At 39.0% G+C, this 262,390-nt stretch overlaps 4 protein-coding genes across 6 annotated transcripts; 2 read left to right on the top strand and 2 right to left on the bottom strand.

Annotated features, from left to right (window-relative positions):
- The first annotated feature begins 2,243 nt into the window (after window positions 1–2,243).
- On the top strand, window positions 2,244–78,842 carry MYOM1 (myomesin 1). Of its 3 annotated transcripts, XM_030943428.1 has the most exons (40): window positions 2,244–2,376; window positions 6,012–6,502; window positions 19,681–19,818; window positions 24,022–24,232; window positions 25,171–25,328; window positions 28,927–29,019; window positions 29,913–30,001; window positions 30,130–30,189; window positions 31,599–31,763; window positions 32,358–32,519; window positions 35,653–35,794; window positions 37,869–38,068; window positions 39,670–39,726; window positions 40,099–40,223; window positions 41,764–41,947; window positions 43,209–43,383; window positions 45,640–45,761; window positions 46,680–47,006; window positions 48,574–48,770; window positions 49,525–49,651; window positions 50,373–50,557; window positions 51,294–51,408; window positions 55,871–56,027; window positions 56,947–57,053; window positions 57,177–57,221; window positions 60,846–60,982; window positions 61,814–61,958; window positions 62,544–62,603; window positions 62,854–62,921; window positions 63,479–63,592; window positions 64,158–64,245; window positions 64,950–64,988; window positions 65,082–65,187; window positions 66,985–67,148; window positions 68,689–68,725; window positions 69,041–69,063; window positions 70,633–70,688; window positions 75,334–75,549; window positions 77,268–77,391; window positions 78,616–78,842. In XM_030943428.1, exons 2-40 carry the CDS (start codon window positions 6,075–6,077, stop codon window positions 78,840–78,842), a joined length of 5,373 nt encoding a protein of 1,790 aa, XP_030799288.1. In that variant the 5' UTR covers window positions 2,244–2,376; window positions 6,012–6,074. The 3 variants fall into 3 exon arrangements, with proteins under 3 accessions (XP_030799288.1, XP_030799286.1, XP_030799287.1); XM_030943426.1 differs by lacking the exons at window positions 46,680–47,006; window positions 77,268–77,391; window positions 78,616–78,842 and having other exon boundaries at window positions 75,334–76,306; XM_030943427.1 differs by lacking the exons at window positions 46,680–47,006; window positions 77,268–77,391; window positions 78,616–78,842 and having other exon boundaries at window positions 6,040–6,502; window positions 75,334–76,306.
- A 15,734-nt stretch (window positions 78,843–94,576) lies between these two features.
- Window positions 94,577–130,397, top strand: LPIN2 (lipin 2). The gene is given in 21 exon segments (XM_030970952.1): window positions 94,577–95,398; window positions 100,502–100,702; window positions 103,102–103,197; window positions 106,502–106,572; window positions 106,574–106,801; window positions 110,817–110,924; window positions 114,801–114,924; window positions 115,557–115,878; window positions 116,121–116,220; window positions 117,003–117,190; window positions 118,383–118,476; window positions 118,811–118,880; window positions 118,980–119,069; window positions 119,785–119,867; window positions 120,972–121,116; window positions 121,846–121,994; window positions 122,450–122,536; window positions 123,888–124,040; window positions 125,086–125,200; window positions 125,873–125,976; window positions 126,290–130,397. Coding segments are annotated over 21 exon segments (2,760 nt in total). The 5' UTR covers window positions 94,577–95,311; the 3' UTR covers window positions 126,435–130,397.
- A 1,963-nt stretch (window positions 130,398–132,360) lies between these two features.
- Window positions 132,361–169,698, bottom strand: EMILIN2 (elastin microfibril interfacer 2). Its single transcript, XM_030943377.1, has 8 exons — window positions 169,571–169,698; window positions 169,347–169,469; window positions 155,697–155,872; window positions 151,957–153,891; window positions 146,098–146,421; window positions 145,485–145,523; window positions 139,150–139,287; window positions 132,361–138,524 (listed from the first exon to the last, which is right to left on the bottom strand). The coding sequence occupies exons 1-8, from the start codon at window positions 169,696–169,698 to the stop codon at window positions 138,187–138,189; spliced, it is 3,201 nt and encodes a 1,066-aa protein (XP_030799237.1). The 3' UTR covers window positions 132,361–138,186.
- Window positions 169,699–188,053: 18,355 nt separating this feature from the next.
- Window positions 188,054–253,739, bottom strand: SMCHD1 (structural maintenance of chromosomes flexible hinge domain containing 1). Its single transcript, XM_030969236.1, has 48 exons — window positions 253,477–253,739; window positions 245,011–245,086; window positions 244,402–244,563; window positions 241,688–241,770; window positions 241,452–241,582; window positions 239,826–239,940; window positions 239,554–239,673; window positions 236,529–236,695; window positions 234,255–234,348; window positions 233,792–234,002; window positions 232,839–232,956; window positions 232,568–232,751; window positions 231,861–232,058; window positions 231,664–231,777; window positions 231,109–231,215; window positions 230,748–230,830; window positions 230,482–230,595; window positions 228,166–228,243; window positions 227,971–228,090; window positions 222,809–222,953; window positions 222,496–222,592; window positions 220,823–220,895; window positions 219,014–219,153; window positions 217,903–218,037; window positions 216,852–217,079; window positions 216,040–216,188; window positions 215,246–215,334; window positions 214,022–214,140; window positions 213,230–213,397; window positions 212,054–212,179; window positions 210,069–210,148; window positions 208,638–208,795; window positions 206,890–207,005; window positions 206,385–206,446; window positions 204,288–204,375; window positions 203,747–203,878; window positions 202,421–202,570; window positions 198,885–199,011; window positions 198,594–198,713; window positions 197,219–197,304; window positions 196,104–196,226; window positions 195,704–195,894; window positions 194,795–194,904; window positions 193,402–193,472; window positions 192,356–192,527; window positions 190,259–190,417; window positions 189,436–189,559; window positions 188,054–188,447 (listed from the first exon to the last, which is right to left on the bottom strand). Exons 1-48 carry the CDS (start codon window positions 253,654–253,656, stop codon window positions 188,345–188,347), a joined length of 6,096 nt encoding a protein of 2,031 aa, XP_030825096.1. The 5' UTR covers window positions 253,657–253,739; the 3' UTR covers window positions 188,054–188,344.
- Between the last annotated feature and the right edge of the window lie 8,651 nt (window positions 253,740–262,390).

The raw sequence follows: 262,390 nt of genomic DNA on the forward strand, positions 1-262,390 counted from the left end.
CTTCCTAAAGTGATTTTTCTGCTTGATAAAAATCAATTCAGAAAATTGGGCCCAAGTTTGAAAGCAAACTCCAGAAGAGAACACACGTGCTCAAAGCCTCTGTTCTCCAAAAATTGTTTTGCTAGGTTTATTTAAGATTATACTCAAATGAAAGAGATGGACTGGGATGCTGTGGAATTTGACTTATGCCCCCGTCTACAGGATGCTGTAGCTCTCAAAGCTTCAGTGGGCAGTCTGGAACGCTTTTTGTTCTGTCGTGTTAGGTTCTAAAGTAATATTCCAGCTTTCCCATTCAGAAAAACAAACTGGTCTCCAGCACTATGTAGTTAGGAGAAGACAGAAATAATATTTTCTAAGGGGGGTCTCTTCCAAGCCCAATGTGACTAAATACATGTGGATACAGAGTGCTGCAGGGATTCTGAGGCTTGCCCAGATCCAAGTGATTTAAAATATGTACTTTGATATTCAAATAGGAGTTCAGTGATTTGAAATTAGCTGTGGATATTATATTATCTCATAATAAAGATAGATCTGAAATTGTGTAAATTTAAAGGGCAAAATAATATTTTGCTGTTACACCGTATCTCCCATTCTATTTATAGAATGAACGGAGGCAGCACAGATATTGAAAACTGTATTGAACTTCATAGTGCCGTTATGCCTTACTGAGAACGTTGTTCAGATTTTTATCCCCCATGTGTGAGCTATACAGACTGTCTTGCAATTAAAGCAGGGAAATGTGATGTTTAATTGTTTTCATTCCTCTACATCTCCCTGTATTCTTAAAAAGCAATTTGCCTTTGCAAATGCTTTACAATGTCAGTGCAAATGACCCACGGTGCAGGAGTGGATCAGGAGTTTGTAATGCAATCCAGGAGTCTGTCCACTGAGACTCCATCTACTATAACTAAAAATATACATTATAGCCCAGAACCTATAGTTCAGTGGCACTGCCACTGGCACAGCATTCTGGGGGCAGAAAAGCTGGTATTAAGGTGCCTATTTTTCATTCTTCCTGTTCCAGATTTGGCCAGTTTCCTGAGCACAATACAGTTTCTGTGACTGCACAACTTTTTGCTGGCCATGGTTTCTGTCCTCATGAGCAAAAACCAAAAGCCCAAATGTGTGGTGCACCTGAGCAGCTCCTGGTGTGGGAGGTGAGGAGGCTTCTGAACTTACTGCGTGGAGGAGCACCAGGCAGGAGTCAGTGGCTCCCCAGGGAGCAAGTGGCTGGTGGGGACAATGAAGGAATTTCATGTAGAATCAAGGCAGTGAGGTGAAGAAGAAGAAGATACTGATGAACTATTGTAGAGAAAAGCCTGGGATCCTCTAGCCTTGTCCAGACCTTTTTCTGGTGGTTCCACCCATAAAGGAGACAGTGCTAGCAGAGCAGGAGAATCTGGACCATTCTTGGTTGTGTTGCATGTCAAGTGTGAAAAGAAGCTATAGCAGAACTGCATTCCACCTATTAGATCTCAGATGAGATCTACATTACGACAGAGCTTGTTTTGATGTAATATTCAGCCACACTGATTACTCATTTTTATGCCAGAATGCTGGGACCAAAATGAAAGAAGACAAACTCATTTAATTATTCCTAGAGGTAATACTGTTTAATTTAGAAACAAAAAGTTGGATTTTAGAGCTGCGTTGTTTATATCTACTTAAATGCCTCATGAGGTCATATTCTTAATTTAGCATTTTATCTTAAAGATGATAAAAAAGTAACACTGTCAACAGAACAAAGAAAATACATTTCTGTTGAAATGTAACTCATATGACTTTAGAGAGTCTTGATAGATTGTCTGTCATTAAGCTGAAATATTTATATTACATGTGCTGTGGCTTGGCATTAAAAGAAAGAACCAATAAAATGTTCAAATTCTTGTACCATAGCAAAGGTCAACATAGGGTTTGGTCTTTCCTAGTTTCTGATTCACGGCGCAATTTCTTTTTTCACTCTTCCCAAATCTGATTTAACTAAGGAAAAAAACCCTAGAAATAATTTTTAATTGGAATGCTGATTTTATGCAGATTTTAGTGAGAATATTTTAAAGGGAGAACTCTGTATCTCCTTTAGTTTGAGGCTGCCGTCATCATGTCTTTGCACAGAGATAGTACAGGGTATCGGTATCTGTCTCTGTCTCTCTCCCTCTTCCATGCTATATTTATAGCATCCCCCTGGCCATAAAAGGTCTGGACTGGGGCTCTGACATTCCACTGACTGCAGGCATTATTTTTGTTCTGGACCTTCAAGTCCAGTCCTTACCCCTCGTCCTAACTACCTCTTTCTTTGCTGGCTTCATTGTTGCTGTATTTTTGTGCTGTTCATCCACTTGGGAGCTCTTCCATTTGCTGCCATTCATTTGGATCCTGGTAAGTGGGTTTTTTATGCCGGAAGGTTTTATGTGTTCAATTATTTTTAATCTGAATCTGTAATGCCAAGCTGATTGTAGCTCCCTTTATTCTTCATAGCTCAGCAGTTGAGGGATTTGTGGATGTGAATTGAAGACATCTGAACATTCAGCTGTGAAACAAAAGGAAGTAGTGCAGGGGCTCTTTTATTTTCACTCAGCTATCTTTGCATATTGTCCCAGTACTCTCAAATGAAGCCTGAGTTACTGAGATATAGGAGGAGTTTGTCATGTACTCTCCTGTGGGCTTAGAGAATGTTTAAATAACATAAATGTTTTCTTGTTGCATAGGATGTTATCTTTTCTCTGCTTACAAGAGTTTCTTTTTTTAATCTATTTCACTATTTTCATTGATTGATGGACCAGATCTTTAAAGAATTACGCAGACTGATAAAGAGCACAAGAGGTAATGCCAGCAGAATCACTTCCTTTAATGTGTAGCTATGAACTATAGACAAGTACAGAACTGTCTGTCTGCTCGTTAATCATTTGAAATACTCAGTTCAACAGCTGCTAAAATATAGCTTCAAAAACTGTGAATTCATCTAACTATGGCCACTAATATTTTTAGGCCAAGCTCTGAAGTGCTACACTGATCTCGAGAGGGAGTGTTGCCCTCACACTGAAGGGGGCTGGTTGGTGCACACAGACTAGGTGGGTGCAGGTAGCATAGATAAAACTTAAGAGATGGGAGTCAGTCTGATAATCAGGCAGTGCTCCAGATAGGAGCAAAGTCCTTGGAAGTTTCTGAGTTACTTGTCATCTCTGATAGCACCACCCTACTGTATCTGATCAGGCTAATGTAACCAATTTATCCTGGCCTGTGAGCAATCCATGATGTTTCAGAGGAAATATAAAACATAACTCATAGTGTGATAAAATACCTATGAAGGAGTTTCCTTTTACGTGATGTGAGTCAGTGCTGGTCTTTGATTTGAACCATGAGATCTGACTTAGTGCTCAGTGCCTGCCTTGTTATCACAGTCCTTACTCCTATCACAGACTTTTACTCCTGAGGGCAGCAAGATCAAGACCTTTCATGTTTGGAAGAAAAATGTTTCCTTTGTACATTTTAATTTGTCAATTTGTACATTTTAATTTGTTAATTTTAATTCTGGTTCGATAAAATATAAATGAAATGCCTCGTTTAACTTCTTAATGGGCAGCACATGCAGTGCTTCATACTTGTGGATCGCCTTCCATACTTTGAAGCCTGGAAGGCTGTGGGAATGCCTGAGCTGAATGCCTGCTAGCATTGTGGCTGTTGTATGAATGGTGAAGCCAGCCAACACTTCAAATAAAGCTGGTGAAGACAAACCATAGTACTCTGAGAAGGAAAATAGGATGTTCTCATGTTCCTTCCCTTTTAGTGTGCAAGACAATATTCTTCTGTATGCCTTAACCTTCCTAGGCAGTAATCACTATGACTTACAAGTCCAAACCCAGCTCTGCAGAGGCAGAAGAGGGAGGCAATGAAGAAAAATGAAGAAAAAAGTCTTCTGAAACTAGGAAAATACAGAGGAACTACATACTACAAGTGGCTAATAAAATTAAATAAGTAACACAAAATACTGCCAAGTATTAGAAAAAAGAATGCTAGACATTCTTTTTTCTAATAATTGCATTATTTTAGACTGCAATAATTGCATTATTTTAGACTGACATGAAAAAAATAGCCAGCATTAGGAATAAGAGAGTTAAAAAGGAACATCAATTTTTGCCATAGAGACCAATGGGCTAACACTCTTTCCCATTTTTCCTTCTTCCTCAGATAAAAATAGAGTAAATGTATAATCTGGTCTCCTTGCAGTCACAGTATTGCTGTGGTCAATATATCAGCAATTTCTTTTACATAAAAAGTTTCTGAATAAATATCTTCCTTGTTGACTTCCTGCAACTAAATAATCAATTAAGTTATCCTACAAGGAGCATTTCCCTTGTGAGATCCCTGAAATAGAAGAAAATTTTCCTCCTTGGTTTTCGGTTTTTGTGGGTTTGGGTTTGGTTTGTTTAGTTTCTAGTTTTTGGTTTGTTTTTTTTTTATAATTTTCCTTGGTTAGGGCAAATACCTTAGCAGTTGTCAAAGAAAATAGTTTGAAATTTGTTGACTTGCTATCAGAACTAAATACTAAAGAAAAAGCCTAGGACTGACATCTGGGGGGCATAAAGACCAGGGGAAAAAAATTACAGAATCACAAAATATTCTGAGTCAGAAGGGACCCACAAGAATCATCGAAGACGGACTCCTGACCCTGCACAGGACAACCCAAACTGGATATCTAGACTTTCATGCAGTCATGATTGTCTTCCAGTTCTGTAAGTGTATTTTAAGTCCAAACATTAAATAGTTTTTTATTAATATGAAGAAATCATGAAGTAGAACAATTTTCCTACTCTTGTGATCAATACTAAAAAAAAACAAACCCCAGAACAATAACAAACACCTCTCACCCTTGTTTTTGGATCTTCTTTAAATCCTTGTTAACATTTCCTTATTGTAGCTCATTTCTATTACTAATCAGGGACTTTTTCAGGAACAATCCTAAGTAGCCATGTGAGCCTAAAAGAAAGAGAAAGAAGGTTATCTTATGGATTACTTGAGGAAATCTTGCATGTCAAAGTTGAAAAAGTCAGTTATAACAACAGCAAAATTAAAAAGCAAAATAATGACAGAACTGCTGGTTTTAGAACAAACAAACAGACAAGGGAAATTCTTTCTGCACTCAACTTTTGTCCCATTTTGAGAGAGGAACTACCTCTCATCTGATCAAAATTTGCTCTGCAAGTGACTACAAGACAATCAACTGATGATGTGCAAACTAAAATTAAATGGACCTATTATCTGGAAGAAGGGTCTTGGCAACCTTGAACATGATATTTTAAGTTAAAAGAAAAGTATTTGCTTTGAGGAGCATGATATTATTTTACCCATTGCATACAGACTGGATCCCTGATTCAACTGTAAAAGTATAATGCACAATAAGCCCTTTTAAATTGAACCCCGGTATCACGTACAAAACAATCACTGTAATGCACATTTAGAGAAAAACTGACTTCCTTCTCAATCTTAGTGTTTTAATTCACTGTTGTAATAATAAATGGAAGATTAAATTCAATCTGAAAATTGGATTACAAAAATAAATGAAATGTTCATATATTTTTGTTTCAGCTTCTATGGCTTTGTTGGATTTGCTCATGCCTTTAAAAGTAATTGATTACTTTATTATCTCTATTGTAATTGAACAGCATTATTTATACTGCCTTTGAAGAAACCAGGCATACAGGTTTTTTTTTATTAGTTTGCAGTAATAAGTGAGCACATAAAAATTGAATAATTTGCAGTAGCAGGGAGCCAACTACAAATGAACAGACACAAGAGTGCAAAGGTTTCTGGTCATGATGGGTGACGTGAGCATCTTGAAACCTAAATATGAGCCTGTCTGGAAGTCTAAATCACATCATAAAAAGATAACTCTAAATTAATTGCAGTTGATTTTTCAAGTTCAGTGTTAGTTTGTGTGAAGTTGGGCATTATTTGTATGCTAACTCAGGAGTTTCCTTGGTAGTAGTCCTTATGTTTGACCCCTTCTTTTTCAGACATTATCCTGTTTTTATTTACACTCAGAAAAGTGCAGTGGAACCCAAACTTTGAAGGCACCCATGATGTCTTTACCGTTCTACCAAAGACACCACGAGCACTATGACCGTGCGTACCGCCACAAAGCGCTGTCGTCCACTGTGAGCCAGTACCAAAAGGAGACAAAGAGCAAATCTGCTGTGTATGCTCAAGGATCTGCAGCTTATGCCAGGGGCTCTGCAGCCTATCGCCACTTGTCTGCAGCTGGCTTCAGCCTTGACTCCTCTGCAGCCTACAGCCATGGCTCTTCAGCCTACGACCTCGAGTCAGCAGCCTACAGCCATGGTTCCACAGCCTACGACAGCTCTGCCATGCAAAGCAAGAGGTCTGCTGCCTACAGCCTTGACTCTGAGTCCCTCAGCACCAGCTCAGCTGCCTACAGCCATGCATCTGAGTCCATCAACAAGCTGGCTGCAGCCTACAGGCTGGGATCTGAAGCCTACAGCTTTGGGTAAGATAATCCATCTTTGAAATAGCAACCTGGTAGAAAAAGATCCAACCACTTCCCATTGAAAACAATGGTAAAACTCTCCTCCTCCTCCACATAAAGTCTCTCTATGACTTGGCATCAGTGTATTTTCCTGGTCCAGTGTTTCCCCTTGGCTTTGGCAATGGGAAGGACTGTGGTCAGCTTAGTTTGTTGGACTAATGTATGTGTGATGCTTGGACTGTCATAAAAATAGCACTGGCAGTGCTGATGTGGCTGACATATTCACACTCCAGACTGCCTAGGCATGAGCTACCTCTCCTTCCAAGTTGTTTAGCCGCATTAATACAGCTGAATTTAATATAAAGAGTTGAGATAGCTTTGGATTGAGGCTGTCTCTTATCTGGCTGGAGGTTGGAGTAGTACAAGAACTCAAAGCTCTTCATGCAAGTTTGAGCTGATGTGACCATATATGATTAATTCTTCTTTAACCTAATAGTTTCCCTTTTGTGCTGAGTGATTCAAGAAACTGTAATTTTCACACTGTATATTGGTTGAGGCATACTGTTTCCAAACCTGAAGTGTCCTATCTTACAAGAGAAGAGTAGCTATGCTCAGCTCCTATGTTTTTTTAAAAATTTAAGATAATAAATATTGCTCAAGCAATTACATTAGCATAATATTTTTTGCTATAATAGCCTCATATTATTTGTATAAACATATCTCAGAGATTTTCAGAAATTAGGGAAGTATTAAAGTACGATTAGAGCAGCTATTAGCAATAGAGGAAACAATCAGCAAATTATAGCTCAAAACATCTGCTTGCTGTTATATTAATGTAAAATTAAAAGTATCATTAGCAGAACTGATCAAAACTTGTCCAGCAGAAAATTTAAATTTTGAAAACTGAATATGCTCCCAGGATTGTGGGTAATGATGAAATCTTGGTCAAAACCAATGAAAGAAGGACTACATGTACCACAGTAAACAATACCTTGTGATTTCAGCCTTCACTGAAATCTTGGCTTTCAGGAAGCTCAGGGTCCGATCTTCATTTGCCAGAATTTGTTCAGGAATTTGATCCTCAGGCTGTTACAGTCAAGGTGAATGACTGAACTTAACTCCTTACTGCAAGAAAGGCATTGATTTGCTGGAACGTGTCCAAAGAGGGGCAACAAAGCTGATGAAGGTTCTGGAGCACAAGTCTTATGAGGAGCAGCTGAGGGAAATACAGTTGGGAGAAAGGGACACCCAGGGGAGGCCTTATCACTCTCTACAGCTGTCTGAGAAGGGAACCATGCAGGGCTTGGTCTTATCTCCCAGGTAACAAGACAGGATGAGAGGAAATGTCCTCACGTTGGACTAGGGGAGGTTTAGATTGGATCTTAGGAAATATTTCTTCACTGAAAGGATGCTCAGGTATTGGAATAGGCTGACCAGGGAAATGGTGGAATCATCATTCTTGGAAGTGTTCAAAAAATGTGTGGCACTTAAGGACATGGTTTAAGGGTGGGCTTGGCAGTGCTGGTTGAACCTGATGATCTTAGAGGTTGTAATGATTTTATGATTCTGTAGCTGATTGTCTTAGAGTGGGTCATATCCAGGCTTTGCTGTTGAAACAATTTTACTTGTTCAGCTAATTTGCCGCTGAGAAAGCAGTGAGAATCTCATTTATAACCTGCTGGTGAAAGGAAGAAAACTGGAGGTGCTGGGACTGAGGGTTGTGCTTCCAAAGCGTGCTGGGTAAGGGAAGATATCCCAAATTTCTGCAGCAATGCAGCTGTGGCTGCACTGTGTTGCTACGTTCCGTGGGTTTCTGGGCTTATATGAATCCAATCCGGCCAGCACGAATCCAAGCCCAGCACGGAACCAGCATAGACGAAGGACAAAAGACAAGGAGCGCTCTTCCTCCACGTGGGTGTAGGTATCCGTTTATTAGCTTGAGACAGGACGTGAGGTGATGCAGCCACCCAGGTGAAGCAAGAGACCCCAGACCGCCTGCTATGGGGTTTTGTCCAGGGGAGAGGGGGCGGGGAAAGAGGACCGTGGCCAATGGGGAGGGACCACCCATGGGACAGCCCACCGAACCAGGTATGGGAGGGGACAGCTAGATGCAATACAACACCTCCACCTTTTCTGTTAACTAAAACTAAAAGGAACTGTACCAGACTATTTCTGCTGCTGATTAGGAATTTGTCCACCACTCATAGTTTGCAGGCCTGTCAAATTGCTTTAGTTCCACAAACTCTGAGCGGTTGACTCCTGTGGTGCTGGAGACCAAACCATTAAAAGCCTTTAAAAGTATGCGGCATAGAATCCCAAATGCTAACATGACTAGGAAAGGAACAACAAGAAACAACAAAATTGTCCTAATTATAGAGGCCCACCACCCTGAGAGTCCCCAGTCCTTAGACAATTTGCAGAACCAGTCTTCGGGCTCCTGCTTGACTCATCCGATCAGGCCTTTCATTTCTCAGAGAGCTGCGTGGACGTTGGGTGCTTTTGATGTTAGGTTCATGCAGCACAGTCCTTCAAATTCCTGGCACTCGTGTCCATGCAGCAGCAGGAGGAAATCTCCTTTGCTGCTGCTGTGGACAGGCATATTGGAGTGTCTGTGCCAGGGTCACCCAGATGTTTGGCATGGCTGAGAAACGATCCACGCAGCTGTGCGACTGCTCAGCGTGAACAGGATGACCACTCGGGCAGGGCTCATCTTGAGGTTAGGTGGGAGGTAGATTTTCTGTTCTACAAAGGAAAACAAACATTTTCGAACAAGACACATACAAGTTCATGGGTCTGCCGGAATACAGCTAACTGGTTTAGGAAGCTTCTTCCTTCTTCTTCCGGCGGCGTCTTCTCTTGGAAGCGACAGCTGCTTGCTTCTTCTCCCCATCTGCTGGAGCTGGGTTTTTGGGGACAGAAGGTTTTACCCACTTTTGGGGTATCCATCGAGGGCCTGAGGGGGTGGATACACACGCGTAACCACGCCCCAGGTACGAGCTCATAAGGACCCTTGGTTTCCCAAGTTTCCGGGTCCTTAATGAGAACTGGTGGACGCTGTGACAACTTAAACCGGTTGTTAGTATTGAAATGGCGTATTACCGGAGGATTCATGTTTTCAAAGGAACAATTGAGAAAATTGATAGTAAACAAGGCCTTGCAGAGCTTTTGTTGTGGAGTCATCCACGCTGCAGAATTACCCTGCCTGGCCAGGGACCTCTTGAGCCGTGTGGTGGGCACGCTCAATCACAGCTTGACCTGTGGGGGAGTGGGGAATGCCTGTCTTATGCTCCCCCACTGCTGGACAAACTCTAGGAACTCCTTGGAGGCATACGCTGGGCCATTGTCAGTTTTAATTTCCTAGGGACCCCAATACTGAAAAGGCTTGCAGCAAGTGCTGTTTGGCATGGCGCAGCCCCTTTCCCCCACGTGGGCAGAGGCATAAACCGCACCCGAGTATGTGTCTATGCTGACATATCATTTCATGCACCAAAACTGGGAATGTGTGTGATGTTGTCGCACACTTCACAGCTCCCAAGGCCTCGGGGTTAACCCCAACCCCAGGGAGGCACTGCCTGAAGCTGGCAATTGGGACAGGTGGCCACAATGGCTCGAGCCTGACTGCGAAGTTAGTTGGAACTGACGGATTAGACCCGAAATTTTGGTGTATTGTTGGTGGCTTAGCTTTGCCTGCTGAAGGTGTCTGGAAGGCGCGCCTTTCTGCTGAAGTGGCAAGGGCATCTGCCTTGCGATTACCTCATCTGCGCCTGGCAATCGGTGTGTGAATGCATCACATAGAAGGGGTGCTCCCGGGTAAATTAGTTTTGAGAGCAACCTGTGAGATATCCCCCACCAACCACTAGCTGCCATATTGCTCTACTCTCAACTCTACACCCTATGCATTAGCCCCCCAACTCACATACTCAATGGGTCGTATTCTCTCAACTTGGGGTGTGTGAACTGTAAGCGCGTTTAGGAGCTGAGGTGAATCCTTGGAAAGTTTTGATGTATATTCACTAGCTTCAGTACGGCATTCTCTGAGAGTAATCTCTTAAACAACTACCCCTGGGGGAGGGATACATACCCCCACTACATTTCCTACCCACGATTAAAATTATGTTCCAACCCTATAATAATAATCCGAACAAGGGGGTGCAGGAAAGTATAATGAGGGCGTTTATGTTTTGCTCTGGAGAAATGTGGAAAATTTTTTATTTTGTTATCCCCTTCCTTCCTCCCCTGTCCTGTTTTGGGATGTCAAGCTGGTGTGGCATCGGGGTTTGGGGAGTTAGTTGCGGCTTTGGGGGTGTCCTGGGCGTGTTGTTTGCATATGAAGAAGGTGTTAAGTTGCTGGTGACATGTGTTTACTGCAGCCACTCTCTGGCTTGTATTTCTCCTGCAACAAACGTTCTCAGCACAGGCTTCATCATCTCGGTAGTGGGGGTGGGAAGGAGAGCTGCAGACTACGCGCATCCTTCACTATCTCCAGGGAATTCTCAAGCACAAAAACTTTCTGAAGGAGACTGTTTATGAGAAAGCAGCAGTTGTAGCTGGTAAACTGCATATAAACTTATAGAAAATTTTCACATTTGAGCTCCCTAGACAGAGTCATAGTAATGTTATTATTCTCTAAATCTTGATGGGGGTTTGTTTCTTCACGATCCCTGTTCCTTCCAAGAGCTTTCCCCATATAGGTCGAACTCTGACTGGTAAGCAAGCACGGAAAAGATCTACAATGTCAGGAACAAAAAGAGATGTTAACGTGGCTTTCATCATGCTTTAAAAATTTCACTATTTCTCCCAAATCTAATTATTTTACATAACTCACGCTAGAGTGATATGAGAAGGGTTGGTATGTTCTAGACAGTCCTACCACTGTATATTGGACAGGGGAAGGTTTGGGATCGAGGATTTTCCCTTCAGCCCCCCCCCCAGTGGGGGAGGCTACCCCCCCCCATGCGCACCGCCTTGGGGACCAGGAAGGGGGACCATCCCTCTCCACTGGAGAAGCAGGCAGGGAAACATCCTTTACCCCACCCCCTGGAGACTGGGAGGGGCTACACCCCGCCTCTGCCCCCCACCCCAGCACCTTGGTAACTGGGAGGACCTCCCCTCCCCTGCCCCCCCCCCGTGGGGAACGGGCCCCCCCCCCCAGGCCTCTGGGTCGCCCCCCACCCCCCCCCCACCCCTCTTGGGGCCCAGGTAGGGGTGTGGGCTGTAGGCAGGGGGGCGGGCAACGTGGGGAACCGGGGCTGGGCAACCATGGGAACTGGGGGCGGGGCAACCGTGGGAACTGGGGGCGGGGCAACCGTGGGAACTGGGGGGCGGGCAACCGGATGATGCAATGGGGGCGGAGACCGGCGGGGGGGAGGAGCGTCTAGGGGAAGGGAAGGGATTGTTGGACCGAAGGGGTTGGGGGAGGGACAGGTGGGCCAAAGGGATTGTGGGAAGAAGAAGGGGTGAGTGGGGGCTGAAACACGGCTGCGCCATTTTGTACTCCGCCATGCGGCCAACAGCATTATGCATGCCCACCATGTGGTACCACCATTTTGGGAATGGGGGAGGACAGCAGCATTGGCAGCACCAGGCACCCCCCTATGATTGCCGGAAACACCACTTTCTCTCAGTTCAGGGGGAGGGTTTGGGCTTGGGGACAGGGGAAACTGCAGGTGATTTCCTCTGGCTTTCCTTTTGAATCTCTTTGTGAAAACTCTCTCAGAAAAAACAGAAAAACAGGAAAAAAACGGAGACACTGTTTCTCCCCCCTAGCCAGCGCTTGCCCTCTAACCCACCCCAACCGGGATTTAACTAGAAAAGGGAAAGTGCGGAAAAGACAAAAAACAAAGGCAAAACAACCCCAGACTGGAAACAACGACCCCCAAGACCCCAAACGAGGGTACAAAAGAGGTTAAAGGCGGCCGGGCTACCCTGCGTAGCACCCAACCACCCCCTTTCGTTCAACCCCAAACCACCCCACCCACCCCCCCCACCCAGCACCCCCCCCCCCCCAAACGCCGAAAGCCAACCGCAAAACGAAAATCCAGGCAGCTCCCCCCGCCGCCTCTGCGGGAGGCTTGCTGTTTACGTAACCCGCGCGGCTTTTAACAGGGCAAGCAGCAGCTGCTGGGCACCCCCACCACGTGGCTGCCACGTGGTCGGCTGGAGCTCCTCCGTGCCGGGTGCCGGCGCCGCTCTGGGACCTCGCTCCCGGCGAAAACACCAGCGGCAAAGAGTCTGCCCCCCGCCCGCGCTGCCGCAGCGGTGGAACGCGCGGATCTCGCCTGCCGCTCCCCAGCAGCAGCGCCGCGCGGCCCGGGCTCGCCGCGGGCGGAACGCTGCTGGAGCCCCGAAACCGCGCACGGGCACGCCGGAGTGGCGGAGCCGCGGCCGCCGCGCAACCGCGGGAGGACCGCAAATCCTCTTCAGGACTGGATTTTCCTACACCGGGAGCGCCCCCACCCTCTGAGGTCCCCCCTAACAGCCGGGTACTCACCCCGTGGGACTGGGCTGTAGCTGTGGTGGCTGTAAAAAGTTCCTCGCCGAACCGGTCCCTCGGCGCGGGCGGTGCGTCACCTCGGCTGCCAGCAAAATGACAAAAGGCAGAGGAAGGTGAATTCCCAAAGCTAACGTAATCCACTAGTGGGGAGTACAGCCTCTTCGTGGTCGTCTGGGTGACAAACACGTTGGGAGCCACCTGCTACCCGTGGGTTTCGGGCTTATATGAATCCAATCCGGCCAGCACGAATCCAAGCCCAGCACGGAACCAGCATAGACGAAGGACAAAAAGACAAGGAGCTCTTCCTCCACGTGGGGTGTAGGTATCCGTTTATTAGCTTGAGACAGGACGTGAGGTGATGCAGCCACCCAGGTGAAGCAAGAGACCCCAGACCGCCTGCTATGGGGTTTTGTCCAGGGAGAGGGGGGGGAAAAGAGGACCGTGGCCAATGGGGAGGGACCACCCATGGGACAGCCCACCGAACCAGGTATGGGAGGGGACAGCTAGATGCAATACAACACTGTGTTGCTGACCCTAACCCAAAGCTTGCTTCTTCTCGAAGAAAAGATTCTCATGAAAAAAGAACTTCAAGTTGTAAAAAATGATTGTTAAAAAACCTTTCTGAGTCATGCTTACAAGCACTTCAGCTGTCACACAAGTTTCTTCTGAAACCTGTGTGTTCTCCTTAAGAATAACTCTAATGTCAACAGTATAATATTGAAGGAAATGAAATTACTTAGTTGAAAGGGAATTTAAAACATTTACTGAGGTTTTGCTCAAGATAAAAGTTTTTGGTTTAAAGCAACAAATTTGCATATATAATACTCTGTAGTACAAGACTTGCCAATAGATTGTTCAGAGATAAGAATGTCTTTGCAGCAACTTCTTTATTTCTGTGATGCTGTTATTGTATTGGAGAAAATTCATTGCTGCTGCCTAAGACAAGGACTCTGGAGATTAGATACATGGGATTCCAAGCTCTCTTACACAAAACTTAATTAACACAGGAGACAATATTTCTGAATGTAAATCTCAGTATTTAACTTGGGTTTATGGTTAATATAGCCTCTATGTTGCTATTTCTTTTTTGCAGCCCATATTTCTGCAATTTGCAAGAGGCAAAGTGGAAAAAATAATGCAATTCTACAGTTAAATGTAGTTCAAATTTGAAGAAATTCTTGCCAAATTTGTACTGTCTTTCCCAAAAAGCCAAAATACTTCGAGGGGTAATGTGGAGACAATAAGGGTTACTCAAATAAATTAGGAAAATCAAAAGACTTTGTTTTCATCCATATGAAAAGAATGGTGTAGAAAAAAAAAAGAATCCTCAAATTCTTTCAATTTTCTAGAAGTAGAAAGGGTTGAATTGAAATGCTGTATCTAAATGACCTGAGTAGTAGAGTGTTTGCTTGAAACCAGAATGGACACACAAATCCAAATGCAGACAAAATTTTTCAGCCAAGAATTGATGATTGCATATCAGTGAATATTACCATCAAATATAAATTTATGCATAATGGATATAGTTTTGCAGATAAACACCATTAAGCCCAACAGGAAAACTCAAATATTAAGTTTTTATTTAGGTTACTTCTTATTTTTATCTAAAGTAGCTTCTGGTAAACTTATAGATATTGCAAAATTTAAGTCTCATCCTTTCTTGTAGTCACAGTAGAGGAAAGAGTTCATGAAGCTTTGGTGTTGACATGCAGTTAGTGCTATGTGAGGAATTTATCATGACGAAAGCACTACAGAAGGACTAGGAACTAGGTAACCTGCAGGACCTTGACCTGGACCCAGTTCTGTGACATTGAAGCCTTGCTTGAGTGGAAAACACTCCCAGGGTGTGAACACAGGCAGTTTGAAGGAGCCACAGCTTGATTTTTTCAGGATGGTGAAAAATTTTCCCTCTGCAAGCAGCCCATCCCCCACATATCAAGTCTCCTTCACACAACAGCTTGAGGGTGTACAGGGAGCAAAATGAAAACTGGCAAAATCAAGAGCAAGTATGGAAGTTGCTGCTCTGCTGGTTGCAGTTGGCCAAAGGTGCAAACCTCTGGGCTCCCAAAAGAAAGGGCGTCGCACCACGGAGAGCTTTCCTCTTCACACCCAGCCCTCCCCACCAGTTTGTGGGGCTGTCTCTAGCCAAGCACTTCTTCTTTGGCTTCAGCAGAGGCAGGAAAAGTGACATGTGCTGCTACCCTTGAGGCTCTGTTCAGGTGAGGGATATATGTCTCCCACAAGCCGATGTTGTGGCCACACATCCTCTTCCCCATCCAGCCCTTGGGGGCTGCCAGCATGGGCAGGTTGCTCCTGTGGGAAACCTGGCTCCTGGCTCCTTCTTCCACAGCAGTGCTCCATCCTCTGTGTGCTTCTGAGAAGCTTTGAGTCAGATCTGCCAAAGCTGCTTATAGAACTACAGGGCTGTTGAACAGGGCTGCTGGATTAAATTAGTTTAACTCTTTTTTGTGGAAGCTCAGTGATTTGCCTTTGCTCAAACTTTCACTGCTTTTCCATGTGTCTGGCAGCATTGTCTCCTGTCTAGCAGTATCTATAATCCCATTGCGCCCATTGTGTCACAGACAGATTATCTGCCACCAGAAGGGCCAGACACCTGCTTAGAGGGAAAACAGAAGTTACTGGTGTGGCTCAGGCATTTGCATGTATTTTGCAGGTCAGGCAAAACAGCAAAGAGGACGTGGTGTAATTCAGGTGTACCAAGCAAAGGGAGGAATAATGCCTTTCTAACTTGCCATTAATTGGGCTTCCAGTGAGAGCTAATGCTCTTCTGAGCAACACTGTAACCAGGATCTGGACAAGGCTGAGTAAATAGTACGCTTCCAGAAACATTAGCAGACCATGATCCTGGCACTGCTCATCCTTTGGTTTATTATAGGTGAGGGTTAAGAAACTGGATTCCAGATGTCATACCCAAGCATGGAAATTGTTTTAATGAGACCTGCCATGTGGAAACAATTCCCCTTCAAATGAAATTGTTGTGGAAACTGTGTCAGGGAATATTGCCAGCAATATTGCCTGGGCTTGTGACAAACCTGTCAGCAACTTAAAATTAATATAGTCACCAGAGAGCATTTCTCATTTTTAGAGGCTGAATTTAAAGAGCTCTTTGCTGAAATTTTTTTTTCTTTTCTATAACTGGGTTTGCCAATCCTCTATCTCCTATTTACAGTAAATTAAAATACTGCTTATTAGGAAAAAAAACAGCTGCTAAAAATAGAGCCTGGAAAAGGCTTTGTAGCTAATGGAGCTTCTCCAGTAAGTACAGCTGGTGCAACCATTGTGTATACCATCATCTCTTTCTGCTTAGTACAAGATACATGGTTTTGTAGAGGTGTAAAAGAGCTTATATGTGCCTTTTTATACAGGAGTGACATAACTAAAGAATAGGGTGTTGTGGTCTGCTTCCAGAATACATTTCTACATCCACTGGGTGCAGACTGTCTTTGGGCAGTGTGGGAAACCTGTCCCTTCAAGCACAGAAACAAGGGCAGTGCCAACATATTCTCTGTCTGAGGATAAGGCATCAAGACAGAACAAAAAATCTGTTTGGGAGTTGCAGATGCCCTGCACAATGTTTTCTTTCACTCCTCTTTAGGCTAGAGGGAAAAGCTAATAGCATCTGGTTTTTACATCTTTACAGAACGATGCCTGTGCCTTTTACAACACTAATGAAAAACTAGGAAAAGGCTGGCATTGACATTTTAACATGCTGGAAACCACCCTGAAGTAAGGACAGTAGGCTTAGGTCACCAACCTTGATAAACCTGTACAGATAATATCTGACCTGGGAAAAAAAATATACATATGCTAGCTGGGCATATCAGATGAGGCTGAAAGATGTTAAAAGGTCATGGTACTGTTCCTCCCTATGAAACTAGAGAGCACTGATACCCTGCTCTTGCTCGTCTGGGGAGATTCTGTTCCACATATCAGGTAAAAGGTTGGAACGTTTTAAAATAAAGGGCAAGATTTTAGAATCTGGTTCAAGAAACAGAGTCCTCCTTTGGGCCACCTAAATAATGGTTTTAGGCAGGATTTTGTTTTTGTGTTGCACAGGAAGAAATAGTAACAACACAGGAAAACAGGGACATAAACCTCACGACAGAATAGTGTTTATCCTATTCTCTCAAGCAAAGAGCTCCATTTGAATTTGTGTTTCTCCTAGCCTCCATCTAGCTCTGCCAGAACAGTAGCAAATGATAGAATTTAGAAAGGAGAAACATTTTCTGCTGCTTCAAATTTATTAATTTAATCTCTTGGTTTATGCAGTGTAATTCTAAAGAACATTTTGGAGTGACTCTAGGTATCCCTCTGAAAACATCATCTGGGTGCTCTGGTAAGGTCATGAAGGTGAGATATTCAACTTCAAACATGTGGAGTGTTTGAGTGGAAAAACAGCCTCCGAACAAACAGAACCTGTAGCAATTTATCCTTGCCTTTTCAAATAGTTTTAGAGAGATATAAATGAAAGATAGGAAACCCCCACTGCCATACAGGAAAGATATCAACAAAATGCCTAGCAGGGAGTGATGGGAGCTGCTATATATGCCTCCCATTAATTCCCTGAATGAATGCGTAATCTGGACCTTAAATGAAAAATAAACTAACTGCAAGGCCAAACTCTCCTTTAGGAATAACATGTTTGTCTGGATTTAACAGTGCTGTAAATGCCTGAGCTGAAATTTTCACCACATTTCAAATACATTTATGAAAATAAAAACTTCTAGACATTTTAACTGAAGTTCAATTGATACTGTGATCCGTCTTGATCTAGAAACAACTAGGAATTAAGTGGCCTTCTAACAGCTTCAGCCTAAAGCTCTGAGGAAATCTAATGGCTGTCAGAGTCAAAATTCCAGGTTTGACCCATTTTTAAATAGGACAGGAATAAAAGTCACCTGCTAAGTAAAGATCTGCAGCTCCTTATAGACTCTAGTTCAATTAAGAAAAGTAATGAAAATAATTTGCCTTTGATGTTTCTTATCCCTTATTTGATGAATTCTCCCAGTGCATTTGTGGTATGCTGTAGTGATTGCACCACATCATTGTCCAGCCCAGGAGTAAGGCCACTGCACACCTATTTCAATGTGTCTCTCTCTTCCTTTTTATTTTATTCTGCTTGGACTGTTCCCGAGTGATTTCTGCTTGAATTTCTGTCCCTAAAGCTGGATCTGCCTCTCTTGTACTCCGTCCCTGGCTGTCCTGGGCAGTGCCTGGTGTCAAAACCCAGAGCCCTCAGCATCTCTCTCCTGTAGATGTGGTCTGTGCCTGAGCTGACCCAGTGGTGCCTGACATGGAAAACCCTTGGCCCCAGTCCTGCAGGGTGTGCCACAGTCCCTCACTGGCTGTGCCTTCTTTTGTGTGGAAAGCAGGTTACAGGGAGAGGAGGAAGGAAGGAAGGAGAAGCAGTGCATCATTGCTTCTACCCCCTGTACTGAGTGTCTCTCGGCAGAAGTGCTGCAGGCTTGGTGATGGTGGCACCTGGGGAGCACAGAGGAATTACATTAAGACAGAGAGCTAGAGAATGGGAGACTAATTTAACAGGAACTGGGTAGGCAGAGAACTCAGTCTGGGCAAAGGGATGGACACAAAGAAATAAAGGAAGGAAAGATGGGAGAATGAAAGTGATCCTTGTTATCTCAAACACACTCTCAGTGGATAGATTACTAGCACGTATTTTGGAAACTAAGCACTCCTTGTGTTGGTGGTGGTACTTTTGCCGGGATACAGCCTAAGGAAAACATTAGCCCAAGGATATAGTATTGTATTACATTATGCATGTAAAGCATTCCCAGGGGCCCAGTGTTAGCATGGGTTTTGATATATGTGTCCAGCATGCTGTGTGGAGACACCAGTGTAAGGTATCCAGGGTGTGGGAAGCAGGTTATCCCTGACAGAGGCACATGCTAGGGCTAACAAGCCTTGCTGAGAAACCATCATTCTGCTCCTGTATCTACTCATGTAAGCAGGGAGCTCAGACTGGGTAGAAAATCTCTTGACCAGAAGCAGACTCACATGTGATTTTCTTTATTAAAGGCTGACAAATAATTAGCATGTTCCATAGATCTGTCAATTAGAGATGTGTTGCTTTGGCCAAGGAGGACCAGATGTTTCAAGCTTTGTTTGCACAATTTGTAACTATGTTAAAAATTAACCTAAAGTGATTGCCTCAAAGTGCTTCATGCTCTTCAGAATCCCTCCCTGGCTGGTGAGGACAGGGTAGGGGTGGAAGCTCTTCCTCCTTTTCAGTCATCCTCCATTTATCTGTGCTATGTTAAATGGTGCTACTTCTCTCAACTCTTCCCATTGGAGTGGTATGGGAGAGCAGTGGGAATGGCAACACTGCTTTCTGAGCAATGCAGTGCCCTACAATTTATGTAGAGAGACTTAAACAATCTTCCCAAGTCCCAACCCTAATGCTATTAAAAGTACATTGCTACCAGGTATATTGCTTGCTCCATCTATTCAGATTTAATACCAAGGAGCATAAGTGGTATGTTTGTAATGATGGGGTTGTCAAAAGTACACTTAGTTATGAGTTTAATAACTCTGAAACTATGGCTATTAAAAATTATAAATTCTTGATTACAAAACAAGACAGCAAAAAGTTGCAGTACTTTGATTGTATTTTGAGTGCTTCTTAACAGCTGTTTTCCTGATTTTAACAATATACTTTTTATTTCAGACTGAAAAATTCCAACTTAATGATAGAAGATCAATCCTATAAGATGAGTCCCAAAGCAAAGAGGGCAAAACAGAGTTTGATATCAGAGGACAAAGAGAATGAAGCCTTAGACTACTCAGTGCCCATATTTACAGGAAGGTATGTTCATTTTCATTTTGTTTGGTATCTTATTTCTGACATTTTATTAACAAAATATAAAATAAAAAATCCATTCATCTGTCTTTACACTCATGGATCTTATGGTGATAATTTGCACTTCATATGAGTGATAAAAAGAGAGAGGTAAACTGACTGGCAGAAAACTGGACATTGATCATCCAGAGCCAGGACAAATGAACCTACGTGTCTGGACTTTGTTTTGAACACATTGTCAGGACCACTTTCTATGAAATGAAAATATAATTAGAACCCTGCCTACTGAGAACCTGGCAAGCATGTTGTCCACATTATTTAGCTTATTCTTTTGGTTTGAAGATTTGTTCTGTAATCAAATCTCTCTTACCAAGCATTAAACATAGAAACAATGAAACAATGTGCTAATATCTTGTCCTGGCACGGGGAAAACCTGGAATAAAACCAAATGCTTTCTCAAATCCATTGTAATGATTCATCCTGATCTCACGTGTTGGTGGTATTTATTGCATGGTTACTACTGATGTAATACATCTTACTGCAGCACTGTTCTCAGTAAAGCCGAATGTGAACTTTATGTGGAAGCCAGAACCAGCAGCAGCAAAGAGGCTCTCCTGCCCTTTTTGGGGTATGGCCTAGTGATTTTAGTAGGAGTCTCCAGCAGTTCCAGCATAGTCACTTGTCCAGATTAATACATACAGGGGTGTAGTGTGGAAAACTTGCTCCTGGTTAGAGGCCAGGAAAAAATTTTCTTCCCACCTGCAGTTGAAGAGAAACTTCCCTTCAACTTGTCTTCCCTCTGCAGCACAGCATTTTTCAGGGGACGCATCCAAGTTGCCTCTGGGAGCCAGTGTTTCTCTGTCTACTGCTTCACCAACACCCAAAGGCACTTCTGCTTTATATCCAAACTTGTGGTTTCATGTGAACTAAGTTCCAGCTTTTCCGTGGAGGATGTTATTGCTCTGGCCTTTTGAGCATTTGTGGTGCTTTTGTGATGAGAACAGTAGCTTTGTTTTTTATTTACTCCCTCCCACTGTCTCAGAGTAATTTTTTCTCACCCCTTGTACATTCCTGTGTTGGTTTCACTGCTCTTTGATCCAGCCAACATTATAAAACACACTGCTGCCCTTTTAAAAAATTGCTTTGGAGTTTCATCTGTATCTTTTGTGATAGAAACATATAAAAATGTGACAGTCTCACGCAAAACTTGAGATAACATATTCTCAAGGCTTCTCACTACTTTTGCCTCTCAGCCAGTGTTTATATTTATGTGGCAGATTTGCAGCTCACCGTCATCTGTCTCCCATGCCCTCAAGCAGAAATATCCTTCCTTTTTATTGTATGTTGAGTCTGCACAAGTAAAATTTTTAGTATTGGGCAATAGTCGAAAAACACAACTGTTGATTAGTACTTAGCTTTTTTACAGGCCTCTGTGATCTAAGCACAACATGTTAACATCTCAACAAATATTAAGAAATAATTTCATTTATTTTATTTTTCAATGCATACAGTAATCTCTAACTCAATGTGACAGTGTGTAGCTTCATTTATTTGTGTCTGTAAAATATTTTGGGGTCCTGTTTGGGCTTCTACATTAAAAGGTTAAAAGGTACTATCAATTTTTTTTGTTGGTGGTGGTTTTTTGGGTTTCTTGTTTTTTTTGTTTTTGTTTTTTTTTTTTTTTTGTTTGTTTTTTTTTTTTTTTTTTTTTTGGTGTCAATCTTACTTTTTGCTTATGGCAATTCAGAAAGCTGTGTGTGCTTTTCTGCCACTGAAATGACCCAAACATTTTAAATTTTGGTTTGGGATTTTTAAAATTTTTTAAAAATTATTTAAAAAGAGCATATGATGACTGTTGAGTGCTTAACTGAAAATGGCATGAAATGGTATCTGGTTTAGGCTTTTCACTGTTGGCATCATGCTCATGACCACATGCCGAGACTGTGGAAGTTACATGCCACATTCCTCTCAGATATTTATTTTTGTTTGAAAGATAACAGCTGAAGCCCATTGAAGCATGTGCATGCTATATGTCATTCCCAAATTCCCCAGTGAAATTGATGTGTTGTTTCCCATGGGCAGAGAGCTGTTAAAAGGAATAGTTATTTATAAAGGTCATCTCTGGGGTTTGTTGGAGCTGGGTGACCTTCAGCGATGTGTCACCATTTCCATTATTTGGTTCTACTTCAGAGCCCTCAGGTTCTGCTGTAGAAAAAATACTTTCCTCAGATTATTCACTTGGAAACTGATCCTTTTAAACACCTTTTCAACACCTGGGCTAATCCTTACAAGAGAAAATTGTGGACAGCCTGACAGTATTTTAGACAGTAAAACACCCAGAGCTTGATGTAATGCCATAAGTGCTGAAGTTGCTGAATGTGGCTCATGAACTATTTGCAATCTCTAATAAGCCTATGCCAAAGGAATGTAGATGGCACATACCCTTAAAATTATATTTTGCCTGTGCCATTTGGGGTTGGATCTGTTTGAAAATTATTTTCTACTGAAACCTTTGAGACTTGACTGTAAAATCTGCTCTTAAATGGTACAGTTTGCTGGTTTAGTGCATTTGCCATTCCAGAGAACATATTTCTCTTTGACCTGGGAAGATTATAACAGGGAGAAATTATTAGAAAAGCTAAATATTTAATGCTGTTGATCAAAAGCATCTGGGGATTACAACTGCAGACGACTAGGATCAGTTCTATTTTAGTCAGAGGATATTGATCAGCTCCCAAAAGATGCTTAGTGTCTTGAGGAACCAGTCCATACTGTGAAGTTGCTGAGATCGTAACTAATGTAATTAAGGAGGAAATAGTATCAGTTTGCCTTTGAAGAAAAATGCCATGGATTCATTTAAAATGACTGTAGGAAGCTATATTCATATTCATTATACTGATTTTTTCAAAAAATCTCTTCCATTTATCTGCAGCTTCAGGTGATATTTGTGGGGACAGCTGATGGCCTAAGTGGAGGGAATCTATCATTCCACTGATTTCTTAAGGATCATCCTCTTAAAGCAGACTAAAACACAGGAAGTTGAGTTTCAGGGTGGTCAAAGCTCTATGCTGTTAAGTAAGATTTTTAGTCTTTTCAACAGTTGTTAAATATAATTAAGTTAACAGCATTCTGCTGCTTGACTTCTTGCATCTCACCAAACTGACTTCATATGTAAGGGGCTGGACACTTAATTCTGAACTTAAATTCAATTTTTTTTAGTATCAAGATGTGCTATCAGATGCATAATATTGTCTATCTTAAAAAAAAAAAAATCTTCCTTCTATTTTTTGCTTTGTTTCATGATAAAAGAGAGGCTATGCTTGGGTGCACTCTAGAAACAGAGGTGATTTTTCTATAGTGCTTGCAAGATGGCACTTAATGAGAACTTAAACAGAGTTTTTTTTCAGTCTGCTATCTAATGTTCCCTTACAGTAACTAAATTCAGCAGGAGGATATTGATGCTTCTTCTTAAGTCAAGGAACTCTCATTGTGCATGCACCACTACAGCAGCTGTAATGTCCTGGCAGTGCCAAACCAGTATGGTTTCAAAAGTACATCCACATGTGAGAGTGGAAACAGGATTGCAGCCACTGAGAGCTCTTTGTGTCTTACCGCTGTACAAAGCCTGAAGAGGAGGCTGCAAGAAAATCCATAGTTATCTTCCTGAAAGACAATATAGAATGGAATTTATATAGCATATACAAATTATATAGCATATATAGCAATATTGGATGGATTTTTCTATGAACAAAGAGAACTTTTTGTTGTCTACAGTTATATAGGTCGGATGGGGGGGTTAATAATTCATGAATGAGGACATTGATTGTCATACAGCTACAATTATCTCTTGCCCCTTTGGCAGTGCTGTTACAAACACTGCAGCTGTAAGTTAATACCTTGAATATCTGTGGTGGTGCCTTACACTCATCTTTATAGTGATGGAAATAAAAAGCCACAGCAGGATAATGTTTAAACTGAAAATGTGCATGGCATATCTAGAAGGAGAGGCCCTGAACATGGCCATGACTTTGGACAGTAAAATACTCAGTCTTTCTGCAGAATCTCTTCCATGTTTCTGCTGGGAATACATATGAGAGTGTTGTAGCAGAAGGGTGTTGGCCACTATACTGGCTGATTTGGTAGCAAGTAGAAATGGAACATGTTCTCAGCATTTTCCAATGGGATTCTGCTTTCTAAAAATTCTTTCAGACAAGTGAATATCAGTGGTATCACAGACACTGAAGAAGAGAGAATTAAAGAAAGCGCTGCATATGTTGCCAAGAGGAACCTTTTTGCCACAGGGGAAGGAGTTAGTGTCAGCAAGGTGGCCAAGACAACTTCTGAAGAGGAACATCACGAAAAAAAGTCAAGGAAAGTGGCGATCCGGGAGTCTGCTGAACGTGTAGCCATGAAGAAAACGGTAAAAGATTAGAAATTAATGTTTAAGCTGGAAAACAAAAATAGTCTTTTTTTGTTTGGTGTTTGTAAAGTGCCTAGCACACCAGTGCCCTGATTTAATCCATGGACAATCACAATAATGGTAGTAATAAACCCAAGTATTTTTAATGGAAATCTCTTGAACCTGTCCAGTACTGAGAAACCATTGTAAGGAAAACTGGTATTGCCCTGTTTATAAAAGTCCTCTTTTAATAATCTGAATACAGGGACCTGGAATTCTCCATACATTTGAAAGTTAGGGCAGAAAAGAAATGATTATTTTTGCAGAAAGCGAGATTTATACCATATTAGTTTTTTCTGGCTCTGTGGATAGTCAAGCAGTTGAACCCGTTACCTTGGGAGGATGAAAGATCCTGTCAGGAGAAAAGGTCTGAAAGCAGTTCTGTCAGAGATGATCTAGGCATAGAGAGCTTAGATCTTTAGATCTAGACCCTAGAGCCTAGGGTCCTTGGTCTAGCCTTTAGAGCCTAGATCTTGTGCATCACAGCACAAGTACAGAAGACATCTGAGCTTTAGGCCTATTTCATCCTCCACTCTGTATTTAAAATAATACGTAATTAAATGTGGAATATTATTTTAGTTAGAATAGTTTTGAGAAGAAAAGCCCTTTAAAATCAAATCTCGTTATTTTGGAAGGACAACTTCCGGAAAATGAAAACTTTATTTTCTGTGTCCAGGTGAGATAAGCGCATTAACTGTGTCTGAATGTTTAAATAAAAATTGCTGGGGGTTTTGCCTTTTTCTTTCTTTTTTTTTGTTTTGGTTTGTTTGTTTGTTTGTTTGTTTTTGAGGTTTTTTGTTTGGTTTGGTTTGGTAATAATTTGCCCTTCTAACTGCTGCTATAATTTGAACTTCTAACTGCTGCTATAATCAAGTGTATAAAAAATGTTTCTTTTCCAGCTAGAAGAGACTCAGGCATTCCATAGAAAGTTGAATCAAGATAAACTCTTACATGCTCCTGAGTTTATCATTGAGCCTCGTTCCCACACCATCTGGGAAAAGGAAAATGTTAGATTTAATTGTTCTGTGGCTGGCTGGCCAGAACCCCGTGTTACATGGTAAGTTTGTATCCCTGGCACTGAAAGCCACCACTTAACCAGAATCTGAAGTTATCTTAGTAAATGTAGTAATTTTTCTGGAAAGTTATAAGTTAAAATAAAAAAAAAATCAGGTACTGATGGCAGGCCTGTCAAACAGGTTTCACTTCACATTGTACAGAAAAAGAGCAAAATATTAAAATGAAGTAATAATAATAACAGCACAGATAATTATATAATTATTATAATAAATCAACTAATAGAATAATATTTAAAATATTTGTGTAACAGCACTAGGAATAAATAGACTTTTTTTCTATTTGGTAGGGACATCAACTGTATTTCTTCTGTCGATGATTAGGGAAAAATAGCAGATTAATTTATCATACTATCTTTGATAATGTTTTCCAAATACTTGAGTTTAGTTCTACAAATTACACTAACATCCCTGAAGCATTAAAGCAGGCTTTGGTCAAGAGCAAACTTTTTGGCAGCTGAGCAGTTATAGTGCTGAATCTCCATGAAATAGAAATCCCTTGATGATGCTGTGAAATCTCAGTAATGATGATGTGTTCATAGCAGACACATTGTCAGTGTTTGGAGTCAGTGACTTCAGGTAGATCTGGAACCATCCAAATAAAATGAAAACTTTGGAAGTATTGGAAAATTTTGCGGAATATGCTGAGTTGGAAGGGAAACATCTACTATATCATAATGTTATGTAATAATCATATATTGAAATTTGCTACTTGAATTGTGTAAAGGACTCTACATTTATTTAGGTCTTTAAACCCTTATACTCAGGGCTTGTCAAAAATTGCTATTAAGAGGTATATTAATAGGCCAGAGCTGAGTCCACAAAGTCACTGATCTCTCTCCTGGGACTCTGATAGCCAGGCTCTGCATGGACACAATTTTCCCATCCTGTAAGGGTTACAAGTGCCCTGTGTTCACATTCCACCTGGAGAGGATTCCAGACAAAGCCTTCAGATGTGGTCTCAGCTGGATATAAGCAATGGTCAGCTATGCTCATGGCTGTAGTCCAGCTCTGTAACCTGAATCCTATCCAAGAATTCAAGAGCTGTGTCATTTTCACTTTGGTTGAGATTCACCTTATCCCCAAAACCTGACATGGTTAAACTGAGCCTTCAGCTGTCTGTCTTTGCCCTCACTGTGAACCAGCCTTTCATCTAAGTGCTAAATGTGGATGGTGGAAATTAATACATCGTTTTACTGTACATCTGAATTCCAAAGGGATTTCAGTTTGCCACAGGCTACTAATGGAAAAAAAAAAGGAAAAAGAGATCACATCCTTTTCAGCAGGTGTCTTTGCTCTAAGATATAGAACAGTGCTGACCTGGATCTGTCAGCTTTCATTCAGCCTTTCTAACAAAATGTCAGTAGAATATTGCAAACAGTCATTCTTTCTATAAGCAATGAAGACCTTTTCATGCTGTGCCTGAAAAACTATAAAGCTTTATGGACTTGCTCTAAAGAAAACCTGCCTGATGCAGCTGTTCTGACTTCCCTGGAAAAAAAAGCATATGGAAAGCCCAGGACATTTGAAACCAGTAGCAGAAAGCATAAATTATCAGTGCCTAATGACAGTGAGAGGTTGCAGTCCCACATTAGCTAATGACTTGGCTGCTCTGGAATTTGCATTTCCAGAAATAACAAGTGGTCCTTCTAACATAGAAGGAACATAAGTCCCATTCTTTCTATAGATGAATATAAATAAACAAAAATTGAATCAATTACTTTTTACTAACCTGATAATGAAGACAAAAGAAGTGAAAGTCTTCTTGCTGCTGTCATGACCCAGTAAAAGCTTGTTTCTGCATAGCACCCCATGTTACCAAACAACTTTGCTGCTATAGGATCCAAAAGTTGCCCAGCCCTTTAGAGAAAATTTAAAGATACTGTGGAGCTAAGTCCTGTTTACACAATTTCATATGCCCTGGAAAGAACTGATGGCATTATTCTATTTTCTAAAATATTTTATACGCTAGAAGTAATATAAAGATGCCCTGATGTTCCCAGGCAGTTCAGTCTGGGGGGCACCAGCTCACAGATGAGGTGAGGTGTGGTGGTGAATGTATTACTCTTGCTGGGTTCATGTATTATTCATTGCCTAAGCCAGGATAATAGAGTAATGAGGTCAGGCATCTCTGCAAACGATTGATGTGCAGAATAGAGAGTACTGCCCTGCACTGAGTCTGTTTTCATAGACATTTTGTTGAGAGGAAGATGAGGATAAAAAGCATTAGGGTTTATGGTCCTTACTCACTTAAGCATCTGGGAAAACTCTCAGTGTGTTACTATGCCCAAATATTTGTAGTCAGGGAAATATTATTTATAGTACAACACTGATGGTGCTGAAAGATAGTTTTCAGATTTATTGTGGATATAGCTTCATCTTAAGACATATTCAACTGATAATATTCTTGGTGAAAATAAAATCGTTAATTACTGATTTGTTTGGTGAAGTGGAGCAAGCCACTGACACCAGACCAGTTCCCTTTCCTGACTGAAAATCATGAAAGGTTTAAAATATAAAATCTGAAATGAAGAAACAAATTTCTTTGTCTGGTTATCTGTTGTGAGAAGAAATATTTATTTAAGCTACATCAGAATAAAAGATGAAGATACTTTTATCTACCATCCTTTATCATTTCACTTTATATGTATACACCTTATGAAGAACAGGGAAGAAGCTATGTAAGGTAAGACATTCTCTTAGGAAACATTTTTTTCTTTATGGACCTCAAATCAATGACAAATGTACTGAATACAATTCAGAGTGCTATTTATTTATTAGACTTCTATTGCCAGTTTTTTTCCATATTTCCAGTGCCTGCTTAAGACACGATTCAGAAAACATTTACTTGGTTACACCATGTATGAATGAATGACATTTGATGCAACAATTGAAGAGGAAGAATTTATCATCCACCACTGTTCTTCCACTATGAGTTTGTATAAATTCTGAAATTAGCAGTACCAGCTCACCAATGATCAGCACTGGTTCATTCATTCTTTCAAATCGGGACAACTGGGAATTTTGAACAGTAAACCTTTCCTACCTGAAGATATACCTACGCCAGAAAACACTCATAGTGTATTCCAGTCTAACCCTGTTGATTTGGAAGTAAACAAAAAAGTTAACTTTCTACCTGACATTTTTTTTTGTATATAAAAGTTTTAAAAGTATGTCAAACATGCAAACCAAACAAGATGTTTATGGTAGCTAGTAAGTAAGGAGGCTACAAAGTTTTTATTTGCCATTTACAAAACTCTGAGATGTTGCTTATGTGACTCCTCCTTTTTTTTACAAGTAGCAACATGAAGTTTGTGGTAATATGAACTGATTTTCATCCCACTCAAGACTATTTTCTTCTTTTAATTTGAGAGTAAAATCTACCTGGGGCAGGTCAAAGAGAAAGAGAGAGAGGATACACTTCCAAAGATATGTAATGTCTTTCCAGGGAGTTAGACTACAGTTTATCAAGGAGAAATGATAATGTTCTACTGATGTTCTACTTCAAATATCAAGCACTTGACCTTTTAAAGTATAGAATGACTTGTCTTTGTGACACACTACTTCTTTGCTTTTCCATAGGTACAAGAATAATGTGCCCATTGATGTACAGGCTCACCCTGGCAAGTATATCATTCAAAGTCGGTATGGGCTGCACTCCCTGGAGATTACAGAGTAAGGAAATATTAAATAATTTAACAAACAGCTTTAGCTGAAATGTTCCTATAGAATGAGAACTGCAAAATGTGAACATACCTCTTGGGGATGCAAGAGATATCAAGTCAGGTAATATCAGAGATATCAACTGTGGTGAATGCTGTCTTCTAAATGTTGAAGCAGTTCTAGTTTACCCCAGTAGAGGACATGCAATTTACCTCAGTTATTTATCTGGATTATTTATCTGGATATTCTGTTTATGAGAGAGTCAGAAAAGTGGGACATCTATCATTACTTTTTCCATCTGCTTGATGAGTACAATTAAACATGTAAAAATATGTGAATTAACTGGTTTTCAAATATAACAAAGTTCACAATTCTTACTGAAATGAGGAACAGAACTGAGATGTCCTCACTTATATACAAGAAAGATCTTTAACAGTACTTATCTTCCAAGTGGGAAATTTTTGCACTCCCTTTGCATTAAAAAGATTGAAAACATAAGTGCTAATCAACAGCAACCTGGATTTGATGATTTTTTTACTGGAAAGTGCCCTTTGAAAATATTTTATGAAACCTACCATTCCTACAAGTTCCATATTAGGCATCTCTTCATAGAAGACAGTAAATTAACAATGAATATTATCAGATAATTTTTCCTACTTATGCTGTATTCCCAGTTTCAAATCTGTAAGTGATATTTGAAAAGAGACATTTATTTCAAACACTGGAGTTTAACACTGAGAAACACCTAATGGCTACAATCAGTGCAGTGTCCAGTGTGTCTGTCTCCTAAGCTTTTACTTTATAGATTTTACCCAGATTTCTGAGGGTTTTCTTAATCTAAAACACTAGAGAGGCTATGCCAAGGAGCGATTGGGTGTTCTGCCTAATCATTTTTATCATTTCAGATGTGAATTTGACGACACTGCCCAGTATCATGCCTCTGCTATGAATGTTAAAGGAGAAGTTTCAGTTTATGCTTCCCTCGTGGTAAAGAGTAGGTTGCAAAATATTTCCTTCAAGGCTTTTTTTTTTGTTAAGATGCATATTACCAGTTTTGGTGTTGTGGCTCACAGAGCCTTTGTCTCTTTGTGGTAGTGACAGGTTTTGTCTTTTTCTGTGTAGGGTACAAAGGAGAAATTGATGCAAGTCTTTTGCATGGTAGAAATCTTTCCCTCTCTCCATGTAAGTTACAATATATTTCTTTGACACTTCCATTTATAGTTGTGACATCATGACACATGACTAAACAGAATATTTAGTAATATTATTTTAAAAAGAAGCAGGTCTGATTTACAAGGGTGTGGAGCTTTACAATTTAGGATGGTGTTAGCCTCACTAGCAGGAGGAAATGTCATTGCCTTCTAGGTCTGTTGGATTACATAAGAAATATCCTGTTAATATTGCACTTCACTATGAAATAGAATCTGTCAAAGAGAGAACCACTTCCTCTTTTGCAATATGTAAAACATGGCATGAGGAAGCATGTGCCTACATAGAGTAGGTGACTTAATTGTTATCTGCTGCTTATGTGGTTTCATAAGCTATGAAAATGAGCAGAAAATGCATAGAAAGGATTAAATATTCAGAACCCAACTAGACTATTTTGGGATGTATCAAGGTAAAAATTGTAGTTTGTTTTACCTGAGAACCTCACATTTTAACAATATGGCATCCGTGCTTCCATGATGATAAGACAATCCACCCACATATGCCATGTGGATGAAGGTGCCCTAAGAACCCTATGAAATGTTTGGCAGATGAGACTTCCATATATTTCCAATAAAATTTGGGATCTATCACTTCTTTATGGGAAAGAAAGATCACAATTTGCATATATTCATTGATCACAGGAGGAGGGAAAGTTATCAGTGTAGGCTAGTTGAGTAAAAGTAAAGTGTGACCTTATTTTTTATCAGCTGAGCTGTTTTCAAAACAAACATGGAAGCACCTCTGCCGTGTACATACAGTACAAGTGAAAGGCTCTTAGGATGTTCTCTCTGAAAAACTGCACCACTCGGGACACACAGCATCCAAAAAGATAAATTCAGGAACAAGAATAGAAACAAGAAAGAAAGAAGGGCTACCCTTTTATGTTAATAGTAGCCCCTACAAAGGCTTATTAGCTTACAAAAACAAAGGCTGAGTGAACACATGACTGCTCTAAGATAAAGCAAGGAGTTAAAATGGGGAAAGAAAAGAGCTATATAAACTAAAGATCAACTTGACCTGAACAAATAATTAATCACAAATAGAAATATATTTCAGTTATAAAACAAAACTTATGATAAAACATTGGATTAGAAATTTTGAAAATTCTGAAATTAAATTCTGCAGAAACCTCTCCCTGCTAAAATGGAGTAGCTGTGTGGACTAGAGCTGTACAAATGAAGAAATAGTCAATTCTCTGCAATAGAAAGGACTTGGATTATCCAATGCTGCAATTGCCTCTGAAGATGATGACTTAATATACATATTGTTCCTATTTATACCTTGAACTTTCCCTGTGACTGTATTCATAATCACTGAGTACTTTTTCTTCTTACTCTTGTCACAGAAGGAGAGAAAACCAGATTTTTTTTTCTCTTGTACAGTTGCCGTTACCCCTCATGGCTATGCTTCCAGGTTTGAAATCAGCTTTGTCGACAAGTTTGATGTAGCCTTTGGGAGAGAAGGCGAAACAATGAGTCTGGGCTGCACAGTTGTCATCAATCCTGATATCAAGCGCTTCAAGCCAGACATTGAGTGGTACAGAAATGGTGAGAATGTTTGACAAGAAGAAATAGAAACTTCTTTCATGTAAATCTTTATTTACTTCAGCTTGTGTCAATGTTATGATTTGGTCATCACTTTCTCAGGTTTTCCAATGATAATATTTTCTCTTTTTCAAATAGAATTGTTTCATAATTTAGTGTTTTGATGTGAAACCACAGAAAACTAACAAATCAGTATCAAAATGTCTTCTAGGGATTTTTTATTTCTTAAAAATAATCTAAATTGGAAGCATTTTCATCACAGCCAACATCTATGTGGCCCATTTTTAGAGCTCATCTTGCTTTTACTATTTATTTGTTTATACGCCAAGGTATTTTTTAAGTAGCTGCACAGTGTTCCATAACAGCTGATAAAATATAAAAAACTATTGCTTCCTGAAGTCATGCTTTGAAATCAAAGACAAAGTTGTCATAAGAGCAGAATTAGATGTTATTTTTGACTGTTTTCAAAGACAGACTATTGTCTAATAAGAGTGGTCTCCTTTATATTTCCAATCTATCCCAATATAGTCTCCATATTCAGAATCTATTCCCCAGTAGATCCTGCTGGTGCTCATTATGAAGTTCTCTGATTCCTAGGTGTTCTTATTACACCATCCAAATGGGTCCAGATGCAGTGGAGTGGGGAGCGAGCTTCTCTGACACTGACTCATGCAAACAAGGAAGATGAGGGTCTTTACACGCTCCGAGTGGCGATGGGAGAGTACTATGAAGAGTACAGTGGCTATGTCTTTGTTCGAGGTAAGACACTCTCTTGTGCAAAAAACTCACTACAGAGCTGAGGAAAATGTGTTGGCAAAATCAGACATTTGAGGTGCTTCCCCCCCTCCCCCCTTCTCACCCCTCATCACAATAGAATAATTATTTTATATTGATAGATTCTAGCAATGTACATTCATGTCGTTATCTCTGGAAAAAATCCATGCACATGTCAGGCTTTGGTGTCATCTGCCTGAAGACTTCTAACCTCCATTGACATTCTGAGGAGGAAATTTAGGGTGCTATGTTCAGAGTGCTGAACATCAGACATAAGGAGGAAAAATGCACATAATAATTTACAAATGATTTTTTGTAACCATCCCACTGCAAGCTAAACTGCACTATTTTTATCAAGATTTTCTGCTCAGTTGGAGGGGTTCTCTCTAATGCACACTGCAGGAAAAAATACAGTGGAATGGATATGCAAAGATCTGCAGCTGGAGGAGCATAATGCAGCAGAATAGTCTGGTGTCTGTCTGGAGAGGTGCTTTTCAGGAAGGATCCTGGTGGACCAAGGTGAACATGTGCCTTTGTCACAAAGACATCCTGGCATCCTGGACTGCATTAGGAAAAGCATTGCCATCAGGCTGAGGAGGGGATCCTTGCCATCTGCTCAGCACTAGTGGGACTCATCCAATGCTAGATCCACTTCTGAGATTCCCCATACAAAACAGACATGGGCTCACTGAAGTGAGGCCACTGAAGGGATGTGAAGGTGATTTACGGCTTGGAGCATCTTTCCTATGAGGAAAGGCTGAGAAAGCTGTGACTGTTCAGCGTGGAAAAGAGAGATCACGGGAGGATTTTATCCATGTGTACCTGATGGAGGGGAGTAAAGACACTGGAACAAGTTACCCAGACAGGCTGTGCAGTCCCAGTCCTTGAAGACACCCAAAACCTGATCTGATATGGCCCTAGGCAACCAGCTCTGGCTGACTCTGCCTTGAGCCAGGGGCTGAACTAGACAATACCTGGACCTGTCTGCCAATCTTAACCACTGTGTGATTCTCTGAAGTAATGCAGTGAACAGCAGAATTAAAATGTAATTTTTGTGAATGTTGTTTGCTTGTACCATCAAAAATTTCATTGAATATCCATTGAGAATTATTTATTTAAAAGGAGCCATGGCTATCATGTTGTGTGCTGATTCTATATCTGTCCCAGCTGCTAAAAGCAGCTGAAGTGTGTAATGCTAATTCAAAAGGCTCTGGAAATTCTTGGCTCTGAGACCATGCCCAGAATGGCTCCATGTTGCCAAGTCCAGCAGAACTATGTGAGATGACAACCTGCCCAGAAAATACAACTGAAGCAGACATTTTCATCACCTGAAGGAAGAGCCTATTGAAATGATCTTCTGTGACAAGAAATAGGACTTGTCCTTCTTTATTTGTTTTACATTGTGCTGCCATATAAATAAAGGATCAGCCTCAATCCTATTACATCTTCTGGCAACACAGGTGTGACCTGACTGAACCCACCACCCCTTTCAGTAGAGTATCTTCCTAGCCAATGGGTGTGCTTACCAAATTCTATCTACATTAATTATATTTTGCATTCCTGTTTAAATGGTCCCCACAATCTTGGTTGGCTACTGTATTCCTCATTGCCAACTTTTATTTAAATGGCAGCTCTGGTATTTAAGCTGGAGCAGTTGTCTTTTTGTGTCACACACAGAAGTCAGTGTATCAGTGGAAGGGAGGCTCATAATGTCATAGTTCAGATGGGCTTCCAGAGCATGTGTGACTCCTCTGCCATGGTTACAGGTCATCATTTGTCAGCAAGCCATCAGGGATGAAATCCTAGCCTTATAGAGGCTGATCAGCAGTGCTGGTTCTCCCAGCTGTTTCCCAGTCTGTCTTGGAAAGAAACTGTTGTCTCTCAAGTTCTGTCCAGTGGTAAATACAGGCAATTAAAACCTGTCATAAAGAGGTCACTGAAGACATTTTGTTATTACTATTCATGTTCTTAGTATTCTGTAATGTTAACTGGATGGTTTATTCTGTATGTTACCATTTTAAAAAATGCATCAAGTTATCTGTAATTAGAACCTGGATTCAGCAACTTTGGCACAGCTTCAAAAGCTCCATGTGATGTTTCTCTGGATATAAGAGAAGACTCTGCAAAGTGTTGCTGGGATTTTCCTTTTTTTTAGGAAGACTACTGTTTTACTTGGTGAAGCATATTAAATTCTCTAATAAGGCATTTTTTCATAAAAGTCAAAATCATTAAAAATCTGGATTACTGTACACTGTAAACAAAAACCTGTAATGCCTTGAAACATTAAACCTTTTTGAGAACTCAGGTTTATATGGAAAGTATGAATAGTATTTCTTAGCAAAATTTTTGATTCAGGTATATAGCTCTTAGGTCTTCTTTTGAAGTAGCTCTCAATTGTACAAATTGATGTTATTCTGCAGAGAAACAACATCTCTTACTTGAAAGTCTTTCACAGAATCTTGCTGCAAAGGTTATTTTTCTCTACATGAAGATTGCGCCATCTCACAAATCAGACTCTTTGTAAACAGTAAAAATTCCTCAGTGCTCAGCATTATGCTCTATTTTTCAAAGTTTTAGATAAGACATGTCCAGAAGCTGATGCAGGAGTCAAGGCCCTTTGACACCAGCAGTCCCAGATTTGTGGTAAACACTTGAAAGGAACAATACACTTATCCTTATGAAGGTTCTATTCCACAGTGATAATGCATGTGCAATATAATTAACCTTCAAAGAGGTTGCTGTTCACGGCCAACCAAAATCAAATAATGAAGGACTATTAGTGGAGATATTTAATACAGTATTGTTATATCCAGTGCATGAATACTTTTAATTCAACTATTTCCTGGCTGCCAAGTTTTTAGTTCAACAGTGTCTCTTGCAGCTCCCTAACCAGAATGAATGGTACTAAATTGATTTAAAATGTCTAGGTGAATTACATTTGCAGTATGCTGTAACATTTGTAAATGTTACAAAGGAAAGCCAAAACCTAGAAAATCACTAGCAATATGAAAGAAAATACTTTTTAAAAGTCACTAGGAACACAATTTAATCCTTAAAGATTAATAATTGTGAAAGAACTGTGGTTCACATTTGCAAACATATTTCTCCATCCTCATAGATGCTGATGCTGAAATCCCTGGAGCCCCTGGTGCACCACTAGATGTGCAGTGCTTAGATGCCAACAAAGATTATGTCATTGTCTCCTGGAAGCAACCCGCTGTCGATGGAGGAAACCCCATCCTTGGATATTTCATTGACAGGTCAGTGACTGTGCTGGACTCGAGAATTCGTATTGCTGCTCATTCGAACTCAAAAAACTAAAGGCACATTGAAAACCATGAGGTAAAACAAGTTTGTTATTTTCATTCTTGCTGCTGGCCAGAAGAAAACTGATTTTTTTTTGTTTGTTTTTGATTAGCTGGCCCTGATCTAACTTTCATGGAAATAATCACATCTTGCTTCATTTAATTGCATAGAAAGGATTCTGCCAGATCTGCACAGCTCAGCCCTTGCTGCTTCCTCTGAGGCTTGAGAGGCTTCAGGATTTTGTAGTGTTGAGTAGTTCTTCTGCATCAGGCAGCTGTGGCTCCTGCAGTACCAGGGTTCTCTTGCCTTGTTTCCTAATAGTTACTATGCACCAGAAAGCAAAATATTATCTCAGAGGACTTGGATTTCTTTCTCAAATGCTGTTGTTATTTCAGCTCTTAGATTCACAAGCTTCATGGAAATGATTTTTAAAAATATGAAGCCCCCATGTGTTACACATGGAGGTGGCAGGATCCTGGAAGCCTGTGATTTTAGAAATTAGGTCAGTATTTTGAGACTCGTAGTGATTTTCAGTGGTGGTAATATTTGTTTGAATTTCAGTAATAGAGTCTCTCATATGAAGTTCCTCTGGGCTTATTCAAACACATGTAAAAAACACTCAAACATTTATATATATATATTTGTCATTATATTATGCCTTTGAATAAGCGTAAAGTATATCTCAGTAAAAAGAGGGAATTGCTTTGTGAAATAAATGTAAGACTCACATATAACTTCACTGTTTTGATAACCTTTGAGTGCCCGTCACTGCTGTAACAATGCTCTGCTAGATTTAAGCTATGGTTCTTTAACATTCATTGAAAAATCCTAAACAAAAGGCAGGACTACACTCTGAACAAGAGTACCACATTTTAAAACTAGGCAATTGAGGGATGTTAGCACTGAGAGTAACTGCAAGAGAAATGGCATTTTGTTTTTTCTGTTGTGTTCGCTTTGTTTATTCTACATTTGCTCCCAAATCCAAAGCTGTGTTACTTCTCCCCAGTGTTGGATCCCACTAAAGGTATTTAAGGACCCAAATATTCAGCCAGGGTAGCCCCTAACTGCCTTGTGGATGAGCCAGCAGGACTGGTCTGTGCTAATGGTGAAGCAAAGCTTGGGCCTCCCTCACCCCAAGCAGACACAAGAACCACAAAACCACCCTGAATGGGATGGTAACAATTCTCAGGAAAGATTCTTGCATGTACCAAGAAGTCTGGGTAGGAGCTGTACCCTTCTCTTTGGCAGATATCTCACCAGAGAGTCTCTTCCAAGCTGCAAGGTCATGTTTCTGTTGACCATGTTGCTGGATACAGGGAAGCCATCACCACAGGCTTCTCCTATCTCCCCTGAGTGAAGTGGCTACTCTCATATCTTCCTTCTGCCATAAACCAGCCTCCTCATATGTGTGAGGCTTCATAGATGTGGGACCAGCAGCACCACGCTGGGTCCTGTCACTGTAGGGACAGCAGCCAGCACACCACAGGCTCCCTTGGCAGCCCCAGTGGTCAGGTCTCTGAAGCAGGGCCTGACTGAATGCCCCACTTTAACCCCATTCACAGCTATCTCTGTGCTGGGCTGGTCCCAGAACTCACAGTGGGGTCTCTGCACCCATGAAGCCCAGCATCTTGTGGGATGTACAGCACAGCATTGTGCAGGAGTGATGAAGCAGTGTCCTTCTGGCAGCTGCAAGGGATGCGTATTTCCTGTCCTTTCAAGTGAGCCAAAGCTGACACTCCCTAAGCATACTTTGGAGGGTTTAAACAGTGAAGTGAGTCTGCTCTTATCCCTTTTTCAGTTCAGGAAAGAAGGGGCGCAGCTGTGAGGGATTTAGTGCATGCCCAGCTGGTGCTTCAGCCTGACGCCCTGGTGCAGCTGCTTTGATGTCACCAGTATATAATTCTGCTGAGGAACTGGTATGGACCAGGCAATGAGCATGAACAGATGGTGAAGCTGCAAAGGTGTGGGGGTGCCCTGAGTTCATGTTTTTGCCTTCCCAGCACTGCTCTTGCTGTTTGTGTTTTTCAGGTGTGAGGTTGGCACCTCCCACTGGACCCAGTGCAATGAGAATCCCGTGAAGTTTGCTCGTTTTCCTGTCACTGGTCTGATCGAAGGCCGTTCCTATATTTTCCGAGTCCGAGCTGTGAACAAGGCTGGTGTCAGCCTGCCATCCCGGGTGTCAGAGCCTGTGGCTGCTCTGGATCCTGCTGACAGAGCCAGGCTTAGAAGTAAGTTGTGCTTTTTACAGGTTGCATGAGAGGTTTAAGAAGTCTCAACTCATTAAAAAAAAAAATTAGGACTATCAACTCATAAGCCTTCAAAGTCCCACCAGAGGGAGCAATGCAAAGCCAAAATATCCTTTGGAGACAGCTTTGCCAAGAAGAAATCATCTCAGTGCTTTTTGCACTAAGTGTTCTATCTGCTGAAATGACTTTGGCTGACTGCAGTGCTATGCTCCAAACTTGCAGGAAGGGGGGGAAAAGGCACAGGAGAGTTTAATTGCCTGGAGAGACTTGCTTTTGTTCAGCCAACAAAACAGCTGAACAGTTCCTGTGAATAGTCTCTCTCTGAACCATAGACAAGGGTGGCCAATACTGTTCTTGTGTGACAATCCAAGTCTTGCAATAACATCAGAATGACACCAGGACAGCCCAACAGATCCCAGGCTCTCTGCTTCAAGGTTAGCATTTTACAAGTCAAGGATATTTCTCCCGTGGCCTCACAATGTCTCAGACATTTTGCTTCCAAACACACCCCTCTATGCATATGGCACAATGATATGCCTAAAATAAATTTCTACTTCTATTCAAAATCCATTTCTACATGTTTCTGAAGTTTTACAATTTAAAATGGTCCAATGTGAAGGGGCATTGTACACAAAGCTACAGTGCTCCCATAGCTTGTATGAGCTGCTGTGTGTTGTGCTGCAGCCAGATGATCTAGGTTTCCATTCAAGATAAAAAAAAGGCCAGAGAAAATAGACTTGGCACTGCCAAGAAACATTGCACTAGTCAGGCATGTGAAACCCTGCCTGGGGAGGGCAGAGGGCTCTACTCAATGGGCAGCATGGAAGCTGTCACAGCAGATGAAGTCTGGGTTTGGTGGCCTATTCCTGATATATCTCCTCCTCTCATCCCTCATAATTTTTCTCCCCATTTGCTTCTTCTCTTCTTTCATCTCCCAATCAGATCAGCCAATGTAAGTTGAACAATGTGGAGGTGGAGAACAATGTTTGCGAAAATTATCTCTGAAAGTGCACTGACCTGGTTGAAAGCTGCGTAACTGCAATGGTGTGATAAAATATTGGCTGCTCAGACACCCAAGTTTATCAAGTGGACATGCTGAGTCAGGCTGAGCTGTTACTGTTTGTGACTATGACCCATGATTTACAAGCTGGTAATATGAGAGAAAGTGGTTAAAAAAGAGACAAGATGCAGTCTGTAAGAATTTGGCTGTCCCTTTAATAAGTGAACTGTTAAACCAAAGGAATAGAGGACGGAAAATAAAGCTGAAACTAATTCTCTGAAAATGATGAACTGAGTGAACCAGATACCTCTGCTTGTCACCTAGGAGACTTCAGTGACATTTCAGGAAGGAATAGATGTTTCAGTGGATTAAGTTTTTCTAGCTATGTTAAATGCTGAGCTACTCTCAATATTCAAGCTGGTAAGCCTACAACTTGCTTGGGTAACTAGCTTGGTACATGAGCAACAGCCACAGCATTAACCAAAAATGGAGCTCATGGGGATCTTGCAATTCTTAGTTTTGAACCACGAAAGAGTCAGTTTTCTCATTGTTCTCATTGTGTTATCTCTGACATTTGTTTCAGGTCACCCTTCTGCTCCTTGGACGGGGCAGATTATTGTGACTGAGGAAGAACCTGCAGGTAAACACAGCCCTTTTGCCTGCAAATGTCTAATGTGAAGCTGGTTCAGTAATTAGGAAAGCTCTGAGTGAATTCAGTGGACTTTGGCACACACTCAAAGTTTGTTGTTCTGAGAGTCACTTGACCTTGAATAACTCAACAACTTGGTTTTTGAAGAGAAGTTTCATTCTTCAGGAACTAATGAAATTATGCTTAGAATTAAAAGAAGGAAATTTAAACCCAATATTTAAAAGAATTTTAACTTTACATTAAAAAAAAAGATTAAATGCTGAGGTATATTGATAGTTCTATTTTTAATTGTGATGCTAATTCTGATACAAAACCAGAAGAACTAAATCCAAGTTCCCTTTCCTATTCTTTCCTGTCCTTCAGAGGGTGTTGTTCCTGGTCCCCCCACAGACCTCCAAGTTATTGAGGCCACCAAGAACTATGTTGTGCTTAGCTGGAAACCTCCTGGACAGCGGGGCCATGAGGGTATCATGTACTTTGTGGAAAAGGTAAAATTGGACAAAATCAGAATCATACTGTGGCAATAGTTTAAATTTGTTTTGTCATCTCTTCTGGACCTCTGGTTAACACTCATTTCTGAGACTTGCAAATTAGGACAAGGATAGGAAGTTCATCAAGATAACTGTCAAACTGTAGATTAAGATAGACTAGGAATAAAAGAAAGATGGGAAACAGGAAAGTAGATTAAGAATGTGTCACACCCAGTAATATTCTTCTTGAATTGTGTCATTAACCTACCTGAAGCAGAGAGAATAAAACTCCTTCTATGATGTGAAAGCACAGAGCAAAGTCACATGCTTTATAGATATATACATATATATAATATGCATGTTTATTTTATGTATCTCATAAATATATATGATAGACATATGATATTATATATATAATATATATAATTATATATATAAAATTTGTATAAATGAAGCTTGTCTGGCAGGAGAGATTGCTAACATTTTGGATGGAAGAATTTTGCAAGAGTTTCTTGTCACCAGCACTTTCTATTCTAGCTGCCTTTTCATGTTTATCCTCTCCATTAGCTTTACATTTGCTCCACCAACTCAGCAAACATCACAAAATTTCTGTTCTGATCTACTTGAACAGAATCAGTTTTAATTTCACCTGCTTTCCTGAGGTGTTTTTGCATGGCTGCTAGCCTAGAAAATTCTTCACACCATCACCCTTCCTTCTAGCATCTCTTGGCTCATAAACTTTTTTTATCAATGTTTTTTTCTATCAGTCTAGAGGTGTCATCAAGAGAGACATAAATATCTTCCTATTATGTGTTTTCCATCTCTCATACAAAATCTGGTCTAAAGAAATGAGTTTCACTTAGCAACAGCCTTAGAGAGGGTGAATATATGAATTTTATAAGAAAACTTTTTAATAATCGATTGCATGCTGAGTACTCAGCACTAATGTCACATAGTCAGATGAGAATTCAAATCCCTCAGAAATCAGAACCATTTACTTGAAATTATACTTAATGTAAATCAAAGCAAAAATTTACCCACTAGTATTAGTGGTATAAGTGATCATGATCTAGCCATGGAAGAAAAAACAATTCACAAATTAATTGCAAATGCTTTTTTTTTCCTGGAAAATGAGGATCAAATCATTATTAATTCTGAAAGCCACCCCAAAAACACCAAGAATGCCACAAGAGCATCCTGAAGCAAAATGGTAATGTTAGGGTTTTGCTCTTAGCATAATGCTGAATATCTGCAAAACTCATTTTGAAAGTGATCCAGACTAGATGCAGTTAACATCACTTCCTTGCAGTGGAGAGGGTTTAGCTCTGTTATATTAAAACCAGTAAAGTTTTGTGTATGTTTTCTGGAGAAGGGAACATCTGGCAGAATAATAAGTTTTGAAATATGGTCATTCTGTGGAAAGCCCCAAAGAAGGGATGTGTCTCCCTGTTCTCCACAGCAGACATGAATTTGGTGGTCCAGGGAGAAAGCCCTGTTGTGTGAAATGCTCAGCCTTCAGATGCTTCTGTTCTCAACGTGGTTTCTGGTTTGACTGCAGTGTGTTGCTGGCACAGAGGACTGGCAAAGGGTGAACACTGAGATCCCTGTGAAGTCCCCTCGCTTTGCAGTTTTTGATTTGTCTGAAGGCAAATCCTACTGCTTCCGAGTTCGCTGCTGCAATTCAGCTGGGATTGGTGAACCCTCAGAAGCAACTGAAGCCACTGTAGTGGATGACAAACTCGGTAAGCTGTGGTTGTGTGTATTAAATTACCTCCATGGTAACTTTCCAGTTTGAGACGTAATTGTTTTGTCTGCAGGCAGGTAGCTGCCCAGAAAATAATTCAAGTGTATGAAAAGCAGTCAGTGATTTATTCCCTTTAGCTAAAATAATTTTTGTTTGGGTTGTTCAACCTTTAATGTAGTCAAATGACAGATGCAAGGCAAGGAAATTAAGCTGCAAATAACGATGCCAAGAACTGCAAAGACTGCAAATAGCAAAAGAAAATGAAAACTCAAGGAAGTACAAAAATGTTTTGTTTTACTTAGAGTCTTTTTTGAAAGTAAGCCCAGACATCAGCAGAGTCTAACCTTCCTTGTTTGCCAAATTAAACAAAAGTGAAAAATTTAATACTTACATTCAAAGCAGAGACTATTTTCACTGGAAGAGAAGCCAAGATGTTCAATACAAAAGTCATCAGTAGCTACACCTACATCACCAATTTGTTTCCAAACAACAATGCAGATTTCAATCCAATTCCCAAATGATCTCTGTTCACTTCATATTGAGTTCTCAGAGCATTTGGATGCCCGTGGGATACATTTTTTAAGGAGAGCAAAACATCTCTTCTTAAAAAACAGTATAGATACCCTTTGCTACTTAACAGAAGCCTTGGTTTCTGGCTTATCCTGTGGTTGCACAAGATCTTCAATGTGCACCTTGCGCATTTTCTCTTTTACAAAGCTCCAAATCACATCTCTGGTGCAGAGATAGGGATATAGGGATATATATATATATATATATATATATATATATATATATATATATATATAAAATATATATATATATATAATATATATATATATAATATATATTATAAAAAAAAAAAAAAAGTGAAAAAAAAAAAAAAAATAAAAAAAAATAAAAAAAAAAAAAAAATTTATTATAAAAGAAAAAAAATAATAAATATATATTATATAATATATATATATAATATTTTTTTTTATATATATTCATCATGAGGGGATAACCTAAACATGATTTTAAGGAAATACACTGAATCCTAGACAATACAGAAGTGAGGAACCCCACCACCAAAGGCTTGAGCCTTCTGATCCTGTCTTGTCCTGTCCTCACAGATTACTGAATTTAAATCAGAGCATTTTTTTTTTAGATTAAAGTCTGTACTAGTCATGCTAGTATAGTCAAGAATAGAATTTCATGCTTATTTTATTTATAAGTTTTAACTGGCAGGCCACTAATTTATTTCTGCTTCTCTCCCACAGATATTCCCAAAGCTCCTGGCCGAATTATGCCAACTAGGAATACAGATACTTCAGTTGTTGTCACTTGGGCAGAGCCCCCAGATGCCAAGGAGCTGGTTGGGTACTACATTGAGTCAAGTGTGGAAGGATCTGGTCGTTGGGAACCATGTAACAACAATCCAGTGAAAGGCACAAGGTAATTAACCTCAAACCATGGAAATTATGGTCACCAATGTCTGATTTACTGGTTATATGTGCTTTCCAGCCATTAGTAATAGTAGAGCTGATCTCTCTGTGGTAGGCAGCAGGCTGGAACCCGTCTTGCATGTGAAGCTGCTAAGTTGTAAAAATGTATTTCAAACAGTGAGTTTTGTCCAAAGAGAAATTATAATCAACCTTATATTAGAAACTATTAGTCAAGAGAGAAGAAATAAGGACATTGCTAATGAAGAAAAGAGAAACAGCTTGCTACTTCTAGCTATTATACAGCCTAGCAGCTTGATGAAAAGCAGGACATTGAGGAATGACTGAAGTTACAAATGTGGAGAACTAAGCTGCATAATGTTTGGAAGCAAAGTTCTTTGTTTTGGAAGACTGCTCTAAACAGTTCTAGACTGTGTATCTGGACTGTCAGGAGGACATGTGGACTATATCCCACTAAAAATATTACTTTCTGACTGCTCTTTTACTTGTAATAATCAAGAAATTAATTAACACTCTTAGTATTGGGTACAAACCCACATTTCTTACCGATATGAAGCTTGGTATCCAGTCAGAAAAAATAATCAAGACTTAAAACTTCCTGAGTTGAGTTGATTCCTGAGATAAATCAGATCTGGTTTTGTTTGAATAAGTATGTAATCTTCAGAGATTGAAACAGTAAGTGCAGAACTTTTTCTTCAAGGGGATTGATGCCAATGCAGAAGTAGTCCCTGTTTGTTATGACTGATTCTGCTTATTTGTACTTGCTATCCATGACAACCCTTATTACAATAAGTAAAACTCAGCTAAATACTCCTGGACCATCTTTGCTGTTTAGAAGGGCATTGTAAATGCTTAATATATCAGAAGTATCTAAAACCTCACTTGGCTGAACACAGACACAACACAATGTCCTTTATATTCTTTAGTGCATTTATATTTTATTTATATTTATGTGTGCCATTGTCACATGTTTTCATATCTATTTCTATGAGTTATATCACAGTTATATTGAAAGTGGGAGAAGTTTTGTGCTCTCTGCTTGTTTTAAAATATATGTAACCTTTAACCACTGTAGAAATAAAAATACTGTTCTGAGTTACTATATACTGTGACACAAGTACACTGCATAGGTTTCTATCACTGCATTTTTAATCAGTGTGATATAATATATGATGCAGTCAGGCACAGGCTGTCTGTTAACTCTTGGTTTTTCTGGTTAGGTCAATCTTAAAGCATTCTCTGTAGTTCATAGCCTGCCTTATGCAGTATATTTTGATCTTTTGAAATTCTGCACACATCCTGGTGAAAGCAAATGATTTGGAAAAGTCTGAATAGAATGGGTAGGGAAAATTCCACTTTGAAAATTTTGATTTGGGGTTTTTTTTCTTACTCCAAAATAAAACTTTGATTTTGTTTTCCACATTGTAGTTGCTTCATATGCCATTGCATGAAATCAGCATTGGTAGTGCAATTATTACTACATTATAAAGTAGAACAAAATCAAAGTAACATGGAATAAAATACACTTAAAATACCTGTGAAAAATAAATGGGGTTTTAAACAAATAATTAAATTTACATACCACAATCTATTCCTAAAACAAATATTCCTGTCTTCAGAAATTTTGTGTTTTCAGGGTGGATGCCAGAGAAAATTTATGAGGGTTTTTATGTGACAATCAGATCATCAAGTAAACATCTTCAAATAAAAGAATCTGTCTGACTTGGATTATTGTCATGTATCGAAGCAAGAAAGTGAAGTACAAAAATAATCTATCTCCTATACAACGCCCTGTAGTTTTTTTGAACTCTGCAATTTTTCATTTATGATTGGAGGGATTTATGGGAACCTGTGCTCCATGTGTCTTTTACTTGTGTCATGAAAATATCCCACAAGAAGCAAATATAGACCTTACCTGTGCAACTTTTCACATTTTTCTGCTAGGAAGTATGGATTTTATACACAGGTAGAAGTAAGATAGACCCTGTGGTAACACAGAAACTTGTGCAGTCTCAAGAAGGAAAGAGTGTTGAAACAGTGTGTCTTAAAAGAGATGAGTTTAGACTTTGTTGTGTGAATGAGGTGACCAGATTCTGGATTCTCTGACCTTCATATTAGTGACTGGGGTCATGGTTTGTCCTTGGTTTTTAGAAACCAGAATAAATATCATGGAAGAAATGCTTTCTTTTCCCCCTTTAAACTTTTCTCTATAATACTTCCTAAGTATTCCTTGACTGGTTTGTTTCAGATTCGTTTGCCATGGGCTCAGCACTGGTGAGAAGTACATTTTCAGAGTCAGAGCTGTTAATGCAGCAGGACTTAGTGAATTTTCACAGGAATCAGAGCCTATAGAGGTGAAAGCAGCCATTGGTAAGCTATTTTCCATTGCCACTTTCAATGGTAATTAATTAAGTAAATATGTTCTCAGCAATTATTAGTGACTAATTAATTGCTTTGTTTCATAGTGTTGTTCACAAATAATAATTTATCCATAGATCCTATAGTCTCACAGACATAGTTTCACACTCACTGCCCTCTTGTAGACTGCTCACCTTCACCATCCAGTTTTCTTCAGGTGTTTCTTTTGAACCACTGTATGAGAGCACGGCCAAGTTCACTTAATAGGTATCCTGGAAAATGGAATGTCAATCTGATTCTGTAATCTGGTATATCACCTCTAATCCACACCATCCTATATAGAATCAGTTCCTAAGAGATGTGTTTCCATGACTAAACCTAATAGTGCAATGTGTTTTCTGTAAACCTTCTATAACCCTGTGTGTTCTCCCTTTGCTGATGGATTGTTTCTGTTTGCCACTGCCTGAACTAATCCATAAAGATTAATGAGATCACTGGACTAGAATGAATTGTATGTCTGCAGCACCCTCACTCTCATTTGTATTGAAGCTGCATACCTCTCAGCCTTAGAGCAGAGACATGTGGCCCAGGGCAATTTTGTGAGATCATCTTCATAGGAACAGAAACGTGACCTGGAAGATCTAAGACTAAAATAACTGAAGCAAAGTAATACTATTAACTTTACAATTTTTTTCTGCTCTGAATACTAGACATTATTTAAAAATGCATTATTTGTGAACAGGCTGAGAGGTATTCTATGCATTTCAAATTTTCTTGAATTCAAGCTTAACATTTTGTGCATAAGCACAGTGACTTGTCATACTTCAGCTGTATTGTTCATTGCATGCATTTCTTAACTCTGTTGCCTAAATGAAGAAAAAAGAATGTGTTCTAAATCCAAATGTCTTTGCTGTTTTCTGGCAATTATAGGGGGAGGATTGCTTCATGGTGTGTGTCCTGAACTGAGTGGTAAAGCTGCTGGACTAACAGACCGCACTACCAGCTGGGAAGGCATGCATGAGGCCTCCCAGCCTATCTTTGACACAGATGCTTTGCTAAAATGCAATGCTAAATTTAATAGAGAGACACTGCCCAGTAGCTGTGGCAAACTGGGGAGTACAGGAGACAGTAACACGAGAGGAGTGGTTAAGGACACTGTCACATCTACACCACAAAAAGTTGCTGCTAAGCAGGCAAGTAAGTCTCAACCCGGGGATCTTTTGACAGTGGAAAAAGTTACAAAGAAGAAAGATACAGGTGAGAATTAATGAAATAAATAGATTTTGCTGCTTTCGTCAGTCCAATTCAGACTGCTGTAACTTCTGTTCAACTGTGCCACAAGTGGACGTGCTCTACAGTGATGCATCTTCTATCAAACCTATTAATTAAGTCCTTAACTCTCCATTAAGATCATTATGCATGTAATGGTATTGGAGATCACTTTACAAACTTAGTGGTTAATGGAAGTGAAACAAATCAATATGGTTAGTAATTTAATGTCTTGTTTGACTGCATATTAATGTATCCAATGTGATATATTATTTGTAAATCACTTCAGTAATTTGTTAGGAATCTGGTTACCTGGTTCTCTGGGTTATATATGTGGGAAGGAAACAAAATCTGTTTATGATGGTAAGCATGAAAATCTGTGTTCTGTTAGGAAATATGAAGATCCTTTGTGGATTTTAGCCTAAGCTACATCTTATCTGCTGACACACTGTGCTAATGAATGTTGTGTTCTATCTCTGACTAGTAGTGATACATAAGGAGGAAAACCTATCAAGTTATAGGCATGTGCACATAATCATGTTTTAAATTTCAGTGCCTAAACACCCATTTTGCCCAAGATATGTGGGGCTTAAATATCATTTGAGTCCTGATACCTGGCTAGGGAACAAAACTCCTCCCTAGGCCTCTGAAGTGAGACACAAAATGTTGAACAGAAAACAAGTTAGGGGCACCTGGGCCTAGCTGACACCAATGCAAAACATAACACACAAAAGGAAACATATATGATGTGGGATTTCCATCCAAAGTATGACTTCAGGGGCACAAGTAAGGCTTTTCACTGGTATGTTACATAATGGGCAAGGATTTCCCTACTAGATACAGAAGAAATATAAGAAAGTGGTTTGGAATGAAGTGAATTATTTCTGTATTGTTTAAAAAAATCTAAGAAGGAGGATTAGGCCACATATTTTTTAATGTAAGTTCCAGTAACAGACATGTTCCATTTCTGGTCATACTGCAGTGCCTGTGATCACTCTGCCTCCCATTAAGGTAAGACCACATGATGGGTGCAATGATAAAATTTGCACAGTATATAAATTTAAAAGAAAAAAAGAAACAGATAAAGGCAATTCTTGAGAGGAAAGAATGTGAGACTATTTTTTTTAAAAAGGAAACTGCAATGAATATAGTGTTGTGAAAAGGGGTTTGCTTTCTGCAAAAGAGAACAAATCATTGCATCTCCATTTTTTTTGCTTTTCCTGCAATGCTAGTTTTAGTTCCTCATTTTTCACAGAGTAAAGTGAGTCCTGATCACTTGCATCAGTGCTGCAATTGCAACACATTCTTTTGCTATGTATTAGCCTGCTTTTCAAAAACAGGGGATCCTGAAAACTAATTCCTATGCAGTTTGGACTTTGCATTTGGTTTGTGGAAGCTTTCATCCTGCATTTCTTATTCCAGCTCCAGAAACTTCCCTTGAGCACATAAATATTGTCCTAATTAGGAAACGCAGGGTAGGAGCCGCCTGAACACGGTAAGTGAAAGCAAGCCTGAGATTCTGCCTCCTACTCACGTGTTATTGACACCAAAACAGCTGCTCCATCCCCACCTTACGACATCGTGGTGCTCGAGAGTGTTCGTGACTCAATGGTGCTGGGATGGAAACAACCTGAAGCCATCGGTGGAACTGAAATCACCGGCTACTACGTGAATTATAGGGAAGTGGTTGATGGAGTTCCTGGGAAATGGAAGGAGGCCAACATTAAGGCTGTTACTGACAGGGCATACAGGGTAAGAGGTTAACTCCAGTTGTTGCTGGGGGAGCAGGCAGTGTTTTCAAATCAAATCTCAAATATGGGTTGGGATGAATTATGATTCAGTGGACAGATAGCTAACTGTTCAGAGGGTTTGAATTCCATGATGGTAAATTTATTTAGCCCTATTAAACTTCTCTACAAAATTGTCTGTACACTTATTTGTTAGTCTGGAACCATTTGTCATCTGTAAATTCACTGACATAGTCTGCTATTTTGTAACTAGGTCCTCACAATAAATGGAATTCCTACTGGTTTGGTGGACATATCCCAGTTCTTGCTAGTACTAAAACCAGCTCTGTGACAGCTGGTTTTTGTGATCAGTTCTTGACCCAATTTAGAGACAACCTCGTTGAGCTGCTTTAGAAATGAAAACAATGCCAGGACTGAGTTTCACCCCACTGTGAGGCCAACTCTTGCCTTAAGTGAACTTGCTCCATACCACGAGACAGACTAAGATGATTGTTGAACAATACCTTGTTTCCTCCCTGCCTACCAAATTGTCTATCAATAGGAAAATGGGGTTGCAATTTGAGTATGCTAAGACCACTCATGTGTGCTCCATCACTGATGAGAGGAAAAGCCAAGATAATTATCATGTTAAGATGTAAATAATGCTTCCATCTTCAGGCACACTTCAAAGCATGCTCATGTTTTCAGTAATTATTATTGTGACTTTCTTTTGAAGTCCTAATCCAAAGTTAATAAGTACCACCTTATTGATCCTGCAGATCGAAAACCTGAAGGAAAACATGGTGTACCAGTTCCAGGTGGCTGCTGCTAACCTGGCGGGGGTTGGGGCACCCTCCAAACCCAGCAAGTCCTTCAAGTGCGAAGAGTGGACCATTGCTGTGCCTGGTAGGATCCCGACTGGGACATGCCCAGGGGTGCTCTGGGTCTGATTATCTAATGCAGGCATTTTGCAGGGGAGTCAATGGGGCACTGAAGTTTATGGGCAGGCTTGAATCGTCAGCACTTTGATTTGGTACCATTACAGTGATAATCCCTATTTAATTAGTAGCATTTTACAAGCAGCTTCTTTAGGTTTCTTTATCTTTCCTTCTTTGTTCCTCTACTGTGTCTGGCACTTTGCTTTCTAGTTTAAGTACTAGACATAAATACCTGTCTAAGGTACAAGGCAGAGAAGAATGGGGCCTTGTAACCCTTGTCTGAATGTAAATCACTACAAGGCCAGAGCCCTGACCTTTTAGCATTCATTGAAATTAATGAAAACAACCTCCGCTGACTTCAGTGGACTTTAGACAAGTCCTTGAAGCAGCACATTAGCTTAATAATTAACTTATTTCCCAGAGTTTGGGGATTATTTGTCCATTTTGTAAGCTCATGAATACTCAATCAAGATACCAATCTCAACCAATTAGATTGTGTTTTGGGTTAGTCTTTTTAATTGGCATGGGCTGTATTTTGTACATTGGGTCTAGGTATGATACAGAGGAGCTAAATGTTATATAAGTTCTGTGTACTGTTCTGGGTTCTGTCTGGTTTTGGTTCTGGAGTCTTATGCACTGGTCCCTTTGGGATTTATTTTGACACCACAACCCCAACTTTTACATTTCAGGGCCACCCCATGATGTCAAATGCACAGAAGTTAGGAAAGACTCTCTGGTTTTACTGTGGAAGGAACCAGTTTATTCGGGTCGTACTCCCGTAGTTGGTTATTATGTTGATATGAAGGAAACTGAAGCAAAGGAGGAACGCTGGAGAAGTGTCAATGAGAAGCCCCTTCAAAAGAAATACTTGAAGGTAAATTGCTGAAGATTCAAATACTGGCATAGCAGCATAACCTTGGGGAAGTCAGTTTTGATAGCATCATCCTGCGCTGATCATGGCTCCACTTAAAGGAATACTCAGTAGGCCATATGACACATAATTTTGTGGAATGACTTTGAAATAAGTGATCAGCAGTATCACAGTTCTAGAGATAAGTCTGAAGTAGGTTTGCTATTTTTATACTTTTCAGAATATTTGAAAGACAAGTCATTTTAAAGTGTGATCCTTTCATATATTTTTTATAGGAGTATCCCCAGGTGATATAATTTCAGTATAATTCCTCAAGCCACTGCAGTTAACTCTGTATTATTAAATTCCTTCTTGTTTCTAAATAGGTGTGGCTGCAACTTATTACCCTGATAATTTCATTTTTCAAAGCCAGCATTTATGTGCACTAAAAGACTATGATGATTCAGAGGTCAATGTACATGAGTTAAAAACATCCTGTTCCAAAAACCAGTCCTCCTTTTGCTAAGAAATCGATGACAGCAATGATGCTGCCTGAACATTAACTATGCACACAAGGAAGGAGCAAGTCACACAGATTAGTCATGTCACTCTGGAAGTGAATATAAATAAAAAAGAAATCTGGAAAAGAAACAAAACAAGAAAGGAAATAGAATTGTCAAATACCCAGACTGATCTTAACAAGTGTGAAATTAAAATCAGTGTTTTGCAACACACCACTATATATATTTGGTTCCTCCAGATTGGTGGCCTGACACAAGGTGTGAGCTACGTGTTTCGTGTGCGGGCAACAAACCAGGCTGGCGTTGGGAAGCCATCAGATGTCACAGATGCTGTCATAGCAGAAACACGACCAGGTTCGTTAGAAAGACTTCCTCTTTGTCATCATGTTTACACAGGTTCCTGTTTGTACAATGTGTTTACCTGCAGGCTACATGCCAAGAATCGGATCCTTCTCAGGTCAAGCTTTTTTATGAAGCAAGATATGAGTTGAGGGCCATATCTTGAGTTCATTGTCTGGTATATTTTAAGGTCAGAACAGATTTTCTTATCGTAACTACAGGTTCAGGAATATAAAGATGCAGTAAAGTTGTAAGATTTGCATGTCTCTACAGGTACGTGCATAAGTAGAGGACCAAGTAAGATCAGCTCAACAAAACAATATTACAGATGTAAATTTTGCCCTTCCTGTATTAAATCAGTTTTTTATGCTTCATCAATCCCCTTTTCTTATGTAATGTGGAAAGGATAAAAGAAAACACATTTTTTCTCTTGGTCTTTAAAATAAAGGCTTTAAAAGCACAGTGAAGTAATTTTGAAGATCACTTTCAGTAGTGCAGTTCTTTGTTGGTGGCATCCTTGAAGGCAGGCTCCACTGTGTCTATAAGATCAGCAAGAAACAGAGGAACCAGTGCAAAGGCAGCATCTCCATACCTGGAACTTCAGGAACCCTCTGGGCTTTATTTTGCTGTACAAGTAACAGAGGTGACTGGTCAGAGACAACACTTTTTTGTCACCAAGCCCCCAACAGAAAACCCAAGCATGGACTTGTGGCTTCCTCATCTATAGACTATTGTAGAAGTGCAGGGTCCTACAAGGTGCAAAAATGAAATCTCAGACATTTTAAACAAATCTAGTATAAGGTTAGTATGATGTAAGAAGGTACAGGGGTACAACTCCACCTGGGTCCATCTACACCCTCATCTCTGACAATTCTCTTCCTACACCTGCAGACTTCATTTCCCTGGAATCCTTTCCCAGTTTCTGACCCCTAGGTTAATTTTTACATCCTCTTGCTCAGCCCAATCCTTATGACCAGGGCAGCAAAAATTCTAACAAGTATTGAGTTAGACCTCAGTGAGCTGTAAGTCAAAAAAAGCCTGAAGAAGGAGGTCTGAAACTGGGGAGTGTAAAAGAACTGGAAAACTCAGACTAGGGAGGCTGGGATGAACTGTTATTGAGCTGGGATGGGAAAAAGAGACTGGAAGGAGTGGAGTAGATGGTCAGTTGAAAGCATGTAAGATCAGGATACAAGGACAAAAAGAAGATAAGTAATTGTATGAATAAGAAGGGTTTGAAACAGGATCTTTGAAAACTATAGGAAACATAATTTCAGATCTATAACCTGCTGAAGCACCAGGGCTGTTTCTATCACCTGCAAGGGGAGTAAGGCAAACCTTAAAAATTTTTTCCAGAAAACAGCCATATACAGCAGCCACTTCTAATAAGAGAATTAAGTCACTATTAAGACTGAAATTTTGGCTTTGCTGATCCATTTTCATTGAGGGGTGATATCTGTGCATCATACTTCTGATAAAACCTTGTGATGATAACACTCTTCAAGTGTCCTAAATAAAGGAATGTTACATGTTTTTGACCATGTTGCTACGGTTGAGAAAAAATACAAATAAACTCTTGTGAAGATGACCAACAAGGCCAAAAAAAATTGTACAGTGTTCACTCAAAAGAGGTGAACTTGATCAGAACATTTGGTTTACAGACCTCACCATTAGAGAAGGAGAGTTCATAGGTATGACATCTGAGGGATCACCAGAAAGTGAGGATTTAGCCCAGTGAACACTGAGGGAAACTGAAAATTACTTACATGTACAAATCTACTTGACCCATATTTTGAGCTGAGATCTGCTGATACAGAATCCACCAAACTAAGCTTCTTAAAGGTATTAAGCAAAGACAAAAACTTATTAAAAACAACTATTTCATAAAAGAGCCTCTTGAGCAGGCTTCCACCTTTTCTCACTCTAACCACAAAAATGTTGAGAACAATCACACCATTTTTTAAAAAGTACCACAAATATTTTGGTACTGCCCTATGAATCATACCTCTATTATCATCTTGGATGGAAACAAAATATTGTCAGGTCTCTCTAGAAAGTTCCTGCTGGAATGCTACTTTTGGTGAATGCGTGAAATTCCAAGACAGCTGAGATTTTTAATCAAAGAATGCAAGCAAATATCCTGAATGAAAATACCTGCTTTCATACAAAGGGTGCCAGTTGTCTTTATCCAAAGAAATGTGTAAATATAATTATTCAGTATTTTGCATCCGCTTTATTTTCATTGAAAACCGTGTTTAATTTGTACAGTTATCTTCTAAAATTAAATGAAGAATCTCAACCATGTAAACGAATACCAATCCAGACTACTTCTGATCTGTAATTTTGGCTTTTGACAAAATCACTTCAGCATATGTGGATCCCACAGGAAACAAGAAAAATCTAAGACTGCAACTCTTCCACTTTGCTGCCCTTAGTCCTTGTTTATGTTGATACAAAACAAAATTAGATTATGAGCTTGGATCAGCCACTGGAGAAGGGCCTGAATCTCAGAAAATGAGGAAACTGTCCCGTTCAAGTTCTCTGACTGGCTGTATTCAAAACGATGCCATTACCTCTAGTGTGTGGAAGATGTCTGCTTTATATTCTGTTACTTCTTTCCTTTCAATGCAATAACATGCTCAGATAAATGGAGATGTGATATGACATGTAAGTATTTTATTTCTTACTGTGACTCAAAGAGAAGCTCTGGATGATATGTTGAAACCACCAAGCTCTCTAGAGGAAGGAAATTAATACTGCTAGTACTACGGCTGCTTCTTTGGCTCCACTTTGCAGGATAGGTGGAGTGAGTTCTTCAAACGTGGTCTGTAATTTAGACATTTTTTTTTACTCATAGAAATATTAGAGGTAAATTCCATCATCACTTTTGGAAATAAATGCTATACATTATTGCCATAATGAGAATGCTTTGAAACAAATGTAAAAGATTCTATTGTTCAAATTACCCTTATGGCTGTAATTCTTTCCATGTCACATAAAGTGCCATCAAAAGATTAATGGGCTAATGACCTAGAAGAAGCTAAACACTAATGAAATTTCAAGTGATTAATTTTGCATATTATAAATTAAATTATAACAAAAAATTGCAAATATACTGTTGCCTACTAAAATATTTGTAGGTCTCAGACTTCATTTATAACGTATTTGTTCTTAATGTGCTTCACTGCTGCAAGGGCTGGTACATAACAGTACCAAAATGGGAATATTAATCTCATCTTTCATTAAATGCTTATGGCAAAGTGTGAAGACTAAGAAAGTTGTGTGTACACAGATTGCCATGACAGGAGCTGCTCGCAGTGCTGGAAAAGACGTGTATAGTTTTAGGACGATGAAATACAGAAATCTACTATGCTTGAGGGTCGCTAAGAATTATCCTGAAAATAAAGCATTCAATCTCAGTGTCAGGAATAAGGCTCTTGTCTTTGAAGTACAATACTTTGTGGAGAAAGTGTGTCATTAGTATTCTGGGCAGCCCAGAATTGTCTTAGCCCAAGTAATAGGCCATGAGTGCCCTATTCAGATGTGAGATCCAGCTCAGAGCTGTTCAGAAAAGAAGGCTGGATGTCCTCCAGCCCCTCTCAGTGCACATGCTCTCCCTGACATTCTCAGACAAGTTGTTGAAATGAGCATTAATGCCACAGATGACAAGTTCACTGGGTTGCCCAAATCCCAGATGAAATTCCCTCAGCTCCACTGGGGTGTGAGGGAGCAGAATAGAGGTGCCTTCAGGTTGCTGACCCAGGATTCACCCCCAAGGCCTTTTAAAGTACAAACTGGGTCACCCTATCCAGCTCAATGACTGAAGGCTCTGGCAAGACTGGGTGGGTGACTTAAGCAGCTAATTGCAAATATTCACTCCCTTTGTGGGCCCAGGATTAATGGTGCAGACGGCAGCAGGGCTGGATGCCAAGCACAGCAATTAAACCAACCTCCCTGAGCGAAGCCAGTGTCACCAAAAATGTGCCTCAGTCACAAATGTGTGCTGCTGGGACAACTTGACTGCTTCCTCTTCTTCACCTCTTCAAATGCTCACATTTGCATGTTATTCCCTGTATAGCACTTACCCTATTAGAGAATAGGAAATCCATGCTGTATAATGAAAGCTCTAACTACTGCTTACCATGGAAAATATTGCTATTTAATAGCTCAGACATATCGTGGATTTAGAGTCTTGATTTCTTTACCCCTTTCAGGCTTTTTCATGGCAAATACTGCAACTCTTGTGTATGCTTATATTCACAATAGTAAATCAGATGATTTATGATGTGTTTTAGCCTGTGGATTAGAAAAAGAACTGTTCTTGTAAATCAAAGACCAGGGATATCAATGAGTGCAGCAATTTATGTTTCAGCTGAGAAAATGGCAAGGATCTGCTTAATCCACTCTCTGAATGATCTCTATAGAAATTTGTTTGCTGAATTCTCTGAGAAACTGGAATTGTCTTTTTCTGCTCTTTAAGGAACCAAGGAAGTGGTGGTTGATGTAGATGACAATGGAGTCATTTCCTTGAACTTTGAATGTGATCAGATGTCTCCAGACTCTAAGTTCATTTGGTCCAAGAATTATGAACCAATTGAGGATGATCCTCGACTGAACATCGATACCAAAGGCGGAAAGTAAGACCCTCAGGGGTAGCAATAGTCTTGTATTTGAGAGATCTAGACTGTCACAGAAATCCATCCTTTTAATGTATGACCTCAGGAAGAGCTAAAACTGCCTCTGTTACTTGATGGTTACTTCTTGAGAATGCTGTTCTCCAGTAAATCCAGACCCAGACCATTAGGAAATTGTAGCTTGCACAGAATGAGTCAGACCTCCTCTGTAGGCACTTTAGTGATGTTTAGGCATGGGTAGATAAAATCTGAGCCCTGTCACCTTATAACCTGTCAGTCAAGGCAGATGATATTATTATTATTATTATTATTATTATTATTATTATTATTATTATTATTATTACTACTACAATTCCTATTATTTTAAATCTCCAAATGATAAAATTATCTGGCTTCTTAAAAATGCTTTTGTCCTGTAATGCAGCTGTAATCTTTGGAACTGCTGCAGTAAGCAAGGCTTTCTTATGTCAGCATCACCATGGCCTGATTTGGTAACTTATATAACATCTCCAAGCCTACTGTTTCTTCAGGCTTTTCCAGAGCAAGACAAGGTGGATGCACAGGTTTAGCCCATGAAGGGCCTATGTGCTCTCCTAGTGATAGAAGCCATATTGAAAGAAACAGTGGCCCACCACAGTCACAGTGCTGCCGTATGGAATCTGAGTTGACCTGTATCTACATTATCCTTCCAGGGTCATCAAAGCCTTGACAATGTGCCTTTTTTCTTTTGGTGCCATCACCATTTGTATCACATATGGTAGGACTTACTCTGATTTATAGTTGACAGAGCCAAACATTTGTCTGTTCAGTCAGAGCAAAACTAACACAAGGCTATTCATATCTGGTAATATAGACAGAAAGGAGGGATTTGGTTCAAATGGATTTCACCTTTTCATCATAATGGTTTTTTTTTCCCTTGTAGGTCAAAACTTTCTTTTAAGAATCTCGGAGAAGATGATTTGGGAATTTACTCTTGTATTGTTACAGACACTGATGGAGTTTCATCAAGCTACACAATTGATGAGGAAGGTAGACACAATGCCTACTAAGCATGTCTAGTTTGCTTTCACATCTGTTTTTCCCTACTGCTGTGTCTCTCAGATCCAAAAGGCATGCACACACCTCATATTACTTCTTTTATGTCTTTTGCAGAAATGAAACGCCTGCTTGCTCTGAGCCATGAACGCCAATTCCCAAGTAAGTGAATCAGTCATGTCTGCAGGGGAGAGCTTTGCATGCAGTGGGGTACCACAAGCCTGATCTGGTTGAAGATGTCCCTGCTCATAGCAGGGGGCTTGGACTAGTTGACCTTTGGAGGTCCCTTCCAACCCAAACCATTCTATGAGTCTATGGTCACAAAGCTCCTGCCACAATCAGGTAAGGAGGCCACTATTGTAATTTCAAGTGAAAGTGGATTGGGATTGAAAAATTTAAGATTTTTTTTCTCTCCTTCTTTCAGTACATTTGTATATTATTGATGTTCTTCCCAAACTGTTGCAGGCTACTGGTCTATAAAATAAGTCTGTATAACAGCTGGAAAATAACTATCATACTGGCTTTGCTTCTTCTGCAGAACAGGCTTTAATACTCAGCATGCTTGACCTGATTTGAAAACCAGAATTTGAAAGATTCTCTAATTTTATTCCAACCGAAGTTAACATAAGTTAAATTTAAGGTTAACAAATTTGGCAAGTGTAGTAAATTCAGCTGTAATGATTTATATGTACGGAATTTTCCTGCTGAAATTCATTCTCTCCCTCTTTCCTGGAACATTTGACAAAATTTGAACATGCTTTCTACTCTTGGGATGATATTTTTGTCATTTCCACAGACATTTATGATACCCTGGTAATAGCATGATTTGGTTATTTTTATTGGAATATTACTTGAACAAATGGGGGGAAAATAATATTGGATTACATAATGAATCTTAAAGCACACAAGATGAGACCTAAACCTGGTCTCATCTCCCACCATAGTCTCTTCTTTTTCATTCCAGGCACTAAAACTCTTGCCTGCATTTTAAAATCTTCAGCTTAGTGCATGCACTGCTGGCACTTCTTCCAACTCAGCCCACGTTGCACCTCTCAGCCCAGCCAATCCTTGGCTACAGAAATGGCCTTTTTGCCTACATCATCTCTCTCATTTCCTTCTTCGTCTTTTTCTCATCAGCTCTACTTCTTCTCAGCATACTGTATCAGCTTTTGATAGCTTAATGACAGCCCAAACAAACCCTAGTTTACTCCTGCTCCTCCCAATTATCCTCTCCTAATTATATTTTCACACCACAAGTCGGTCATCACAAAACCTTGCTGCTGTCGCATGACCTTACTTGCCCTGACCCTTCCCTTCTTGAGGTCTTTTCCATGCTTTGTGTACACTACCAATGTCACAAAATAAGCTGCTCAGGACACAGATCAGATCATGTTTTTTGCACTGTATCAGGTAACAGCACAGACATAGCTGTGCATGAGCTCCCATAAGGCACAGGCGGAAAAGAGGGATCACTGCAGAAAGTATCCTTTAAGGAGGAAACTTGTCTCATATGCTTTGGCCACTTCTGGGCCCTTGTGTACACTTCAAGAAAAACATATATTACAACTAGGGGTTGAGATTGAGCTGTTTGTGCTTCTGAGCAGCAATTAATGGAACTTCTGCTTAGAAACACATGCAGCCAGTAACTCCATGGGAAAATGGATTGCTTGAATAAATGGAACTTCTGCTTAGAAACACATGCAGCCAGTAACTCCATGGGAAAGTGGATTGCTCGAATAAGAGCCTTACAGAGCACAGCCATGTATGGGTACGACAGTGTGTTGGTATGAGGTAAAAAGAAACTCTTCCAACTCCTCAATTCACCAACCAAGGGCTGCCTGTCAAGTGCTGCCAGTAATTTGTAATGCTATACAAGTAGGATGTAAAACCACTGGAAAATGCCTAGAATAGCTATCGGTGCTTATGGAAATGTTTTAAATAAGACTTCTGCTCATGGCAGACTTTAAGGCAAATTTGTCCGGTTCCTTTAGGCTGAGAAGTGATCAGACTTTTCTCCAAGAAAGAATCCTTTTGCAGCCTTTCAGCCATTTATTTAACAGCTGCCGAGATACTTTTCTCTCTTCCATGTTAGACTAAGATATTCTTAGTTAATAACAGGCAAGCCAAGTGGGGGTTTAAAATTTCTGTAGAGCTGACAGTGGGACAAAAGCAGTGCAGCCTGAAGTCTATTCACACTCCCACTTGCTTCCTGCAGCATTTCAGTTGCTTTGTTTTAAGAAATTATGCAAGCCCTGAGATTCCTTCTATTTCTTACACACACAGTGATGTGCTGGATGAGGAAGGCTCACATGGACCATTCGCACAGCAGGGACACACTTCCATGGGGTTGTCTTTGCCCCACTTCCTCACAGCAATGCTGCCCTTCCAGGCTCCAGGCTTTTCCCTCTCTGGTTAAGCATGTGCCTTTTCCATAATTCTCTTTGTTTCCTGGTGATTGTTGCCTCACCTCCCAGGAGCTTTGTTTCTATCAGAGGCAGACCCTGTGCCACTCAGGCACTGAGAGCACACACGTGGGTGTGGGGTGTGGGAGGGAGGAGTGAGTGTGACAAAGGAAGAGCTGAGGGGTTCTCAGCCCCTAAGTCAGTTTGGCAGTGGGGTGGGCTGGCAGCTGTGCTCCAGAAGGCACCCCAGTCATTTAGAATGGAGCAAATAGCAGGATGAGAGAAACCAGACTTACTTTGGTCTCAGCCCTGTCCTGCTGCAGCTGAGCCTCTGCATACACTGAGCTAAAGAAACCAGCCTGCCCTGGGAGTGTCTTCACACACATGATGACTCTATCATCATGCGTTTTGCAACGTGTTTGTGCACTGTCCTCAGCTGTTCCACCCTAGCAACACAGACTTTACACTACTGAGAAAGTGGACCCTGGGGGAGAGTTCACACACAGCGGCACACATAATGCTGAGAGTATGATTTTTACTGAGAATCTGCACATCCACCAAGACAGATAGCATGACAGAAGTCAGTGAGATGAGCAAAATGCCCCAAATGTCAGAGTCTAATTCCTCGTGCTTCATGTTGCTGATTATGGTGTCTTAAAGAAATGCTAAAATGAAACCAAGCTAAGGACTGTTACTAACAGGAACTAACTAAGTAAAAAAGAATTACCTATGGTATAGTACATGATTTTTACATTTTTTTTCCCTGTTGACACACTGAATTGGTTTATATGTAGGGGTTTCAGTTACTTATAAGAAAACAAAATGTACTGGGAAGACTGAGAATGTGTTGGGATATTTGGTGAATTCTGGAGATGGAGGTTCCACTCAGCAGAGGATCAGAGTGTTTTCAAAAATCTCCCAACCTACAGCTCAGAAGCTGACTTTCTGATCTGGCTTTCTGCTTGGAGATTTTTTGTTTTGTTTTGTTTTTTTCCCCTCTGAGTCACTTCACTGTCTTACAGTAATATTATTAGACAACTCATTAAACATGGGTCTGCAGCATACAGACTCACATAATGCTGCACAGATATTTGCAGTTTGCATTTGAAATAGCCTTTTTTTAGAACGGAGCATAAATCAAATCTTGAACACTTTTAGTTTGGTCAGACCTTGTGATTGAAGGATCAAAAGACTAAATCTCATCTGTCATTCTAGGTATATGTGGGTGGAGAGGCATTCTGCCTATGTGAAGAGCTGTTATGAGCTGGTTACCTTGCATACAGTATTCGAGTATGGAAGGATTAAGTGGCTTTCTGGATGTAGCAGACAATAGTTGTTGGGGCACAGGCAAAATAGGCATCATTCCTTTCCTTCTTCTTTGTAGCTGTCCCACTTATCTCAGAGTTGGCAGTGGAAATCTTGGAAAAAGGAGAAGTGAGATTCTGGCTGCAAGCTGAAAAACTGTCTGGCAATGCAAAGGCCAATTTTGTATTTAATGATAAGGAGATTTTCAATGGAGAGGTAAGGCTTTTCACTGCTTACATGCGTTTGCATTTTCATGAGTATCAATGAGGATTATTGTCTCTAGTATACTCCCAACTAGTGTTCCACTCTGATGAATTTTCATGAGAAATAGCATATGTCATGGAATGCATGATTAGAAAGACTTTATCCATAGTTCTGAGGTCCATATGAATTCTACTGGATGCACTTTATAAAGGGAAGTTATATGCCTTCCTGCCACTTTTGTGAATACCACCTGTTCTATTAACTGTGATTTCAAGGAATCACTACAACTACCCAGACTCCTCCTACCTCCTTCATCTATAGCCCTAGAATACCCTTATTCTCACCTGTCTTTGTGGTTTGAAGGAATTTATTACATCACAGAAAAATTCCCTAGTGTTTGTTTCCAGCTGCAGAACTTGTTACACCCAAAGATGGGACATGGCATGATTTTGTTGCAACACTGATATCAGATAGAGGCAGAGCTGGAGCATTCCAGACACAATCTTGTACAGTATAATCACCCTCAAAGAAAGCATTATTCTGAAGAGATGCAAATCTAAACCTTTCTAATGAAAAAGATTATAGTGCTCACTGTGCAACAAGCATGATGTGCTTGTACAACCTCAGTAAATAAACAGATTTATTTATTTGGTTGTACATTTGGAGCTGGAGCTTGAGACAGTGAGTCTAGAATAGGATAGTGATCTGTACAAATGTGAACCTGAAGAAGTGGGAATCCAAATAAAGAAAACAAAGTTTCTCCTAAAGAGACATTATAACGCTTCACAAATATTTTCTGTGTCTGACCTGTATTAATTGTTGCTTTACTTTCCACTCCTGCAGAAATATAAAATGAAGGTGGACAAGAATACCGGCCTTGTTGAAATGATTATGGATAAACTTGAGGAAAAGGATGAAGGCACTTACACGTTCCAGCTTCAGGATGGAAAAGCAACCAATCAATCTAGTCTTGTCCTCATTGGTGATGGTAGGCTGTATTATGGTAATCTGTATTATGTGGTGGGCTGCCTTTTCACTGATTTCAACACCAACAGATCTTCCAGTTTTTTTATGTCACAATTTTGCCTGCCTCCTACAGGACAGGGCATGTGTGTGAACTGAAATTTTTAAAGTGATGGGAGAAACGGGAATTGTTGCAGAAATGTAAAATACTGCAGCATGTCGTAGTTTGCTTTCCTATGGGTGGAATGAAAATTTCCCATATAAAAAGCCCATTCAGCTGGGAACAAGTAGCTGCACCTGTTAGAGCTTGAGCAGCTGCTGACTCTGCTGCCTCTCATTTGCCTTCCTACCAGGAGCTGTATAATTGGGGAATGCACATCATCAGACAGGACATATAAAACTCCTGATGACTGCAAGCATCTAGGGAAGTTGAGTTAGCCATAATCAGCTTCTGACATTCTGGAATGTCCAGTGAAAACCTGATCCTATGGCCAGCTTCTCACAGACATCCAAGTGACAGAGTTAGACTGAACTGTTACAGTGATATTCAGCATTGTACAAATGGCACATGAAGTTTAACCTTGTATTTCTTACTGGTTTTAATTCCTAGTATTCAAGAAGCTACGGGATGAAGCAGATTTCCAGAGAAAAGAGTGGCACAGGAAACAAGGTGATAATACAAATACCTATAAGTATCACATATGTGTTAGCCTGTTAAGAGTTTGTTTATAGTTATTTATGTTCGTTTGAAATACATGGGTTTTGTTGTGTTATGTGGTTATTTCTGAAGCAGAAATAGGAAAAATAAAACCACATTTAAATATACAGTATTCTTGTCAAGTAAAACACATCCGTCTTTCATTTTGCATCATGAATGCCATTGATGTGACCTTTAAAAATATTCCTGTAATTTCAAACAGGTCCTCATTTCGTGGATAAACTGGGATGGGAAGTTACTGATGAGTGTAATGTGATGTTGAAATGTAAGGTAAGGGGAAAGGAAAACCCTGAGTACAATATCCAGGGTACACCACACTGGCCTACCACTACCTAGATGGCTGGGAAGGGACTAAAGAGATGCTCTTTGCTTTTGTACTCCCAGCTGCATGTTGGACAGAGCCTCTGAAGGTTAATTCTGCTGAGGCAACAGCCCATTGCATGTAACAAAATATGGTGGAAAATAGCTTGAAGTTCTTTCTTCAGGTCCATCAGCCACTCACTCAAAGGCAGCTGAAAAGGAATGACAAGTCTTTGGGACTAATTCATTTTTGGCCTGTTTATGCATGTAGAAATTCCCTGGGCAGGATCAACTCATTCCCCGGTCTCCTTTTTCTCTGTTTGCATCCCTGTTGTTTTCCCTCTTGCCTCTCTCATTTTAAAATGGAGGCCTGCAATAACTCACTGCAATCAGGTTGTAAATCTTGCTGTTCTTCTGTGAGAGACCTGAACACGCTAACCCATGGAACAAGCTAACCCAAATTACAACACTAAGGTCCCCTGCTCAGATGAAGTGAATAATTGCAATGTGGTTTTCATCCATTTTAGGTGGCTAATATTAAGAAGGAAACACACATTGTGTGGTACAAAGATGACAGGGAGATAATGGTAGATGAAGAACATGACTTTAAGGATGGTGTGTGTACTCTGCTGATATCAGAGGTGAGTGAATATCTTCATTAGCCTTCAGTTGAAATTAGAGTTCAGATGAGTTATATGATCTAATCTGGTACACCAGCAGAACAATTGAAAAAGGAAGTGGGTTTTAAAAATGGAAAAGCTCACAAGGCGTCTGTGTTTTCACTAAAGCAAATGTCTGTCTGTAACTGCTTGTTCAGATTTCCAGGAAATGATGACAGAAAAGATAATAAGCTTGTCACTTCCTTTGCATGTCAATTTAGCAACAGATTGAGACCACATTTCCATTCTGAATAGCATTTGGAAAGTGCTTGTCACTCAGGCTTTCAGAGTCACCAGAGGGGTCTGGTTCATACCCAGCCTTGCAGCAGATCTGGGGTAGGACAAGGTCCTGCACACCAGGACCTCCTGCCAAAGCCCATCCCAGCACCCCAGGCAGCAGTAGGGCAGCTGGGGGGCACGGGGGCGGCCTCAGGCACCAGGTACCTGCTGGGGACAGGGACGGGATATCAGCTGGGCTCACAAGTAAAATCTAGATTTTTCTACAGTACCTGTTCTGAAAACTGGCTTTATCATTACAATATTGCAGTTTTCTAAGAAAGATGCTGGCACATATGAAGTCATACTGAAGGATGACAGAGGAAAGGACTCCAGTGAGCTGAAGCTCAAGGACACAGGTCAGAGTCTGGCTGTGCTCAGCCACACCAGCAGATACCAGGGCTGAAGTGGGTTCAGGGTAATACAGGCATCTGCACGTGTTGCCTTCCTGTGGCTTTGTTCCTCATGCATACAACACCATCTGATTAGAAAAACTGAGATTTTTCAGTTCAAATAACATTTGAATACAGCTTATTGCATCTGGATTCTGTATAATTTTGGGAGCATACAGTGATTACCACTAAGCAAAATTACAACAGATTTCCTCAGGGGGCTATCAGTAAACCTACAAGTATAGAAAAAAATTACAGAACTAGATAATTTAAAAATATTTTTATTATATTTTGTCAATTACTTAGAGGCCTTTCCACTTGCTGTGATTACGATGTTCTTAACATTCCACTCCTATCCATTAGAATGTATATAAATGGGTTAGCATTCCAGCTGAACACTGTCATTTACAAAAAAAAATTATATAACACTGTCTTGTTCAGCTGCAGCAGTGTTCATCAAGGCTGCACTTAAATAAAGCCTGGAAACTGTAAAATAACAGGCTACATTTCTGCATTACTCAGACTTCTAATGTGCTTGAAAAGGTAGCTTTTTCAAAGACTGGTTTTTCAAACCTTCTGGGGAGAATATTTCAGAGCCAGTACTTGTCCAGCTGTTGACTGTGCTTGAACTGCAGACACAGAGTCTTAGTCTCTGGATTTTATTTCCACAGCTTTTGCAGATCTGATGAATGAAGTATGCAGAAGGATTGGTAAGCACTTAATTCTTTTTTCAAATGAATGACTCATTGTGGCACTCAATGAGTGGCTGTATGGCTGCATAAAACCATGTGCTCTTCTTTCAGCTTTATCTGCAACAGACCTGAAAATCCAGAGCACAGCTGAGGGTATCAGACTGTACTCCTATGTTACCTATTATGTAGAAGATTTGAGAGTAGGCTGGGTGCACAAGTAAGTACACAAGAGCTTTGCAAAACCCAGTGCAATTCTGGTTTCATAGATCCAGAAAGAACCTGGATATGCAAGAGAGATGAGGCCCAGGTTTCCCCTCCTCTCTCATGAGTCCTTATCTCATATGAGTATGTTTCAGTCAATTACATTCACAGGAAATCGGTATGAGAGCCAGGTGTGGTGGTTCCAGGCCCTCCTGTTGTTTCTCTCATGAAAGACAGTCCCATGCCACAGGATGCCAGCAGGATGGTGCTGCTTCAGAGCACTTCCCACCTCCCCACTGGGAGCTGCATCTTTCCCTGACTCAGTTTTAAGGAGTGATGCAAATATAACCCAAGAGACCATCAGGCTTCAAAAGAGGCCAGCACCATGGGTTCAGAGATACCTGCCCTGGAGGTCTGCTTGTCTAGAAGCCACAATTCAGTGGAACTAGGACAAGCAGGCATATCCTCTTAATGCATGACTTCATTTTTAGGAGGCAAAGCAAATTCCAGCATGTGCCTGGGGTAGTAAAATCCAGACAACCCCTCCTGCAAGCTCTACAAACGTAACCAAGACAGACAGAAGAACTGAGATTTTAAAAAAGAATTTGAATGCCCAGCTCCCCATAAAATTAATGGGAGTTGCACATCCAAATCTATGAGACAGCTTTGAGTTCTCAGCCAGCACAAACAGTTCGCACTGGAAAACCCAGAGGAGTAAATAAGAGAAGTAAACAACTTAGATCACTTCAAATCTATTATTACTATTCTTGCTGTTTCACTTCCTGTGGACATGGTAGTTGTTAGTCTGTATGATGGAATCTGAATTACTGATCTCTCAATAAAACTCCTGTAAATGAGGCACAGAATACCCAGGATGTGCTGTACCAGGCTTGCTGTAATTATTGACACTGATGTTAACCAGCACCCTGTCAGAGAAATGAAACCCATTGGAGGCCTTCTTGTTTCTTGGCACCCTTTCTGACCTGGTATCATCCAAAGTCCCAAGTATTTCAAATAAGTGCAAGAGAGTATGAAGTATTGTGGGGGTTTTTCCCCCCTCTCTCTCTTTCTCCATTTCATTTTCAGAAACTTGTTTCATCTTGAAGTATATCAAATTAATCTAGTTTTTTTTCCCCTCCAGTGCATTCAAAGTTATCAGTTTAAAGATAACAAGGAAATGAGCAGCTTATTTGGCAAATATCTTTTGCCTCATCCAGCGAAATTAACTGCTTAGCTAGAAAGCTAAGAAATTGATTTTGGGGGGTGAGGGAGGGGGGTGTTGGGTTTTTTGATTTTTTTCTTTTGTTTTCTTTTAATGGAAGATATGCTTATGTCAAAGTGTGTTTAAATTCCAAACATAGTAGAGCATCAGAAATCATTCCAGCTGGGCAAACACCATTTCTGACAAAAGTGGGGAGTTTTTTGAATATGCAGCCCTGTATACTTTTGTTTTGCCCAAGCAGAAATAAATGCTAATAAGAGAATAGCAACATTTGTGGATGCCTGGGCTACCCTTCAGAGATTCAATTTTTAGACTTGTAGAGCTTTTCTATGGCTCAGGTTGCAGACTGAGATGCATAATTCTTCTGCAAGCTCTGAGGATGGCTGGACCTTGAACAGGGAAAGGCTGTCACACTGATTCTAGCTCAAAACTCTAGCAAGGGTTTGACTTCAAAGGTTTCAGAATATGGTGGCATGCCATAGCATCTTGGAAATCATTTGGTAACTCCAGATGTGCTCAGTGGCTCAATATGAGCAAACCCTTTTTATACTGCAGTAAAACCAAAAGGTAACATTGTTTTGTGCTTTTCAGTGATACCCAGATTAAGTTCACGGACCGGATGAGGACTGGTGTCACTGGGGAGCAGATCTGGTTGCAGATCAACGAGCCAACTCCACAGGACAAAGGCAGATACATAATGGAACTCTTTGATGGCAACACAACGCACAAAAAGACAGTGGATCTTTCTGGACAAGGTAGGCCATTCCCTCTGCTAACATCATCCCCGTGTGGGCAGTGTGCTGTGGCAGCATGGGAGCATCTACAGCAGCATCTTGCCACAGGCCTGTCACCCTTTGGGGTCTGTGGGTGCACCCACCAGTCTGGCACTTTTTGTAGGGACTGTGTCAGCAAGCCTGACAGAGTTAAGAAGCATTTTTGGACAACACTCTCAAGGATACAATGTAGCTCTAGGGGATGGTGCTGTGTGGGATGGGGAGTTGGACTTGATGATCCTTGTGGGTTCCTTCCAACTCAGCTTATTCTGTGATTATGTGATTTGTTCTCCCCAGACCACGCCATTTGTTTTCCCCAACCTGTGCTCTCAAGTAATAAAATACAAACCACTTTTTCCTAATCTAAATACCCACTTACAGTCTGCCTACTGAGATGCCAGCCCAGTTTCTGAGCTATTTTACAAAACTCCTTGTGTTGCTGGCATTGATTGGCAGTTTTAAATATGAGTTGTAGCACTGAATGCCTTCTGTGTGTCTCTCTTCCAAGGAGTATTTCCAGGAGGAAGTGAGGGACGAGTTTGTTCTGATATTTTCCTACCCTATTTCTTTGATGGGTGTATAGAACTCCTCATTCTTCAGAGACGCCAAGACCTCTCATCAGCATGAGGAAGGACTATTAGGAGAAAAATTTGGATTGACTGTTGGAAGATTTTACTCTGAGAGACCTCTCAGATCCTAGAGAACAGATTAACTCCTTCCAAACTGCTCTTTCCATTCCCAGCTGTTCCCATCCCCAAAGTTTCATTTTTTGTTTGCAAGCTCTGTGTAAGGGCGATAACATTTTAATCATCTCCATGCTGCTCCTTCTGTACTCTATCTCCACTTTCTAGGAAAAGACATTTCTTCTTCCCTTTCAAAGCAGGAGAGGTTGACCTCCCCCATGATGGCAGCTTAGCCTGAATTTACAAAGGAGACAACAATTTGTTGTTTGCTTTGCTCGTAGCCATCAGTGTGATGCTTCAAGCAGATGTGAAAAAACCTTGGAAAATCATCTCTCTTGTATTCCACAACCCACTGGTCTCTGAAGTGTGTGTGCAAGATGTTCCAGTGTACTTCACTTGTATACATCTACATAATCTATAAATAAATTTATATATAGGGAGTGCATGCTCAAAACAATTTTATATAGGAATGTACAATATAAAAAGTTTGGAGGGTCACTGTCATAATCCCTCATTTAGGTGATGTATTGTGCATTTCTTTCTCTCTTTTGTGAAATTACTTCAGCTACTACTTTCTTGCCCTCTGTCTTAAAGCCTGATTTCTGGAAGAAAAAAAGTGTGTTTATGCATTCATATGTGTATATAATAGCTGCCATTTACCAGATGGCCTTTATCAGTCAAACCATTCAGCATTTTAGTGTTTGTACAGTACACATGCATGCATTTTAAATTTTACATTTTCAATTTATCACATCTACACTTTAAATTTATTTATTAATTTTAAGTTTAAACTTGTGTGATTATTTCTCTCTAAATGTACTTTTTTCCTCTTTACAAAGCCTTTGATGAAGCCTTTGCTGAGTTCCAGAGACTAAAGTAAGTATTATGCCATCTAAATACTGTAATGGCAGCCATAAAATAATAACAGTATTTGTTTGTTTTGTGCTGGAGATAACTTTATGTTATGAAACAAGTCCTAGTCATACAGAAGCCCGTAGGAGTTTTGCATGTGACTTCTTTGGTGCAACTCTTATATAACAGTCAGGTAGCAAAGAAAAAGCTGTATTGCCAAGCTATGAGAGAGATTTTCCTTAATGGATTAAAAGCAGTTAAAAAGATAATCTATTTTTCAATCACTCTAAGTAAACCTTAACTGAAATTGGACTTTCCCTTTGTTTCTTTCAACTCCAGGCAAGCTGCGATTGCAGAGAAAAGTAAGTAGGCCTTCTTTGACAATGATTGCAACTGTTTATGAAGCTTGTCTTCCTCTCCAGGAAGGTTGTGTGTTGGGAAAGAGAGGGCATGTAGGCATGTTTATATGCATGTGCTCATCCTAAAACAAGTTTGTCCTTACACCAAGGAGAAGTGAGTGACCCTTTGTTGATTTAACATTGGTGCATTTTGCAGCCAATCTTATTATTCCTATGGGTTAGGTTGATTTTTCTCATCCAAGTTCCTGCTCTCAGTATCAGTTAGCCTTCTCTAAAAATAAACTTTATTGCTGGGATCTCTCATGCATGTTCTCTGCACAAAAGTGTCTTTGTTTTCAAAGATCAAGAAAATAATTTGGCTAGTTTGAATGCTCTAAAATGTCAAATGGCTCAGCATTACTTACAAAAATGGGTAAGAAAGCAACAGTAGCTTTTGAATTGCTTAGAATCTCCTCACACTTTTGCCTGTATGTCAATTCCAACAGAGCAACTAAAACAGAAGTATGTATTAACTACTTAAAGAGTAAGTTATTAGCCTTCAACTTGAATTATTACACACATTATCCTCCCTACTTACAGAAGAAGCCATGGAAAAATGAACTGTTCAAATTCATTTCAAATGACTTTCAGACCTGCATAAAAATGAGGGCAGAACTGGCATTTGAAAAGTTATTTGAGAAAAATGCATAGAGAGATAGAGCAGGGCTTGGATGGGAGCAGTGACCCCCACAAGTCCCGGCTGAGACAGTGCAAAGGGGTCAGTGATTGCCCTGCCCTTTCATTTCTGACCCGGGACTGCCCATAAGGCACTGGCACGTTAACTGTCACAGCACAGTGCCTTTCCTGCTCTCCTAAGGCTGTTATCTCTGGGCTCCAGAGCACATCTTTTACAGAGCACACCAGAGGGGAACATTCTGTACCGCCATTTCCTTCCTTTGCCAGGCTCCACCCAGACATGTAACGAACAAAATCCGTATTCCAGGAGAAGTGCGCTAAAGCCTGCGTGTGATTGGCTTATTTGTATTTGTCTAAGACTACTGTGGCACTCGTGAGTTTAAAGCTAGATCAGTCAGGTACCAGTCTCATTTACACACAGATACACACAAGTGATGGAATTTCATTGTTGCCACTGAGACTGAAATCTGTCTTTGTATCTAGATTACAAGCCAATCTCTAGCACTTTACCAGGTGTCATTCATTTCCCTTTGGACACCCAACGTTTTTAGTTTACTACAGTAAAAATTTTGAGCACCAGATCTCAAAAGTGTAAATCATTTTGTGCACTCAGAATTAAAACTCAATTGATATCAAAGTCTGCAGGACACTGCACATGTACTTTAATTCCTCTGTGTAAGTGATTGACACCAACTATTAACACATCTTTTGCTGTGAATTCAACATATTTTAAAGTCCAAATGGTGTGTTAAAAATGCTAGATAGTTCTCTGCTAGCACAGATATCAGAGACAAGTTGTACATAAATAAGACAAAAGGAAAGAACTAGAAGAGAAACAGGATTCTGCACACAGTTGATTTTGAGACACTAAAGAAAATTAATCTTCTTTATTTCCAGATCGTGCACGGGTACTTGGAGGTTTGCCCGATGTTGTCACCATCCAGGAGGGCAAGGTACAGTAAATTAACTGAAGCTTTACACAACATCCCAACAGCTTGAATGCCTTTCAATGATGGCAAAACATTCATCCTTTTTTTTTTTAAGATGCCATCTTTAAAATCTGCTACATTATTATTCATCCTCTGCCTTCTGTACATAATTCAATGGACTTGCACAGATGGGTTTATGTATTCAGGGCAGTGTCTTTTCTTAAGAATTAGATAAAAGTGAGATGACAATGTGAGTTGGGACTAAAACTCCTTATATAACCAGCTCTTTAAAAATTCATGCACAGGTTGCACAGTTAGATTTTTTTCTTGTATCAAGAAAGTTTAACTCTTCTTTTTCACATGGGAGCCAGTCATTCTATGCTTTCTGCAGTTAAATTCTTTGCAATTTAAGTAGAGGCTGGCCACCTGTAGAGGCTGGCTTTTAAATGGTGTAAAAGTAGTAAACCACAATAATTCAATTCTCATCCAGCCAATAGGAGAAAAAATTCTCTATTTCCTCAGGGTAAAGGAGAAGGAAGTCAAAATAAATCACCGGTGTTATACTGGATTATATTAGGAGAGTTTAGCTGAAAGATTATGGTAAGGCACTCCCAGAGGAACACTGATGCTTGAGCAGATATCAGATGACCCAGAAACTGAGTTCTCAGTCTCACAACTTTTTCCCAGCACACTGCTTCTACAGCTTGCTGTTTAATAGTACTGAGACCAAGAAGTGCCTGCTCTTCACTTCCTGCTGCTCTGCCACCAGCCAGTTCCTCTTCACAGTGTGTTCAAACAGTGAAATAGGGCATGTGAATGTCCCTGAAAACCTGTAATGTGACAATGACAGTAAGGCAGCTCCCTGGTATTTCTGGCTTTATCTGTCAGTAGGTCAGCTGGGTTAAAAGAATTTGATTATAAGCTCAGCAGAAGTGTTAAGAATCTAAAAGCTTATTCTGAAACGCTTAACAACGTGAGATATAGCCAACAAGATAGTACACTGCAGCAGTTCTGGGAAAATCAAGTATGTTGACATTACAAAATAAAATTCTTTAACAGATTTAGCAGTTTGAGAAATGCTGTAAAGTAAAAAGCACTCATGTGAACATTGTAACTGTAGATAGAAGATACAAAGGAACAGAATGAATTAGCAGATTCTCAGCTATTCAGTGCTTGGAGGCGAGATTCTCATGATGCTTTGGCAGGGTGTAAACTTGGGTGTAAACCTTTACCAGTTTTAAGCTTTCAGACAAAAGAGAGTTGATATGAAATTGTGTATGAGTTCACTGACACAAAATGTGCAGTGTTTATAAAAGGAGTTTGTAAAAATGAGTTGCAAAATCTTACCCAGACTCATGTTGTCCTTGACAGCAAGGACATTTGTAACATTTGAATACATGGCTGAAATACTCCCAGAACTCGAGACAAATATCCTTGACCTTACGTTTCTTGATTCAGTAGAGGATCGTTTTGAGAAGGACAGAGAGTGATCAGGGAAAACAGAGCTGGTTTGGGTGGTGTTGGCTTATCTGTCTGCTGTTTGCATATATGCTGGAGAGAGAAGAATGCAATTCTCTGTTGTGTAACTCATGCAAATTTCACAATCATTGAGGGTTTTGTGAAACAGCAAATGAGGTAGCAGAGGTCTGGCAAGCTTTGATTGTGAATTCTAGTGCCACCATAACCACAGACCTATATGAACAGATTGGTATCCTGAGATTGAACTTCCAAGCACATGCGTATCTCAAATTTAAACTTAACATTGTGACTGTGATGCCATTTATTAGCTTTTTACATGTGAGCTGAAGGGTATGGGTGAGAAGGAATGAACCAGTGTTTACCAAGTGTTAATCAAATAGCATTCCAGATGGCCTAAGAGGCTTCCACTGATAGACATAAATGCTCCTCAGCAGTGTGGTATAATTGGAAAAGGCTAAGTGTCTGTTCACATTAGGGACGAATCTGACCTGACAGAGAATGCTAGCGTAAGTTTTGTGTTCAGCTGGGCAACTTAACCTACGTGGCTATTTTAATGAAGGCCTGTAAATGAGTGAAGAGGCTTAGGGTTCTGAGAGGCACTTTCAAACATAGAAGCAACATGTAACATCCTTCTTCCCACCAACTCACTGTTCTACCCTTCTGCCAGGGGTGTAGATCCTCAGAGACAGGCTGGAGGAAGGGAGCAGATTTCCTTAACTGAGCTGCTTCAATCCACTCCCCAAACCATCCACAACTGTGACACTGTACTAATGTGAAAGAAGATTCAATTACAAAGAAATACAATTACACACTTCTCTCTGCCACCTCTACTACCCTGCTCATGATAACCTGCAGTAAAAGGCAGAAGAGGTAGTGAGGGGCACAAAGGGTCTGGACTTGCAGCTGCTGGTTGCTTCAAGTGGACATGCCTCAATACCCTGGGCCCAGGAGTACGAGAGATGCTTTTTAAAACAAAATTATATCAGGTTGAACACAGTATTATAATCAAGGGTTTCGGTGAGTAATAAATATATACATGAACAAAGACAATCTCTTGCCCAAAGAACAGGTAAGTGCAGTCACAGTGAGCAGTTGTTTCTCCTTGGGTATGGAATTGCCTTCCAGAAAACCAAGATCGCACCATCTATACAGTGAATTATAAGATGCATCTCTGCACATTAGTAGCTGGAAAATAAACAGAAGGAGTTGGGAACATTAAGAGAATCACTCATATCAAACAGGAGCTAGTGATGCAAGGTTAAGGAAAATGCAGCTATTTTAAGTAATGATTTAGAAGAAGAAAATCATCTCTGATGCTTGAATCTCTTTTAATTATGGAGTATGACAGCACTTCAAACACCCTAGCTTTGAATGATGCCACTTATGGAGCTGTGTGGACATGGACATCAGCTCATTAGCACTGTAGTAGAGTGGCAGCTGGAGCCACTTGGTGCTCAGCTCTTGCTTGCCTGAGAATCAGAAGACAATAATGTTGAGCACCTGAAGGGGTCCATATGCATTGCATGGCTAATGCTGAGGGTATGTTTGTATCCAGAGTGATAAGGAAGAGGAGGAAATGTAAAACCTCGTTTCCCACTTGTTCTTCAAAAAGATGGACTGATATGGTAACCAAAACCACATTCACAGCAGTGGGCTACGAGAGAAGGGAATCAACAGCCTCACATGGTCACCAGCTGCAGGTGCTGCAGGAAATCAGATAGAGGCCATTTCCACCATGCCATTACCACCTCTCACTTGGAATCTGCCCTCCTTCAGTACCAAGAATTATGTGTTGCTGTTAGAGGAAAGACTTCCCCTTCCCTTTCTCTCTCATTTTGGTACTCAGGTTGGGCACATGAGGATTTTTATTTTGTTCTCAGAGATATGAACACTTCTCACTTTTATAGAGGTGTCAGTTTTTCTATCCATTCATTTCAACAGCCTTCCAGGCATGTCTCTTCTGTCCCATCTCCACTATCACACCACTGGATAAGAAGTAGTGAGTTGGAGGGAAGGTTGGAAGAGATACTTAATTCCAGACAAGTGAAATCTTGTCTACTCCTTATTTATCACTTGGTCCATTCCTAATGAAGCACTGAAGAAGTGCAGTAGAATTTCCTTTGCAGTAGAATGTCTTCAATTCCCAGTCCAGTTAGATTCCCCTTTAAATGGCATATATATATAAATTCCTTCCTAAATAAAGCTCCAGCGAAAGGCCTATGTACCACTGAATTGTCATGTGAACTTTTTTCACATTTGACTCTCTATATGAGACTCACTTTTGCAAATATTTTTGAGAAGATTGCCATAGCACTGTGACTGGAGAGGGGGCTCATTTACATGTATCAATATCTCCCAAAAATGAATTAGCTGACAAGAAAAAAGGGAGGCCTGTACAGAGTGCGCCCAAGAGACTCAGAAGCCTGCTGAAGGTACAAGAAGCTGCCAGTGACCTCTCCAACAAGATGATTCTCTAGCAGTGAAGATACTTCCTATGGGCTGATGGGACTGAATTCAGTCCTTGGGAGCAGTATTAACATCCAGGGGAAATACTTACATGAACACTAGAGAATGGGTAAAGCCTGTCTTGATTTCAGTTAAAAATGTCTTGATTTCAGTTAAAAATAGTTTTACAGAAGTGCATAAAACTCTTCCAGTCTGTTAGAAGAACTGTCAGGGCACAGTTTAAAAAGATCCCAAATGATACAAAATATTCCAGGGCTACTTTGTTCTTAGTTATCTATAAAGGCAGCCACACTTTCTTTACTTACGGATATATATATATATATATATATATATATATATATATATATATATGGTGAGTTTAATGTGAACAAAATCATCTGACAGTTCATTAAAGTGTCATTTCATGTCTAACACAAAAAGGCAGATAATATCTAATTTTATATTAAAAAATATGCATGGAGAAACCTCTACTAATGATTATGAGAGTCGAGAAGTGGGTCCATAAAATATTGAAAGGTTTTAATGGCATTCTTGAATTAACTGAGTTCCTTCTTTTCCTTTATGATAGAGAAGAGTGACATAAATTATTGATTACTGATGATGGTATGCATCCCTTTACTAAAAGCAGGAAGCTAAATGGGAAGCTGGGATATTTGGAGAGTCAGGCATCAAAAAACACAGCAAATATTTACTGACTCATAATTCTTTTGTACTTTTTCTGTAGGCACTTAATCTTTCTTGCACTGTCTGGGGAGATCCCACCCCAGAGGTCTCATGGCTGAAGAATGAAAAATCATTTGTATCAGATGCCAATTGCATCCTGAAGTTTGAATCTGGAAAAAATGTCAGCTTTTCCATTTCTACTGTGTCCACACAAGACTCTGGGAAATACAGCATTGTGGTGAAGAACAAGTACGGTACAGAGACCAGCGACGTCACTGTAAGTGTGTACATACCTGAGGAGGAGAGAGAGTCTGAGCAAGAGAAAAAGCAGTAGGATAAAATGAAAGCATGAATTTGAGTCTAGAAGACAGAAGTACAGAGGAGATTTTGGATGTCAGGCTGATATAATCCATGTGTGTAAATGGCTTTCTGTTTTAGCAGGCAGCCTTGGATTTTTCCATTCACTTCACATTTGCTTCTAATACACTTATTTATGCCAGGGAAAACAGGGCCTTTCCTGAATGTTTTCTTAATGCTAACTTCACAGAAACTAATTGTAGCATTTTAAGGAAGGCCAAGTGCATGCTGTCTGTAAACACATGCTCACCATTTCATCCTCTTCCTGGAGCATCTGGAAGGAAAGGATCAAGAATTGTTTCAGTGGAAGCAACTAATGACATAGATGGAAAGATCAAAAAGATTGGGGCATACTTGAGCAGCAGAGTTAGGATTTGGTCCAGCTTTGGTAAAGCTACATAAATGGAACGTGTTAGATCACAGAGAAATGAGTGATGGCTTTTGTCTGTGTTAAGGCCCCTTTGTATTGCTGTGTTAATTTAGTGAGGCCTCAATATGGGTGTCATTTACAGCCCTAACCATTGTTTAATCTGCCTAGACAGGGTAACAGTACTGTAACATAAATGAAAATAAGGCTTAGGAGGCCAGGATGATAATATGTGTGTGTGTGTGTCTGTAAAAGTGTATGAACTCTGCTCTATGTCCACAAATAAACTGAATTCACTTCTTTCTTTCAATCACAAGCTTGTTTCACTGTGTCTGGTTTTATTAGTGACAGCTCATGCAGTTGTGCACAGTATGTTAGTGTCTTAATGCTTTCACCACTGTAATTACCTCCAGCTTCCCTTTAGATCCCTGTTAATCTTCACTTTGCTGTTTGCAACAAAACCACAATGGCATCTCTTCACACCTCTCTGTCCAGACCTTCACTGCTTCACACCTTAAGTCAACAAGGTATTTTTCAAATCATGTTGCTGGAGTAGTCCTATGCTTTTCAATGCACCAGGGCATGAATTGTGATTTAAGGGTGATATGTAAGTATTTTTGTAGATAGAAAAATCAAATCTGTTACCAAAAAAAGTTCAGATTATCTAGTCACAGCAGCTGAGTAAAACAGGAAAACAGTAACAAGAATTAATTTTTTAAATTTCAAGATATAATCATTATAAGATCTGTAATTTGAGATAGAGCAAGCTTCTGGAGTTTGAAGGACTAATGCAAAATTATTTACAATTTTGCTTAGTAGGACATGAAGCCAATTCAAGGATGATATGCAGGTGGCTCCATCTTTGTCCCATGACATACAACTTACAAACAACAGAGTCACAGCTCTTCCATCCTCCAGAATGCAAACAAGAATATGACCTGCTCTTTGCAATAACTGATGTTTATTACTCAGTATTATTTTTAATAGCGATTGCATTTTGACAACAGCTTATTTCTACTACTTTATTTTCAAAAACCTGTCCTTCTGCCTCCCTCCTTTTGGCAGAACAGCCAGGGAATACAAGTGGGTCAGGTAACAGGCTGGATTCTACTTTACTTTGCTTTGGCAGATGTATGTGTCCCTGAAAGTTATATTAATAAGTTGCTTCAAAAGGGATCACTTCCAGGGATTCAGTTATGGGGATTTCAGGCTGAATCTCTGATGCATCCACATGTCTCGCTTGTGCACGTTTTGTTCTTGCTTTGCTTCAGGTGATTGTGATGCCTGTGTCAGGACAGACTGACACAGCCCAAGGACACAATCAAAATAATAAAACTGTATCTAAAAAGAAAAAAGCAATGTCAGCAAGCAAACAGAAGGAAGGGGGAAAGAAAGGTAAGAGTGCCTTCGCTGTTGGAGTCTTCCATTCTAATGAAAAAATTGTTAAATTGTTACAGAGTTAATTGTCTGTGTCAATCAATATTTCATACGTCCCAATCAATCAAGTTTACAGTACAGATGCTCTTAATCAACAACAGATGCAAAGTATGAATTACAGGTTAGGCCTAAGTGAAAGAGACTTAAATCAATATTTTCAAACCACCTTTTCTACTTCCACCGCAAGTTGTCTCCTTGACTAATCTGGCTGATGGAAGATTTTAAAGTCATAATAAATACTTCTAAATTTCTGGACGCAGAGGAAAGACTTTGTAAGCATGTATACATACACAGATGGTGTTATTTTCCAAAGTGAGACTCATTTCAGCAGCTAGATGTTTGATATTTCACCAAAAATAAGGCCTTGCTGATTCAGGGACGCTAAATGCCTAAGTCTTTTAGAAAACCCTGACTGTTTAGCCACTACGTGAGATTCATCAATTATTCTCTCCTAGTTTTATGTCCATATTGAATGGTAAAGTTGGAGTTATAAGAGACCATTTTTTGTCTCATTTATAGGAAGGGTAGAAAATTAAAAGCTCTCTGGTGATTCAGCATTCTCATGTATTACTTGTATATTATTTTACTGTTCTTTTAGACTCTACCTATAGAATTGCTGTTTGGACAATGATTTATTCTTCACAATTACATCTGTCCCATATACAGCATTTTAGCTCCAAATCAGTCTTAAATTCTGACAATATCAGAACATTTGTTTAACATATTTTTGCCTAAGTATTTTTTCTTTGTATACAGGGTGTATGCATGTTATATAATTTCTGAACATTTTTATATTTTTATTTCCCCCCACTCTTTTGCTCCTAAGGCAAGAACAAATATTTTACAGCATTTCCTTCCTCTCTTGCCTTACTGGTATGGTAGACTTTTCTGAGCAATCCTGTAAATTACGTGACTTAAGCAGGAAACAATTATTTCTGTACCTGTAAATGTTTTCCAGTATCTACCTCTAAATAGTTTTAATTAGAGACATGAAGACTTGGGCTTGGTTTTGGTTCCATAATAAGTAGTAATATCGTGTGTAATACTGAATCTCTTTTTATGGGTAGAGAAAGAGGAAAGGAACATGACAAAGTCATAACCAATGTGAAAGAAATGTTGCTGAGCACAATAAATATTGTTACTTAGCAATACTCAGAAATTGTATTACTTCTCCTAAATCAGATTTTATTAAGCCACACGTAGAAGAAATTACTGCTACAGAAGAGACACTTGATCCAAATGAAATACCCTCTGTGGACACAGAAAAGGATACAAAAAGCAACAAGCAAGCAGCAAAGAAGACCGCTGGAAAGGCAGGAGTAGCAGAAAAGGTTCCTCAACCCACAGAAAGTTTGGATAGGCAGGGGAAGAAAACACCAGAAAAAGCAGCCTTGGCGAAACCCCACTGAATTTCAGTGAAGAATGTGATCCTGTCACCAACAGGATAATAACTTCAACCTGAGATTTCATGAGTGGTATCTTAACCGTAATATTTTAACACAGAAATGTATTAATAGCAGGGTTTTCTTGTGTAACATTTGTATTATTTCATAACTTTAAATTTAAATGCATAGTAGATGGGCACTTATGTTTCAGTACCACATAACTGCACTGCACTGCAGTTATGTGAATTCTAAGGAGTTTCTAAGTATCTGAATAATGATACATGTACTGTCAATGTGAATTTAATTACTAAAAAATGTCCATTATAAGCAGAGTTCATTAGAGCAAAACCTGTCCAGAACTGACACATTTACTACAGTGTAAAGGAATATTGGTATCAGTTACACAGATGTGTTAATCAAATTTATAGGCCATCACAGCTTGAGGCAGATGCTGCTTACTTTTTCAAGGAAATGATATATACAGTCCTCTTCATGCCATGGGGGCTCTGCTTTTCCCCATGACCAGTTTGGCCACAGTGGAAGAATTCCAGAAACAGAACCATCTCCTATGAATGCAGGGGGGCATAAGGCATTTTCTTTTGATCCAAGTTTCTTTCCTGCAAACCTTTTTCATCAGGTGGACCAGGACTACATCTGGCCATTTCTTATCACCAAGACTCACATGACTGCTTTCCAGTCCTCTCCATTAATTCCCCTAAAGCCTTCATGAGTTACTGTGGATAAAGCATTAACCCATGAAATATCAGCTGCCCCCCAAATGCTAATTTTCCTCCACAATTTTTGCCACAGCACTCAGATTTCTGATAAACCCACTGCTCTTCTTCCTCAGTGGCTCAGCCCAAGACTATCCTTTCATCCACTCACTATCATCAAATCCACTGGTTTCTAATAAGAGAATGTAGCTTCATGGTCATGTAAGTAAGGAATAAGTGCAAGGCAAGAATCTCTGCATTAAATCATTGCTGTGCTCATCCACGTTCATTACTGTGTTCATTCACATGTTTATGTACTGAGGATATAGGAAAATATGACTCATTTGCAAATGCTTAGATACCATGAAAGGAGCAGAGTTCAAGCTAAAAAACAAACCAATAAAAATAAAGGTCAGAATTTATTTTGTTGCTATGCAAGATAAGTTCAACTTTAAAGTGACCAGAAGTTATAAAATCTAAGAAATTAAAATAAAATATTTTAATTACTAGGAAGATATTAATATTGCTTTCAACTCTAGGAAGACTCAATCATATTGTATTGTCTTTTTCCAGAGGGATTATTGATGAAAGGTCACTGAATTCCACGGCTATTTCTAAGTGCTGGATCTATTACTAATGTAGAAATACTGAAAACACAAGAAGTACCAGTTTCTAATCCATCCTTACAGAACTGTTAGCATAAGAAAGCAAAGAGTCTCGATAGTATGTAAATGCACAGAACTCAAGACACTGATATCCCAGATGAGAAGAAATTAATTTCTTTCTAGTAGAATTCCAATAGGATTCTATTCAACTCTTTTTAAAACCAACAGAAATTTTCTGTCTGGATGAAATAATAGATAGAACACGTATATGTAGGCAAGTAGAGTAATAATATTCCTGTAAATAATGTAAAGGGTTTAAATAACTTGGATGGTCCATAGTGAGTGACAGAAGGATGTAGGATACAACAGAGAAAAAATTGTAGAAATCAAAATACTGACATCTACACAAAATGGTGTTGGGAGAAACTTAAAAGCAGACTGAACTCCAACTACAATCATCCAACTACACTTAGGTAGTGTTTGACATTGAGCTTGACTCAGTTCTCCATCACATCTTTTTCTAAATCTATGTATTATAGCCCTGCAATGAAGGACATAGGTCCTTCAGAGAAATGCAGTAAGGAGCATTTCCATGGCAGGACACCCCAATGCATGTAACTTTTCATGCAATTATTACAGAAAATGGTAAATATCTAGAGATGTGCAATTCTAGCACTCTGTCAGAGTTACAGAGAGTGGCCCTTCAAAAGCAGCACAAAGCTGCAGGTTGTTTCACACAATTTCACACACACATTTTGCATTGGCAACTCTTTCAAGCTGCCTTCCATCTGTAAAGATCCATCACCTCTCCCAGCTCCTTGGGGTGGGGAGCCTGTCTGCTACGAACACCAGCGGCAGTGAGTAAGTTATAAATAGAACAGACTGTACCACTGAGAGCCTGATCCAATTCCTGCAGAATGCCGCAGGGGTCTCTGCATTAGCTTTAATAGAAATCTAGCTAGATCTCAGAAGAATGTTCTAAAAATGTCCCAAATCTCAGATTACAAAGCCCATTTTTCTCACTATGGAGCCAATAGCAGATTTCTCTTTTGTGTCATTGCAGCAGAATCAGGTCTTAGCTTTTTGCTGCAAGAAAAATCACTGTTTTCCTGATATTTCAATTAAAACCTACTGGAAATAGCTTTAAAATTTTAAACTAAAATGCACTAGAGTTAGGGGATTTTTTGTTAAAGTTGGATGGCTCCTCATAAAGCTGGAAATGGAGTCACACTAGTGTTGTTCTACAGGAATACATTTGCTATCCAGAAGAATAGTGTAGTTATGCACAGTAATGAGATAAACATACAAAAGATTACCATCCTTTTTTATTTTGATTATTTAAGCTGTAGTGGTTCACAAACATATAACAAAATATTCAAAATTAATGTTAACAAAATTGTTGAGTATGCTAAAGCTCATTATGTTACTGTGGTTGAATAATTTCTTTCTTGCTTTTTAAATGTATTATTTATATTCTGTTCTCCATTATAAGTATGAAAAATTATTTCAGTCTCTGTGCACTACATAACGATAGAATGCAAATTATTTCTGTAGCAACAGGATCTCCTCTCAAACACACAGAATCATTTGACTACATTTAAACTCAGACACTGGATACCATGTTTATCTGAAGGTCACTTGTCTTCATTTTCTTATTTCTCACCTACATGTTCCCTTTCAGCACACATTACTCTCTATATTCAAATTTATAAGTCTTTTAGGAATTCATGTTCTCGTGTAATAATAACTGTATTTAACAACAAGGGAAAGTGTTGCAATAAGCTATATTATCCAGTCACCTTCTAAAACCACAAAGAATGATTTTTGAAGATGAAAAAGGATGAGAAAAATAGGCTTTGACTTCCACTGCAGTAAAGGCACTGTGATTCCAGCTGTCCTTGAATTCTTCTGGATTTGTTAGCCAATTATTGAGGAAGATCTGTCTGTGCTCTGAGATTGACAGACATAATTTGGTAATACATTAAGCCATAATCTTTGAAGCAGCTGGATGTAAACTGAGACCATCCTTAAACTAGCATAGACTGCACTTCTGCTCTTTGCCCTTGAACAACTACTATATGGTAAATGCATAAATGACATCCCATTTAATCTGCATTTATAGGGGACAGACGCCTGCAACAAGTCTTTCCCCACATTTTTAGTTTGTTTGTTTGTTTGTTTGTGTGTTTTGGTCTTGCTAAAGGGACATTAAGTTTTAAGAATTGAAGCAAAATGTTGTCCAGGGAAAAGAGCCACAAAAGCTGTCAAGAGAAAAACATTAGAAAAAACCCAGTTTCACAAGGGCTTCTAAAGGTAAAGCCTTATTGTGAGAGAGACAATAAGGGGCTGATGGAGAAGAAGGAAGGCCCCAGATTTGAGCGTAATCTTCTGCTGACTTTTGCACTTGTCTCACTTCCCATTTCATTATGCAACAGCTCTTTCCTGCAATCTCCTTCTGCAAGTTTTCAAATGAAACACCTCTCCTTCCTTCTTTCCCAATCTTCATCTTCCACCATCCAATTCTACACAGCTATTTCCATTTACCATTTCATCACTAATCCTAACAGGACCAGAGTAGAACCTCCTGCTTAATTAGGCTGCGATTTTGGCAATGATAAGGAACTTCTTAACAGAAGGCCTGAAATCCTATCATTATCTATTATCAGAAAATGGTTTGTAAAACATTTGCTAATGGTTGACAAAGAATGGAGAAATATTGCTTTTATGAGACTTGAGTGTGCTGGCTTAATTGGTTAATATGTTAATGTTAACCAATTAATATGTTAACTCTTCACACAAGTCTGTCAACTTTTGGGACTATTGTTGTGCTTAAAAATTTTGGTGCATCAGGATACAGTTCCTTACAGCCCTGAATCCTTGCTATTAACTTACTCCATTTTCTGCTAAAGTGGTTTTTTGGGTGGTGGTAGGGTTTTTTGGGGTTTGTTTTGTTTTAGTTTGGTTTTGGTGGTTTTTTTTTTTTTGTTTTTTGTTTGTTTTTTGTCTCTTAAATGGAAATAATAAAACTAAATTAAATCATAACATCCTGTCATAATGTCATTCTGATCCGAGAGATGTTATGGAAAATGCTTCTGAGGGGCATGTGTTGGTCATGACTAAGAGGCAGAGATAAGGATTCTCATAGGTTTACAGGGTAAGATATCATCCTGTCTGCTGTAGTATGAGCAGGGCTGATGGTGGGTATGGAATAAATGACTGCTCCAGAGAGTGGTTTCTTTCTGAGTGTTGTATGCATACAAACAGGCAAAATGACAAAACTACAACTCATCACTAATGCCAGCTCTTTTTCTGCCTTATGTGCAGGTAGCCCTAAGCAGGCTACCCCTCTCACACACTGCTGCTGCCAGACAGGATCCTCAGCTGAAGAGCCAGAGAGCCGCTGATTTACATATGGCACTGGGTAACACACTTTCAAATTGCTTCCTCTCCACCAAAATACCACACCAGTAAGCAGCTGCTCTCATCACGCCCTCCCCTCTCCATGATGGGGGAAACAATAGTGACATTTGTGGTGAAAAGGCAAAATGAACACAAATGAGGTAGCAGGTTACCTGAGCCCTGGAGGCCCTGGATAAACCAGCAGTGAGCTGTGGTTCAACAAGGACCACAAATGGTGCCTCGATGTAGAGAGCTCCTGGCTACAGTACTCCACACACTCACAACAGAAACCAATCCCACTTATAGATACAGTTGTGGAAAATAAAAGCCATTCCATGCTTGATTGTAATCTTCTATGTGTAAGTGCAAAAGAGCAAAGAATACAAAAGGAGAATACTGAGGGATGCCTACTTCAGTAGTCCTGATTGTGTAGAGGTGATAATTTTGGAATGGTAAATGTTACCTAAAGGGAAGACGCTGTGTTTTCAAATAAATGCTCTTTACTCAGAGGCACTTATTCCAGGTTTGAAACAGAAAAGTGTGATCTACCCTTTTGTTACCCCTTTTCAAGTAAAGATTTTTATGGCTTATTTTCATAATAGGATTTAGCTTAATGTCAATATTTGAGGACATATGACAGATTTAGCCCCTACCTCTTATCTCCCTGTGAACAGGGCTGCCTGGTGTTGAAAAGGAGAATCCCATCCACTAAAAAAATAACTTCTTGTTACGACCAGAAAAGATAAGATCACAGAAACACAAATAAAAATACTCTCTTAGAGCAATTGCTGAAGAGGTTACCCTCCCAAACTGTGAGACTAAGATGCCAAATAAGGAACTCAGCAAAGCAGGGAAATGATCTGCAGACTGTGTGTTTGTGACAGATGTTATGCTAATGTGGCTAGGTAATTATTATTGCAATGCTATACTCAGACAGGAGGCCTCTCAGAAAACTGCTGCAGCTGAAAAATGGTAGTGCTGAAGGGTGGCAAATTGCTCCATTACTCTTTGTTGCTTCCGTGTATCCTGAGTCCTGGAAAATGTTCCAAGATTGACTCAGAATTCCTGACTTGACAATAACATCACCAAAATGGGCAGGTGTGAAATCTGACCTTCCTTTTCACATATCCATAATACAATCACCCTATCCATGTAATTCTGTTTGTGCCTTCTTCCATGAACCACTCTCCTCGAAAACCCAGCCTGCACGTTATGCAGGGATAGATTTGTATTAGTTCCGTGCTCAAATGGATTTAAATATATTATCTACAAATAAGCAAACTCACTGGCTATAATCTTTTAGGCAGCTTGTCCCAGGAGGTACAGATGAATAAACAGATCTTATCTCTTTGTAGCACTAGTAAAAAAAGATTGTCAGGCATCTTTTAAGAGATACATGGACTATCACAATAAATTTTGTCTATATATCACTTTGCATGCTAGCATGCCTTTTTGTGACTTGCCCTGAATACTCTGTCAACCAGCCTGATTTCTCATTATGTGACAACTACATGAAACCTATGTGAAAACCTAAAATGGCTCTAACACCAAGTGGGGCAAAGCCCCACTTTTAACAAAACTTTTATCAAGAGACTGGTGGATGAAGTAGTAGTTGGTAGAAAAACGGAAGTGCAATAAAATAAAGAAGCTACATGGATAGTGATAAAACAATTTGTGAAACCCAAATTGTATTTCCAACTATGCTGCTTCTCCTTTTCTTTACCCTTTTTTATGGTGCAAGTTGTTTGAGGTGAGAATTTTGCCACGGTTTAGTACATATTATGTCATCTGGGCCCTCTGGGCAATAGCGTGACTCAGGTAAATAATAACACATCACCAGACCAACTTCAGCAAGCAGTTGGGTGAATCATAAAAGCAATGGGCAAATGAAGCTGCCGTCCTGAAATGCACACACAGCCTGCTGGACATGTTCTGATTTTGCAATTCTACACTTTCATTACAATATATAGATATATAGATAGATAGATATAGACATATAAAACAGGATCACTGAATTGATTATGTCAGAAAAGACCTCCAAGATCGACTACAACCTACCAAACATCATCGTGTCAACCAGACCATGGATGGCACTGAGTGCCACTGCCCAGTCTTTCCCTAAACACCCCCAGGGATGGTGACTCTCCCACCTCCCTGGGTTAGACATTCCAACGTGTAACCACCCTTCCTGTGAAAAAATCCCTCCAATGTCCATCTGAAATGTCCTCGGGCACAGCTTGAGACTATGAGATATAGATAGATGATACAGATATAAATATATAGATAGATATAGATTAGATATAGATATAGGTATAGATATAGATATAAAGATAGAGATAGACTACGGCAGAACGCATATATGACTTATATATGTCTGTATGTATAAAGATATGTATATGTATACGAAGCAAAATATTTTGCCTCCTCCTCCTGAGGGTGGGCCGGTAACTTTCAGAAGAAGGATGCAGCGAGGGACGTATGAAGTGGCAAACACCGTAAGGGCAGCGCGTCTTTTCCGCCGCGCTGTCACGGGATGCTAATGCTGAGCCCCGGCTCCGAACACGGCTATAAGCAGCTGCTCCCGAGCGGGCTCGGCGGCTGATCCCCGCTCCCGAGGGCCCGGGCGGGATCCCGCCGGGAGGCTCCGGGACGCGCTCCGTGCTGCCGGGGCCGCGCCTGCCGGGGCCGCGCCGCCGTCGCGCGCACGCGCGCCTTCTTCCACGCCCCCCTTCCCCTCCCTACCCGGCGCCGCTCCAAGGTCACGTGGCGCCCCGGGCCAGGCGCGCCCCCGCCACCCGCCGCCGCCAGCGGGGCGCGCGCGGGCGTGCACGCGCTGCAGCAACGGCCGCCGCTTGGCGCAGTTCGCACCCGCCCGGGCGCGGCTCCCCCGGCTGCCCGCTGCCGTCCCTCCCTCCCCCGCTCCATCCCTCCATCCAGCCACCGTCCGTCCCTCCTCGGCCGGCGCCGGCTCCCGCCGGGCCTCGCTCGAGGTAAGCGGGAAGGGGCCGCTGTCGCCGGCTCGGCTCGGCTGGGCGCGAGGTGTCCCTGCCGGCGTGCGGGACGAGCCCGGGCGGCCGCCGGGCAGGGAGGGAAGGAGGGTGAGCGGGAGGAAGGGAGGGCGGCGCAGGCCCTGCCCCGGCTGCCGGCCCGGGCTCGCTCCCCGCAGCGAACCACGAGAGCCTCCCCGGAACCGTCGCTGCGGTGCGGGGCCGCCCGCCCGGCGCTGCCAGCGCTCCGCAGTTCCCCGCAGCCCAGGCCGGCGGGGCGAAGGGGAATCAGCCCCCGCCGTGCCCCGGCTGCCCGCTGTGCGGCTGGGCAGAGCTGGGCTGGGGACGGCGGCCGGCGCTGCCGCCCCAGCGCAGCCCGGGGGTGGCGGGATTGCCGGTGTTCCCGGCGCGCTCGGCGGTGCCGCTCTGGCACACCGGGATACGTGCCGTGCCGTGCCTCGCCTGGCCTGGCTGCCCAGCGCCTTCCCCTCAGACTCGGGCGCTGAACTCTCGCTCCGGCCGGGCGCTCCGCCGCTGCCCCCGTGTCTGTCCCTCTGGTGTGGGGAGTGTGAAGTGGAGCCGCGCTGCCCACACTTTTTTGTGTGCTGCTCTTTGGGGTCTTGCCGAGTGTGCGTCTGGTTTAATTGGTGTGAGCTGCGTTTTTCTTCTCCTGAAGAGGTTACTGAGTACACGTAGCAGGCGGCAATGATTTTTGATAGAGCAGGGCAGTATGCTGTATAAACCTGTGCATTTCCATCCAGAAAAATGATGTCATAAATATACGTGTGTTGTGGCTGCACTTTATACACGCCCGTCATCTGGTTACCTTTTTTCCCCCCAAACAAAATTCTGCTATTGTTACAAGAAAGTATTTGTTAGCCGTATACCGTATTGTGCAGGATACTGTCAGAGAAGATGACAGACAACCTTATAAAATTTAGTTCTTAGAGTTATAGAATATCCCCGGTTGTAAGGAGCCCACAAGCATCTCTGAAGTACAACTCCTTGGGGTCTATTCTGGTTTTCTTTGGTTGGGTTGGGATTTTTCGCACTTCAAGCATTTTTGGGACACTTTTGCATACTGAGCATTTAATGTTTGCAAAACAGAAAAAATCTGTAGCATTAGGTGCATTTTAAGAATGTACAGGTATTCGTTAGTTGCAGTGTAAAGCTGTAGGTCACAAAATGCTTTCTCTTTTTTTTTTTTTTAAGTGTGGGAATGTCTATCACTTTGTGGATACATTAGCAACTTCTTTTGTATACCTGCTTGGCAGCTAGCTCCAACCAGGGCCCAAACTTGTTCCTTCTCTTCTGGTCCCTGCTAGAGTTCCTTTGAATCCCAGAACATACAGGAATGTAAAGAGTCTTGCCATCCCTTAAAAAAAAATCAAGGAAGATCTCTTTACTTGAATGGTGTAAAGTGAGGTGCTCCGTAAAAGTATATGACTGTTATATAATAGACTATTAAACAGATATGCTGAAGTTCTGATGTTTCTGAATAATCTCAGGATGCCAGGAACTTTTCCTGAAATGCTGTATTATCTGGTATTATTCGTAGTTGCAGTAGGAATAACTAGGATAGTGCTGAATGGCTCTCATCAGCAATTACAGTATTAATTTTTAAGCTTGTATCATAACTTTTCAGTTAAGCATATCAGAAAGTTTGAGTTTTTTAGTGGCCTGTAACAGAGATGGTGTTTGAATTTATTCTTGATACTTAATACTTCATCTTTTTCTTGGTTCTTAATATTTTGGGTTGTTGCAAAAGTAAGTGTAATTCTTTGTTATTGTTTACTTGGAAGATCTCCGCATAAAATGTTTTAAGTTTGCAGTGCAGTGAATTTTATATCCTTTCTCTCTGCCTCTAGCGTTTCCTTCCACTGGTGTAAAGTCTTGATCAGTTAAGGAGAAATCCAAACTGCACGCAGGGCACTTGACACCTCCGTATGTACCTTGAGGCCCCGAGCAGCCCTACAGCCCTTCTTTGCATTGCATGCTGTGTGACTTGGTCTCTGCCTCAGAGAATTTGCAACCTAGATCAGATAGAGGTGAAAGGATTTTGTTCAGAGACACTTGGGGGGCCTTTGTCAAAGCCAGAGGTTAATTTAGTTGCAGTTGTTGCTTCTCTTCCTGGAAAATGGTTACATAGTTAATAGTCTAGATCACAATTTTAGTCTTGATCACAATTTTTTGTTTTCCAGTCTTGCATCTTTTAAGTACAAGATCACAGCATACAGGAAAACAGTTTCTCATGGTCTCTGTGTGAACACAGTATCTGTGCTTAAGTTAGGATTTCTAAAAAATTGGATTTTTTTTAATAGCTTTGGATTATATATTAAATAACTTTTAATCATTGGTTATATCATGATTTAGCAATACATTCTTATGTAACTGTCTGAAAAGGGGTGAAAGGACCATTTCTGGTGTGAGATTCAGTGCTTTATGTTACAGATGTCCACAGTGAAGAAGCTTTCAGGCATATACACAGCAGTGTGTGGTATGTTTGTGGTCAAATACAAGTCTGAAGTGTATAGATTAGATGTCTTCATCCCATACTGGGCACATTCTGAGAACATAGCATAGTAGCAAACTGTATCCCTGTGACTTTTGTATCTGGAGAATGTTCTTCATGTTCTTCAGTAATACAAAGATGTCGTCTCTGGACATATCTCGCTGTCACATAGGTAAGCAGAGGGTTTTTTTTTCCTAAATTATGAAATAGAATTATCCACTTTAGCATAGTAAAAAATGTTGCAAAGAATGTGGCACTTAAAAATGCATTTAATCTGCCTAGCTGCTCTCTCATCTTGGTTGTTACATTAATGTTTGCATTTCAGTTTGGGCAGGCAGACTGATTTAATATGAAACTGTCGTGCTCAGTCAAGCCAGATTGTCTTTCTGCTTGAGGACAAAGCTTAAGCACACTTTTTAGGGATTTTTTTCCTTTCTATTTCAAGGCAATTATCAAAGCAAGGATGCTAGCTTCCCCTTCCTAGCTAAGTATTTTAATAAATTTCTTTCACCTTTGCACTAATGTAATTTGACATTAGTTGTCAGAAGTTGTCCTGAGTCACTTATTTTCCCAGGACTAAGGGACACTTCCTCATTGCTTCTGTAAGCACTGAGTGAGCAGATGAGATTTTTAGCTGATGAATTGGCCCATTTCTTTATCCAGAGTGCTGAAGTTCAATACCAGAAGTGTAAATGTGTAAAGTAATAATAGAAAAGTCTGCAGTGTACTAGGTGACATAGTTCTCTTGGTGTATGTGGCTGAAGCCAGCTAAGCTGGTCTTAGGCTATGTCTCTAGGTTTACCTGTCTTTTTTTAGACTGCATAGCTGTCTCCTCAGGAAATACACTTCTTCTGAATTGATGGTTATGAAAAGCCTTTTAAAGGAAATGTGTAAAGGAGTCTTTTCAAAATGCTTTCAAATAAGTGCTTCGGATAATGAGTTGGAGCTGTGATTCCATTAGAAATGGAAGTAATTGACTCCCTCGGCTAACTAGAATTTAGTTTGTGATGTGAACTGAAATAGAGTGATTTAAAGAAGAAAAGTATTAGTGGTGACTTAAAGCCATTCATTCCCTGAAGGAGAAAATATGCCTGTTAACACAAACAAGAAATCTGTGAGGCCACTACACAGGTGTGTTGTGTCCTACATAGACAATGCAGACACTGCTGTGTGCTGGGGGTGAGCAGATCCCTCAGCCAGTTGTGACCTCTGTGGTCATTACAACTTAATAATTCAGTGGATTGTCTTTGCTGAAAGAGTAAGCCTATGCCACTTTGCTCAGCTCTATCTAATTTTTCTCTTCCCAACATCTCATGTAAATACATCTGTGTGGGAATTCTGTAAGACTAGCATTCTTACCCAACTTGTTAGTGATATAGCCAAGTCTTATGCAAATTAAATGTAGGGATATTGCTTTATTTTTGCATATGTTCATGAGTTCAGCAATATGGAGAATCTTATCAAGTGTCTTATCAAGTGGGGAAAAAAGGTATCTTGTTTATAGATGCAATATTGAGGGCTCTTTAAGTATTCCATATATGTATTTCTCAGAATAAGCATTATTTCTGTTCTTTTCAGCCTGAAGGTTTGTACTAGCCTTTTGTGTATCCATTCTAAATGTAACCAAATTATTTACCATTTACATTCTAAATGTAACCAAATTATTTAGATATAGCTAGATTTCATGTGGGCACACATGACTGCTTTTTTTTTGCTTTGACTTCTAAACCGTAGGAGGCTGCAAGAAAATTTAAATGCACCTGGGGCAGATAAGCACCTGGAAAGAATGTTGTTAAAAAGAGGAAACAAAGATAAGGGATTGCTGGATTGCTTATTAAGGAAATGCTTAGTGCTTTGTAGAAACATACAGGAAAAGCTTCATCTGCTTTCTCTCATCTCATCCAAAAAGGAGATTGATAGAATTTCTGTTCAGAAGCATTGGTTTCTGTGTTACATGTCTGGAAATGAGTTCAGCCAAGGATGATGTGGCCTTACAAGTGTCTGTGTTGCTGGAAATATGTCGAGTGTGGCAGGGGGTGGTGTGGGATATGCCCATGCAGATTGCAAAGGGCTGCACTCTTGGATTAGCCAGTTACTTTTTCCAGTACCTTGAAAGAAGTTGAGGTCTCCACGTGCATAAGAACATTTTGTGTATGTGTAACCTAAGTTTTTAAATGAACTTATCATTTTGTCAATAAAACTCAATTTATGAACTCTTAAAGTGTTCTTTGTCCTTACTGATGTTCCTTTGTAAACAGAAAAAAAAGGGTAACTTTTTTAAAAAAGAAAATGCTCAAATTAATTCAAGGACAGATACTGTAACACTGAAATCAGATGATTCATTGCAGATCGTACAGATAAAACTGTTGACACAATTACAAAAGCACTAACTCCAAACAAACTGTGGATTTCCTTTCTTGCTATTTTTTTCCCAGTGATAAAAAGTAGTTAAGTTGCGCTGCAAAATGTTTTGATTTAAATGGCTCTTGATTCCACCTGACAGGAGGTCTTGAAGGCATTGAATTTACCATATTGCATCATAGGTGCAAAACTAATTTGATTTTATTTTTAACCACCAGTTTAGTGAATGGTACATTACTTTTGTATCAATAGCATTCCTCTAACATCTGTTAACTGCTTGAATTCTCATATCTGCTGCTGTTACGTGTGATAGTAAGTTTTTTCGTTTGTTTGTTTTTAATTTTTTGAGAGCTGGGAATTGCAGGTAAAAGCAGGTAGTGCTGCCTAGTAGTATTTTTCAACATTGTTGAACAGAATTTCTTTTTTAGTTGCGTGTAACTTGCTAAAATTAAAAATGTAATTCCATGTTGTATTTTAAGTACCTTCAGCTTTTGTATGGAAAACCTTAGCAAGTATATTATTTTTTTTAATGAGAGGTGACACTTGATGTTATTTTTCTACTCTGCTAGAGGAAAAACTCTAGCTGTTTTCTTTTAGAAAAAATTGTGTATCCCTTTCAGGATGCATCTCAGGCAGATTATTCAGTATGTTTTCTTTTAGTCATGTCAAAGTTTATTTTAATTTAGCAAAGTTAATAAGCTTTGAATTAGGCTCATATAGAGCATGGATAGACTTTTGCAGTTAAAAGTATCAGAGATGTTGTGCTGAATGTGTTTCAGCACAATGTGGAATGAGCAGAGCTTTATTTCCAGTCTCAGTAAGCAGATGCTTCAGACCAGGGCTGGCACCAAGAACTTGGGCACAGAAGGGTGTTTTCAGCCCCAGTCTGATTTTTGTAATCTGTGTAGGAGAAGTGTCAACTCCTCCACTTTTTTTTACACCTAATAAGCACAGTGTAAAAGTGTGTGAAAATAGAGAAGTGTTGGAATTTTGGAGCTGGAGTCGAGCCTTGTGGAGAAAGGACCTTTTCCAGTGTCAGGATGGAGTGTGAGATTAAAAATTGTCACACCCCATCCTTACTTTGAGAACTGTGGTGTTTTGTTCTTGGTTGATAGTAGGTAAAATTATGTGTGACAGGGTGGGGTGAAGGAGACAATTGGGACATGAACAAAGGTCCCATACTTGCTGTATCTATTAGGGTATGTTTAATTAGTGAAGGATTTGCTCCTTTCATTTTCATGGCATACTTATTCTGATCTCGGAGTGAATTGGGATAGAGTGCTGATAGAATCTATGTCTGTAGGATTTGTGCTTCCTTCCTTCCAGAACTCAGAATGATATGTACTGCTGAGAGTTGGAGGAATGTCCTGTAGCTGTTTTCTGGTGGTGGTTGTTCTACAGTTCCTATACAGTACAGTCCAATAATCGCTTAAATGCCATTTTCACAGGCAGTCAGACTTTTACATATCCCAGATGGTCATTAAAAAGAAATCTGATTTGCAACTGCAAATGTAGCTTATTGAGGCAATGTGCAAAGAGGTAAAAGAAACAGGGAAAATCTGAAGAATCAAGTTCTAAATGTGCTAAACTCCCTTGCATGTTTAATTGCTAATTGGTACTGAGTTTTTCATTGCATAGGTGACAAAAATACTACATCTCTGAGATGCTATAAGACTAAATGAAATGCAATTGAATTTATTATGACAATTGCTGCAGAAACCTTGTTTTAAAAATGGAATCATACTTCCCATCAGGGATTTTGACTAATGAGCAACAGGATAAAATGTCTAGACTCACAAAGAGCAGGTCAAAGACAGAACACAGGATGTTGAATGATCTTGGTCAGCATTATTAACTTGTGTGAGTCTAGAGAGAAAACTCGTAAGTGCTTTCTGAGACTACTCCACAGGAAAACCTACCTACACCAAAGAGCTTCATTAAGGTTGCATGGAAAACAGTGCTTCTAACACTTCCAAATTTGAGGTATTTGCTTTTCAAAATAAAAACTAATTTTCCTGTGCAACTTTTAAGTACATAGCCTAGTGCTGAAACTTACTCAGCAGGAATTATATTTTACATACCTTATTAATATTAAGAAATAAAAGACAGGAGCGCTAACAAAATCTGCAAAGCTTATTACCTGCCTAAATCTTACCTTACTGCAGTGACACAATTTTATCTGTATTCTAGAAAAGCTGTTGTGTAAAACATTCTTATAAGCTTTGAAGAAAATAGTGTCCATCTGAAATACTGAACAATATTGAAATAGTAGAGATATCACAGAAAAAAGTCCCCAAATAAAATGAGGTCAGTAGTGTTGGAAAAGAAGCACTGACTTATGAATTTTGTTTCCATTTTGCTCATAACTGTATGTTTTATTCTATATTTTAATGGAACATACAGGATAACGGAATGATGAAAAGGAAGGAGAATTTGAGTGTGTCCAGTAATTCTCAATATTCTATGAAAATTCTTGTCATGTTTGCTAAAAAAACCCATTAGTTTTTCCTGTAAGATCCAGATGAAATATGAACTTATTCAATGTATAGAAAAGGACTCAGAGATGGTAGCAGTTCATTACAACCTTACTGCAGACATAGTAATCCCAACACTCAATTTAGGATTTTGTCATTGACACTGATGCAGTTTTGGATTTGAGTGTAGTTCATTAATCATTTTGGAAACCTACAAGCTATTTCACTGCATCCTATAACATGGTTCACTCTCTTTGCATCAAAGTCTTTTACATGAATTTACAAAACTTAGAGGAGGAATAGTAGTAGGACAAATAGTAGGAATAATAGTCCTGGATAATTTTTTTTAAGCTTGTAATTCAAGAAGCAATCCTCCAGAGTCTTCTGAGCAGACACACACAGTAACCCAGTGAGGGTGGGAAGGAGGTGCATGGGTTTAGGGTGGTGAGAACTTGTCGATGTTGAGGGAATATTGATGGTCCTCAGAGAATGTCTCTGACATTCTGGGACAGAATTGGTTCTTTACTACTTCTCTTCCTCAAGTTATTTCACCTATCCATTATTTTATTTAGATAAATTTCAGAATTCCTCAGATGAAAAATCAATTATTGTTCTGAGTCATGGAGCTAGTTATTTAAAAAGCTTGTATGTTTTGTCCACACACTCACATTGTACTGCTTTACAATTCTGTTTGAAGAAAGCAAGAAAATTTCCACAGGAAAACAAATGCTCATCTTGGTGTGCATTGGTTTTATATGATTTTTTAATAAACTTGACGCCACGTCAATTGTCTCTTTGCTATTATTATGTAATTTCAATTTCAAGAAGGAGGGAGAAAAGTTCGTGAATAGCAGACCCTGAAATGTTGTGAAATTTGCTGTATCAAACATGCCTGGCTGCCCCAGTGACGCCATCAGCAGAGGGAGCAGCACATGGAGTGTCAGCAGGCAGTCTTGACTTAGGCTGAACCAGGACTTTGAGTGCTGCTGCCAGTGCTGGAGTTGCAACAGTGGGTGAAAAGTCTCCTAGTGAGCTAATGTAGACTTTGCTTAAGAATCATTAACCAAATCCCTGTTTTCATGGGAGCTTCAGCTCTAGTCATGTGATGTGATGCAAACCAAGATCATCACCTATCAGTGCAAACATATGGCAAAGTCAGCCGGTGTTGTCACTTATCTCTGAGAGTGCAAGGGGGCTGGGACATTTCAAGCAAAGCCTATGGGTGAGGGAGTTTCTGTGTGAGCTTTCTTAAAGAAGCACTTCCTTTTTACTCGTAATTCTGCGTGGGAATGTATACCAAGCAGTTTCCTCTAAGAGACCAGAAGGTTTGTATAGGTCTTCTGCTTCTATGAGAAGAGAAGAAGTGCTGCTACAACATTTTCTTATGGAATTAATTTTTTCATTTACCTGTATTGTGGAAAGTTAGTTTTCTGTTTTCTGAGATGCATAACTCAGAAAAGGATGTTCTTGAAGATGACTCAAATAGAAGTGATGTTGCTGCCCATGAAAAGGTTCCTTCTGGAATCTTGGTGAGTTTGACAGATTTATTGCTAAATATGGGTATATAATTTCCTATAACACAGTTAAAATATATAAAAATTGCCTGCCTATATTTAATAGTATGTGGAAGACTTTCATTAGGCATTCAACAGGCTTACTTTGTTTCCTGATTTTGTTCCATAAATACTCTGTGCGGTACTAGGAGCAATCCTAAACCCCCAGTTAAAATCTTTACTTGGGAACAAAGATGTTTTTGTTGAGTAGAGCTGATGCTACAGTGGTCCTGTTTGACAGGGGGGTCATTTCCCCCCCAGTTTTTTCAGAGTACAAAATAGAAGCTAGTAAAACACTTGCTGAAAATCTTCTCTGCTTAAGGAAAGCTTCTGCCTCATAAATTTATATGTATGCAGATATAGGCAGTGAGATTAATTGAGGTTAACCACTGCTCTGCATGTTTTTTATTTTATTCTGCCTAATCTCTTGAAACAAATACAATTTATTTGCTGTTTGCATCATGTGGCAATAGACATATTTGAACCCTCTAAATGTATCTCAAAATAAATGGAGTGTATGGATATCTACGCTACTGGAAGCTAAGATCTGCTTCTAAGTAACTTTTTTTTTGGGGGGTGATAGTTAAGATTCATGCCCTTTAAAGTTGTAGCTCTCCAGAGCAATCTGAAACTTTGAGTAATTTGCACTCTTTTTTCTCCTGTTGAGCTAGGCACTTGTAGTAGGCTTGTTCATATGGCTGCGCTTGTATAAAAGGTGATGGCTTTAAGAACTCAAAACATGCAGTTTAGCATTAGTACAGTGGTTCTCCATATGCATAGAAAATACCTATTGTGGAAAGACTTTTGATTATATCTTGCACTTCTATGTGGATATTACTGAATAACACAAAAAAAAATGTTAAAGAAAACATGTTGGTCTAGTGGCAGCTACAATAACATCTTTGTTAGTGGTACAGAGATATAATTCCTATCCACAAAACCTCCTGCTCAGGTTATGCTAATGTAAGCATTTCGTGGCAATGAGTTTTGAAACTTTGTCTTGTTTGTCATGTAAAGCATATCAGGTACTCTGAGGTGGAGTACTGTTTAATTATTATTTTTGAGAGCCACTGGTATAACATGAGGAAGTCAAACAGTGTATTCAGGGTTAATTTTAGTTGCACTGATTTGAGTATAAGTGGAGGCATTTTAGTTATTGAACTGCTGAAGTAGATATTTTTTATTTTGTATTTACTTTTATGCTCTCTCAAAAAGAAAGTTAAAAAACCAAAGCAGTTTCAGTTTCTGCTTTTGGCAGTGCAATGGCTTATTACCAGAAAAAAAATCATTTTTCATCATATGGCATAGAGATTCTTTCCCCCATTCCAATTACAGTTGCACTTACCTTGGTGGTATTAATTTATTCAGCTGTAAGAATTTTTGTAAACTAGGTAGCATTGCATAAATATTCAAAAATCAGTCTCTCTGAAGCCTCAGAAGTCACAAAGAATGTTTCTACTTTGATATACCTCAGGTATTCATAGCCTTTTAATTTGCTGTCTGAGAAGAGTAAGTAGTAGTGAGCTACATTAACCTCAGTTTTTATGCAGAGTTCTGGAATTTCACTGCATCAGGCAATGTATAGATCCTGGATATTGAAAGAAATAAAAGTTAAAAACTAAACAGCATTGTGAAGTATTTCTGCCTTGCCTTTCTTAGTTTGTCTTTTCCATCAGGCTTTTGTCCTGAATTTCTAAACTAGCAATCAGCATGCTTTTTGGGTTTTTATAGGAGGTTAGGAAGGCATGCTGCTCTCTGCCTTCAAGGCAGTGATATTTAAGAAATGGTTACTAAACATGAAACAAAGAGTATTATTGAGAAAATACTTTGTCTTACTGGTTATGCTGTGATCAGGATATTTCTATTGCATTTGCAAAAACTAACACAATAACATTTTACGCTGTTCCTTTCATGCTGTAGTCTGATTCTATACTTGTTCAGCACAAGTTTTCCAGCAACATACAATAACATCTAAGGAAAACAAACAAACCCAAGCAAAGCTCCAACCCATTCCTAGCCCTGCAAATGTTAAAATCTCCCAGCTGGGCTTCTATTGACATTTGAGATAAAACGGTGTGTTTCTCAGGTGTGTAGTGACACTTCATTTCTATTTGATCGTTTTCTTGCTACAGTTTGAACTTTCTTATATAACAGGTTTATGTTGCAAAGTGAACCATTATGTTAAAAGCTGAATTGCAGCCTGGTAAGCAATAATGTGCATTAGTTTATTACCTTTATCTACTTTGGTTTACTTGCAATGTACAAAACAACGTTTACATTAAGACTTGGATCATAAAAAGCTACTTTCCTTATAAGCAATGTTTTTAATACTCACTAGGTACAAAAGTTCATGACTTTTCCACATATAAGAGTGAACTGGTTATGAACTTTCAAATGTTTGAGGTTATTCAGTGTTATGTATGTTCATAAAAGTGGCTGTGCTATAAGCTATAGAAATGAAACTGATACCTGTAGAGGAGAGAACATTGCTAACAGGATACTTTTGCTACAGAAAGGCAATATGTGTAAAATGGGTGAATGCTTTGGTCTTGTGTGGGTTGTGTGGTGAATTTCTATGGTCAAGTTAGCATGTATGTGAGAAAAACTAGGTTATTTATCATCTGAACTCAGTTCTTAGCAGAAGGTGTGAAATTTTGATCTTTTAAGAAGTCACTGCTTAAATCTTAGAGAATTTCTTGCTAATGCCCACTTCCTAAGTCCTGTTCGCTGTAATGAAATACATGGAATGGGGATCCTGTTAAAGACTTTTATTCCTGATTGTGTCAAACATTTATTTTAACAAATGCTGTCTCCTTGGTGACACAAAATCAACTTTTCTTTCTAAGCTGACACTGTAGACAGCTCTTGGAAGCGGCCAAGGTAGAGCCATGAGTGATAATGATTATGCATTAAAGATTTTCTTTTTTCATGAGATTAAGTTTAAACATGGCTGTCATATTAGGTGAACATGAATGGCTTCAACAGGAAAGCAGAGATAATGTAACATCTCTGTGTTGAGTTACAGTTCCGTGAGATGCAGCAAATACCTCTCTTATCAAAAAGATGTTCTGTTCCCTGGCTCTTTTTTTTTCTTTTTCCCTAGCTCTCTGGTGCTGCTCAGGGCCTCATGACTCAGGTGTTTGTCATGTTCTGCTTAATGAGCAGATCTAACTTACTAACAACCTGCTGAAACAAACAACAAAAAATGGTAGACTTTTTCCAGCTGTGTCAGGGAGCTAAAATCAGCTCATTAAGAGAGTCAGATGAGGAAAGGTTGAAGTGAGACCTTCCCTCCTTAGCAGGAGTGAGCTATTACTTCACTATCAAGCAATCAGTTTTATAGTTGTACGTGAAGCTACTTACAGATGAAACTGAATTAATGACTAATGTTGGTAGAGAGTCCATCCTCCTAATCTCATTACTCACTCAATGACAGTCTGTTCTTTTTGTCTTCATCAACAGACTACAGGGAAAAAATTCTCTAGCACGTTATGTAGCATAGTAATTCTGTGGATAATTTCAAGAGAGTGTTAAATCTGTATTGGAAACCCTCCACCTTCCTTTGTAAGTCTTGTGAAGAGGAGGGAATTACTTTTAAAAAACATTTATGCAGAGTTCTGGAATTTCACTGCATCAGGCAATGTATAGATTCTGGATATTGAAAGAAATAAAAATTACAAATTAAACATTAAATTAATATGATTCAGTAACATATGAGAAGCCTGAGATGGAGAAAAATGTTTTCATAGCTGCTGTGTGAAAGTAGTTTTAGATTTCTTGCCTGTTTACAATTCTGTCAGTATAGAGATGCCACAGAAGTGGTCACTTTTAGGTGAGTGTAAGATACCCTGTGTTACTGTAAGGAAGACTTGGGAGGCTCAAAAAAGAATAACTGATTATATAGACAATTAGATATAACAATTATATTGACAATTAAGCAGTATCAGTAGGAAGAACTGTTGTAATGCAGTGTGGTTTTGTTTAGAGGTATTAAGAAGAATCCTAAACCTTGTTCAATGACTAATAAAAATAGAAGTGCAAATAAGAAAAAAAATCATTGTAGATTTTTTTCTAGAAATAATTCCCAAAATAGTTTTTTTAAAAAATATATATAGTTAAGGCTCTTTTATGTGTTCAGTGTTGCAGATTTTGCTTCTTTCTTTGTTCTCCTAAATATCCTTAACTTCAGAGGCTGCAGTTGCTTGGATGTTTTTTAAATGAGCTTGTAGCAGACTTTTGGGTGGGAGGCAGAAGATGGTAGGTAGAATAAGGAAGAGTTGCACTTAGGTTTCTATCAGAACATTTTCACAGTTTTCCCTCCTCTTCCTGTTCAAGCTTAGATGTTCTGAGAAATCTTTGGACTTTCATTTCTTATTAGTTCAAAATGTGTTCTTAGTCTGAAAGACTTGCAGTCATTCAGAATTCTTTCATTTACTTAAGTATTTTGTAATGGATTAGGTAGAATTTTCAGTAAGTGATTCTGTGCTCTTTATCCTGTTTACTATAGCATAATCTTATTAATGTATGCCTCTTTTCTCCCATTACATACTTTGATAATTTCTCTAAGCTGACTCAGCTGTTTCTGAAATACAGAGCTGTAAAGGAAGAGTTACATGCAGTATGTTCTACATACATTTTCCTGACTTGTAAGATTTTTTTTGCATCCTTATGTACAATTATCTCCATTTTCCATATAGGATTGGTTGTATTAAACAGGCAGTCATCTGGAGAATGAATTTTTGTTTTTAGCTTATCTGAGTTATTAAGCATCACTTAAATCTAGGCTTTGAGGTCTAAAAATTACATCCTTCAGAATTTTATTTGAAGTATTTAATTAGTCATAGATTCAAGTTGATAAAGCATTAGGATGTAAGTTTTATAACTCTGAATACTTTTAGTAATATGAGGATTTCCTCAAAGTTCTGTTGATTCTTGAAAGCATTTGTATAAAGCTTGTTGCAGTAGAGTAATTGATAAATGACATTGCTCATCTATATAAATGTTTATTAAAAATTAATTTCAAAAAAACCTACTGTGTTTTAAGTTTATTTACTTTTTTTTTGTCTTTCTCTCCCTTAGTCTCAGACTATGAACTACGTGGGGCAACTTGCAGGACAAGTCCTGGTTACTGTGAAGGAGCTGTACAAAGGCATTAATCAGGCAACCCTGTCGGGATGCATCGATGTCATTGTGGTCCGGCAGCAGGATGGGACATTCCAGTGTTCTCCTTTCCATGTCCGCTTTGGGAAGCTTGGTGTACTGCGCTCTAAAGAAAAAGTGGTGAGTTCAGAAAGTGGGTCAAAACAAAGTTTTGAGGACCGGTTCATTCCTTTTTTCCCCCCCCACTGCCTTCTACCCCTCCCTCCCTTCCCAGCTCCCCACATTCCCAGTTAGCAGGCCGGTTTAGTCCAGAACAGTTGCTCATAAATGCTGTACAGGGTGGTGGTTTTAGAATGCAAAACAGAACTTCTTGTGGTAATCTAAGGACTCTGCAAAAATGCTGTGAAAGAAAAACTGTGACAGCTCTGAGCCTATGCAAAAAGACAAATACCAATATATAGACTTCACAGTTTTAAAATGTTTACATGGGGCTATTTGTTTACTTATCCAAGTATGCTGGGAAAGAAATGCTTAATGTTATTTAACTGATCCCTGATGTAAGCAACTCTTTTTGGAATGTCTGAAGGACTAACAGAGCATATGTTAAGTGTTGGTGACCTGTTATAAATATTGCTCCTTGTAGCTGTGCTCAAGGCTGATTTGCAATGAAAAATGCAGTTATTAACATCCACAAGCAAGTGAAAACTGAGACTGAAGCTTTGCTCCTTTGTGGGTGTGTTTGAAAGAGAACCTGATACAATTTCCCATCCAGCCATTCTGAGATGGTGCTACCCAAGCAGATTGTCCTTCCATCCCCTTCCCATAGGCTTTGTTAATCATGCCAAGAGAGTGAGTTGGGTTGGGTTGGCTGGAAAATTGAGCTGTTGTAGGGGGACTTTACTATCAGTAAGGAATACTGTGTCTGGCATGTGGGTGTGCTACCAAAAGATGAATTGATTTAAAGACATAAACTCTCAGGATTATATTCTGCTATTTTAAGGAGGAAAAGGTGATTGCAGGAAGCTACCCCTATCTTTATATTTTGGTTGTAAAAAGGGAATAAAATGAAACTGAACGAGCGATTAGGTCAGGGCATTTTTTTGTTAAAGGTCAATAGTATGAGTTACATGCATTAAAGCTGTATGTTTGTCATAGTAACACAGGTGGGTAGCAAGTTTTGTGTTTATTTTTTGTTTGATTTCCCACTTGTTGGTGTTTATTTTAATGAGCTTGCTGATGACAAAGAACTTTTTTACCTTAACAATTTTGTAACAGATTACATTACAGTTTTAAACAGGGTACAAAAGAGGTGGTATATCTCTACTTTTTCTGACATCTAGGCAAGTGAGATATGCTTACAACAAGAATGTCTGAAATTAGAAGTTGTTAAATGTCTTTATACACTTCTGAGTAGCTGAACCAAATTTGAGTGGTTTTTAGCTTCTGGATACCTCTAAAAAGCTGTTGAGTAGTAGAAACATCTACTTTTGGTACCTGTTGTACCAGACTGTCAGTGTAATTCTCAGCTTTTGGTTGTGTAGATGACTGCTGCTCCTTGTTTCCTCCATCTTGGGAGTTACTGTTCACACAATTCTTTTCAATAGAGTGTGTGTTACTGCATTGTGGATGCATTTTTCTCTGGTAAGTTATGAGGCCAAGATCAATTTGTAGTCCCAAGATGTGTGGGAGCACAAAGTATGTGTATCTGTGCTTCAACTTCAGGTAAATATGGAGGTCTCCAGAAATCAGTGGGAGATATAGGTACTGAACTCTGAGACATGTTTGTATGTCTAAACCAGTATAAAGCAAAGGTGAGTTTTTTTAAAGTCATGTTGCTGAATTGGAAATACAAGAAAATATTTTAAAAATAAACAGTAGTGAAATATATATGATTTTCAGATCAAAATCAGTCTGTTATTGTGGAGAAAAAGAAAAGTGGTTATCTTAACAATTTGGGTATAGTCCCCTGCATGTTTGGTTATTTACTTACCATACTGGGTTTTCTTGGCTAAAAAGTACCTTTTTAGTACAATAAAAACATTATTCTCTGATGACAACACTATGGTTGCAGAAGGGTTGTGGCCCTATGTCATACCCCCATAAACTCATGAGCAGGAAAATCTGAAACACTAACTTGAGTTGCAGAAATAATTGTGGCAAGTCTCTTATCACTTTCAGACAAAGCCTGCCTCCAGGAGGCCTCCAGGTGGAACTTCTGGTGTTCAGGATTCAGATTCATACCAGGTCCCAATTCAGATTGAGATTTAAACATCTGAGCAGTCTCAGTCATTTTTCCATCAAATAAAGACTATATCAATAATTGTACTAACAAGATTCAGTCTTTATAGCAAATTTTTTTTTTTAATTATTTTTCTTGTGGGTGTTAGGCTCTCTGCCAGGAGCATGATGTATTTTGCAGGTGAACAAATTAAAGACCATTATGACAGACTTGTGTCAGAAAGAGGAGAAAGGGGCACCCTTATACAGTGAAACAAAGTTTACTCTCAGAGCTAAGTGGACCATGAGGTCAGCACTTTCCCCATGAGGAATTACTTACAATAAATTGTCTCTTTCCACAGATTGATATAGAAATTAATGGCGATGCTGTTGATCTGCATATGAAATTGGGTGACAATGGAGAAGCTTTCTTTGTGCAAGAAACTGAGGAGGAAAATGTAAGGACTTTGTGCTTCTTGATGGCTACAATGTAGTAATAACATAGCGATGGGTTAAAAGTGCTTCATACAGTGTTGTCAATATCCTTACTTCTGTGAAAGCTAGATTTTCTGTAACTGAATCTTAACATCTCTCTCATATGCTGCCAACATGTTGATGCTTTGTACAATTCTGCTGCCAGTAAGAATAAAGTAACTAATTATTTTCATTAATTAGAGCATTATTTGGAAGATATGCTGAAGTTTTCTTTTTTTTGTTTTAGATAATTCATTCTTATTGACTGCAGTTATACTGATTGCCGTGTCTTACAATAATTTTTGCTTTGAGTTATTACAGCTTGTGCTGCTACTAATAAAGGTAGTCTGTGTTTTGGGCATATTTTTAATTTGCCTTACAAATTTTAGCCTAGTTTTTCACAATTTTATTTATGAAACTTTCACCAGGTAACAGTAACTTCTTTGACTTGAGAATTTATTTTGCAAGAATCTTTTGCAACTGGAAGCTAATGAGCCTCTGAAAAACAGGAATAATGGTTCATTTTTACTCTGATTTCCTAAGGATATGGGAGATATGTAATTACAGTATTGGTCAGTCCTGAGCATTGCTTTTGAATCTCTTGGGATTTTCAGCAAGTCTGAAGGAAAGTAGTTCTGAACACAAGGTTCCAAAAGGTTTAATGAAAAATAGTCAGAAAAGAGAGGAAAAAAAGTTGTCTCAGAGAAGTGAAAGATAAAGCATTAATTTCCTGTTTATTAGGAATCAGTCTTTCAAGGAAATGAGATTGATCCAGTTTTTAGTTCAGGGTGCTACTTGTTTACTTTGGGGGATCGGAGGAAGCTCTCATATTGAAAGGAATTAAATACAATTTAAAGTGGAAGGAAAAAATAAGCATTAATACCCCAAATGAACTTGGGGTAGGGTTTTGTAACACCTACACCAGAGGAAGATTGGGTTCTGTGTCAGTGTACATTATGATTAAAATAAAAACTGAAAGCAGTTTTTTACAGGTCTGGGCGGTGTCAGACATTGATGGGAACTGATCAGTGTCATGACTTTCAGAAAGGAAGGGTGATAACCACTGCCTTTGTCTCCAGTAGAGTGTTTTAAAGGAGCTATTGCACTTGCATAGTCCATTTTTATTTATAACATGAGTGTCTTAACTGTGTATAATGTGTTCTTGAAAGCTGGTAACTCATACTGATAATATAGATTAAATTTGTACAAAGCAAAACTGAGTTGTTTTTACTGCTTTTACGCATTTTTTCCCTCTGCAACTGATCAACGTCTTTGTTTGCCTCTTGAAGCTCTGCTTAAGGGATAAATCACAAACCTCTCATTGATTTCTTTTTTTTGCCCCTTTGGGGGCATTCAGAAAGGTCCTTTAAGGGATCAGTCTTAGCATTTTTCACATCCAATCAGAATACCACTCACCATATAAATACTACTATCCATGTAAATCAGGACAATTTTCCAGCCAGTTTTCTTTTAACTTTTCCTGAGTGTTTTTTTAAAATTTATTTTGTTATTCTTGGTTACTTATCACTAATTGTGCGGAATATTAACTTCAGTTTAGGTGTAGGCATTTGATTTCAAGGTTTCTCATAATGCAAAATCTGTGTGTCATCAATGTTGCATAAGGCTGTATTTTGTTCCCCTTTCTCCACTTCAGTCTACTTTACAGCCAATGGAACAAAATTTGTTCTGTAACTCTTCATTCAATGAAAATTTGAATTTAGTTTTAAATAGCAGATAAGACTTAGAGCACATCAGAAGTAGTATCAGTGCTCTGGCTGTGTCTCATCTGTGTTCCTGACTAACTTTCTGCACAAGAGTCCAGTAAAATAACAGACATCTTGTAATTACTTCTATTCTCTACCATGAAATTGAGTTCCGTAACTTTTTCTCTTCACTATGCAAATTCCATTCTCTTCTGCCTTTGTTCCATCTTGTGTTTGTCCCTTCAGACTAGGTGTCAGTGTCTTTTCAGTTTCTTGTTACAATGTAAATAAACCTCAGGCATTCCACAGCTATAGCTTTTCCTTCAAAGGGCAGGGGGTTGTAATTAGTTGAGAGTTAGTTGTTTGTATGTTGGTTTTAAGGTGAGTAAGTTATAGTTGACTTTTTCTTTTTGAAAGATACTTTACCCACCTTTATAATTTTGTGGGTAACACTGAACTGAGAGGAGAGGTAGGCAGGTCAGAAAAAGCTACCACAGAGAGCCAGCTTGGCAGGCTGGGAGACTGGACCAACAAGATTCACACCAAGGTTTAACCAAGATGCACATGCAGTCTCACGTAAGGCTTGGGAGTGTGAGCTGGCACACACAGCAGTGCAGGCTGGATCTGACTGGATGAAATGCAGCTCTGTGTCACCTGGCCAGCAGCATGCCCAGGCTGCAGTGAAGGCAAATGCATTCCAGGTAGCATCAGCAATAGCACAGCCAGCAGGTGAAGGGATATGGGGTTGTCCTGCTCATCCTGGTGTGTGTTAGATCAAATCTGAACACAGTTCTGGCCTTGCCAGTTCAGGAGAGACATGGAAAGTTGGAAAGAGCCCAGTGGAGGGCTGGAGAAATTGAAATAGGAAAAAAGACTTCCTGGACCTTATTCTATTGAGCCTAGAGAGGATTCAGGGGAATCTAACCACAGTCTTGCAGTGCCTACAAGGTAGTTACAGAACAGAGACACTCTCTTCACAAAGCTGTCTAGTCATAAGATAGAGCAGAGGTCGTGGGGAAAATATCAGCTAGATATAAGGAAAAGCCTTCTGTACAAAAGCAGGAATAGGCTTGCCTAGAGAAGTGATAGACTCCCTCACCAGAAATACTCAACCTTTGGCTTGACAAGGTCCTGGATAACCTAAGCTGAGGCCCTGCTTTTGCCAGAAGATTGGACCAGATGGTGTCCAGATGTCCCTTTCAACCTGTACCTTCCCATGAATCTGTTTCAAAATAAACAGCAGTGGATTTAATTAGCCTTTTTTTTATTAACACATTTAATAAGCCTGAAACTGGCATGCTCAAGGCAGATAACTTCAAAAACATTCCACTGACTGGTTGTGTGCTTTGCTGGCAAAATCAGTTGTTTGTGCCTGAAAACTGTAAGAATAGTAACATGCATTTTTCTGAACTTTTTGTAATCATTCTTGTGATGAACTTGGTTCCTTTCTAGATATCATCTTCATACCATTGGGCATCTTTGTGTCTAAATATAGGTACAAAGATTAATCTGTAGCTGACAACTACCCTGTGTGCACAAAAAAAAGCAGAAAAAAGTAGCCTTTTTCTTTTTTTTTTTTCCCTAGGAAAAAGTTCCTGCTTATTTGGCAACATCTCCAATACCCACTGAAGATCAGTTTTTTAAAGACACTGACAGTCTTTTTGAAATCTGGAGAAAATGAGAGGACATGTGCAAACTCAGAAATTCCACATTCTGGAGAAACAGAGACTGTATTCACCCCAGGTTCTGTGAAAAAGAAAAAAAGAAGAAGAAAGAAATACAAACAAGATAGCAGGAAAGAAGACCAGATCTCTTCTGCTGGAACTGAAGACATTTTTGAAATGGAAATAAGCTCAGATGATGAGAAAAGTGTACAGCCCCTAAGGTGAGCTCTTAGATAGTTGCTGTTTTCACTGTTACCACTGGACATTTAAAAGGTGACTTGTTAATTTCCTCCATGCAAGTATTGCACAAGATATAGTAGGCTCTGCCTACCAAAAAACAAACTGGTATCTTCCAAATCTTCACAGATTTGCCTTAAAATTTGGCCTTTTTTTAATGAGCATGAAATGCAGTTAAGCCCATTCTGGTGAAGAAGTGTTGCCATGATCTGTTGTGAGTGAGAAAGTTTCAGTGCAATTTCTCTGATGAGGCAGAGTGATCTTCTGGTGTCTGGTAGCCTCTAGATAGACTGCAGTGTGGAATGCCTGTAAGCCTACCACATCTGAATTTAACTTCTCTGTAACCTGAAGTTTACCATGGCAGCTGAAAATTATATAAATGACTGGCTCTTTATGTTAGTAAGGAGAATTCCTTATACGTGAGTGAAGAAGATGAGGAGGGGGAAAGAGGAAAAAAAAACAATCCTGTATTTTGAGGTGGATAAATTCTTAGTAAAGGGGAGCTTGTGCTAAAGTGGTAGCACATACTAATAAGCTGAAGAGCTCTAATAGGGTAGGATAGGGTAGGAAAGATTAAGGTTATAAATGAAAGCTATCAAGCAAATAAATGCTTCAAATCCAGGAAAAGCCTATTCATCAGGACTTGGTTTTCAAGAGAATTAGGTGTTTCACTGGATGGCATTGTTGTTAAATGTAATACTGGCTGAATAAATTCAAGATCAGGTATGGGAATTGAAAGAATGTTTTGATGTAAGAGAATAAAATGCAACTGAAAAAATTCTTTCAGTATGGATCTTCAAAGGAGTCTCAAATTTAGTAAGTACCAGACAAAATGGTTAGTGCAACAGGAAAACATGAATCTCTTATCATACCTATGACCAGTAATACACAACAAACAAAATCTGGATGTTAAAGTGTTTTTTAGAGTGTCTGTGGCTTTCTTAGTTAATATGCCTTATTTTATTAGTGTCGTATTTATGTCACTGAATTGTCATTTAGATATTCCCTGCTCTGTTTAAGTCTTGGCATTTGTTTGGTTTGGAATTTTTTTCCTGTTTAAGTAAAGGAAGACCTTTGCTTAGTCTTTAGCATGCAGCTATTAAGACAACAATAAACTTGTCATAGTAAAAACCATAAAAAATAAAAATAACTGTCAAGTACAGGAAGAGAGAAAATATAACCCAATAATTGTTTGTTCTTTATTTAATGTGTCATTACAAGTGTATGAAGTATTTAGAAATGTCATGTAATGGCTGTAATAATGGCTGCTTTCATCCAGTGTTTAGGATTCAGATTCTATTTAGGATTCAGATTCTATTCTAGCAATTATCTTACTTTGTCTAGAGGTGAATAAAAATGGTGTGTTTGATCAGAATGTTGAATGTTTAGTCATAGCTGAACAGACCCTGGTGTTTTCATCAAGTTTACTCTGGTTTTACTTTTTCTATTCTTTATAATGAAAGTTTGGCAAGGCTTTTTATTTCTAAACTTTTTTTTAATGTGTATAAGCAGAAACAGCAGTAGAAGTACATTATCAGACAGGGCGTTATAAAACAAAAAGATGGTTTTGTAAAAGAAGGGTGTTTTCTTGTGAGCAGCAAGTAAATGAAGAACTGAAACAAAAAAAAAACTTTGTAATGGTGAAGGCCCAAATACATTAGGTTTGTAGTTCTGTGTCAGTTAGTCAAGTTTATATAAACTCATTTCAGTGGGCTACCAGGGCAGGAAATAAAATGCCTTGCAACAGGCATGCTTTTGTTTTCTTCCCAGCTGAAGATAAGGTTGTGAAAAAGTGTTTGTAAGTTTTCTCTTCAAACTCTGTGGGGGTGTAAGGTGGTATCAGTAGTTTTGTTTGAGGTTATGTTGTTTTGGTGGGTTGTTTCTTGGGTGGTTTTTTTTTTAGTTATAAATGTGGGCTCTGAAAAGGAGGACGAAAGATAAGAAATTAGAAACTTAACTGTTCTTAGGCATGGCTTCAAGTTTCAAAGTGAAACTAGGAAAGGAAAAAGGGAGGCTGATGTTTTAACAGGAAGGTCAAAAATTCAGACACAGGTGCCAGTGATAATGTCTTCTCTCTTTGGTTTTTTATAAAGCAGAAAACAAGCTGTTTCCTGTTTCTTGGGAAAATTTATTACCAAGTGTTTATCAGCTTTTTTCAAAGTATGTTCTTGTCTTTTCCAGCTATGATTTAAATATGTTAGTAATGCTGGACTTACATAAAATAATATTAGGAAAATTGAGATTACAGTATGTACAACTCAAAAATAGAGGACATTATTTCTCCAGTGCTAAGGATGTTAAAGGGTTAAAGTGGTTATCTGTCTCTGAAATCGTATACATTTATTTAGACTATATGTAAAGTGGACAACAAGGAGAGGATGTGGTAGTGCTATTTATAAATGTTGCAAAATAAATAGCTTAGAGTTGATAGTGCAGCTTGAAGTTACAAGCTGATGCATACTGATTTTTCCCCTTATATTTTCAATAATCTTTGACTACATTTAGATGTTTAACTTTTGTGTTTATCCACTTACCAGTTAAATTTGATTTTTTGCATCCTTTGTATGAACCCTTCTTGTTGCTAATTTTCAGTGAATAAAATTTGTTCAGTACCACCCATGTGTCATCCTGCCTCCCTCCCCACTGACATAAAGATATTGAGGACCTCTTTGATTTTTTTTTGTGTTTACTTAGTTGTTCAATCATACTTTTTTTTCCTTCTCTGGAGATACTTAGTACTGCCGAAAAAGATAGCATGAAACACATTTTTGTCACACTTAGCTTAGTTTATAAATACAAAGGATGTACAGTCTCTGCAGTTCTCATCTTAAGTCAGGCAGCATCATCAGGTTGAAGAATACTACTGCAGAATAAGAAGTGGAGCTAAAAAAACCCCACTTTTTTAGACTTTAGCATTTACCATAACCTAGACTGTCTTCCAAATGAAAGACTTGTGCAAATGAGGTAGATCACTGTAACTGCTTAGTGTCTAATTGAGTAGGCATGCAAATTCTAAATATTTACACATTTGATAATAGCAGAGTGTTTTATTTCCCCCATCCATAAGAGAAATAAGCATTAGCATTCCAAAACAAATCCAGTGCAACTGTGCATTGGAATAAAAATAGTTTTTTCTTTCATAATAATGGCTTAAAATAATTTCTGTTGCATTTTGCACTCAAATTCCAGTCATGTCTTCTTTGTATTCTTATCTAGTGTGTAGCCATGATGCCCTTGATCTAACCTGAGTCACATTAGTTGTATCCTGAGAATAGGTATTTATTCAGTTAAATTCAGAAAGCTGTAAAAAGATCTGAAGTACTTTATGATGGTAATATTTCAAGGGGACTTCTGTCTAATATAAGGTGTATGTCTGTTCAGTGGGCCTTACTGTTGGTTGGGTGTGGGTCTTTGATGTAGATATTGAGTAGACCTCCTAGTGCAAAACAAACCCCACTGTTCAGAAAAGTGCATTATTTTATCTCCTTGTTGTAGTTGATGTTAATCTGTAAGCTCCTGGGTAAGTTGTGATGCTAGAACCTACACCTGGTTTCTTACTGTTTTAATTTGTCAAATGTACATTGTCAAAACTAACCTTTCTAGTTCTACTTTTCCAGTGATTGTAAAATTCACATAGTAAAGTTCACTGTGTAAAAATTTATGTTCATCTTTGTGTTTTGTTAATATTATCTGCCTTTGTAGAGTAAAATCACTAACTGTTACTCGTGCAGTGTAGTATCATTTATGCTATTGTGATTTCTTCAGTATTAACTTCCAGGAGTAGTAGTTTTTAAAAATTGCAATATTTTCAAGTATTAATAATAGTTTTCAAATACTTTTAAAGTTATATAAAGGTGTCTTGCAAACAACAAATCCTTTAAACTCTACATGCTTACTTTTGCTCTTAGTTTTTTTTTAATAACGTCTGTGTAGTTTCTTTTACTGAATTAGTAACAGAAATTTCTTATAGCTGATTTAATGTCTTGTGTGTCTCCACAGAGGATCCTCAAATTCATCACCAAAGGGCGAAGAACAAAAAGAATCTTTGATTTATCATTCGAAAGACCATTACCCCTTATCTGATGGAGACTGGTCCCCTCTGGAGAAGTAAGTCACTTTGTGATGTCATCATTTGTGTAATGATGAGTAATTATTAAAAAAAAATATTACAATGCCTTTTTACTAATTTTCCCCCCGATCTGTAATATTATCAAACTTGCCCAACTTCTATGATATCAAATGCAACCCTTGATACTAATTTGAAACTTTGGGAAATTTACAAAAGGTATTATTTCACTGTTAAAGAGAGAAAATACAGTTAACAAGATTCCCTCAAGCGAGGAAGGGTATGGAAAGTTGGTATGTTCCCCATGATTCACCCTAGCATAAGCAGTACTTGATCTGCCAGAACACAAAAGTGATGAGTATGTTAAGGTACATTTTACTGTGTGAAGTAATCCTAATTGCTCAAGGTAAAGCCAGATCCTGAAGCTGAATCATATTCCACTTCAGAACAGGGGATTTGCTGGAGTTCTGATCTTTCTTTGTCCAGAGATAGTGGAATCATCATCAGTTGACTGTGGATTCTTAAAAATGGCATAATACAGCTTCCCAGTTAGTTTTCATTGACCAGGGCTCTTCTGTACATACATTCTTCAGTACATTCTGATGTTCATGCTATTCCTCTTGCATTCAGTTTGTAATTTTTCAAGGCTCACACTATGGATTTCACCAATCTAACCTCAATTTCTATATGCATAAGAAAGCATTTTGTGCATATGTGGTAGTATTTGAGGTAAATTTTGTACCTTTCCTGAACCTTGGACATACAGGAGAGGGCATACATGTCTCACATAGCATGATAAGTAGTATCTTGATTTATCTGAACTATTTGGCAAGTGTCTAGTTGTACTGCTTTTCAGTCTGATGGAGGAATCTGCCTCATAGCAGGTACATTCACAAGGTCAGTGAAGATTACAGCCTTCCATGATGGCCATTGTTGCTTGTTACCTGCTCAGTGCACAGGTACATGTCCTTCTGCATCAATAGGTGGTGCAGAATGGAAAAGTTCAACCTTCAGCCAATATTTTTTAAAATGTGTATGATCTCTCTGCTTCAGGTGTTTGCAGGGCTGTGGCCTCAAAATGTACCACACCATGCTTGGTGCCTGCTAATTCCCCCAGTGCATAGCTTGTTAATGAACAGAAGCAGTTGGACAGGAAATCCCATTATCATTCCTTTTTATGTTTTGGGCTGACAACCACATCCTCAATTACACTTAATGAGAGGCAGTTCTGAAATGTTCCCCAAAGGTTTGTGGTTTGTGACTGAAAAGCAGTCACAGTGTTTGACCCTTAGGACTGACATGTTGCTGTATGGATTATATCTCCTAGATGACTGTAGCATGGAGGCTGATACTTGTTTTCAGTTTATAAAACTCTGAGCTAACACAGACTAGCAGGTTATATCTGGGAGAGATAATTCATGCATCTCTTCTCATTTTTGTGTTATGGGGCCAGTCTGCTCTAATAACTTGTTTGTGCCTCGTGTGAGGTATTTGGGCTTTTCACAGTTCTGGCGTTGTTTTTAACAAAAAGCCACCTAGACCAGGTTGCAGAGAAATTGGCAATTTTCCTTTTTGTCTTTGGGGAAGATGTTGGGTCAGGGATTCTCTGACAAAAGTCATCTAGGAGAAGAGAAATTTTGCTTTAAATTACTTCTCCTAAGCCATCAAAGAAAGATTTTATCATGTAGCTGTCGTACAGAGGAAGAGAAATGGGAGATTTTAATAACCTCCTTTTTGGAGATCTGAAAAAGCTAACTAACTTGTAGTTCAATTTGTTGTCTTGCTCTTCAGAACCCTTGCAGTGAGCTCAAGGAAGAAAATAGCACAAGTCCTTTCCATGGGGACACTTCTGTTTGCCCTACTCAGTGTAATAAGATGGAAAGCACCACTATTAACTATTTGATACCTAATGCCATCAGTATGCACTATTACAAGCATGGACCTTTTGGTTAAACACTTCTGCCTGAGAGTGACAGTGAAAAACATATCTTGAGGGAAATAGTATAGACTTAGGGTCCCAAAGCCCTGAAATATTCAATCTTTTGCAGGAACTGCTGAATATTAAGAATTAGACTTAGAAACAGGTTAATATTGTGCATAGCTTCCAGGTGACTTGTGGTGTAGGTGGAATAAATTATTTGACATGTAGGGAGAGTTAGTTCATGTTCTTCCTGAAAACAAAGGTGTACATGTATTTTCATCAGTGTGTCACTTTAAACAAGCCTCTCTAACTGTACAGAAAGTGTCATTCCTGTATGACGTTGTTAATGGAGAACTGAGGGGGAAAAGATCAGTTTTCTTTTTGTGTCCATGTGTGATGAAGGCTGGAAGTTAACTGAGATGACAACTCACCATTGTAGAGATGTTTAAATGTCCTGATATCTTGGATTTTTAGGATGTCCTCTCAGAGCAATATGAGGGATTCTTACTGTCTGGATTGTGATCTGTGTAATGTCTATTTTTGCAGTCTGAATTGTGATCACAGTTTAGTCCTGTATGATACTACAAAACCTGAGTTCCTCAAACCTTCAGAAAGTTTGATATATGGTGCTGAATTAGGTAACTAATCCTTGCAGGAATTTTGTATGGGAAAAAAAAATCCATAAATTAAATACCTGTAGGGAGTTACTTTAAAATTTTCAGTATTAAATCATTGAACAACCCAAATTAGAAGTGACCTCAAAAATTCATCTGGCCCAAGCTTTCATGGAAGAGGGAGCCTCAAAAAGATTGTCTAGTACCCAGATCAGTCACAAATCACAAGTGCAACAAGTGCAAAGACAAGTGTGCAGTTGTGTGCTGGGATGCCACCACCAACAAGCCGAACACAAGCTGGGATCTGTGTGGTTGGGAGCAGCCTTGCTGACCTGGGGACAGCAAGCTGAGCCTGAGGCAGCAGAGCACGGCTGCAGCAACAAAGGCAAACTGGATCCTGGGCTGCATCCACAGGGCATTAGTGGCAGAGACCGAGATGTGATTATCCCTCTCCTCTTAGTGCTGGTCAGGCCACACATGGAGGGCTGTGTCCAGTTCTGGTCCCTGCAGTTTAAATTCAAATACTGAGGTTTGTTTATATAAACCCAAACCATAATATGTTATGAATGTCAAAGTGTTAAAAGAGCACTATTTCTATAATATGGAATATAATTGTCCTATTCAAGGAAGGGTAGACAAAACCTTGAGTTTCCTTTAATCTTTAACATCCTAAGTGCTAAAGGATTTTGAAATTGCTCCTTTCTAGCATTTTGTAGGGTGTTCTTCTGGCTAAAAAGTAATCTTGACTGAAGTAAATTTTAGAAGTCTGTTTCTGATTTATGGATAATAACCACTGTAGGAAAAACAAGATGGATTTTAAAGGTCATGTAGTCCAAACACATCTGAAGGAAGTTTCCAAGTAATCTCCTTTTCCTTTCCAAAGTTATCTTCTGAATGGTTTTTTCCCTGCACTGGGAATTGATGTTGTGCACTTGTGAGTTATGTTTACAAAAATTTTATTATTCAAGTCGCTGCGTAGCAAGCTGAAATGCTATATTTTTACAGAGCTAAGGAATTTGAAACTATTTTGTCTTACTTTTTGATGAACTTTTTAGTTTTTAGTTTTGTTCTTTTGTTTGAAAAATGGAACATGGGCTGAAGGGAGAGCTATTCCTGCACTGCAGATGCGGTGGAGGAATCTGTTTTGTGTGATCACTATGTAAGTCCTTTAATGTTCTTTAATGTGATTTTGGTTTTAACCTAATTTCTCACCATTTGAAAACCCTGCTGGGCTTCTTGCCATGTTGCCAAATAATTGACGCTCTGTTAAGCTGTTGAAAACTCTACCAACAGTAGCTGGACAACAAATGCATTAATGCATTTTAAACACTGGCTTTCTTTTTTTTTTTTTTTTTTTTTTTTTACTCTTATTGATTTGGTAGCCCTTTCTCTGAGCAAGTCTGCCCTAAAAGTGATTCAGAACTAGAAGTTAAGCCTGCTGAGAGCTTGCTCAGATCTGAATCTCACATGGAATGGACATGGGGAGGATTCCCAGAGTCAACCAAGGTAAATGTCTTTATTGTCTCTAACTTTGTAACTCACTTTAGGCATATTTAAGGCTTCGCTAGGAGAGGATTGGAAATCTGCTGCTGTTGTTCAGATACAGATGAAATGGGGAAGTAGCAGCCCCTTGTGGCAGGCAGAGAGAGTCAGCTTTGTTGAGTTCAAAAGTTGCTCAACAAAGTAATCCCAGAAAACCTAGCAGTGAAAGTCTGAAATTTTTGAATTTTTAGTCAGAACCCAAAGGAAACAATTTAAGAAGTTAATTGTCTTTATTGTAGAGTAAGTTCTGTTTCATTCTAGAGGAACTGTGGCCTTGATAAGAGTAAATTTTGTATCTAACAAAGGCCCTGGTAAATCCACACTTAAACTTTCTCCTTGCTGTTGTTTGATCAAGTCAGTGCTTTCTCTATGCCAGTTTCTTTACTGAACTTGTAAATAAGCTCCTATGAAAATTCTTTTGCAGGGAACTTTGCTAATATGGTGAAACATGTTTTATGTTGCTACCGTACTTGTTTAAGTTATTTTCTGGTTTCTGTGTGTGATGAGAACTTGTACCATGAGTACAAATTGAATGTTTAGAATGGAGTGACACAAACAGGTGGAGTGAAAGGATTGACTAGACTTTTGTTTTTCAGATAAGTAAGAAGGAAAAACTGGAACATTGCAGAACAGCTACCATTACTCCATCAGAGAAGACTCATTTTAGGGTTATCCTCAGCTCTGATGAAGTTGAAGATGATGATGATGTGAAAGATTCTGTCTGTACAGTACTGAAACCTGAGCCAAGAACTCATCCGCTCCTAAAGCAGATGGATGTTAAAGACTCTCTTGCTTCTGCAATCATAGAACCTCAACTTCCATTGCCAATGGATGGGGATCATCAGTCCAGAATATTGATGGATCCTTTACCAGAAACAAAACCAACAGCAAAAACTGACTCTCCTTCAAAAAAGAAAGGTATGGAATAAAGCTCTTGATTCTTATCCTCAGTGTGATCTACCAAACTTGAGATCATAGTGGAAAAAGTATAAATGTGCCTTTTCCATTTTTTCTATTTTAAAATTTTATGTGATTAAAATTATAATGAAACTCTGGAACTTAAAAATCATACAAATAAGTGTGAATCTTCCATGATTATATTTGTATTTAATATGTCTGGGTTACTTCATTTTAGTAATCTTAATTGTTAAAATTAACAGGGGTGCACAAGCGAAGTCATCATCAAGGCCCCGATGATATTTACTTGGATGACCTAAAGGCTTTGGAACCTGAAGTTGCAGCACTCTACTTTCCTAAAAGGTAATTTTGAAGTAAAATGCTGTAAATCTGGGTAATTCTGCAGTTGCATGACTTGCATCATTACATGTATTATTTATGTGCCAGTTCTGATAAAAAGAATTGGACTTCAGGGTTTTAGGCTTTTGTGAAGTATTCAGTACTTACCTCGTTGTGAAAATTCTAATTTCACATTGAAAGATGACATGGAAGGGGACTACTGAGAGTTTTCTGCTTTGTGGAACCTGCATGTTCTGCAGACAGAGGGGAGTACATTTAAACTGCTTTTGTACAAATACTCTTGTTCAGCCATATTATAAAATTTCATTGGATCAAACTAGTGACTCCAGCCTTAAATGACAGTGTGATTTTTTTTAAAAAGGTCATTTTTCTTTTCTATTGTACATTCTGCAACAGACAGTGTTCTAAAAACACAAAAAACAGTGCCCTTTTTTCCTTTTTCTTACTTTGCAACTTTCTGGTAAAGATTGAAGGGCACAATATTATTCTTCAGAAGTAGAATACAGAGGATGTTTTTTTCATTTAAATCCAATTTAGGCAAGAAATGCAATTATTGCCAAATTGGGGGGATGTTAGGAGAACTGGAAACAATCTGCCGATGTTATGAAGGGTTGGTGTTGGATGTGTGTTCCTGGGGTTTTTGTTAGGTTGGTTTTAAATTTATATTGTGAAATGATGTAAAAAATTCAAAGGCAAGATTTTTTGGGGGGAGTAATCGTATAGTGTGTTCTGTAACCTAAGATCTACATTTTTTTGCAAGTAAAATACTTTTCACTTTCCTTTAGTGATTCTGATCCTGGCTTCAGGCAGTGGGCAGAGTCAGATACCCTTTCTGGTTCCCAGTCACCCCAGTCAGTGGGAAGTGCTGCTGCTGATAGTGGTACAGAGTGCATGTCTGATTCTGCTATGGACTTGCCTGATGTTACACTTTCACTTTGTGGAGGTCTCAATGAAAATGGAGAGATTTCTAAAGGTATGTGAAAGACTAAAGTATAAACAGGAATAGAGCTCAGGCAGCTAAACAAATGAAGTGGCTTGAATGCTCAGATTTCCTTCTTACAGAACTTTGGCTTATTAACTATGCTTACATTGAGAAAAGGGGATAGAAAGTCTTTAATTTTTCTAAAATTTTCAAGCATTTGCCAAGCAGAGATAGCAGAATTGAACTTCATATTAGTCAAGGACACTTGATGTCTTGAGAATCTTTGTGTCTCCTTTTTCGTACTATATATTATTTATCTGACCAACTACATTGGTTTCTGGTTGCCAGTCCTTGCTTAGTCCTATGTAAATCTTAACAATTCATTTTCTTTCCAATTGCCTGACAATTTTTCTTATTTTTCAGGTTTTTCAAGTGATTAAAAACTCCTTTGTGTTGGACTATATTTTCTGATCTGCTTCTATCCTAAATGATTGTTAACCTCTAGATTTTTACTAGCTGTTTTTTTTCTCTTAACACTTTAGTCTATTTACTATTGAAGTTGTATGTATTTTTGAAGGAGCTTTTAGGAGCATGAAATCTTTATGGACATATACTGCAGTGTTTTAACACTACTTTTTTAAATGGTCATCCAGTCTCTAATACTTTAAGTGACATTTAGGTGCTTATTAATAAAGACTCAGGACTGTTCTTGTGGTAACATGATGGCAATACTGGATTTGATTGGAAAGAAGGATGTCTTGATTGCAGGGATCTTACACTAAATCATGGATTTCTGCAAACATATATAGAAACTAGTTGTAAAAAGGCTACTTAGTGATAGTAGTAGTTTTTCAAACCTGAAAAACTGGCATCACCCTTCCCCCTCTTTTTTCTAGTGTAGTATGTAGGCCCCTTACCTGCAGTCATAATTTTGGAAGAAAATTTGCCTAGACAAGCATGGCTTTCTTTCTCCAGCCTTTGAACTGAATTAGTTCCTCCTTATCCTTCCTCTTCTAATTTCTTAGTGCTCTTTACTATGACTGTTGAAGTGATTCAAGGCTTTTTCTGTAGGGAGGAGGCAGTCACAGGACCCTTGACAGGTAGACCTCAATTAGCACATCTTTAGTGATGCTGCAGGATCAGCACTCTGAAATGACAGAAAGGGTTTTCCTAGATGTAAACTAATCAGACATCTTGGGATTTTAAGTTATTACTTTCTAATTAAAATCTCTTTCTATTGCAGAAAAATTCATGGAACATATCATTACTTATCATGAATTTGCTGAGAACCCTGGACTCATAGACAATCCTAATTTGGTAATACGGATTTATAACAGGTAAATTCTCTGTCTCTTGTAATTAGGTTATATAAAATCCCATTTCAGAGCTGGTCTCTGAAGTGAGCATGTTTCTCAGCTTCCATTGCAGTTTGTGTGTGAATCTGTTTGAACCAAGGATTTGCATTAAATTTAGCTTTAGCTTAAGTGAGATTTTTTTCCTGTAATTGCTACTGATGTTGAATCGTATATATTAAAATGACTCTGCTTGCAGAAAATGTTAGTGCTTGGTAGCAAATATATGTTTTCATCGACACAAGGGCAAGTTTTTCATGCTGATATTTATTGATCTGTAGATTTTGTAATATCTTACCAATAACGTGTTTTAAAACAGGTATTATAACTGGGCATTGGCTGCTCCGATGATTCTGAGTTTGCAGGTGTTTCAGAAGAGTTTGCCTAAGGTAAATAGATAAATGCATACTTAGAAAATTTTGTATGTAGTAACACCTGATTATTTCTTTGTTTTTCTATACTAATTAAAAACATGTCTAATTTTTCAGGCTACTGTTGAGTCTTGGGTCAAAGAAAAGATGCCAAAGAAGTCTGGAAGGTGGTGGTTCTGGCGCAAGAAAGAAAGCATGACTAAGCAGGTGGCTGAGACCTATTGGGATTTTTTTTCCCCGTTAGGTGTTAAAAGATAAAAAAATAGTTATTTGTCAGAAGTACCTCAAAATGCTGTTCATATAGCTCAGTATCACTGATGGCCAGCTGATGCTGCAGCAGCTGTAGCTGCATCTGTTAATTTAGCCTCAAATACTGCATCATTGCCTGGTGCTTTAGTTGCGTTAACAAAATTTATTGTATCTGCCTGTTGTGCGTTATTCTTAAAATTCTTTCTTCTAAGCCATAAGCAGTTATCAGAGCTGCTCTTCAGTCACTGCAGTGTGTTTTAGGAATGTACAACAAACAAGTAAGTAGGTGCTGCACTGCATAATACTTAAGCTGAGACACCCCATTTTAGACTAAATTAAGCTTTCTAAACCTTGAGTATAGGCCCTCAACTTACTTCCCCACAAAAGAGTGATGTATAAGCTCAAAGGTTGACAGCTCCTTTTAATGCTAAATTTCTCATGTTAAACTAGCAGTTCCTAATTTCTGGCACACAGAGTTTTGTCTCCTGAAATAAGAAATAGCTTTAATAGAAAATTTCTTCATAAGCATCCTTTTTAAAAATAACTTTTAGAAATTATTATGCAGAATGGTGATTCTGAGACTTAATATAGTTTATGTACTATTTTGGTAGCTGTTTTTAACTTGGATTTGTTAAAAATGGCTAAAATATTCTTTATTATCATGTTGCTTTAGATACCAGAGGCAAAAGAGGGGAAAACTGAGACGCAAAGAGCAAATGAACTGCCAGCAACTATAAAAGAGCAAGTTAATAGTAGGTGTGTTCCTGTCTGAAGACTTATCTGTGGACTGAATAGTGCCTTTTTCCTCTTTTTTCTTTTTTTGAATGAAGAATTCAGTAGTAATGTACTGTGGGAAAAAAGCATGTAAGCTACTGAAGAGGAACCAGATGTGTATAGCAAACAACTCAGCAAAATACTGTGGCAGCAAACATTGTAGGAACTACAAATACACTACAATTATTTCCTAAATGCTGTTGTGTTTATTTCTTAAATCATAACAGAAGTGACAGAAATACATACATGGTAACCTTTATCAATAGGCCACTGCTCTGTAAATACAGTGATATTGTTTCTGATACACTTTGTAATACTTTTTTTTCTTTTGTGAAGGCCTAATATTGTATTAATAGTTTGAACCATGTGGAATTTTTTGTAACATTAAATGATTGAAACAATAAAATAGCATTCATCACAGCGCACATGTTGCCCAAGTTGTGGTAGACAGCTATCAGTGCTTAAAAGCACAAAACTCTCCCATGGTAGGGTATTTATTATGCATATGCATATTCCTGCATGATTTTGCAAAGGTAGTTGTAAATGTTGGTTTCTTAAAAGTTTAAAGAACGAAATATATTGTGATTTAATACTTCAGAGAAACTAAATGCTGCTTTTAATCTTGAACTCTCTAATGAGCAGGAAAATAAGTCTGTGAATAACCTTAAAAGGTGAGCTGCTCCACTAACACCTACAGTTTAAATGCCGTAGTAACTGAGTCCGCTTTTTTTAAAAACGAAGCACTGCTACCCATTCAGTGTCCCTTTTCATCTGCAGTTTACCTAATTCATCAACACAGTATTAGTGACCACCTGACACTGTGTCTCTACTAAACCCATTGTGTGTGGAGCCAGCTGGGAATAGTCTTGTTTAGAGCTCCACCAGTACTGGCATTCCAAGTCTTACTTGCTTACTGGCATGTACTGGCTTTATCTGGGCATTCACTAGACCATAGACTTCCTTTATTTGTGCTATCAGGTAGCAGAAATCCTCAGCATAAGCAGAAATTACTCTGGCATAAGCATCTTACTCTGTTAAGGAAGGATTTTATGTAGCTTACATTGATTCTGGTTAATGTCATGTTAGGCCTCCAGAGGATGATTCTTCTAGTGATGAAGCATCCCAGGAGTTGAAGGAATCCCTGAAAATGGATTCTGCCCCAGCAGAGCATCCACCCCATGGGAACGTTCCATCTTATAAGAAGTCACTTAGACTGTCTTCTGACCAGATAGTAAGTGACATGCCTGTCTTGTGTGTAGGATGATTCAAAATCCTTAAAAAAAAATTCTTTTAAAAGAAATTCAACATGTATTCCTGTGCAAGGGTAGGCAGCTGCAGGGAATTTCTGATAATTTTTTCTGTAGTGTTTTTTTAAGAATCTGTTTGGATTAAAAAATAGTAATTTCTTATGACGTTCCATAATCAAACTTAAGATGTTGCCAGAAAAGTGGCATAGTTTGCTTCTGCAGTTTGGATATCCTGGGATCTGCACGTCTGTGTAATAGCATACATTTAAATTGATGTGCAGTTTATTCACCGTGGTCTAACTTAACTTAAAATTTAGTTCTGCTACTGTCTAAATGTATGATTTTCATCAGAGAAGAATTTTGAGGAGAGCATCCACTAAGTAAACAATACTGTTGTGTCCCGTGGCAAACTGGGAGTTCAGTTTGATAGTGCTGCAAGTCTGCTATAGTAACAAGAATTAAAGTGGCAGAGGGTGAAATACCTGCTGCTGTAGGCAGTACAAGAACTATGCACATACACATGTACCCAGGTTGGAACAGACTTGGACAGCAAAACTGTGCCTGTGTTAAACCGTGGTTCACTTTTTGTTGAGTTAATCAAGATAGACAAGGAAGAATATACGAGCCATTTTGTGCAGCTCATTTATGATTCCAAAATCATAAAAATTTTAGAGATTGGGCAGCTTACATTTCCATTTACTTTTATTCTACAGGCAAAGTTGAAGCTCAGAGATGGCCCTAATGATGTTGTATTTAGTATTACAACCCAGTATCAAGGGACTTGCCGTTGTGCAGGAACAATATACCTCTGGAACTGGAATGATAAAATCATCATATCAGACATTGATGGAACAATAACCAAGTAAGTATCTTAGGGGATTTTCTTTCTTTGGTTTTTTTTTAATCTTGCTTTATTGATCCTGCTTTTCAAAACAAGGTAAAGAAGCTTTATTTAAGACAACTATTAAAGGATGTTTGTTAATAACATTGCTTTTTATTTTAATTTGTACTTGCCTTTAAAGCAAAATAGAAAATATATTTTAAAATAATAATGCCAAGATGATAAGATTTACCATGTGATTGTTCCCTCTATTAGACTTCTCCAGGTTTAGCAGCCACAGGTTAACTTGGAAACTGACTTGTATTGTATGACCCCACTAATTGCTCTGTCTGGACTATTTATTAATTCTCTATTGAAATTGTTAGAACCTTCAGAAATATTTCTGTAAATATTCTTTCTAAATTGTATGTTCATTAGTGGTTGTCTTTAACAAAACTCATGTACCACATGTCAGGTACCTTTGATTCTCCTTTTAGGTCTGATGCTTTGGGGCATATCCTCCCTCAGTTTGGCAAGGACTGGACTCATCAGGGCATTGCAAAACTCTATCATTCCATAAACGAGTGAGTATGCAATCTATGAAACAAGTAGGATTTTCTGGAATATGGGAATTAATGTATAAGTAATTGGATAGTTGTTAAAAATTACTCAGTTTATTAAAATTAACTGGTCGAAATGCTGGAAGTGAGCAACTTGTGTCATACACAAATGAAACTAAGTTCTTTCCACGGATGTATACTTTTACAGCAGTGCAAGCCACCACTTTTACTGGCTCCCTTCTCAGACATTTTGTTCTGCATTGTAGCTTTTAAAAACTGTGTGTAATATTTTCATGACTTAAAGAGAACCATAATAGAAATCATTTCTCAAACATGCATGTCTGTTTTCCACCAAATCAGGTTGGTCACTAGCCTTTCAGAAGTATCATATGGCATATATTTTAAACTAAATAGTGTCCTTCCAATGCATTAGTGTGTTCTGGTTTAATGGGTTTGCTTCCAAAGCCAGGTGAATGCTCCTTAGGTTAGATTTTATGTTGTGGAACAACTTATTTCAAATACAGTGATGCCAGAAATAATACTTGCTAACTAGGATGATCAGGTGTTAGAAACTTCAGAATTAAATTAAAATAATCAACTTTTTGACTGTTTTTTAGTAGTCTTTCTTTCCACAAAAATATTTGGGGTCTTAGAATATATTGTTGGCCTTCATGTGGCCCCTTGTGCTTCATGGGAGATAACATGAATGTTACTGTTTTGTTGGGTTTTGTTTGGGTGGCTTGGGGTGGGTGTTTTTGTTTATTCAGTGCATAACAGAAGAGCAGTTCTGGAATTATTTGCCAAATTGAATCAAGTCTTTGAAAATGCACATAAACACTTAAGCCTTTTGTGCATGCAGTAACTGTATACAAATCTGTGTAACAGATGAGCATACAAAGTCTGCAGGAAGAATTTAGGGGCTTAATGAATGCTTGTTGTTGTCCATCGTTTACTCAGCACTGCAAATTCTGCCAACAATGTGAAAAACACAGGAGATCTGGCACCCATTATTTTGTGATGCAGATAATTTAAATAATTGCTGTCATCCTACAGCTGGGCTGAAAGAAGCTGAATAAAACCAGTGTGGCACTTATTTAAACACTGTCTAGTCTACCTAATTGTGTCCTCTGACTTTTACCATCCCTATTATGTTTGCACTTCCTGTTTCTCAGTTTTGATTAAGTTGTGTATTCAAGCTACTACATGCCTTACAGATTCTTTTAACAATAGAAAAATCTTTCCCTTGTGTGTATGCAGAGCTCTGCAGCAATTCAGTACCTAAACTGGTGCCTCTGGACATTGCTATAATTGTGTACTTACCTTCGCAAAGAAACTTCAGCAGGAATATGAACTAAGTTGGTAATTTATTTTCTAGAAATGGCTACAAGTTCCTGTACTGTTCTGCCCGTGCCATTGGGATGGCAGATATCACCAGAGGGTACCTGCACTGGGTGAATGACAAAGGAACAATTCTCCCCAGGGGCCCTCTCATGTTGTCCCCCAGCAGTTTGTTTTCTGCCTTTCATAGGTAAGCATGTGGGGTTTCTTGTATAAGTTCCCTCCCCATTTCAGAGAAAGAGAAGATTAAAAGTATTTGGCATTACAGCTGTAACAAAAGTGTTCCATTCTGGACTATATTTGCTACTGAGACTTGATGTCCCTCTAGTGAGCATTTAAAAACCTCTTCTTTTGTCTGAATTTCACTTGTATACTTCTGTTCCTGTGGGCATGTTAGAAATGGCTACAAAACACAACATACCAGTCGAAGAAGAACTCATTTTCCCTTCTCTTTGTTCACCTAGTCCATGACTGAGGACTCTTAGGTTCTGTTTATATCAGTACATTTTTGTCTTTTTCAAGCATATCTTCAAGGTTTGCAGTGCACTGTTACTACACAAGATAGAGAGAAAAGAAAAAAAATCTGGGGAATATAGGCTGTCATGTGAAATGATCTTGTGGTGTTGGGATTGCTCCATATACAGCTGCTTTAAAAAAGTATGGAGTTTAGGTATGGTTCAACTGAGTTATCTTTTGGACCAACCATAATCTGCCTGTTCTTGATGGGAGGAGCTAATAATGGACAGGTGTTTGGGCTTGGTTGTTTGTGGAGGGGATTTTGTTTAAGTTTTGTTGGGCTTTTTTGTTTATTTGTGTTTTATTATGTCACGGGTAGCAATGACACCAATTTCCATTAATGTCATGGACTTTACGCGCTTTTGTCAGAGACAGGAGTTGTAACAAGTACACCTATGTGTACTTGATTAGATCTTCTGATTCAGATAGTCAGCTACAAAAAAGCAGTTCACAACTGCATTCACAGCTGGGAATTCCATTTCCATTCATACTTAGCCTATGCACAGTATTCATCTGTTTTTTTTACTGTAGGTGTTGGAAAAGAGGGAATGTTTGATTGTTTCTTATATTGTTCTTGGAGAGCTACTTAGAACTGTCTCTATAACTACCAGTGCTAGCAACAGGAAGCAATGAGAATATAAGTACCAGATGAATGGGGAAAGGAGGATACCTTTTATCAAATCATGATTTAGAGTTTGACTGTTGAAATTTTATTTTAGGGAAGTCATAGAAAAGAAGCCTGAAAAGTTCAAAATCGAATGTTTGAATGATATCAAGAATTTGTTTGCTCCCAGCAAACAACCTTTCTATGCTGCTTTTGGAAACAGGCCCAATGTAAGTGCCCCTTTCTAACTGGATGGTTAAAATGCATGTACTTGAGAAGCAAAACAAACAGGCTTTTCTTTTTGTGTTTATGAAAATTTGAATATGGAAATGGGACACTGCTGCTTTTATGGGTTTGGTTGGAAAAAGCCACATGCAGATACCTTAAGTTGCTACAACTGCTTATATGAGAAAGGTTACAAAGATGCATTAGGATTCTCACTTTAATAAATATGTGCCGCCTTCCTGAATTCTTTTAAAGTATTTTTGACTGTGACCTAAGGGCATTAATTCAGTGCTTTACACTCTTGAATCCCTTTTCTGGTTGTACGGTTCCTCTATTTTCTCTGCAGTTCAGTACTTCTGTAATTAAGTGAGAGAGGGGTATTGTAAGAATAATATTGTCATAGGGAGTGATGTGGTGTAGTGTAGACTTTGTGCATGTTTGTGGTCCTAGGCTTGGGCACAAGAATTAAGTGTTTGGGGGCAGGGGGAATACTTCTTTATAGTGTGTGTGTATGTTTCGGGGATTGGGTTTTTTTACTGTTGTTTGAGGACTTTTTTTTAAGGGACAGTTTTACTGTAGCCTTTTTCAATCAGCATTTCTCACTCCTTTGATAAATTGCTTGTTACCACAGTCAATAAGAAAATGTTGAAGCATGTACTTGTATTGTTCTTTTGCAGGATGTATATGCCTACATGCAAGTGGGAGTTCCAGACTGCAGAATATTTACTGTGAATCCAAAGGGTGAACTGATCCAAGAACAGACTAAGGGAAACAAATCTTCGTAAGACCATTTTTGTTCTTACAGCTAAACAAAGTGTTTAGAAATGGGATTATAAAATAATTGCATTTATGACTGTGATCTCCTTTTACATGTGAATTGTGGAAAACTTTATTTGTGGGGGACTTACAGCTTTTGATACTTGAATGAGACTTTTCAAAATGAAAATTGGAAAAATAGAGTTGAAAATCACTTTTGTGGTAGTGGGGCCTTATTTGACTAGAACTTTCTGGTCTGGACTTCTAAAGCTGCTTTTGACTACAGCTGAACAGTAACTAGACTGTTAAATAATGGTCTTTCTTCTCCTTTAATACAGGTATTACAGACTAAGTGAGCTTGTGGAATATGTGTTCCCATTGATTAATAAAGAACAGAGTTCTGCATTTCCGTGCCCAGAATTCAGCTCTTTTTGCTACTGGAGGGAGCCTCTTCCTGACCTTAACATGGATGACCTGGCCTGAAAAGTACTTCTTACCAGGAGATGGAATTTCATATTGAGCTACTCAACTTCAGTTTAAATGTGAAGAACTTTCTTAATGAGGATGCTAATTTATATATTGGTACCGTAAGTCTTACTAAAGAAATCACTTTAATTTCATTGGTTTAAAACAAAGAAAATGCAAAGCTACTGTCTTTTTTTTTTTTTTTTGGGGAGGGTATGTTGGTTTTTGTGTTTGTTTGTTTATTGTTTGTTATTGTATACCTGTTCTATGGCACTTGAGATTGGCCTGTCATTGATGGTCATGGTACCCAAGTGCTTCAGGGCAACTAAATACTGACATAAAATATGACTTTGCATTTTCATCAATACAGACCTTATTGTAAACATAGATTATTCTTTTTATGTTGTCTTAAGTATATTTTCTAAAATGAAGCCAAAAAGTGTATGGAAACTGCCAAATAGAATGTCAGACCTATTAATGAAAAATGTGGTTTAACATTCAGATGGGCATTTAGGCCATTTTTGAAAGGAGCCAGAGCCTAAGACCACTGTGCTCTTTCTCAGCTAGAATACAGAAAATGTACAGACCTTGCTAGCCTGGCAGATTCTGAAGACATAAAATTCCTCTTTAAATGTAAATATGCCTTTTGTTACATGTACAAGACTGGGCTTATACAAATCACACTCGAACTAACCTAACTCTGCTTATTACTTTTTTTTTTACACACAATGTTAAAACTATTTCATGAGCTTGTTAAAATGAAAGTTGTCTTCAGACATTTGTATGGCTTTTGTTGTTTTCAGGCTGTGTCATGTTAAATTTTCATCAAGAAAAATCTTGGAACATTTCTGTAAGAGTTGGGGAACTGGCATTTTTATTTCCTTTTTCAGCACAGATACAATGTGTATGTGTGTGTATGCTGTGTAGGCCAGTAAAATGTATGTATAGATTATATTCAGGGAATTGCAATACTAAAAAATAATTATGTATTTAATTTTTTAATTGCCTACTGCAGGTCTTTCCAGAGTTCTGTATTGCAGGTTTTCAGTAGCTGGAAGAAAATGCAACTCAGTAGTGAGGTTCCAGCTGTGAGAATGGTTAATTGCTGCAGAGCAGAATAAAACTTGTTTTTCCTTTTTTTTTTCCTTTTTTTTTTTCCTTTCTTTTTTTCTTTTTAAGAAGTTTTGGGTTATTTGCAAACATCATGCTGGTCATTCCTCAGGTTCCAGTCAGAGCCTGTGAACAAATTACATTCCAGTTCTGGTGTTTATCAGCTATAAAAGCAGCTAATTTACTTTCTCCAAAGTACTTGAAGGCAAAGGTGGCTGCTTTTTAAGTTGAATTAGTGCATTTAACTTCTTTTGGACAAAACTATGTGAGAATATATCATTCCACCAGCCCAAAGAGCTTAAGGACTACAGTCATTTAAACCCCAGATCACTCGGTTTTACTGCCTGCAAAAGCATACATTTAGAGGATTTTACACCCCTCCAGGAGTATTTTTTCTCCATTGTCAGGCTTTCATAACCCTCAGTTCTGATGTAACATCAGCTTTGGACAATTGGTGAGCTGCTCGGGGGGGCATTTATAAATCACTGTATAAATGAAATTATTTCCCCCCCCCATTATAAAATTCTAGTGTATTGCTGTATTTATAAAACACTGGATAATGAGTGGAGGCAAGCAAAATCAACCTGGAATCACTTTCAGAGCAGGAGAAGGAGAGTGGGATAAAAAAAACTTACCTGTCACGGTGTCAGTGAATTGAAAGGCATCCTCATTTTTGTACTGTGAGAACAAAATAACTTCTGTGGTTCTTGGTCACCAATCTACTCAGTCTTTTAGTAGAGAGTTGAATCCTTTCACAGGATTCAACTCAAAGGATATTTTACTGATTTTTTCTTGTATTTTTTTCAATGTCAAAAGCCTGCAAACATCATTGCATGTATTTTTTTCCCCTTTTCTTACTTTTTATCCCATAGATTTCATTAGAAACTAAAATTTTCATGATCACCAAGTGCTTTGAATATCAATGTGATTTGAGCTTTTAAGTCACTTAAATACTTTAAAATTAATGAATAACAATCCAACATAATAAAGTATTTTAATTACAAGATTAAATATTATATCTAAAGATTCTATTTTGCATAAAAGAAGTGAAGCAATCTTTCCTCGAACAGTCTTTTTATGGCTGTCAAAATTTGCTTTACCATGCTTAAGTCTACTCTTGGTAGCCCTGGTATTACACAGCTTTTCTAAAAATAAAAGCACTTCATGAAACCATGATGAGTTCCCAAATGGGACAGATTGTTGCCATGGTTTGGCTGTGTCTTTTTGGGTTAATATTCTTTTTTCACCATTTTTTTCCCCTTCAATTCTCTTCAACTTTTCAGACTGTCATAAAGATAAGCTGTGGATTTCAACGTGGGGACTTGAGTAAATGAGAAGTGTGGAAAGATAATATCAGGTATATCTCCAAATACATGTACTTTCAGCTGGTATGAAAATGGGGGTTGTGTGAGTTTTGTTGAGAGCTCCTCATTCTGCTAGCATGTACTTTTCATTGTAGGAGCATCCAAAAGGTTGCTTAATTAAAAAAACAGATTGGTTTTTCTCTGTAACAGCTACAGTTTGATATTTGTTTTTTGATAAAATGTAAACGTTGCTGAGTCTTTCTGATACGAGCAGGGCAGGGGGTTTGGTTTTTCTAACTCTGGCTTGTATTTGAAGCTTTTCAGATTGTTTGTTAACCCCATTTAGGGACAGAATATGTTGTTGTGTACCTGTGTTCTCGGGGCTGCTGGGCACTTTACTGACTCTAGAGCAGACATCTCGTTGCTATCAAGCTGTGGGCTTGTGCCACAACATTAACGTGGAGGGGTTAAATAAGAATTATGTGTTAGCTTGACCTTTGTTACCTTAGTGGAGAGAAGTGGCCTGAAACGAATGTTTGAGAACAAGTTGTGCTATACTGGTGTAAAATTAGCGCAAGCTACATCATTCTTTCTGTGAAAGAGGAACTTCTAAGTGTGCCTGGCTGTGGGCACACACACACCCCTGTTAAGACTGTGTTGTTGAAGATGCAGATCCTCTTAGCGTTGGAACCCCTCAAAGGCTGAGTCAATGACACCTGTCTGGGAGTAAATAAGGAACATTGCAATTCAAAACTTGTTAGTGACTTGGACATTACCCGTTTCTATAATGATTCAAAGATCAGCAGTTTAAAGGGTATGCATTTCTGGATTTATTTTTTTAAATTTATTTACTGTACCAAGCATGTTTGTACTTCAGAAGATTGGGCTTTCATTCCCAAGTGCATGTGCAATCCTGGCTCATGTCTTCTTAACTTTCTGTCATCAGTATATGCCTTCCAAAACCCTTTTTTTTCTTTTCAACTGGAAAAGTTTTAACACTTGTGTCAACTCCATTATGGGACTTCTGAGGCAAACTCTGAATCTGTTTATGGTAAACGTGAAAGAGATGAGATTTCATGTTAATATTTCATGCAAGTCTTCTAGAAAATGCTGTCAAATGAATGAGTTGTTTAAATGACTGTAATGCAAATTCCTTGTGAAACATCACAGGTAGAGAATTTTGAGATGCCTTTAAAGTGTCACTTTTGCCTGAAGAAATTTTAATTTCCAGAGTTAAAATTTGCTAAATAAAAAGGAATTGTTTGGGACTTTTTTACAGTGTTAATTACTTCCAGATGAAAGTTAAAATGTTGGTTTATTTTGAGGGTGGGAAAACTCTCTTCAGTCATTTGTTTCATTTTTATCTTGAAGATGTAATGCTTGATTATTAAGCAACCAATCACTAATAAGGTAGTGTGTTTAAAATGTCAAATCTGTGATCATACCAATACAGTGGTTTTTGTTAAGACTGGACTGTCTTGGGTACAGCAACCCACACTTCAGTGCAATGTTTATTGGTGTTCAGAACAATGTTATCACAATAAAAACAGACTTTAAGTGAAATTTCTCTTTACTTTGATTTGGTAATTCCTTGATTGTACTGCTGAGTGATTAAACGCGGGGCTATTAAAATTGTGTTTATGTTCAGCATAGAATTCAAGTTGGTCTTCTCAGGATACAGTATATTTGCTTTCTTTCAGACTTGATTTACTTTTTTTCAGAGTATTTATACAGCTGATAAAAAATTGCTGTCATCAAGCTTAACTTCTGTGCCAGTACCAATACTGGGTTACAACTATAATGAAAAGCAAACATGCACTTGGTAATATAAAATATCAGGTAACAGAGGCATGACTTGAGAATGTACAGGCTGCCTTGAAGAAAAAGTTGTAAGTGCAGTTTGAGCTCTTGTAAATCTGCCCTAATTTGGAGTTTTATCCTATTTTGATCGAAGTTAACTTTTCCCTTTCAAGGCAAAGAGTATTGTCTTCCATAGCAGTTGTTAAATGGCTTGAAGCAAATATTGTGAGGCAGTCTTGGAAAAGGGGCCTCAAGCTTTCAGTAGAAATTAATTTTCCTGGTTTCTTGCTGTTCTTGGTAAATGCAACCACCTAGCAGCCTACATAGAAAACCTGACTGTTCAGTCAATTATGATGGATCTGCATGAAAAGATTAGTGATGCTGTGCCTTTTGGTCCTTCTGTGGTATCATTGGTGTTACTGCTGGTGTTCTATCACCTGCTGACTTTTCCCCCATGACTCTGCAGACACACTGCACTCGTTCCTCCCACCAGTCTGCTCACTGCCCATCCTTCACACCTGGGTCCCACTGCATCCTTGGTGCTGCAGTGAGTGACTTAGCCAGTGCAAGCAACTGAAGGGTGGTGTGTCCTGTGCCAAATGTATGCCAAATGTTTGAATCTGTTGCAAAAACTTTTCTGAGCTGGCATTGTTTCTCCTGTGTCCATCTTACTGTAATGCACTCCTGCTAGGGTGGTCTTGTTCTTGGTGGATCAATTTTTCTGCTTGGAGCAGCTGGTTTCAATGTGTAAAGAACAGAATCACTGTTTCCAGGAGCAGAACACTGTGCCTGGAGTTATGTCATGCACTCAGGACCTGCAGCCCTGCACTGTTTTGGTGGGAAGTTTGTGCATGCTCCCACTTGCTGCCAGCTGAGCTCTTGTGCCAGCGGTGAGCTGAGCACAGAGCCAGCTCAGCAGGGTTTTCTGGGCACATGTCCCCTGTGCTGTGTGTGCTCAGAGCTTTGGGCATAGCAAGGGTGTGTCAGGGTCTTCTGCCTGGCAGGGGTGGCCACTCCTGTGCAATGTGTTTCCTAAGCAGTCCCTTGCTGCTTTTCCTCCTTTCCCTTGCCTTAAATTAATCAAACCCCCACCAGTGTTTCTGTCCCACTTGAGCACTGGTACACTTTGTGTTCGTCTTGGTTGTATCTTTTAGCCAACCTTTCCCTGCCCTCTTTTTAATTCACCTTCCTACCTTGCTGGCCTCTGATCTTACATTTTCCACTTCTGATGATACTCCCTGTGCACCTGCTCTAGTGATCACAAGCAACAGCGTGAGCTGCTCAGCCTAGAACTGGCTGAAGGGCAGGGCTCAGAGGGTTGTGGTGAAAGGGACTGCTGCTGCCTGGTGATGGGTGACCAGTGGTGCTCCTCAAGGCTCGATGCCAGGGCCAGTTCTGTTCAATATATTTATCAGTGGGCTGAATGCAGGAGCTGAATGCTCCATTTGCAAGTTTGCTGACAATGCCAGACTGGGAGATGCTGTTCACTCTCGAGGGACAATGTCTTGCAGAGAGCTGGATCCTATCCATCCTATCCTAGATGGATTCGAGTGCTGAGCAGCTCTGCTCTGCAGTGCTGTCGTGGTTTAGGAATGCTATTCCCCAATTTTGTATTCCCACTGAAATAACCCAGACCACCGAGCTTTCTCACCTCCTCCTCCAGCTCCCTCTCTTCCCCCGTGGAGGGCTGGAAATGACAGCTGGAGGCACACAGAGCTAGAGATCACAGGTTGAGATAAGAACAATTTACTAGAAACAGCAGTGAAATAAGGAACAGTAACAACAGTGATAGGAACAGCAGAGTGTACAATTCATATCCAGTTGCTCACCACTGCTGCAAAACTTAACCCTGTCCAAGCCAGAACCAGGACAAATGCAAAGGTCAGTGATTGGTAAAAATGAACAAACAAACAAAGTCCTAACAACTAACAACCCCCAAAGATCCCCAGACTTACAGTGTTTATGGAATCTCTTGTGTGTAAGGCAGCCAAGTGCACTCCCCACATGGGATTGTGTGCTTCCTTTTTCCTGGAAGCCACCCTGGATTCCCCATGCTCTTGAACTTCAAGCTGCTTTGATACATCACAAAGAAGGGGGTCCTGCCAGGGCCATGGGAATGGCTGGCTGCCTATGCTCAATCACTGGGAAACACCCCATGCCAGCAGAATGGATGGAGGGGAGTGCAGCCCAGGAGTGCTCTGTGCAGCTGCTCAGCACTCCTGGGCATGGACAGCCCTTGCTCCATCTGCTTGTGGGGCAGGCACAGCCTTGCAGATGCCACATCCTGCCCCTGTGGGCTCTGCTCCTGCCATGCTGGAGGAGTGGAGGGGCCATCTCAGCATCCCCAAGCCTGTCAGTGTTTAAGAGGCATTAAAGGCAAAGGACAATGCCTTTGACCAACATGCTTTAAGCTTTTGTCCAGCACTGAATTGGTCAGGCACTTGGAGTAGGTGATGGTTGTAGGTCCCTTGCAACTGAAATACCATCTTAGCCAGGAATCAGGGCAGTGACTGAGCAACTGAGATGGACAAGAGCTGTGTTGGCAGAACTTCCATGTACTATGTGACACAGTGCTTGACACTGAAAAATCATTTTAAATCTACATGCAAGCTTGACTGAGAAGCCAGAAACTGCAGTTCTAAAGGCGGTGGAGAAGAGAACAAAAATTTTGGCTTACAGTGCTGCTGTATTCCCTGGAAAGCAAAAGAGCATCAAGGCATTACACAAGAGGTAGGCTTTATTTGGACATATCTGCAGTTGTTTTCTCTCACACACTTTCTTCATGTTCCTGGATATTTCTCTCCCCCTTTGAGATTATTTTTATATATGCATGAATATATGTATAGACATGCATACCTAAAGCATACTTTGAAATGCACTGTTCTTTTTGCTGAAAAATGTTAGTTATGTTCCTTTTTCACAATCAAGACAGTGAAATAAATGCCAAAACCTGGTTATGCAGTAACATGTTACAAGGTGTTGTTTGAAATCTCCCATATACAAAAAATTGGCAGAGCTGCTGTTCTGCATCCCAAGTCTGCAGGGTACATTGCAGAAAGGTTATGTTGGCTGGAGCACAAGTCTGTCTTGTGATGACAGGAGACTGCCCCCAGGTATTCCTGGTAGCTGGATGATTTGAACTCTGTGCCATTATCCAGGAGCAACCAGCAGCCAACCTGTACCTACTGACCAAGTCTCAGTGGAGTGCAGATTCCTCCCGTCTCCAAGCTGGGACCATAAACGCATTTCTAGTTTTAGTGGAAGAGACCCATGGCCACTACTGGGCTGTAATACAAGGACTTAGCCAATCAGCAAACAATCACTTCCAAATGCATGCTGTATTCTCAGGAAAGAGTTCAATCCTGATTTGAATCTCCTGGTTGCAGTTGGGGGGGAGCTCTTTACCTTGCATTCCCAGCACATTTTAAAGCTGCATGGAGTGGTGATGAGCAAGTTGTTTCAAGTTGCTTTCTTATGCTTTCCACCTACAGCTTGCTTGACTATTTTTAATTTTTCTTGTTGGGCCAGCTGGTTTCACCAAACCAACTAGAGGCTCAGTGACACTGCACAAAGTTGCTGCAGCTAGCCTGGTGTACACTGAAAGGAAATATGATAGAATACCACAGGAAGTCCTCATAGCTTTGAGTGTTCTCAAAGTGGACAGTAGAAAAATGTCTTCACTGTCTCCAGAGGTCTTAATAGCAAATCAAAATAATGAGGTAGAATTTTTTTACACTTTTTGCAGTGAAAATTGGCATTCCTGCTTTACTGGAGTCTTTCCTGGGGATATGACTGATTTATATGTCACATTGGGGTTTTAGGATACTCTTGTCATGTTTGGCCAGAGGCAAGTATCTCTGGCTGTGAGCATGCTGGCTTGGCTTCAGATGTTGTGGCTGCTAAAGCCCTGCCTCTGGGAACTCACCTGTCTCACAAGTGATGCTGCCCTGGAGACTCATCTGGTTTGGATATTTGCAGTCCCTAGGAACCCCGGGGCCTCGTGCCTGGCTGAGGGACTGTCAGACACACATCTGCCTGTACAGCTTTACCTGGTAGAAGGTGAGTTTCTTCTTTCTGAGTTTCTTCCTCTTTTGATGTCAAATTAGAGCACTGGGCCCAACAGATACTGTATTGTCTAAGAGTCTTGCAATTCTCACATACTGCATTACTGAACTACCTACAAAGCAGCTCTAAAAGGTAGCACTGTGATCTGTGAAACAGGCACCAGTCCTATCTTAGAGCTCCCACCTACTGGATCTTTTTTAAGGCTTTCTCAGTTAACAGATACTTCCTATTTGAGCTTGTGGATTCTCCTGCACGTGGCAGTCAAATCATAAACCCACAGTGAGAAATGCTCCTTTCAGTGCAGGTCTTTCCTTGTGCTGCTGCTGATTCTCACCAGATGTAAATGCTCTGTCAGCAGGCTCAGGTATTCTGGAGCAGAGCTCTTGCTCCTTCCCTTGAAGCTGGGCTGCTCTGTGTGGAGCCAACCCTTGTCAGGCCTATGAATGCATTTGTGCCCAAGTCTCTTCCAGCTCTTGCATTATTAATATTTAATCCAAGAACTGACTGGAGCAGAGACAAACTCAGGTTTCATTCTCCCTTTCCCTGTTGATGGGCTACATCCCTGTGGTCTACCTAGGTGGGGGAATATTCCACCTTGTCAGCTCCAGGAAAATAACCTCATTAGAAGGAACCAAACCACCTACCCTGATTACAGCAATTACCAAGGAAGTGCAAATTAAGGTCAAATCCCTCTCAACAAAGGTGGGAATCTTAGATAGAGGTTCCTTGTAAAAGATCATAGCTTTACCTACCCACACAGCTCTAGATGAATGGGAAGCTGTCCATCAAAAGTCTAAAGGTGTCCTCAAAATAAGGTGCTGGGATTGTGCCCTGCTGTGACACAGTTTAGGGAGTGTACAAGTACCAGTTACACTGCATTTTGAGTGCTTACACTGTCCCAGCACAGGCAGCAGCAAATCCTGAGTCTAAGGGGAAACTTTCTGGTGGAAGACGGCCCTGTCCCATTGGCAAAACTGGGCTTGTGAAGATCTGTGGGTTGGATTTAGGAATCTCCTGGAGCAGTTAGGTAATAATTAAATGATCGATAATAATTAAATAAGTGATTTGCAACTCTTAGCACTAAACTTGCTCTGCTGATTCTTAAAAATTTCTCACTTGGGGGAGGTGGAACAAAAAGGTTCTGTTTGCCAGCTAGGTCTCCCTAAGCACTCAGCTCATTTTGTTTGTTTCCATGAGTCATTTTTAGAACAGGCAACAATAATCTTGAGTCATACATAGTCTGGAGCCAGCTTCTTAGAGAACACAGCTTTCTGGATGAGAGTGAAAAATATCCTGAAAGGAAAAGTGCTTCTCTGGCTTTTGTACGTAACAAGAAATTATGTTTTTAAAACGAAGAAAAAGCGTATTATATGCTTGGCTTTTGAAAACACAGAAAACAACCCTTCCTGTCTGTCCCTACCATTCTGAGCCCTAGGAAGGCATGGGACAGAAAGGACAAAAGAAAGCTAAGCCCCCCTTGAATGAGCGTGTGGTTGCTGACTGCGTGCTAATGCTCAGGTCCAGAAACGCAGGCAGGGAAACGGGACGGAGGCGGCTCCTTCCATCAGCACAAGTTCACTCTACATCTTTGGCTACTGCCTGCCAGCTGCTCTGTCAGAAACAGCCTTCCTCCTACAAACACAGCCTGCCCCAGCTCCTGCTTATCTCTAACACCATCATTTCTGGAAATCAGGTGTCAAGAGATCTTCCCAAATCAGGTGCTTTAAAACTCCACCCACAGTTTCCTTCCTGTGCTCGCAAGTGCCCCAGTGCAACCCTAGCTGCACTAGGACTGACTCAGAGGTCCCCTGTGGACAGAAAGTTTTTTTTGCCTGCTCTTCTTAAAGCAGTTCAGCTTCCAGGATGTGATAGTTTGTTGTGGGAAGGCCCCAACTCATTGCCTGGAAACATAGTTATTAGGGAATATCTGTTCCAAAACTAAGTAACAAAAGCACGAGTCTTCATCTGATCTCAGATGCAAAGTGCTTCAGCTAAATACAATGTACTGCTTTACAGCGCAGGGAGTTCTTTCCTCACCTAAAAAATTTGTTTGTTTTGAGGGTACAAACAGCTGTTCTGCATTCGTAATAAAGAAAATACACTACACAAACCACTATGATAAATACAGCTCTATGTGGCATGAACAGACCACTAAAAAGGTGAGTTGATATAAAGAATGTACAGGTGACAAATATATGTACATGTGAAAAATGAAGATACAGTCCTGCTCTCAGTTAAACATGGCTGGATTTCTTTTCAGCCACAGAAGTCATCAAAATGCTAACTCCTAAGAGCCAAAGCATCATTATTATTACCTCCACTGAGAAGTGGCTAGTGTGCAAAATAAAATACTGCTGCCCCAGACGTGTTTACCTGTTTAAGCTAAGAAGGCTGCTTTATCCATATAAACAGATGCTGAGTGTTAAAACAAACCTCACTTGAAAGCACTGATGCAGGAGGCTGTTACAACAACTCTGGCAGAGGGTTGGTTTGTGCATTTGACAATACTGACTAATAACACTATTTTCCTTTATCAACCATTTTTTGTCTGATTTGTCTTCTACAATGCACCAAAGACACAAACTTCCCTTCTAATGCAAATAGTGCTGCACTGCCAGAAACAGGCCCTGTAAAATTTTTTAAACTTTTCAAAATCATCTAGCTAAGCAAATTGATTCTGATTTTTCCGACCTGTTTTATTTCTAGCAGCAAGCTTTAATCTCAAGAGTGTCATGAATAACCAATCATCTTTTTTACTCCATAAATAGACAATAACTGTTCTGAATCTTTCAGTAGTAGCAATGCAAGTAGCACCTTGCATTCACATCTTCCCAGCAGAAAGCTGAGGCAAGTTTCTCCCTGTGCTGCTGCTTCCACCTGACTGAGTCACTCACCTTGTCTCCTAGCACAGTGTTTGGCCCTCAAAGGCAAAAAAGAAAATTGATGCCCGTGAATATCATTTTGCTTTGCACCACCACAGTTTGAAATTGCACTGAACAAACTGATTATGCCAATGCACATTACTAAATAATACAAGGAATAAAAAGTCATCAACCATATCCACTACAATTTCACTTTCTTGGCTTTGCTTTACTGAAAACATGAAAATAGCTGACCACAACTGTAAACTTGAGCAAAGATGTAAACTTTGATACACTAGGGACAATTTGAAAAACTAGGGAAAAGATTGCAAAGGCAATTGACTAGGGAATAGCAGGAGCACAGTGGAGAAATATCTATTGAGAACATACTTGTTGTTTAAACAGTTGTTCTGCTTGTAGAGGTAAAGGGCTTGGGAAGGAGTTTATTTAGCTACAGAAATGTGTCTTTTGTAGCTACCTCTGTTAACGAGGGACAAGGAAAATGTTTCCGTATAGACTATAAACCCATCACTGAAATCAAATATATAAACTGAATATATTAAAGCTTTGAATTTTATTACACTTAATTTCTTCTGAATATCTTACCCTTCTCCCCTGTTCAAGGTAAACCTAAACATGAGAAATGGAAGGATAAAGGAGAACTCCACTAAATGTGGAGTACATTTCGTCAGAGTCTGTGTAGGCCAGCTTGCCTCCCGTTACAACGACGTTCACTTCGTCTCCTGCTTTGAGGTGAAGAACAAGGTGGAACGTCCCAGGACCACCACAGGTCTGTTTCCCCGAGTAGGGTTTGTGATACTCCAGCAGTTCCCTTCTGTAGCCAGCAGTGTGGAGTTGAGCCACGCTGGCATTGGAGACGGACAGCACCGCTTCCACGTACTCATCCCTCTCCGGGGCCAGCACGGCCGTGATCAGGTAGCGCCCTTCGTATGGCGACGTGAAAATGCCTGCAGAACAGAGACAGCCTGCGCTGACCACAGTCACTCAACACGGGGACACCTGACTGCCTAAGCACAGTGACAAACACAAAGCCACGTGGGTCACCCACTGCTTCCTGCAGGCAACAAGGTCAGCCTGGGCAGGCGACCAAGTGATTGGAGTCACGAAGGCGAAGGCACACCTAGAACCTCAGTGCTTGAGAAGGAGGCAGCCCCCAGTCTGGGACCTTGGAGAGGCAACATGAAAACCTCTCCCTCTCCTCCTCCCACCTCTCCCTCTCCCCGTGACCCAGCCACAGTGAAGCAGATGAGTAAGGAACCTCACCTCTGCTACCTGGGCTCAGCTGGCCTGAGGAGCACACCCAGCTGTGTATGTAGAGGTGAGCTGGGCCTCAGCAGTACTGGGCAGTCATGGAAAGCCAGCCATGAAAGCCTGTGCCTACCCACACCCACAGGGAGCTTTTACCCCCATGTGTCTGATTTAGATGGACTTGGTTTGTTCCATGTACCAGCAAGGCCTGAGGTAACTGGTAACCCATGCTGAACACTGGTACTGCTGAACCCATAATGGAACACTGGTAACCCATGCTCCTGCCTGTCCAGCGTGCCTGTGGGTGCATTCCTTGGCTGTTACCTGTATTGGGGTTATAATAGTCCCCGTCATTCACAAGCACTTTGTTGAAGTGAACCACACCGACATCACTGGAGAAAGGCTTCTGTGTGAGCCCAGCAGAAAATGACACCAGAGAGGGCACAGCAGCGGTGGCAGGTCCTGAAATGGGTAACAACATGAGTCAGAACCACATCAGGATGATAACACAGCCTTGTCCCTATGATGCTTTATAATCCTCTGTCTGTTCCTGCCCATACTTCATTTGGACTAACCCTGCCAATTGCAGAATGCCAGAATTAGCAGAATACATATTGCTAGCCCAGGTGCCAGGTGTCTCACCTTAAAATGTACTGAGCAACATAAAGTTCCTGCCTTGGCCACAGGTTTTTGGGGCTTTTTTGGGATTTTTTTGGGGGTTTTTTTCTGTTCTAAGGAAACAGTACATGGCTAGTAAATGCCGGCAGTGGAATTCCTACCACCCTTCAATTCAGTAATGCTTCTGCCCAAGACCTCTCTCAGGACAGAGGCTGCCTTTCAACATCTCCACTCTCCATCACTATCACAGTGGCCATAGGAATGCTAAAGATTATAGCTCGTGCCAGCTTTCCTTGTCATGTTGAGAAGCTGTGCACAGCTTAGATCTCCCACTCTCTCTGCCAAAGCCTAGTGAAAATGGCTATAAAATATATAACACTTCCATATTAATGCAAAGAGAACTTTTTGTCTCTCTCCAGCACTTCTCTTTTGGGGGACTTTTCACTTTACAATTTTTTCTTCTTTTCTCAGCAGATCCAACAGACACTTAGGTATTTTATAGTGGCTATCCAGCTGCTAGATGAACACTGCTGTTAGACTGAGTTGGATGAAATATAATTTGGACAATGAAGACAAATTTTTACTTTTAACAGACTGACTTAATATCAAGTGTTCAGTGCTCAGTCACTTATTAGTCCCATTCCAAATACCTTCCCTTTAAACATTTTCCTTAAGGCAGCACACACTGCTAGAGTCAATTCTTGCTGCTTTGTCTGGGCAAGTAGCTAAACAACAAATGCCCTAGAGTTATCCACAGCTGCTGTTTCACCCTGCTCCTTCTGCCTTCCTTAAAATTAATGTTTGGCCTCTCCCTCTCAATCAGAGATGCCCATCAGCAACAAATGGTAAATTCAGCAAATCCTGAATTGAAAGAGACCCACAAGAACCATCTAAGTCCAACTCCTGGCCCTGCACAGGACACCCCAACAATCACACCTTGTGCCTGAGAGCATTGTCCAAACTCTTCTTGAATTCTGTCAGGCTGGTGCTGTGACCACTTCCCTAGGAAGCCTATTCCAGTGCTGATCACCCTCTGGGTAAAAAGCACTTGTCCTAAAATCCAATCTAATTCAGATGATATTGCTTAAAAATTGAAGTTTAAAAAGTCACACAACTCCACCTAAAATGTGGATATACAAATGTTCTGCTATCCACTGTTTTTCTGAATAACTCAGCCTGGGGGGTGGGGAGGAGAAGGCAAAGGGGAAGACATGCCTGCAACTTCAGAATTGGCAGATAACGATGTTGATTTCCCTCAGGGGCTGGTAACCAGGTGCCTCATGTATCTTTGGAAATCTTATTCAGCATTTTGTCTCAAGCTCAGAAGATAGACAGAAGCCCTTTTTCATTACTCCTACCTGCCAGTGTGCCTGCAGGTGCTCCTGCAAGCTAAGATGAAGTTATTTGAAAGGACCAAAATTAATTGCAGGAAGCCTAGTTACTTAAACAGCTTCTGTAAAGCTTCACCACCTTAACACAATGCTGCTTACACAGAAAGCCACTCTCAGCTTTCCTTGAGACTGAAATTAACTGAAAACACACCTCAAACTGTTGGCTCACTCAAAAGGTTTCTTTCCTCTGCAGTAACACTGCAAAATGCAACAAACCACGTGTTGCCTGCCCAGAAGCACTGCCAGCTTTGGAGCAGCAACAGGTCTGTTTGGGTTGGTGTCATCTGAATAAAGGACTGACTCCTGTCCTGGCTCTCCACAGCTTTTTCAAGATTTTCCTTCACTAATTGCTAGAATAGTTATCAGAAGTAACTATTTGTTGCTAAGCTGATGAAATTGCTTCAGATCTGCAGCTGAGTTCAGCACACCATATGTATCTATTCAAAAGAGAAATCTTAAACCTGTCTAAATATCCTGCAGATCAGTTCAGGGGGTGATATAAGGTCACACAGTAAAGATACAGAGTGTCTGTGCTCTCCTCCCCTCTTCCCACCTTCTAGATGGAGTTGTGCCTGTTTGAAGTTTTCACAATTCCTACCAACACCTCAGCAATGCTTTTGCAGAACTTCCCAGAGGGCTGCACCACCTTCTCCTACATGTCCCCTCTTGCAAACACTTTTCTTCATGCAAAGATCAAAGTTCAGCTTCTTGAAGGAAGGTCCAGGCTTGGACACTTACTTTCACTTAAGCAGTGAAGTATAAACATCAGAAAAAAAAATAAAGCATTTTAAAGCTATGAACCACAGGCACAGCTCTGATGAAGAAACTTCCAGGCAGACAACATGTTTCACAAAAGTTTCAACTGCAGTTTTACTCCCCCTTTTGGGGGAGGAAAAAGCTCTTTTGACTTCAGATGCATTCAAGAAGGTTTCACTTGAGATATTACACATGCAGGTAAGCAGGAGCAGTCTGTTCTTGACAATCTGTGCTACTGTAATGCATTCTGAGGAGTCAAAAACCACAGAAGATGCATGGGTGGCCCTTGTTAGGTTACATCTACTTCCACCCATCTGCTAGCTGTACTGCTGGTTCCAAGCACAGTTCATGCCTCCCACAGAGCCCAAGGGCCAGAAGGAAAGAAAAGACAAAAAAGATCATTAAGCAAAACAAAAGAGCACACAGCATAGGCATTTGCTATCAAGATGGAAGGAGAAAAAAATAACAATGTGAAGGTGCTGCGGACAACTGCTCAGCAACTGGAATGAGGATTCTTTCAAGAACTGACACAGAAGAGAGACTAAGTACATAATTCATTTGTCAGTAGGCACTTATGAGTCCCATAGATACAGCGGGAGAAAGGAGGATTTGCCAGATTTCCTCTCACAAATGGTCGATACTCCTAAATCTAAATGAGGGCAAAGTGTGTAATTTCAGTTAGAGCAAATAGGACAAAAATACAAGCAATTTGTCACTTCCCTATTTTTTTAAACTCTCCAATTTGACCTTAACATGACATTTTCAGAAACATTCCTCCTGCCTATGGCTTGGCCTTGCAGCACAGCATCACACTGATTTCCACAAGCCAGTGCTCAATGAAGCTGCTGTGCTAAGTCACAGTGATTCTGATGTGGATGAAATCTTGGTGTGTTATGAAGACACACATACTTTCCTGCTGAGTCTGTTAGTAACATCTGTCTGCTCTTACAATTCCATCCTTTCACATTGCAGCAAGAGAATATTGCTCCAGCATTTACCTACTGTTCCTTATACATAGCTAAGGAATCAAAAAAAAAATCAAGAAATACTCTGGTACTGAAAGGATGCAAATCATGCCTCAGCATTCAAGAAAAGCATGAAAGTGGGCTACTTTAGTCCCAGAAGACAGAACTGGAGCATTGGAGCCCTCAATCTGCCCTTCTTCCTGAGCAGCGCTTTTATGTAACAGAAGCTATTCAGAAGCAGAAATGAAAGAGAGTACTCAGAAGGCCATTTTAATAGTACAAGCTTCTTATATTAGGAATTATAGTACAAAAAGTCTGGTCATCTTTCAAATTTGAATTTGAGTACTACAAAATGCACTGAGTGAAGACTGCCAAAGACATCACAAACAGTTGTCCAGAGCTAATGAGACAGTAAGGATTCCTTGGTGCCTTATTTACACAGTAAGTTCCTCCTCTGATAAGCCAGAAATCTTCCCTTCCCCAGCTGTTAATTTCCACAGCACTGTTAACTGCTGAATTCTGTCCCAGAATGCTCTCTCTTCATCAGACACTGACAATTAGAACCACAGACTCAATTGGACTGGAAAAGACCTCTGAGATCATCGAGCCCAACCTATGACTGAACACCACCATGTCAACCAGGGCACCGAGTGCCACATCCTGCCATTCCTTAAACACCTCCAGGGACGGTGACTCCACCACCTCCCTGGGCACTCCATTCCACAGTCTAATCACCCTTTCTGTGAAGAAACTCTTCTTCCTGTCCAGGCTAATCCTCCCCTGGCGCAGCTTAAGGCCATGTCCTCCTGTCCTGTCACTTGTTGCCTGGGAGGAGAGGCCAACTCCCAGCTGGCTCCACCCTCCTTTCAGGTGGTTGTAAAGAGTGATAAGGTCCCCCTGAGCCTCCTTTTCCCCAGGATAAACACCCCCAGCCCCTTCAGCTGTCCCTCACAGCACCTGTGCTTCAGACTCATCATCATCTTCACCGCCCTTCTCTTGGCACGCTCCAGCACCTCAATGTCCTTCCTGGATTGAGGGGCCCAGAACTGGACACAGCACTTGAGGAGTGGCCTCCCGGTGCCAAATACTGGGAAGAATCACTTCCCTAGTCCTGCTGGCCACACTATTTGGGATAGAGGCCAGGATGCCACTGGCCTTCTTGGCTCCCTGGGCACACACTGCCTCATGTTCAGCCACTGCTGACCAGCACCCTCAGGGACTTTTCCTCTGCACAGCTTCCAGCCACTCTTCCCCCAGCCTGCAGCACTGCAGCAGGTTATTGTGGCTAAAGTGCAGCCCCTGGTACTTGTCAGGTACTTGAGTTCATGCTGAACCTCATCCAATTGTCCTCAGCCCATCAATCCAGCCAGTCCAGATCAGGGACGGTGGATGTAAATGCTCCAACTCCACAAAAGTCTTAACAGCTTTTGGTACCACTCTTATCTCTCTGTTTTCTGACTATCTGCCATTGAGGTCTGCAAGGCACACAGCGAGGATTTTAAGGACAGATCAGCAGGAATATCTTGTATTTAGAGAGGTATTCAGTGGCATGGATGAGGAAAATTAACTCCTTGGTCAAGCCCACCTCCCTCTGGATCCCAGGGTGGTAACTGTTCCACCAAGACTTTCCACCAAGCAGCAGATGGGTGCACTCGTGCCTTGCCCTGCCTTTTCAACACTTCTAACATCCACCTACTGTTTCACACAGTTTTAGCATAAACTTATTAAAACACTGCTCTCTATAAATTGCAATGGGAAGAAAACCCCCAGGAAATCCATTTATCACAGAAATCTAGACATCTATATTGGCTTTGCTGGCATCAAGATAAACGAATGTTTCTTTACTTCTTATCCTTTTCCAGAAACCTCATCTATCGCTGCCTGTTCTTACCACCACAATCCTCAAATGCAAAAAGATTGCTTTAAGGCTATGATGGAATTTTAATTAGCAGGTATAAATATCACAATGAGAGCATGAACTCTTTACAATTCTTTTTTTGTCAGTCCCCAGACCATTCTTCATGAAGTGTATTTGTGATTTTGTTATGGCCATCAAACTAAGTCCTGGGGCAGTAGGTTTTTGAATTCCATAAAGCCCGAATGTTTTACTTCCATCTATTGCCCATATTTCCTCAAACAAATTTAGATTAAATAACTTTTTTTGAAGAGGATATGGAAAGACTTTGATCAAGGATACCATTCCCCAGGGTTTGATAATATCTTGAGTATGAGACTGCATTGCTGGCAGCACCCAATCAACATATTTATCTAGGCCAACCAGCATGTCCCACATAAATTTTATACCTGTTCATCATACAAATTCTTAAATAAATTGTGATATTAACAAAAAAAAAAAAAGCACCCCAGCAAACCAAGAAAACTGCATTTTGAATAATTTTAATCAGTGGCTGTCAGTGGCAGCACTTCTGCTTTCACTGAAGTCAGAAATTGAGCCCTGGTGAGTGTAACAAAGCCAGAAGCCCTCCTAAGAGGAGAACAACCTCATGCACTAGAGTAAGATGCCAGCAGTTATTCAAGATCTTAGTCTTGGCTCTATTCATGTTTTATTAAAGAAATAATAAAATAATCATAAATATCTATTTTCTCATTTAGAAGGCATACAGAAAGGTGCACACTGACATTAGCTAGAAAATTCAAACCCTCTGTATTTAAAAAACACACAGTGAAGTAACTAGCAAGAACCCAAAATGATTTCTCAAAACCCAACTCCTCTCCCCATCTCCACGTTTTCAAAAGACACAGGTTATGTTTTAATGCTTAGGTCTAGCAAATATTGATCAGATTTTCCTCAATGCTAAACTTAAATACTAAAAAATAACACATTTTTTCCTCTCAGCCATGACCTTCTAGGGACTGAAATAAACATTAAGAACCCATGTGAAACATTTCTAGGAAACAACTGCCTTACCTTGTGAATCCGTGGTAAAATGAGGTGGCTTTGGATATCCTAAAAAGGAAAAGTAATATGTGTGACTCAGTACACAGCAGAGTACATTATGACCAAATATCACTGCAGTATTCTAGAAAGCATCCCTGGTTACTGAAGAGCAACCTACCAAAACAGCTATTAAATAGTGTCCCCCATGAAATGCTCAATTATTGTTAAACTGGGGTGGTCATGGCAAAGAGAACCAAGTTATTACTCCAATGTACTAAATCAGCTGCAAGCATCATGGAAGGAAAAAAAGAAATTGAATTTCCCTAGTGGCAAAGACTGCTCTAGTTACCAGGGATTTTACATCATCTCTGTTGACCTCATGCTTTGTGCACGCTTGGAAAGGCAGCAAAACTGGCACTGAGTGCGTTTCCCCTCCTCCTGCAGCCAGCTGGAGGCTGCAGAGGCCCATTCACAAATCATCTCTGCTGAAAACCCATTCCCAACAGCAACAGCCTCAGTGGGTGTCCACCAAAGGCCAAAAGGGGGCTGGTAAAGCACAGCAGATCTCGGTGTCAGCTCTCCAGCAAGACCTGACACGTCCATTGCACTCAGGAGTGATGCACTACCAGCTTGGTTCTCTCACCTGGTGCTCCAGCATACCCTTCAGCAATGGGCATGGTGCTCTGGCCAGCCTGGCCATCCACACTCCTCAGACGCCCTCTCCCAGACATCAAAACCGTGCCAGGAGGTCCTGCCTCCCCAGTCTCCAAGATGATGCCGGTTGTTCCAGGCAGAAGTGGCACGACTGCTGACCCTGGCAGAGCTGGGCGTGGGGCAGGTCTCAGCTGTGGTGGGAGGAGGGGGATCCTGTGCCGTGGGGGGTGTATCCTGGGCCGGGACGGCAGCAGGGAAATGCCAGGCTGGGGCTGCACGGGCGGCCTCGGCTGCTGTGGTACTTCTGGTCGCCCTTTGACAGGATGAAAGAGGAGGAAAAATGCAAAATTATTTGCCTAAAATAGAACACAAGCTTGCATGGATTTGCATAATAAATACTTCAAAATAAAACAGGACTCAGTTGGAGGCCACCTGCTCCCTGAGACTCAAGACTGCACTGGTTAAACACCATTCCACTCCTGAAGTACTACAGAGTCCACTCCTTACAGCCCGTGTGGCACAGGGAAAGGAATGAGGACAGCCTGGAGACAGGACAAGCAGCAATGAAATAACCTATGAACATTCATTCAATTGTTACACCAGCTTGGCCTTTCTGCACCAAACAGGCAGAGCATCACACTTATTCCCAGCAGTACCTTCATTCCAGAGTGAGCTCTCCCTGCCCCTGTCCTTCCCTCTCTCTCCCCTCTCACTTCAGTTCTCCCCAGCCCCTCACACCCACTGTCATTGCTTTCGACTCTCTACTCCCACAACTTTCAACACAAGACTGTCCCTCTAGCACGATCATAAAGAAAATTATCCACAGCAAAAAACATCAGTAAATGAACATGACTTAAGAGGCTCTTCCTCTTACTTAAAAAGCAACTTCCATGACTAATATTTTCTGCCAATAAAGGCAAAACTCAAAGATACAATCTACCAGAAAATTCTTTATTGTTTAAATCGAAGAGATACCATTAAAAAACTTTTCCACTGGGGCAGCCAACCCATATGACATCAGGGTTGAACAGCACTGACATGGTTCCATTTGTGTATCTGGTCAAGCCCTTTATAGGAATTCTGGTTTATTCATAAAAATGAAGTCCTAGATGCAATGCCCTCCCAAGTGTAAAGCTGAATTACATTTACACTAAGAACAGAAATTTACAAATGTGTAGATTTTAGCAGATGCAACGACAGCTTTTACACAGAATAAACAGAATTTCATGCTAAATTAAACTTCAGCATAGGTTACTTTGGTTGCATTTTGAGACTAAAACACGTCTTTAGGTGCAGGGATGGATGTGAGTTTCTGTGGAAATGGGGCAAACAACCCATTTAAAATTTATCTGATACAACTTGTCACATACTAGAGATGCTTGCCAAGGTGCCCAGCAGAGACCACCTCTCTGAGTGGTGCTCACAATGAAACACTTCAATTCAGTACAGTCCAAAATCAGCCCAGTGGCTAGGGCTAACCCATCTGGCTGTGCCAAGCAGCAGATGTGGTGTGAGGCTTCCCCTGGCTCTGCTGTGTGTCTGGGGAGCCCAGGAGAGCCTTACTCTGCACGCCTGGGGAAGAGCTTACAACAAACCTGTGCAGGAATTGTCTCCAACACGTGGCTGGGGTCCAGACAGCATCACTGGCAACCCATGTGATGTTCTGTGACTACTCCACACCTGCACTTTACCCTTGTGAATTTCATTTCTTGTTTTCAGTCTCATAAAAGCCTTAAAAGCCTAATAGGCCTTCAGGAGTACTGGGAGGCTGTCTGAAGTCACAGTCTCACACCACCTGCATTCATTTGCTAGATACAGCTGCTAGGAAAAAGCCTCCCTGATCTTTGCTGGCTGACTTTTAACCATCAGGAGAACTGAAACTCATACAGGCAATGCACCACAAAGCTGGGCTGAAGCTCACTCAGCAACTCTGTCCACAAGGCAGAGGCCTAAACAGTGAAATGTTTGCTTTATACAGATTAAAACTATTTTCATAAAAACCTTAAAATTAAAAAAAAAATCAAAACATTTCAAAAAATTCTGAAAGTATCAGAGTGAATTTTTTAACAGAATTGTTTGCTTTGTAAGACAACTTCTGTCCACAGAAGCATTGATTTAGACCTTCAACTAAAATCTTCAGATTAACCTCACTGAAAAAACAAATTGACAAAGTACTTTACCTTGGGATGCATGTACTTGTCATTTCTTGAGTCAATTATGCTAAGCCTCATTAAGACAATTATTTGGGATGACACTGGGAGAATGAATACATTTCTCTGCTTGCTTTTCTAGAGCTTTAAATAACAATCAACTGCTGAAATCCCATATCCTGAGCAAACTGCTTCCTTGCATGCAACATGAATACTGCAATATTCAGAATTGTCCCATCTCCATAACACTAAATTCAGAATCACTGGCCTAAAGCTCAACTTCAAGTGGAAGCAATCAGATATGTGTGAGTAGAGATCTGCTTGAACTTTGCTGAGCAGGCCATGAACACAATCTTCCCATCATCTTCCCATCTATCTGGGAAGGCAAGGACAGAGCTGAGATCATTACACAGCTAGGAACAGGAGCACTGTTCTCAGCAGCAGCATCCTTGCTGCTCTGCTTGTCACCACTGTTGTGAGTGACAATGTGGTTACCACATCATGTACCAGCATCCTCTGGTGCTCTCCTCAGCCCCCAAACACACAGAAATGAAGTGCATAAAGCTAACTAGAGAATAAAGGAATCTGTGACTGCTCTCACAAGAAGCCCAAAAGACCTCACTTGAATTTTGTTATAGACACCAAGTGGATTTTACAATTCTGTTAGAAAGCAGCATTGTGCACAAGCTCACAGGGAGCCCAGAGGAATTGACTGCATGACTATTCACACTACAGCATTAAAAATTTTATGTTGCATTTTATCCATGCTGTAATGCAGAGCACACATTTGGTTTCTTAGGCCACAACTTCATCAGACAACATTTTGCTGCTGGTTTCAAAACCCTGCTACACAGACAACTACCACAGGAATTGCAGGTCAGGTCAAATACCTATAACCAAAGAAAACTGCACTCCCAGCACTGTATCTGGCTGCAAGACCCAACTTTTGATTCCTGGAAAACTTCACGGATATATGTAAAAAAAGGCTGTACTTTTAATAGAGACCACCAACGTTAGCATGGCTTTCAATTTCATGTCATGTGAAAAGCAAACATACCTGCATAGAGGAACAGAGTGCAATGAGAACAACTCAGACTACGAGATGTGGAGCTGGGGTAAGGCACCACTGTGGCTAGAAAGCTGCTGGATCATTTTACCTTGGAGAGCACATCACACATGGTTCCCTAAATGCTTAGTGCCTGCTGTCACCACTGCCTTATGTGCTGCAGGACATTTCACCACCTTCACCAGGAGTTACAACAAATTAAACACATTTCTTGTCTCTGGGTTTGTAGCTGATGCACAGTCATTTGCTACATTGGCTTATTAGTTTGGATTGAGGCATTCGAAACCCCTGAATAAAAAACGTGGAAGATAATACAGACATATTTTTAAGACAAGGATCATTTGACTTCACTACACTTACACTGCTTGGTAAGATTTTATGTTTTATTTCTTGAACACATCCTTGCCTTACTGCCCTCAACAACTTTATTAGCAACAACTTGTTTCTGTGTCGGCCCCTGTGAAGTCAAATGACATCATTTGAATGCTACGATGTGCTGGCAAATTGTGCACAAGAAACTCTCCACGGATCCAAGTTCAGGTCTTCCTGTCAAATAATGTTGGTATGGCAGACAAGGCTGCAGATCACAAATGTAAAAATAGTTAAAGCCATACCCCAAATCACATAACAGGGTTCCCAAAATCACTTCCAAAAAAGGCTCTTCTGCCAAAATCTTTCTGCAACTCCTGCCATCAAAAGTTACTTAGGTTGCTGTGCCAGACAGTGTTATTGTAATTGGAAACATTTGGGAACTGCAGTGTGTGCTTCATGAATCCTTCAGAGGCCAGAGGCACCCCAGAGCAGCAGGGGATGCTCAGAGTGCCTGCACCCCAGACCCAGCAGCAGTGTCCTTCCAAAGGCTTTTAACACCCAGAGGTGGATGGAGGGGTCTGCCCTGAAAAGGTATTATTTTATGGAAACCCAGGTGTGCAGAGGTTTTTTAATGCTTTAATACACTGTAACGGGCTGATAAATGCAACTCATGAGGTCGCCTGAACACCTGCTTCAAACAGCAGAAGAAATATTACTACTTATATGTATCTTGGACCTTCCTCCAATGTTGATCGCTAGCGCTGGGTAATTTGGGGAAGATGGATGAGAAACAGGATTACACAGATACACCATGTTCCATTTTAATGGAAATTGCGATGCTTCTGCAAGATCTAGGGATAAAGGTCCTCATCCTGCTGAATTTAAGTCAAAATTACAGCAAAAGAATTATCTGAAATTTACAGTCCTTCTTCACTCCACTTCCTCCTTTAAAGTTAAGAGAAATATTTTTTTTATTTCACACAAAAGCTTCTCCCTCAGAAAGACTTTTGTGTCAAGTACTGCTATACATTTGGTTTTAAACAATTAAACAAAAGAAACACACCTATTGCAGGTTTTCAAGTCTCTGCCTCGGGGTGAGAAGGATATTCTTCCCTTCATGAGGCACGACTTGGCCATTCTAGAAAGAACATTCAAGAATCTCACATCTGATCTCTCCTAACCACCATCAGCTGCAAAAGCACACAGGCTCTTCCCTCAGCACCTCTTCTAGTTTTACCCAGTCACAGAAATTGGCCTCTTATTTATCTCATACGTGCACAGAATTAAAACCAGAAGCATCAACCAACTGAAGAGTGCAGTCTCAAAACAGTCTCCAGTTCCTATGGTTTTGCGTCATGCTAAGAGAAACAGGAAAACAGGAACTCAGCTTCCTTCTGTAAACTTCGTCTCTCAGGAAAACAACCCACTGCTGGAATTTGGAGCAAGAACTGCAGAGGGAACTGAGTGGCATTTGGCAAGCTCTCTAAACCTTCATGGCAAGGCTCACCGGCACGCTGAGGTTACCATTTCCCAGTGTCCTGAGACAAAGGGAATGTGCCCCACCTTCTCAGCGCTCTAATGCAAACTTAAACAAAGTGCAGGTGGATTTGCACCAACATGCTGGACTATTAACAGAACTGGCTGAAGTGCTAAAACATTGCCTGCTGGAATGTGCCAAGTACTGCCAACGACCTTGTGGGAATGCAAGCTTCTGGGAGAGCTATGAAGCAGAAGTCTTATATTGCCATGCCAAGATATGCCAGAGCTCATTTGTGAAACTTCCAGATCAAAGAGCTGGTGCTGAATTATAAGCATAAACTCATGCTAAGAACACAACTAAGAAGAAATCTTTCTTATCATAAATTTGAATTAATTTGACTTCAGTTTTCTCTACTTGCTTTTCAATTTTCCCTGAGGAATACAGAATAATCTTCAACAACAAAATAAAACAAACAAACAAAAAAATCAAATTAATTGACATAATACAGACAATTATTACAAAAAACTCACTTGAAAATCACTATTTGAAAACACCACTTTTTCCACTGTCTTTATTCTAGCTTGAAGTAAACAAAAAAACATGTAAGACTTCTTTTTGTTTTTTTCTTCTTTTTGGAGGATACTTTTAAAAGCACTCAAAGTACTCTGTGGTGTTCTGCAGCAAAGAGCCAAAATTAGTCACTGCGAAAATAAAGTAGGAATTGTGTAATATTTTTTCCTCCCTTGTTTAGTTCTTTTCTAAGAGTTTCAGAAAGGAAAGCCAGTTGAAAAACAAACAAACAAGCAAAAAGAAAAAAAAAAAAATAAGGAAGAAACTTACTTGTGTCAGGCTGAGATTTCAGCATGCCTTCAATGTCTGCGGTGATTTTGGAAACCTGACTATGAAACTGTTGGACAGAGTTCTTGAGGCCAGAAATATCAGTGGAATGCGATGCTATGGTTCCATTCATTTCACGGATGCAGTTCCATAAGCTGCTCACGTGCTTATTCAGACCCTCTTTTATATTCTGCAAGCTGTCTGAAACAGAGTCCAGCTTGCCACAGACTTTTTCAATATGTGAGACTCTGCTCTCAACATCTGAAACATCCTCCTGGACCCCTTGGGTCTTTTCTTTGCACTTGCTAAGATCATTCAGGACATGGTCATTCAATTGTTCTAGTCTGTCTTTCACTTCACCACAACAATTCTCATTGGAATGAGCAGTTTGATTTGCAAATGTCCTCTGCATTTGATCAATTTTTCGGAATACACCTCTTTGTGTTTTTCTGCATGTCGAATTGACACCCAGAAGCTGCTCCCTGCAGCTACTCAGGCCATCTTGAAGATTTTTCATATCCTTATCAATGGCATTTAGATTGTATCGGAATACACGTACGTCTCTCTGCATTTTCTGGATGTCACGTTGGTTGCCCTTAATTACGTTGAGTTTCTCATTAAGAGAGCTATTTAGAGACCTCAGGACAACAGAATTATTCTCTGTTTTCAAAAGCAAGTGATTGTACTTGTCATTACAATCTTCTAGCTGTTTCTGAAGGTCCTCGGTGCCTCGCGGTGCAGACTGACATTTCTGCCCACAGAGCTGCTCAAGCGACAGCAGTTTGTCCTTCACGAAATTCATCTCTGCTGTAAACTGCTCATTTGCAAATCCAGCATCACTGGGCAAGATAGGCCCAGGATTAGCAAACATTCCATCTGGGTCCGTGGTGTTGGCAATCTCCAAAATAGTCCCGCCTAGCCTGACCTCCAGCGCCCGCAGCTTTTGGTCGAACAAGTCTCTCAGTTCATCCACCTCAGCAGCAATAGCACTGCGGAGAGTCTCCTCAACGTAAAAACAGTGTTCTTCAGCATTTCTTTCTGTAATATTCATCCTGGCATCCAGCTCCTCCAGCCTCTCACCCAACACGTCTTCTAGATCTGGAGTCAACAATCGAATTATTTCATTATCTATTCTGACATTCAAGATCCTCTGTGCTTCCACAATTCTGTCAATCTTCTTATCTAAATCTTTCATCTGTTGGTCAAAGTCATTTCCCTCACCCTTCTTGCAACAGCTGGAGTTGTTTGATGGAATCTGAGTGCGGAGAGTATCTATTTCTTTCCTCAAGTCATTCTCTTTTCCTCTTATAACATCGATTATCCCTACACAGTTATTTTCACTGTTGTCGTACTGCTGCTGAATATCCTCTAGTTTATAGTCACAGGAGTTCTTCAGATCTGCCATTTTCTTCTCAAATCCTTCCATTATTTCTTGCCTGAGGGACTCAAATTTTGAGTCTATATAGTCCTGATATATATTGTCACGGGGCATTGTTATTGTAGGTCCTTGTGCTGCCTCCTGCAGTTGTTTCAATTGTCCTTCATAGCCTTTTACTTTTCCATTCAGTTCCTCCAGCTCATCATTCCTCATCTTCAAGGCTTCTTTGACCTCAGCTAGCTCAGCTTTTATATCTTCCATTTCAAAATCAATAAAAGGGTCTTTTTGATCTTTATTGTTGAGGAGTCCTGGCAGCTGAATAGTGTCTGTTTCACCACCAACTGCACTGTCAGGCTCCGGGCGGTCGTAAAGGTTGTTCAGCCAAGTGACCAACATCTTGCTAGCATCTTCCTGTACAGTCAGCTTCAGGTTTTCATTCACACCTGCCACAGAGGACTGGAGTTCAATCACAGACCGTGTAAGTCTAAACAACTCGTCCTCAAGAAACTGCATTCTCTTCTCATATGGTGGAGGCTCCGGTGCTCCTGTTGGTTCTGCATCTGTTTCCCAGAAGTAACAAAATGTGGATGTAAATATTCCCAGTGGTATCTGTTTTAATAAGCTGCAGTTGACTTCACTTTTCTTTAAAATGAAATAATAGTTTAAACTGCCTAATGCTTGTTGTCTTTTCTGTTCTTATTTTCAGTCATTTACAATTAATACGTTATCAAAACCCCCAGAACCAAAAGTTTTAGCACAGTGACCAATTCCTGCCAAGATACAGTGGCCATAAAGAAACTGGCAACCACTCCTCCTGTTCAGCAATGGATCTAAGCTATGGCATATATAACAGACCAATACAGGTCCATACACATCACCTTAGAATCACTGCATCTCCTATAACAATAATCTGCCCCTGAATTTCCACTGAAAACTTCAGTGGCAGTCAATTATGTGCCTGAAGTGGGTTTGTGCTTCCATGTTTTACTGACCTGGGATCCAAATATACATCCCATATATGACATGGAGTTCTGCAAGACACTCCAATTGCTTCACAAATACCTAATTATTTGGCATATATCTAAGTAGGCAATAAAAACATGTATAAAACTGTAAAATTTACACATTCAAAACTGTTAGATTAAAATAACATCCTCATTGTATGAAAATCAGAAAGAAAAGACTTCTAGCCGCAAACTACTTTTTACCTATCAAAAATCAATTAATGAATCTGAATCTTGTCATTGGTAGGATCTCATTTACAAAGCCATGTACAAATCTGGATGTTCAGTTTCACAGAAAATGTGTAACAACTGCAGAAAATCCAGAACAAAAACCCAGAAAACAAACATTATCAGAGGTCAAGAAGGATAAACTGCAGGAAAAGTCAAAAGTAATTTTTAATTTTGTCTGGAGGACAGGAGAAGGATACAGATATCACCATGTTTTATTATCATCTTTTGGAATTAATATTTTAGGTCAGCTAACAAAATACTTAAAAAGGTCATTTTTAAAGCAGGTATATAATCTATGGGACTAGTTTGAAACCATGTATTCAGTCATTCAATACATTCCACCACACAGAAAACATATGTGGAAATCTGACTAAGTGTTATATGTGACACTAATCTCCAATTATGTTGGAAAAAGTAAGTCCTTCAGAAGGAAACATCTGTTTATCATTTTTTCTTAATGGAGAAAAGGCATAATATAGCAGTAATAGCACTCCTTCTTGCCCTTTCAGAAGACAGTATCTTACACAAACAAACATCATTCATTCTTTAAAATATTTTTTTCAGAAGTTGAGGCTTATCCATACTAATTCTCTTACTCCTCATTAAAGCACGTAATCTAATGTGAATCTGTAAAATCTTTAGAATCTCAAACAAAACATTGTGAAACTGCTAGGAACTCTCATGTATCATTAAAATTAGTATCTGTGGTTTTGGGGGTTTTTGTGGGTTTTTTGTGTTTTGGGGGGGGGTTGTTTTGTTTTGTTTTAGTAATATTCCTTTTTTTTTCTACCTGAACATTGGAGAAACCACAAAAAAAAAAAAAACCAACTGTAAAATTCTTAAAAAACCCACAGTCTTAACCCAAAGGTTTTCTACAACCATGAGTAGCCAGCTGACATTTCCAGCCAGTGTTCTACAGCCCATTCCTCTGTTATTCTTCAGGAAATTCTCTCTATCAGGCCTGCTAGTGCCTGGCTATTATTTCCTCACTGCACAGAGTCTTTCACATGGCTTTTGTACCTGCCAGCAGTTGAGTTCGGCAGAAACTATAATGATTAGAGGACAAAACAAGAAGACAAAAGAAGAAAACAGACATGACTGCGCATACCAAAATTCAGACAAAAAGTTACCTGTGCCTTTCTTCACAGCAGCTCTTGCTGGTGTTGTGGGACGACGAGCAGTGTTTGGCTTTTCTGCAGGTCCTTCCCTGCAGTCCTCCCCTTTGTAGCCAGGACAACATCTCCATTCCAGCTCTGTCACTGTCTTATATGCAACTGTGTACCGAGGTCTGAAACTCGTTCGGTATCTGCCAAAACAGAGAGCATTTTAAACAATCCATAACCTAACCTGCTAGCTAGATTAAAGCTAAAATTAAAATAGGTTTCGGGAGCTTTTATAATGAAAATCAAATACTTACAGCTATTATTCATTTTCTGCTTTATACATCAAACGAACAAATGTTTCTGTCTAGGTTTTCAAGCTGCCTCCACTCAACACAGTCATGATAGGGAGCCATGGAATAGAGGCCTTCATGTATGAGCAGAGGGAGAAAATACTATGGCAAGTGAAGGTACAACTCATCAGACACCACTGACAGTACCCATGACCAGCAGTGTCTTAGACTACAAATTCAAAATGTTTTCCCTCTAACTTTTCATTGGAACCCTCCCCCCAGGGCTCTTCTGAACATCAAAAAATGCTTCTGACTGCTTTGCCCCATTTGTATTTCTACAGACTCCACTTAAACCATTCCTCAGAACCCATATGTACAGCACAGTCAAAGCTGGGAGGGATATTCCAGAGAAGGACAAAATGCCAAAAAGTGTGAGTCAGACAAGGACATGAAAGAAGGAATCAGATGAAACACTACAACCAACAAAGAAATCAACTCTTTCCTACTTCATCAGTTAAGTTGAAGAGGGTCTGGCAGACAAACCTATACACACATTATGTACATACAACCCTGAGCTTACCTGATTAACCACCCAAAAGTTAATAAATTACAAACTATTTCTGGTTGTGCAACTTTCTTTAACCATAGACTTCTTCATAGCTTCCCTTGAAATACATCCCATGTGCTCAGCTGCAGTCAGACACTGTGGTATCCAGCAGAACATAAGCAGAGTCTATGCTAATGGATAAAAACTAAATCAATTTAAGGTACAGCTCATTTCAGATTGAGACATGAAGAAAATGAGGGAAACAGGGATTTGCCACCTGAGCTCTATAAAACAGTATTCTTGGAACACACAGAAATAGTAAGTCATCCCGATTTCTCACGTGAATTCCTTTCTCTCAGTTAAACTAGCATAATGCTATTAATTTCCCTAAAGCTTTTTCAGATCTTTTGTCCTTCAGATTATTTCAGATTAGAACAGTGTGCAGGTTCATTTCACAGCTGAGGCGTCCCTAAACAGTAATACCAGCAGAATAAATGCAGGACAGCAGCAAAGGAATCTACAGGAGCTCTGTAATAGGTTTCAGCCATAGCCTGACTGGGCTCACAGGGAGTGTATCCTGGGACAGAGAGAGGGACAGGACAAAACAGCACCAGAAACAGCCATGCTATCACACAAAAGTTACCTATTTCACTGAACATGGCATGCTATGAACATTCAAAATTCCTAACTGGTCAAAAAAGAATCAGTAATTAGCTACCAAATGGAAAGAAGTAAATCTTACAGACTGTGAAACAATTTCCTATTGGAAGTCACAGAGTGAGAGTGAGCTTACTGTTACTCTTCAAAGCTTCTCCTGCCATGCATGCAAACAGTTGCTGAAATTTTATTCAATTTTATTCAGCATATTTCAGATACACAATCTTAATATCCCCCATCTGACAGTCATTTGCTGCCCCATTTTGCTAAGCTGGTTAACAAACTTGCAGTGATGTGCTTAAAATATTAACTACTAATTATGAATTTGTTTCTCTTCCAAATGTATCTTTCCCAATTCTGCCACAGCACTGAGTAATTTCTGCACTTGGGAAATACTCGGTGTTGTTTTGCATTGTTATTTGGTTTATGACTTCTCATTTAAGGGGTAAAAGCTACTTTCACTAGAGACAATCATATTTTTTCCAACTATTTCTGGGCCAAGAGTAGTTTATACTAATAAGGCTCTCCGGATTCAGTTTTTCTGTGGATCAGCATAGGAAGGCAGGGTCAGTCTGTGCTGTATCTCTGTCTATGAGCCGCTCATAACTGCAGTGGTTTGCTGTGCCTGTCAGATTTTCAGACTCTGGCTTGGAGCATGTAATCTCAGCGAGGGTCCCCAATCCTTTTATACTTTCTGAACACCATATATGAAACAGCTGTAGACTTCACTCCAGCTCATCCCTCCTTCTACAGTTTTCACTTAAACATCTGCTGAATCCTGTTTACAAAGTACAGAAATCCCAATGGTAAAGTGCTTTAAAAATTAAATAGAAGAGTGCAATGTAGAGGGCACCACTGGGAAGAACAATATCCCGGCCACCCAGGAACTTCCTTTTCTTTCTCCCTTATCTAAAGATCTCCCACATCTTCTGTAGATAATTTGGGTTTGAATCCTTTCCTTCCAGCTAGCTGCCAGAGTCAGGAGAATCAGGATTAGCTAGATACTTTAGTGTTTTGAAGTGGTTTTGAAAGTCATTACAACTTCTCTCACAACCACCACATTACTGAAATGCAAACTCTGAACTTCCAGATCAGTTTTCCCATGCTGGAAATGGTTTTACATACTTCTGTATGATTTCCATAAAACACTTAACTGCTCCTAGCTTTGTGTGTGTTCCTCTTTTTACTTTCAGGGCCAAACCCCTTCCTGAAAAATACAGTATTTTGGTTATTTTCAAATGCCAAATCTCTCTTTTTTTCCCAGCAAAGTTTTAAGAATATAGCTGAAACTAATTTTATAAAATGAGTAAGAATTACTTATATGCAAATTGTGCTCTTCTTCACTCAAATTACACAGTGAAGATTTTCCATCACATTTCTGAAAATTTTCTCTTTTAACACCTTCTCTGTAGTCATATCCATCAATATAGACACTTTCAGATGGCTTCAACAGTCAGACAAATATTAAGAAAAAACTAAATACAAAAGAAGAATATGAACAAATAAAAAGAAATCAAACTTAATATTTTTCCAATGTCAAAACTTAAAAACTTTTCTAAACTCCATCTTAAAAATAAAAAACAGGCATGTTTGACATTCTCACTCTTCTTTGTTTTATAGTTTCCTGATCCTAATAGGCATAAAATGCTTAAATACTAATTAATTTAAAAAAAAAAATTGAAAAACAGTCCACTTCTAAAAAATTCTTTCAAGTTTGAAACAACACAAATTGGAACTGTTTTGTTTTCAGATATGGTACATCAAATACAGATTAACCTGAATCCTAAATCACAATTCTCCTAGAGCCAAAATAAGCTAGAATCAGAACATTTCAAAATCTGGATCTAGAACAGCTTTCATATTCACACTTTGACCTGTGGTAAGAAGACAGCTATACTCATGGTTGGCTTGAAAATTCAACTGGGATTTACTTACTAAGAACTACTTCTCTATACTGCCAGTCCAGCAGAATAAATCACACAGCTACTCCCACTTCCTCCGGGAATACCATGCACGTAAGGCTAGGAAACAGGAACTTACACTAGCACTTCTCTAATTTGAATACAGTCACACAGAAATTTCTTAAAAATCAAAGTTTCACTGCTACAGCTTCTCTACCAATGACATTCTTCAAGCAGAAGTGCTGTGCAAGTTGCACGGAATGGTGTCACTGTGACAGCACCGTCCAGCTGCACTGACAAATGACAGCCACCAGCATGCATCCAGCCCCAGGGATTTCTCAATCACACAAATGCTTTTTAAAGTCAGAACTTTGCTCACTCAGTGAATTTCAGTGGAGGATTACAGGATTTTGCTAGGATATAGCAGTCTAACAGCACCGAACAAAATTATGTTGTTGGTTACAATTCTAACAAAACAAACCATAATTTTCTCCTAGGGACCACATCCCTAATTTGTGATTCTATGCATGTGAAAGACACAAGACTGGGAACTATCACAATATACAAATTAGAACATGTCTTTATTTAAATCTGCAGTATTCTGAATCCAACTACTCACTCATAGTCAGAGCAAACTTAAAATACACAATCGCAAACATACAAAACACACAAAATGTACTCAAGGTAGCCAGAGAGACAAAATGTTCCTTCTCTATAAAGCTGGATAAAGATACACGGTTGGAATGTAACATCAAGTTTCTCATCATTTATCTGGCAGGTGTGAATCTTTACAGAGTTATCTAGCGAGGCAATTTTATCAAAAGGGTCCACAAAAGTTTCCTAAGTACCTTAAAAATTGAGGCTCCACTTTTACACCTTAATATGCTGCAATGAAATTCAAAACTAGTAAAATATCAAATCTTCCTCTGGTTGACTTGGATTTCTGCTATTCAAATTAAGTGTTAATAAACACAATTACTTTTACAAGTATTCTTCAAAACTATTTAAAAACCAGTAATTTCTTATGTGGTTACAAGTTGCATATAATACACCAGCATTTACTGTGCCTAGTCACTCCATTCTCCTGTGGACTTCAAGTCCAAGGTGATGGTCATAATCTCTTGATGAATTGAGCTAAATATTGAAATAATTCTTTTATAAGGCATGAAAAAAGGTTAAATATCAACTGTCTTTAATCTTTCATTGCAACAGAGAACATAAGAACGGCTGTTTTTTAGGAATTTTTCCACAACAGGCTTGTAACTACCCACACCTACTACCTTCACCATGAACTCAACATGCTGATCAAATGAAAAAATACACCCAGAACACTAATACAAACCTCCACTTTCATTATCTTAAGTGTTTCACAGCTGAAATGAAGATGTACAGGGTGACAACAGCTCTCAAATATTCCTCTTCTTTGAGAGAGAAATACTTCCATAGGAAAATGCTTAATTAAAAGTCCATGTTTGCTGCAAATGCTGGACATTTTCACTGGGGAATGAGCTATAGTATTCTCACGGTGCCAAACCACAGAAGGAAACAGTTAACACTGATATTTGGAATGTCACCTAATAGCGATAAAACAAATCAGAAACATTTGGACGAAATTGGTGGGAAAACATATGGCTCAGCTCTGTAACTGGATATTAACATTGAACCTTTTGGGAAATGCAATGAGATAAGTGCCACCACATCCTCACTGCGAGGAAGGGACCACAGAATCAGCATGTTTCTACATAAGCAGCGTACAAAATGTTTACTCTGAGCACAAATCTTCAAGGTTGGTCCAAAATTCTGTAGTGGTTGGAACAAGTCCCATGACTTCAGCAGCCTGCAAATTTCTGTCTTTATAAAACAGAAGATATAAAATCTACACTATTTAACATTTTTATTGCATGTAGACACATTCTTTGTAAGTTGCATCGTCTGGTAATTGTATTTATACAGATATACTATAGTTCTATAGTCCCAGTCATCCAAATTTCCAATATATTGCAATGGGAGCACAGAACTGGCATATAGACATCCCACAAAAACACGACCTAGAGGATGTAATTAAATACAATCATATTTTGACCAAACATTTTTTATTTTGTAGGCTGAAAATACTTCTGCTGAAAATATACCTTATTGGCTGTTTATACTACACAAACACTGAACTAGAACTAGTTGATCCCATGTTTCCTGCTTCCCAAATGAGGAGGCTTATTTGTATTCCCTACAAATGGTGGCAGAAATCCTAGTTCTACCAAAATCTTTGTAGATTTTAGCTGCTGTCTGTCAAAGTGAGTTTCAGCACTCACCTGGATTACAGGTGCCTCGTGTGTAGGTAAGGACAGGTTTTAGTTGTCTGTATTTCCATGAAGGCCAACAGCAGTAGTCCACACAGCCAGCAGGGTCAAAACAGGGCTGCATCTCACCCTAAAGTCATCATTTACATCCTATTACCTACAGAGTGTGCTGGACACCACTGACTTGTACCTGTGTCACTATCACTGCATGTCTAAGCTCCCACACTCAGATTCACCCCTCTGCATACAGGGCAGACAGTTTGGGTCAGGGTGAATCAAATTCCACCTTTGTTTTGTGTTCCTTGATTACCTTGGCACTATGCAACAGCACCAGCAGCTAGCTTGCATTTCACAACACTGAGCTTAATTTGAAAGGCATTTATAGCAAGCAGCAAAAAGATGTTTTGATGCAAATAGATAAACCTACAGAAGTCTAAGTGTTGAGTGACAGCAAGCCATCAAGGCTGTAATAAATCCCAATTATACAATGCAGCAAAAGTCTATTTGAAAAGAACCCCATTGCACCCCAAAATAATCTTCCATTTCGATCTGGCATTAAAGACACTAAGTTGCTTCTTACAGATGGACTTTAACAGTCTTATCTTTACACTGCTATTTTTCCTTTACCTGGCATTTTTTCTTTCCAGAATTTCTATAAAGTAGGTCAGTAAATGTCTTTACAGGCATTGGAGTCTGGGCAATTATATCTTCTTGAGAAAAATGTCACTGACCTTAGACACTAGTCCAGTGCCTGGCCCACTCACAGCCATCTAGATTGAAGTTCCTCAAAGGCCCTTGGATAACATAATAATCAAAATAAAATATATATAATGAAAAGCAAGAAGAGAGTGTTTTAAAATTTTTTGTGCTGGGTGAAACAAAGTTTTGAGGCACTCCTGTGGAAAATATTAAGTTATGACAAGCATCACTGGTGCGCATGACCATGGAGGTTCAGCTTCTCCAGGCTTGCACAGGCCCACAAGGGAGTTCTTAATAAATTTTGCAGTCATGTATAGCACGGCCAACATTTGTACCAGATCTGTTCTGAGCTAAATCCTGAACAAAAAACTGCTACTGGCTGAGAGGATTAACAGGGAAGAAACTAAAGGAAAGCAAGGGAATGAGTCAAAGCAGTCGGCATCAACAGGAACACCATTACCTGCTGTATACACACCCAAGAAATCATCCATCCAGGTCACTGCAAAGAGTGCTTTAGTATCTGACTATGAAGGTACTGTAATTCTACTGAATGTTTCAAAAGACAGGAATGAGCATTTAGAGACTCAGTACTTTTTTCCATTGGTTATTTTTACTTGGTGGTTTCACGCTAAGCAGGAAGGGAGAAGATGGCCTTCCATCTGGAAGAAATTGCTAACTGGGCAGAGACCTGGCACAGGTGATTGTATCACTCCTTCAAGCAAGGAAGGGAAAAGTTTTATTTATCTATCCCTAAATAAAACTATTATCTCATCTAGTGGTACCAGGGAAGAAGCAGCCAACCGTGCTGCCCCAGTCAGCTCACTATAGCCCGGTCTCTGGTACTTTGTTGTCTTCCAACACTGAACACTGTTTCAATGCATCTGAGAGAATCTGGCTGAATTTTACTGCAGAGTTTGTGTTTTCTTCAGTAAGAAGGACAGAAGATTACAGGAACTGGTAGAAGACAAAAACATTCAATTATTCTCAGGCAACACCACATGGTTTCATTTGAAACTCTCCAAAAGTGCCATTGTTCACTACTTATACAGTGGATTTTATGCCACTCAGCTGGAATTCTTCTATCAAAAAAAGATGTGATTCAAACTACAATTTTCTCTCTTGGGAGAAAAATGGTTTTTTGTGGGAAGAAAGAATCAAGGGACTGCACACTCTGAAATATGACCTCACGTCTCATATTAGTGATTTCTTCTTGTTGTACGTATATCTTCACACACACATACACTAATACCTACCTATCTAACTCTCTCTTGGCTTCCAAGGATTTTATTTTCAAAAAGCTGACCACTAAAGTCCAGTAGGAAATGCACAGAAGTTTAAAATGTTAATACTCTTAATGTTCATAAATTATCACTAGGTAGGTATCCTCTTCTTATGAGCAGCAAAACAAGGACACAGGATGCATTTCAGTAACTCAAAGCCAGAGACAGCCTGTGGCAAAGCTCAAAGCACAGCTTCAGTCTTGGGATTTACACTGTTGAAATGCCAGTCAAATACATGGTAACAGACCAACAGAAAGCTATTAAAATCCCATTTAAATAGAATGGGATAGGAGAATCCTGAAAAGACAGCCCTTTCAAAAGGGTTCCAGGGAAGTTTTGTAAAGAGGCAATGTGATGTGCTCGGTGATGGAACAGGAACAATTCTGCAACAGGTTATATGTTTACAACATCAGCACCTGCCTCTCCCAGCAGCAGGGACCAAATTTCTCACCTTACACGAGGGGAGAGATCAAGTGAGGATGCAGAGCACTGCTGCTGATAAAGCTGCCTGAAAAACTGAGCTCAAATTGTATCTCTTCTGCTTCTCTGCCCATGAAATAAGCTGTTTTCTAGAATGCTCTAGAAAGACCTGTTGCTGAAAGATTATTTGAAAATATACCCAGATGAAACAAATAACCAATACTTTCAGGAAGACAAGATCTAACCTGTGGAATTAAGTGGGACCCCAGCTTTGAGAATAAAACAGAGCATTGTTTTGAGACCTGTTATTTTCAAGACACCAAGTTCAAAGTGAACCAGAAGGGAAAGATGAGATGCAAATGCAAAAGTGAAGTCAGATGGGAGTCATAATATCCCCAATGTGTAAAAGTGGCACTGCCCACTGTCTAATGGTACAAAATGTTCCTTGATTATTTGGGTGATTTAGTATGAAATACACCTAAATGGCTCAGCAGCTCCCTGCAAATAAAAATTTATTGCTTTGGCAACAGTTTGGTGCTTAACAGAAGAGGCCCCAGACCTCCAGGTCACACATTTCTCAAACCAGAAAAGCATGAAACTTTGAGTTATCACATTAATGGGAAGTGAGGAGCAGCATGGGATTTTTTTTTTTTTTTTACATTATTGCAACAAACTCAAATGATGTGTGAAATGAAAATTCCCCGTCCAGTTCACAGAGAAGAAAGACTCTGCTGCATTCAGTGTGTGGAGACAGAGATGCACAATTTCAGGCTTGGGGAGACAGCCAGGAAAACTTACCACACCCAGCAGGATCTCCGAGATTTTCAAACAAGCACTCCAGGAGACTGAAGTTTTTTAAGTTTCCTTACTGTTTTCAATGCACAAGCCCCTAGGCTAACCTCCCTATGTAGTCAGCTAGCTGGAGCCTGTACAAAGAAATTCTGCTTCACACAAAATACACAAAGTTGGAAAGAAAGTGCTGAAGATCTTTATAGATACTTGGAGGGGAAACATTAAACAGCTCTCGCTTTCCCTTCAAGTTTTTTGTGCATCCTGAAAGTTTTTTTTACGAGATATGTATTGCTGGAAGCCAGTGGCAAGCACAGGCTCAATCTGTGCTGACTTGTGTATCTGAGGTTTGCTCCTGCCTGGTGCTGAGCACTCTGACACTGATCTGCATGCTTGGTTTCTAGCAACAGAACACTCTAAGACAAAACTACATTGGGACTGCTAGAAGGCTGAAAACTACATGGGGATTTCCTATATGTTCCTAGACTGGGGCTGATGTGCTCCACCCAGGTCGTTCTGGGGTTGCCAGATGGATGAAGCCATTCAACTTGAACTGGATGTATATGTGAGGGTTTTCAGTTATAAAATTTCCACTTTTACCCAGTAATACATTGTTAATAAATGTGAAATACTGCTGATTAAAAGCAGTGTTTTGCTCATGATGTTTGTGAATGCAGAAAACTTTTAGTAACATTCTCAAAAGTCATTTCAATCTTGTGCTTTGCATCTTCTGGGTCATGAATAAAATTGTGATTACTTTGGCACTGGGCTTATTTATGATAAAATGACAAGAAGTTGGAAAATATTGCTCAGTGAGAGATTTGGAGATTTTGCTAATTTACGAATTGCTTCATTCATCATTTTCTGTGTCATTTTCTAAATGAAATAATGGGCTTGCTTAGTATACATGTATCATTATTGTTAAGATGAGAAGTTTACATTAAATCATGAAATTCACTCCTCACAATCTAAAGACAGATAACCTGACCTGAGCACACAAATATCTTTACTCACTTGAGCATAATGAATTAGGAGATCTGATAAAACATCCTTTCTTCAAGTCCCTGAGCAACCTTATCTTAGTTTGAAGCTGGTTCTGGTGTTAGCTGGGGGCTCTGAGGGGATTGCATGACCTCCAGAGGTTCTTACCAAGATTTTTTTTTTTTTTATGATCTCATAGGGGGAAGTCCTGTTTGCAGTTCAGAAACAGAAAATATCCCAGAAAACATTCAGCCAATTCAGTTCACTTCAGAATTTAAAACCAAAACCTTACCAGTGGAAGCAGCTTTTCCCAAAAGCACTGGGCCATAACCTGGTGCTCCTCTGGTACAGCCAGGTGTACCCACACACTCTACAGAACAAGGGGCAAAACAAACAACTGCTATGACAGCATCCTACCCTGAGTGGGCTATAGTGACAATACAGGATTGTCCCAAACAAGCCATAACCTTAAAGAGTGTGTAGGATCCAACCAGGAAGGCAACATGTTTTTTCTTTTAGAAATAGATAATGCTACTAGTTACAAGTTGGTGTTATTGCTAATTAAGTTACCAAGCCATTCATAAGAAAGTAGGAATGGAAATTCATGACAAAAGAAGCGGTGAGGGGTCAATTATTTATGAAGCAATATTAAATTTCAAAACATCCAAGCTCTTTCTAGTGAGTATAAACACTAATATTTTTGTACCTTTCAGCCCAGTGACCCATTAATAACAAAGTTTCTCTTTCCTTTGCTAGTCACAGTTTTAAGAAAAATAAATCAGGAGCCTCTCACACTTCAAAGGGAACATACTTCAAAGGGCATTTCTGCTCTTTCTTTCTACCCTCTCTCTTCCTATCTCTTGAGCAGCCACATTTCAACTCACATTCATCCCTGACACCTTAATCAGCCAAAGTATTCACCAACTTTCCAGCAAGGAAATGCACTATTGAGCCCAAGTACCTATAAAGCAGTTAAACAATGAAGTGTAATAATTTCCTGAATTTCAACTTAACCTTTCAGGAAATACACCCTGTAGGCAAAGTGAATTTACAGTTAACAATCACGAAAGTGTAGTCATTCCAACAGGGGGCTTTAGGGTTTTTGTCTTCAGACAAATTATATTTTAATGAGCCTAAAGGGTAGATAAAATGGGTTCATGCATGCATATGATTTTACGCTTAATCACCAGATCTCTCTATTAAAAAAAAAAGAAATTCAAAGACAAATCAGGGCTGACTATAATCCATATCTGCAACACACACTCTCTTGCCTGTAAAGAACACATGGAATTCAGGAGTACACTGCAAGTTTAAGGCAGTGAAATGCTCCCCTGTACACTGCAATCTAAGTAATTGTTATGCATAACCTAGACTACACTAGATGGGCTCTTTAAATCTAGTCTTAAACTAATACAAACCAACAGGAGATTAAAAAATAGACCTGATAGTACTTGAGTACTAATAAAACACACACATCCATGATACAGTTAAGGAATCCTTTGTTTCCTTTGGATCTCACTGTCCCCACTGTCTGCAGCTGAATGAGCTCTTAGATAAACCATGGGTATCAAGAGGAGACTACACAGGGGCTGCACTTTATTCCCATGAATATCTGCTATTTAGCTCATGTCAAGTTCTCTGTTCAAGTGTATAAAGGAGAAAAAAAGACAATAATTTCCACAAAGTCCTCACAGTAATTTCTTTGTTGTTTTACAGCTCTTTCCTATTTTTGTGAACATTAGCTAGCAAATATATATAAACACATTTTGTTATTCAGGAAGCTACTCCTTCTGAATTAAACAATATTTTTCACAGGAATCAAGTTAGGAGATTGCAGGATTTGAGGCATGTATTTCAAACTTTTTGGATTAGCACCTTTCTTACTCTGCCACTGAGAGTGTATATGCAACAGACACAAAAATAAAATGACAACCTATAAACAGTTTTGAACACAAGAAAATTTCAAGATGTTGATATTCCACCTTCTCTTGGTGTTAATCAGCTGGTGTTGTGACAGAAGAAAAATATTTTATGGTAATAATAAGGAATGTTTTATGTTAAGAACAAGGAATTGTTTTGCAGTTGCCATTATGGTTATGAAGAAAATAACAGTGATGTTCAGCAAAGAAAGTCAAACAGAGGAAACAAAGTCTTATGATAAGAATCTAATTCCATTCTCAAAAGAACAAAAAAACCCCATGAGACTGGACACATCTGGTGAGACCAAATGTCTGTTCAGCCCCACATTCTCTCTCTGACAGCAGCCAACTCCAGATGTTTAGAAGCACAAGGACAGACAATGCCATTTCAGAGAACCACAGAGAAATCTGGAAGGGATGAGACTTCTGGAGGTCGTGCAGTCCAGCCCCCTGCTCAAGCTGGGCTTCCCCTTGTTACTCCTGCCAATAATCTCACACTCTCAGTGCAGGAATTTCCTGAGCTAGAAGCAATGCCTTCGCACTTTCTTTACTATCTACTAGCAGATAGTCCATGAAAGTCCTAATTTACTGCCTCTGAAATTCCTTATCTTAATGCTTGGTGATTTATGTGTTTAAAGAGCTCAGTTTCAACCCCGCCTCATGCCTCTGTAGCTCCACTACAGAGACTTCTCGGGATAGAAGGCACACCCCATTACACATCCACAAACTCAGTCAGAAGTCCAAAATGGCCAGTTCAAGACTCCGAAGGGAAACAAGGGAAGTTACACAAGACAGTGTTACTCAGCTGTCTGCTGTCTTTGTTTTTTCCCCTCCAATTCTAGTGTTTATATAGAGAAAAGCTGGGTTTTTAACAAAAATAACAACCCAAACAAACAGAAAGCAGCACATTTGAATGCCAAACACCCAACACCTATTGTCACCGACCCCAGGGTGGCAGCACCATCGATGTCTGAAGTTCTATTTCAGCAGTACCCAGGATCTAGCAGTATCTGGCTCATAATCACTGTTTCATGACAAAATAAAAACTAGTTACTGTAGCTTTATTGTAAAACACTCTTCATCATCACCTCAGCCCAAGTCTAAGCCTATGATAATCTATGGGCGTCTTTCAGGTGACTTCCTGCGGATGCTGAAATGGTTTCACAGAGCATGTATCACCTAGAGCTTTCAAACAGAAATGTGCAAATATTACTGCTTTTCAAGTGGAAAAATGAGGAAAGGAGATTTCCCTGTGATTAGCAGGTGAGATCCATCTGTTCCCTGATGCCCGCTGTAGCATACCTTGCTGTAGGTGGCCACTCCACAGATTTCCACGCGGTCATACACACGAAGATTAAAATCAAACAAGCAACTTTACATTACCCCCCATAAAATCTGCCCTGGCCGCTCCCCTTGCTGGATAACAGACAAGGACACACAGCCCGTAAAGGCGCTGGCTCACGTTCCTGGCTCTCCCTTTGCGCGCCGCTCCAGCACCTCGGAGGAGCAGCAATAAAACCGGTTTGGAGCGCGGCTGTGCGCCCGCAGCTCCGGCCCAGGCGCGCTCCCAGCAGCGCCAAGGCGCGCTCCCGGTGCCCGTGGAAAGCAGCCCGCGTGCTTTCCGCCCGCCTGCACGCCTCTCCGAGCCGACGAGGTGTGCCAGCGCAGCTCCCTCTCGGCAGCGCGGAGCGGCAGCTCAATCTGGCTCTAATTAGCTCCGGCATTAGCCCGATGTCCGCAATGAGCGAGCGCTTTGTTCGGGGCGCGCTGGGGACCAGGGGCGATCCGCATCCCCTGCGCCTTTCGGGGCGCCGGGATCCACCCTGCGCTTCCTCCGGGGCTTGGCAATGGGTGGCCAAGCGCTCTCCCTGCCGAGGTCGCCCCGTGCGCTACTTACACCAGGGTGGGCTCGCAGGGGAACTGGTTCCAGGCGCACTTGTACTGGGCCTGGACGTAGCTCTCCGTCCCGTCCAGCACCGAGCAGCTCACGTTCTTGTTCACTATGTAGGCGCACCAGTTCCTGGGGGAGAAGGACAATGTCGGTCAGGCACGCCGGGCTCCGCAGCCAGCCCGGTCCGGCCCGGCCGGTCCCGCAGCGCGCCCCGGGCAGGCGGTACTCACTTGCTGCGGGAGCCCGGCCGCGAGTACGGCAGGTGCGGGGTGCCGTGGCTGAGCCCAGCGGCGCCCAGGGCGAGGAGGAGCGGCAGAGCCCATCCCGAGGGCGGCGCGGGCCCTGGGCACAGCTCCATGGGGCGACGGGCAGCGGCGAGGGGCGAGCGCAGCGGGCCGGTGCCTCTCCGCCGGCTCCCTCCGTCCGTCTGTCCCTCCGTCCGTCCCGCCCGCTCTCAGCTCCCTCACTGACGCAAATCCCCCCACCCCGTTTCCGCCCTCCACGGCGGCTCCGCACCCCCCTCCGGCCAAGGCGCCGCTCCCCTCCGCCCGCCCGGCCGGCCCCGGCCCCCGCCCCGCTCCAGCCCCCGGCCGGGCAGAGCCCTCCGGCAGCCCCCGGCCCGTTTGGCGCCCGGGTCCCCTCGGGCAGCCCCGCTCCGCGGCCGCTGCCCGAGCTGGCCGGCGACAGCCCCCGTACCAGATTCCCCCCCCTTGGAAAGCTGATGGGAGGAGAGGGCCGGGCCCCTGGGGAAAAGCCCCCGCTGCCGGGGAGCCGGGCTGCGGGGGCACAGAGCAGCCCGAAGCGCGGGGAAGCGGGCACCGGGCTCTTCAGGTGGTGCGGACGTGCCGAGCCCCCGGTGTCTGAGGCTGGTTTGTTGCTTTGTGACAGCCCCGGGTTCCTGCCTGACACCAGTGCCGTGAGGTGGTGGTGTTCCTTCCGTGGCCTGATGATTTCGCCCACTGTCATGGGAAGGGTGCCGGAGCTACCTCAGCAAGGGATGTACAGTAAGCCTTTAATTGTAAGGAGAGTTGTTCCCTGGGAAGAGTGAGAAATGGGCATTCAGCTTCTCCTGGCTGTTAAAATCCAGCTCAAGCACCTTGAGTGAGTGGCCTGCCTGTGTGAAGCCATCCCACCGAGAGCAGGACCGCATGGATGTCCCTCTATCCTCCTCAGCTCCTGCTCTTTTTCAGCAATGAGTCCAACAGAGGGCAGGACCACAGGGATGTCCCTCTATCATCCTCAGCTCCCGCTCTTTTATGAGTTGGATTTTTGGGTTGAAGTGACGCTGAACAAAAGCATCAAGGCTGGGCCAGGGCAGGCTGCTCCCACCAGTGGGAAGGAGGCAGAGGGTGAGAGCAATCTTTGGGTGGAGAATAGTTTGGGTGGAGATTTGGGAACAGTGCAGGCTGCTCCTGCTGAGCCTGGCCAGCCCTAACCCTGCTCCCAAGGCCTCCTATGGCCAACAGCAGCTGCTCAGGCTTTCCTAGCTCTCACTGCAGGCAGAGCCAGCAGCAGGGCAGGGCTCTTCCTTCTGCTGCAGGCAGCAGCCTGCTGACCTCATCATTTGCCCCGACCTGCTGAAACAGGCAAATTTCATCTGCCAGTCTTACTGGGAGTCTCACCCAACAACTTCAACTTTCCCTGCAAATCTGCAGGGAAATAAGCTTTAAAAATGCTGAGGTCAAAATGATGCATTCAGACTGGGTTTTAAGAACTGTTTCATTGGAAATATACACTAAAGCTTCCTGTCCCCTAGAGAAATGTGTGCCATTACAGATGCCTAGGAACACTTCACTGGCAATAAATAGCAATGGAAAAAGATGAGATGTTGCTTCAATCTGTCCTGTTTCACTTGAAACCCTTCTAATGCTCTGTAGATGCTTTGAAGAGGAGAACACCTCACTCTCTTAAGAAATTATGCTTTAACCTTCTCAAGGGTTAAACAATTTCCTGTGCCACTGTTTGCATTCATGGAAGCATGTCATTGAGTTTTCATTATTTTTGCTGGCAGAAATTATCTGGAGTTTCCCCAAACTTGTAGAGAGCAAGACTACAGTTCAGTTCCTAAAAAGCAATGAAGAAGGCTTTTTCTTCCTTTCCCCCTTCCTCACTCAGCCAAGGAACTCATGAAATTTGTCCTTACTCAGCCAAGGACTCATGAAATTTGTCCTTTTCCAAAAGCGATGAGCAACATGGAAGAGCTGCACATTGTCCCACAAAGGGAAAGTCATTAAATAATGAAAGGCTGAGGTCATCCTTGTCTTGAGAATGACTGCATAGTACAAAAATTGATAGACTGATTTAAACAAAATGAGCATGAAGCAACAGTATATTTCCATATGCTAAACACTGAGCTTACATTTTGTTGAAGGAAGACAAAGCAGATGTTACCTGATTTGCCATGAGGGTGCCCAACTTACCTGTGAACTCCAGAGTCAATTGCCTGACCAAATGTAACATGGGGAGAGTTGTTAGAGCTCCTGCTTACCCCATGGAGATGACAGACAATAAGTCAGGAGTTTTCTGCAACTTCAGGACTCTGACAATGTTTGTTCATTCAAGAGCTATGCAAGAAAATCTCTCCTGATTACTGATATATAGCTGTCCCTTTACTGTTTGGATCAAGTACTTTGTAAATATTATGAAACAAGGGTTTCAGAGCATTTGCTGCCATTTCTTTAAAAGGCTATGTAAGACTTCTTCCACTGCAAAGCACAGTGGATTTTGGAGTTTGTTTCATTTAAAATAAACCATAACAATGAAGAAAAAATCCTGCAGGACCAGTCCCATCTTCTCCCTGAAACTAGAGCTCTGTTGGAACTTGAATACAAGTGCTGGTGCAGAGAGTGAAGTTTTAGGGTGGCTGCATGATGGCTCAGTAAGGAATATCAGCAGAGGATGACTTGTGCTAGAAGTGTTGAGCTGAAGAGAAATGGATGAACTTGGGTGGGTGCATAGAGTTGACCTCAGCTCCTCTGATATTCACACTGGGCCTATCAGTGTGATATCAGCTGATTCAACAGTAACTAGTACAGAAACTGGGCTTTGCCTGGAGAATCTTCAGCTCAGGTGCAGACTGAAGATGTGGTCCAAGCTCTGTGCATGGCTGCATTTTTTCTGTGGGCGTAACTAGTTTTATTTCACAGTGTAAGTATGAGGGTTAATTGCGTTCCCAAGGAGACAGAAATGTTCACATTTTGTATTTCTGTGCTATGTCATCTCATCTCTAAAATTCACAGTAATCCCAAGACAGATGATTCTCACAGTGCATGGAAAGCATCCCTCCACCCCTCCCTACAAATGGAGCATGCAGTCTGTGAGTGCACTGAGGAGAGCTTCAGTGGCTGGCCAGCTCAGTACTCACATCCTTGGGAGACACAGTTCAGCAACGTGAGTCCATAAATCCTTTGAAATGTTTTAAAGTTCTTGTTTCTTTGCTAAGCAGTCTGGCTGTGTTTCTAGCACCAAGATCAACCATACTTTCATACTTCATAAGAGGATAATGATGGGGAAACAGCAAGGGCCATGTGCAAGGGCTGCCAGAGAGAGAAAATTGCACAGAGCAGGTGGGCAGAATAATTGGCAAAAATATTACCAGATATTTACTGCAGAACTTCAAGAGAGAAAGGTATCTGTAATGGTGTGGTGCATGGGGTGGAAATGGTGTTTCCCCTGCAATTTACATCCCTTATCCATCAGCTTTTCTTTTCTGTAGATTTCAGCAACAAAGTACTTTGTGAATTCTGGGTTCCTTTTCTTCAGGTTCACTGTCTCAAAACATTGCCAAAAGAACCTGAGGTGAATGGTTTTCAGAGAGGTGTTTGTACTGCCTTGATGCTTCTCTTTAATAAAAAAGGGAAATATTGTCTGTGGCACAAAAGGTCTTTCAGGCACTTCTCACTGGCCATCAGATGTGAGACCTACAGCTGTGAGTAATCGGGGCGTACATTTGGTGCTATGCTAACTCGGTCCATGAGTCAAAGCAGGTCACAGTGTCCCTCTGGAAAGATGAAACCGGCATTAGGGAACAAAGAAAAGTTTGAAGGGAAGTTGTAGGAAACTGCAGGCTAAAAGAGGAAAGCTTGGATGGAGGTGTATGACACATGCTGGCTTGGATATACCAGGAAAAATACTCTGTTGGGGAAAGAGGGTTTTGAATACTGTTTTGTAGAGACATGACACAGCCCTGTCCCATTCACTTGGCCTATATGTCATTACATAGTAATCTTAACATGAACATAAAAATCCTAATTTGAATCTAGGATGGGTGTTTTGCAACTTTTCCTCTCTTGGATCAGAGTGTGAGCTTTGTTTGCAATTTCTTTAAAAAAACATTCCTCATCACAAGTGATGGGTTTCAATTTTCAAATTTTTATGTGCAATCACCTCATTAAAGTCTGCCAGACACATATTTAGCTGTGAATGTTTAATGAAAATTAATGACTGAATGAAAAATAAATAACAGATGTTAATAAAACTACTATTTATAAACACTTCAACTTAGTTTAAAATCCAAGCAGCACTAGTCAGTGATAAATCAATAAATAAATAAGAGGAGGGAGAATGGAGTATTTTGGTTTTCTCTTAACTGGAGAGCCACCTTGGAGAGCCATTACAGTTACACAACCACAAGGATTTTGCTCATTCCACAACAAAAGGTCTGTAGCAGAGACCATTCTAGGAGCTCTGGAATATGCAGAGAAATAGCCCATGTGGTTCCAACCAGTGCTTGGTCACATCTCCTTACTGAAGTGTCTATCTAGGCATCACTAGCCGTGTGGTGCTGAGGATGTTTCAGCACGTGGGTGGGCAACCTGGCAACTCCAGCCTTTCTTCTCTGATGTTATTTCCTTGTTGGGGAAAAACATTTGTGCTAATTTCATTTATTTAAACAGCAAAACAAATTGGTGTATTACAAAGAGCCCAAACATTGCCTAGTTGTGACATGCATCAAGTGTTTGTGTTGGAACAGATGCTCTTTATTGTCACAGGTATGGTTTTGGCTGGAGCACAAAAGAAACAAGACTATTGCTTGGGAGAAGCTCTCAGCACGCCACTGCATCTCTTCAAGGCTTCAAGGCAGGACAGAAGAGATCGAACTACGTTATTCACCTGGAAGCATGACCTGAGTGCTGGAGCATGGTAAACCAGAAGCACACCACACTTGTGGAACAGCCTGTCTGCTTTATACTGAATGGTTGTGATGCCTAAAGAAAGAGTGGGATTAAGGTCTACACTCCTGCCATACAAAAGATAAGTGCTTCCTTATATTACCTGTTATATGATGTGAGAGGACTGACTGACATATCATCCACTGATATGGTTACCATGGTTTTCTGAGCAGAGCAAGTCTGGACATCCAATATGGGATGACAGTCAGAAGAAAACATTTTATTGCTCTACAAGACCTTTCAGTGAAGAGCCTGAGGCTGGCTGACACGCATGTATGGGGCAAAGAAGTTAATGAGTACTGGAAGAAAATCAGAGGAGATTGGCATTTCTTGGCAGACGGGATGTTGGTGGGAGGGTAGAAGAGGAAGGGGGAAGAGACTTCTTTTTTGTCAGCTTATCTTTGATTTGGTGAAATTGCCAGGTGACTTCAAGGGAAAAGATGTACAAATATTCCTTTGTTCTTTTCACAGCTACTGCTTCTCTAACCCGCACATACAGTAGGACAAAGCTGGTTTGTACAAAGCTACAGTTGCTACCTGTGCACAGGCCCTTCTAAAACCTGCAGGCAAATTGCTGAAATGTATTTAAAAGGCTGAGCTTTAAACTATGCACTATTTACCCTTGCTGTAAAGAGTTTATTTGAATCTTGCTTCTTATGAAATGAAGAGTTGTCATACTTATTTTGATAGTTCACTTTTGATGGTAGTGCAATATTTCAGAATAAAGACTAAAACTTAGGGCATTAATTACTGTGCAGTCCTTTCCTCCTGTGCTACAGGGCAGCTTTCAGAGTTTCACAGCATGCACTGCCCTTCTCAACATGCTGCCCTCTGATTGAAAGTGACATATTTCAGCTTTCATGATACTTTAAAGATGAGCTGGAATGGAGAGCAAGGGAGTGGCACATGGCTTTGCAGTGTTTGGGACAAAGTTGTCAGCAGATTTTTAGACAATTACATTGCTCTTGATAGAAAATCACATGATTCTGAAGCATGAATTCCTTTTTCATCAGTTTAACCAGTCAGTCTCATGCTGAAGTTCCTGGGGTTTGAACTAAGTAAGAAAGTTAAGTGAGTCTAACTATAACACGGTCAAGTTTCTATGCAGACATTATAATCTCATTTTAGGAATAATAGATGTTGGTTTATTTAAAGGAATTGATTAAAAATGCAGTCAGTCCACTGAAAATTAAAAAAAAGAAGGTCTTGATGAAAACAAGAAGCGGAAATTCTTTATGTCAGTAAGACCTAATACTGTGATTCACAACATCAGTCTTGCTTCCTTGGAAAAAATAACTCCTGGCTTATTTCCCAATGAAAAAAAAAATGAAGGAAACCTTCTCAACATTTATCTGATTCTTATTTATTTTACATTCAAAAAATTACTTTATAATTACCTTTTTTGTTCTACAGATTTTCCAATAAATTATTCTTGAGAAATGTTTTGCATTGTATCCTAATTGTGTGTCCAACTATGTATTAATCAGACTGCAAACCATGAGTGTTGGATTTCTCAGGGCTGCAAATAAATAAACTGGTGACAGCAGTGCTCTGGTTTGATCAGCTGAGAAATATAAATGAGCCGAGGGCAACATACTTGAAGTCGGTAAGTACTTCCCTCCCACAAATGTCAATGGGAATCAACAGCCCTCACCTCTGTGAAAATTAGGAATTAATCACCTAAGATTTGTTTCAGTCAAACCTCTGCTGGATAACATGACTGGATACCATCTCTGTGCATTTTCTGCCTCATTCTGCCACCTCATCTTGGAAATCTCAGGCAAGAATCAATAGTTTATTTAAAAACACCAAATATTCTGTTTTCAGACATGCTGGTTTAAAGTAATTCCATTACTTGGGCAGCAAAGTCCTTGGAGTACTGGGAAGTACAGAAAGGTTTTCCACAGATAATTGCCTTGTTGATTTTTTTCCCAGTACTGGCAGAAACTGGGTAGGTTTAAATATATGCCTCCTAAACTGAGAAACGGAGTAATTCTTATTTAAGAGAAATCTAGTTTGAAGTGATAAGCTGGAATCTGAATAAACCATGCTAATTCCAGATAATTTTATTTGCCAAAATTCTAACAAAACATCCATGTTCAGCTCTTACTCCTAATGAGCAGTAGCCATGTAATTAATTACAACTGGTAGACAGTGAGGAGTATTGAACTATGTATTTAAATTCACTCACCATGACATTTCCATTCTGAATCATAATATCCTTCAGTTAACTGAGTCTTTATGTAAATTGGTAAACATTTAAAATTTAGAACATCTCAGAGGTTTCAGCAGTATCCTTAAGTTGTCTATGAGATGAGTTTAGACTAATCTTGAATTTCCTTTTCCCACCTGAGATCAAAACCTCTTGGTGAGGATGGTGACACCATTTCCTCTGATTCTTTCAGACACATCTTACACTTCAGCATCCTTCCTGCTGCAGGCTGTACAGACGAATGTTCTTGATCAACCATGGACTTGTATCCTCTTTGTCTTTTATTGTTAAAAGGAAATATCTGTTGCCAAAAGAGGGTGTGGTTTTATATGGTCTTGGAAGAGCAGTGGCTACAGGGGTGATGGCTGTGGGAGAAGAAGTTAAAGATGAACGTTGCTGGCGTGTTCCCTGTGTGGGGGACTGAGAACTGGTGGATCAAATGACAGTAATACTTACACTGGACAAGTCTGTATGCGGTAGTAGTAAAATGAACTCATGGCTTTAGAATTTACTTCAGTGAACATAGGATATGAAGAATTTATGTATAGGAGCATATTTTCAAGAATGAACTCAGTCATGGACTCAATTCAGGGCATCTGGCACTATTTACAGCATTTGCTTTTACTTTAACAAGCACAGGATTTCAGGCTTGTAGAATGTTATTTAAAGTATTTTTTTAATAACAGCTAAAATTAAATCTAAACTTTAGGATGAACTCTGTCAGGAATTGTTGGTACTCTCTGCTCCTGTTGATGATGGGCTTTTCTCTTTCCTCCCTTTATCCATTTACAGAAGAACATGGTGGAGTCATTACTGCTCTAGGATGAGAAATGATTAAGGAAGGAATCCTGTTGTTTTATAGGTACCTGTCAGTGATGGTAGAAAATATGAACAAAGTCAGAACTCTGTTGTCTTCAGTGTTACAGTCTCGAGCTTTATGCTGAGGGCTGGTCTCTATAGAGAGTTTTGCCACTCCAATTACACCAACAGTGTTAAAGCCAGCAAAAGGTCTGCAGATACAGGTTATTGTGCATATGCTGAGAAAGCCTATTTTAATTTAGGAAGTGGTTTAACTGTGCCAGATGAAAATTCCTGTATTCCAGTAATAACAGCACCCACACTAAGTGTGATAGGGCACTGAGGTTAGGATGGAGAAGGAGGGAGTGGGAAGAAAGCAGAAAAAGAAGAGGGGTTTTTTAGTCTTTTCTTTCACTTTGTGTTTCTCTTTCTGAAAGAGATTAAAAGCTTATATGTGTCATTGCTGTTTAGAAATACATTAGCTACTATTTTGCTCCTTTTAGTTTTGATTTTGGAGAAATAGGACAATCTTTAAGAAGCTGCCTTGCTTCTTCTCAGTCTACACACTCAGTTTGAACAGTTTTCCAGCATTACCAACAATAGGCCACTTGAAGGCAAACATTCAATTAGTAAATCTCACCAGTTCATTCCTGCTGTTCCCTGAAGTTTGTCATTGATAGAGAAATAATGTCACAGAAGCTGTGAATATTTTTAAACTGCACTAGGGGAAAATAAATTGCCTGAAGCACAGTAGGACATTTCCTAACTGGAGGTCAGGGAAGTCACTGCAAATTATTACACTGTAATTTCACTGCAAATAGTGTACTGCTGAAGATTAACACAAATTATGGGGACAGTTCTCCTTCACGGAACCGACATCCATATCCAGAGCAGAAACATTAAGCCAAATGTCTAGAAATATCAGTTGTGTGTAACTGGAGAGATTTAGATAACTCACAAAGAGCCACTTCACTGAGTGTATCCTTAGACAGCCAAAACTTCACTGCCTCATGCATGAGTTGTCCTTTTTCCCTTGAAAAAATGGGAATGCTCCCAAGACCTTTATTCCTAGAGAGGTCTGCTAAGTTCAGTGGACTTTACAAGTTACAACAGTGAAATCTCGATGGAGAAGGAATGACTTATCATTGTTAGATTACAGGATGTATTTTGTTACATCAGTGTTCTCTTTTAAAACTGAGGCAGAAAAAATAATTTCTCTACCTACTGTGCTTCATTTGTCCTTACATTTTTTTTTAGTATTGCAGCATCTACATTTTGCTTTTTTATTTAAGTTCAAGTTCCCGGAATTCCAGCATGATTTGAGCACATCAGATTGTATTGCAAGAGAAAGTTAGTTCTGGCATTCCTTTGCAGAGAGCAATTTGAAAATTTGACTCAAACCCATCCTACAGACTCAAAAACAAAAAAGAAAGTACATATAATCATATCATTTTCAAATCTGACTTTTAAGCCAGCCTCCTGATTTATTTTTTTTTATTGTTAGTTCTTTGCAGTAATTCACTGTCTTTGTCCAACTGCTTCTGACTTTCAGCAGTCCTCTGGAGTTGCTGTCTAGAGTTGGCAACACAGATTACCTTAAGGCACTATTTGCTATGTGGCAGATTGAAAGGTAACAATTACTTTAATTTATTTATTTTTAGATTCTTTATCCAGTTAAGGAATCAAAGTTCTTTGCTCTTTTATCAACCTTACTTTACAATTACTTTATATCGTTTTCCTTGTGTGTAAGCTTTCTCTGGTAAGGGTCATATATCTGGAATAAGTTGGTGGTGTGAGACTCTTTCTTTCCCCTCAGTTCTGTCTGTGGTAACTGGGTATTTGCATTTCAGTCGCCCCCTCAACCTACAGACAGCACTTCATGCCTAACTCACTTTTTGGTGACTTGCAAAACTCTTCTGAGACATGTAAATGTTGATAATTTTTTCCAGGTTTTAGTAATTTTAATGTGAGGAGCTAGCTTAAAATTCAAGCCTAGATCCTTTGCATGGATATACTCTTTTGTTTTCAGGCAATTAACAAAAGACAAAAAACAAAAAACAAAAACAAAAAAAAAAAAAAAAAAAAAAAAAAAAAAAAGGGAAAAAAAAAGCAGAGGTCCACAGCCAAACATTGCAACATAGGTTGGACACACATCCAGGGGTGGGAACAAGACAATCCTTTTCTACAGACTGTCTCTAGGGTCTGGTCCTGTTTTTCAATTGGCAAAAAGTGGTTACAAAATATTTTACACTGAAAGCAAAACCTCACCACTGTTAAGGACAAGGTTGGCTTGGGCCTTTTGAAGGTGCAGGGCCTCTGCGGGTTCCTGCTGCTGCTGCAAACACAGATGTTTGAAGCAGTCAGAATTGTACACATTTAAATGAATGATGGTTTCTGCCTATGAGCAAGACTTTGATCCAGTGTAGTAGAGGATCAGACTGTTAAAAAAGATAAGACCCGTATGCAGCTGCTCTCTAGTCATTGTTGGATCCTTGGATCTTTTTCTGATATATTAAACTTGGATATTTTTCTGATATATATATTCTATTATATTAAAGAGAGAAAGCGTTTGGTTATCAAAACTTAACTTTGAGTGCAGGTTATTAAATGAGAGTTATACCATCCAAAGCAGTCAAATTTTGCCACTTTAGCAGTCAGTGATGAGCAGATCAAATTTACTCGCCATCACCATCATGTACACAAATGAATACTGGAAGAGCCGCAATGTTGTCTTCCGAGGGTGGAAGTCCAATGGCTTCAAGTCCAGCAGTACAAAATAGCCAGCAGCTCACACAGAAGTCTACTGCTTCTCTGCCTACAGCAATGAATCCTATTTAATCATCTTTATTTTACATCCTAGAGAAATTTATACCAGCTGACTCAACCTGAAGTTTAGGAAGGAAAAAAAATCTTATAAAGTGATATCCAGCATTTCATGTCCAAAGAGTTTTATGTCCTTTGGCAAAGATAATCTGATAGCTCTTTTTTTCGTACTAGAGAGTCTGGTTTTCCTTTTTCTTTTGAGAAGAAGCTTACATTTACTACTTACAAACATTTCTCAACCTTTAATAAATATATATGTTATATATAGAAGACAGTTGTTTTTGAAAAGGTAAGCTGACAGGGGAAATAATAGAGATGAAAGTTTTATATGTTATGGATTCTGAGATGGCATTATTTATTTTTCACCCAAGTGAAAATTTGAACAGGATTTTACTATGTCTGTATCTATCTCTGTAGTTGCTTTGTCAAAGTGTTCCAAGAGCAATAACTGGCATTGCCTAAAACCTGAGGAATGTTCTCACAAATTTCCCTCTTTCCCAGGAATCAGAAGAACTGGAAAAAGTGGAGGCAGATATACAGTTAGTGTCCATAAAAAATGTGGCACGTACATTCCAAAGACAGAGCAGACTTAAAAGTGATATCTGTGATTTTGAAACATCTGAAAACTGAGAACAAGAGAACCAGGTAACAATTATTAAAAACAATTATTAAACTTTCTGATTCCCTAAGTTCTAACTGTATTATAAATGTATTTCAAAAAATTACATTTTTATGCAGAACACTGAATGCTTTGTGCTTTTCCAACTCAGGAAAAGGATACCAAATTTCTTTCCAGTTCTTGCCCCATCCCCTTCCCCCCGCCCCTGCCCCCCCAATGGCATATTTGTTATTATTATTTTTTGCATACAATCTCTGCACATGCAGGAGAGTTTTTCAACAAAGGAAAGGCTTGCATTTGAAGTGGTGTCATGGAAAATGTTCCACATCATCAGGTCCTTGACACATCACACCAATGTGTCAGCATGTCTTTATAAGGATCTGGAACAGTCAGTCTTGGCAACAGAGCTAACCAGCAAACTCTTTGACCCCAAATTCCTCTATTTTGATAATGCTATCATGCATTTGACACAGGGTCACTATTACCCTCTAACATACAGGAAACTTTCATAAGAGAAACTGAGTAATTCTTATTTAAGAGAAATCTAGTTTGAAGTGATAAGCTGGAATCTGAATAAACCATGCTAATTCCAGATAATTTTATTTGCCAAAATTCTAACAAAACATCCATGTTCAGCTTTTTCTCCAAGCCTGGCAGAGATCTCTCCAGATCCTCAGAGAACGCAAGAGAGTTCAAAAGTTCACTTGTTATTTGCACTTCAACACATTTGGTTAAAATAATATTTCCAATATTTCTTAACACTAGAAGTGGTATATATTACAATTCTAAGATCAGAGAATGTAGAGCAATTCAGGGAAAAAATTCAACACAAACATTTAAAATGTATTTATGGCATTTAAGAACCAGTGTATCAATATATATGGAGTAACTATTCTCCAGCGTACTTGGCAATTTATATGTGAAGCTTATGAAGTAGATCTGTGTATATTCAAACCTGCTTATTTTTCTAGAAAATACTAATACTTAAGAAATATTAACATCAAAAATGACTCGGGCCTGCATAGCCTAGAACATGTTCCCACGCTGTGATTCGGTGGGTGGTTGAGTAACTGGGAATTGCTCTGGGAGCCACAAAATACCTCATAAGGATGATACAAAAACTAAAAAATTCAGAGTGCTTTCTTTCCCACAAGAAAAATATTTTATCACCAAACCATTTTTTAAAGTTAATTCTGTTTTCATGACCTTTCACCAACCCAGGGAAATTACCTGATCACAATGATGAGGAAAAGTGACCCATAAAATCTTCTGAAACAGGGTATTTGGCATAAATTTCAAGTCCACTGCAAAGATGTTTTGTAATGTGTGTTCACTAGAATTCTGAATCCATGCCTATCTATCAGTGTGGAAACAGAAACGGGCTTTAGGAGTTGTACTGGTGAGACTGTCCTTAATCTGCCATAAATCTCTCCCTCTTAGGTTGATGGATGTGTCCATCTGTCCTGATAGACTGGTCAACTCTCCTGCTGCTCCTTGCACGCTTACCTGGTATTCTATTTTTGGCAAGTCCAGCAGTTTCCATCTTGCTCATCTTCCCTGCGCCATCAGCATCCAATTGTAGGGAACATCCAATTGTAGGGAACACTTATCACACTTCTGAGTCTCCTGGGGACTCTCAAGTCATGTGCCAGTAGCCTCCATGGCTGCTTCATGTCTAATCCCAAACTGCTTCACTTCACATCAAATCACCACTTCGGATTTGAAGCAGCTGCCTGATACTGACACTTCATAGACGTTGTATGATTATTCCTCTACATTTCTATCTACTGATGAGGATCTTACTCTTCTTTAACAAATTAAAACAACTACCAACACTAAAAAATAAAAACCCGAGAAGAGTAATAAACATAATTCTATTCATACTGGCCCTATCACTGACCCTGAGCATCCTCTTAACTGCACTAAACTTCTGACTTGCCCAAAGTCTTGGAAGCACCCAACAACAGAGGCCTAACAAACTCTCAAGTCTCCTTTTGGGAGATGTGAAACTTCAGACCCAAATTTCAAAGCCAAAGATGTCTGATTCCTTGTGCTCTTATTGCTTCCTTCCCTAGCCCACACTCCTCTATTCGGGCTTTTCTGGGGACTCTTGCTTATCTTTGAATCTCGTTTATCTTGGCACAGGAGGGTGTCAAAGATTAGTAGAGTAGAGAGACTCTACCAGCATCACAAGCTTATTCCAGGAACAGTAAGAGGAAGAAGACCCTTTTGACTTTGAGCAGCATGACACAAGTACGGCACTCTGCCAGCAGTGGCTGGCCTTCCAGTGTTTGTTTCCAGAGAAAGGAGGACAAGAATGGTCAGATCTTGTACAGTTCAGATGCTCTGACATGGACCCCTAGAAGGGCTCAGTTCTGGAGGTAGAGATAATCACCATCCAGAGACCAACTGGATAAATCAGTCTTGGTCTGACCACCCACTTTCAGAGGGACTTTTGCCTTTCAAGCTCTGCATGACAACAAACTGCCTTTGGCATCCAAGGGCTCTCCACTTGGAATGCACTTACAAACTTCAAAACAGTGGTTAAAATGCCAGTGAAGGACAAGATTAATTGCAAGTTTGCACATGTCTGTGCAACACCACACTGCAACAGCACCACACCACAACTCACTAACTGATCTTACCAGTCCCCATTTTCATCATGCTCCTGCAGCAGTTTGACTCCACCAGCTGTGTCGTATGCCTCAGGTCAGTTCAGGTATGAATGATGCAAGATGAAGTTGTTACACTGAAGGCAGCTCTCTCTAAGCTATTTATCTGCCAAAATTACCTGCAACAGCAGCAGGCTCAATTTCAGCATGTGAGGCCTCTCACTTGTGACCCAGCCCTCAGTGTGCTTCCACTTCAGCAGTTCTGCTCTGACTTCCCATCACTGCTGGGTTAGCTCTGGCATGCATTACCAAATTTACTCATGACTGCATCTGCCAGAAGTCCTTAGTATGAAGAAGACTTCCAACCATCCCTTCTCACTTTTCCCAGGACGGTCTCTGTCCTAGAATTGCCCCAGGACTCTATTTCTTTTCTGAAGAAAAGAAACTCTGGAGCAACTTGTAGAATGGCCTCCTCCATTGTTTCAGAAGAATTCTTTTCACTGCATTCCTCAGGCTGTCATGAATCTTCCTCTTGCTAAACCAGCTCTTCCAGTTTGTAGAGCAGAGCTGGACCTTTGATCTGCATCTTCTGAATCAGTTAGTTTAGGTTAATATACCACCACACAAGAGCATGCACATGCTGAGAGACCCTTAATTACAAAGACAGGCTCCTGGAACTAAGACAGGGCAGGAAAAAGACAGTCCACCTTTCCCTTTTCTTGTAAGGCAGCCTTTAGCTAATTTTATGACATTGCCATTTCATTTCTCTACTATATTTTGTTTATAAGAACAGGCTAAAAGCAGGAGCTGTATTTAATACGAAACATTTGTTTTCACTAGCTGTTTACTGGGGAAAGTTAACTTTTAAGTTTTTGGGATCATTCCCATTTTCCATTAAACAAAGTAGCAGCAACTTTTAATTCAATAGCTCAGTTTTTTATTCAGCAACTTTTTAATCTACCAATTTATTTTGTGTGTGTGAAAAATGATGAATCAGAGGTTGCTGCAGTTAGTTGGTTCATCATTCTTTGAAACTTAAGTACACTAAGGGAAAACAATTTTTCTGTTCTTGAAATCAGCCTTGACTGCAATATTTGCTGTATGATATGGTTTAATTGATTTACCAAAGTTGCAGGATGAGGGATAAAGAGGGAGTGAATAATAAGAAAAGAGAGCCCACTAAACATCTTTTCAGTAACTAGCAAGTAACATTCATTTTCTAAAAAGGGTGAATACTATATGATTTAGGCAAAGATTCTTGGGCTGTGTTATTAGATGAAAAAAATCTTTCATAATTTGTTCCTAGGTAAGACAGTGAAACACAGTTCTGCTGTTGTATAAAATATTTTTGATTTTTTGAAGGAAGGTCTTAGCAGCCCCATTTCTCTTGCAAAGTTCACCTGTGCTTGATGATATGCATACAAACAGGGCCTAAATAATGTAATCATAAAGATCAAGGCTACTGTAAAATAATAACCCCAAAGTAGTGAGTGGGGATTTCTTTAGAGCCCTCATAAATACTGAGTCCTATAAAAGCTGGTGAGAGTTGTAAGAATCCATTAACATATTATAAAATTTGTGGAATTTATGTATTTACAAATTGAAAGTACTGTATTTTTTGCCTCTAATAACTGAAAATTTTCCTTAGTTTTATATATAGGCTGGATTAAAATAAAATTGCATTCAATTAGTTTACACATGTACCTTTTCTAAGTCAGTTTTCATTGCTATAGCTGCCCTGCTCTTAGAACCATTTCACAGCAGAGCAGACATGCCACAGAGGCAGAGATAGAGGATAGGAGCAGCTAAAGCACATCCAGTCAACACAGTAGCTCTCTTGGAATTTTTCCACAGTCACAGTGGGTGTGGAAGAGCTTGTCTATGGAAATATAGACTAGAGGAACTGTATGTACACATGTACATATATAACTTGGCGTGTGTATGCACATCCACAAGTCCACACTCTTTATGAACCTGAAATTATGCCTGTTCCTGTGGGAAGATGATCTGGTGTGGCAGGAATGTCAAAATCCCTGTATACACCCTGTCAAGTCACAGGCAGAAAGGGATGCAAACAGCTGCTTTCTACTGATACTGCTACTGCTACCATCAGTAAGACACATTCTACTTCCTAGATAATAAGCAAACTGACTTTTAAAAAAGAAAACTTAAAAAGTGATTTGGGCATCTCTTATGGTATACTGCATTCTGGCAGGTGAAAAGGAAGTTACTGTAGATCTGGTCTGTGAAGGTTGCCTATCCTTGCTGTGTCATCATGAAATGCAACTTTAATGGATTTTGTTTCCTAAATATTAAAAAAACCCCGAAACAGAACAATTTGGGAGCAGAATTTAGTGGGAGAAAATGTTGGTGCATGAAGGCAGATAATGTTTTGACAGCTCCTTAATAATGCTTTATTAAATATCCACAAAATGCCACTACCACAACTGCAGCAATGTACTATAATAAAAGTCTTTAGAACAGCTCATATCTTTGCTGTTAAAAAGCAAGCAACTTGCCTTTCTTTTCCCATGGTGACCAACTGAAGAATGAACCATTTACCAATGGTGACCGCAAATCTCTTTAAAGGCTTAGGTGAAATGGAGTTTAGGATAGCAATATACTGCTAACTTAATCAAATACGTGCCTACTCTGGAGGCTTCAGCAGAAAACTTCCAGTAATTACACTGCTACAGTCTCTCAATGTCTCAATGGACATTTGGAATGCAAGTTTTTCATCCAGGCTACTGCTGTAGCAGAAACATAGCAACACCCTGCAGTGGTTCCCTGCCCCCCTTTTGCTCCCTGGGCATCCTCCCTTCCTCCTTCCCTCTCAATCCTCTTTCCCTGAACTGCAGCTCTGGCTGATAAGGGGACTTTGGCCCTGGAGGAGGCAGAGCAAGTCCCATGGTTAGAGAAGTACTGGTGATACTGGGATTGATGTAGAGTCAGGGCCATGATACTGATGGTGGGGTTGTAACACCACAGGTGTGGTTTGGCAGAAAGGACTTGTCATCCAACCTGCCTCCCTGGGTTACATGGGGTGTCCATCCCCACTCACCTGACAGGCAGTCTCTGCATCCCTGGGTGCTAGTCAAAAAGCAGGCCCAGACCAAAACCACAACCACTTTCTCCCAGTTTCCTGCATGGATTTCCACCATCCCCTCATGAAATCAGTGAGGACAACACACACTGCCCAGCATGGCTGAGGTCCCTGCTCTGCTCTGTTTCACAGTAAAGAGTGGGTAAAGGAAAAAATTGACACTTACCTTCAGAGCTCCAATTTGTTGCCATGACCAAATCAGCTGCCCTCAACAGCTTTGCAAAGCAGTGATTTGCACTGTAGCAACTTGCCATCACTCTGCTGGAAAATCCTGAAAGTTCCCTGGTGAAATTTCCTGAAATCTCTGATAGCTATTGCACAACACTGGAAACCATCCTTTTCTGTTTGCCTCTTCCACCAGGGAGATCCATCACATGATGCTAATAGCGCCTACACTGACTACCAAAGGCAAGAGATGAATTCCAACAGGAATACATATTTCTGCAGGAATACATATTTAATCCAATAAGATTCAAGGTTATCCAGAGGCTAGAGACTGAGGCTAGGTAGATGTCAGAATTAAAATAAATGCATTTAAAAGTACTATCAAGTAACTTGGTGTGGTGGGACAAATGATTACATCGCAAACCCTTAATGATGGCTACCTGATTCAAGTCTTGATGTCTAAATTTAGAGAGACAAACAGAAAAAAGGGCTGAGGTAGGGCTAGCTTAGTTTCCTGTTGGTGTTACATGTTATACTTGAATATATTTATTTTCTTTAAGAGTAGCATAATTTGATGTTTAACCTGTCTTTAAAGCATGAAGCTCTGGAAAACCTTCAACCAAAAATTACACTGCTTTATTTCTCCTTAATTTGGAGAAATTTCATTTTATTAGAACTGTCACAGAGATGTGCACCAGTGATCAGTATTCTAAAACTTCTAGCAGAAGACCACCATGTCTTTTTAAGTTTAAAGTCCTTTTTCAGAAAAGGAGTATGTATATAAAAATGCATGTTGCTGAGAGTACAGATCAGCAGATCTGGTGTCAACTCTGAGGCATAAATTCTTTGAGGCAGATGTGAACCCACATGTCCATACCCCTGAACAATGTCTCCTAGGCTATTCACAGGGTTTCAACTAACAACTACTACACTTTTAAAGTTTAGCTTCCTACTCCTGCCCTATCTTTGTCTTTCAATCAAGTCGGTTTCCAGCTGCTTGCTCTGACTCTGGCTGAAATTCTGTCTTTAATCATGCTTGATCCTTTTCTGCCCTGTTCATCACTAAAATCTTTGCAATGTAGATCATTAAAGTGACCTTTGACTATTTTCCTCAAGTCAGCTTGGGATGCTTTTTAAATTAAAATCTCATCTCACGACACAATCTATTCAACACAAGTGATTGTATTGTCAGTGCTTTGTACTGAAGCAGTTTTATTGCAAAGATCTTTATTTTCATAAATAAAAAAGAATATATTTAAAACCTTTCTTTTTCACACAGGAACATAAAAAGCCTGAAAGCTTTTAGAAATGAAAATTAACTATACAAAACTTGGGCTATCAATGTTAAATACTTACACTTTTGTTCCTACTAACTGAAATACATTTGTATCTTCTATCAGTATAAAAATCTTCAGAGTAATGGTAATACCGCATAAGTATTTCCTTTAACTGAATGAATTAATATTTTCCATACACAGCTTTTCCCAGCAGTCTTATCAGTCTATGCCTTTCTTTTCCGTGGAGTTCCATTAAGTTCTGAAGGGGCCATTTGCAGCACTTGCTGTTGCTGCTGCTTTGCAGGAGAGGAGATCCATTCTTCTGAGCTAAACAAAATATAGCACAGTGGCTTATAAACAAAGTTTTTCTTTTTTATAGATATATATATATCTATATATAATATAGATATAGCACAGAGCTCCCACAAGTATAAACAATATAAACCCCATATTTGTACACAGCTTTATATTACTGTATTTATTTCTTTAAAATGAAGAATAGCAACAGGCTAATATCAGTTTAACTACATAACCGCTTTAGTTCTATATGTAGATAAAAATTAAAATAGTAACAAGTATAAAAAATAAGGAGACATACCAATATAGTGAACACTTGTTCTGAGATTTACAGAACACTACTGGGCAAGATTTAAATAATCTCAGAAAAATAACCATAGTTCAGCAAAGACAATGATGTAGTCATGAGGAGAGACATGAGAAATGGCAAAGACAGTTTCATGCCACTTTAAAGATACAGATATACCAATTTCCCAAATTTGTGTGTGTGTGTGTGTGTGTGTGTGTGTGTGTGTGTGTGTTCAAATGCTCATCAGCACAGAGGGAATGAGAACAGATACATGGGTAAAACACTTTACCACCAGTTCACCTCAGAGAGTTAGAAAAAAAAATGTAAGAATGATTCTATTACATAATTATTTCTGTGTTCATCTATCCAGTATTTGACAGCAGACCTTAAAAAGAGTTTACAGACCAAGCCATCTCAAATAGGTTTGGGTCTAACAGTGTGGAATATACCAGAAAGTATGGGGAATATGATGCACAACGATAATCACCAGTTCATAAAGAGAAACAGATTTAGAATTAGTAAGCAAATCTCTATATGAGATATAACTTTTAAATGAGGCAGAAACTTTTAGAAGAAATTAAAAATTATATTGAAAATCAGCTTTATGCTAACTCTATTAATTGTTGCTTATTAGATACAAATATGAATTAAAAAACATGCAGAATAAACTAGTTTCAGTTTTGAATTCAGATTATGGGAAAATAATGACTAGACTCAGAAAATACTTACCTGTACAATTTTTTCATTGTATCTTTTCTCATTCTTTTGGGAGGAGTGGGGGTGTCAGATATATCTAACATTATAGGTTGAAGTAACGATTCAGCACCTTTATCTGATAAAGCAGGAGTCATACCTATGAAAAAGTTGCAAGTAAGAACCAGTAACAGAAAAATTAAACCTGCTGGTTATAAATGGTTCCTATAACGATAGAGTTTAACCTTTGAAATAAGACTTTAGAAATGTCATGAATTTTATGGTTACCTTATATCTAAAATAGAGTTCAAAGATGACAGTTAAAATGATTTATTTATAACTGTCGGAGAGTAAATGTTGATTTTTAAAATATTATTTGATATTGGCATAAAAAAATTTGTGACTCAGATAGACAATCCTTGCAGACTTCAGGGTGTTTCTTTTTATAGCACAATGTTTTGATTGTGTTTCCTTAGCAAAAGCAATTCAGCTCTTTACTACACAGTCATTTCAAAAAGCATGCCAATGTTCTGTAGCACGGGGGCAGCCACAGTAATAGTTATATAATCTCTTATTAGTGAGATCATAGTTTCATGTTCAGAAGATACAGACTGACCACATTCTTATTATCTGAACACAATACAGGGCAGTACTGCCCTAGGCAATATCAACAGCATCATACTACCACATACAGTTTTTCTATTCTTTCCTTAAAATGTGACATCTCTAAGCTACTAATTAATGTTAACAATTTTCATTCATAGTTTGAACTTCTTAATTTGTAAGAGCGAAATACATCTGGGTTGCAGTTAACTGTTCTCTTCCTATAGCACACTGAAGTTATAGTACAATAACCTACCCAATTTTTGTTTTACTAGCTTGAGGCTTTTCTCTTGTTCAGCAAGTTCCTGTTTTTTCTTTTGCATTTCTGGAGTGTTCAGTGACTGCAAATGTAAATCCAGGTCCTTATTCACATTATCAAATTTAATCACTGCTGCACGGTATTGCTGAAGAAGATCTAATTGAGAAATAAAACAATAAGCCACAGAACAATAAGTAAATGACCATTTTGATTTAGAATGCTACCAATACAAGCTAGGCAATGTATAAATCCACAAGAAAACACACCTTTCAAAAACACTACTTAAAAAAACATCCAAACTTATAGTGACTGTTCTTAAAAATTACTGTAAAAGAAAAAAAAATAATATCCAATATTTTGACTCCTCTTTTCTTTTTGAGTCCACATCTTAGATGACAGTGAAGTACCTGCAAGCTCTGAAAATGATGTGGGAAACTGGTATCACTGTACACTTTTTGTTGCCTGTGTGCTCCAAGTGAAATTCTCTACCTCTGATGACATTAAGTGCCTGTAGCATGTTGTGTTTTCAGTGCTACAAAGCAGAAGCTTGTATTATTGACTTGAATTGTATTCCACCTTGTGGACCAAGTGAACATTTACTGAGTTTCGCTCTGTCCCACTATGGAAATCTAATCAAGCAGACTCAGATAAACAAAGGTGTATTTTGTTGACAATCCTTTTTCCTCTTTAAACAGACAAAAAATTTTTCCACATCCAGGCATTGAATAAATACGTCAAGTAATAAAGGAAGGGTTCAAGCATATTAGCCTGGACTCATTCATTTTACTTTCAGGTGAGTATGAGGTATCTTGCACAAAGCTTAACTGAACATTAAATGACCTTAAATTTGCCATGGGGTGAAAGCTCTCACACAGAGAGCTGCTGCAGACTGACAGAAGTCTGCAGACTCTTAGTACAGCTTATTTTACAAGTACCTTGCCTAATCTGTTATTACACTGGCAACTTTTATCCTACAAACATTCAAAAATAGCATGTCAGAACTAATGCTAAGTGTAAAATTAAGTTCAAAACAAGCCCTGTGTAATGAGATGCTGTCCTTTAAATGGAATTTTACTATGATTTTCCTTTAAATGTCTAGTATCTATCTAAGTGAAATTAAAACATGCCCTTTTCTTCTACCATGATTGCTCCCGTACTAAACTATAGAAAATTTCAATTTAATTTGTACTGGGTAATAACTGAGTTCAACAATTGAAAACATGCTGATAGACAAAGTGTGCTAAACCCTGTGTATTTTAGTCTGTGATTGACATGCTTACTGTGTTTTCCCTAGGCATAATATATTTTTACTAAAATGCTGAGAAAAGATCTTTTTAGTCCTTATTTTTCCCCCCTACTCAATTGGTCAGTGCTAAGTAGTTTTTCATATATATGGCTACTTTAATAGGTATGTGTGTTCTCTCCCCACACCCCTCCATTGCACTGTCATGGATAAACTTCATGTCCTTTCTTTTCAAAATTAAGTATTTAAGAACAATCTTGTTTGTAAGTAAGACTTTTCAATGTTTTACTCATCAGTCAGGTCAGTTGTCACGTGTCAGAAACTGCATCTTCTAACTTAATTTCTAACCTTTATTCTGAAATGAAGAATCCAAGCACATAAAGAAAAATAAGTGATACCACAGGAAATAGTGTAGCTTATGAGATATTCTCTCTTGAGAATATGAATTTTTCTACCACTGTTTCACTTGCACGTAAGAAATTCTAAATTTATTATGGTGTTTCCAGAGTAGAAAGACCTAAAACTTTTTTCTCAGTGATACCAGAATTCAATCAGCTCAAGCTTCTCATGCTGACTATTTGAATGATTATTACTGCTTATACTCCTTTAATAAGACTAAGAATAAAGGAGATTGTCTCATTATTATTATTTTTTATTCCAGGAAATGTAACAGCTATAAGCTTTTAAGAAAAGGCAAATTTATAAACAGAACACTGTACAGCTCCTACTTCTTAAAATAACTGTATGCTAAATTGAAGTTTTCCTCTCTGTATTACATCAGAGAATAAAAAAACATAGGACAAGCAATGTAATTTTGTAAGTTTTGTATGTTTGTGACTTCATTAACCCACCTATTTGTGCAGAGATCGTAGAATAAAGTTTTGGCATTGGTGCTCCAAATACCATTCCTCTGAGTTTGTCCATTGGAGGAGCTTTATTCTGCAGGCCTCCAAATTTTCCATTGCTGCGAATCCTGTCTCCTTCCCTAGTCAGCAAGGTAGGGCAGTGTGTAATTTTTACAACCTGCACAGGTATAAAAATCAGGAATGAATTAGTAACTCCGCAGAAAATCTAAGTATTCAGCAATGCTGTTGTGAACCTTTGTATTTTTCAATTGCAATGCAACTTTGTTCCCTATTGAAAAACACATTTTATGAAATCACGTCATGACTTTGCTTTCAAGCAATAGAATGCATATATTAAAATTAAGCATTATTGTCAATAATTATGAAGACCAGTTTTTCTGGGTTTGTGTTCTCACATTTTACCAGAACTCTCAAGGCAGAATACAGATCTATAACTGGGAAAAGCTGATTATCAACATGTATTAGGAAGCAGTGGCAATCAGTACAGTTCTACATTCTTATGCTCAATCATTATTTTGATTCCAGCAAACTTTTAAGCTGAAAGTAAAAGTGCTCAGTATCAGGACTTCCTCAAAGACTCTTGCCTGCTAAAACATGTACCATTAAACCTAAATAAAATGGGTCTCAAAGACATCTAGTAAGTTTCACATCAAGTTTTTATTCAAGTGGACCTGTAATTTCACCATGTGCTTTAGACTCCTGTGTTTTATGACACAGAGTGACTAGGAAAGTACAGAAGAACCTGTGTTTAACACTAACACAGCAGAACTGAAGATGCTTATCTTTGGAAACATGGTCCCATGTGCCATAGCAACATTCACATAATGGAATTTGTTGAATGGAGGTAATTTTGTCAATGCCAGTAACAGAGATTTCCTTCACTGTTAAGTGCTTTGAGACCCACAGACAGTAAGTACACTTACAGATAACACAGCATTAAACTAGGAAATTACGCTAAGTTTTTAATGTATTAAACATGTAGCTCTGCAATATATCTGTATCATAAAAAGTAAAGAAAAATTGAAACAAACCTCTTTTCTGTAGTGGTTGGCAGCATCCAAGTTATCTATAATGATAGTATCACCCAAGAGCATACCAAACACTGAAAAATATAAATTTTTGAACTATGAAATTTCTCTGGAGCAAAATAACTTAAGTTTTGAAAGGTCAATTCTGAGGCATCATTATTACATCTAAGATAAGTGCAAGGGAAACAGCATGTAAATAATTTTTGTTTCAACAAAATTCTTTTGAGGTTGAGATAGATATGCAATCTTCTGCTTTCATCAGTGAATTCATAAGAGAAAAAAATAGTACACTTAAGCGCCCTTTGGCATAATTTAGTGTATTTTTCAATAAAATACTCTCTTGATACTTTACATTGATCAAGATACACACAATAAGTTTCATGGAATTATATAAATGATATCTTTTTAAAAATCTTCCTGGAATGTTGAATTTTGCTCTCAGTTTCTTAATATTTTTCTTCATATTCAATGCTTTATCAAAGAAAAAAACATTCACATGCAAATTATCCAACTGAGCTTAAGACTCTTCTGCTAATGAAAGTCTGTTCCATACAAAATCTAACAACGTAGTCATGCACAAGATATGTCATGCAATGTGGTTTTTCAATTCCCCAATGGGCATGAAGAAGAAATTATAGTTAAAAGTCTGTCAATATTTAACTTTCTGAAAATGCACAGGGTTAAAAATTGGTCTTTATTAACAGTAGAGAGGAATACTTCAATAGTGGAAAGCCATGAAATAAAATGCAAAACTTACTGAAATAACTACAGATGCCAACTCTCCATATAAAGGAGCAGATCTACTTCATTAAAAAAGTGTAGGAAAAGGTAGGGATTGCTACATTGTTAGGAAGAGCAAGAGGACAATAGTTTCCTAAACTAAAATCTACGTAAAAATTGAAAGATTTCTCACAACTATTAAGCTGTTTAAGCATAACATACACAGTCATGTACAGTTCAGTCTGCATGTACTTAAATCTATGCATTTCACATATCTGAGAAGAACCAAACTAGAAACAAAGCCTAACAAAAGGAGTAACTTCTGCAATATGAGATTATAAAATTAATCTTGTGATAGTTCCTGCTCTAAAGAGCATGAGAATAAGATAATGCTGCAGGAATTTAAAAAAGAAAAAACCCGCCATACATCTAAGTAGACAAAATGAAACTAAGAAAACAAACAGAAGAAAGTGGTCATGGTTGAAAGTTTCACTTTTGTTTAAAAATAATTAATGCTAATGCCCTCCTATTTTTACCATTAGAACTCAGGAGGAATGTACTCTGGTATTTGCAAACATATCAGTGAAGATTATTGAAGGGATTATCATTTGTCATGTTTCTGTATTTCATTCTTTAAAAGAAAGAAGTTATTGATTATTTCTTTCTTATCATTTACCTGTTTGACAATGCTCTATGTTATCTGGAAATGTTAACAGATCTCTGGCAAATACAGGATTTCCAATAGGTCTGAAGAAGGTTCTTCCATTTCTCGAGTGAGGTAAAGGTCTGGTTAAAGAAAGAGGACAGAGAAGGAGAAGAAAAGAAGAAAGCAATTTATCTTTACTCTAGTCAGGAATCTCCAACTGAATTGAATACATCTTAACACTTCCACATTAGATAAATGACTCCACCATTATCTGAAATGCCAGTTATATTAAAGATGTTTTAGTGAAACACTGATTTGTTATGAGACATTATTTCCTACAAATTCATACGACTAATTTATGGACAAGTTTTAATGCACTGTATTATGAAAACTGAGAATTTGAACATTATAAATGCATTTATACATCAGATCTTTTCTAAAGGGCATTCTTATTATATTAGCAGTCACCTTCATAAGCAAATGATTTTCAGGAGCAGAAATACTGTACTTTATTTTTCAGGCAACTGATATAGTAAAATGAATTTCTATTACTACAGATGATTTTTGAAAGTTATAATCTGATTAGAAGCACTATAATTATTTAAAATAAATTCCTGCTCTAGAAAACAAGTAGACATGAAGAAAAGATTATCTTATTTAATAGAATTAAATTATTATATATAATTATATAATATAGACATTATTATATAAAGAATAATAATATATACCTTATCATATAAAGAACATCACACAGTAGTTAAAGACATAAAGCTGAGATTTCAGCTAACATTTCAAGTGACATTACTGTTGCTATAATAATAAGCCCAGAAATTTTATACTTCAAATCTTTAACTGAAGTTTAACAATCAACTTAGACAAGAAAAAAGAGTTGAAGAAGTATGTAATACAAATGCAGAACTTTCATTGTTTTTTCTCTACCTGCTCCAATCTGGAAGTGTCTTCTTGTAAATGGAATCAAGGGGTAACACTTGTTGTCGACCTTGAGTTTCATCGAAGATAGAACGAGCAGCTTCCGTGGTCAGTGTGACTACACAGTCCATGTCACTTGCCAGGTGCCAAGAGATGACTTTTGCTGCTTCATTATCCTCAATTTGAGCTAAATGTGCAATCTGTACCACAGAAGTTACAACAGTCAAAACAGAAACCAAGACTATGTCCCCTTTTCATAGTAATCACAATAATCCTGCAACTTCAGACAGACATTTAATTCCCCTGTTGATGGCTCTGTTAGGGGAGCTGGTCATCAGATAATTTTTCATCACTACCACTCTGTGGAACCAACAAAACTCATTAGAAGGCTCCCTGCAAGAAAACTCACCTTGCCTAGAATATCCTGGTTGCCTTTTGGATAGTTTGGGAGGGTACAAGTTCTCCTTGGCTGCTTCATTACTCCTTCTTGTTCCAACATCTTTTTTTTCAGAAGAGAATCCACATACTGAAGCTGAGAATGAAAATTTAAAATCAGCAAGCATGTACCATTGGACTGAGCAGCAGAAGTAGTTATCTGTCATCAGTTAACTTTCCAACCTGAAAGTAATAACCTGAAACAGACTTTTAATGTATAAGGGACCACCATGCACAATCTCAGAGAAGAGCAAAGGGAAAAATCACTGCAATTGTGACCAAACTATCTAATTACGTTTTTTTCTCCTTTTTTTAATTTTTAAGGACTTCAAGGAGCATTTCACAAAGAACTATCAGTTCTTGATTAGAGACAAAAGTGAGGAAAGTTTAAAACAGCAGGAAGAGACAATCATGAATGCACAAAAACCATTTCAGAAGGTGACTATGTCCAGGCTTGAAAAATTTAGCCAGCAGGGGGAACTTCAGTACTGTGACTGCAACTTAATTCTACTGATTTGTGATTAATGACTATAACTTGGTCTTATTTGATCTAAAGATAATTGTTTACATAGGTGTTGTCTTCCCCCAAATGTCAGTAGTTTGAAAACTTTTTAAAATTTTCTTAAAACATAATTGTATCTTTAAGAGAAATTAGTAATGAGATACATTTCCCTGAATATTTTCAAACTTATTTTTACATGAACTTTGGCAGTAACATATGTAATTCTCTGATTCTCTAAAAAAAAGTGCTTTCCTTTGGCTTACTTATGCCAGAATACATCCAATATATATTGACCAACCTACTGTAACATCTAGCAGTACCAGTAACACTGGTAACCTTAGCAGAAACATGACCAGCAGAAACACAAGACTAGAACATAAAAGACATGGGTTTTGTTAGTTTTTAACAGTATTTTAAACAGAACAACACAAAAAAAAATCTTAAGTTTGACATTGATTCACAAATTTTTCTACATTTTAAATTTTCACTGTTTTGGTAACAGGTGTGATTCAGCAATATTAGTATTGATATATTATAGATATCAATTTTAGGTATATTAATGGAGTTTAGTAAGAATCAAGTCATACTGTGTTTGTCTGTGGTAATTCAATTTGGTGCTTCTTCAGTTCATTCTTCAGGAGAGCTTCTCGCGTTTCAGCTTCTTTAACCTGACCTGAAACAAAATCAAAAGAAAATGAGGAAGTGATAGGAAGCAATGGAACACTTAGGGAATTTCTTACAACTTTTCAGAATTATGCCAGATGCAACTGACCCTATCTACTTCTTAGTTTCAGCACAGAATGTAAGAATTTTTCCACAAAGATCTTGCGATTTTGTCCAGTTTCTAAACAATTTCAGCAGATGTCACACCTTCAGCTTCAAGAAGCAAAAAGACCTAGACCTTATATCAGTCTGAGAACGTTAGCTGGTTTTAGTTTTCATCCGCAATTGTCATCATAAATGGTTCTCCAACAGGTGGAATGGCAAGACAGGAGAGAAGAGTGGTGGCTGGCACTACCTTCTTTTGAGTGTTACATAGGACACCACTTTCTGGACACTATTTCCTCAGCTCTCATATCTGAACTAATTCCAAAAACAAATGCATAAACAGGTGAGTTGCTTTCTACCCTCTATTCACAACATGTTTATATTTGAAATTATCTTATTACTTAAACATAAAGTGTAATGCTGTATTCTAACTTACTCTCTACAGATGTGCGTGTATGAAACAAAGATTTTATGCCTTTCACTGCAATTCAGGATTTTCTATTCATAATGGAAATATGTAGTATTAAAACAAAAAGCAGCATCTTCTATGCCAATCCACTTTATTTACATTTGGCGATTATTTAAAATAAAAATTCAAAATGCAATTATTAAAACAAACCTTGCAATCAACAGACAGCATGATTCAACCAAAAAAAAAGGCAAAGAAAACATTTCCTTCATTCATAAAGAATTACATTTGCTGAAGAACATAAACAATGACACAACACTTCTGAATAATGTACACAGGGTCAAATGTGAGGTGGAAAAATAACATTTTGAAAACATAAGACTACATTTTTTAAAAAGGATTATCTACAGTTCGCTCTCCTCAAATTGTTTTTAGGCAACTGTTGAATTTCCAGATGTATGAGCATGCAAAGACGGGAGTGAAAGGCAGTCATGGATAAAAAGAACACCAACTTCAATGTTCCTTTTCTACTTTTGATAATCCTGACATATGACATTCTATGTAAAATCAAGACCTTTATAGGTAGGAACATCCTAATGCTAAATAGTTAGCTGCTAAATAATTAGATGCTTCCCTGCAAGACATACACCCTGTCTGCTACCCTCTAATTACTATCTCTCATGATTTCAATATTGATTTTTCTCCCCTTCTCTATATTCTCAAAATGATTATAGGAAAGCAGTTTAATTCACAGAAAAATTATTTACATATTTGATTGAACTTACATTTCATTTCAGCTACGAGCTGATTTGTAGTATCAAACATCTTTCTGTAAAGATCTATGGACTTAGATAATTGGTCTTTCTCCCTGGTCAGTGTTGCCATCAGCTGCTGCTTCTTGGAATCTACAGAAATACACATATACACTTTTAAAAGAAAACACAGCAACATGCTTAATTGGTTTAAGCATTAGCAAAAAATCTATTAAGCTATTATATAGTTCTGAAAACATATTATGGATCTAAAAATAGCTGATTCTAAGGAAAAGCAAGTATTTTAGAGCACTTGAAACATACCATTGTAAAACATAAATGAGAGACAATATGGTTCCAAAGGTTTTTTCAAAGCTGGCAGATGTGGCTCAAAGACAAGAATATATTCAGTGCTATCTCTTCCAGGACTGTCTTCAGCCAGCACTAAATTCTGTGAAAATAAACAAACATAAGTTTATGCCTATGCTTGAGCTTACACACAAAACAAACATTCTTCAGATGTAAATCTCATAAGTTACATAAGTGTAAATGTGAATCTTGTAAGTTACATAACACATGATATCTATACAGTTGACAGACTTTTATAACAATTAAACAAAAGTAAAATACAAAGATATAGCTATTTTATTATTTAGGAATTAAGATTGTCATTTTACCTGTTGAAAAAGTCTTAGTATTTTTGGCTATGTATTTTATTTCAGAGACACATGCTCAGAAATAATATCCTCTGCACTGTCTCATAAGCAAGATATCCTCAGGTGTACTTCATTCAGTATGTGAAATGCAAACAGATCATTAAAAAGAAAGACCCAAAGCATAAACACGGAGAAGGAAGAACAAACTATTCCCAGTGCTTAGCTAAAGTTACTGCTGTTACCATGGAAGTAGACAGCAAATCCCAAATGAATGAACAATATACATCCAAACACTATCATAAACATTTAACTTCTTATCAATTCCTTATGGAAAAGACATACTAAATCCTTTGCCTTTCTTTATAAGCATAAGAAATATTATAAAACCATAAAGGTACACAGAAATAAAATTAGTAAAGGTACTATCTAAATGCGCTGCTACTTTGGGAAAGGTATCATGCATAAAATGAATAATTCTTATAATAAAACTCATACTGTTTCCACCTTTAACATGTAGAAATTGCCACTCAACTGGCCAAATCAAGAGAGAAGTGGTTGCAGCCTAAAAGAAGAGATAGATATATAACCTTCAAAGATAGTCTTCGTAGCTTTCAAAAATATTGTAGCTACATAGTTTATCACGAGAAGTCTGTAGTGGAAATATTTTTTCCTTAGAAAATATATGCCAACAAAAATCTTAACATTCTTCTTCATTAAACAAGTTCCTGAACTTGTGACTAAGGGTAAACATGTCAGATTATCACTTTCATTATTTGTGCTAAGTGCACACAACTGTCTTTACAAACAAGATGGAACAATTTCAAAATACTTGAAGAACCCAAGTATGTCCCTTCCCCTCCCTATTACAAGTCATATGAAAAGAACAGTGCATCACAACCAACAAATCCTTTCCACATGGGTTTTGTGAGTAGTCTGAAGTCAGTGAACTCAGTATAAACCAGATGCCTGAAAACTGCCTGAAGAGGGGAAAAGATACTGGGTTCACTGAAATGCAATTAGTCCCCATGGATGCCTGGGGAACACAAGTTACTGTCAAAAGCAGCAGGACATCTTTAGATCATCGTAATAAAAAGGAAGAAGCATGCAAAACCCCCCACCTCCCACCAAACCAGGAATACCTAAGTAGAAAAAAACCACCCCATCTGCTTACAAGAAAAGAAAAAAAAGAGGGGCGGTAAAGGGCAAAATCAGCCAAACAAACCACCAACCCCCTAAACACCATGAAACTCATCACACTCTCCCCTCCATTACATTATCTAGTTTTTCACTGATGGGGAACTGGAAAATTTAGGTCACAATTATGCAACAGGAGGTTACTACACGGAGACAAACCAAAAAAATTTTATTTCTGCATTAGCAAGGAGTCTTTGAAATGATCGAGTAATTTTATCTGAACTGTCACAGGTTGTATATGGGGCTATTGTTACCCATATAAAGGTGTTCAATTTACACCTTGTTACCACAGGTGTAAATACAAGAATTGCAGAGTGTTTTGTTAGACCAGTGGTTTTAGCTGATCCTTTACCTAAAGCTAAAACCTTTAGGTTTTCTTAACCCCATCTGCCTGGAGGAAAATGTGTTCACAAACCAGTTAATTACTCCTGAAACATGGTACAGAAACCAGAGAAACCCAAGAGTGTACCATAAATCAATCAGTGATTAATTTTATCTGATACCTCTACTCAGTCTAGTATTTTACTAGGTTGTTTTTCATACATATTTTGTCACTTTTCTGTATGGATTAGAGTAGACAAGAATCTGGCACATTAGTAACATTTGGCCATGTTACCTAGATGTTTTTGTTCTTGACTGTTATTGACAGAGAATAACTTAGGCTGTGTCATTCAGTTTCACACATGTAGCTCCATAAAAGCAGTCAATGTACTGAATAAAATATATATTATAAAGAAACTTTTATGTAGGACCTGCAGATTTTAGGATTCTACTGTTGTCTTATGGTGGTGATTTCCAAGATGTATTTGGAGAATTCGTTTGGATTGCTATGCAGTGTCTGTCTCCATTTGGCCCACACTGATGTTGGTCTGTCATAAAGCTGCTTCCGAAGAGTGAGTTAGAAAAGGTGGCTGAGAAAATGTCCTTAAAAAATTGGATCCTCCTTTGGTACATCTTCTAACTGTTTGAAGACCTCTATAGAAGTCAGACTTTTAAAATATGTGACAACCAAATGAAGTAGGGGTATAATTTTGCTCTGCCATTCTTATATGATATTTCAAGTTGAAAACAAAAATCAATATACAATTGTTTCACCACAGGAATACTACTGACTGAAGTTCTGTGTAGGCTTGAGATTGCAGACAGAGATTGTGACCATTCCATTCAGAAGAAATTCCACATTCAGCTGGATTTTCTTTGGTGTGTTTTGAACAGTTCCTGGTTTTGTGCAGGTGCACATTTTACACTGTGCCTTTGTATCATATTTTATAGCAACTGTGAAAGATGGAACTTACAGGTTTTAAAAATTCAATCTGTATTTGTCGAAGAAAAAGTCCCTGCAGTGATGTGATTACAATATGCAGTAATTTCAGAGTATACATGATGTCAGAGATTCAAACCAAAATAAGGAAAGCATTTCTAACAGCCAGATGCATTAATGAGTGAAACAAAGCATAAAGAAAAAAGGTAGTTTTATCTTCTTCAAATGAGGGTAGGATGCCTTTCTATATATACGAAGTATATATATGCCTACTACTTAGACAAAAAGTAAAGAGAGCCTAGCAAAATTTAATTAGAAATATATGAAGAAGTCAGTCTAAATGATCTTAAGATATAACAGCCTGAGAGCATTATAAATAAAAATGTAAAATACTGGTAATATTAAGGGTTTAACTACAAACTGGTTAAGTGTTACTCACATGTGAAATTCAAATGAAGAAAATATTTTTCCTGGATTTTCCTGAATGTCCCGGTCCCTAACTGAAAGTACCTGTACACTTCCCTCACTTGGAAAGGATAAACTTTTTAAAGAATGTAATTCCTTCAGGTTTTCTGAAAATCAGCAGCCAAACACAGAAGAAGTAATTTATCTAATTATTTCTAAGGGAAAGCTACAATATAAACTAAATCTCCACAGAACACAATGAGGTGTAAGAGAACTTTAAAACTGCGGGAAAATAAGCCTCATTAGACATAGTGCTCATGGAGCTGTGTATTTCAGTCACTTACAATTTCAGCTGATCCACTCTCCAATGGAAACTCTACTGTATTGACTTTACCCTGAAACTGTGGGATCTCAATATCTTCTTCATTGGGGCTTTTAATTTTTGCTATTATTCTGCCAACAAGATCAAGTCCAGTGTGGTTGTTGTATTCATCCTGTGAGTAAAAAAGAAATTAAATTTAGTTTGGGACTGAACTAAATAATCCATTTCTGCACTGCCCTGGTTTTATATGGCAAGGCGCTAGCAGTCTCTGCAGAGGCAGCCTCTGTGAGGAGAGGCTGGACATGGCCAGTGCTCCAACTGAGCACTGAGCCAAAATGGTGTTTCTTTATATTTAAGAATGGGCAGAAATGCACAGGCAGGTGAGAATGGGAAAAAAAAAAAGAGAAAACAGCAGAGGGTGAGAGAAGGAACAGCAGGAGGAGCAGAAATTCCCCTGCAGCTCACAGGGAAACTACACTGGAGCAGGTACTTCCCTGTAGCCAATGAAGGACCGCGGTGGAGCAGAGACCTGCATGGAAGCCCATAGAGGACCCCATGCTAAACCAGGCTGGTAATTCCTGGACTGCAGCCTGTAGCAAGGGCTCACAGTGGAGCAGTTCATGAAGGACCGTGGCCCACAATGGGACCCACACTAGAACAGGGAAACTGAAGAAAAAGCAAGGGCAGGAAAGAGCTGAGGAGCTGTTACAGGTTGACTGTGGCCCCCATTCTCCATCCCCCTGCACTGCCTGGGGGAGGGCACAGGAATCTGGAACAAAGCTGAGCCTAGGAAGGGTGGGGCAGTAGGTGTTGCTTTAGATTTTTGGTCTTTGTTTCTTATTACACAAATCTTTTTTAACTGGAAATTAAATTAAATTACTTTTCCACAAGCTGAGTCTGCTTTGCTATTGTGGTAGCTGGTAAGTGATTTCATTTTATCCCTGTGAACACTCAAAGTTCAAGAAACATTATTTTTGGTAATACAAGATTTCTAAGAGAAACTATTTTATTCCTATCTGGGAATAAAAATCATGGAGAGAAACATCTGCTGTACACGTAAGTGTTTTCCCACTAGAATCTATTCTTGAAACAATTTTTTTGTGTGGCAACAAGACGTGGATTTCAACTGAGATACCTGACAGCAAGGACCAAACATTTCAGTTTTGGTCATCCATATGTAAATCTAAGAAGATGGATCTGTCATATGCTGAAAAATCACTGATTAACATCTTTTTTCATGACGTGAACCTGCAAAGAAACAGTAGCAATGCCTTACAGCAAAATTCAACATCGTTTCAGCAGTCTTCTACATTTCCTTAATTAGGATTTTGTATGGAAGGATAGTTACCATTAAATGGAGGTATAAATCCTTGACCAGTGTACGGCTGGTAAGAGCTCGAACATTGGAAACTGCTGGAGTAGCTGGTAAAGAATCAGGTAACAAGCGTACAGGGTCATTAGGTACAACTTCAATTATAATCTAGCAGAAAAAGAAGGAAAAATGAAACAAAACAAAATAAAATAAAGACTGATACAATTAACTACAAAACACCTGCACACCTGGATTGCTCAAAAACCACTAAAACAAATGTATGTGAAATTTGTGGACAGAACTGAAATAAATGAGCACAACCATAAAGCAGTTCTGCTAGGTTGCAAATTATGCACCTCTGTTATACCATCAAATTTTTGGTTACAGAAGTTAAGGAAAACATATTTGGTAATCAACTGTTTGAAATCAGTAACTATCAAAAATAAAAATACAATATTTTTCAAAACTTGTGAGTGAAAGTATTTCCATTCTGAACCTAAAAAGTATCCTAACACTTCACCCAGATGATTCTGTATTACGTGTTCTTGGCTACTTGCAATTAATTATAGATACAAACCTGTTCACTGTTAAGCATATTTGTCTTATCCATTGCAAAGGTAAACTGGATCATGTAAGTGCCCACCCTCTCCGGAACCATTTTATCCCTAAAAAAAACAAAAATAAAACCCAAGCAAACATGAGACAATATTATAGTCAAAAGTATGTATGTAAGTACACAAGCAATTCAAACTCTGAGTAGTCCTCCAGACTAGTCAGAAAGCCCCACTAAGGCATAATACTTCTCTTTCAGAAAGAAGGCCATCAAACGTCCTCGAGAATTAGAGTAAGGCTTTTGGAAGCTTGATAAGGGAAGTCTCCTGCAAGAGTTTCTCTTCTAGATGACAGGAAGTTTGTCATGGCCCTATTCAGAAACGTGCAAGTCTACACCATTTAATTCCCTATTCAGAATTTTCATATAGCTACCAGAACAAAACATAGACATGTCTAGATTTGGAACAACAACCATTTCTCTCCAAATTTAATAAAATTGTCATAAAATCAGAGTATCTAATTCCCTCCTTAGTCAGATTGTACAAAGTTGTGTAATTTGGAGCACTGGTCAAGGCTGAGTATAGTGAGAAAGAAACAGAATTTTCCTTCTAACTTACAGCATTCCAAAGTGTAGACCACTGGCAAAAAACCCCTACCACCAAAATGTGAAGAAAAGCCCAGACACCTGAGGTTCTGCTGCTATAATTTCACCCAGCAAGGAAGGCGACATGGCATCCAGAGGACCTCTGCAGTATTCAGCAAGGGCTAGCAGTGACTTAAAAGTGCTTACAAACTTTTGAAGAGATGTAAACAGCCAAGATGCAGGTATTTCTCCAAACATGACACGTGGCATTCTCAAACTGATTAATGATTCTTGCATTCAACATACAGCAGTTTAACTGTTTTGTCAACATTAAGCAATTTATTTCTTCTGATTTTGTTTGGGAAGTAGTAATATGTAAGATTCCCTGGAACGCTTAGCTTGGAAAATATGAAATCCAAAGCTTTAATATTTCTAGAACAGACCATGACTTTTCCTTTTTTAGATTTCACAAACAGAAGTAACAATTCTTTTCCACATTTTATTTAGCTTAAGACTGACAGTAGCATCTGCCTTGTCATGATACATTAAAACACTAATTAGTAAATAATCAGCTAAGGATCTCATGGCTGGACAGACACAGGCTTTAGAAAAAGAAGAAATTACACAATTGCTATGGAAGTTGTTTAAGACTGCGTAATGGCATCTGTGTTACTGACTGGCAATAAACAGATGAAAACCATCTGACAGTGTGCCAAGAACAGGAAAACTTGAAATAAAGTCACTTGATAGACAGTGATGCCACAGACACTGGCAGCAACATGTAAAATGTACTTTTCTACAAGGGCTGCTAATGGGCAGTGTCTACTCTCCTTTCAAATTTGTCAATAAGGCTGGGAGTTTTATTTCTGGACATTTGTGGACAACTAGTGAACTACAGGCACCTATGTCAAGAAAAGCCCACTCCCAGGAGGCAAAAGCTTAAATCAATAGCCAATACCATAACCACTTAGCTAATCCCATAGATTGTCTACTAGAAATAGATGTAGAAAGAATGTGGCAGTCAGGTACCAGTTTATGATGAGCTCTAGTTCTGCCACCTTTCATTTAAGACACTATTTCTGAATAAGTAGCCCAAGGAATGATTACTAACAGGACCAAGACCATGTGGCTCAGGATTGATGCACGGCTAGAGAAGGTAACAAAAACAAGTTAAATCTGCCTTGTCCAGCCTGCAATTCTACAGTAGTTAAAGCAATACTGAAAAGAATTAAAGGAAGTTACCATCTAAGTTACAAGCTGATGATTTAGTTCCCTCATTGCTAGCATATCTCAAAATGTATTCTAATATATTATCTTAGACTCCTTTCTTCTCTACTCTCAGATTATGCAAATGTCAAAAGTATCTAGGAAAGAATTCAATCTTCATCTCAATGCATTTTGGTAGTATCTTTCACCTCTTCTGTATCATACTAATTCTGTGATGGACCGTTATTATCAAAACATAAAACTCTTCTATTTCAAACTATGTATTCTGTATAGTAAGTTCCGTGAGTAATTATAGAATAAATGCTGTTATACCTGAAGTAGAAGAAGCCATCTTCCTTGTCATCTTTCACCTTACTACAGCTAAACGTTGTAACCTGTAAAGATGCAAAAAATTTAATGCAATGTACTGAAAGTCCTTAACTTGCAATATGCTACCAAGTCTTAATGATTTGCAGTACTGATAGCCCACAGTGAATCAATGAGACTGCCTGTATTTTAGACACTAATTTCATGTTCTTAATTCTCACAGTCTTTTCTTTGCAAAATTCAACGTGGCTACTTCTAATACTCCCCCTGCTGTGAGTTAGCTTCTGCAGAACAGCAACATTTTTGTCATTATTGTAGTACTGATGCTTGACCAATCTGACAACTTGTAACAGGACAAACACTGATAAACATGTAGGGTTGATCTGCAATATTTGCTACTTAAAATCTAGAAGAGGACACAGATCTAAGTCAAATTAAAGACAGGTTCTACTATATTTGTCCCAAGCTGGTATTTTCATACCCATTTTGAAAATGCATTTTGATGACTTACATCAACTGGTGTCCTAACCCGGCCGCTCTGAGCTTCCCACATTTTCATTGAAATTCGTGCTGGATTAATATTTTTAATGATGGTGTTATCTTCAGAAAGAACACTAACCATAAAATCTGTAGGACAAAAAACACGTTTTGAAGATTATTTTTATTCAGAATTAAGCAGCTCAAATTTCATTATTTCTGTGTCTCCCTCATACTTAAGAGAAAAAAAAACTTAAAAAACAAGCATTTTAAAAAGAGCCAAAACCACTAAGAATTTCAAATCACGTATGAAAAACCTCTCCTTATCCCTGTAATTAGACCAGGTAACAATCCTTAGGAAAAACCAAACACCTACTTTATGACAGCTTTAAAAAAAATCCTAGAATTTCAAGTCTGCCTTTCTCAAATTATCATTCTAATCAAAATAGCACACCAGGCTGCTTCTTGCTTTCAGGAATGAGTACCAGTAGCAGTTAAGTAGGTGATTCCTTCCTTCAAGGACAGAAGATTCAAATCCCCCTTTCCTTCACAAGTGCTTTATTTCTTACAGACTAGGATCACACAGCTGTATCTGTTAGAAGTAGGCTACAGGGAGACATTTCATTCTGTTGACTGGTTTTGCAATCTACTGCCATTTTATATCCCAGTATGATAAATTTCACTTTTCCTGTAGGTCCCATAGAAAGTGCAGTGATCTGAAAGAAATGGAATCCAAACTAGAACAAAGCTACCCTTCTTCTAGTTCAAAATGTGAACAAAGCAAATGGATTTCATGCATGTAAATGAACTTGCACTCTTCGTGCAGGACTGAATTTTGCACTTTAGGGAAGGACAGTGATTTGATGAGCATGAAAAGTTCAGGCATGACCGCCTCCAAGATTACAGTGCCTGCCCTTGGGTATACCTGAGATCAACAGTAAATCAAATAATTAGGATGTTATTTTATTTATTTAATAATATGAGGTGGTTAATACAGAATTTATTATGAAATAATTTAATGTCACATATACTATATATATTGTCCTGAAGAAGCTGTTTAATTCTCTTTCTTAACTAAAAACCTGGTTGATTTACACTACACATTACATTTGAAAAATGTCTGCTTGACAGGGAGGTTGGAGGTGGATAATTTTACAGGTCCCTTCCAACCCAAACCACTCTGTCATTTTATGATTCCTCCAGGAAAAACTAAAATACCTTGTGAATTTAATCAAGGTCATAACACTGTATGGAGTGTTTTAAAAAACAAAAACCTCTTGCCATAAAAATGTTGGCTGACCAAGTTATGACAGCCAAGCAACAAACTCTTTTGTGAAAGAATACAGCAGAAGAAAAGAATATTTTTTGTTGTCCTCCTGCTGATTACTTTTGGTTTGTCTTGGCTCACAGCTGGCCTAGAATTTCATAGCTACTTCCTTTGCTACTATTCCAGAGAAAGAGATGAGGGAAAACATACATGAACTAGCTCAGATCATATTTTAGTAAGACAGAAAAGAGATTATGTAGTTTTACCATTTATAGATGGATAAAAGGAGCAATTTGGAATAAATAAGAGGTCTTTTGAAATGCTTTCCAAAGATGACCTACATATCTCTTCTGTCCAAGTGTTACATCTCAGACACAGCTATTACAAAGAACAGAGAAAACAGACCAGAAAAACAAAACGAAAAAAAAATACAGTAGGCAAACTACCAAAATAGTTTTCCACAGGTTTTCAAATCTCTTGAGTGATTGGTTTCCACCAAAAATTCATATACTTACCAGGAAAAGTACCTCCTGCTGGAAAAGAAGGACTTTTGTCATATTTAACATTTAGGCAGATAGGTTTCTCAGGATCAGGCAGGACATTTATTGTGATTACAAGACAATCTAATATGGCCTTGTTGTATGAGGCTTTAATCTGTAAAATGTGCTCTCCCCTGCAATATACAGAAATCATTAAAATGGATGTAAAATCTCTTCTGAAAAGACAATTTTCAACTGGCTTCAAGTCTGACTAATGTACATGAAAATGTGCTAAACAATATCTAGTAATGTAGTAGTAAAGAGAAGAAAAAAAGGAACTGTGAATGCAATGTTAGGTAAGTACAGTCACAAGTTATTCTTAAGATATTAATTTCTTAATTTTGTGTTAATATTTCATTATTTTGATCACGTTTCATTGCCTGTAAGATACTAGCAACTACAGCCTCAAGCAGGAGAAGACAGTAAAGCAGAAAGCAGTCAAAATGGTGAGGAGCATTCCACTTTGACAAGTTTCCAAAGAGTGAATCCAAGTACCATTCACATATAGCAAAGTACACTGGAAGTATATAATGTCTTCAATGCTATCAAATAACTAATTTTCTTTACAGTATTAAAAACTTAAATTTCAAGTTTTTTCCAAAATTACCATTTTTTAAAAAAATATAACTGGGAATATAATATTTAACGGCACAGAAGCTGTGCTTCCCAGCCAGTTTTGATTATGCTGTAAATAGTATGATGTCACACCCGTTTCTAACCTCCAGCAGTAAATTGATAACTAATATTCATCGTCCTTCCACCAAGTCACAGACATTATAAATACACTGAGCAGCATCAACAGCATTTAAAACAATGCTGTTTTAAATTTCCAAATGCAAGAGTACTATGAGTCAAATCCTCCGTATTTAAATGCAAAGAACAAGCACCTATTGCTAGTTTCAAATAAGCTAAAGTCAACCCAGTCTTGCTCTGAAAACTCAGGGATACAAGGAGTGGGTTGCAGAACTGTGAATATGAGGAAGATACAGAAATTATGAATTTGAAAAGCCATATGGGACCTAAGTGTATAAGGGAAGCTATACATGAAGTGAGCATGAAGAAGCACAAGATGAAGAAGCAGGAGCCACAGGACACATATCTGCTGGAAATGAGACCTGAGCAGTTGAATTGCAAATAGGAAAAATGAAATACATCTACTCAAAATTCCTTTGGACACTCTACCCAATCCTTTAAAACAATGTCTAGCACAATAAAACAAGATTCAGAAAATTACAGCAGCAGCTTCTCAGTAGATCAAAAGAAGCAGCTACTGAGTTTTATTTAGTTAAGCACTTAGATTTTTAGAACTTACTATCTGGCCATCCACCTGCATATGAATAGTAAATCTTAGCTCTAGATTAATACTTGGTAGTACTTTATGAAATCCATCCGGTTTTCACTACTTACCTGGGTGCGTGAATACTAAAAACTCCCAGGTTAGCCCTACCAGTGTCATCTGTTTTATGTTGCTGGTTTGAAGGAACAAGCTGTCAAAAAAAACCCACAAAAACCTTTCAATTATACAAAAATAGTCTTAGGATAAAATGTTTATCTTATTTGCCTCCATACTGCCTGTTAATTTGAGCTGTAGCTAAAATTTGTACTGTAAGTTAGGGAAAGATATACTGTTATTAAGACAATATTAAGGAAATGGGTTCAAATTCTCTACCAGATTTTAAAAGCAATCACTTCATCTCAACTAGGCTATTTTTCTTCACTAATATGTTCAAATATTTTATAAATGTTATTTTTTAAATTGCTACTGATGCTATCATATAATCCATAGCAGACGTTAATCTGAGTGTATTTTCAGATCCAAAAGCTTTCTACAAACTATTTAGTGCTTGTTACAGTGTTCCTCCAGTTCTTACTCAGTTTTGGATCTGTAAGATAAAGAAGTACAGGGAACGCATGCTGCAACTGCATAGTATCAGGCTTTGAGACTTAGAGGGTGGAATCTGAAATATAGAGAACGTCTTATTTGAGAATTTCCATTCCCAAAATCTTCTCATTTCTTCTGGGAGACTGTGCATACAACCTATTAGAAATGCCAAGGCAGAGCATGCTGTAATAAACACTTTTATAACAATGTTCAACCTTGGCTTTCAGAGCACTTTCTCCTGGACACATCCCACTCAGCCAAAGAACATGTGGACTCTAAGACATGCTGCTGGTGCTCCCTGGAAGAATGTAAAAAAATCGGAGAAGACAAAGCATGCCACCACAACGTCTCTTTTACCAGGCAGCACAATCATGCAGTGCTACTGCCAAGGCTGTGTCTTCTCTCAAGAATAAAATAACTAGAACCCAGAGTGAGCTTCAGCTTACACCATAAAGACAGTAGTTGGTGCAAAGAAAAAAAAAACCCAAACTGTGAGGCAGGCTTCTGTGGCAAGAGAGCAAAAAAAGACAGAAAAACATGTTCAGGATATCAAGAAATCTACTTCAAAAGATCCAATTAAAAGAAGTAATAATAGCATAGTTAAATTGGGCAAAAGCTAAGGTTGTGGCACAGCTTTGGAGAAGTGAGCAAAAGAAGGTTCTCGGCTGTTGTTTATTCTGAGAAAACTGAGGAATGCAAATGCACGGCAAGCAGGAACAAAAAGGGAACAGGAGCCACCCTGAATGAAAAAATGTTATGTCCAGAGGTGGACGAATATATACTGTGTTGATAATATATATATTCAATATAACAGTCTCTGTACTGACAGGTAGGAATGTTTGACAGCTTAACTTTCCTTTTTTGTTCAAACACAGGAATAAATTTTCAATGAATGGAGTATTCTGTCAAAGTCCTTCCTTTGTACAGACTAATGTGAAAACCATCTGATACTCATACCTCACTTATGGAACAGACAGTAACCACTTATATCTGGGCTAGATTTGCATCCTCATTGTTTTAATATCATTTATTCTGCTTTTCACAGGATAATAAAGTAGGGCCCAAACCTGCTGACCAGCTTTACATACAGACCAGTAAGTCATACATTCAGGAATCAAAATCAAAGAACCACTGGATAATAATTATTTGGTTGCTAGTTGAGACTGTACCATTGTCATTACTATCATTCAGTAAATTACCTCTGATAACATGGGGGATGTGGTGGCGTGATGTGCATGCAAAATTTGGAAAAAGGTTCTGCAGAGTATCTGGAATGTATTCGAATTGTACTCAGATCCTGTCCTATCCAAATTTTGTTATATTTGTGGATTTTGTTCTGGGACCAGTTTATGATATTTGTTGCCACAGTTCTTATACTAGATTAGTTTTTTTTTTGTGATCTTACAGTATTTTATTAACATTTCCAAAAATGTCCTGAAAATTAACATACCATAGACATGACAACAAAACTTGTGTTAAACAAAATTTACCTAATAAGGCCAAGGCTTACCTTTAAGTTGTTACTCTTTGTAAGGTTGATTTTGACATTAGGTTCAGGAGTTGGATTTCCCCACTGATCACACAACTGAACAGTAAGAGGCCTCTGCAATTCTCTACCATTAATCACTGCAACAGGCTGGAAGAGACACAAATACATGATACTCAAATGAAGATAATCAATTGTACATATCTTGGACATTCACAGCAGTTCAGGAATCCCCAGAGCAACAGTGTCCACCTTTCCCATACTATTTGTCTCCCAGAACAGCTAGACCATGATTGAATGGTATGCAGGAATGTATTTCTAGAGTTTGTTTATATTCTCTTTTTAGAATAAAATGCACTACTTGAATTAAACGACATGGGTTACTCAGGGTGATGTGACTAAAAGGAAGGACATGATTATGAAGGGCCTTATCAATGTTCTTGTTGTAGGAAGAGCTATGGTCTAAAAATTTTATTTTCTGATATACTTGAACAGCTGCCTAGAGAACAAAAATAGTTATGAGACTTCCTGAACCTTTTGTTTAATTTTCTTCAGTAACCTCCTTCTCCATTTTCCCAAAACACCAATCTTGATTCCTGTCCTCTATTCAGACAAATTTCTTTTTTCTGCTTTCAACTTTCTATTCGGATTTCTGCAAGAAGTTAAGCACTGTTCTTTGAATAGCCAAAGTAAACACTGAAAAATAATTTTGAAAACCTAAGGCAAATAGATATACAGCACCAAAAATCTCCAGCCATTTCCATTAAGTCTTAGAGACAATGAAGTACAAGTGTTTACTTTCTGACAGTAAACACTCGTAAACTGAAGTAAATATGGGACTGCCATCCTACATCCTGAACATCAAAAAACCCCAGTAAGAGACAGAGAGATGAGCTGCCAGCCATTACTACCACTAAGGATTGTATTTTTGGAAAACAGCAGTGAAAGATGGGTGTCAGGATCAGCCCAGAGTAAAATTACTGCACCAGAGAAAAGTTACACTATCTGTAGAAAGGCAAATGGGGCAGAAAAAAGTTTACAGTACTTAAGGTTGTAAACGTACACATATGAGTTAGATTACTCCAAAACAAGTTTACTTTTAAAAGTCTAATGTAGGTAGCTATTGCATTAAAAATTGAATTAAAATACCTGACTACAGACCATGATGCTTTTTTTTCAAAGCAAAATTGTTCAACTTACCTTTTCTAACTCTGGCCAATCCACTAGCTGCAATTTAGCTGGGGATCCTGCTACCAAATTCACTCTGATAAAGTCAGAAAACTCACGCCAAGCAAAGCACAATTCTTTGCTTCCAAGTAAACAGGGTTTGTATCGAATACCTTTTACTTTCATTGTCTGAGTACTTTCCTATTGAGAAACAAAGAAGATTTTATCGAGAACAAATAAAGCAAAGTAAAACTTATTAGTATTTTTTCAATACAGCATTTATGCTATAAATACTGTTTGGTATTTTTACTGTGAGACAGTGGACTAAAAATTAAACTACAAGTTCAATTCCTTCTTTTAAATTTAAATGAACTTCATGAGTAAGAAGTGACACATTTCAAACTCAAGAATTTTTCAGAAACCCGTTTTTCAGGTTATATCCAGTATATTTTAAAAGGTATAGATACTAGTTCATTCTATAAGGTTTTTCAAAAGATCTTAAAATCAACTGTACCAACATAAAAAACCACAGAAGACTAAAAGCAAGATAGAAGAAAACATATAGAACCTAGAAACAAAGCAAACCTGACTCAAGCACAGAGTGAACTGGCCTCCACATTTTATAGCTGCAGCAGTGATAAGGTTTTTAACAGATGCAGCTGTGCTCCTTAGAACAAGATCATACAATTTTAATGCTTTAAGCAACCAACTAGCATGTAATTTGACTACCTTTCCACATTTTTGGTTCAGTTCTGTGTAACAGAATTAAGACAATTACCACACAAATGCCACAAAGGAATAAACTATATGACATCTTATAAATACCTGCCAAGTTATTTTCAAATTTGATTTATCAAGTCCAGGCCCAGAAACTCCTAGGGAATTTACACATGCAGATGTCACTGTCTGAACCTGATTTCCAAACTGATCTGTAATCATTACATCTGTTAAAAAAGATGATGATGATTAAAATGATTATTAGGATGATCGCATCAGCAGCTGCTTTAACGAAACATTATACAACATATGGAATATAAACATACACAACATAGAGACACACTATAGAAAAAATTCAAATAACTATCACTACATGACAGGCTGAGGTTGGAGGGTATTTCTGGATGTTACCTGGTTCAAAACCCCTGCTCAAGTTGGCGACCTTGAGCCAGCTGCAGACAGGCAGCTGCTGAGTATTTCTAAGGGGGGAGACTCCACAAATTCTGGGCAATCTGTACCAGTGCTCAGTCACCCTCACAGTGAAAAAGTGCTTCCTGATGTTCAGGGGGAACAGCCCGTGTTTCGCTTGGCGCCCACTGTCTCTATCTACTGTCTCTGAACACCAAAGAAAAGCCCGGCTCCAACTTTTTTACACTCTCTTCAGGTTTTTATACACATTGATAAGAACACCCAGTCTTGTGGGTATAAACCAAATGTATCTATTTAGTTATATCCCATATTTGTGCTTCCCACTTCTTTGAATAAAAAGATTATTTCTTACCAAAAATTAAAAGGAAAAAAATATCTTAAAATTGAAAGCTTTTTTCAATCTCTTTTTTTTTCTCTCTCTTTTTGTTCTATGTGATTTCTTTATTCATACCCAAGCTTTTAATGTTCCAATACTGAAACAATTTTTAATTTCTCACTATGTCATGTGGCAACTGCATACAGAAACCAAAGAATGAGAAGGCTGATCCCTAACATGCCTTCCTCTGAAGTCCATGCCTTAGCAACAGTCTGAATGCTGTTAAGCCTTTGAGATTTCAGAATACATGAACTAAACAAAAAATTATGAACTATTTTAACTAAGCATGATGAATGTCCTGATGTACAAAGTAAGAGGCAAATTTTATCAGAGAGTAACTCCAGAAATGTAAAATGGCAATTCAGAAGTCTGAACATCTTTCTGTGAATGAGAATGTAAACCTGTTTTTTATATTAAAGTAGTTGAAGGTAATTTACTCTTGATGACATCTATGTATATATATCAGTCTTAACAAACTGCCAAGAAATATATCTTAAAGGAAAATGAAGAATATGCAAACAACTTACCAATTTCACTCTGCAGTTCTTCACCCATCTGCAGTGTGTTTGAGCCTTTTAGTTTACATTTAATGTGTTTGGGTTCATCAGGAACTGGTCTGAGTACATGAAAATTTACTTATTTCTCTCATAAAGGTAAATATAACATCACAGCAGGCATGATAAATATATTTAACAATCTTAATGCTTTGTCATGCAGTGTACTTTATTTTCCTACTGTAAATTTGTGAAATGCCTAATTGCTGCAAATTTACCCCTGGCATCAGAGTGCTGTGAATTAATTAATTAAAACCTATTAAAATCACATGAAATACACTGAAGTAATTTAGAATGAGATTCCTCTTAATAAACTTTATAAGATACAAGTCTTAAACTCACTAAGAGCAATAAACAGGTAATTTTAAAGTTCAATTTACAGCCTATCAGTTTTGACTGAGAAACCAGCTAAGAACTAACTTTGTAGGGATATTTCTTTCTCTTCAGTCACCTTATTCTGTGAGCTAATGTTTACTTCAACTTTAGGAAAAAATCAATAGTCTTCTTCAGTGTATGTATATTTACACAAGTGATTATAGGGCTGGATGCAAGTCAGTAATCACAATGGAGTCTTTCACATAGATAATGTTCGCACATGTAATAAATTTACACAAACTCTTCCCATTTCCCAAGCTGACATTCTCCTGCTAATTTGCCAACCACTTTCATTATTTCAGCTAAAGACTTTTGTTTTATCCCAAAGTAATGAGATCTATAATGCTATGCCAATAACATGGTTAATAAAGAAATATACCAAATGAACAAACCTGACTGTGAATGCACTTTCCAAAGAAACGTGCTCATCAAGGTAAGTAATTAGACAGTAACGTGCGTCTTTTACTGAAGTTGGTACTTTTACATCAGGTAATAATCCCTGCATCAACAGCTCTCTGTCAATTTTAGGTGTCCAGTTGACCTAAAATTAAAATTTTATAAATTAATCAAAAGCTGAATTATAAATGACTAGCTACATAATGCATCTTGAAGCCATTCTAAATATGCTGATGTAATATACAGGCAATAGCAGCTTTCAGTGGAAAGCCTGGACATTTCCCAGCAGTAACCAATGCTATCTGCTGAAATACAGTCAATTACTTGAAAAAAAGCACAAGCAGATCAAAACATACATTAGGTTTCCCTCACTGAATTTGAGTTAGAAGAGATACAAGTGTCATATATTTGGTGAATCTCTATGTTTGTTTTAGACTCCACATAAGTACACACATAAGACAGGGGGATAAGATAGGCAAGCAAGCCTTCATGGGGAACATGCCTATTTAAAGTTTCTAAATGTTGGGAAGGCCCTGGATCTGAGGAATTATACCTATGTGATATTTATTTAATGCATTTAGGAGAAGCACTGGAAATACTAACCTGCTTTTCATAATATTACCCTGAAGCATTACTTGACATTTAATTAATAAAAATATTTTAAAGAATAATTAAAAGGAGAGTTAAGTTTCCAAGTTTATTAATACAGTTTTGAGGAATATTATGTAGTAGTCTGACATTTATGGATTGGGTATCAGCTTTGTGTTTCTCCCCCATATTATGCTGCTGTTTACTCAAAAGTACTTGCCTTGATTTTTTCTGCAGCAGCTGCAGTTATGGGTATTTCCCTTTCTGCTTCATCATACATCTGAAATATAAGTTTATTCATGACTTGGCCAGCAACACAAGTGATTTCATCCTGATGTTTAATCTGAAGAGCTTTTTGTCCATTCATACTTAAGACCTGTAGTCTTGCAACATGACTGCTAGGAAGAAGTTTTATAATCTTTTCCACTGGTGGCACATCTTTGCAATTCTATTCATGGGTAAAAAAAGGAAAAAGACATATAATTAAGATATTAAATTTAGATATGCATACACGTATTAATAACACCATAATAGCCTATGGCTCTACTCAGAATTACCAGGTATGACCATGTCCAAACATGAAATCAACTTGACTTGTCAAAAGTAAATCAAAAAGATATGCCAATATACTTGCAACTTTTAACAGATACTAGAATTGATGCTAGCTGTTTAGATTTTTTTCTGTTCCAAAAGTAGTAGGTTATAAAATTTACAAAATACTTCTTAAGTGCAATCCTAAGTATCCTTTCATATAATTCACCTTGCCATACTAGTATTTATTCACACTTTTTTCCAGAGTAAAACATACATGGGTCTTCTTTTCTCCAGCAGTGTGACTCTCCTGACTGACAGAGAATTAGAATGTTCAACAGCATTTAAAAAATTCATACTTCATGAGCTTTGAAACTGAAATGCTACAAAAAACTATTGATTGCCATACCTATTCTTACACTAAAATGTTTATGCAATGAGGGCAGTTTGTGAAAACAATCCAGGAATTAAAAAGGGGAAGAAAATCCCAGAAAACACACATATTTCTGAAACACCTCAAGGATTTAACAAATAGAGTTGGAAGTGAAGAAAAAAATGGAAAAAACTCTTTGCCTTTTTATGATTTTCTAGTGATAAAAAAGCATAGTCACCTGATAATGAGGTTTATGATACGTAAACCACTAACTTTGGTGGAGCTAAGCTTATTCATAAAAAATGCTGGGAAGACAGGATTAACTTTTCAATCTTTTGTTAATGCAAATATTCCAACCAATACTTACAAGTACTTCAAACCTTGCTTTCAATATCTGGTCTTTCTTGATATTCTGTACATGTATAACTGGACCAGTTAAAATGTTTGTTCCTCCATTACTGCAGTCCACAGAATACACAGGAAGGTCTGAAGCACCTAAAAACTATAAGATTAAACATCAAGTTTCTTTTACACAACTACCATGATTATTTCAGAAATGATTATTTGCAAAGTCCAAATATATATATATAATTATTTAAAGAAAAAAATAATATATTTCAGTTTTCCAACAACTGCAAGATAGTTAGAAATACATCTGTATTTTTCAGCAGGCAATAAGAGATGTGTGGGAGAAAGGAGTAAGTTATAGAAATGAATTATACTATCTATTCACTTGCTTTAATAACATACAATAATTAGACTCTTCTGCCATTATGCAATAAATTCAATTAACTTGTGAAGTAATTTACTAAACATCACACATTAAAGGAATTTAAACATCACATTCAATATGCCATCATATCACTGCAGACCCAGTCTACAGGAAGAGCATGTACCCATATGAAGTGCAAATGGAATGCAGCCTATTTTGCGGTGGGAAAACACTTTTATATATCCTTGGTGGATTTCACCAGAATTGGGAAAGTCACTTTCTTGAGTCCAAAAAAGAAGGCCAAAAGGGGAAGTTTTTTTACCTCCTAAAATCAGAGCAAGATACGCATTCCCTTCTGAGCTTATACTGGTGCTTATGATAACTTCTAATATTATTATTAGGCACTAGACTTGAATTTTCAACTTATAAATACCAAAAGTAAGCTTTCTGAAGTTATTTTCCTGAATAAATTTTAACGTTGTATATGATAAATATGGTCTAAAATGCCTTAAAATTGAACCTACACATCCTCACGTAATTTTCTCTTTCTTTTCTAAGGTCATGTTCCACTGATTCTAAAACTTACTAAATGGCTCATAATAGATAAGAGGTAAGAGAGTCACAGTTATGGCTAGCAAGCTGTAGAAACTTGAAAAGCATTGCTAAAGATATTAAATTCTATGTAGATTCCAACACAGATTCTTCTTCCAGCCCTTTAAAAAGCAAGAATAAAAATCCTTATGGCATAGTATGAAATGCAGTTTACCTTACAATGAACAATCAACTCTGGCTGTGCTGTTATATTTCCTGATTCATCCAGTACTTCAACCTGAAAGGGAAAAGCTGTACCATTTTCAATCTTTAGAATTTCGGAATCTGGTTTTACTTTCAATTGACGAGGAGGGCCTGTAAAAAATGCAAAATTGCAGAACAATAGTTACATTCTGGATAACTTGTGCGACACTAAATTTAAGTTTTTGCTATCTCAGAGATTTTAAAGCCAAGCTACCAAGGTATTTGTGGTAACAAACCATTTCAAACACTTCAGGTATATATATTGGTTTGTACTGGAAAGTTCTAGACTTTCTGTCCTTCAACACATACCATTTTCCAACCTTTTGAATTATTTTAGTAGAGAAACCTTAGAGAAACATGATGAAATTCAGAATATACAAGTTGCAAACACATGATATAATTTTGTTTACATGCTATATGGATTCACATTCATCAAAAAAGAAACTTTGAGCTTTCTTGTGACATGATAAACCCAGAAATATTAATGTTGAGGTATCCAATTAATTACCAAAGCTATCACAGCTACAATCTGCATGCAAAGAAATGCAAAAGAAAATTTTGTTGTCATTACTTAGATAATAAAGTGAAGCTATTCAGATAAGTCTATCTCCTGGAATGCATAATTATTTTATCAGTTTTTAAAAAGAGAAGGAAGTAATAGATTACTATTAAAAGACAGGTTCTGAAGGAATAAAGATGGTAATTTTTCAGAAGCATCCTTTATGCATGACTTATTAAATCTTCTATTTCAAACTCATTGGTTGAAGAATGAGATTAAAATAGCTTTTATTATTCCTTCCTCAAAAACCAAGCTTACAAAGCCAAGGATATAACTCAAGTGAGAGGAAAGAGGCAGTGAAGTACCTCTACATTGTCAAAAGCAAAATGAAGGATGAAGGTAAGTAACAGTCCAAGGTAAATAACAGCAACACACAACACAGTCTGCCTCAAGTCCTATCATTTCACTCTTTTCTACATAAACCCTTAACTCCTCAAAGGATAAAGAATAATGGACTAAACTGTGCATTGTTGTCTTACAAAGTAGAAGACAGTATCTCTACAAAATGAGATGGGCAAGCCTGAAGTTTGGTAATCTGGGAGGCCAAAACTTAGCTTTTATACTATACTTTATATCCCAAATCCAGAAAAACTCGGGTAACAAGGGACAATAAGATCTCATGTAAGGGACTCCTCTCATGTAAGGGAATCAAGACATCCAGAAAATATAAAATTCTGGTAAGGGCAGTGTCCCTACAGACCTCTATCTTCCTGCCTTGCATTATGATAAATTCACGTAACATAAAAATTTCCGACACAATTCAATTACCAAAGCATCCCCCTTTGCTCAGTTAAGAAACTAATGAGCACTTATTCATTCTGCAGGGAGAACAGGTCAATACTGATTAGTACAGGTTAAAAGTCTTAATGCTAAAGAAAAACAAGAAGATTTCAGTGGTACTAGATTAGAAAAAGTTTTATTTAGGTAATTTAAAGTAATTTTAAAACTTTAATTTAAGTAGTTTAAAGTAATTAAAAGGCAAAAATGTGTCTCAAATAAGCAGACCTATTCCAGCCCCTAGAATAGTAGATAAGATTGTACTGTGAGTACAATGATACTCCTGCCAAGAATGAGATGCTCTTGGCTTTATTTCCTTTCCAGTCATCACCTGAATCCTTTTTTATGCCTCACTAAATATTTTACTTTCCTGGGAGAAGCTTTCCTTAATAGTGTCAGAATAAAATTTAACAGAATTTCACAAAATATTTTAAGGATACTTACCGGGCTGCAATCTTATTTTAATGATTTGTGTATCTTCTTTCAAACCAGGAAGAGTAATCTTCAGATTAAAGGTCTAATAAAAAGAATACTTTAATTATTACCTTAAATTAAACCATGTATTAGTTTCACATAATCATGTCAATTTATATATATGTTAATTTCAGAAGTCCCTAGAAATTGTCTTGCAGTGCTATAAAAAATAAAGATTTTTTTCCCCCTGTACTGAAACCTCTTTTCCATGTTATTATAATCAGAGATGTTCAGTTCAGGATTTATATGTTAAATTACACGATTCTGAAACTACAAAAAGCAGCAGTCATAACTTTTCATTTCCTGCTCAGAGGCTGTGTTAATGAGGAAAAATAGAGCAGTTAAAAAGAAAAAAAAGTAGTTTTAAAATAAGGGTCTGCAAATTCTGTGTTTGTTATTCCTTAGCAAGGCACCACTATCACTGTCCAACTATCTTTGATTAAGGATGTAAGAAAAATAACTGCTGTAAACTGCATCACTAAAACAAATTTTCAAATTAAAATTAGATAATGAAAAATAATATTAAGAATATTTTTTTAATTATTATGGTACAATATTATTTCTATACTGCAAGTTCCCTAAAGGATTCTTGGTCTTGCCCCTCACCAAATTTATCTCTTGCTAAAGTCTGGCACATTTGCTCCTACACACTTTATTTCTCATAATCCACTCCATTTTATGTCATTGTTCTTGCCCTTCACCTTAGATTCTGAACTTTGCCTACAAAATTTACTACACTGAACACCCTTTAATTTTCAATAATCAAGTACATATACTCTTTCTCCTCTTCATACATCTTTCCACCAACAACATTATTTGCTATTTTCTAAGCAACAATATCAACAGTAAAATGGGATACCTCATCTCCTAGCTTTGTCTTTAATATACTAGACTATCAGACTAAATGAAAGGATGGAGACCTGGCTAAAATACTGTATAAATATGCCTTATAAATAGTTTTTAAAATATTTTAAAAATATTTAAATCTACATTCATCAAAAGCATTAATATCTGTTTTATGAAAAAATATTTTTAATATGGAATGTACATTTTGGGTTTTACAGTGAAGTAGAAGCTTGACAAGGTGCTGGGAATCCATCAGCAACAGGTTGGCTTCAGGTAACAAAAGTGTGTAAGTGGATAGCATAACTGTGTAAGTGCAACAAGAAGAGTGGAAACACTTAAAGAGGCTTGAGCAGACACCCTGCATATTAGGTGTTACTATTCATCATCTGAACTAAGAATGGAAGATTTCATCTTCTTTAGCTCCCTATCATCTTTCAGTGCGAAGTCATCAGGATGATTTGGCTTAAATCAATCTCAGCACTAATTCAAACTAAGACAGTTGATTTGGCTGGTACTACCCAGTGTTGCTGGGTACACTCTACCACAAATCCACGCATTGCTCAACCCTTCTAGCTCCAGTCCCATCAGCTGTGAAAAGAGTGCAGGTATGGGAAATACAAATTGTTCCAAGTAGAGCTCTAAGAGATAATTTTAAAATATCCCAAGAAATATCTGTAGTCATTAGTGTAGACCAAACTTAAGCTAAAACTATGTGACAATTCATTTTACACAAAAATTATTTTCTCTCTGTCCTTTTTTTAAAATATGCTACTTCAAGTTTAAATTTATTAGCCTACCTTGCCCTGGCAACTATTTACACAGCCTTTAGCAGTAACTCCCTTAATGACACACTTTGTTGCCACAGGTATGTCTTCATGCTTCAGTGTTAATCCACTGGAAAAATATATAGAAAACATAAAAGAAGCAGTTTAAAAACAAAAACAATGTTTTAATATACAAGATACTTTCAGATATTCTTATGGAAATAAAAGGAAAAATATCAGTTAATTTATGTGAGAAATTCCCAGAATATCATTCAGATAAACCTTTAAGTATTATTATATTTTGTCATACAAAGAAAGGGCAAAAAAAAAAAGATGGCTGAATTACCTAGCTTCCAGAATTGGTCTAATGCGATTTGTCAAGCGTGTTGCATGACCAAATTCATCCTGCAATTCCAAAGGAATACTAAAAGGTACTCCAATTCGAAAAGGAAGCTCCAAGAGACCCACCAAAAATTTCTCTGGTTTGCCCTCTAAGAGAAAAGAACAATACATTTTTAGAAAGAATTATGTGTGCTCTTTGGCTTTTTCTTGATTAAGGCTGCAATTAAGTCAAGAGGTTTTCAGACACAAAGTAAACAGGCTGTTCAGAATACTGTTATAACCAAAGTTATGCTTATGTTCTTCTTTTAATTTATACCAAAATAAAAACAATGGTTAAAATATAACAGTGGGAGACTACAGTATAAGAAAAATAACAGGATAGTCAAAATTCCCAAAGTATTCAAAACACCAATACAGCACCTGAAAGTGAAAAAGTTCTGTGTGGACAGCTTTTCCTAAATATTCAATTGCTTTAATTCTGGTAAAGTAAATCATTCATGCAACAGAACATTTTTGTTCTACAACTGTCTCAAATTTGAGAAATAAAGATATATAATGATGAGTATTAGAAAAAGAAACGTGAGTGTATCTTTCCTGTGAAACCTGGCCCCACTACACTTCCTCCAATTAGGCACTAGCAAACAAGACCAAACAGTGGTAACAAGTGGAGTGTCTATCAACTGAAGCATGTAAATCAAGAATCATATTTTGTGGAAACAAAATGTCTTGACCAAGTGACCTTTGAAAAAAGAAGCAATGCATGCTGAGCTACATGGTAAATTAATATCCTACCAAAAAATTTCAAACTCAAATTAACAACTATCTATACAACCTAGGGGTGTCCATTATCAGGGAGCTTCCTTTGCACAAGAGACGACAGATACCTTCTACTGGCCAAAATTAGTTACTGGTTATAACAAGAGAAAGACCTCAACCTTACAGCGTCTACAACTTACAGTGTTGTCTACAACCTTACAGTGTCTACAGTGAGTAACTGCCAAAAGAACATGTCTGAACTAAAAACACAAACCTTGTAGATTGACTTAGGAAGCTCAGTTTTAACCAGCATTTATGGTGATTTTTTAGCTTGTCAAGAACAACTATAAACACTCAGTGACAACCTTCTGTTAGAGAAATAGAGTAATTTGTTTCTCAGTCCAGCGCTGTAATTAACATACCAGCTTTACAACTTTCACAAAAGTTGTAGAGTTTTGTTTATCTCTGCAAAACACTATTAGCTAAATCAGTCTTTCAAAGTTTCATTCCTTTCCACTGAGATTTGTTCATTTCAGTTGTTATAGCTGAAGGAATCTTTAACTGAATGCTGCCATACTGGGGGAAGCCACACTACTATTGGAAAATAATAAGATTCTCTTTTCACTTTGATAAAGAGATAAAAGAAGAGGAAAGGTTCATTTTTGTTCAGAGAGCAAGTGGTTTTTTTCCTCTTCTTTACTTGCAAGTTCACAGAAATATCTTGAGCCTTCCATGGCATTTTTTCAGACATATGTTTAGATAACTACTCTTTTCAAGTAATGCCAAACTTTTTTTCCCTTTACTGTCATACAAGAACACCTCTTTATACTCTGCCAATACACAGAAACTTTTAGAAAAATATGCTACATACAAAGAACTGTTTTCTGCCTCAAGAATTTGCATTCAAAGCCTCTCTTTTGTGTAAGAAATAGAAAACATTGATTTTTCCCCCCCTTTGATCTTCTGAAAACAGATGTTAGCTGCACCTCCCAAAATTGTGACAAAAACAACCATTTTGTTATTAAATGCAAAGAAATTAGCTTTTTTTTCTTTCCCTCTTCCTGTCCCTCTTGTAGATAAAGTCCACAGAATGGCTGAGGTCAGAAGGGTTTTCTGGAGGTCATCTTATCCAATGCCCCTGGCTCAAATGGGACCACCTAGAGTCAGCTGCCCAGGAACATCTTTAGACAACTTTTGATATCACCAAGAAAGGAAACTCCACAACTTCTTGGGCAACTTGTGCCACTACTGCGCCACCTTTATAGTGAAAAACCCGTTTCCCAATGTTTGGAGACAACTTCCTGTGTTTCAGTGTGTGCCCATTGGCTCCGGTCCTGTCACTGAGCACTACTGGAAAAAGCCTGGCTCCACCTTCTTTACACTCCCTTCAGTTATTTACAGACATTGGTAAGACCCCCACGAGTCATCTTCAGGCAAAGCAGTCACTGCTCCCCCAGACTTTTTTCAGGTAAGAGATCACGGAATCATAGAATGCTTTGAGTTGGAAAGGACCTTAAACATCACCCAGTTCCAACCCCCACCCCGCTGTGGACAGGAACGCCTTCCACTATACAAGGTTGCTCAGAATCCCATACTACCTGGTCTTGAACACTTCCAGGGGTGGGGCTACCACAACTTCTCTGGGAAAATTGTTTCACTGCCTCAGCACCCCCCAGTCCCTTCCTCATCTTCAAGGGCCTGTGCTAGACTCTCTCCAGAATATCCATGTCTGTGTGTTGTAATGTAAAGTGTCCAGTTCTGGGCACAGTACCCCAGCTAGGCTCACCAATCCTGAGAGGAGAGAAAGGATCACCTCCCTTGACCGGCTTCTAATGCAGCCCAAGAGGTTGCTGCTGCTTGTTGCTGTGAGGGCACATTGCTGTGAGGGCACATTGCGTCCACCTGCTGCCCACCAGGACTTCCAGGTCCTTTCCTGCTGCTTTCCATATACCTGGGGGGCAAGTAGGGGGCTGTCCTTCCGCGGTGCAGGACTTCGCCCTTCGTGCTGGATTTCCTAAGGCTCTAGACAGCCAATTTCTGCAGCCTGTTGAGGTCACTCTGGATGGTGGCAAATTCTCAGGTGTACTCTTCCCAGTTTTGTGTTATCAGGAAGACTTGCTAAAGGTACATTCTGTCTTGTTATCCAGATCATGAATGAAGACACTGAGCAGGAACAAACCCTGTATTGGCCCCTGGGGTAACTGCTACTTGCTGCCCTCCAACTAGACAGATCACCATTCTCTAGGCTCACTGTTCATTAATTCACCTCACTCTGTTCATCCAGTCCAAACTTCATGAGCTTCTCTGTAAGGATCGTATGGGATCTTACTGATGAGAACCCTGCTGAAGTCTAGGTAGACAACATCTACTAAGCGAATCCTTTCATCACAGAAGGTGAATCCATGCTAACTACTCCTGATGATCTTCTAGTCCTCCACATATCTGGAAATGGTTTTCAGGATTAGTTGCTCCATCACCTTCCCACAAACTGAGATGAAGTTGACTGGCCTGTAGCTCTGTGTGTCCTCTTCCTGATTTCTGTAGATGGGAGTGATGCTTTCCTCAAAACATCAGGAAGTTCTCTCAATTGCCATGATTATTCAACTGAGTGGCCTCATAAGGATATCAGTCAGCTCTCTCTGGCTCATGGCATCCCATCATGGCCCATGGACTTGGGTATTCCCTGGCCTGATCATCTCCCACCAAGGGTGTATCCTCCTTGTCCCAGACCTTTCACCAGAGGAAGATCTTTGGGGTCTGGGATTCCTGAGGTCTGTCTTACTAGTAAATACTAAGGCAGACGATTTCAGTATCTCAGCCTTTGCCACATCCTGTGTTCCCTGCCTCATTCAACAGTGGGCTCATGTTTATTTCAGCCATCCTTTTGTCACCTATGTATTTAAAGAAGTCTATCTTCTTGACTTTGACATCACTTGCTAGTGATTCCATTTTCAATTCCAATTGGACTTTGGCTTTCCTAACCCCATCCCTGCATGCTTGGATGGTGTCTGTATTCCTCCCCAGTTACTTGGTTCCACTTCCACCTTCTGTAAACTTCTTTGTGTTGAGTTTTGCCAGTAGCTCCTTGTTCATCCATGCAAGCCTCCAGGAATTTTTGTCTGACTTTCTATTCATTGTGATGAGCCAGACTTGAGCTTGGAAGTGACTGTGAATACCAACAAACTTGCTTGGGCCTCCACTCTGTCCAGGGTCTCTTTCCACAGAGCTCTAACAGGCAGATCTTTGAAGAGGCCAGAGTCTTCTCCTGAAGTTCAGGTTGTGAACTTCCTTTTTGCTCTTCTTCTTCCAGCCTTTCTGGATTCCTCTGTCCTTCAGAACTACATCCCAAGGGACTCTGTCAACCACTCACCTAACAGGCCAAATCCTGCCCTCTGGAAGTCCAAGGTGACAGTTCTCTCCTTACTTCAAGAACAGTGAACACTGTAAACATCCATTTTATGATTCATATGCTCAAGACAGCCTCCAACCACCCATCAGTCCTTCTCTCTTCACAAAGAGAAAGTCATAAAGGAGATGGGGCTCCCTGCCCAGCTGGCTCGCTCACCAGTTGTGTCATCTCAGCAAGTTCTCTTCAACAGACTCTAGGAACTTCCTAGGTCATTTCCTACCTGCTGTGTTATATTTCCAGCACACATCTGGTAAATGGGAAGTCCCCCATGAGAACAAGGACTAGTGATTGTGACACTTCTGCCAGCTGTTTATGTATTTAATCTGCCTCTGCATCCTGGCTGGGTGGTCTCTAACAGACTCCAACCACAGCATCTGCCTTGTTGGCCTTCCCTGTTCTCTCAGCCACAAACACTCAACAATAACTGTCACCATCATCAAGCTCCAGGCTACCTCACCACCTCTCCTTTCACTCTGACCCTTTCTGAAATGATGAAATTGCAGTAGAGACATATCCATTACAACCAAATGAGAATTTAGTTTTGCACAGCATTCTTCCTTAATTAATTAATTTAAAAAATACTTCAATCTCAACATGTTTATTTTAAACGTATAACCTGTTTTTAATGCATTTCTGTGGTTTATCCATGAAAGTTGGCCTAATGAACACCAGTTTTATGAAAGAGTATTTATGTCAATGGCATGAGGAAAAAGCGGGATTCTAATGAAGTTTAAGTTTGGTTTTTTTATGTACATTTAAGAAAGTTCACATCCAGGAGCTTTATTTTTTATGTAAAACTGCCTGCCACAGAGCCAACACATTACACATGAGATCAAAACCTACCACAAAACCCCATTGTTTCCTGGAAATTCTTCAAATTTGACACGCAAATGCTACTTTTCAGTGCCGAAAACCATGTCTCAACTAGGACATGACAAATTTTGATATAATATGAATCAAACAGAAACACTAAAAGTAGGAAAAAAGATGGGAATTCTTACCTACAATAGTAAATTTAAATACTTTAGATGGCAGAGGCCTTCCTGCATAAGTATCTGCATTACTTTCATTCAACACTACTTGCAGTTTCAAGGAGTAGTCACCAAGTTTCTGAAGATTTTCTAAACAGATATAAAAGTACAATTAGAAAGAAAAAAAATTACAAATAAACTGAAGATATTGAATATGCAACTTACCCATTTTTTTAAACCAGTATGGCCACTTGCCTCCATGCTGACTGATATGGGAAATTATTTCTTTATTCTCAGTAGGTGCTGCAAAACAAATACTTAGCTCATGTATTTAAATTTTACACCAAAATTCTTAACTTTTTCAAGCATTAGTATCACTTATTATTTAGTATTACTATCACTTCTGGATCTAACTAACATCAATTTAGCTTTACAACTAAACACAGCTAAACAAATGAGCTCCCTGTCTAATCCCATTTTAATTAAAACTTGCTAGCCTCAGGCACACTGCACTGAAAGAAGCAGGTTTGTAAAGTTGAATTTTGTTAGCTCTTTGGTTGTACATTCCCTGTAACTATGAGCACTCTGCACTCCATGCTGGCAATGGATCAAACTGACAAATGACTGTAGCAAAATTGCTTAAATGGGAGCAATGATAAAAATGTGCAGTTGACAGAAAATATAACTGGAAAAAAAATTTCCTGTTTTTCTCCAAATTGTTTTATCTGTCTTTATAAACCTCTGCAGAATTAAGACATATACAAAAATATAACACACTGGAACTCTGAGGCAGTTTTAGTGACTGGTTCTATAACCTAAGATAAATACAGAAGTAAGATTTATTGTTGGAAGTGTCAAGAGGTAGTAATACTTTTTATTTTCCACCAAAACACACTTCAGAATATAGAATGTGACTGCAATAAGACTACACAGAATAAAAAGAAATGCAGTAGAAATACAAATTGTTTTATAGCTAAGCAAAAGTGTTTCAAGACCCTGTCCTTGCACCAAATGGCATACATAAGATAAAGTAAGAGTTGTCAACGAGATTTTATCATTCTCTTACCCTAATTCAAACCCTAATTTTGAATTGAAGCTTGTATAATAAGACTCCCCAGTAACAGATCAGGTTTCTCATAGCTCACGTCTCTTGGTAGCCCATACTACAGTTCACCAAGTATTCCACTCCTCAAAAGAGAAAGGAAATGTTTTGTACATTATATTTGCTCTTGGCCTTTGTATGGGTGTAACCACATTTCTCTCACTCATACAATTAAGGGTTTGAGTTTTGCTAGGTGTCCTATGCCCAAATCATCACTTATAGGATTTCTTCATTGTTCTGGTGAAGATGAGGATTACACTACTGATTCTTCAACTGAGTAGAGAAAAAATCTAACACAGGAAGTAGAAACAGTTAAAAGTACAAATTTCCATCAATGAATGGGTCAGGAGACATGAAAGGTCTGAAGGCAGACTTTTCAGTGATCCTAGGAATGACCCTGACAAAACAGAACAACAGAAACACCAGATCTCTCTCAAGTCCATACTTCCTGACATCAGGATGCCCTATCTTATTAAGTTTGCAAAACACTGGTGTGTCACACATGCTAATAGGAGACAATTTGATAATCTAGATTAAATGAACAGCTTTTGTTCAATTCCAACCTCTTTACGCCACAGCACACTATGCTGGACAATGGTCATGCACAGCAGCCAGCTCCCATGAACAAGTGCCATTAAAATACCACGTGTAGCCTCATGACATGTGCACTAAACTGTAGCTAAGATACTTCAATTTGGTTTCCTTGGCATGTATCACTACAATAACCTCAGTGCTCATAAAGCTATTTTTACAATTCCTAACAGATAAAGGAATTGGATTTTCCTATGGTGTATGGAAAGAAAGACAATTTTAGGTTTCTACAAGTTTCAAATACATTTGACATGTGCAGAATTGGAGTTTTCAGAGAATTTAGTGTTCTAATTCTGTGTTCAAAACAAAAAAAACTTTAGCAATTTCAGCTGCCTTGGACAGAACGCAACTCTTAACAATGCAATGTGAGAACATCAAGTGAAGTACCCACAAAATGGAAACCACAAAGCAGTAAATCAAAAAAAAACCCTGATTTTTTAAAAATTCTGAAGCGAATTTATGTTAGATACTAAACAAGTCTGATCCCCACTTTTATGCATCTCATGTAAATTGCTACATTAACTACAGAAACATTATCCATTTTACCCATGTTCTTATGCAGGTTAAGCAGAACAGGCTGGAATTGTTAGGCCCTCCTTACTTGTGACAGAAGATGTAATCAAAATACACCATCAAGACAATACATGGTATTGAGCAGTAGTCATTTCATGAAAAGTGGCTTTGAAATGCTACATGAACTGATGGAATATTGTCTAACTACGAGATCCATTTGTCAAATTCAAATATGTATTTTAAATATATACATATATTATACAATTAAGTACCATATTATCCATTATGCACTTTAAAAATAATAATGATACAATTAAATATAATGAAATACTCACAATGCAAAATAACTTTGAGTTCAACAAGAAGTTTCTTTGAACCTCCGTGGCTTGTACCTGGAAGTTTTTGCATTGCTTCTCCTTTTTTATTTAAAATTTCTATTCTTAATGCTCCTGAATTTAAAATGAAAGATGACAGACTTTTAAAATATGTTGTGGATTAAAAGTGATCAGAGATTTCTGTATGCTTGTCTTTTTAACAAGGGTGCACAATATATTTTTTAATTGGCACTTAATGCTTTAGTATTTGGAAGAAAAAAATGTACCTATTGGTGTACCAGCAAATCTTGTTTCATTTGGTAACAACTCATCTCCTTCAGGCCATGTTACTGACAATTTATCAGGAAGTCTAATTGAAAAAAAAAAGGGTGAACATTTTTTCAGTAAGTTAAAATAAAGAGCAATTTACCTTTAGTTAAATACACATGAAACTATTTTTGTGGTAGGGAAAGAAAAACCAAATCCCAATCTGTTTCTTCTTGGTTTATTTTTTTTTTTTTGGTTTCTACTGAAACAGCTGACTGCTTTCCCATTTGGGAATAAAACTGAACTTTGTTTGATTTGTGATTAAATACAAAAACTATAATTAGGAACTCCACAATTATGTAATTGTTACTTAGTGCTTACCTTGCCATTTCATCCTCTATGTATTTTTTAACAACTTTGTCAGACACTGTTCTGTCAAGTTTTGAGATTGGAATAATTTTCGTTTCAGCATACAATGCCTGTGGTTCCTGAAATAAAAATTCAGTGCAGTTTTAAGTGGCCAGACTTTATAATACGTCAGATGAGAAAGACCTCCCAATCAAGGGACTAAACAAGTTAACACAGACATAATGCAATATGCTAACAAATACTACCTGGTGAAACTACAACACACTGTTTTAAAATTTGCTGAAACCACAAGGGTTACAAATGGATGCACAATATAAAATTGATGTTAACTGTGATACTTTATTCCATACACAAATCTTAATAAATCAGACTGTTCATAATGAATAATAATTTTAATATAGTCACATTAAAGCTCAAGTTGAGTACTTCTAGACTGCTGACTGTAAAAAATTACATTAAAGGTATTTACTGTTATTTAAAGTAATTTAATCAGGTCAGACAAGGGACTATGTTTAAAGATTTAATATCCACACTAGCTGTGTGAATCCTTTCTGTATTTCTTCTTACCAAAGCAATTTGAACCTCTCCCCCAGTGGCAAATATATCCCCATCATGGTCCCCATACAAGTAAAATTTCTCAATGCTTCCATAGAATATTGGATGAGTCTTAGTAGTTTTCACCTATAAGCAGAAGACACCAATTAATTCATTACTCCTGCATCAAATGCACAGTATCTGCCTTTCATAGGGTTTAACTAACTCACCAGCTGTCCAGTTTTGTATGTTTTTCCATCCCACTCTATTGCAGCATACATTGTCCAAGGGCTCTGCATTCTTTTGGATAATACATCAGTACGTACAGTTATTCCTTTAAAGACTGTGAATTTTATCTGTTTGTCATATTTTTCATGACAGTCTTTGAGCCACAGAGCAAATTCTCTGTCAATTTTCATTCGCTGCTCCTATAAAGAGATTACAAAATAAGTACATATTAACAATGTATTATAAAATTTGAATCTGACCACATCAGAAGCCTGAACAGTTGTAAGAGTACAGAGATACTGTACTCAAATGGAAAGCCAAAAAGTCACACACACACAAAAAGAACAAACAGAAAAGAAAAAGAAACACAGGAACAGAAGCAAAGAACAAAAAGGATTCTTCAGTCTGAAAACTTTAAAAAATTTGAGGAAAGCTACACTTCAAGTACAAAAAAAGTGCTTCTCCCAGCAGCCATATTCCTTTACGAAGAGGGTCTTTCCACAAAAACTGACATATAACAACTAAATAAAGTAATTGTTCAAGAAAATAAAAGGAAAAATACCGAGTCTTAAGTTTTCAGATTTAAAGATTCAGCTTTACTGCTCACTAAACCAGAGAGACATGAACAAATAACCAGTGAGCAAAGGTTTCTGTATTACATGCACTGAACTTCACCAAGAGGAAACACTTAACAGAATGCAGTAATTACCTGTCCATTGAAGATTCGTGTGAACAGAGTATTCTTATCCTTTAGCTTCAGCTCCAGATCCATGAAAGTGAGTTTGTTTGTGCTGACCTGGAACTTATCATTGGTAAACAATGCACCAGAAATTCTGTTGTAGCATTCAATTGGTGCCAATCCTCTCTTCTTCGGAGGAGCGCACCAGTCAAAACTTAAAAGGAGAAAGTCATTACAATCCTTTTTCATAAAGAGAGGTTTACATTATAGAAAGAGACTGTACAAACACATCACCACTTACTCTTCCACAGTTGTGTATGGTATTAATCTTCCATTCCAAAAACATTCAAAAATAGGCCTTTTTCCTCTGGCACCTTTTTCTACTAAAAAACAGTCATCGTCATCATCATCATTTAATCCTTGTTAAAAAAAAAAAAAGAAAGACAGTCTCCTAAATATATTTCCTAAAAAAACGAATATAATATCAAAACCCATAGCAATCTTAATGAAGAAGTACTATTGTCATTACATTCAGCACAAAAGCAATGCACATTATATCAAGCTCATTACATACAATATTACATTTCTTTTCCTGTTTTAGAAATACCAAGCAGAAAAACTAAGTAAGGTAAAGAAAAATTCTAAATGGAAGTTAAATACTACCAAATTCAAAACCTTAAAATTTTGAGTGTTACTTTTTCCTTCGTTTCAATTGCTGCTCTTCTAGTATCATGAAATCTTGTCCCAATTAACTCAAGATTTGTTTTTCAAAAAAAAGCACAATGAATTTTAAAACCCCTAGAATTTGAAAACTCACAACTGAGTAAAACAAATTTTAAACTAAAGACTTCAGACTATATGTTGTCCTTTACAGTATTTCAATACTATAATCTCTTGAATCTTTATCTCTTGAAATCTCTTGAATCAACTGCTCATATTTTATTAATTTGTTGGAGCAAAGATGCAATCAAGAAAGTGCAAAGTTTCAACTGGAGTACATTCCTTAAGAGTTTATAATTTGGAATCAGATGGTGGTATGCCAAAGATCAAGTTTACAGGAATGAGTTACCACAACAGACAATTCACAAGATCTGTTCATCCAAAAGAATGTGAACTTTTCTGTTCTGTCACAACCTAAATCAGGTAATACTTACACTTCAACTTAAAGTTGTTCTGGTTTTTATTTCATTAAAATATTTAGAGTAGTAGGACTGTCTATGATAGGACTGACAAGCAGCAAAACATTTCACTTACTTGATGGAAAACATGGATCATCAGGGTATGTTTCCTTATCATAAAGGAAGGGATGGTATCGGATGATGCCTTCAACTATACCTTCTTCTTCAACATGTGCCTTGAACTCAAAACTATCTGCTGCAGTGTTTATATACAATGTCTGCATGTCATCTTTGATCTCCCTCAGATTGACAATCTTTGGTACTTTTCCCTTTTCAAACATTGAGATCTGGAAAAAAGGAAAACAAGTTGATTTTCCTTAGAGCAAAAGACTTACAGTAATAAGCACTTTGACAATTGACTGTCAGCAAAGGAGTTAGTTCCTACACTGCAATGCTAAACAGAATTACTTCAAAAAATTAAACTACATACACATCTTGAATGCTGTATTTTAAAATGCATGATTACAGAGAAACAGGCACAATAAAAAATAAGTTGGCATCAAAGAGGACTTTTGACTAACATGTATAAAATCTCTCACCTGAATATCGATGTTGTTGAAAGGGCTTATTTCTTTTGTTACAGCATTAGCTTCATTTCCTTTTGGTCCATGGATATAATAGTGATAGATATGCCTGAAATACATTTCAGAAAAAAAACCAAATCAGCAAGTGAAATTTAAAAATTGCACATTATAATTAAAAAAAATCTAAATAAGCTTTTATTTTTATTAAAATATAACTGGTTTGTTGCACTGTTATAAATCAACTCCTTGACAACACATATCTGGTATAAAAGATTTACTAAAGGGAGTGACTCCTTTTCATTCTTCTCATCTCTGTCATGCACAATCACACTAGGACCACTTTTTGGGCAAAATAATTGGAAAAAATTTTGAAAAAAAAAAAGAGTAAGTGAAAAAAAATACAAAAAAACCCCTACTGTATATTGTTCTGCAGTCTGGAAACCAGAACTAGAGCCACAAATCTTTCCACACTTTGTCTCCGATATCAGTTTTATATCAATCATCTAATAGTAACAGAAATATGTAACAAACAATCACTATCTTTACATTATTTACATAAATTTGAATATAGGTAGGAGTCATGGATGTGATCTGCATAATAGAAATAGTTTTTCAGTTGTAAATGTTGCTTTCTAATTGGCATTTTTCCTAATTTAAGAAATTTCAAAAAATCCATGTGGTCAAATAGATTAAATAATTTCATAGAGAAATGCGATTTGAGAAAACTGAGGAACTTAACTCTATTTACTTCAACTTTTCAGCAAGCTAGCTAATTCTTCCAACTTCAAAGACTGAATCCTTAAAGCTCTGGGGGATGGTCTGGAGAAAATTGAGATTGTACTAGTCAAGGGGACTGAATGCATGACTAAAGTCAAATGCACCTGCAAGTTTATAGCTGCTTGCCTTTGACCTCCACTGCACTAAATGTTCCCCAAAGAGAAATCTTGGTTCCCAGAAAAAAGCTCCTCCTGGTCTCACTGCTCAGGATTTTATAGTATGTCCAAATTGCTTAGTATTTTGTGTGCAGTTCTTCCAGACTTCAAAAGGCAGTCTCCTGGCCTTAAGACATTGTTATTTTACGGGTTCATCTCCACTTCAAAGCATCCAAAATAATGAGGGCTGTGCTGCAGTGCATGAAAGCAGAATGAAACTGGTACCCTGCATGTGCGGCAAAAGGCATGGCAGAAGGGAATGGGGAAGTGTTTGAGGGGAAAGGGCCATTACAGCTGAAACAGTGACAGAGGACTGTGTAGCACTGGAAGGCTAAGTGAGTGGTTTTACTGTAACAGCTACAGGGCATATATATCTGAATAATTGTACCTGGGTTCCATCTCAAACAGAGGCAGCTCTTTCACTTCAAGGAGATGGTTGCAAAGAACTAACACATACTAAAGTGTGAGTGTTCACTGGATGAGCACCTGGAAGCTAAATGAGGGATCTAAATTATCCTCTGCAGGTAGATGTACCCTATATTTTCATGAGGTTAAAAATGGTTTCAGTAACAAGTTTTTATGTGCAACACTGAATGATATTTCACATAGCAAGATATTACCTAATTCTTATATTAACCCTTTTTTTAAGTACATCTATTATTATCAGATTATAGGTATTACAAAAATAAAATCATAGTTTGAAAACAAAGTTGTGTAGTTTGCCAGATTTCAAAACTGGTCTAGGCCTTTGTATTTCAGTTTACATTCACAGATGGATCCATCATCATAACAGGTAAGCCCAAACTATTAACAAGTATCTCCAGGCTCTGCAGGCCCACTGATGACATTATTACAGTACAGAGCAGATAGGGTCATATATCCTTCTCCCTCTTAAACTGGGATGAAGAGCAGTACCTTCTTTTATTGTTGTTTAAAAAAGTCAACCAACCAAAAGATCCCCTAAAACTGTAAATACAATGCTAGGTACCAAGGTTAGGAGCACGGCTGTGAGCAAAGTAACTGATGAAGTTATTAGTAATTAGATAAACAACTTCTTACATTAGTAATACACCATTAAATTAATAGGTTACTAAAAATTACAGTGGATATGTATGGATATGTATGTAAAAATTACACTGGATTATGTATTAATCATCAAGTCGCATCTTTGGTTGGGGGTGCCCCATTCAGTTGAGTTCATTTCTGTAAAACTGGTTAGATAGGGAGGCTAATTGAAATATCAATGGCCTTAAAAAGAATAAGGCCAATGTCAAAGTACAAAAAAGAAGCAGTTCATAATTACTTGACTTTGTTAGTAGCCCACTTTTAAATCAAATCTTTTAAATCACCAACTTACGCCAGCTGCCTTGTCCAAAGATGAAAGTAGTTTTTCAAGTACTGCATGTGATCTGGTTGTACACCTGTAATGACAACTGCTGTGAAACTCTCTTTATCCCTTTCTTCTAATATTAGATTATGAAGGAATCTTTCATCATCACTTTTGATGTGAGTAGAATCAGATGGCTACAAAAAGAGTAAAATAATAAGAGCAGGGATGTAAACTGAATTTCAGAACTCCCATCAACTTGAAAGGGATTAAAAAGCATAAGAGAAAAGTAATACAGAACACATGATGCTAAGTATCACAAAGGATTAAAGCTTAAAATAAAGGTTTCCAAATTAAAGTCAACAAGCTGAGAATGGGACATCACTAATCCAGTTCATTTTCAACTCACTTTCATCACAGCACTTAAAGTGTGCCCTCTAAAAATGCATTTAATCACGCTGAATGTAGCACTGTGTAATATCCATGTTCTCATCCATCAAGCGGAAGCATTAAGTGTGCAAGACATTAAGTCCTCTTTAAGAAAACAAAGCCAAAAAAAGTTATTGGCTTTTAAAGGGATAAGCTGCTTTCTATAGCAGAAACTCAAGCAGAAGAAACAGTTTTGTTATAAAAGAAAGAAAAGTGAATCAATTCCAGGTGAAATGTCAAGTAGTCTAACAGAAAAGAGATTCCTCATTCCAGAAACTACTGACTGTCTTTTCCTAAATGGATGCACTTTGCTCTTTTGACAGGTTTCTAAAGTGCAGGAAGACACAGTGGTTGATGTCATGCTTCACACTGGACCAGCGAGTAAGCCCTTACATTTAGTACATCCAGAAAAAAACCCTATTTTTAAAACAAAGATTAAGATCTTTCTAGTGAATGCAAACAATTGCTACAGCTGAGAAGATATGTTGTAGTAAATGCAGCTACATGCCTTATTTCGCAGGAAAGCAGACAAACCCCACATCACTAAGGCACGAAAGGAGATGTGTCCTACCTAATCAGTTAGGTGAAATAGTTAAGGGTGTTCTATCAAGACTTACTTTCCCCAGGGAATCAAAGACCTTTCCTTAGCTAAAAGGATAATTAAACAATTTTTGAGACTTTTCATCAAAGAAGACTACATTTTTTCCTGCCCACAGCATAGCCTGGACTATTCTATGCTAGGGATGGGATTGGCAATAACAAAGAAAAGCCAGAGCTGCTTGGTCCTCATCCCCATGTGATCTGACAAACCTAGAAGCTGCACACTTATGCTGAACAAGCGTCACTTTGTACAGCATGGAAGAAATTTACAGACCAAAAAAGTCCTCAAAATATCACTCCCAAATTATCTGGCTGCCTTCCCACTACAGATTACAAACTATCCTGGCACCTTCCCCTACATTCCTAGCATCTATCTCAACTAGAAAATTACTATTTACTTCTTTGCAATATTCAATGGTCCAGAGAAATGACTGCAGTGAAGAGAGGTGCCTATTACCCATCAAGGAAAGATGATCAGCAGGGATACCATTAATATCACTTCTCTTCAGTGTTATGGCCTTGTTCTAAAGTTCTTTTTGTTTCATAATAGTTACATCTTAATTTCTTTGCAAAAGTAACTTCCTTCACCGACTAAGTGGCTCAAAGGCTCAATTATTCTTCTCACGCTAGTAATCCATTTACAATTTCTACTTCTGCCACAGTATTCTCTTGCTGATCTATGTGCAGTGCAGACCATTTTTCAAGTCTTTAGGGAGATGAATTCACACTTTTTATTTCACACCAATATAATGAACTGGCCTAGGTATTCCAATGATTTGCAAAAAAATTCCAAAACCCGAGTTTTAGGAATCTTTTAGGGAAACCTCTATTATCTTCACACTTCACTTCTATTACTTTTCACATCATCTCCTCCCTCTCGGATAGTTACAAGTTATTTTTTAACTCTAAATAGAATTTTACTTGCATTTTAACAGTGTCAATTTAACTTTGATTTTATATTATTACCACAACATTTCAAACACTTGATTGCACCAGCTTCTTGAACTCTTTAGTAGCACCTATGCATCTCATTCAGCTACTTTCTTCCAACTTATGCCTGCCTTAGTTTGTCTTCTACTCTGTATCATCCAACCTTTCTCTTAAGTATCAAGCAGGGAGGGAAAGCATTTGTACCCTTCACAATAAAGCAGATTTTGTCAGCTTTTATTTTCAGTTTCTATTTTTTGAGTCTGATATTGTAGAGAGAATAAAACCAAAGCTGACAATTCATTTTTTGTTGCAACTCACTGACCAAGAATTAGCATGATAAAAACCTTATTTACCTACTGTTCCTTTCTCATCCATATGAAACACCAAGAACACCGATATAACCCACCAGATATGGCTCAAGGTCTGACTACCTTGTCATACATACCACTCATTTTTCCTCCCATCTGCACCCTTAGTTACATCTTTGCCTCTCCCTCCTTGCCCAAAAATGTCCAGTTCTTTTCAATCTTCCTCCTTATCTTGCAGCTTTTTTACTGAGGTTCTTTTTCTTCATGAAAAGCATCAGGACTGCTGAGTTTAGTTTTCAGCTATACAGTTCATTTATTTTACAATATTTATGAATATTTCTAAAACCAATGTGTTTTGTTGGTCTGGCTGGACTTTTCTCCCATATACAGGTTAGTCTTACATATTTCTAAACAAGTACAATTTGGTTCCCTAATTTACTCCTTACTGCTTCAGAGAAAATTCATTTTTGTTTCCTACACAACAAAAAATTTGCCGTGCTTAGAAAAGTATTTTTAAGCATTTTTCTTAACCTGACATGTAAAACTATAATGCATTTCTGTCAATTAACCTTAACTGAAAAGAGGAAAAAGCTTCACATTAAAAAAAGGCATAAATTGTCTTTAGTGTCTCACAGTTCTTGGTTACTTCCTTTTACACTACAGGGTGCAAATTATTCACTAAGATGAAGATATCCCCAGATAAGTATTACAGGAATATTACACAGTTAAATCACATTAACCTGGAAAAGACTTTCAATTACAAATGTGAGAATCTTAAGGCTATTTACCTTTCTGTTTCGAATGAATCCAGTATATATTGCTTCTTTGTTTTTCTCCTTCTTTTCAAAATCCTCTTTAGAAAGGACAAGTTCATGAACATCCTGAGATGCTGCAGGTTTGCTTATCATCTGATTTTATTAAAGAAACAGCATTTAAAATCAAAATAAGACTTAAAATTAACATCATAAAATATTTTAATGCTGTGATTAAAGGTTAGGAAGTAACAATCTGATTGTGTGCCTATGTTCTAAAATAAAATTAAAGTCAGACATTGACTTACTCTGGCAGACTGTCCCACGAAGAACACTGCTTGCTTGCCTCCAACTCCAAAATATGAGATATCACTATTTAAACTACGAGGCACTGGCAAAGGGCGTACATATCCTGAGTGATCACTGAGAATAAGAGTGTCTTTAATAAATTTTTTCAAGACAAAAATAACTAAAAAACCCAAAGATACTTTTGATCTAAAGCTTCTACTAAATTCTTCCTCCTGGCATTTTGTTAAAAAATCCTTCACTTTATACCTTTTAAAACCGCAAGCTTAAAACATATGTGCCTGAAATTCTTGATGTACTCTTTTTAAAAGGATAATGACAGAGTAGGTATTTTCCTAAGTCATCTTAAAAAACATTTCTGCCCCTTCTCACAAACCAAATCCTACTAAATAAAAATGGCTTAAAAACCAAGCCTGATCTTTCTGACAGCATCCTTTCATAAAAATACTTTTAAGTCAAAGTGGGAAATAATGCCAACCAACTATTAAATGCAGACTTGGAGAGATAACATGCTATCTGTAGTGAAATTCCATGTCTTTTAAGTCACTTTAAACAGCCTTATCTAGTTTAGAAAAACATTTATTTTTAAATCACAGCAGTCCCAAATGAAAATAAGGTGCAGATGGTATCCTACTATAATGTAGACCTCTGTTTGCATTAAGTGGTAGTAATCCACAGTTTAAATCTGCATTTTAGGAATACTACACATTTCTGTTACTAAACTTGCCTACAGCAATTTCAAGAAGCAGTGAATTTCTTTACAAATGACCCAGAATCACTTTTTATGCACTTACCTCGAGATGCTTAAAAGACATCAACTTTCTATTTCGAGATGTTTTCAATTCCCCCAGCTATATTATCACTTCCCACAGCCATAGTACTTTTTACACTACCTGCTCATATGACAAGTTAGTTATGACCATCTTCACATTTATGATCCTAGGCTTAAGGTACTTAAAATGTGACCGAAGCTCAAAAACTGTACATAACTGATTTTGTGGAATTTTATACACTAGGATTAAGCCTGGCTGTGCAGGTAGAACACTGCTTGAGAACAGACTCAAAACCGTAAAGTAAATTCATATAAGTAGCAAAACCCACCACAGAACCTCCACTTTCTTCTTTAAATGCAAAACATTTATTTTGTGTAGCCTGCATCAAAAAATAGACATCTCCAGGTGCAATTTATAATACATTACACAGAATTAAAATTTAAATTAAAAAAGAAAAGAAAATTTGAACTAAAACCATCTGTTATTGCAGTAGCTTAACAGATATTGAATGTGTCATTTAATGCACTACTGGAAGGTTTTCAGGTAAGAGATGAACACGGCACAAAAATCCCCTGCAGAACATAGCATGCCCCAAACTGTATGCAGGCAAGCAAAAGACAGTTTAGAAAAGGTCCCAAGAACAAAAAAGTATTCAGTGTGTCACAAGAATAGAAGAGCAGTTTTGTGTCATAAAGCTTCTCTATTGTCTACTTAGAAAAAGTATGGGTCTATTTATGTAATCATAAAATGACAGGGTTTAGCTGAGTGTTGGTATACAGCTATGCCTTAAAAGCATATTTTGTGGACCTTTGCAGAGCTTGCTAACTGTTGTAGAAATATTTAGAACTTGCTAACCTTTCAAAGTCACCTTGTCTTGTAAACTTTGACAATCTATATACAGCCCAGTTGTTAAGCTGTTTAGAAGTCATTCCACTTCCATTATCAATCACAGCAACAGCTGGTTTTCCTTGGGAATCATCAAACAACTGTTTGGGGAAAAACAAACAAACAGCACAAATCAACAAGGAGAAACAGGAAAAAAAAGGATAACGCAAACTAGGTCTGAAAACACTGAAGCATTTTTATCTTACCAATTTTATCTGTATACTCCGAATGCCAGTATTTTGAGAGGTAGCTGATAGAGAATTGTCAATCAATTCAGCAAGGGCAAATGCTAAAGAAATTGACGAAAAAACCCCTATTAGTGCTCAGAAAACAGACACCCACTTATAGCAGTTTCTTTCAACAATTAGGAAAACACATTACCTAAACACAGACAAGACCTAAGCCCAGTCAGAACAATCAAAATCACATAACATCTTGTTTAAAAAATAAAACAGCTTTTCTACATGTACTTTATTATTTGTTTCATCACTAAGTCTCTCATATCTCCTAATAGCAATGTCACAATAGTTAGAAAGAACAATGATAAACTAACCATCTCGTTAACAAAAGACAGATTTGTCCCTTTCACGATTAGAAATTAATTTTTATGATTCATATGTGAGTCAAAAGTACATAAAAATGGACTTTGACTTGCTAAAATATTGAGGAAAGAATGAATTAACTGAAGAAAACTGAATTGAAATTTTGTGAAACATTTAAAACTACAATGTTAATATTTTATAGAAAACATAAAGAAAATTGTAGAAATGGTTGAAGGATTTCAGTGAATGGTAAATACAACCAAATTTCTGTCAGATCCATGGCAATACACTGCAGAAATAGTCAGGCAAACTGTTTGCACAAATTTGTTGTTTCTAACCATTAATGCTTGGAGCACTTACCTAATTAAAGTAAAACTACCTAAGTTTACTGGAAAATTGCATTTAATCTGAAAAAAAATACATCAAATTCAGATTAACTCAATCTGACTGACCAGCTTTAGTGAACAGACATTTCCAGTCAGTCTCTTTAAAAAGGAAACCTTATTTCCTACAATTTGCAGAGTTCTTCAGAATGCTACAGTGCAATTTACACTGGCCACACACTTCAGACGCGTAAAAGAAAACCCTTGAGTATCAGTGTAACACAGCAACACTGAAGCACATGGCATTTTCCTTCAAGCTGTCATCGAAGTACAAAAACAGTTCTGCACTTTTTTGCAATTTTCTTCATTGCAGAGTAGTTGAGCATCGGTTATGTGATCCATATTTACTCTTCCATAGCAAAGAACAACGGTCCTTCATCAACACTCAGAATTGGTTAGGCATTGGTTTAGTACTTCAGTCTTCCCCATGTCAGCTGCCCCTAGACCTCCTCACCTCACATTTCATTTATTTAGGGTGCAACTTTTTTGGTCATCCTTTTCTAATATATCTGTAAAACCCTTATTATCCTTCCTCCCATCCCTTGCCAAATTTGCTCTGGCTGTGCCTTAGCCTGCCTGATCTCATCTGTATATTCCCAGGCAATATCCCTGTATTATTCTCTAGCTTGCTTGCTAGCTATTATTGCTGTATTATTCTCTAGCTTGCTATTATTCTATAGCTTGCTTCCACAAGCTGTGCAATTCTCTCTTGCGTTTCAGTTTGACCAGGAGATCTTTACTCAGTCATGCTATTCTCCTGCCTTCTACACCCGAATTCTTCCACATAGAAATCAATAGTTCTTGTGCTCTAAAAAGTCATTTAAGCAACTGCAAGCACTCTTCTACTCCTTTATCCCCAAGGGTGTTTCCCGGTGTCCCATAAACCACACCCTTTAACATCCTTTAACAACTGAAAGGTCTTTTCCTAAGGTTTAGAGTCCTTACAATACTTTACACTTGCCTATTTAATCAAATTCCACCAGGGTATGGCTGCTACAGACCAGGCCCAGCTTGGCCTTTCCGGTCAGTTTCTCTGTATTGGAAAGCCACAGGTCCACTACTGGCTGCTGGCAGGAATAAAGCACAGATCTCCACAGAATGCTTGCTCTCAGTGGCCTCACAGAGCAATTCCTGTGCAGAGGATGGATGTACCACTGACTCAACAGTACCACCAAACCCAAACCAAAACAGTGCCTTTGCCGGGGCATGGAAAAAATGATGTGCACAAAGAGGAAAGGGGAAAGATTGGTCCTTAAAAATAACAGCTGCTATTTATAAACATTTTTTATATTGTTTTAAAACAACAGGAATGGTATCATGCTTGATTCTTGATATTTTTTTGAATTTTTTCTGTGCAATTTTGAACCTGCTGTACCTATGAACTACATAGTACTTAGAAGGTAATCACAGCCACAGACAGAATTTTCAGAGAAGCCATGAACAGAAAGTAACTTATTCAATAAAACAATACAAAATGCTGGTTACATATTTCATGCACCACTTCGATAAAAACTGATTAAAGCAGCATCTTTTTAAAGAAATACTTGCTCTTGTTGATAAGTTAAGCCCTGTAGCACCCCAGATGGGAGGGCACAAAACATTCTATAGTAGCTCACACAAAAACTGTTCATTAAATTCAAACACAAAGTCTACCGTTTAGTACAGGAGACAAAATCTTGATAACACAAATGCTGACCTGTCTGAATGACATGCACAAGACTATTCAGGCTAAAGTTATTTTACTTCTAAAATACTCAAACTTCTTGAACAAGTATTTGAGAAGGTATCTCTATAAATCTGGATTCTTAGGTGGCTACTTTTATTAATTAAAAAAAATTATGAAGAACACAGTTAATTTTTCTTTTACAGTTAAGACTATTTTTTAGCAGCTATAATTTTAAGTTGAATTGCTCATAACCACATTATATTCATATAAACATCATTTACTCAAGATTACTTTTGCTTTTACACAAGATTACTTTTGCAGGTACTTACGCAAAGGATTTTGGCCCTCGCTGGCATAGTACTCATACATGCCACTTTTGACAAGTGTGTCGTAGTGGGGCAGAAAGTCAATTCGCTCCTTGGTTGCCAAAAGCAACATTTGATCAACTGACTGCAGCAGATATAAAGTAACTCCATCGTGAACAAGCTCGCCTGCAGTGAAGATGAAATGTAAAGTACATTGAAGAGCACTACATCAGGCAACTTCTGCTCTCAAAACAAGTACGGGCTTAGCTGCAGGTAATCTGTGTATTGTCCTAGGCGTTGCCTGTTCAGCATTTAACAACAACATTTAAATGAATATCTTTTCACACTTCCAAGCTTTAGAATGCAAGTTTTCTCAGGCGACAGCTACATATATATATAATTTTTTCCTATAATTTACAGACTTTGTGACAGAAGATATTTAGTATAACTGTCATCATACAAACTCATCAAAAACGTTTGTGAAAGTAATTTTAAAGCAATTTTTGGCAAACTATTACAGGGTTTGTACTTTCAGTTAATTCTTGTACATCATAGAGCACAAACAGTTATCATGTGACCTTTATGATCAATATAAGAAATAATTGTAATTATTTTGTCATCTAAGATACTTACTGAAGTTATCTTCTGTGATTTCCTTCCTATTTGTTGTGGTGATAACAAAGGTTTCATCAGAAGGTATGCCAAATGCCTATAAAAATTGAAGGTTATTTAGTTATGATAACTAAGTAGACCAAAAACTATTCAGATACATTAAAACAAGAAAAGGCACAGTCTATTTACTTTGTCACAAGCTACTGATGAGCAATCACATAATCTCTTAAGAACACAGTGGAATTTAGGATTGCTTGTTTTCTCAATTTAGCCAAATCTGTCCATACTAGGGTGGTTTACTCTTTTACCTGCATAAAATAAAAATATGCTCTAATGAGCAAGAGGAATTTTAAGGAGGAAGAACTGTCTTATAGATAACCCACTTGAGGGCAGAGGAACAAGACTGTGAAACTACAACAACAGTTATGATCTAGAGGGTGTCCCATATGTGACTGCACTCCGGAGACACCAAACCAACCTAATATTTCTTAACGTTGGATATTGAAGTCTTTGTTCTTTAATTATATCACGCATCTAAAAAAATAATAAAGATTTCTTTCAGAAAAATTCTTTACTGTTAAAACACTGAAGTTTATTTTTCTGAACCTGAACAATCTTTGCCACTTTGATGCCTTCTTTTGAATGTGTTTACTGTACCTTTAGACTTTTTATCCTGCTTTCTACATGCATTTAAATGTTCTGCTTTTACTTTCATTTTTGCACCCTGATGTCCAACACTAATCTCTTTCCCAAAATAATAAAATAAATATCTGTACCTTCTCCTGCCTTTCCAGTCTTTGAAACTCAAGTAAAATCAGCCCTGGTCTCATCAAACTCCATCAACCCAGTCAGTCTTGCAGTGACAATTCAGACAGGTACTTTATGCACTTCTAGCCAGATTCTTCCCTGAAGGAAGCTCTAGCATTCTCTGCCGCAGCTTGCCCTCATCATTTCCCACATCTCTCTTTCCATCCCTATTACTCAGACTCATGAATATATTTTTAAACACTACTTATGGTTTCATTAAGAGCCTACTTTCCATATTTCAGTTACTTTCTCCCTGTGACCACATTAAAGTTACAGTTATTATCCATCAGCAAAATTAGAAAAAAATGTTGAACTTCTCACAGTACTTGGTACAAGTGAAACAAATGCAACAAGTGATCAGATGAGACAGAGACTGATATTCAGACTTAAGAACTTGGAGTAATACTTTTTAACTCTTCTGAATTCAGATCACTTCAATTTTACCTCTCACATTACACAAATTTCCACATAGCAAATCTGTACAGATAAAACTATAAAACTGCTCAGAGCAGGAAAACTAAGCATTAAAATATACGGATTTTAGAAAGCTAACATCCTACTGTGCCATTTGAGGTCAGTGGTTAATATAGAGTAACTGTAGAGTTTTACATTTCAAAGCACAGACAAGCATCTTTCCCTCCAGCTATAACTACAGCTTCCTTGTTTTCTCACTCTCCCAAACCTGAACTGTATTAGTCAAACATAAAGAAATTTGGTAATGTCATTTTCAATGCTCTCCTTCATGGTTATACACTTAGCCATCCAACATGGCAAAAGGCAATATAGCTTTTTCAGTATTTCAAATTGATCCAGCAGCTGCTTTACAAAAACTTGTCCAGGAATCTGAAAAAATGAAGCTAAGAGCCACATCCAAACACTGAGAAGGCTGTAGCCTTCTCTAATTTTGCACTGATTAACTGAATATCCCATGCTATTTACCAAATTATCATCTGAAAGACATGAATTTATCGGTTAATTAGCCCACTTAATGAAGATTTATCAGTCCAAATTGAGAGAAATTCTTACATCAACAAATGGATGAAATGATAGTACTCATTTAAGGGAAACTATTTCATTCTCAAATCCCAGATTTTCAAGCCAAGAACTGTCTTTTGTATCATCTCTCTCAATTATTCATACAACTATATAATATTAAGGTAATTAATAGAAGTAGCAGATATGAAAACTAAAACATAAAAAGGTTAAGTGGCGATCTTGCCGGAAGCATATAAGAACAACTGTACGTGCCTCCTAAGAATGCTAATCAAATAAACTTCCAATCCACTGTTAGGACAGTTCTCAACACAATGACAGCTTGCTGAGGATGTCTTAGTGAGGACCTGGGACTAAGCACTCATGGTAGCAGGGCAGGATGATTACAGTCATCTCTAATCATAATCTCAATAAGCTTCTCTAATGTCACAACACAAACATATATAATATATTTGGACACCAACAAAGAGGAATCCAAAAGTCTCTAGAAGAGCAGCTAAAATTAAAAATTAAGGTAGAAATTATTTCTAAGCATTTCTTAGAGCTAGAATAAAAAAATTATATATTACAGAAATACACAGGAGCCCGTATCTTCTGGTCAAATGGTTTTTAGAGACTATCTGCAGACAAAAACTAGCAATGAACACTAACGCTCCAAAAATATTTTCCAACCATCCTTTACTGACAGCACCATCTCCACCTAAAGAACAAATTACAGAGGATAACATTTGCAGAACTTCAAGGTCCTTGTTCTCTGTCATATTTAAGAGCTTCACTACGTTCAGAAGTTCAGTTGATACACTCCTAAATATTTACAAAAAGCAATCAATAAAAGATATTAAGAAGTTAAGAACTAAGTTAAGAACTAAGAGTTTAACAGAAACACTTAGAATATTGCTATGTATCACAAGATGCAGTATTAGAATAGGTTACTAGACTTAGTCCGAGTCTAGACAGTAACTTCCACAAGACCTTCACAAACTACCATGTCTAAAATCACAATCACAAATACTCAGTGCAGCTATCAGCCACAATTTTAACATTAACCTCATGCTAGATTTTCCTACCAAAATACTTTGTATGGCACCACTTGTTAAAGGAATAAGAATTCAGAAACCACTCTTCAAAACCAAAAAATATTTAGTCACATCTAACAACTGCACCTGGATAACTAATCCTAAAGACTGCAGGTACTCTTCATCTGACTGTTGTCAACACTCAAATTTGACCAGGAACCTACACGCCACTCAGTTTTCCAAATCAACTGATACACATAGGGCTGTACCTAAGTGCACAAAGGCAGGCAAACTGCATCCTTCTTCCCATCAAAACATCAGTAACAATTTCAGTGAAGTCTGAAATACAGTTTGATAATGTTGGAAAAAACTTATAGCATTGCTGCATCTTACACTGATCTTACAGTATTTCCAACAGTATATTTAAAAATCAAGGAGAAACTTGCTTTGCATATGCATAGCATGTTTAAAATACATCTATTTTTAGTTTCTGGTTACATAGAACTGCTAAAATTGCTAAACAAACATAGGGCTTAAAATACAAAAATACAATTATTGCAAGATGGACTGATTTCATCATTAATAGAAATATCTCTATTAAGCATTTATCAGAATGATGTTTTGGTGATATAAACTTGCAGAAGTTCCTAATATTTTTTCCTTTGATCACAAATAATTTGATTATACTTTATTTATTATGCATTATTAAGCAAATATTCACCAAAAATTTCACTTATTTCTTGTCTTGATTTGATACTACACTTATGCTTATTTCCATATACCATCTTAATGAATATCCTTTTCTGCATCTTGGCTCATTGAAACACTGCAATTTATTTGGGAGGATTGGCAAAATACTCTATTTAAATAGTAAGTAGATAGGTTAGGATACAATGGGAAGCTCGACAAAAGATTAGTAGCAAAAAACTTTGTTTTATTGTGATACCTGATTTTGAGTATCTACTTAAATTACGGATACTTACTTTTTATACAGATTACAGATCTATGCTTTTTTAAATTTTTTTTATGCAAGGAGATCACAACAATGAGGAGAAGTTTCAGAAGAACTAAGGAAGCATCTACCAATGAGTTTGGTTCCTATACAAGTAGTAACCCTAATCTTAGTACCATTAACTGTCTTCAGACTGGTAGTTCACCTCAAAGCCTCTCAAAAATCGCTTCACACGTGGCAAAACTTCTGTGCAGTTTTCAGCACAGACACCTTTCTGCTATCAAAAGAGCATAATCTCTCTAAGTGCCTGAAGGATTTCTGCCATCTCGGCAACAAACTGAAGTGTTCCAGCTCCACTGTGCATGTCGATAAGGTGAGCAAGGAATCTCATATTAGCTGCCAACAGTTTAGCTCTATTCTGCTTATTGCTACTAAGTATTTTTGAATTATACTCTAAACATCAGGAGAAGCAGCGGGGCACAGACCTAACAGAAGACAACAATAAGGAGCACAAAAAACAGTACTGCCAAGAAGAAGCAAAACACAGCATTTAACCCCCTTATTCACCTTAAAACTTCATCATTCTGTAGACTGAAATTATATGACTGCTCCACATGGGCACAACCTGAATACTCAAGCTAGTATTATTCTTAATTAAGAGGTTTCTGCTTTAGGATTGATCGCTACAAGGATGAAGAATGAAGACCATATAAGCTCCACCCTCTTATAAGATTTTTTCCCTAAATCTTCCCTCCTGCAACACTGAGAATGAAAGGCTAATTGATCAGTATATAAAGCCACTTCCAACTACACAGATATGCATTAACTACTTAGGGGATATTAAAAAAAAGTACTTACTTAACCACCCCCCAAAAAACTTCAAAAATTAATTAAAACTATTTTAGTAATAATAGAGGCATATTTTATAAGACAACAGACACGGCATGCATAAGCTCCTAAATCAACCTCTGAAGTGGCTGAATCAATTTTGCTCCACAAACAAGAGAATACCTTCTCTCTGCATTATGAAAAAAAATTCCTAAGTCTCAGAAGTAGCAGCCTAAGACCATGCCTTCAGGTACTTAAGTATTTTTAACTCAGGATCATCATGTACCACCACCAGGTTTAATTTCATAATTTTTTGTAGGATTTGACTCCTACACATCCAGTTCTATCCAGAAGAATCCTCTTGTGCCATAGGAAGACATTCACAATATAAATACTTCCAACAGCTTAATACTTCTGGCATCCTTGTCAGCCATGATCATGTGGGAGCGCCTTTGCTGCTACAGTCACATCATTCAGCTGCATGACAAATTGCCAATCAAAGTCCATTCTGTACTGAGGCTGAGCCACCAGACAGGAGACCTGTGGAAACAACACTGCTGCATACTCGGTATCTGCCCAATCAAGCAGTCTTACAGTGCCTAACAGCTTTGATTGTCTAAAAGTGACTACAACATTCCACTTCACCTTAGTTTGAACTAACTCAAAACCCACTTAACAAAAGAATTGTTCTTCCTGAGCTTTTATCATTTCCCTGCTGTTTTCAGCACCACAAACCTAGGAAAGTCTGTCCCAAGCTAGTGAACCCATTCATCACTTTCTCCTAAAAGTAATTAGTTGCAACTTTCAAGATGCCAGAAATGGAGAACTTTGGAGCACAACACTCAGAGAAACACAATTTACAAAGCTCTTGGAGTACTGAGATGCCAAAATGTTCTTCCAGAAGTCCTAGAACTTGTATATTGTTGGTGTGGGAGACATGAGATAGCAAACATCCCAACCCTCTGCCTGTCCAGTTTTCACTGTACCAACATTTAGAGGTCGTGCCAATCCACCTGTCTCAGCATTTTTTCAGAGTCCCATATATCAAATGATGACAGTTCCAAAGTGCAAAGAGTCATTACACTGAAAGTAGCAGTGACAGAGGCATCTCTGACCACACTCACCGATGGTAAATGTTATAGGTAAAAGTTAAGTTATGTTAAATTAGGGTATAGTTCAATTATATTGTATTAATTATGTTATATTAATTGTATTATGTTAAGGGGGGGGCTGATTAGAATGTTCTAGGAGAAGGATCCAGGGTTAGGCGGAACAGTGGTCTGGCGGGGAAGGCGAGGTCGAAGAGGGATTGGATGGAAGACCTGACCAATCATTCAAAGCCCTGCAGAAATGATTGGCCCAGAATGAACGGCCCGGGGCCGCCGCGGGCTCTCCACCAATGAGAAGCCTGGAAATGGACCAATCACCATGCGGATCCAAAATGGACCAATCCTGGACTCAAAGGGGGCTATAAATGGGGGGAGTTCGGTTGGGTCAGGGTTCTTCTTTTTGGATACTTGTTTTCTGGGGAGAACTCAGTGCACCTGGGGTTAGCTCGCTGTTCTGGTTTTGGCTTGCTGTGTGGGTGCCTGGGCTTATCCTGGGTACTCCATTCCTTGCAGCTATTTTAATAAACGAGAACCTCTTTCTCTGGAGAAAGTTTGGCCTTGTTCATATTCATAAGAGTTATGGAGAAGGTCCTTCTCTAAGAGAATAATCAGCTGAGGTTCTTGCTGCATAAGTTTGTAAGAGCACAGACCCCTTTATCCTTAATGCCCAAAACAGCCACCAGGACTGGTGACAAGGCTTGTAATACTAAACATAGTAAAAAACTATACTTGAAAATTTTACTTTCACAGGCAGCACATTCAAACACAGCAAGGTCTGCTTTGCAGCATCAGGCTTCTCAAACGCTCGGCTGCCCATGCGAGAAGTCTGCCTAACAGCACTAAGGTACCAACTTCAAAACATCAATACGTTTCTCTGGTAAAAAAATCCCCGAAGCTGTTTGTACCCGAGATCTGTCACAGCTGGTGACGATGGCTTAGTTCTTAATAAAACTGCAAATATGCCAAAAGCACTGTGAACTGAATGCCATGTGGACGTATGGAAACATTAAGTCACTGGAGTGTGCAGTATATGTAAAAAAACCCAGAAAAGACGGACTCTGCTCTAGAACAAATTGTAAATTAGTGTTAAACTCAGCCCGTTGATAAATTCAGAGAAAGAGGGGTGGGTTCATCAGGTACATATTTGCCTCAACTACTGAAAATACTTAGTATTCTTGAGCTCAACTGCTAGGTGCAGTTGATTTATTAAGACAATTCTTGAAGAAAATTATGTAACACTCATCAGTTACTCACAGGAGATACAAACCCTTGGAAGGTCATGAACCTACCCCCGACTAGCTTCTCAGAATGTTACACTGTAGTGTATTCAGGTCTTTCTTGGGCACTGATCAGACAAAGCAATGTGCTAACACTCCACAACCCCTTTATTTATGAGTACAGAATCAAAAAGGCTGGAAAAGACTTCCCAGTCTTCCAAGACTTCACACTCTCTAAACGGTATCATATCACAAAGTGCCACCTCTACTCCTTTTGTGGACACTTCTAGGGAAGATGACTCTGCCATGGCTATGCCATTTTGGACACAGAACTCTGCAGTCACAAGTGACAGCTATCCTGCTGACACTGGCAACTCAAAGCTTCCATCACAGTAGGAAGCCATTACATGAAACACTGTCCAGACATAGAACAATTTATACACTACTTATTTAGTTATTCTTTCCTCAATAAATATTTTGCCTGTTATATTAAATAATTATATTTAATTATTATCACATATAATTATATTAATTATATATTTAATAATGATATAGTTATATTACATATAAAGGTGATACTTGGTAGTACTTATATTGTTCATAAATAATCGACAAATTTTTATAAAATTTGGAAATAATTATATTTATTAAAATGTAAAACAGGTATTTATTATATCCCATCTATATGTAAAAAATAGAATTCACATGCTAGAAAACGAAGTGCAAATTATACTGGATAAAGAAACTAAAATTAATTTTTTTTATCAGACTAAATTAGTGCAGAAATTTAGAGCTGACTTTCTTGCACATTTCATATAGTAAAACATGCAGGCAGCTAAGAGGTTTATGGCATTTACCACTCGCTCAGAAAACGAAACCAGGACGGAAACGGGCGATGCCTATTGGCAGCGCCAGCAAGCTACTGGAAACAGCCCGTACGCGGAAAACAATCTCCACCTTCCCGAGCTGTGAAGATGGAGTAAGTTTCGTTTCGCGTTACAACAGAGAAAAAGAACCGAAAGGACACGCGACAGAGCAAAGGCGCCGCCAGACACGGTATTTAAATGGCAGCCACCGCTGCAGACGGGAAACGGCGCTCAACGCCAACACTTCGGACAGCAGAAACAGAGCCACAAAACCATCTAGGTTGGAAGAGACCTCTGAGACCCCCGAGCCGGCGCTGCGACCGAGCACCAACCACCGCGTCAGCCACAAACGCCCTCCGGAGCGCGGCACCGCGCCCGCCGCCGCCGCTCCCCGCGCGGGGGCGCTCGGGGAACGCCCGCTGCCTTCCCGCCCGCCGCCAGGGGCTGCTCCTGCCGCCGCCCCGCACCGGCCTCTCGGGCTGCGGGAGAAAGGCGACGGCGACGGGGCGGCCGCGAGCTCTCCGCCATGGCCGCCCACCGATCCCGGCAACAAAGCTGGCGGGCAGGCGGCGGGCGCGGCGGCCCCCGAGCAGGCTGTGACACCCGCGCCCCGCCCCGGCCGCCCCCCAGCCCCAGCGCCTCAGGGACGGATGCTCACTCGTGAAACAACGACACCGACGCGCCCGCCCTGCCGCGTACCTGGCAGACGGCGCTGCGGAAAGCGCGGTAGTTGTCCTTGCCGTAGCTGAGCACTTTCTCGTCCGGGTCCGCCTGCTCCCGGCGCCGGTCGAAGAGGAACACGGTGCGGTCCCCGTTGCCGCGAGGGGTCAGCAGCGCCGGCCTGCGCGGTGCGCGGCCGCCTCCCGCTGCTGCTGCCATGTTGGGGAGCTGAAGAGACTGAAACCGTCCTGCAGCGATGGCGGCAGCGACGGCTGCTGCTGCCGGGCCCGCCAGCGCCCCCGCCCGGCAAAATACGTCCCGGCAGGGGAAAGAGGAGGCGGAGCCAGCCCGGAAGCCGGGGAAGGAGGCGCCGTGGAGACCCGGAAAGAGAGGGGGGGAGTGAGAGCAAGAGAGGGACGGCGCTGACTGCGCTGCCGGCCATGCGGGGTGGTGCGAGGGGGCGCCGGGCTGGCGGGTGGGAAGGGCCTGGAAACAAAAGCGCCACTTCGGCGGTGCGATCTCGGAATGAGTTATCGCCCTCCGCCTCGTGCAACTTCCGCCGCCGGGTGGGGCAGGAGCGGGATCGGGATCGTCATCGGGATCGGGATCGTCATCGTCGTCGTAGAAAGCGCAGGCGGGGTGGGCCATGGCAGCGCGTGCTGCGCCCTCGTTCGCCGCCCGCCGGCCGCTGCGTGCGGCGCGAGCGGTGGCGCGGGAACCGCCGCGCGAGCGGGACCGGCGGGCGCGCTCCTGTCACCGGGCAGCGGCCAGGGAGGGACCACAGGTGTGAAGTCCCGCTTCGTCTGCCGTAAAACAAAGCGGCCAGTCCGGATCCCAACAGTGTTGTTTTACATAATCACAGAATCTCAGAACGGTCAGGTTGGAAGGGACCCGAGTGGGCCACCTGGTCAAATGTGTGCTCAGACAGGGTCATCCCAGAGCAAAGAATTGTGCCCAGATGGTTCTTGAGTGTCTCCAGTGGGGGAGACTTCACAACCTCTCTGGACAATCTGTTCCAGTGTACAGTCACCTGCACACTAAACTTCTTCCTCGTGTTCAGGTGGAACCTCCTGTGCATCAGTTTCTGCCAGTTGCCTCGTGTCCTACTGCTTGGGACCACGGAGGAGAGCCTGGCTCCATCCTCTTGCATCCCCCTTTAGATACATGATGCGCACGTTGGTGGGGTCAGCTCTCACTTATCTCCTCCTGAGGCTGAACAGGGCCAAATCTGTCATTGTAAGACAGGCGCTCCAGTCCCTCAGTTGTCTTTGTTGCCTTCCACTATATCCACTGCAGGAGCTCCATATCTTCTACTGAGGAGCCCAGAACTGGACATGGAACACAAATTGTGGCCCCATTGGGGTTGAACAGAGGAGTAGGATCACGTTCCTTGACCAGTTAATGATGTCTCTTCCTAGTGTACCCCAGGATCCCTTTCTTGGCCACAGCCACTGCTGGCTCATGGACAGCTTGTTATCCACCAGGACCACCAGGTCCTTCTTTGCAGAGCTGCTTTCCAGCAGGTCGACCCCCCAGTGCTGGTGCAGGGGGTTATTCCCGTGCCAGAACCTGTGTGTACCTTGGTTGAACTTCAGAAGGTTCTTTGTCCATTTCTCCACCCTGTTGAGGTCCTTCTGAAGGATGGCACAGCCCTCTGGGGTATCAGCCACTCCTGCTGGCTTTGTGTCACCAGTTAATTTGCTGAGGAGGCCTCTGTCCCTGCATCCAAGTCATTGATGGGCAAATTAAACAGTATTGGACCCGGTATTGAGTTTTGGGGGACAACACTAATGATAAGCTTCCAAATATACCCTATGCCACTAAACATGACCTTCTGGGGTCTGCCAGTTGCCCACTTCTCAATCTACCTCACTGTCCACTCATCCAACCCTCACAAAAGTGTAGCTTCTTCTTTCCAAGGAGTCTTGGTTTTGAGGAAAGGATTGTGATGGCATGTAGGGGAGGTTTGTAAATCAGTAGAGGTGACAAATGAGTAACAAAAAAATCTTGCCTTTTGAATACTTCAAAGGTCTTCTGTCTTCCTGATGTCCAATCTCAACCTGTCCTGGCACAGCTTGAGGCTATATCCTCTTGTCCTGCCACTTGTGTTTTGGGAGAAGAGACTGCCCACTACGTTGCTACAGCCTCCCTTCCGGTGGTTGTAGAGAGAGATAAGGCCTCCCCTGAGCCTCCTTTTCTGCAGGCTAAACAACACCAGCACCCTCAGCTTTTTCTCATAAGACTTGTGTGTCAGATCCTTCATCAGTTCCATTGCCCTTCTCTGGACATGCTCCAGCCCCTCCATGTCCTTGTGTAGTGAGGGGCCCAAACAGAGCACAGGATCTGAGGTGTGGCCTCACCAGTGCCAGTACAGGGTAGACTGTCCTTCTGGCCACACTGTTGCTGACACAGGCCAGGATACCATTGGCCTTCTTGGCCACTTGGGCACACCCTGGCTCATGTTCAGCTGCTGCCAACCAGCAGCCCCAGGTCCTTTTCCTCTGGGCATCTTTCCAGTGACTCTTCCCCAAGCCTCTAGCACTGCCTGGCGTTGCTGTGACACAAGGCAGGATCCAGCACTGGGCCTTATTGAAACTCAGACCATTGACCTGAGCCCATCGATCCAAGCCCTATCCTTAACAGTCCTTCTAGGATTCTACTTCACTTCAGATCTCTCTGCAGCATCTTGTTCCCCTCCAGCAGACCAACAGTTCTGCACATCTTGGTGCCAAGTGACTGAGGGTTCGCTTGATCACACCTGGGTTGTCAATGAAGATACTGAACAGGACAGGCCCCAGCACCGAGCCCTGCAGAGCGCCACTTGTGACTGGCCATCATTGGGACATAACTCCACCATTCCGTGGGCCCAGTTAGACTACAAGAAAGCAAATTGCATAGTGGAACTGAGCAGTGTGGAGTTTTATGAGCATGAAGAACATTTGCACTGACCGATTAAGAGAGGAAGGGTCTCTTGAGAGTTTTTATATAGGCTGTGACTCTGAGCTCCTCTAAAAGATGACTTGATAAAATTTGGAAGAGTGTGTCAAACCTTGTTACTTTATAAGTTCATCAAACAAAATTTAGTTTTACAATGTACTTGAGGCAGCACTTCCATTTTGGAATGCTAAGTGCTTTGGGAAAAAAACTTGATGAACTATTTAATCTAGTTTCAAAATTAATATTGCAAGGAGGAAGGGATGTTTCTACCTGAAATGCAGGCACTTAATTTACATGAAAATAAGTTGCTATCAGCCTATCTCCTAGCTGGTTTAAAGAGTGCCTGCAGTTGCAAAGTTTTCATTTTGCAGTATGAAGTTTTTTGTTCTTGAACAACTGAATAATCATTTTAATCCTTGTGAAAAGAATTTCTTATCTTGAAAAAGGAATTTATATTCATCTGCCATATTTTAAGGTCAGATATGTTATTTTTCAAAATTAATAGTAACAGTAGAGTAACCAATAATTTGTTCATCTTGCAATTTGATATTTTAGATGATGCTCGGAAAGTGGGGTTTTTTGTGTATGTGTGCAAGGGTGTATTTATTGTTATATCCTGAGTGTATTTTTTTTTGTGTTGAAGGAATAAATTAAATTCCTGATTTCTTTTTTTTTTTTTTTTTTTTTTACTTGAGGGCAAATATTAACTAAGTTCCATGACTGGACATTTTTAGAGAGTAAATATTTTGTATACACATAATGAAAATTGCTGTGTTTTCACTAGAAGAAAGTGCACAGCCTCTCTAGTAGCTTGTTGCAGTGGCACAGTCCATTCATTGAGTGATACTGGATGCTACGGCCTACATATGCCTTGTAGGTGCAATGCTGCCAATTCCAAATGATCCAACAAAAATGGTGTTCCTCCTTAAGCTAACAAAGGTTTTACATGTAAGAAGAGGTGGCGTCTTGGATTTAGAACTCTATGGACCTTTGACCTGGCCTGTTAGAAAAAATACCTTAGTGAGAACCCCTGAGGTGTGAAATAAAAGAAGATCATTATTTGAGTCACTGAGGTGTGAAACAATAGCATCACTATTCAGAAAACCAAACCATTTGAGAGATAGAAATCAAATAATAGAATTAAACAATTAATTATCATCATAACATGAAAACTAAGATAGATATAGAGAAGTGGGTTACTGAAATGCTATCTAGTAATTTTTTATTTGCTTCTCAGTAACTTGACAAAAATTAGTGAGCAAATAAAGTGGCAAAATTTGTGAAAGACTGTCCACTTAGTCAAGTTGAGAGGACTGTAAACACAGTCCATGGTTCTGAAATACCTGACTGATGTGATAAAAGATTAAATTAAATTTTAAAAATTGAAGGCAACTGAGAGAGAGATGGTGAAGAAGGGGGAGGGACAACAAACCATTAGTTCAACCTCCTGTGGTCCAAATGAAGTCTGTCAGCTGGGCTTTGTGAGTAAAACTCATGTAAATTCTCACTGTTCATTGTGTACTTCATTAAGAAAACTACAAAGTGACATGCTCATTAAAATCCAGTAGAAATAAAGGCTCATTTGACTTCAGATAGGCTATAAATAGTTGTGGAAAGCATGCCTAAAAGGACTGGGATTATCAAACTAAGAAAGTATTATGGTTAAAAGTATAAAAATAGGAAAGATAATCAGGAACTTCTGGTAGGTCTCACAAAGAAAGAAGGAACATGGAGTTATATTAAGAAACATGCAGAACTGACAAGAAGATCTACTCTTCATAAAACATTGGATTGAGCTATGAAATATGTAATGAGAATGCATAATTTAGTGAGGTTTAAAACAATTTTTTCTTCCTATGAATAGAAAAGAGATAAAGGACTAGAAAAATTAAGAATGAAATTATTCCCGGTAGACATACAAATCATATACTTTGGCCTTAGAATAAATATCCAAATATTACTGAGTAGGAAGAGTTTAAATTGGAAAACAAGTTATTCCATATCTGATCATTGTACTGTTTTGCACTATTTTCCAAAGACATATTTGGAAGGAGGACGCCACACTAGATGGATACTTGTAGCATTTAGCATGTCAGCTCTCCTAGGATTGTCATGTAACTATTTGAGGGAAACCATGGCAATAGCAGGGAACTTCTCTGAAAAGCTCAGCAAGAAGCTGTTCTCAGCAAGAAGCTGTTCTCAGCAAGCTGTTCTCATTCACCTCTGACAAGGGCAAATGAATGTAGCCAAATATTCAGTGGTCGTGAAATAAGTTTGATGGCAATCCACTGCACCTTGTGAGTTCCAGAGTCAACTTTCTCACGGGAAATTATTAAGGATGTATCAACCATAAAAACTTCCTCTGTAGAAATGTGAATGATTCTTGAACAAATACATGGGAACACATATCTGGCAAATGCACAATGGGAGAAAATTTTTAATTTGAAAGGCTGTTGCAGTATAAGATTTATGTCTTCAAGCATTACTGTTCTTATAAAACAGATGCTATGATTGCCATGATTTCTAAGATCATGTCTGAAGAAATCCCTCCAATCACACTCTTAAAAGACTGGGATCAAATGCATCATTCTGTCCTGTAAAATGTGTAAGAAATAGGAAAACTTGATAAATACATTGTCACAGAGAAGATCCTGCCTCGTATGTAAGACCCTATGCTTTTCCATTCAAATTGCTATTGCTGTTCTGTGGTCTTAGCTGAGTGTCTTCTAGGTATTAGGTATTCTATAGCTGAGCATCATTAGCATTTCCTTTTTTTTTCTTTTTTTTTGGAAGGGTGTTTCCTCCTTTTTCTCTTCCTATCACCTTGCTTTTAACACTTTTATTTACACTCTTCTTTTTACCCTTTTCCTTCCCCTGGCTGCTTTCTCCTGAACCTTCAAGGAGTGATTTTATCACAAGCCCCAGTAGCAGTGGCACCATGGACGCCAAGAAAGCCCGGGCAACCCCAGTTGACTGCTTAGTTATTTGTGACATGTCTCTGCATGGCATTGCCTCATACTCCGGATTTTGGGACAGTCACACAGTAACCATTGCCGTGGCTTTGTCACTATGGGCGTATTTTGCCATGCAGAAATTCTTCAAGCATGTATCACACAGTTTTTGTGGTAGCACTGTGGTGGGTTGACACTGGCTGGATGCCAGGCACCCACCTCTCTTTGTCACTATGGGTGTGTTTTGCCATGCAGAAATTCTTCAGGCATGTATCACACAGGTTTTTGTTCTAGCACTGTGGTTGGTTGATGCTGGCAGGATGCCAGGCACCCACCAAAGCCGGTCTCTCACTCCCCTCTGCAGCCGGGCAGGGGAGAGAAAATGCAATGAATTCATGGGCTGGGATAATGCCAGGGAGAGATCACTCACCAAATACAGCCACAGGCAAAACACACTCCAATTGGGGATATTAAATTTATTACTAACTGAATCTGAGCAGGTAAGAGGTAAAATGAAAAGTAAAATAAACCTTAAAAACATCTTCTCCCCACACTTTTCTCTTTCCCAGCTCTACCTCCTCCCCTCAGTGGCTCAAGGAGACAGGGAATGTGAGTTACAGTCAGTTCATCACACATTATTCCTGATGCTGATCTGTAAGATGAGTCCTTCCCCTGCTCCAGCGTGGGGTCCCTTCCACAGGAAACACTTCTCTGCAAACTGCTGGAATGTAGGTGACCTTTTTACAGTGTGCAGTCCTTCAGGCACAGCCTACTCCAATTTGGCCCCCCACAGGGCCACTAGTCCTACCACAAAACCTGCTCCAGTGCGGGCTCCTCTCTGCGCAGGTCCCTGGCAGGAGCCTATTCCAGCATGGGCTTCCTAGCCTTGTCTTGGGCATCCACCTGTTCTGGTGTTGGTCTCTTCCATGGGCTGCAGGTGGATCTCAGCATCCCCATGGACTTTCATGGGCTTCAGGAAGACAGCCTGCTTCAGCATGGTTCTCACCATGGACTGCAGAGGAATCTCAGACCTGGAACACCTCCTTCCCCTCCTTTTCCACTGACCTTGGTGTTAACAGGGTGTTCCTCTCCCATATTCTCACTTTGCTCTTCTCTGGCTACAATTTCTGCTGTACAATAACCTTTACTTTTTTCTTTTAAAATATGTTATCACAGAGGTGTTGCCAGCATTTCTGATTGGCCCGGCCTTGGCCAGCAGCACATCCATCTCAGAGCTGCCTTGGACATTGGCTTTGCTGGAGATGGAGGAATCCTCCAGCAGCTTCTCACAGCAGCCACCCCTGTACTCCCCCTGCTACCAAAACCTGGCCATGCAAACCCAATACAAGCACACACAAAAGACAGATGGTATTTAAGGAGCTTCTAGGCTAAGTATTTTTGTTCTCAGTACCCATAATAAAAGACCTGAGGAGTAGCTTCTGCAGAATCAAAGCATCCAGCAATTGCTGGAAGAGATCCTCATTAAAGCTGAATTGTCATTCCTTGATTTCTTGTTTATACCTTTACAATTCTATGTCTTTCAAATGAGTGGTTTTCTCTTAAAATACCTAAGCTTGCCTGACCCATGCAACCTGTGACTGCTTTCCTTTTCTTGTCTTGTGTGACTCAACTCTGCAACTTTCCTTATGACTTTGTTACGAGTGATGGCCTAACCTTTGGGAGGGGGAGGAAGATGGGAAGTCACTACCCAGCAGTAGTCAAGCAGACCCCATTATTTGGTGTCCACTCTGCATTTCAAATGTAATGTAATTTCCATTGCTAGTCAAGACCTTCCAGATAATTAGAACTAGTAACTCCAGATGCTCTTTTCCAGGCAGAATAGTGAATGCCTTTCAGCTGGGCATACCAGTTGTCATGCATGACTGTGCTAGTGTTCAGTATTCTCAGAACCACATGACTTCTACTAATACAAAGGCATGCACTATTCTGAATCCTTAGAGGAAAAGTGAAATAAAATGACATACATCTCGCTTGTTTCAAAATACTTATTTATATACATTCCATCGCCTTTCCTTCTGCTTTAGAGACTTGCCAGACCAATAAATGTTTCTTTAGAGGTGAAATTAAAGTAACAGATGTACTTTTATATCTTTGCCTTGTGCAAAGGGTTCTTGAGACTAAAATGCTTATCAAGTCACTGCCAATTAAAACTGTGGTCTCATGCATGAGATGCTAGAGAAAAAAACATACAGACCACACATCACAAAGGCTCCTTGTTATCATGAAGCTGTTGATAAGAACTTCTGTAATGGAGGGACAGTGCAGCCAATCATCCTGTAGACAGACAAGTGATCCTGTCTACCTCAGGCAAATACTGGGACTGATAGACCTTTATGAACCAGGGTTCACAAAAGGTCTGCTCTCCAGTGGGCAGTAGTGGACAACAGATGTGACATCTGTCATGTCTGGGGGACACTGAAGCCTTTGTGTCTTCTGTGCTTCTTCCATTTCTTAAGAAGGAATGAATACCATCAAAACTTCCAACAAGCACCTAAAATGTAAAATCCTGATGAAGATTCAATAGCCCTATATGGTGCAGAGCTTTGCGAACATAAAAGACTCAATGATACATGATTTCATCATACCAGGACGTTTTCACAGCCAAAAATCTGTAGACAGGAAGTATTGAAAAAACAGGTAAATTCCCTGTTCTGTACTACTGCCAAAAGAGGAAGGTTAACTGGCTCTGAAGGATACATTAAGGTTTCCAGTATTAAAGCAAACAAGAGCACCCCGAAGAAGAATGGAAAGATTATATATATAGTCTCTTCAGATTGTTTGCAGTGCTAAAAATACTTGCATACCAAATAACCTGTAGATTAGCAGTGAATAGGCAACACCCTTGTTAACAAAGTCTCCGTTGCTTTACAGTCATTTAGCATGAGAGACCAGAGTCTTCCTTTTTTACTAGAGCATTGCATTGAGGGAGTTGCCCCTGTTAGTGAAAAGGGAATGTCTTCAGCTATTGCCTTTTTCTTCTTCCTTACTCTTTCAAAAAAGAACTTAAAAAATATAGCTGTTTTTTTAATTCTACCACATAAGTT

Source organism: Camarhynchus parvulus, chromosome 2 (genome assembly GCF_901933205.1).
Source record: "Camarhynchus parvulus chromosome 2, STF_HiC, whole genome shotgun sequence".
Lineage (NCBI taxonomy): Eukaryota > Metazoa > Chordata > Aves > Passeriformes > Thraupidae > Camarhynchus > Camarhynchus parvulus.

Bases quoted from the DNA above. Each gene is read 5' to 3' on its own strand.
- EMILIN2 (XM_030943377.1), bottom strand. From the start codon at position 169,698: ATGGAGCTGTGCCCAGGGCCCGCGCCGCCCTCGGGATGGGCTCTGCCG. The intron at 169,470-169,570 runs GTGAGTACCGCC...CTTCTCCCCCAG, and splicing joins CGGCCGGGCTCCCGCAGCAA to GAACTGGTGCGCCTACATAG. The intron at 145,524-146,097 runs GTGAGAGAACCA...TTTCCTTTTTAG, and splicing joins AGGGTATGCTGGAGCACCAG to GATATCCAAAGCCACCTCAT.
- SMCHD1 (XM_030969236.1), bottom strand. From the start codon at position 253,656: ATGGCAGCAGCAGCGGGAGGCGGCCGCGCACCGCGCAGGCCGGCGCTG. The intron at 232,752-232,838 runs GTAAGTGGTGAT...TCTCCTTTTAAG, and splicing joins CCATACACAACTGTGGAAGA to TTTTGACTGGTGCGCTCCTC. The intron at 215,335-216,039 runs GTTTGTTCATTT...TCATGTACTCAG, and splicing joins GAAAGTGCATTCACAGTCAG to ACCAGTTCCTGATGAACCCA.
- MYOM1 (XM_030943428.1), top strand. From the start codon at position 6,075: ATGATGTCTTTACCGTTCTACCAAAGACACCACGAGCACTATGACCGT. The intron at 25,329-28,926 runs GTAAGTTTGTAT...GCTTTTCCATAG, and splicing joins CCAGAACCCCGTGTTACATG to GTACAAGAATAATGTGCCCA. The intron at 70,689-75,333 runs GTACAGTAAATT...CTTTTTCTGTAG, and splicing joins TCACCATCCAGGAGGGCAAG to GCACTTAATCTTTCTTGCAC.